This window comes from Suncus etruscus, chromosome 11 (assembly GCF_024139225.1).
Source record: "Suncus etruscus isolate mSunEtr1 chromosome 11, mSunEtr1.pri.cur, whole genome shotgun sequence".
NCBI lineage: Eukaryota > Metazoa > Chordata > Mammalia > Eulipotyphla > Soricidae > Suncus > Suncus etruscus.
Genome location: NC_064858.1, coordinates 69,844,999 through 70,095,758, shown reverse-complemented (window position 1 = coordinate 70,095,758; position 250,760 = coordinate 69,844,999). Strand labels below are relative to the sequence as shown.

General features: G+C 38.0%; 2 protein-coding genes, 2 non-coding genes and 3 pseudogenes across 4 annotated transcripts; 5 read left to right on the top strand and 2 right to left on the bottom strand.

The window, feature by feature from the left end:
* Positions 1-16,668: 16,668 nt before the first annotated feature.
* Positions 16,669-17,663, top strand: LOC126022645 (transcription factor BTF3-like). The gene has a single exon (XM_049783618.1). It carries the CDS (start codon positions 16,786-16,788, stop codon positions 17,269-17,271), a length of 486 nt encoding a protein of 161 aa, XP_049639575.1. The 5' UTR covers positions 16,669-16,785; the 3' UTR covers positions 17,272-17,663.
* A 564-nt stretch (positions 17,664-18,227) lies between these two features.
* LOC126023177 (small nucleolar RNA SNORA51) lies at positions 18,228-18,360 on the top strand. The gene has a single exon (XR_007500382.1). It is a non-coding gene; the product is annotated as a small nucleolar RNA SNORA51 (small nucleolar RNA).
* A 3,041-nt stretch (positions 18,361-21,401) lies between these two features.
* PPP1R12A (protein phosphatase 1 regulatory subunit 12A) lies at positions 21,402-146,529 on the bottom strand. Its single transcript, XM_049783366.1, has 25 exons — positions 146,282-146,529; positions 112,149-112,279; positions 96,163-96,281; positions 88,744-88,903; positions 75,255-75,399; positions 70,313-70,387; positions 69,486-69,574; positions 69,193-69,350; positions 65,485-65,609; positions 59,425-59,640; positions 57,364-57,458; positions 56,373-56,477; positions 55,404-55,571; positions 54,853-55,029; positions 49,394-49,484; positions 44,803-45,003; positions 43,700-43,865; positions 43,046-43,164; positions 40,506-40,571; positions 36,472-36,488; positions 34,613-34,748; positions 30,989-31,093; positions 28,228-28,275; positions 26,064-26,114; positions 21,402-23,578 (listed from the first exon to the last, which is right to left on the bottom strand). Exons 1-25 carry the CDS (start codon positions 146,516-146,518, stop codon positions 23,492-23,494), a joined length of 3,087 nt encoding a protein of 1,028 aa, XP_049639323.1. The 5' UTR covers positions 146,519-146,529; the 3' UTR covers positions 21,402-23,491.
* LOC126023775 (U7 small nuclear RNA) lies at positions 80,481-80,542 on the bottom strand. The gene has a single exon (XR_007500838.1). It is a non-coding gene; the product is annotated as a U7 small nuclear RNA (small nuclear RNA).
* On the top strand, positions 89,081-89,303 carry LOC126022660 (ubiquitin-like protein 5; annotated as a pseudogene).
* Positions 103,722-106,012, top strand: LOC126022886 (BTB/POZ domain-containing protein 17-like; annotated as a pseudogene).
* Positions 146,530-160,303: 13,774 nt separating the features above from the next.
* Positions 160,304-160,757, top strand: LOC126022647 (protein cornichon homolog 1-like; annotated as a pseudogene).
* Positions 160,758-250,760: the final 90,003 nt, after the last annotated feature.

The window sequence follows — 250,760 nt, the reverse complement described above, 5'->3', positions numbered from 1 at the left end:
CTGTTATTGTCAGAGGCATCACCTGCAAACTCCCCATCAGCTTATAGGTCTACCTTGCTGCTACAGTTCTTATTGGTCTTCACATCCACAATGCCCAGTCATGGCCCAAGCCTGCTGGACCTGAGCGCCAAATATGCTAGAAAGACACAGCAGGCTGGCCAGATCTTGGAGTCATCACTACTGAATAGCATGTGACCACACATTTCCACAGCTATCTAGGGAGATGCAGAGGGAAAGCCATCAGCACTGTCAGTAACTTGCAGTGATGATGCCTTGCAGTGATTCCCAACGTTGGCAGAAGCTACCCTTCTACCCCCCCCAATTTATCAAGCAGAATGTAGAAATGGAGGAATTTAGCTGCATGGAGAGATAAAGACAAAAGCCTGGGAGGAATCCATGCATGTCAGAATTTTCTCAACATCCTCATGAAGATGTCCAAATAACTGTTCTAGTAAGGCTCACTGAAATGAAGAAATCAAGGGAAGAGAAAGTATGAGAGAAATCCACAAAGAAGCTGAGCTAAAGAGCACAATAGATGAACATACAATACAGTGCAATATAATGAAGTACAAGATACAATATGATAGCAGAGATTAATGAAGAATAGAGGAAGCCAAAAATTGAATTGGTGAACTCAATCATAAGGTGGGGGGATCATTAAAAAAAATTAAAGTTGGGACTCGAGAGATAGTACAAAAGCGCTTGCCTTGCACATAACCTACCTGTGTTTGACCCCTAGGGTCAAACTCATATGGTCCCCTGAGCCTAACAGGAGTCATTCCTGAACACAGAGTCAGGAATTACCCTGAGTACTAATGGGTGTGGATCCAAAATGAATAAAAGAAAATAAATAATAAAAGTGTGAAAAAGAAATTGCAAAGGAATAAACCATAGAGAATTATGGAATCGGATCTGCAGGAATCATATTCATACCATAGGTATTGCAGAAGAGGAGAGAGAAAATAGGGAGCAGTTATTGGAGAAAGAAGATTCCCCCAATCTGAGGAGGGGAAAGTAAACCTAGATCCTAAAGCCTAGGGAGTCCCAAACTAAAGGACTCAGCTCAGTCCATTCATTTGGAAAATGGAACACATAGATTATGAATCAGGCAAAGAAAAGATATGTTTGTTTTTTTGGGGGCCACACACAGCTGTGCTCAGGGGTCAATCACTCCTGGCAGAGCTCAGGGAACCATATGTGATTAAACCCAATTCTCAGATCTCAGGTCAGCTGTCTAAAACGCAAACACTCTCTACTATATTTCTGCCCCCTCCCAATATTTTTTCTGACTCGTAGATACTGCACATTAGATTCTATGGGAGGACTGTGGGGGGAGAGAGAGAAGAAAGAGAAAGATCCCCAACTCTCAACCCTTCAATCCACTCATGTCTCAGCCTTGGTTTTCAATCAGAATTGAAGGCTTTTGTTTGTAGAAAACCATTTTGTTTTGTTTTGTTTTGGGCCACAACTGGAGATGCTCAGGGGTTACTCCTGGTTATGCCCTCATTCCTGGCTTTGGGAACCATATGGGACACTGGGGATTGAACCGAGGACAAACGCCCTACCACTGTACTATTGCTCTGGCTCCTAGAAAAATTGATCTAATGCATTCTCTCTCTCTCTCTCTCTCTCTCTCTCTCTCTCTCTCTCTCTCTCTCTCTCTCTCTCTCTCTCTCTCTCTTTTGGTTTTTCGGGCCAAACCCTTTTGATACTCAGGGGTTACTCCTGGCTAAGCGCTCAGAAATTGGCCCTGGCTTGGGGGGACCATATGGGACGCCGGGGGATTGAACTGTGATCGCGATTTCCTTGGCTAGCGCTTGCAAGGCAGATACCTTACCTCTAGCGCCACCTCGCCAGCCCCTAATATATTATTATTATTATTATTTTATTTTACTTTTTGGAGGCTAGGGTCATACCTGGTAGTGAGTCATGTGGTCTCAGCAAAATGCACCATCACATTTTAGCACATTTTGGAAAGTTATTTAATTTTTTTTTAATATCAGGGGTCTCAAATTACAGTTTAAGAAGTTAGAGTCTGGAGTCCTAACTTTTCTACAATCCTCCGTAATATAGGGGTTGAATTTGTAGACATGTGGATGGAATTCAATGTTTCTACAATCATTGCCTGTACATATTTGGAAAAAGCTTGTTGGTGCCACCTAGTGGTCCACGTTGTAGATATTAATAGCAAATCAGAAGAAATGTTCTTTCTCCCTTTTGTAAAATTGTTTCATTAATATAGTAAAAGTCACTGCCAACTATCTCAATAACTTTATGTGTTAAGTGAAAAAAATAAGAATTAAAATAAAGAGGTTAGGTTTTGTTTTAACTACAAAATTTGCCTTCTTCTTGATAAATTACTTACATAAGTTATTTTAAAATCCAAATTACTTGTTAATTAAATGATTAAACTCAATCTGAAGAGTGACTACTTAGTACCTATCCTTAGGTACTTTTTAAAATTAAATATCTTTGTTTAAGCACCATGATTAAAAACATGTTTGTGGTTGGGTTTAAATTTTTTTTTTGGTGACCATTTGAAACCATTGTGAATTACAAGTCTTACACAGTTTTATTTCAGGCATATAATGACAGTGAATTAGAGCCAGTCCCACCATCAGTGTTGATCTCCCTCCACCATAGTTCCCAGATTGCATCCCACACCTCCACCCTTAGGTCCCTGTTTTATAGTGTAACAGGCCAATTTTGTGTTTAGCTTGTTAAAGTGTGTGTCTTTTAAGTCTACTGTCATTGACTTTGGCTTGGGTGTTTAGACTGACCTTATTTATTTATCCTTAGAACCTCTGTAAAGTAGATTAGTATAATGTTTTAAAAGTAGTAACACATGGGCTGGAGCTTCTGCCATGCATGCACTAACCTAGGACAGACCACAGTTTGATCCCCTGGTGTCCCATATGATCCCCCAGCCAGGAGCGATTTCTGAGCTCATAGCCAGAAGTAATCCCTGAGCGTCACTGGGTGTGGCCCCAACCCCCCCTAAAAAAACAAAAGAAAAGTAGTAATACATATTTTATATTTTTTTATTTTACATGTTAAAACTTTTTTTTAAGAAGATGCAACTCAATTGACTTCTGAACTAATCAAGTATTAATCTGTAAAAATATCTTGTGACTATGCTTAACAGTAATGTCATAAGGACTGCAATTAGATTTAAATGCACAATTTAATGATTAGGGTTTTAACTCTTTGAAGTTTTCTAATGGACATATGTTTCTTTAATGGAAACTTCTATTTAATAGATATAATCCCTTCCCTAACATCAAAGCAATTGTTTAAGCAGGGCAAAACCTCCTTAACAGCTATTGAATACTTAAAAACACTTAATTACTTCTATATTCTCACCATATACCAATTTTCTTTCCTTTATGAGAGGTCATGAAAGGAATGAATCATAAACTGATTTGTTTGCTTAAGCTACTATTAGCTTTAAAAATTGCTGGTCTTTGGGGTTAGTTCATTTATCAAAGCTAGTTTAGAATAATTAGGGCAAGGATGACTACACAAAAGATGTTGGGTAGGCAAGGCGAGGGAACTTAACATATTCTATGGAGGGAAGCTGAATAAATATGAGGGCAGAATACAAAAATAACCACAGAAAGAAAGAAAAGATAACAAGGTTTTAGAAACAGATTTGAGTTACTATCTTGGAAAATATGAGAAAGTTCTCAGAGAATGTTTCAGAAGATTAAAAAGTTGAACAGGAGAATTCAGAAAACATTTGATGTGCCCATTTTAACATGTTCACTTCCATAAATGATGGTTTCTTTTTTACTAAAATTTATTTGGACAATTATATATATTTAAACTATTAAAGTAAATTTTTTTTACTTCCAATGAACAAAATTACTTACTAAGAAAACATGATGTAATTGTAAACAATGTTAAGAACTGGGATCAATGATGAAGCTTAACATCCATTAGTCATGTCAGTTCTTCATGTAAGTTATACACTGACAAACTGAAGACTATTTTGTTCTTTTAAAAAATATGGGGGGTGGGCACGGAGAGATAGCACAGTGGTGTTTGCCTTGCAAGCAGTCAATCTAGGACCTAAGGTGGTTGGTTCGAATCCCGGTGTCCCATATGGTCCCCTGTGCCTACCAGGAGCTATTCCTGAGCAGACAGCCAGGAGTAACCCCTGAGCACCGCCAGGTATGGCACAAAAACCAAAAAAAAAAAAAAAAAAAAAAAGATTATAAAAAATATGGGGCCAGTGAGGTGGCGCTAGAGGTAAGGTGTCTGCCTTGCAAGCGCTAGCCAAGAAAGTACTGCGGTTAGATCCCTGGGCATCCCATATGGTCCCCCCAAGCCAAGGGCAATTTCTGAGCGCTTATCCAGGAGTAACCCCTGAGCATCAAATGGGTGTGGCCAAAAAATTAGGGGAGGGGGCTGGAAAGATAATACAATCATTATCTCTGGCATTACCAGGAGTAATCTCTAAGCACAGGGCCAGAATAAGCTCTGAACACAGCCAGGTATGCCCTCTCCCCAAAAAAGCAAAAAACATACAAGTAAATATTATTAGAATAGCACTGTTTTCAGTTAAATGCCGTCTAGTTCAACCTTTATGGAAAGCGATATGGAGATTCCTCCAAAAACTGGAAATCGAGCTCCCATACGATCCAGCTATACCACTCCTAGGAATATACCCTAGGAACACAAAAATACAATACAAAAACCCCTTCCTTACACCTATATTCATTGCAGCACTATTTACCATAGCAAGACTCTGGAAACAACCAAGATGCCCTTCAACAGACGAATGGCTAAAGAAACTGTGGTACATATACACAATGGAATATTATGCAGCTGTCAGGAGAGATGAAGTCATGAAATTTTCCTATACATGGATGTACACGGAATCTATTATGCTGAGTGAAATAAGTCAGAGAGAGAGAAAAACGCAGAATGGTCTCACACATTTATGGGTTTTAAGAAAAATGAAAGACATTCTTGCAATAATAACTTTCAGACACAAAAAAAAATAAATCAAAGGAAAAAAAAAGGTTCCTGTTGATTGTTGAGGATAGTAACAGATTTTAGAGAAAAAAAAAACCCTTAAGGCTCTGAGTTTTTGTGTTTGGTTCTTGAGATTACATAAAGCCCATAGGGGAATGGGAAGATCAGCGTCAGAGATGACTGAAACCTTAAGTTCTTGATCTTCTAGGTATTTACATTTTACATGGGAAGAGAAGATATGGGCATTGAACAGTTAAATAAGAAAGTGAGTCACTACAGGAAAATGACCTTTGCATAAAATACCAGGTATTTATCCTGATAATAAAGGGGAAGAAATTGTGGAAGCTATGAGGTCACAGCAACTGTTCAGGAAACACACAGAATGTATGCAGAGCGTAGAAAGGTGGTTGAGAGGTGGCTGAATAGAGGGGAAAGGAATAGTCTCACGAGAACTGTTGGTGTTTATCAGACTAGGATGTGATAAAATGGCCTTGCGTCTTCGAGTGGGAGAGGAGGCAGTGATAGAGTTTGGTATTTATTGACAAACACGGGCTCTTGAAAACAAGGGAATTTGAACTTTATCTTGATGATGACTAGGAGACAGTAAAAGAATAAGTGATACAGTAATATTAATTATTAAACACACACTATCTCCTAGGTACTAGAAGCTGCTGGAATAGTAGTGAATGGAACATGTCTCATCTTTGTGAAGCTTATATTACAGGAAGAAATCACTGGGAAAAGGAAAGTGTGTAGAATAAACATGCAAAAAGCTTGGTACCAAGGGGCTGGAGAGAGAGTACAGTGGTGCTTGCCTTGTCGGTGCCCGGCATCCAGTAGGGTACCTCAAGCCCTTTCAAGAGTGATCCCTGAGCAGAGAATCAGGAATAAGCACTGATCGTAGCCAGGTATGGCACCCCCACCCCAAAAATATAGTGCCCAGAGAAAAGAGAAAATTATGCATGAAATACTGTGTAAATATAATAAAGAGGCCACAGAGACAGCTCAAGTTGTGGACCACACCTGTGTTTGATCCCATTGCTGGGTGTGGGCCTGGAGAGCCCCAAGCACCTCCTGCCGAAGCATAGCCGGAAATGGTCCTATGAAAAATGGTTAAGCAGCAATTCTTTTAAGGGGGAAGGACGGAGTGGGCCACACCTGGTGACGCTCAGGGGTTACTCCTGGCTATGCGCTCAGAAATTGCTCCTGGCTTTGGAGGACCTTATGGAACTCCGGGGATCGAACTTTGGTCTGCTCTGGGTCAGCTGCATGCAAGGCAAATGTCCTACCGCTGAGCTATCGCTTGGGCCCCTAAGCAGCAATTCAATGTGGTGAACCAAGAGAAAAGACAAGTGTTCTGGATCTTTGCTTCTTTGCATTCTTTTATTTCCCAACTTTCCACTGATCTTATCCTTATTACAGAGAAACTAGTCTGATGCTAAGGCAGGTGCCTAAGGTATTCCATATTAGCTGTTTAGCTAGTTTACTAGGGTTTAGCTGTTTTTTACTAGTTTACTAAATACTAGTGTTTAGTTGTTTAATAGTATGTTTAGACTATTAAAAGTCCTAGGGCTAGAAAATGGCTATACAGCAAAAGTGCCCACTTTAACTCTCCAGGATATGTTCCTCAGATATGTCTTCCATTGACAAAGATAACAAATAAAAATTGACAAGTGGGATTAAATGAAATTATAATGTTGGCATGGCAAAGGAAATGGGTTAAAATAAAAATGATATTCTTCTGAATGGATAAAACAATTGCATAGAGGGCTATAATTCATGATTTATAGAGTACTCATGAAGTGCAAACACACACACAATAACCCCATCAAAAATGGTGAGAAAAATTTAATATACATTTCTTCAAATATGACATAAGGATGGTCGACAGGTATATGAAAAAGGTGACTGTCATCACCTTAGGGAAATGCAAATCAAAATAGTAGGAGAAAAGATCCCATATTAGTGAGGACAGATTAGACTGGAAAGGTGGGAAACAAGTTGGTGTGGATAAAGCAGAAAAGGGCTCTTCATTCACTGTTGGTGGAAATGTCAGCTGGTCCAGTCTCAATGAAACATAGTATGGGTATTACTCAAAACAATAAAGAGAGCTTCCATGTGACCCAGAAATTCCTCTTCTTGGCATCTACCCTCAAAACACAAAAAGATAAATCAAAAAAGATATAAATTCATGTAGGAACATCCCATCTCTTAGTACAATAGTCAGGATATGGAAATAGCCCAAATGCCCAATAACAGGTGAATGAAGAAAGAAGTTGTGGTCTCCCTATAAAGTGGAATATATGTAGCTACAAGAAGAGATGATCATATACAGCTTGCTCTGAAGCAAAATAACTAGAGAGAATGATAATTACTGGATGATCTCACCCTCTGTGAAATATAGGGACAAAGTAAGGGAAGAGACAGTGTTGAACCATGTCAAAGCCTTGGTCTTGGACTATGAAACTTACCAACAGTCAGAGGACAGAAGAGAGGTTCGAAGACTCAAAGTGCCTGTCTTGCCAGCCAGAAGTCTTCAGTTTTCTCCTCAGGGCAAGCACCCAGCATGGTCCTTGCATCTCTTCTCTAAATGTAGAAGGGTTCCTGGCAAGCACATATGTGATCATCACAGCAACTTTTCCCCTCTCTCCTCTTGCCCCACACAGTCACGAGTGTAGCCCCTAGTGGACATGTGAACAACTAAAGTATGCAGTGCTGCTGAGTTTCACAACCATTACTGCAACAAAACAAAGGTGGGAAAGGAAAAAACGGGCAAAACTAAATCTTAATTTTAGAGGTAATTTTGTAATAATCTAAATTAAAAAAACAGGGATTCTCGATCTCTGTGGCTACATAGCAATATGTTACTTAAATCAGTCATGAACTTTAGATAATTATTTATAATAATAGTTGAAATAGCACTGTAGATTATACAAGATAATTGGCAAATATCTGTTAAAGAATAATTTAAAATATTTAATAAATTAAGTAGGAAGTTATTTTGGTTAATAATATTATCTTAATTCTAATATATGTTTCTGAGTGGGAGAGAAACAAATCTGGAATATCTGACTAAAAGTAGAAATGACATCAAATTATCCTTTCCTATGCCACAGGCCACCATCTAGAGATTTTAAGGCAATGTGAAAGTCACTTATGAATGCCTTGGTGGATGGGGGTGGGGAAACGTAGATACACTATCATAAAAATCATAAAATCATCTTCAGTCTCAATTGCTCTACAATTATTTGTCTTTTCTCTATATCCCTTTCTGATTTGCATCCAAAGGTATATGTATTCTTTGTACATGGATATAGATATTATATTATTACACATAGTAATAAATACATATTAAAGTGTTCAGTAAGGTTCTTCGATATTCAACTGTGTCATAAAATAATCCAACAGATTTATAATCTGTTCATTTAGCAATGACTGAGGTTAATTGCCCTTGGTCATGGGTAGGGCTTCTCTTGTTTCTTTACCTTTGCCCAGTGTTTCTGCCTTTGCAAAACTATGTGGTCCCCACCCAACAGCTATTCCAACGAGGACTCCTTTACACACATACACCTTCGACCTTAATTTACACACTTCCTGCCATCTGTGATGTCTCTCACTCCATGAAATTCGATTCAAAAGAAAACATTAAATTAAAAAATACCATCTGACAGAAAAGTAGAAAATAGAGAATAAATAATACTTACAAAACTACTCCTTAGTAGAAATGCTGGGTTTGGGTTTTGTTGTTGTTGTTGTTTTTGGGCCACATCTGGTGACATTCAGGGTTTTTTTTTTTTTTTCTGGCTATGCGCTCAGAAATTGCTCCTGGCTTGGGGGATCATATGGGATGCCAGGGATTCAACTGAGGTCCGTCCTGGGTCAGCTGCGTGCAAGGCAAAAAAGCACTACTGCTGTGCTATCGCTTCGGCCCTGAAATGCTGTATTTTGATCCATTTTTTCTAACCTTCAAAACTAGTTTTTAATTAATAAATATCTTTTCAGTAATGACAAAGTAGCTTATATTGGAAAAAATTGAAAAAAATGTATATGGTGAAATATTTTCCAAAATGTTACTTTGGGGAAATGTACCTTAACTGGAGAGGTACCAAGGCAGTTGCAAACTGGAGAGAACTCAATTCAGGAGAAAGAGAAGGGGCTGTACTTGATAAGATCTATGTTTCAATAGGTTCACCCCACACGGCCTTTCCTAATGAGCCTGATCTAGAACTTATGCTAAATTATTTTTTTAATATAAAATCTTTGTTTAAGCACCACAACTACAAGCATGATTGTAGTTGGGTTTCAGTCATAAACAGAACACTCCCCTTCACCAGTGCAACATTCTCACCACTAATGCCCCCCCCCCAACCCCTGCCTGTATTCGAAACAGGCATTCTACTTCTTTCACTCATTAAGATTGCCATGTTAATTGTTAATGTAGTTATTTCCCTAACTGCACTCACCACTCTTTGTGGTGAGCTTCATGTTGTGAGCCGGTCCTTCCAGCCCTCATCTAAAATTGTCTGTTCATTTCTTCATCCCATTTATTGATGGGGTTAGATGTTTTTTTCTTGTTAAGTTGTCAGTACTTTGTATATTTTCAATATTAGCCCCTTATCTGATGGGTATTGGGTGAATTTCTCCCATTCTGTGGGTGACTTTTGTATCCTAGGCACTATTTTCCTTTGAAGTGCAGAAGCTTCTGAGCTTAATATATTCCCATCTGTTTATCTCTGCTTCCACTTGTTTGGAGAGTGCTGTTTCCTCCTTGAAGATGCCTTTAGTCTCAATATCATAGAGTGTTTTACCTATGTGTTGATCTATATACCTTATGGTTTCAGGCCATCAGGCCATTTGGATTTGACCTTTGTGCATGGTCTAACGATGGGGGTCTGAGTTTGCTTTTTTGCAAGTGGCTAACCAGTTGTGCCAATACCACTTGTTGAAGAGGCTTTCCTTGCTCCATTTTGCATTTCTTGCTTCTTTATAAAAGATGAGTTGATTTTATATCTGGGGAACATTCTCTGAATACTCAAGTCTATTTCACTGATCTGAGGATCTATCTTTATTCCAATACCATGCTGTTTTAATAACTATTGCTTTGAAATACAATTTAAAATTGGGAAAGTAATGCCTCCTATATTCCTTTTCCCAAGGATTACTTTAGCTATTCATGAGTGTTTATTGTTCCAAATGAATTTCAGGAGTGTTTGATCCACTTCTTTGAAGAATGTCATGGGTATTTTTAGAGGGATTGCATTAAATCTGTACAATGTTTAGGGGGGGTATTGCCATTTTAATGATATTAATCCTGCTAATCCATGATCAGGATGTTTCCATTTATTTTAATTATAATAATCCTGCCAATCCATGATCAGGATGTGTTTCCATTTCATTGTGTCTTCTCTTATTTCTTGAAGCAGGCTTTCGTAATTTTCTTTGTTTAGGTCCTTCACCTCTTTAGTTCACTCCAAGATATTTGAGTTTGTGTGGCACTAATGTGAATGGGATTTTTTTTTTCTTTCTGGTTTTTGGGTCACACCCGTAGCACTCAGGCTCAGGGGTTACTCCTGGCTCTATGCTCAGAAATCGCCCCTAGCAGCTTGGGGGACTATGTGGGATGCCGGGATTCAAACCACTGTCCTTCTGTATGCAAGGCAAACACCCTACCTCCATGTTATTTCTCTGTCCCCTTGTTGTTTTTTTTTTTTTTTTTTTTGGTTTTTGGGCCACACCCGGCGGTGCTCAGGGGTTACTCCTGGCTGTCTGCTCAGAAATAGCTCCTGGCAGGCACGGGGGACCATATGGGACACAGGGATTCGAACCAACCACCTTTGGTCCTGGATCGGCTACTTGCAAGGCAAACGCCGCTGTGCTATCTCTCCGGGCCCCAGCCCCTTGTTTTTTTAATGTACATTTCTTTTCTATCATTATTAGTATATAAGAAGGCCATTAATTTTTGCGTGTTAATTTTGTAGCCTGCCACTTTGTTATATGAATCTATTGTTTCTAGAAGCTTTTTGGCAGTCTTTAGGATTTTCTAAATATAGTATAATGTCATCTGCAAACAATGAGAGCTTGACTTCTTTCTTTATTATTTGGATGCCCTTAGTATCTTTTTCTTGCCTAATCGCTAGGGCAAGTACTTCCAGTACTATGTTGAATAGGAGTGGTGAGAGAGAGGGCAGCCTTGTCTTGTACCAGATTTTAGAGTAAAGGCTTTTAGTTTATCTCCATTGAGAATAATATTTGCCATTGGCTTGTGGTATATGGCCTTGACAATATTGAGAAAAGTTCCTTTCATTCCCATCTTGATGAGGGTTTTTTTTAAATCAAGAATGGGCGTTGGTCACCACCACCACCACCACCACCACCCACCATCACCACCACCCACCCACCCACCACCACTCCACTCCACCACCCATAAAGGAAAAAAAAAAAAGAGAATGGGCTTTGGACCATATCGAACCCATCTAACACCATGCACAAAGGTCAAATCCAAATGGATTAAAGACCTTGATATCAAGCTTGAAACCATAAGGTATAGCGATCAACACATAGGTAAAACACTCCATGACATTGAAACTAAACGCATCTTCAAGGAGAAAATAGCACTCTCCAAACAAGTGGAAGCAGAGATAAACAGATAAAAAAATATTAAGCTGAGAAGCTTCTGCACCTCAAAGAAAATAGTGTCTAGGATACAAAAGTCACCCACAGAATGGGAGAAACTATTCACCCAATACCCACCAGATAAGGGGCTAATATTGAAAATATACAAGGTACTGGCAGAACTTAACAAGAAAAAAAATCTAACTCCATCAAAAAATGGGGAGTAGAAATGAACAATTTCTCAAAGAAGAAATATAAATGCCAAAAGACACATGAAAAAATGCTCCACACCACTAATCATCAGCGAGATGCAAATCAAAACAACGATGAGGTACCATCTCACAACAGAGACTGGCACATAACAAAGGACAAGAATAATCAGTGCTGGAGGAAATGTGGAGAGAAAGAAAATCTTATTCACTGCTGGTGGGAATGCCGTCTATTCCAGCCTTTATGAAAACAATATGGAGATTCCTCAAAAAAACTGAAAATTGAGCTCCCGTATGATTCAGCTATATTCCTACGTACAAAAGATACAATCCAAAAATTCCTTTCTCATAGCTATATTCATTGCAGTACTATTTACAATAGCCAGAATCTGGAAAAAAACAAGATGCCCTTCAACAGATGAATGGCTAAAGACACTGGTACATATACACAATGAAATATTATGCAGCCGTCAGCAGAGATGAAGTCATGAAATTTTCCTATAAGTGGATGTACATGGAATATATCATGCCAAGTGAAATAAGTCAGAGGGAGAGTGATAGACAGAATAGCTTCACTTATCTATGGGCTTTAAGAAAAAAGAAAAAGACATTTTTTTTTGTGGTTTTTGGGTCACACCCGGCAGTACTCAGGGGTTATTTCTGGCTCCAGGCTCAGAAATTGCTCCTGGCAGGCACAAAGGACCATATGGGGCGCCGGATTCGAACAGATGACCCTCCTGTATGAAAGGCAAATGCCTTACCTCCATGCTATCTCTCCGGCCCCAAAAGACGTTTTTCTAATAATGCTCAGAGACAACAGAGATGAGGGCTGGAAGGACTGACTCTTGATGTGAAGCTCACCCCATGGAGTGTTGAGTTTAATTAGAGATGACTACACTATAATGACTATCTTAATGAGAGAAGAATGCCTTTCTCAAATATAGACAGGGGTTGGGGATGGAGGGAGATGGGGGGCATTGGTGATGGGAAGGTTCACTGGTGAAGGGGTGTGTTCCTTTTTATGACTGAACCCAATCTACCATCATGTATGTAATCATGGTGCTTAAATAAGGAAAAAGGAAAAAGAAAAACCCTAAAAAAACAAGGGTAGTACTGTTGGATAATCTAAAAATGAGCGCCTTGTATGGGATCCCTTACATCAGCATACACACTTCCTTTAAATCTTTCAATGACTTTTCAATTGTACATACATTATCTCAAAAATCCAGGACAGCTAACAGCAATGTGCCTTGACCAGATATTTCAGAGAAGTATAGTTTGAATTCTGTCTTAGTTTATTATAGATACAACAAAGTTTCACAAAGTTTTATAAAAAGCAAGTTGGTTATTTATCATGTTGTTAGATTTATACATTATAAGGTTTATAAATAAAAATCTTACAGTTGTACAGGCCAGAAATCAAAGATTATGTGTTAGTATGTGGGGGAGGGTCCTTTTGTACCTTATCACTGTATCTTCCCAGATGGGAAGATTAGGGAGTTCTACAAGATGTGTTTATGAACATGCATACATGTTCCTATACAAAGGACTTTACCATGCAACTTTATCTCATCTCTGAAATTTTATAAAAGCAGCAGAAAGAAAAAGTGCAGAGTGCAGTCCGTGAAGCATTTGCTTTGCATATGGCCTACCTGGATTCAACTCCTGCTACCACATATGATCCCCTGAGTACTACCAGGTATGGTCCATGAGCAAAGAGCCAGTAAGAGTACTGCTGAGTGTGGCCCCAAAACCAAACCAACTAAAAAAAAGCAACAACAAAAACCAAAACAAACACAAACAACCCTAATAAATCTTATTCATGAGAATTCTGTGTTCAAGACCTAATTGACCTACCAAATGTCCCCAATTCTATCCTCTGACTTAATCACATGGCAAATGGCCCCCTTTTAATAATAATCTCAGGTACACACTGAGATCATAAAGTCAGAGGAGCTTGGTATACATGCTAAGATTTCAATCAAAAGTTGAGAGGGGGGCCCGGTGAGATAGCATGGAGGTAAGGCATTTGCCTTCCATGCAGAAGGACAGTGGTTCAAATCCCGGCATCCCATATGGTCCCCCGTGCCTGCCAGGGGCGATTTCTGAGCGTAGAGCCAGGAGTAACCCCTGAGCGCTGCCGGGTGTGACCCAAAAGCCAAACAAAACAAAACAAAAACAAACAAAAAATAGTTGAGAGGGACTTCTCCTCTACAGAAAATACCATTTCTAGATGGTATCAGAGAAATAGCACAGGAGCTAACCCTGGTTCAATCCTTGGCTTCATATACATTTCCCAGAGCATTATATGATGGGAGTAGTCCCTGAGCACAGTTAGGTGTGGCACCAAAGTAAAATTTAAAAAGAAGACTATTTCCTAGAAAAAAACTAAAATAGGTTTTTCCTAAAAATATAAAAAGCTCACACAAATTCAAAGTCCTTAGCCAGTTAGTACTTCAATTACTTGCTAGAAGAGAAAATAATTGTATTCAAAAAAAAATCTAAATTCACCAGTTATCTACAATATCTACGGTAAAAATATTAAACATCTAGATATACAAGAACATGGGACCAAGATCAAAAATCATAAAATGACCAATTATATTTATATAAACAAATGAAATAAAAAGAGAAACTTTGAAGGAAGACATAATAAATGACAATATATTATTAAGGCTTTTGGAAAACTAGAGGCTTTTTGGGTTTGTTTTGAGATCACTCGTGGCAGTACTTCAGTGCTTACTCTTGGCAGTGCTTAGGGAACCAGATGGGGCGTCAAGTATAAAACTCAGGTTGGCTGCATGTACATTAAAAAAACAAGCAAACATGAAAACCTAGAAAAATGGTACCTAAATTTCTTGCTACATGCAGAAGCCAGGGATGCTCAAAGAGCTCAATGGGGTGTATGAGTTTAAAAGAGATTTGCAGAAATATTTTCAAAACAACAACAACCACAACAATGACAAATAGGCTGAGTTTGCATAGTTCAACACATTTTTACATCATCCTGCAGGAAGACTTTCATGTCTTGGATTTTAAAGAAAGCTATATCTTGGGAAGAATCTGTTTCCATCCAAAAGAAAAAAATACTGTTTTCAGTGCTGCTTGGCCAGGGGTCTTGAACTCAAAATTTTTTTTTTTTTTTTGGTTTTTGGGCCACACCCGGTAACGCTCAGGGGTTACTCCTGGCTATGCGCTCAGAAGTTGCTCCTGGCTTGGGGGACCATATGGGACACCGGGGGATCGAACCGTGGTCCGTCCAAGGCTACCGCAGGCAAGGCAGGCGCACCTTACCTTTAGTGCCACCGCCCGGCCCCTCTTGAACTCAATTTACCTGCAGGCCACAGGAGGCAAAGTCGGGGTGATCCTTGAGTGCAAAGTCAGTAGTAAGCCTTGAACATTGGGGGGGCTGTGACCCAAACAACTAAAACAAAACAAGATTCCTCTAGGGCAGGGCCACAAAATGTTGTATGGAGGGCCATTTGCAGGCAGCGAGTTTGAGACCCCTGATTGACAGTGATGATGGATACCACCATTGTCCAGGTTTATTGAAACCTTCTTGAAAAAAATGAAGATAAATTAAACATTATTTCCCCTCTCATTCCAAGGAAAAGTATCCTCCATGCTTTATGCTTAAATTGAGAATTTGGGAGCTAGTCTTTCATCTGATGAAATTTACTGATTTGCCTACCACCAAGTTCTTGATTTCTGTTAAAAAAAAGAACCTAATGCCTTGCACGCGGCCAACTCAGGACAGACCCCGGTTCAAATCCAGGTATCCCATATGGTCCCCTGAGCCTGTCAAGAGTGACTTCTGAGTGCCGAACCAAAAGTAACACCTGAGCACCGGCGGGTGTGAATCAAATATTGTATAAAAATATAGAACATCACAGAGAAAGATCGCTTAACACTGTTTTCATCTTTGCAACTGAAAGTTTCATTAGCAAGATATGAGTAATGGGTAGTTCTGTTACGTAACTTGCTTATTGACAAGTGGAAAACACTCTACAAGGCTACTACTTCCTAAGAATATACATGGTCCTTTTAATAGTATTTGGCCCCCGTGGGAAGTCATTTCAATATATATCATAGACTACCTGGCAGATTGGATCTAGCACTTCTTTCAATAGCCTGATACTCCAGCACTCCACACCACTAAATGCAAAGATCAATGGGGAAGCTAAAGAAGACATCTACTGGTGGTGGTGGTGGTGGGGTGGTGGTGGAGAGAAATCCTGGCAAATCAAGTCCACTCAAATGCCTGAACCTTATAGATGAGGACCTAAAATCAGCACTTAAGGGTTTAGCAATGAAAATCAAGGAGTCACTAACCAGTGAAATTAAGAAATCAATAGATGAACAATTCAACCAATTCAAAGAAGAGCTTTTTCAGAAGATGAGAGAATCTATACAAAGGAACTGAAGGAACTAAATAAACATGTTAGCAAGCCATAATAGTAGAATTACACAGGTGGAGAATCACAGACAAACTTGAAGACAGATTACAAGTCAGTGGAGATGATAAAGAAGTTAAAAAAGAAAGGAGAGACAAAACCCTGGAAGAACATGTAAGGTACTTAATGAACAAAGACAGGAGAAACAATCACCTAATTATAGGAATTCCAGAAGTGGAAGAAAATGGGAAAGAGACAGAACAAGTAGTGAGGAAGATAATAGCAGAGAACTTTCCCACCCTTGGGAAAGAGGTTTCTCTACAAGTCCAAGAGGCAAAAAGAGTGCCAAACAAAATAGACCATAACAGAACAACACCAAGACATTTATTAATCCAAATGGCAAAAAACAGAGAGACTGACTCTTTAAAGCAATAGGGAGAAAAAACTCCGTAAGAATCAAACAACCCCCGGCCTCCCTCTAGCTGCCATCTTTCGTCCCCGCGTGTGCGCGCCTTCTCTCAGCCGGTCTGCCGAGACCCCCTGAGCGCCAACCCTAGTCCCCCGCGCGGCCCCATTTCCGCTCCAACAACATGAAAGAAACGATGAACCAAGAGAAGCTCGCCAAGCTGCAGGCCCAAGTGCGCATTGGTGGGAAAGGAACTGCTCCCAGAAAGAAGAAGGTGGTTCATAGGACAGCTACAGCAGATGATAAAAAACTTCAGTTCTCCCTGAAGAAGTTAGGAGTAAACAATATTTCTGGCATTGAAGAGGTGAATATGTTCACAAACCAAGGAACAGTGATCCACTTTAACAACCCTAAAGTTCAGGCATCCCTGGCAGCAAACACTTTCACCATTACAGGCCATGCTGAGACAAAGCAACTGACAGAAATGCTTCCTACCATCTTAAACCAGCTTGGTGCAGACAGTCTGACTAGTTTAAGGAGACTGGCTGAAGCTCTGCCCAAACAATCTGTAGATGGAAAAGCACCACTTGCTACTGGAGAGGATGATGATGATGAAGTTCCAGATCTCGTGGAGAATTTTGATGAGGCTTCCAAGAATGAAGCAAACTGAATTGTGTCAACTTCTGAAGAAAACTTGAAAAAGTTACTGGGAGCTGCTATTTTATATTATGACTGCTTTTTAAAATTTTGTTCAAGGATCTAATAAGATCTAGATCTAATATTTTTCAGCTCAAACTCCTTGGACATTGCAGCTCTTTTCAGTTTTTGCTTATATACAACTCATTCTTTGCAGCTAATTAAGCTGAAGAAGCCTGGGAATAAAGTTTGAAACAAAGGATAATAAAATTCTTTGCCTAGTATATAGTTTAATTTTTTATTTCATTGGCACTGATTTGTACACAGAAAGCAAACTTGTTTATAGAATGCTAATCATGACATGTAATATGGCTGAAAATCTTTGATGGAATTTGATTAAAGATTTGAAATGACAGTATAATACAACAGAGGTGGTATAAAAAAAAAAGAATCAAACAACCCAAAAATCCAAAAAGGGAGGGGGGGCTGGAGCAATAACACAGCAGTAAGGCATCTGCCGCATGAAACCAACACAGGACGGACAGATTCCGGCATCCCGTATGGTTCTCCAAGCCTGCCAGGGGTGATTTCTGAGCCGCCAGGTGTGACCCAAATATTTAATAGACAGGACTCTGCCTATTTTCAGCATATTTGATTTTTGATTGAGAAGAGGACATATTAGGTGATGGGTATTCCCCTGATTCAATGTGAATATGTACCCAAAATACTACAGTGAAAGATATGTAAGCCATTATGAAAAAAAAAATTGTGTTTTTAATCAGAAATTTTCTTTGACTTACATGTATTATTATTATATCAATTATATTATATGTTATGTTATGTCACTATATTATGTTATATTAGTTTACCTCATTATGTTAATCAATTTTGTCCTTTAAATGAATTCTTACTTTAAAAAAACAAACAAAAAAAAAACAACTTTAGTTTGCTCTGAAGAAAAAAAAATAAAATAAATAAAAGATAAGATAAGGCCTCCCAAATCTTACCACAGGCTGTGTTCTTTACACTGGCTGTATAGAAAGAGGAGGTACAGTAAAGGCACCCCATATACACCTCAACACAGGCCCCTTGCCGGGTATGTATTGTGAATTGGGGGACAAAAAAAATGAAAAAAAAAAAAAAAAAAAAAAGAATCAAGCCAGATTTTCCATTTGAAACAATCTAGGCAAGAAGAGTGGAATGGCATATTCAAACTACTGAATGAAACTTTCAACCTAGAGTCCACTACCCAAAGAAACTCTCATTTACATTGAAGGGAGGGTTAAAAACATTCTCAGACAAAAAAGAACTTGCAGGGCCAAAGTGGTGACGCTAGAGGAAGGTGTCTGTCTGCCTTGCAGCGCTAGTCTAGGACGGGACTTCGTTTGATCCCCAAGCCAGGAGTGATTTCTGAGCACATAGCCAGGTGTAATCCCTGAGCGTCAATGGGTATACCCCCCCCCCAAAAAAAAAAAAAAAGAACTTGAAATATTTGTGCTAACCAAATCAATCCTAAATGAGCTACTCAAAAAGCGATCACACAAACCAAATCTCCAATTGTAACAATAACCCTACACAATATAATGGCACAACAGCCCTTTCTGTCAACTTTCCTTTAATCAATGGATTAAACTCCCCCGTCAAGAACAGATACAGCTGTTTAGATTAAGCAGGTGTCCAATCAATTGCTTTTTATAGATATCTATAATCATTTTCTAATGCTTTTATCCACAGAAATGGGTGCAGAATGTGTTTAGAAGCCATGGACTTCCATTACAGTGCTCACTATTAAGTAGTTTTAATGTCTTATTTTACTATATCTATAATAACTTTTTGTCCACAGTGGTGCTTGGTGATGATATAGGTTGGTCACCACAGTTCCACATTGCAAAGCTCTATTACATTACTCAGAAGACAAGGCTCAGTATGATGTCACTCAAAAATTCTAATCTATTCATTTCAACTTGATTATGCCTGCTAATGTTTATGTCCACAGCTGGCAATGAAATATGCAACTGCATGTAATGAACTGTTATGGAGTTCATTCACTGAGTGTTATTGTAATCTGCTTTTCAATTGTAAGTAGTTTATCATTATACCATAATGCTCATAATTTTATATTGCTTTTAGGAGTGGAACCTGGATGCTCAAGACCCACTAGACAGTATTTCATGGTGTGGACTTCTCTTACAGTGCTCATTACCATAACCACTTATTTTTCTAGACTTAAAAATTATGGTTGTTTATAAGAATGCTCTATATAAATCTAACTCATAAGCATTTCTTCAGTAAAGTTCACCCTCACCAATCATGATTGGATTAGAAAATGGGATACCTTTCCATCTGATTTGCTATGTTATATTTTTTTTTTTTTGGTTTTTGGGCCACACCCGGCAGTGCTCAGGGGTTACTCCTGGCTGTCTGCTCAGAAATAGCTCCTGGCAGGCACGGGGGACCATATGGGACACCGGGATTCGAACCAACCACCTTTTGGTCCTGGATCGGCTGCTTGCAAGGCAAACGCCGCTGTGCTATCTCTCCGGGCCCGCTATGTTATATTTTTTAAGCTTTCTGTCCCATTTCACCAGGGTCAGCTTTTCAATTGTAACCTATGGATTGATCCTTAGTGTGTGTGTGTGCAAAAGTGTATGTGTTGGCCACCTCAATACCTGTCTTATGTCCGTCTGTAGTATACATGTCTATGTTGTATACTGCCCTTCCCTCTATTATATATAAACCCTCCTTCCCCCCTTTGCTTACCACCTTACAAATTCTTTTCTAACCCTTCACTCTCTTACCCCTCCCCATTTAACCCTTTTTACCCTCCATTCTTAACTCCTCAGGAAGCGGAACATTCCCTTATCCAGCCAGCAGACAACCAGAGTTAATTCTTGGAGATTGATTCCCCCCACTCTCCCCAGTGCTTTACAAGCCAAGAATCTCTGAGATTCTTGTATCAAACTGAGAAACAACTGTCTAGTGGAGGTCAGGGCATAAGAAACCAAGCTGGGGTACTGGGTTGATTGGGGTTGGTGTGGTGGCAGCTGATATTGGAGGTTGCACTGATAGTGATTGCTACATTTTCTGAATGGATTTGCTGTTAAAACCCTGGCCTTGGGGCCAGAGAAATAGCATGGAGGTAGGGCATTTGCCTTGCATACAGAAGGACGGTAAATCGAATTCCAGCATCCCAAATGGTCCCCCAAGCCTGCCAGGAGCCATTTCTGGGCATAGAGCCAGGAGGAACCCCTGAGCACTGCAGGGTGTGACCTAAAAACCAAAAACCGAAAAAAAAAAAATCCTTTCACGGAAAAACCATCTGGCGGGAGTCATTCCTGTGCCTTGACAGGAGGAAGGTGTTCTCTTTACCAGTGGTGGTGTTTCAGGGAAACACCCAGTAGCAGGGATTGAACCAGAAAAACATGGGCACCTGAGCTATCTCCTTTTAACTTCTACCTCATTTTTCTCACATGAACAATCTTCTAAATCTAAGGTTACTTTTCATTTGACTCAAGTATCTGCAGGTGAGTCCCTCATTAATGGCAGAGAATAACTTGTTTTTCTGGGAGTACACATAATGTATGAAGTGGAAAGAAACAATACTGATTTTTGTTACATTAATTTAGTTAAACACACTCTTACTATAAGTCACAGCTAAAAGAAGTTACCAAAGGGAAAGGGCTTCTTATTTCAGATATTAGTATACGCTGGGGTAGAGCTTTGTGGAAAAATCTAGGTTGAAGAATGATCTAATCTACATTTCAATGAAATATTTTCTTTTATGTTTGCAACTAAGAAAATAAGACAGATTTAATTAAAACCACAAAATTTTATATAAATAAAATCTTAAGCACAAAGCTATGGTATTAGCATTAATTGTTCTTGTTTACCCACTTTATAAAGAAACTAGTTCTCAGATTCATGATACAGGTAGCTTTATGTAAAATATATAAACATTTGTCCAAACTGATACAGATTGCATAAATATGGCAAGGAAGATTGCATTTACAGGTGTGCATGTACAATGTTGTGCAAATTATCACAATATGACAATTTCAAAAACTGTTCAAACTGGAATCCAAATAAAGCCATTAGTGAAAAAATACCCATGCAGAATTAAAATCTCAGAACAAATTTTAAATATTTTCAGTAAAAGTTCACACATTTAAAATAATTTCATTCATTTTATTGGTATATGTCAAAATACATTTTTATTTCCAAAATAGTGGGTTTTGCAACTAGTTTCATGCAGAAACAAGGTCTGCTCAATACTACCAATAAAATCAATATAGCACAGTAGCTGTTCAGTTTTAGATACAAAGAATAAATAACCTAAATACAAAACATGAAAATATCAGAAACATGTATTTCACCATTCTTCACAGGCACCCAAACTCCACAAACATCATCCTTAGGACATCTAGCGGCTGTGCGGCCAGGACATGCTGCACAAACCCAAACCCATCTGGTTTCGGTATATTTTATGTCTCTCTAAGACCAGGGAAATTCTCTTGATGCAAACCACCACTCATACAATTCAAATATAACCAGAAATAAAGCTCCCACAACTATCCTTGTACCTTTAAAAAACAAGAATCCTGAGCTTGGTAGTAAGAGCATAACCTTGTATCTTCATAAAACTAATCAAGAAAGAGGATTTAAAATCCTGCTTACCAAAACACCCTATCCCAACCCAAAAGTAATTGAAAATAGGCAGTAGGACACATGACCGTTTAAAATGAAGGGGCTACAAATTCACATTTAATATAGTATACAATACAATCAAATAATACAATTAGCTACAATAAGCTTTACAATGTACAATTTATTCAAATGGCAGAACTGTTCAGTGGTTAAGGAGACAGTTATGTGCCAGAATGATGTAATTTTTTTGCAGGTTTTAATGAAAATAGAAAAGCAATTTGTCCAAATAAAAGCCATTTTCACTACATGTACTTAATCTTACTTATTTTCTTTTTCCTTTTTTATTAAAAAGGCCACTGAAATGTATAAAATGATTTGAACATGATGGTGGTATCAAAGTCAATGCCTCTTCACATGGCAACAACAGCATTTTACCATTAACTGATGATGGGTTAAAGTTTGTAAGTGATTTCATATCACTACTTTGGCTAGCACAACAGTTTTAGATAGCACTCAGATAAATATAGGTATGTGAAATGTGAAGCAATTATCTTATGCAACTTTAATTATGGTAAAATACTATCAAATGAAAACTGAAAATCAAAGTAAAAAAGCACTTTACATTAGGAAACTGCTGTAAAGATTGGGCTTCATATAACGTGTTTTTAAAAGTCTCACATTTTAAAGCAAAATTTATTTTGAACACTAATATGAAGTAACCTATTCTGCAGTAGCAGACACTTGAAATCAGAAGCATGCCATGTGGTGGTTCAAAAAGCAAAACAATACACTTTATATACAGCATCACTCAGTACCTGCTAAAATAAATGTGAAGATTACAGACCTAATGTTTTTATACTACAATAGTTAAAACAAACAAAACAAAAAAGTGACTAATGAAGGCAGAAAGGTTTTAAAAACATCTAATTAATCTCAACTGACTTTAAAGCATTCATATAAGAAATAAATGCATATTGCACAAACAGTGAAAGCAAACGTTCCACCAAGCAGTTTAGTTCCAGGTGGGAGACAACACAGCATGAACCTAATAATATACAACAATGAAAGAAGAGCATGTGAGGTTGCCTTTCCCCACTTTTTCAGTAAGAGAAAATTGTGAAAACATGGAAAAGTCTGCCACATGAAGAGTTAGGAGGAAAAGATACAAACCCAAACTTAGATGTAGAGATAAAATTAAATAAAAAATATCAGAAACGGTGGCACATCAAAAAAGAAGTTGAATAACTGTCTTCCGTGAGAGCTGAAAGTTTTTGTTGACACAAAGTATTTATGTACAACTAAGGCTTACTGGTTAAAAGATCTGAGGCATATCTGGCCTTGAACACTTTCCTTAAATGCTAGAGCTGTAAACAAATTTTCTCAGTCATTAAAAAAAAAATCTCAGCAGCTGCATTCACATAAAACAATGGTCTTGATACAAGAAAAAAAATAAAATCAAACGAAACAAATCCTAGATAAGTGGGTATTTGGCAGGATATCAAAAAATGAGTCTTCAAGGATTCTTCTCAACTTCTGCTGACTGTAAAGTATGGTCCATTTGAGTAAATAATATGTGCAAGTCCATTATTTGCTGCTTTTATGTTTTGCTTTTATTTAGAAAGTTTGCTTATAACTCTGATCAAGGCCCCATTTTCATCCTTTAGCCTCTGGTTGTCTGCTTTTAAGTCTGGTAACATCTATAAGGGAAAAACAAAAGGAAAATTTTAATTTTAAAAATAAGATAAAATTACTCTAAATAACTTATTTTTATCACAACACACATATAGATAGCCCAGTCAGCTATATATATAGTGTATACAAAAATATGTATTTTTTCTAGTGGCTAAAATATTTATCAGGAAGGGGAAAAGCAATTTGTGAAACTAATTATTTTTAATCCAGGATGGAATGGAAGACTTATTTTCCTACAGTCATCAGTTAACTGCCTATAATCAGTTGCTATTATGACTCACAAGCAAACCATATTAGAGCAGCCAGAAGCCTGGTTTAGGAAAGGCTCTGAGAGTTCTTTAGAGTCCCTGTCACCATCTAAACCTTTTACTTTCTTTACACCAGACCTTAAGCCACAACTTTCACTATTATTCCACAAGAAAACAAATCTATTTAGAAAAGTTTTGGGAGTAAGACTTCTAAACTACTTATTCCAAGAATTCACTATACTACTACCATTAAGCACCTAGTAAAAATATCTGATCAGAATAGGTTCATTAAATGGAAATATGGTAATAATATATAGGTTGTAAAAGTAATTTATAAAGGCAACTTAGTTAAAAAAAATAAATCAAAATATAGCAATTTTTCTATTTGCAGATAATTTCAAAGGGTGAATTGGAATTTCTACTAACATTTTGAACATAAAACCTACTCTCCCAGAAATTCAGTTCTCTTGCCACAGCGATCCTAATTATTTCTTGTTAACAACCCTAAGCAAAATCTTCATGAAAAGTTAAACTTTATGTGGTACCAATCAGTTCTTATCTGTGTACAGAAAGGATAAAAAAATATACACTTTAAATATTAGATATTTTTCTCATTTCTCTGTAAATGAGAAAGAATTAAATGACTATTAACTAAGATGGGTCTGATTAAAAATGATAATATTTAGAAAAAGCAGATGTGATGTATGCTTACTTTTCAGTTTAACAGACATAAAATACTCATAGTAATTTTTGTTCCCTTTTATTTGGACTAAAACTCAGGGCTTCAACATGCAAAAACTGTTATCTAGTCCTCTGTTTGGACTATTTAATGAGCTTTTTGTGGTGCTACACCCATTACTGCTCAAAGGTTACTCCGAGCTCTGCACTTAGGAATCACTCTTGGCGGGCTCAGGAGACCATGAGAACCTGGGTTGGCCATGTGCAAGGCAAGCGCTTTAACCTGTTTAATCAACTTTAGTAAATAATTTTATTTTAAAAACTCTATTTATTGATTGATTAGTTTTTGGGCCATACTCAGTGGTGCTCAGGGTCACTCCTGCTCTACACTCAGAAATCGCCCCTGGCAGACTGGGGACTCTATGGGATGCTGGGAACTGACTTGGATCCCTCCGTGTCCGCTGCATGCAAGTCGGATGGCCTACTTCTGTGCTATCTCTTAGGCCCCAAGTAAAGAACTTCAAACAACAATCATTTTAAGTCCTATGTTATGTGTAGAGCAATAAACAAACACAAGCTTTGTAGAAATTTGTATGCCTTTTATTTAAATTCCTAAACTTTTCCTGAAGTGTACTGTAGTTTGTAAGTAGCAATATAAAATTAGTGACACTTTCTAACATTCTGAGAAGCCATGCATAATTAAACTGTTATATAATAAAATCCAGGCACAATGGCATTAATCTGTAAAAGCGAGCTCAGGACACGCTTACTTATACAAAAACACCTGCCTGGCTCTACCTAGAAGATATGAGGAACAAAATTAGAGGTTCACAAAATGCGATTGCCTATAGAACCCTGAGCGCTTGTCAAGGCCCTATTCTCTGTCAGCAGTCGCTCATTTAACACTCTCTGAGACTGATTTTTATTTATTTGGTGCAGGTTCTGTAAAAATCAGAACATAGGGAAATAGACAACAGAAAATAAGAAATGGAAAAGAGCATAATAAAATCAAAGAATCACAGTTCATAAATATAAGAAATTAAATCTTAGAAGACTAATCCTTGAGATTTACAAGATTTAATAGTCCTAAATTTACATGTCAAAAAATGTATATTCAAACCAAATAGAAAAAATTTGTCTCCAAAATTATTCATTAATTCTAATAAGTCAAATTCCACAGGTAATACAGAATGTATATGTGTTGTCAGAATAAGCACAGTAAGTAGCAGTGAAATAAAGTTCTTATTCTATAATGCCTTTTACTTCAGAAAAAAAATGTGTTGACTTCCTATTCACCGTTTAGTCTCCAAGAAGCACAGTATGTAAAATGTGAAGAATAACATTCCAAACATAAGATATTATTCTGTAAATTCTATAATCAAGTATTAAGAGTGCTGTAAAACTGGATTAAAAAGAATGGAGTTTTAAATATTCTCTTTGCTCAAGATAGAGAGGCATAAGCAGAAAACTTACAAACTGCACAATTCATGTAAATGTAGCACCTATAGTGAGAGATAAATTTACATTCATAAAATAAACTCTTATGGGTAGCATGTCTACTTACTTTGAGTTCTTCTTCCATTTCAGATATTCTTCTTTCTAGAGCTCTTCGCTCCTAGATCCATTAAGATACCAGTATTAATTATATAATTATAATACTCTTAAATTTTATCCTAAATTGTGAAAGTGACACTTGAAAAAAAAATTAAAATCAGGAGCAGTGTGTAGAAAAAGATGTGATGCCAGCGAGGTGTAAAGATCTTTCCATAATATGAAATAAATAATATTATTTTATTACTTTTTTTTGGGTTTTGGGGCCACACCCAGTGACGCTCAGGGGTTACTCCTGGCTATGCGCTCAGAAATTGCTCCTGGCTTGGGGGACCATATGGGATGCCGGGGATTGAACTCAAGTCCGTCCTGGGCAGCCACGTGCAAGGCAAACGCCCTACACTGTGCTATCACTCTGGCCCCTATTTTATTACTTCTTAGATGCTCTTTCTTCAAAGCTCTGACTATTACAAGATGTTCAAATTCTTTTCAATAAGACATTAAGTAAGGTCACTCAGAGTAAACCAAGAAACCTCAGTCCTTAGTAAGACTGAGGATGAAACAGGAAAAATATCTCTTATAAAAGATGCATTGATTTTTATATTTTACAGTGAAGCAGAGAAGCAAGAAGCAAAGGTGTCTAATCTATGTGTAATATAAACGTTCAAAGGGACAGTGTTCACTAACCATTATCAATCAATTGACTTGACAACCTGGATTTAGGTTTGGGACTGTGCAGCATTAATGCAGTGAATCTAATGAGGAAGCAACTATAGCATTTGTTTACAACTCCTTTTGGAGTGCCAGACAAAGGCAACATCCATTGCTGCAGTAACATTCTGTTTTCCTTGAAACAATAAGCATTCTAGGGTGTTTCGCACAAAAGCAAGCAAGTAATTAAGGTGCTGTCAAACTTAAATTAGGTCATACCGCCCAGAAGATACTGACTCCTGCCGGTCACCTTGCAGACACAAACCATTGACATTTAGTTTCATCACACTCACACGGTTTCTAACACATATTTTTCCAGATTAATAACTAATACTGATATTTAGTAAAGCTACAATTTACTTTAAATGTTAATTATCTTTAGGGCATATAGCTTAAACAAAAAACAAAGACCTATAATTATTATGTAAGTTAAGTTATTACTGGTACGTTAAAATATTATAGACAAAATGTTTATTTTTCCTAAAGATTTTTCCTAGTTAAAAATACAGTCACGACAACTTCATAAAATCATTGTACTTCTCAAAGTACTAATAGCCTATCATGTCACTTGATCCTCATAACTTGGTGAAACATTAGCAATTCCCGAAAACCCCTGGTTTTGGGCCACACTCCTGGCAGTACTCAGGGGACTATCTAGGGTACTGGGAACTAAACTCAGGTTAGCTGCATGCAAGGCAAGCTCCATACCTGCTGTATTATCTCTCTGCCTAAATTTCTTATGCTTGAAAACTTTTTGTTTTGTTTTTGGGTCACACCCGGTGATGCTCTGGGGTTTCTCCTGGCTATGCGCTCAAAAATCACTTCTGGCTTGGGGGATAGGGACACAGGGGGATTGAACCAAGGTCCGTCCTAGGTTAGGCTTGTACAAGACAAAAGCCCTACTGCTGTGCCACCACTCCAGCCCCTTGAAAAACTTTTAATATAAAAAATATTTTAAGAGGAAATATGTATAAATAATACTTGTACAAAGTGGTAAAAGAATTTTGTGTTCATTTTTAATTAAAAAATCCTAAAGTTTAATATTTAAAATTTTAATTTAAGGTATTAAATTAAGGCATTATCAAATTAACTTTTAAAACAATATAAAACTTCATATCTTCTGCATGAATAAAATGTATGTATGATGAAATGTTTTAAATATACAACCACAGAAAGTGAAAGAAATAATTGGCACTTCTAGACACATTATTACAATTTATACACTCCACATTAGGCTATTATAATAGTTGATTTTCAGTCAAATGAATGAACAGAGCAAGTCAAACTTTTATATATATATATATATATAAGTAAATAAATAATAAATAAATATATAATTTAATTCCTTGAGAAACCCCATGAACTCTACAGTAAAACTAAGCTAGAATCAGTTCATGCTATTAAATGCTATTATTGCTTATACCAACGTGAAAATCATTTACTTATTCAGTAAAATGGATACTTACCCGTTTTTCCATTTCCAATAGTGACCTATCAGTAAATCTTTCTTGTCTCTGCAAAAAAAGTAACAACTATGAAAAGGAATATACATATGTAATAAGGATGGGTGGGATGTAGGGAAAACATTCAGAAGTAGTACAGATCTGAATTTGTATTGAAATAAGACAGTCTAAAAAATGCTTGAAAACAGAATGGTCTCTACCACTCTTATCTTCTATAGATTACTTAAGAGTAGATGGGTTGTAATAAAAATAGAAATGACATAGTTTGTCCTCAAATGCTTGAGTTCTCTCCTTTTAATTACCTTCTTCACCTTTTTACAATTTTTTAAGTAAAGCAAAATAGTTGTTATTGACAGAAATGTAGAGATGTGAAGAGAAAGAGATATATGTTCAGGAGAGAACATGGACTTCTCCATAGGGAATAATGTAGAGCTCACTCCTGTCTTCTACCACTAGATACATGGTGAAACTAAATGGTGATTCCAGATTGTTGACTTAAATGAGTTTGGAACTGGTTACCCCTTGAAGTGAATAGTCATAAGGGGAGATCAATACACTCAGCTATCTTATCCTGTGTGCTCATCCTTGTTCTTTCTCTCCAATCCTCTTAAATTACTCTGAGGTTCCTATCTACTGTCATGTGTAATGAATTAGAACTTTATTCATCCTCAAATATCAGCTGCTTGGGTCTGGAGCAATAGCATAGTGGTAGGGTGTTTGCCTTAATTGTGGCTGACTCAGGATGGACCTGGGTTCGATTCCCGGTATCCCATATGGTCCCCCTGAGCCTTCCAGGAGCGATTTCTGAGCACATAGTCAGGAATAACTCATGTGCACTGCTGGGTATGGCCCCAAACAAAAACAAAACAAATTAGCTGCTTTTCTCCTGCTGAGTGCAGTTCTTTCACACCCACTTCTACTCCATTTGTGAGAACCAAAGCCCCCTGGGCCAAGATCCAAGGTGGTTCAAAACCCCAGTAAAGTAATTTTTGAGGCAGGCTTACATTATTTTCCCAGAGATGGGGGAAGTTAGCCCAGAGATAAAACTGCAGAATCTCAAACTCACGGCCAAGGGCCGCAAACGACCCTCCGTACAACATTTGTGGCCCTGCACTAGAGGAATCTTTTTTCGTTTTGTTTTGTTTTAGTTGTTTGGGCTACAACCCCCAATGTTCAAGGCTTACTACTGACTTTGCACTCAAGGATCACCCTGACTTTGCCTCCTGCGGCCCGAGGGTAAATTGAGTTTGAGACCCCTGCAAGGGTACATTAGAAGAACTAGGTGGGATCAGAATGACATTGACACAGTTGAGTCAGAAATGAGTTCAAGTATCTGTCCTAAGCAATGATGTGATTTGAGCACAAACAGAAATGGGCCAATCATGCATGTTAAGAAGGATGAGCTGTCTGTATTAAACAATGAAATGTTTAAATTGTTAAAGCTTGTAAACCCTATATATACTGCTTGGAAATTTGAATCGGGGTACTTGTCAAGACTCCACTGTGTTGGATGAGACTTGGACCTCAGCTAGCCAAATAAACTTTTTGTGCCTTGCATCCTCAGAGGTGGTCTTCGACTCTCAGCACAGATGTGGATTATCAACTCGAAACCTAACACATTTTATATTCAGTATTATGCACAACTGTTTAACATGGCAGGCAGAATTACTATTCTCTTTTGGGGGAGATTTTGGGGCTGTGCCCAGTGGTGCCAGAGAACCATATGTAGTAATAGGGACTGGAACCAGGCTCAGTAGCATTTAAGTTTGCTTTACAACTGTATTGTTGCTCTGGCAACAATTGTTAGTGTGGTAACTAAACAAAGAATTCATTTTATTATTTTCTTCTTTGTCTATTCGTTCAAAAGGTTTAGCATTACTGGGACTAATAATTAATAATAATTTGTTCATTTTTGATCCAATAATTAGTCCCTCCCTTTTTTAAAGTTTTTAATTTTTTTCTTTTTTAAGTTATTCCTGGTAGACTCCAGGGACCATATGGAGTTCCGGGAATCTAAGGTGGGTCAGTCATACGCAGGGCAAAACCCTCCCCACATTACAACAGCTCTGGCCCAGGGTGTTGGTTGTGGTATTCAGGAGTGGGGATCCTCAAATTTGTATTATTTTCTGTTTGTTTGTTTTGGACCACACCCAGTAATGCTCTTCAGGATCACAATTTCAGCCAGCAAAGCACCAAGCCATTATGTGGCCACACATTTTATCACTTCTTTATATATTACTATGGGCATACAAGGACATCCTAGCCTCAAGTCAATTTGCCACACAACAAAATAGAAACACCTCCAGACGATCAGCACAATGAACTCTAAAGACTAAATCAGTATTAAAAAAAAAGACAACCTAAAAATTTATGATCCGTTATGTCAACTTTGTGATACATTTTCTTTATATAAATAAATAAATAAAAACAAACAAAAACCCTAAAACTAATTTAACTTTCCATTATTAGGCTAAACACCAAACATTTAAAATTTACTCTAGAAAAATATGAATAGGGGATGGATTTTTTTAATTCCTTCATAATAAAAATATTAGTAATAAAATTTTTGTTTTAGCTTTACCCTTAGAGAACATTTTAACGCAAATTTTAATTATCCAATTGGTGGGAGCGCTTTGAACATGGTTATACAAAGTGTAAGAAGTGTCTTACCTCCTGCACTATCTCTTTGTCCCCAATTCAAATAGTTAGCCAATAAATTTATTTGTGAGAAAAATTATCTTTAGAAAAAAAAATGGGTACAAACCTGGGTAGCTTTTTCCAACTGTAATTTAAGATCTGTCAACTCCATATTTGTATCATGTAGCTGTGCTTTTAGCTTTTCATTTTCAGCTAGAATTTGTTCATAAAGCTATAAGAATTTAGATTAGAACAAATTAGTTTCTGCTCTTTAAAAATATTAAGATTTCCTACTGGTTATTTATGATATATAAAGAGAAAAATGCATGTAACACATGAGCTATTAAAGAATACATTATAATTTAAGTAAAAATCCTGGAATAGAAGACAGAAGAATTTTTGGTCATGAAATTCTAGGTTTTCCTATGTAAATCTTCCCTATTCTTCCCTAATCCAGCAATCAAATTCAAGGTTTCAAATATGTACGACATGCCATACCATTGAGCTATATTCCTAGTCCCATCCTACATAAAACTTTAAAATAATTTGCAGTATTTAAAATTTAAAACTCACTAAAAAATCTGTCTATTTAGCTTCCATGAAAATAATTCAATTATCTTTTTTTTCAATTATCTTCTTAAAAAGAAGTTCATAACTATAGCTAGAGGAATGTAGTCACTATGATATTATTTTCTGTTGTCTGAGAGCTTTCTGACCCATTATTTCCTCTTCAATATGTGTGGTAGATGATCAACTGCACTTATACTTACATTAGTTCTAGTAATGTTAAAAGGAAACAAATATTTCTTCTGGAATACTTAAATCTATTCTTTTTACCTTATATATACTTATATCTACTACAGAGACTACAATAATTTTTTTTATCTAGTTTACACTAACATTCACGTGTTCTCAACTTCCTACTAATTTATTTTATACCTAACAAGAAGAGTTAAGTGTTGAAAGGACAATCTTACAAATCTCATAAGCCAATATATGCTTAAAAATTCAAGTGGCTTCCCAACTTCATTAATATGGATATTTTTAAAATAGTGTAAAGCACTTGATAATATGATGCCCAAGCTACACATCCAAGGCAACATCACACCATCACTTCTGTCCTTCTAATCACATAAAAAATTTTATCACTTCATTGCAAAAAATATCCCCTTCAAAGACTAGGTCTACAAGTCTGAAATTGACTTTTGTAATCTGATCAATTTTCCTTCTCTTTTTGCCAGCATACTAATCATACTTCTGTTCCTGGCCAAAGCTAAATGTTCACAGAAAATCAATCTATCCTCAGTCCCAACTATAATTTAAGACCTGTCAATTCTGTATTTATATTATGTAGCTTTTACATTTTCAGGTAGAATTTGTTTTTAAAGCTATAAAATCTAAATTCTACTCTCCTAAGAATATTAACATTCTCCATGGATTATTTTATGAAACAAAATGCATGCAACATATGCCACGGTGCTTTGTTACTTTTTTTTTCCTGTTTTTTGGGCCATAACTGGTGGCACTTAGGGGTTACCCCTGGCAGGCTCGGGGGACAATATGGGATGCTGAATATCAACTTGAGTGGGCCACATGCAAGACAAATGCCCTATCCAGTGTGCTAGTGTTCTGGTCCTTGCTAAATACTTTTTATACTTAAGTATATTTAAGTAACTGTTTCCATTTTTATTTTACTGGAGAATTTTTTTTTTTTGATTTTTGTCATGTTTGTACCCAAGGTGTTTAAATAAAAAATATTATTTAAAAAAAATTAAAAAAGGGGGGGGGCTGGAGTAAGTTAGCACAGTGGTGTTTGCCTTGCAAGCAGCTGATCCAAGACCTAAGGTGGTTGGTTCGAATCCCGGCATCCCATATGGTCCCCCGTGCCTGCCAGGAGCTATTTCTGAGTAGATAGCCAGGAGTAACCCCTGAGCACTGCCAGGTGTGGCCCAAAAACCAAAAAAAAAAAAAAAAATACCAAAAATAGTAATAAAAAATTTTTATTTTTGTGCCACACCAGCATTAAGAACTATATGTGGTACCAGTGATCAAACACAGGCCAAAAGTATGGAAGCATCCTATCCACTGTATCATAATCTTTGCTCTCAATAGCCTTTTTGTTTTTGGTTTTGGGGGCTATACCCAGTTGTGTTCAGGGGTTACTCCTGGCTCTTTGCTCAGAAATTGTCTCTGGCTCGGAGGACCATACCTGCATCAGTCCTGGGTCAGCCGCGTGCAAGGCAAACACCCTTCATTCTGGCCCCTCACAATTGTTTTTTTAAAATACAAATCTTTGGGGCTGGTGAGATGACAATAGCAGACAGGGCATTTGGTTTGATCCTTAGCATGCCATATTCCCCCCTAGGAACTGCCAGAATATTCATGCGTGCAGACCCAAGAGAAAACCCTGAGCAATGCCAGGTGTAGACCACAACAAAAACAAAACATGAACCCCCAAAGGAAAAAAAAACAGTACTCATAATTGTGACTGTATGCTGTTTGCTAGCTTACTACCTGAATGATACCAGTAAGAATAAGAAAATATGGGGCCGGAGAGATAGCATGCCTTTCATGCAGAAGGTCATTGGTTCGAATCCTGACATCCCATATGGTCTCCAGAGCATGCCAGGAGCGATTTCTGATTGTGGAGCCAGGAGTAATCCCTGATCGCTGCTGGGTATGACCCAAAAACCAATAACCAAAAAAAGAATAAGAAAATATTCCATTTCCCAGTGTTTCTGAGTTTGTTGCTGACCTATTATTAGCATGGTGTAGTGTTCTGTCTTTGACAGAAAGACCAAATCTTTTCATTTTGGGGGGGAGTGAGGTATTTGGGCCACACCTGGCAGTGTTCATGGCTTGCTCCTACCTCTACACTCAGGAGTCATTGACAGTGGTACTCAAGGGCCCACATGTGGTAACATGTATCAAACAAGGATGAAATGAATGCAAGGGAAGCCCCTTAACCTGTTACTATCTCTCCAGCCCTCCAGATTACTGGATCCTATAATAATGTAAATTGACTCCCATCACCCCTCATTTGTCTTTACTATTTTAATTTTCCAAACATTTAAGGATATATACAACTACTATAAAGCCTTCCTTTCTCCAATGAATTTTGTCAGTTTTAAACATGAAGCTCATAATCTTAGAAACCTAGATTACTGAGTTTCTCATGATTTTTTTTTTTTTTTTTTTTTTTTTGGTTTTTGGGTCACACCCTGCAGCGCTCAGGAGTTACATCTGGCTCTACACTCAGAAATTGCCCCTGGCAGGCATGGGGGACCATATGGGATGCTGGGATTTGAACCACTGTCCTTTTGCATGCAAGGCAAATGCCTTAGCTCCATGCTATCTTGCTGGCCCCTCAAGATTTTTTTTTAATTAGGTCATTGTTAATCCAATAGCATTTTGGCCCAATACAAGTTTTCCATTACCTAGAAAAAATGATCTTCAGTTATGAAGTGACATATATTTTGATTTCTCCTTTTAACAAAATGTGTGTGTAAAAACTGATCGTGACATACCCCCTTTTCAGCTTAAATCACAGAAGTGGCCTAAGACAGTGAAGGAAGGCCTGGGTCCTTTTCCTTTCCTTACAGACAAAAAGAGCCATTAAACTTCAATATTAATAGTTCAAAATAGAGAATTAGCTATTTTGAGGTACTGACTTCATTATGATAGACTAGGCATAAAAATACTGAACACCAATGCTTATTTTAAATTAAATGTAACTAAATAACCCAAATACCTTTTTAAAGTCAGAAGAGTCTTCCTTTTCTAGCCGACTGCAGTAAGGTTTTCTTTCTTCTAAGTAACTGTATGAGCCAGAGCGACCCAGTAAGGAATCATACCGATCACTAGCTGACGTGGAACTGGTTTCGTATCTTAAAAAAACAAGTTAAGTTAAAGAGCAAATAATTTTATATTTCTACAATTTAATATGCTTTTTAGCATACATTAAGATTCTATTACAAAATAGTATAGAACATTTTCTTTCTTTTTTTTTTTTTTTGTGGTTTTTGGGTCACATCCGGCAGCGCTCAGGGGTTATTTCTGGCTCCAGGCTCAGAAATTGCTCCTGGCAGGCACAGGGGACCATATGTGGCGCTGGGATTCAAACCGATGACCTCCTGCATGAAAGGCAAACGCCTTACCTCCATGCTATCTCTCCGGCCCCGTATAGAACATTTTTATCTTTTATTGGCCACCCTAGAGTGCTCAAGAGATTCATTCGGCTATGTGTAAGACAAGCTCCCACCTGCTGTACCATTTTTCTGACACTCATTCTCATGTAATGTAATAAACTTTAGTGGTACATGATAAATGGGAAATATTTAATATCACTAACTTCCATTAAGAAAGGATTCAGTATTACTGTGTATAGGAATCAAAACGAATTATCATGTCACGACAGTTCAATAAACTACTTTAATAATTGGAAATAGTAAATACGTCCCAAATATCAACATCTCTGAAAACAACATGGCTTAAAACTTATGGTTTATTGTGGTGTAATTGGTAGTATGTTTTTTAGAAGTGGTATTAGCAATTTTAAAAATCACCAACATTCACTACTGTGAATGATTTGTAATCCACTTTGGTCAAAATAAAAATTATTAAGATAAAAAAATTACCAAAATTTGGGGCAGAGCGATAGCACAGTGGGTAAGGCATGTGGCAAACCCAGGTTCAATTCCCAGCATCCCATCTAGTCCCCTGAGCTCCACTAGGAATAACCCCTGAGCACAGCTAGGTGTGCCTGTCCCCCCAAAACCCCAACCTTTTAGATTTAAGAGGCTAAAAAATCTGTTAAATTCCACTATCACTTTAAATAAAAATTCATTTACTACTTAGTTCTAAATTCAAATGACCATTTCTGAGAATGCCAATGCCTCTAAGTTTTAATTTATGTTAACTTAGGGAGAGAGGCCTCAGAAAATGCTTTGGGGAGGTGCTAAGCATGCTCAAAAAAGTCACTTAAAACAATACTTGCTTGGTCAGTCAAGCGGGCCACATGTTCAATGCCTGGGCCTGGTAAGGCAATGCTGTTGAGGCCCAACAGTGTGGGGGGTGGGGGGACACCATAGGCCAAATATGGCAGTGCGGAATGTGGTGCTGGAGATTGAGCTTGGGACCTGGTGTATTCCAGTATATGGAGCTAGTCCTCAGCCCTGCATGCCAAATCAATAGGCATCAGAATCTAGAAAGTTATTTTTGGTTTCAGATGGCTCTTAACAATCGTCGGCAGGCAGAGAACAGTCTGAACTTAAGATTCAAAGTTACTGTGGGGGTTCTCAGAAGAGATGACAAACCTTTAGGTCTTCATTGATTTTCTTTTCTCTCAAACATGAATAATATATTCTCAGTACCTAATCATCACCAGTCCCTGCTGTTAAAACTGAAAATAATAAATTAAACTTAAAAAAAGTTACCACTATTGTAAAAAAAAACCCAAAAAACAAATACCAGATGACAGATCATCTAAATGCATTTAATCCTTATTGCTTAGAAATTCTATCAACATATAAAATCCATAAATATCTAGAAATAAAATTTTAAGAAAGGTAAAAACGAGAACCAAAGGACAGTATAAAATGTAAAACATACCTTGAAATAGAATCCGTCTAGAAAGAAAAACAAATGTACTATATTTTAATGCTTTTGTTATATACTGGTTATCAATTTTTAACAGCAATACTAACTCATGCTACTTATCTGCTTATGTTTTAACTTTAATTTGATGGAATTTTAGGCCACAAAGTCACTGAATAGTTACATGCACAATACTAAAAATTACATTTGGCAATATATGGGCATATTATTTAATTGTAAAGAAAAAATAATCTAGGTTCATACTATTGATACCCACTCAGGAGGAAGTAACATATTTACTTTAAGAAATGTCCTAAGTAACACTCTGCATCATCCTGATTGCAATATAGGATATGCAGATTCCAGGATCTTTAATACAGAAACATGATACCAACAACAGAGACTGTGTGAAAAATAAAAGTGTATTGGCACTACAGACAATGACCTGGATTGGACAAACTAGTTTGCCTGGAGCCTAGAGTTGGTCTTATGCCAGGAAACTTCAGGGGTAGGGTCTCCTTGTATTTAGGCCAAAGCTTTTCCGTTCCATGTCCTTCATATTTTGGTGGGCCTATGCAAACAATAATTGCCACTCTAACACCGTTTTTACTGTGCTCCTTTGACTCTAATCCTTAAGAGAAACAAACCACTTAAACTTTTGAGGTTAACTTAAACTAATATGCATGTGCATGGAAATGTAAAAAAGTACTTTGCCTTCAATGTTTAAGGAGTTACATAAGTATTATGTCTTTAGATTACTTTGTGTGCTGCTAAGAAATATTATGTACTACAATCTGGGGACTTGAGGGACAAAGCAATTGTACATTGGTTCTGTTTTATTTTTCTTAATGTTCTTTGGCTGAAAGTTCAAAGTTAAAATATCAGCAATAGGACTACTAAGAATTCTGTTTATGGGTGATTGTCCTTCCACTGTAACTTTACCTTGTCCTCTTTCTTTGCATCTTTGTTCTCATAATTAAAAATAAAAAATTAGGGCCCGGAGAGATAGCACAGAGGTGTTTGCCTTGCAAGCAGCTGATCCAGGACCAAAGGTGGTTGGTTCGAATCCCAGTGTCCCATATGGTCCCCTGTGCCTGCCAGGAGCTATTTCTGAGCAGACAGCCAGGAGTAACCCCTGAGCACCGCCGGGTGTGACCCAAAACCCAAAAACCAAAAAAAAAAAAAAAAAAAAAAAAAAAAGAAATGTCCTAAGTGACATTTTAAAGAAGAGCCCCTCATTTTTCTATTTATTCGGGAAATAATATGACAGGCAAATAAAATCTTACTAAAATATATTTAAATTTCCTTTGCAAAACCAATTTATACTTGCTTCCTTTAAAACAATGTAATTACCAGGTTTTTTTTTTTTTTTTTTGGTTTTTGAGCCACACCCGTTTGACACTCAGAGGTTACTCCTGGCTTGGGGGGACCATATGGGACACCGGGGGATTGAACCGTGGTCCGTCCACCTTCCCGGCCCCTAATTATCAGTTTTTTTTTTGTGTGTGTGTGTGTGTGTGTGTGTTTTTTGGGTCACACCCAGCAGTGCTCAGGGGTTATTCCTGGCTCCAGGCTCAGAAATTGCTCCTGGCAGGCATGGGGGACCATATGGGACGCCAGGATTCGAACCGATGACCTCCTGCATTAAAGGCAAACGCCTTACCTCCATGCTATCTCTCCGGCCCCAATTATCAGTTTTATAACAATTTTTAGTCCATATGTGCTCTGGGGTCCATATGGGATGCCGGAAACTCAGAACAGCTGCATGCAAGGCAAACACTTTCTCGCCATGCTATTACTCCAGCCTCATCTTATAATTTTATTTTAAAGCAACAATGTTATAGGCCAGATAGCTATTTTCTAATGTGATAAACCTAGATTTTATAAAAAGAATTTAGATTTTAACACATTTTTGGAAAATGTCTAGACAGATTTTGTAAACAAATGAGCTCACAAAGCAAGCTGTGTAAAGCATTTTCCAGTTGACTGTAAAGACACTGTTGGGTCTTTCTTTCTTCTCATGGGGCAATGCATGCCCCAAATGGCTCATTAACAGAAAAATGCTAGGCCTAACTACCCACCCCTCCTTTTGGTTTCTGGTGCCCTTTAAGGCTCTAGTTCTACTCCTGAATTCGTGTTTAGAGATCAGTTTGGTTGGTTTGAGCACACCAAACACATGCAGTGCAGGGAATTGAACCTAAGTTTTCTACATGCAAGCAAATATCTTACTCCCTGTACTATATTTCTAGCTTGGTCTTACTTCTCTTTTATGTCAATTATAATTCCAGCCTTTGCTTAAAGGAATGTGTGGCTTTTTAGTATAAATGAAGTACAATAAATTCTCTTTAATTCATTTTGAGTGGTTTTTTACTTGTAAGGAATGAATGAATAGTAGCACAAAATAAGATCTAAACCTCTATTTAAAATGAACAAAACCTAATTTGTTTGAAACAAATAATTTTTTTTCCTTTTTAGAAACAATGATCAACTCAGTATTAATGTATCTCATACATAACATACATACGTAATGCAAGCAAAGTCACATTTAAACTCAACTTATGTCTATATGTTTCATTGTCTTAACTGGAAGGCAAAAAAAATTTCCCTCCTCTTCCAGGTTGGTAGGACCCAGGTCAAGATATAAATCCAGGAAAACATCAGCTGGAATCCACTTATAACAGTCTCCTCTCCTCATTTGAGTTTATCTGACTACTACTTTTCCTTGCAAGGTGGAAATTGAGAATTCGGGAAGCATCACAGGGAAAGTAAGATAAAAAATTTATAAAGTAAAATCACCCAGAATCCATAGGGGCAGTACTGACAACAATAGGCAAAATGTTTTAAAATGATAAAGAACTTGCACTGCAAATAATTTACCCTTAGAAGATATTATAACCTGCCTGGCCACCAAAAGAGAAAATTAAAACCCTAGAACTTGACCCTGAAAGTAATGTTCATTCAACTAATAGAGGTAACTGGCAGTAATAATAATATTATTATTATTACTATTATTATTACTATTTTTTTATGAGGGATGTCCCACATTTGGAGGTGCTCTGGTGACCATGTGGTAGGGTAGCAAGAATCAAATCAGGGTCACCAGTACCTTAATCCAGCATTACTTCCTAAACCAGTTACAACTGGTCCCATTAAAAGGGATTTGAAGTTTTACTTAGGAGTTACAACTCTGACTTTATTCAAATTTGCCTAGGACACACAGTTCTGTAGTTATGGTGACAGCTCTCTAACAGTCTGTATAGGCCAGTCTTCTATATAGAAGTGGATACAGAAAATGGATGGGAACATGAAGGTGGGATCCAGCAGCAGCAATGCAACATTAGTCATTCAAAATGCCTTTCATTACTGAGGATCTATTATTTCAAAAGATTATCAAGATCAGTTGTAATAATAAAATATAAAAGTACTTTAGAGAAACAAAATTTCTAAACAAATATGAAGAGAATTAGAAAAGACTACTGTCATCTCTGGAATATCAACTTTGTTGTTTACAAAACTAAAACCTGAATCTGGTAAAGTATATGTATAAAAATGACTAGCCTTTATCTTTGATTTTTGGGCTATATTCATTAGTACTCAGGGGTCACTCCTGGCAGGCTTGAGGGAACATACGGGATGTTAGGGATTGAACTCTGATTGGCTGTTTACAAGGTAAATGCCCTACTGCTGTACTGCTCCAGCCCTCAGCTACTTTCCCTGGTCAGAGTATTAACTGTTTTTCTTTGCAACGTTGAGGATAAATTCTCATAAGTGATATTCACTTAAATATAGCTTGTTGAGTTGACAGAGGTGTTTATCTATAAGACCAATACTACAGTCCAGATATAAAACATTTCCACTGTCTCTATAATACTATGTTCTTTTCCAGTCCCTTCACCCTTATGCCAACCAACTACTTGGACTTAAGTTTATAGTATGTATGCAGGTATATGGTACATTGTCTTACATGAAAAAAATATAAACAAGCAAAAAGTAATCACTGAGATATACACACATTATGTTAAATACATAAAGAAATAACTTGTTTTTACCTGTGTTTCTTTCTTATTGGATCCCTCGTCCGTGTCTGACTGTTGCTCTTGTTCATTTTCATCACTCTAAAATAAAATGTAAGGTTGTCTTAGAAAAGTAGAGATACGGCATTATAAACACTTGAGAGTTTTTCTAATTAAATGACAATTTAATCTGCACCAGGAAACTGGAAAAACAGAAACAAAAAAAACCCTGCTTTGTAAGTGGAAATCTTTATACAGCTTAGCATACTCCTAGTTGGTTAGTGTAACTAGTGACAAAATATTTACTTAACAACTTGAATTAGGGGCTGGAGTGATAGCACAGTTGCTTTGCACACAGCCGTCCCAGGGCGGACCCAGATTGATTTCCTGGCGTCCCATATGGTCCCCCGAGCCTGTCAGGAGTGATTTCTGAGTGCAAAGCCAGGAGTAACCCCTGAGCGCAGCCTGATGTAGTCCCAAAACAAAACAATAAACAAAAAAGCAACTCCCTAGCTTGAATCAACACATTCATTTTGAGGATGAAAACACTAAGGGCTAAATATGAGAAAGAAAATAATCTATTTTATATTGTAATGGTACTACTTGGTTTTTATGTCACTGTTAGTATTTAGCAGCTCAAACTATAATGAGCAAGCATAATAAATTCATCATCATAAGAAAAGCTGAATTCTAAAAATTTAGCCAAATATAACCAGCTGTTCTATGAGAATAGTTTATCAATCCAGAAAAATTTAAGAGCATACCGAACTGATAAATCTTGCACTAAGCTAAAAGCCTTGAATACTGGAATACTCTACTAGGAAAATCTGAACATCTCAGCAAACCTCAAAGAATTTAATATAAAGGAAAAGAAATCTATATTCAACCATATCTGGCCCAGGCTCAGTGTAAAAATACCAAAACTTAAAAATTAAAGCATCCGGGCCCGGAGAGACAGCAGTGTTTGCCTTGCAAGCATCCGATCCAGGACCAAAGGTGGTTGGTTCGAATACCGGTGTCCCATATGGTCCCCCGTGCCCACCAGGAGCTATTTCTGAGCAGCCAGCCAGGAGTAACCCCTGAGCACCGGCGAGTGTGGCCCAAAAACCAACCAACCAAACAAACAAAAAATAAAGCATCCTTTGTTTATACAGATTAAATATTTGGATAACTTAGGGTCAAAAGTACATATATATTTTTTTCTTTTGCCACACCTAATAGGAACCATGTGTGTGTGGTACCAGGGATTTAAACTGAATTAGAGGGATATAAGACATGTGCCTTAATCCCTGTACTATGGTTCTAGTGCCAATACCATTATAAAAGTCTTTGAACCATAGTGAACTCATTCATATAGTACTGATAAAAACTTTACAGAAGTTTCTCCGGAACCAGAAATATTTGTTTTTGGTTCATAGCCGTGCAGGGATCCAATGCTGGGTACCTACAAGCAAAGGTACCTTAGCTCTGAGTGGGTAGGCAGAATCTGCACGAGATAGCAGTTTGGAACCTAGCAAAAATAAGTATGTGAAATACTAAGTAAACAGAAGAAATTCATGCTGCTACTAATATAAATGACTAAATATGGTAGGTATTATCATGAACTGATTATTTTCATGCATTGGGGTTTCATAGGAGAACATAGGAACTAAATAAAATGTAAACTCTATCTCCCCTTTTCTTTGGTAATACATTTCTGATTATTTTTGTTGTGTTCTCTAGTGCAGTGGTGGGCAACCTTTTTTTCAACTGAGCCAAATCTCGCCAAAACCACGATTGAAATTTATTTTGAGAGCCACAAAGGACGTGCACTGACAGAGGCTAGAAGCAGAGTCCTGACTCCTGGAGTGGCCGCCTGGTGCACAGAAGAGCTGCATGTGGCTCACGAGCCGTGGCTTGCCGACCACTGCTCTAGTGCAAAGAGGTGCTTAAAAAGGAAAGGTTACCTGTTTGCTTGAATTAGAAGAAAATTCAGTGTATGTTTAATTAAATACAAGTATGCAATGTGGATCTTAAGAAAGACTATTGAGGGACGAAGAAATAGCAAAGTGGTAGGGTGTATGCCTTGCACATGGCCAACACAGGTCAGACCCTGATTTGATTCTAGGCATATCATATGGTCCCGTCCCCCATCCCCCCCCCCCCCCCCGAGCCTGCCAAGAGATTTCTGAGTGCAGAGCCAGGAGTAACCCCTGAGTGCTGCCAGGTGTGACCCAAAAAACCATAAACAAACGAACAAAAAAAAGACACAGACTTGGGGGCTGGAATGACAGCACAGTAGTAGGGCATTTGCCTGGCAGGCAGATGACCCAGGAAGAACCCGGGTTCGATCCCAGGCATCCCAGACAGCCTGCCAGGAGTGATTTCTGAGCTTAAGAGTGAGGAGTTCCCTGAACACCACTGGGCATGGCCCAAAACTAAACAAAAAAGAAGAGAAAGACACTTGAAATGGAAAGAGTATAGGATTACTTATCCTTGCTTACCCTACAAATAGCTAAAGTTGGTTTTGATTCCCACAGACATGATTAGGTATAAAGATTAAAACTGTCAAGTAGTAATAATATTTAAGTTCTCACATCTTGTGTCCAAAATGAAACTCCTGTAGACCTTCGTTTTTCTCGAGGTCGCCGTCTTTCTCGTATGGATTTACTTTGTGACTTATCTTCCTCTTTTTCTTCTTCTCTCTTTTCTCCCTCTGTAAAGGATTACAACTTATCAATGTACCTTGACTGTACTTGTTAAGAAATATGTAAAAACTAAGTAAATATCCTTTGTAAGGTCTTGTAAAATTTTTTAATCAGAATAAAACTTTGTTCCTTAATATTTTTCATAAACATTTCTTTTTGTCTGTATCTTCCATTAGATGTTTTTGGGACTTAAGACAAAAAATAGTATTATTCTTTTTAGTGCCACAAATAAAATTTTGCTTATGATAATATGTAGTTATCAATCATTAAAACATGCTTAGAAATAGTTTCCCACAGTTCTACATATCCACTTTTTTTGGTAGAGGTAAACATATAGATTTTTATGAAATGTTAGGTTATAAAGATGTGCACTTTCCTATGCCTAGTATCCTACATATTTTTTATGTTTTGCCTTTTCTACTTTTATTCTCAGAAAGGCATCAGTTTTTTCAGTTTAAGTACAGTCATACTTTAGTATTATTAGAAAAAATAAATTTTTTTCAAAAAAAAAAAAGAAATTGTTTCAAACTCTAGTGTTCTCACCTCTTTCATTTTCTTTTGTTAATCCTCTGTAAGCAGAAGTTATGCCTACAAGACTATTTGGCCTATTTAGTTGACTGGAAGCATAGAGTGAACTGCTCATGGTAGAATGTGATGAGGATGAAGTGGATGAACTTGATGTTGATACTGGTCTATAACGCTGATAAGTCTGTGAAACATTAAAATTAAAATTTGTTTGAAATATTAGTAACAGTAAAAACAGGAAACCACCCCCCGCAGGAACCACACGCACATCCCACAGCTTCTATGATATAAACAACCCAACCTTAGAACTAATCTCAGAAGAGAAGTGAAGCTGATGAAAGTCACAAGTACACCATACCAGTTTCTGGACTGAAAATGTTCACAATTCTACAGATACTGGAGCAGCATTTCCAAATTCCACGTTACTGACAGCTCAGTATGAGCATAATAAATTAGATGGGAGAGTAACATAGAAATACACTAATTTTCAGTGAGCAAAATTAATTAATACAGAAGACTTAACTAATAAATTCTCGGATTTTTTTTTTTGATTTTTTGGCCACACCCGTTTGATGCTCAGGGGTTACTCCTGGCTAAGTGCTCAGAAATTGCCCCTGGCTTGGGGGGACCATATGGGACGCTGGGGGATCGAACCACGGTCCTTCCTTGGCTAGCGCTTGCAAGGCAGACACCTTACCTCTAGAGCCACCTCGCCAGCCCCAAATCCTCAGATTTTTAATGACATTTTGAGATATAATTTTCAAACATTTTCTTTTACTATGTTTTTAATAATTTCACTTATAAAAAGTAAATCATATATTGCCTGCTAAGGGAGTAGGCTTGAGTATGGGTGGGAAACTGGAGACAATAGTTTAGGCAAGGTCAGCGGGATTGGTGCTGAAACACTGAATGCCCAAACAACTGTATTATGAACAAATTGAAAACTACGGTGTTTAATTTAGGTTTCCAGTTAAAGTTCTTTGAGTATTTTGCATATGGTATATTGGTGTATATATGTTTCTTATTTCTTAAAGTATGTATAAATATTATTTTTTAAAAAGTATTTGGGAATCACAAAACCTATTTATACTATTTAACCTATATAGCCTATCAACTATTACCTCATCATATGTTCTGGAATACTTTTGTTTATATTCATCTTCCCGAGATGTTTCTGACTCCTTTTTTTCTTCCTGTTTCTCCTTATCCTGTTTTTCTTTTTCCTCTTTTTCTTTCTCTTCATTTTCTTGCTCCCTAGTTCTGATAGAACGACTTCTTCCTATTGTTTTCTCAGCTTCCTGAAGCTCAGTTAATGTCACACCCTGCAAAGCAAAAAGATAAATGTAATTATAAGATGCAAAGTCCATTTTAAAGTAATTATTCATTCAACAAAAAAAATAATTTTGAATTAACATAATGACAGATACTGAAAATTACATAAAGTATGCATAAGATGGGGATAGAGATAGTACGGCAGGTAAGAGGCATTGGACGTAAGCAACCTGGGCTTGATTTCCAGAACCTTAGATAGACTAAGAGTGATCCCTGAGAATAGTCATGAGTAAGTGTTGAGCAAAGATGGATATGGCCTAACTCTCCCCACCATAAGAATAAAAAGTGCAGTAAGAATTTACCTAATTAAAAAAAAAAAAACAAAAAGAAAGATATTTCCCAAAAAGTCAATAAATTATTTTACTGCATATGAATTTGTTTCACATATGTATATGCACACACATTTCAGTAAAGAACTAATTTTGAAGAAAACACATTTTGGAATTCAAGATGTAAAGGTATAAAAATAAATTATGTTAAGGGTTTAGCAAAAGATACTGCTTAAAATGAGAATAATGGTAAGAATCAAACAGCTGAATCTGGACTTTGAAGTTTCACATGTGAGAAAAAACAAAAAGGGAGGTAAAAATAGAAAGGAAAGGTGGCAGTAAGGAAATAACTAGCATGAGTGACATTGTCCTCATTTTTTAAATTTAATTTTACTTTATAATATCTTTATTTAAGCACCATGATTACAAACACGTTTGTAGTTGGGTTTCAGTTATAAAAAAACACCCCTTTCACCAGTGCAACATTCCCACAATGTCCCCCATTTCCTGCCAGTAGCATTCTATTTCTCTTACTCACTACCATTGTAATGATAGTTGTAAGTGTAGTTATTTGTCTAATTGCACTCATGACTCTTTGTGCTAAGCTTCATATTGAGGGCCAGTCTTTCTAGCCCTCATCTCAATTCTCTGGTATTATTGCAACAGTGTCTTTTTCTTGACTTCAGTTTTCCTGATGGCTGTATAGTACTCTAATGTGCATATATACCATGATTTCTTTACCCACTCATGTGCTGACAGGCATCTGGGTTGTTTCCAGATTCTGGCTATTGTAAACAGTGCTGCAATGAACATAAGCATGCAGAAGGCATTTTTGTATTGTGTTTTTGTGTTCCTAGATATATCTCTAGGAGAGATAACGGTGGATCACATGGGAGCTCAATTCCCAGTTTTTTGAGGCATCTTCATTATTTTCCATAAACGCTGGACTAGATGACATCCCCACCAGCAGAAACAAAGAGTTCTTTTCTCCCCACATTCCTGTCAGCACTGATTGTTCTTGTTTTTTCTTTTTTGTCATGTGTGGCAATCTCTATGGCATGATACAGTGCAACACTGTTGTTTTGATCTGTACCTCCCTAATATTGGTGATGAGCATTTTTTCATGTGCCTTTTGGCCATTTGTATTTCTTCTTTGAGGAAGTGTGTTCATTTCATCTCCCCATTTTTTGATGGGGTTAGATGGTTTTTTCTTATTAAGTTTTCTCAGTAACTTGAATATCTTAGATATTAGCCACTAATCTCATGGGTATTAGGTGAATAGTTTCCTCCATTCTGTGGGTGGCCTTTGTATTTTAGTTTTTCCATGGAGATACAGAAGCTTCTCAGCTTAATATAGTCCCATTTGTTTATTTCTGCTTCATTTGTTTGGACAGCTGTATTTCCTCCTTGAGATGTCTTTAGTGTCAATGTCATAGAGTGCTTTACCTACGTGATCTTCTATATACTTTATAGTTGTGGATCTATAAAGGTTTTTAATTTTTTTGTATTAAACCTTTGTGCATAGTGTTAGGTGGAGGTCCGAGTTTGCTTTTTTGCATGTGGCCTAAATATGAATCTCCCTTCTGCTGTATTAAGTGTATATATTTGAGCATTTATTTCCAAACATAAGGATTAATACAGGCAAATTTAGCCTTGATTATAATTTTCTTTACCTGGAAAACTCAGCACCAAAAGATGTAACCCTGGCAGCGTTCAGGGGTTACTTCTGGCTCCAGGCTCAGAAATTGCTGTTAAGCAATGGCCCGTTAAGATAACTTTTACCAGGTGTAGATTTGCATCTCTTTCCTATAACTTTGTCTCTCTCTTTTTTTTTTTACCCCTTTCAGAACACAGACCTTTGGAAGCTAGTTACTGTATTTTCTGACTTTTTAATCCATGAAAAACTTCTTAAAAGTCAGGAGTCCTCTTAATATGCCAGTATACGACAAGCTGAAACTTAGTCCAGCTTCAGGGATGAGTGATCCGCCCCCCTCATCACTCAGTCCTCTGCTTGTCCTGATTCATCTTTCAGGGCACAAAGAGGAGCTGAGTTACCAAGCCCTGCATCCCATCCAGCCACCATCCAGCTGGTATGCGGCTCTCTGGTGCTCAGTCCTCTGTTCAGCTTTTATGGGACACAGAAGAGGTGCTGTCTCCCTCTAGCTGTCCTATTAATCACTGCACCCCAGACAGCCACTCTTGGAGGAGCCCCCTCTTCCTGCTCTCAAAAGATCACAATTAAAAAAAATCATATTCACTCACTACAAATGTAAAATGATTTTTGGCACCCCAAAGTCTAGTTTTATTCATATATATTCATATATATATTTGAGGGTTCTACTTTTATTCTCTTACATTTTTAAATTTCCATTTGGTGTGCGTTAAAAAAAGAGGTAGTCTTATATGGCGAATATAGCCCAAACTCAATATTTTAAGAGGAAAAGGAGAGGGCTGTCTTATACACTGGAAAATACGGTATCTGGGATAAGCCCCTAAAGCAAAAACCTATTCTCTCAGAAAAATGAAATTTGATGGGAAAACCTGGCTTCTTGCAAAATCTGCATCATAATTGAACCTAGAGTCTGGCCAGAGAGGAACTACTTTGAGATGTTAAAATATATCCTCTGGGCTCTCATTTGAAATATATTTGTTCATAAGCCCTGAAAACTACCTAGAGACATGTGAATTATTTTGAAGATAGTACATACTGACAAAGCTTCTGTTAAAAAGAGTTATGTTGTACTTTGCAAAGAAACAAATGTGAGCATATTTTTATACCATCAATAAAATGGCAAAAATCCCCCATATAATCCAGAACACAGTTCTCCCACACAACTTCGTGTAGCTCATCATATTTCATAATTCACTGTTCATGCACCACTTTCCTAGAGAGAACTCTAAGAAGTTCTCTAACATTTTCAGACCATGCTAGCCATGACAGATTCCAATGAGACTGTGTTATCTCTGTTGAGTTTAATTTCATTTGTTCACATTCTCTAGAATTTTTTTTTTCCATTGCCTGATAGTTTGCTTTAAGGATTTTTTTTCTAATCTCTTCTGTTATATTGAGTTGTTATGCACCTCATATTCTAGCTCACTGATTCAGTCCTCAGCTGCTGTTCCTCTGTTGAAGAGGCTTTCCAGAAAAGTTTTCATTTTGCCTAACATGTGTTTCAGTCCCGTTATTTCAGTTTGTAGTTTTCTCGTTTCTATTTTCATATCCTCTTGATTCTTGTTTGTGGTTCGTTCAGCTCAATTCTTGCTTTCTTTGAGTTCTATGAACATCTTCCATATTTCTTCTCTAAACTTATTTGAGATGCTAAATAGATGGTTGGCACTGTCTGGACCATCAAAGCTGCCATCTCCATTCTCTGTCAGACTTGTAGTGTGGTGTTTTCTAGGTGTTATGCTGTGGTTCATTGGCGAGCGGTTAAGCAGAGTGGCAGTGTTCCTCTTGTTTTGTCCATCATGGGCGGAGACAGCTCACCTCTGATGATGTTTCCTCAGGACCTGTTCTCTGTTATCATTCCCTCAGGAGCTGTTCTGGGTGGGGTGGTTTACAGATGCCCCATGAAGCAATGTAGCAGCAGTTCAAAATGTCTCCCATGTGCCAAAGCTCATGGCAGGGATCAGGCTTTGCCCTTTGTGGGTAGAGATAGCGCACCTCTGATGACGTGCCCTCTGAAGCTGTTTTGGGTGGGGTGGTTAAAGGCCACCTCATTAAGCAAAGCAGAGGCAGTTCAAAATGTTTCCCATGTGTCAAAGCACATGGCAGGAATCAGGCTCCACCCCCGTTATTCTTATTTTTGTACATAGTTATTTGATACAGCTACAGTAGATCCAATATCCCTAAATGAAAATACTGATAAAATTTATGAATAGCTATTAGAAAATTTATAGAACTAATCCATTATCTTATCAAAGATATGCTAAATATCATACAAGGAATAAAAAGTAAATGATAGGAAATACTTTATTAACAGTGTAACCACATAAAAAAAGGTCATTTCTATCTTTTACGATCACTCACACTATATACTAACATCATTTATTTTTACAGCAAAAAGAAAGCAATTATTATGTTTTATATATAATAAATATTAAGTGTTACCTGTGTTGATCTTCTAGACTGTCTTGCTTGTCTAGATCTTGCTTTTCTTTGGGATTCAGATTCTTCATCTCTAACAGGAGTGAGGTATGATCTACAGTAATCAATACAAATTGCAATTTTAGTTGAAAATACAATTCTTGTGAAAAATAATTGTTTTTTGTTTTGGGACCACACCCAGTGATGCTCAGGGGTTACTCCTAGCTGTGCTCATGAATTGCTCCTGGCTTGGGGGACCATATGGGATGCCAGGTATCGAACCGTGGTTTGTCCTGGGTCAGTGGCATGCAAGGCAAGTGCCTTACCACTCACTGCACTACTGCTCCGGCCCCAATTCTTGTGAATTTAAAAGCACAAATACATTTGAATCAACTAGGCAAACTAAGTATTTTACTGGGTTATATGAATAGTAGTCTTTAGAATACAGTTAAACTTACACTAAAATACAATCTATCGATTTCTTTTTAATTGGAACTAATCACACTATTGTAGTTTTTCAGGTATTCCTAATTACAACTTTGTCATTCCTGACTCTGTTCTCAGAAGTCACACCTGGCCAGTTCCGGGACACCAGGGATCTAACCTGGGTTGGATGCCAGCAAGGGAAATGCCTTACTCACTGTACTGTCACTCTTGGCCCCAGATTTTATTTTTTCACATATAGTACCACTGCTCTTTGTTCCTGCTTTGATTACTAACAATAACAACTATCTAAGTATGTCATGTTCACCTGGCTAATAAATATGTATATTAAGTTCACCTGACTAATATGTTAGTTACCTTTTATATTAAATGGGTGATTTTTCTTGGACAAGCAAGAAATAAGAAATTAAGCAAAAAATATTAAGCAAGAATTTTTTCTTGGACAAGCAAGAAATAAGAAATTAAGCTTGTTACTACATTTTAAGAAATAATAATTGTGGAATCGGCTGACATTGTAGATGGTTATATAAATCTGGAAAACGCTATACATTTTATTTTAACCCTTTTCAGAAAAACTACAATCTACGAAAGTCTGAGGGAAGAAAACTGTTTTAACACCTTTTAGTCTATCATAGCTAGTGATAATCACTTACAGACCCCATCTTTTGTGGTATACCTATTAATGTGGAAAGTGCTCTATAAAACATTGTTCAAGTCTTAGAAAATACAGTCCAATGTCTAATTTCCCAATCAATCATTTACCAGTTTGTGACTACCACTTCATGCAACTTAGTGCCATTTGAATTCCACAGATGCAAAGAAAAAAGAAAACGATTAACCTAAATATATTAACAAATGTGGTTAATTAACCACATTAAAAATTAACAGCAAAAAAAATTAAAAAAATTAACAGCAATCCAAATGACTTCATATCATATAGCATGATAGCATTCATGACTTTTTCTGAAAATAAGTAGCAATACAAACTCATAAATTCTACTACATGGTAAAAGATTTCATAGTTTACGAGAACAGAGAAATCTGTATTGTTAGTTTGCTATTTTATATGCATGGCAAATGCACCAATTAAAATCATACTCGTGGGCTGAAACATGGTGGGGAGAGTGCTAGCCTTGAACATGGCCAACCCAGGTTCAATTCTGGAATCCCACAAGGTTCTCCTGCACCCCGCTAGGACTAATTCTTGAGAGCAGTGCTAGGAGTAAGCTTAAGCACTGTTGTGTGCGCTCCTCTACTCCCCGTATATTATTCACTCCCAAAGAGCTCAGATTCCCTTTCAGCAGTTTCAAGTTATCCTAAATGCTAGCAAACCTAGCTCATCTAATATATGCAGGTTAGGATGATTAAAAATTTACTAGCTAAAAAAGGGCAAAATATATTCACTTAAAATCTCCATAAAATATTTCTCCAAGTTAGTATAAAATCTAGGCATTCATAATATCTTCGGTGTTTTTAACTTCTAAGAGCCGATTATCAAAGAGAGTGGGAGGAGTGAGGGAGGAAGAAATAGCATAGTGGGCAGAGCAAGGCAAACCCATGCTTGATCCCTGGACTTTACTTAAGGTCCTCTGAGCACCACCTTGGGTGCTTCCTGAGCACAGAATAAAGTCTTGAGTAATCCCAGTGGGTGTGACCCAAAACAAACAAAAGACAGAATACAGTGCTCAATCTCTACTGCTTCTAATCATTGCAGCATCACACTCATACTGTCTCTTGGTTATACCTATATAGGGAAAATTTTTGCCTCATGTAATATTCTTTCTGAACTCTTCAAAGATAGCCATTTAAAATTAATGATTTTCCCCAACTAGAGCAACTATTTTCTTTTTCTTTTTTTAAAATAATTTTTATTGTGACCAAAAGTGTTTCAAGTTTCAAGTCTTTCACAGAAATATTTGAGGCACATAGTGACAACTGATCAGAGCCATTCCCTCTACCCCATTTCCCAGCATGTGTCCCATATTTGCCCCCCAGAATGCTAGTGTAACTTTTCCTCTGTGTATAGCTTGTTGTTGTAGTACAATTATTTTCTATAATGTTATTTCACTGACAATTACTGGCTAAAATCCATATGGTTATTTATAATATTCATGTTTTGTTATTTAAATTACATATATAAATACACTTGATGCTAATTCTATTGTTTTTCCATTCCAGAATGATAAATGGGCAAACAACAGAAGCTAAGTCCAAAAAATGTGAAAAAGAACAAGTACTTGAAACACCAGAGCCATGTGAATTCTTGCTAATAAAAAGAGTTGCATTAATACGACACTATTCTGCAATTTGAGACTATGGAGAATTAGAAAATACTTAAGCTACAAAACAATTTGCTATCATTCTTCACATAAAGCTAAGTTCTTTCCCTATCTGTCACAAAACTAATCCACTGGAAAAACAAAAACAGGAATTCCTTAACAAATCTTAATAATTAGAAAAGTTTAATATGGTAGAATTTAATACTATGCCTTTTAAATGTTTAAATATAATTTAAATAATATTAAATATAATAATTTAATTTATAATTTAAATATTTAAATACAATGTTTAAATATAATAAAGTCCAAAATTATACAAGCAAGGGTACAAAAATATGAAAACATCAGCTTTAAAAGCCATGTATATTATTGAATCATCAGATATATACGAGAGTGAAAATATTCCCATCATGCACATTTCAAAATCTTCATGAAATTTAAATGACAAACAAAAATGGCCAACATTATATTCAAAATTGCAAACACTTATTTGACTTGAAACAAAACACAAACATTAGTACTATTGCAAACATCATTGAAACAAAGACAAACAAAATTTCTGTAATACAGACCAGGAAAAATGTCGACACTTTTAGTTTCTTGCACTATTAGACTTTGCTCTGTCCTAATAATATCTCCAACTTTTATATTGTCTTGTGCATAATTCCAAAACAGAACCATAGCTCTTTCCAAAAATATCAAAAATAAACATGAAGGTAAGCTTCACAATTTGTTATAAAACAACTGACCTTCTAGGGAAACATTCATTGAGCTTTGTCATTAGAAAAAAATTAAAGCATAGAAAGTGCCAGAGATAGAAAGAATTCTAGATGTTAAAGTTATATTTCTTAGTAGTTTACAGAAGGAAACAGTAGTTTACAGTCCAGAATCTTCTTAGAACTATAGCAGAGCAGAGTTAAAAAAAAAAAACAAACAAAAAACCCAAGACTTAGATCCCCTTTCTAGTAATTTCCTTTTTTCTCCTGTCTCTCTCCCACAAAAGAAAAGCCTACACAATGTCTATAATATATATTGCAATTTCTATGGTCATATGGTCTTACTAAAAATACCATAAAAACCTACAAGTGACTTAAATTTATTAAAAAATAAAAAATACTAAAAGTGACATGCTGATATTTAAATATCACAATGTTGATCTAATCATCAGCAGTGCTGTCACCAAAGATTCACTAACTTTCACCACAGAAAGGAATCAAGGAGTGGATGCCGGAGGTGCTTAACTTGCACACACGACCTGAGTTTGTTCAATGACATCCCATGACCAGGAGTGATCCTTGAGCACTGCTGAGTGTGACCCAGGGTTTTCCCTACCACCAGAAAAGAAGTAAAAATATAATGACATAAACTAATCATGTAACAATAGGAAATAAAATAATATTTAAAGGTAGATGCTTTTATATATTTATAACAAATATTATTTTAAAGCTACTACTAGAATTATAGGTCTCTGAGATAAGATAAGTATGACAATGCTAAATGTAGCTGGTATTTTAGTAAGAGAACTGTATGTAATATATAACTCATTTAATGAACAAAATCAAATATATGACATTCTATTTCTAAAATATTTTCTTTTGCAATAGAAAAATGAAACTAAAGCTGGGCCTATGCATAATACAGCAGAAAAAACATAGAACTAGATTTCCTGTAATCTTGGGCTTCCTCAAATTTTCACAATATTAAACATATAAATGAGAAAAGTAACTAATTCTGGGATTCAGATTCCTTCTGTAAACCAAGAATATTACAAAAGATGGCAAGATCCTTTCTATGTCTGATTCCATGCTGGAGCAGAAAATGAGAAATGTGCACATTAAAGCACAAAAACTATCAATGAACATTTAGAAGTATTAATTTAACGGATGCCTTTTATAGATGAGATCTACAACCAAATAAATATAATTTTAAGATTCTTAAAATTGGGGCCGACGTGGTGGCGCTAGAGGCTAGCCTTGCCAGCGCTAGCCTAGGACGGACCGCGGTTCGATCCCCCGGTGTCCCATATGGTCCCCCAAGCCAGGAGCGACTTCTGAGCGCATAGCCAGGAGTAGCCCCTGAGCATCACCGGGTGTGGCCCAAAAGCCAAAAAAAAAAAAGTTCTTAAAATTATTTGACTGATGTACTTGAACATTCCAAGAGAATTTTTATTCATAAAAAATAGTAACAAGATGTCTTTTTATTTTAGTAATGGGAGGGAATAAAAAAATTTTCCTTCTGAGTATGCTTATAAATACACTTTATAACTTCATCACTATTGAGTTAACATCTGTAAAACTCCAACAGCTGGGTCTGGGGGAGATTATTCAGAGGGCAGCATGAGGCCTCGAGTTCAATCCATAGAACCACACAGTCTCCTGGGCACCAAAGTGGAGCTCCGGTGACCGTTGGGAATAACTGTGGTGGTCACAGTATCCCCAGGTACTGCTGGGATTGGCCTCTAGAGCCCCTGAACAATACTTGGGGATTTTCCACCTTACAATAAGTACAATGGCTGTGGAAGAAGATAACTGCCTTAAGTTAAAAATGCCACTTGTGTCCAGGAGGCATGTTTACCAAACCCAAATTCCAATAATTACTATTAACTTAGGTAGTTCTAGAGAAACATTGATTTTTTCACTAATTAACCCACTGGAGAAATGGTCACCACTTTCAGAAGATTGAAAAAAAAAATGAAACAGAGCAAATAACTTTCATCACTGGGCAAGATAGATCAGCAGTCCCATTAGGACCTTTACACACCTGCGTCTCTCCCTGACCTCAGATGTGGAGGAGGCAGTGCCAGCAGTAGTTGTAGTCAGGGTTGTGGTAGAGGCTGCAGCATTTACAACAGTTGGAGCCACAGGGATGGTCACTGCCGTAGGAACACTGTCCTTTTCTTTTTCAGTACTATCCTCAGCCCACAAACGATTTGAGGAACTATAGCATCATAAGCAGCAACACAAAAAAGAGAAAAGGGAAACAGCTAAACAATGAAAGCACTTTCTAGCAGCTGAAAACATGTGATCATAGGGATGGATTTTTTAAAAACATGAGGCAAGACATCTCTGAACTATGAATCAAAAAGCTCACCAAGAGCTATCAGAAATTTACAGTTGAAGCAGTCTAATCATTGAGGAACTTAATTCATTCCCAGACATGCAAAATTGTCTCTTTTAGAATCAATTTTTGTTGGTAAATAATTTTAACATGCTAAATTAAAAAAATCCAGAGCCCCACAATCTTCTAAACAAAAATGCATGCACATACATAAGCACACAGGAGGCCTGAACATAAATGCTCCTGCGACTTACCTGCTTTGCGTGCCTGAGGGGGAAGAGCCTGCCGTGATCTTGGGAGAAGTGCTCGTGCCGGAGAGCAGGCTTCTCTGAAGCCCAGCTGCAGAGGGAACTGTTGGTGTTGATGTGGTGCTTGGAACACTAGAACTAATCAAATCATCTTGTCTTCTACCAAAGGAGTAACTAAAGGAAAGAGTCATATCTATATAGGACGTGTTTGTGTAGCCTACGGTTAATGTCTATACATTACATAGATTCCTAGGAGTTAGGGGAGGAAGTGCCGAAAGAACTGTTCCAAAATACTCCACAGCTCCAGCACCAAGAGTTGCATCTACAATTTGCTGGAGTCCTAAAAGCTCACAAATTTGGTAGTGCATGATTTTACTACATTCCTGTTTCTTCAGTAAAACTCAAAAGTAGATCCAATCTGATCATTTACATTTCTAGAATTATTCCATATTAATAACCTGACTGCACTAGACCCGAGTATAGCACTTTGACTAGGTTTTAGGAAAACTTAAGATTGACATTTTTCATAAAGAATTACCTAAACCTGTATTATATTTGATCATATTTAACTCTTCTTCTAAGCTGTCTTTAGCAGAAAAAGTAATTGATAGCATCCTGTTCCCACTTTCAATATGGTATTACCAACATTCCAATTCAAGACATTTTTATAGCTAAGTGGTTTGGACAAGTTCTATCTTCCTAGGTCACGAATTATAATCAGATCAATCAGGAAACTGCTCTTGTCAATTATAAAAGGGAGTACAGTTTCATATGCTCTGTAAGATTACCTCATATAAAAATGAAATATTCAATAGGAAGACATAATAAAGCACATTTCACCTGCCTTTAAATATATTTTATCTTTAAATGAATTTTAAGCAAAATATACTCAAGACATATTTTTAAATAAAATTAAAGGGCTCCAAATCACCTTATATTTATAAGAGTACACATAAGTTATTATAAAATTATTACCTTCTGTGGTAAGTTGAGCCTTCATTAATTGAGCTATTCTTTTTGAGATCATCATCCCATTTTCTTCTTGTATAAGAACTACTTGTTCGTAAACTTGAAGAATCCCTGTGAAAGAATATTCTTCAGATATTGGCATATAATTTAAAAACAGCCAACCTATAGGTCAACAAATATTAGTGGAGGGATAAAGTTATAAAATTCCATGGGAATATTTTATATACTTATTAAGGAGCAAAATTCTAATTCCAAGACTGTATTTATAATATATAATCCTAATTCCAGGAGAAATCATAAAATACCATTAAAAGTTCATCACATAGGGAGAAAAAGGTTACTTTAATCTCATGGAATATGGGCCCGGAGAGATAGCACAGCGGCGTTTGCCTTGCAAGCAGCCGATCCAGGACCAAAGGTGGTTGGTTCGAATCCCGGTGTCCCATATGGTCCCCCGTGCCTGCCAGGAGCTATTTCTGAGCAGACAGCCAGGAGTAACCCCTGAGCACCGCTGGGTGTGGCCCAAAAACCAAAAAAAAAAAAAAAAAAAAAAAAAATCTCATGGAATATTAACTGCTGATGAAAAACAATGCTAACGATTATAGCAAACTAAAATTATGTTACATTAAGACATGCATAATTGGATATTATATTACAACCATATAAAATATTCTCAAGTCCTATGTGCTAAAAGCTAGAAGAAACAAGTCAAATTGTAGACAATGACTTTTCTCCTTTATGTTCCAAATATTTTAGAGTATATACTATATTGAGCACTCACTTGCCACCACTGTCCTCTCTATTTTAGCAGTAATGCCCATCTTCCTCTGCCTTTTTCATACTATTCCAGTAATAACCAAGTCTACACCTCTTCAGGGTCATGTGTGTATTCTACTTGGGATGCCAAATCAATATGCCAATATATACTTCCAATAATGCTCATTTATTGCCTTTCAACTGAAGAAATCAAGTTCTGAGAGTAAGAACACAAACCTACCTGTTTTCTTTTTCCTCAATGTCAGATGTACTGGCTAGTCGTCTTGGTATTGTAGGCGCAACATAGGCAAGCCTAGTTCCTTTACTATCTTTTTCCTACACATGAGGATAAAAAAGATTGAAAATAAGCTTCATGATGATTACAGACAGTGTTAGAAACATGAAGGAGTACATTTTACAATGTATATACCATTATCAGAGTTCATTTTGTAGTCCTCTAGCTTCCAGCTAAACTATTAAACTGGTCTATCATAGGAAGAACTATGAACAATAAGTCTAAAAATAAAAACTATTTTAACAATATTTAATGATTCTGAAAATAATTCCTATAGTAGATGAATGTAGTGTCCATAAGATAAAATATCCTGATGTTTGAACCAGGCCAGTTCCACAGACTCACTCTTTTCTTGAGCAAGAGGTAAACAGAACCATGAAAAATTATGGCTACACAAGCCCTGAAGCAGAAAGCTAGCCATCTCAGAAGGTAGGCCAAGCCCCTGCCTTGATGAAGTCACTCTATCACCCCAAAATCACCATTTCCTGATGTCCCTGCCTCATCACCAACCCTCTACAATTCCCTTCACGGAAACAAATCTGACCAAATTTCAGGTACGTTGGTTTTGGGGCTGATTATCACCAGGGCTTCCAAATATATGCCCCCTAAAGTTGCAGTATCAGTAATAGTGCTTTGAGTTTCTGGACAACTTTGTTTGATGCTGACACCCCTAAAGAAGACCCCAACTTAACGGAATGGACAGCTAACAACAAGAGTCACTAAACCATTTTATTAATGACTTCATTGTATATAATTTTCACAAATGTGCTTGCTACTGTACTTATTTTTACTTCTCTCTCATTTTATTTTTTCTATTTTTTTTTTCAGTAACTCTGCCTTCTCTTAGCTGGAAACAGATGCATTATGATCAACTATGCCAACTATTTTTCTTTTCTTTAAATTTAAAAACATTCATCACTTAAGAAAAAAAGATAAAAATTTGTCTTTTTTTTTTTTTTGGGCCACACGTGGCAGCCCTCAGTCAGGGGCTACTCCTGACTCTGTTCAATAATCGTTCCTGGCAGGCTTGGGGGACCATATGAGATGTCGGGGATTGAGCCTGGGTACCTCCTGCGTCAGCCGTAAGCAAGGCAAACACCCCCAACTTCTCAGTAACTTCTGAGCTCATAGCCAGGAGTAACCCCTGAGCATTACTGGGTGTGGCCCAAAAACAAAAAAAAAATTTTTTTTTTTAAATTTCATTTTTTGATTATCTGATGGGAGGAAGCCTTACAAATAAAGAAAAAAAAACGGTAGAAAACAAAAATTTACACCAAAAATTTCTAATACTAAAAATGTAATTTATAAAATGAACTTATCTATATACAAAGCACTAAGTAATTTTGGTGCACTCTATTTGATTTATTATGACTTTCAAAATATAATTACATATATTCTAGAATAAATAAGCTTCTGGTAATATTTCTGAATCAAGATTGCTCCTTAATACATTTTCCTTTAAATCCTAAGGTAGAATAAAGGAATCCTTTACAAAGTACAATCTCCTAACTTTGTTTTGGGAATTAAAATTCTAGAGGTTGTCATGTCAGGAATTAAATTCATTCATAAATTGCATGATTAGAAAACCTGCGGCTGGAGAGATAGATGGAGGTAAGGTACCCCGAACCTGCCAGAAGTGATTTCTGAGCATAGAGCCAGGAGTAACCCCCTGTGCGCTGCTGGGTGTGACCCAAAAATAAAATAAAATAAAATAAAAATAAAAAACCAGAGTAGAGGGCCCGGAGAGATAGCACAGCGGTGTTTGCCTTGCAAGCAGCCGATCCAGGACCAAAGGTGGTTGGTTTGAATCCCAGTGTCCCATATGGTCCCCCGTGCCTGCCAGGAGCTATTTCTGAGCATACAGCCAGGAGTAACCCCTGAGCACCGCTGGGTGTGACCCAAAACCAAAAAAAAAAAAAAAAAAAAAAAAACCAGAGTAGAAAACCTGTCTAATGTTGAGAAACAAATCTTAAAGTTTTTATAGAAACCAATTGCAAAATATATTACCTTTTCTTTATTATCCAAAGAGGAGGAAAGTCTGGGACTGGAAGCTGAACGCATAACACCTGTCATATCTTTTTCCTTCTGTGCCTCCTTAGATGCTGTGATTTCTGCCAGAGCCCCATAACTGCCAGTTTTTCTGAGGCCTGATCTCCAAGAAGCAGGGGATTCATCTTTTCTCTCTTCCTCTTTAGGAGAAATCTTTGTAGTGGAGGTTGGAAACTGTTATTTTGTTGTTTTTAAGAAAAAAAAAAAAGATAAGGTATTGTCCGTTAAGATGGAAACAACAAGCATACAAATAGTATGTCTAAAATTATAGTTAAAAATTACACGAGAAAACACTTTTTTTAAGTAGGTTAATAATGTCTTAGTGAAGATTGTAAAGATCTAAAACTGAAAAAATAGCGAACTATCTTTCCACAAGTTAGGTAAAAGAAAAAGACACTTCACACTATATAATCACACAGGAAGTTTTTGATACAAATATAGAGAAAGCCAATAGACACAAAGTAAGGCTTAAGATCATGCATCTTTGGGACCAAAATTCATATTAAATGTGTTATATTGTAACCTAGTAGAAATCTCTGCACATAGAAATGCCTCACCATAGACTGTTTCCCCGCATTGGGCACAAGAACAATGCCAGTTTTGCGCAAGCCCTGCCTCCATGATGCAGGATCTACTGAGTCCACCACAGGTATGAGAGGAGCAATGAAATCATACTAAAGCCAATTAAAATAAGACAGGTAAAGAGAGAAAGACTGAAAGCATGAAAACAGAAAAGGGAGTTAGAGGAAAAAAATATTAATTTTTTTAAAACTTCCTAATAAAGACCCAATAGTTGGGTAGTAATTCACCCTCTAAGTTACTTTTTTGAAACAAGATTAGTTTTAGGATGAAAATATGAAAAACTTTAATAAAGATACATCTGATGCAAAAGACACATAAGAGAGAGGATACAGTACATGAATGAACAAACTGCTGCATTTGAACTTGTTTTTACTCATTATAGACCATAGTGAAGAATTTGAATTTATTAGTTGAGAAAACTGCAGAACTTTAACTCATTAAAGTAATAACTGACATATTCTGACTATATCATCTAAATCAGTAATATGTTAAATACCATAAACTAATTTATTGTTTTTCCACCATTAAATATTTTTTTTGTTTTTGTTTTTTTGTTTTTTGGGCCACACCCGGTGGTGCTCAGGGGTTACTCCTGGCTGTCTGCTCAGAAATAGCTCCTGGCAGGCACGGGGTGGGGGTGGGGGGGCATATGGGACACCGGGATTCGAACCACCCACCTTTGGTCCTGGATCGGCTGTTGCAAGGCAAACGCCGCTGTGCTATCTCTCCGGGCCCACCATTAAATATTTTAACTAAAACCTTTTTTCTTCTTCTTGGGTCACATCCGGCAGTGTTCAGGGGTTACTACTGGTTCTGTACTCAGAAATAGCTCCTGACAAGCTTGGGTGACCATATGTGATGCTGGGAATAGAACTGGGGCCAGTCTCAGGTTAGCTGCGTGCAAGGCAAATACCCTAACTGCTGTGCTATCACTCTGATTAAAAACGACTTTTTTTTTTTTTGGTTTTTGGGTCACAGCTGACAGCACTCAGGGGTTACTCCTGTTTCTACGCTCAGAAATCGTTCCTGGCAAACTTGGGGGACCATATGGGATGCCAGGATTCGACCATCATCCTTCTGCATGGAAGGCAAACACACCTTACCTCCATGCTATCTCTCCGGCCCCTAAAAACCACTTTTGTGCCTTTATTCATTTTTAGGATTTTCCAAGTCATAAAAATGTCTATTATCTTTATAATATCAATCACCATAGTTAATCATATTTAAACACATATAATGAATATAGCAACTTGAGTACTTGCAAGCACAGGATATGGATATTATAAAAAGCTTTCTTTCATGTTTACTGCTAACATTTACAACAATTAGTTGGTTAATGGTGCTTGATAAAAGCAGCTAATGATCTTGAAACTTCACTGACAAAAATTTATAAAATATCTCTGGCACTTCCAGTAATTAATTCACATCGAAAGACATGATACAGACATACGCTATTTTACACTTCCCAGTTCCCAAAATGTATAATGAATTAACTAGAGCCAGAACAAAAATCACAAGGGGGATAGGGAGATATTTCAAACTTTTATAAGAGAAGCACAGTGACATCTATTGGGCACTGTAAAAACTACCATCTTTACTAGTGCTAAATTCTAAATTAAGAGCTTCACTAGGTTGTATTACTTATGTATAATAACAATTCAGTGAAATATATATTACAGTTGAGAAAACTGCAGTAATACCAATTTGAAAGACATTTGTTATATTCTACTCTGCCTGGCATGAATGCAGATTTCAGCAATTGCTTCTGTGTTTAAATGTTACTTTCTATTTTAAATGCTGTCTAAATAAACCTCTGAAATACTCACTGAAGCTCTTCTTTCCTTGTTTTTGGAGGGTGTGTTTGTGTTGGGAGATGTGTGAGGTGGGATGGGGGTGTCTGCCACACTCAGCAGGCTCAGAAGAGTAGGTACTGCTGGGATCAAACCAGGATTGGCCACATGTAAGGCAAGCACTCTAACCCCGGACCATCACTGGTGCTACTATTGATTTTTGTAAGGAGATTATCTTGACATTTCTCCTCCTCTGAACATTCCCATTCTTGTCTTTATTTTGTTGTTAGCAAAGTTTCTTGTCAGAGCCTTGGAGCACAAGCACTTCCACCAGTCTGCTCTCATTCTCACACATTCTCTTTCCACTGGGAATGGGATCTTTGAATCTTTTCTTCACACAGTCTAAATAATATTAACTAGAGAACTGGCGATGTCTTATCAGTGACAGAGTTCACACTCCCCACCTCCTAAAGCCCTGGAGTTCAATTCCTGTTTTCTAACTAACTAACTAACTAACAAACTAACGGGCATGTTTCTTGGCCAAGTTGTTCAAAGGATTGGAGCTTTGCAGGAACTTTTGCTGTTCTATAATTTCACTAGATACCGTATTTTCCGGCGTATAAGACGACCGCCTAATTTTGCAGTTAAAACATAAGTTTAGGCCTATATTCGCTGTATCAGACAGAACGTTCCTGTGCTGCAACTGTATGTACCACAGTGAGCCAATCACAACAAGCAAAGGTTCAAGAGTTATACTGTAAAAGACTTCCTCTCTGACTCTGGCCAATCTGAGCAGGCTTTTTACAGTGTAGATTCGGGTCCAGAACATTGTCTAATTTGCATGCATAAGAAACCTGCTTGGATTGATTGAGTTAACAAGGTGGTCTGAGCAGCCTTGCAGTGATTGGTGCAGGATCGAGTTGGAAAATTCATTTTGTGGCAACATTCAGACAATTTTCCTTTAGCGGCATATTGAAACATTTTTCGGGATATACTCGGCATATAAGATGACCGCCGATTTTCAGTTGACTTTTTTTTGTTTCAAAAGTCGTCTTATATGCTGGAAAATACGGTAATACATTTTAAAAGCTCAGGTAGAGTACTCACATATTAGAATTAAATAAAATGTTAAGGCAGCTCATAGTAACATCAGTTATGCCAATTGCCTTGTATGGGGCCAATCCCTGGCATCCCATATGGTTACTCCAGCATCATCAGGAATAATTGCTGAGTACAGAACCAGAAATAAGACCTGAGTGTCGCCAGGTGTGCCCCAAATTCCACCTCCCACCACTCAAAATATTTGGGATAGACTTCCAGAGAATTTCATTTTAAAACATGTATGTATTGATATAAACTTGGGTTATAACTGAATTCATGAAGCTCTCAATTCAAGAAAACAGAAGAAAACTCATTCATTTGACTACCTGATATTCATACAGCATGTCAATGAAACATATACATTTCTATCACTAAGAATTTACATTGATGCTTTGATGAAAAGTTTTAGAAATGTTACTAAATTTGTAGTTTATGATTTGAAAAGATTAGTCATTTTAGCAACTAAGAGTAAAACTCAACAATTAGAAAGACTGGCACATGTCAGAAACATTTTAAAGATTAAAACCTGGTCCCTCACAGCGGCGTTTGCCTTGCAAGCAGCCGATCCAGGACCAAAGGTGGTTGGTTTGAATCCCGGTGTCCCATATGGTCCCCCGTGCCTGCCAGGAGCTATTTCTGAGCAGACAGCCAGGAGTAACCCCTGAGCACCACCGGGTGTGGCCCAAAAAGCAAAAACAAAAACAAAACAAAACCTGGTCCCTGGGGCTGGAGAGATAGCGTGGAGGTAAGGCATTTGCCTTGCATGCAGGAGGGTGGTTCGAATCCGGCATCCCCTATTTTCCCCTGAGCCTCACAGGAGCGATTTCTGAACATAGAGCCAAGAGTAACTCCTGAGTGCTGCCAGGTGTGATCGAAAAACCAAAACCAAAAGAGCCCTGGTCCTCAAACCCATGCAATCCAAATAATGCCAGAAAAGCATAGGCAGAGACAAGAAGAATTAACACAGTATGTAATCCCTAAGTAGACTCTTGACTTGAAAACAAACATTGTGCTAGAAGGAAAATGGGTAAAAATCTTGGTATATAATGAGTATTTAATAGTAAAAATAGATAACATTCTATTAAATCTCCAATTCTGACAATTTTATCGTGGCAATGAAGAATGTTTTGTATTCTGGAGAACTATTCTCAAAGATAGTGTTAATCAACAACTGCCTTGAATCTTAAACTGATGGGACTAAAGTGATAAATAGCACAGCAGGTAGGTAGTTTGCCTTACATGTGGCTGACCAGGGTTTGATACCCAGCATCTCACATGGACCATCAAGCCTGCTAGTAGTAATTTCTGAGTGCTGCTGGGTATGGGCCCTCAAAGAAATCTTAAACTGTTAAATAATACTTATTAAAGGTAGCAAAGATTAGTGGAAAAGAGGCTTTTAAGTGGGGAACCATAAATAATGACAAACTCAACACTTAAATTTGACAGGGAGACAGTTAAATAAAGCACAAAATAAAGCACAAAAAAGTGAAAAGACAAATTTTGAAGCAGCAGGAAAAAGAGAAATCAGCACACTTGTAAAGTATGGTGAAAAGGAAGAAGCAGAAGGGAGAACAAAAGATTGTTAAGACAGAAGAATGAAGCAGAGGGCTAGTAGAATAATGAACACACTTGCCTGGAATTCCTCTCCCACCTAGCACATTCAAACGCAAACACTGTCTATGGTCCCAAGCACAGCCACACCTGAGCAGAGCCAAGAGGCTAGAATAATCTCTAAGTACAATTAGGTATTCCTCCCCCCAAAAAAGAAAGACTCAGGGGGCTGGAGAGACAGCAGAGCGGTAGGGTGTTTGCCTTGCATGCAGGCAACCCAGAAGATAGTGGTTCAATTCCTGGCATCCCATATGGTCCCGAGCCTGCCAAGGGCAATTTCTGAGCACAGAGCCAGAAGTAACCCCTGAGCTCCACTGAGTGTGACCCCTCCCCCCAAAAAATAAAGACTCAAAACTGGGGAGTACCTAGATGACTAGCCAATGCTCCCAGAGTTTCTTTATAACTCTAAAAGGAAAGATTACCTTACTTAAGTTCCTAACAACTAATAAGACACAGAGTCTAGAATAGATCTTATTTAATTCAGCTAACTTTAGGTACGCTCCTACTGCTATCCCACAGATATCTACATCCCTAATACTTAGCAATAAAATCTAGATTCTGGTTCTGTCACTGACTTGTGGTAGTTCCTTCTGTGTGTACCTTACACATGTATAAAACTAAAAGTGTACTCTTCAAGATAAAGAGTAAAAATGAATTTTCCAAAAGGTAAACAGAAATAAAATATCACTTTCATATGAAAAACTCAACCTATTTTTCTTATGAAAAGCATTAACAATGGTAAAAAAATACTTTGAAAAAAGATAATAAAATTCTAAGGGAGTATCAAAACTAAAAAACCTCATTCTAGAATTTCAGGTATTTCCAGATAAACTATAAAACTATAAAAATTTTGGAACTATTTCAATGTTTGAAACTGCATGGCACATCAATAGAATGCATGGGTGTTTAGCACACATGGTTTCTTTCAGCTTACCTTTTTAACAGGTGACGTAGGTGTTCCTTGGCCAGATGACATAGTAGGTGTTGTAATAGCTACAGGAGCTGCTTGTGTACTAGAAGTATTGGCATTAGTTACAGAAGCCAGGGGTTTTGTCTTATCTATTGAAAAAAAGAAAAAAAAAACCAATAAAGTCAAGATCCCATATGAACTGGTTTTAATGGCTAGGGAGAAAATGTATTTATATAGATTTTAGGTCACCTCATAAATGCTCAAAGCTTACTCTGTTCTTCAATTTTCTTTTAAAATACTTGATTTAGGGGTCTAGAGCAATAGTACAAAGGACATATTTGCCTTGCATACAGCCAATGAGTTTGATCCCTGGCATCCCATATGGTCATGCCAAAAGTAATTCCTAGAGCTGAATAATGCCAATTTCAAGTACCGTATATACTCAAATATAAGCTGAGTTTTGGGGGGCACTAAATCTGTGCTGGAAAAACCCAAACTCAGCTTATATTTGGATCATACAGGTTATTTGATTTGGTGTGTGTGCACCATAGGCTCCAGTAGTCTTCTGCCGTCTGCTGGAGGGGGTGGTGCTTCAGCTCAGTTCACAAATTGAGCTGAACTGAAGAGGTAGGCAGCTGAACTAAACTGGATGCCACTGAACTATTTAACTCACAATATTCTGTGCTTTGTATGAGACCAACAGCAGTGATGATGATATCTGCGACCTCAGTGATGATGACAATGTCTATGTTGATACCCTCATATCAGATATAGCTAAAGCTCTGTTTGGACAAACAGATGATGATTATGAGAAATCCAATTTTGAAGAATTTTAACCTTTGTGATTTAACTTGATTACCTCTTAAGCTGTGGTTTTCTGCATTTTATTTAAAGTTTTAAAGTTACTGTTGCTAGTTTACAGTTTTCCTTTAGCAACAAATATTGAAAACATTTAACCTACCGATTCCTCAATTACTGTAATTGTTTTGGGTATATATTTTTATTTTTGAAATTTACCAATGGCTGCTGCATTTTCCACCTTGGTTTATACTTTGAGTCACTAAACTTCCCCAGTTTTTAGGGTAAAATTGGGGGGGGGGGCTTATATTTGAGTCGGTTTATACTCAAGTATATACACTATGAGCAGTAAATATTTCTGAAAGCAAAGCCTATCTTTTTTGAAAACCCAAGCCTTTTATCTGAGTTCCTCATCTATCTAATCTATATCTTTTGTGGTCTTCCAAGTACTGCTATGACGTACCTGGTCATGCTTGATGGAAGCCTCATGCTACAGGGCCACATCAGAATATGCATCCTAATTTCTAATTTCCCTGCATCTAATTTAAATAGAGCACTAATATTTAAAAACATATTTTGGCTTTTTTTTGTGGGGGGAAGTTTGGGCGATACCCAGAGACACTCAGGGGTTACTCCTGGCTCTGCACCCAGAAATCACCACTGGCATGCACAGGAGACCACATGGGATGCTGGGAATCAAACCACCATGGTCCTGGGTCAGCCACGTGCAAGCCCTAAAACATTGTTCTATCTCTCCAGAACTTTAAAAACATGGTTTGATTGAAAAAAGAAAATCTAGCAAAAGTTATTTTATGGCAAATAGTTTCCCAAGAAAATAACTTTACACAAAGTAGAAAAAAAGGCATGGATTAGAAATTGTCAAATCCAACAGGGAAATATCTTACTCAAGCTTTCCAAATAAAGTATGATAAAGATATTCAAAGAGAGAGAGAAAAGGAACTAAATAGCTATTTATATAAATTAATTCTTGAGACAGTAAAATTTTCCTGGCATAACCACCACTAGCAACAGGAAGAACAAAATTATTAGCTCAATATTTGATAGGAACATTGAAAGTAGAATCAGTGAGAAACCAGAGTGCAATCAGCATGATTCAATTTCAAACAGAAAACACAATATAATTTCATGCCACATATGTTTTTTTTTTTTTTAAACATTTAAAATTTTTTTCAGCAAGGAATTTTAAACCAAAAGAGGTCAGGAGACTTCTAAGTGCCAAGTACTGCCTAAATCTGAATTAGTTGTTAGTGCCTAATATTGAAAAGAAGAATGAACAGAGAGTGGGGTTATTTTGTCAGGGTAAGACCTCAGAAATTTCTGAGTTATTTCTGGATTCTCAGTTTTTGATTTCTACTATATAAGCAGGAAAAGACTTAAAATACAAGTCAAAGATCTGGGAACTGCTGGTTTTTTTCTTTTTTCTTGCTTTTGGGTCATATCCAGCGCCATTCAGGGGTTACTCCTGGCTCTGTGCTCAGAAATCGCTCCTGGCAGGCTCAGGGGGATCATATGAGATGCCGAATATTGAACTGGGTTGTCTGGGGTTGGCCACATGCAAAGCAAACACCCTATCTTTGTATAATTGTTCTGGCCCCTGCTAGTAGCTTTTTATGTAAATGCACCGATATTCTCATTTGTAATGATAAACTTTACCACAATGGTAGTAAGAAATATCAGAGGAGCCAGAGAGATAGCACAGCAGTAGAGCGTTTGCCTTATACAACCAATCCAGGACTGATGGTGGTTCAAATCCTGACATTCCATATGGTCCACCGTGCCTGAAAGGAGGGATTTCTGAGCACAGAGCCAGGAGTAACCCCTGAGCGCAGAACAAAACAAAATATTATAGAGAAATGAGCTTTACAAACTTATAAAAGTATTTGATTTAATCTAAATTATATTTCACTATCATTTCATCTTGTAGCTTTTGTAAAATAATAGTAATGACACATATATAATTGTGTTTAAATTAAGCAAGCATACAGATCATAAAATTGTAGTCTTTATATACCATCATATAAAAGCTATATAACTATATACTATATAAAAGTTAACACTACAAAGCAGTAACTGATATATAACATTCTTAAAAAGCAAGTATGATGGTTTTACAGAGAAATTGGTGATTAGAGAAGTTATATACAGCTGAATACAATAGTCTGCATTCAATGCATGCAATGTGCATGCTGACTTTCTTAAATTTTCTGTTTACAATTACAAATATTTTAGCTGGTGTGGTATACAAAAAAACTATAATATTCAATTAGACTGCTGGTATAATTTTCCCTTTTTCTCATGTAACTGTCTTATTAAAAGATATGCTATCTGGGCCCGGAGAGATAGCACAGCGGTGTTTGCCTTGCAAGCAGCCGATCCAGGACCAAAGGTGGTTGGTTCGAATCCCGGTGTCCCATATGGTCCCCCGTGCCTGCCAGGAGCTATTTCTGAGCAGACAGCCAGGAGTAACCCCTGAGCATCGCCGGGTGTGGCCCAAAAACCAAAAAAAAAAAAAAAAAAAGATATGCTATCTAATCCAGCCAGCAATAAAATGAAAATAAATAAAAAAATGTAAATTCTTTATTAAAATTTAGTCATTGAAAGACAATTTCCAGGGCCGGAGTGATAGCACAGTAGTAAGGTGTTTGCCTTGCACATGGCCTACACAGGATGGACCCGTGGTTAGAAGCTAGGCATCCCATACTGTCCCCTTAGCCTGCCAGGAACAACTTCTGATCAAAGAGCCAGGAGTAATCCAAGCGCCGCCAGCTGTGACACCCCACTCCCACCCCCCAAAAAAAATCCAACAAAAAGACAATTTTCTAATTTGGCAAGCATATCAGTCATGTTTTGAAATAACATCTTGATCTCACTTCATTTTGCATCAGTTCAATAAAAACTGTTTCAAATGCTTACCCGTTTCAGCTTCTGATTCTGAGTCTTCCTCCTCATCTTCCTCACTAGAGCAGCTAGATTCATCTTTTTTTCCTTCCTCTTCATCATCAACCTTTTCTTGTTCCAGAGATTCAATACGAGATGCATTTTTCTCTGGCTCAATAATTAAAGTCTCTTTGCTGTGAAATGAAAATGGCCTTGAAATGAGTACAAATAATGAGGTCACAAAACATTAATTTTTCTTTGTCCAAAATCTACCAATCATGCCAACTCATTCTTAACAGTAACAAGCATAACCTGAATCTTCTACTTACTTTTTAAAAGTTTTCTGGGACTGATTATTGTCCACATTGGCTGTTGATTCAATTAGTGGTGATTTCTTCTCCCGCTTTTCAGTATGGAGCTTCAAAAAGTGAAATACAAGGAAATAACAAACATTACTAAAATAGCAAGTAAAAAGTTTTTAAAACTTTAAATAAAATTTAATGCCTGATAAGGTATTAAATAAGAGGACTAGCTAGACCAAATGAAAGATTCATGTAGGGTTAGGCTGAATTCAGATTGGTCTATTACAACTCTGTGTAGGGGGAAAATAAATCATTTGGGGCTAGAGAAAGAGAACAGCAGGTATGGGATTACCCTTGAAAGCAGCAGATTCAAGTTTGATCCCTGGCATCCCACCTGGTCGGTACTCTGATCACAGCCAGGATCAATTCCTGATGAATCACTGCTGAATTGCTCAGTGTGGCCAAAAAATCTCCCCCCATCTCTGGAAATTTACTTTTTTTTTTTTTTTTTAAAAACTTAGTGTGCCCCAATTACTGCTCACTTTGGGAAACTCATCAAAAAATGGCTATTAGAAATTTCAGTCACAGTGCACATGCTCTGAACAGATTCACTTAGGAAATACAAAAACATCATCGTCTTGAGAATATACATCAGAGAAGTACTTGTTTAATGAAGCAGACGTTAAAGAAGTGGGGATAAAAACAAATATCAATACCACTACTACCATCTCTTTAAACATACCGTTAGCTGCGTTACTAAGTGACTAGCAAAATGATAAAACATTCAAAGAGTACTTTTTTAATTTGAAATTCAAGGCTATATTCAATAATACACCTAATTCTTAGCAACATACCAGATTCTGTTTCTTTTGCAACTCCTCTAAGTATCCTAAAATGTCTTCATCGGCTACATCAAAGGCTGTCTGGCCCTAGGAAAGAAACAAGGGGGTCAGGGTAAAAAGTCAATAAATTCTCAAGTGATTCTTGGAGATTCTATATGCTTGCCAAGAATTTAGATGTCAGATACTATTTGACGGCAGTCACAAAACATAGGACACATAACTCCAAAAAAAGTCAGAATTGCTTTGAAAAGCGACTAAAAGAGTTCCCTGGAATTCTTGATTATAGCTTTTATTGAGAAACAAATCAACCATTTTAAGTATAGAAGTAAGTGGTTTTTCACTTATTTACTGAGTTTACAACTACCAACCTTTAGAATATTTCCATCTTCCTCCAAATAAATGACATCCGATTAGCATATTTTTCCTATGCACACCAGACCTTGTGAGCCCAAATCTGCTTTCTGTCATTAAAGAGCTTCCTCTGATAGAATGGAACAAGTTTCAAAAAAATAGAAACACAAGGTATGTTACAGCTCTGCTCACTTTGCATGTGTTCAAGGATCATCCGTATTGTAAAATGCAGCATTAACAGGATGCTAGATTTTGACAATCTGATATATCACATTTTACTAATCTATTAATTAGCTGTTGGACTTCTGATACTGCTCTAACCATTGACATGCAAGAGGTGGTATAGATAACTGTTCTTGGGGATATTAGCTACAAAATAAATTACTAAATCAATCTATATCCATGCTTAAACTTCAGAAACTTTTCTGATACCTCCATAAAAATTAATTCTTAGTAGGGTGTAACAAATATTACTAAATTGATTAAAACTCAGGAAAGATTTAATATTACAGATGAATATTTACCGATGTTTTTATCCACTCAAAGAAAATTTCAAAAGGCTATTGACAAACATAGTAAATGGTTTCTTCTTGCTTGAATTACTCCTTTTAACAACCCTCCTGACACCAGAAAATTTAAATTTCTCTCTCTCTCTTTTTTTTTTTTTTTTTGGTTTTTGGGCCACAATTGGTGATGCTCAGGGGTTGCTCCTGGCTTGGGAGACCATATGGGATGCCGGGGGATCAAACTGTGGTCAGTCCTAGGCTAGCACATGCAAGGCAGATGCCTAACCACTTGTGCCACTGTTCCAGCCCCTACATTTCATACTGGTAGATAAGTTTCTTCTAAAATTATACAAATAATTCTAATTAAGGGTAAAATTACAATCTTCAATTCTACTCTCACAGGATGTTAACATATACATGAAACAAAACTAATTCTCAACATTATAAAATGAGCCATGAACTACTTGATACCTGAGATAGTAAAGATACAGATATATTTAAGATATAACACTGACGGCAGTCACAAAACATATAAATATAAAATGCTGCTTTAACAGAGAGAATATATATTTAAAATTTACAACATTTGGGATATAAAAATTTTATAACACTTCAAAATTTTATATTTTCCCTTTCCTTAGAACGCCCTTCAACAGGAATTCAATATGCAATCTGCTCTTTGTCTTAGATCAAAAGAAATGTTTTAGGTTTAATACATCTTTTCCTTGATTTTAGCTTGAATACTAAAGGCTAAGAATCAAATTCCTAAAAAAGTAAATGGTTTTAAAAAAAGAAGCCTCAAATTTGAAAGTGCCCTTTATATTAGCAATATAAATTACTATCAATTAAGATTAGGAGTATATGACAGGATCAGTTTTTCTATATCATATTTACTTTCACATTAAGTCCTACACTGTTATACAACCTTTATTGTTATGTTCAAGATCAAATGATTATGTGGAAATAACACACTTTAGAGTATTCTTTAAAGCACTTACCAGCCTTTCACATGAATGAAATATTATACACTTGGAAAATGCTTTTGAATTAGAACTAAATTTAGATATAGTTAAATGTTCTTTCTTTCTTTTTTTTTTTTTTTTGTGTGTGTGTTTTTTCGGTCACACCTGGCAGTGCTCAGGGGTTATTCCTGGCTCCAGGCTCAGAAATTGCTCCTGGCAGGCACGGGGACCATATGGGATACCGGGATTCGAACCGATGACCTCCTGCATGAAAGGCAAATGCCTTACCTCCATGCTACTATCTCTCCGGCCCAGTTAAATGTTCTTAATTATAATTAAAGCATAGATATAATGAGGCTATTTGGTAAACCAAGAGAATTATCTTTATAGGAATAAAAAAAATAGAATCACTTTACAAACCTTTTCATTTTCTCCCTTAATAAATGATCAGCTGGTAGAAAATAAAAGCTAGACTAAAATGTTGACTAAAAATAAGAGGTAAAAAAAATATATAGATTTCAAAAAAGAGCACCTATCAATCAAACTTAGTAATTGTAAGCTTGCCCTTTAAACAATTTACAGAACATAAATATATAAATATGTATAAATATAGAAATATATTTAATAAATATATTATATAAATTATAAATATATTACTTGATTCTTAAACAATACAGTGCATATAAGTAGGAACATAAAGAGGATATACTATGCAGAGACATTTGAAATCAAAATTCTATCAATCAAGTGAAAGAGCTGGGGCCGGTGAGGTGGCGCTAGAGGTAAGGTGTCTGCCTTGCAAGCGCTAGCCAAGGAAGGACCGCTGTTCGATCCGGTTCGATCCCCTGGCGTCCTATATGGTCCCCCCAAGCCATGGGCAATTTCTGAGCACTTAGCCAGGAGTAACCCCTGAGCATCAAATGGGTGAAGCCCGAAAAACCAAAAATAAATAAATAACTAAATAACTAAATAAATAAATAAATAGCTTAAAACACTGCTTAAAAAGTCTGAGGTTCAGTGCTGGAGAGGTGGTTCAAGTGGCAAGGCATCTGCCTTGCCTGCGCTAGCCTAGGAAGGGCCTCGGTTAGATCCCCCAGCGTCTTATATGATTCCCCAAGCCAGGAGCAATTTCTGAGCGCATAGCCAGGAGTAACCCTTGAGCATCACCAGTGTGGCCCAAAAAGCAAAAATACAAAAACTCTGAGGCTCAGTCTAAGTGACAAGACTAAGGGCTAAGCCACTGTTTATGTATTTCTTCACAGTCTATTTTTCCTTTCCTCACTTATTCTAAATGAACTACTTTAACATATTTGATTTCTTCATCTTCACAATGATCAGTGCTGTAGTCACGATAATACTATGACTGCCACTATACAGATGAGGAAGTCTAGGCTCGGTAATACAGGTCTGAACATGTAACAAAATCCAGTTCCACTGTGCAATTATCTTTTATCTTTCTTTATGTAAGAATAAACTCAGACAGAATAAAGAATAAAATTCCTGTGCCCAATAATAACATTAGCAGACTATTATTTAAATCTATAAAGATAACTAAAATGTTCTCATCACTCAAGGCAAAGTATATTAAGAGAATATTTCTAACTAGAAAAGATCTTATTTTGAAAGGGCAAATATTTGATTACAATTTAGAAAACCAGTTATTTTAAATTAAGAAAACAAATGAAAATTCTTTGTATTTAAATTCTATCAAATAATTTATAATAAAATGATAGTGTGTTATAATTAGCCAGTAAATTACATAAACTAAACAATGATCTATAAATATTTTTAGCATATATCCCCAGTTTTGTTTTCTGAATGCTATGGTACATTTTCTGTATTATCCAATTCCCCCAAAATAATTTTTATTTAATCTAAACCCTAAAAATATATTAAGTATTTTGCCTTGATATCATTCAGAAAAATTTAGTAAGAACCTTTTATCAGTAATGTATCAAATCACAAGGTAAATTCCTATGCACAAGCATATTTAACTAACATAATATGCCTTGCATATGATGACCTGGAAGTCCAATGTTCAGACTCCCCCAGTGATTCCCCAAAAAGTTCTCTTCTAATGCCTTATCTGGAGAACTGTTTCACAGTATGAGCCCATTATCAGCACAGTACGGAAAGAAAAAGCACTTTTCTATGGCCAATTCCTGGATATATAGTATCATTTCTCTCTTCGTTTAGCAGTTTAAAATTGTAGTTACTAGAGAAACTATACCAGTAACAGCATAAATGGACACAATTATATTATATTAGATGGTCCCATTCAAATTAAGATGAGATAATTTAGGAACCACTGTTAAGTAACATCCCCTATAAAATGAATAAAAATGGAATTCAAGGGGGTACTTAATTGTAAAGAGGAGACATATTTTGAAGCGTTGCAACAGAAATGGCTTCTTATCATCTACATGGAGTGGACTGTAACTAGTACCAAAACAAATGACATTGATAACTAATCTGATGATACTCACCAGGTACCAGAAGGAAAAATTCTAATCTGGTAAGAAATAAAATATACTGAATCTATTCATAATATGTGAAAAACATTTCTGCGACACTTGCACCTTCTTTCTTTCTCCCTAATTGGGTACTAGTAAATCATTTGCCTCACTTAACTTTTCTCATCTGAAAAACTAGATAAAATATTGAAACAAGTTGATTTTATCTGACTTAAAACATTACTTTTCTCATCAGCCATCTTACCTAAACCACTATACAAGCTACTAAGAGTAACTCTAGAGAATTAGAAATACACTTTCATACATGTTTCAAATCTTAAGTGCAATGCAGAGTTCTTGATGAATCAAAACAAATACAATAAGTACAATGATGCAGTTTCAAAAAGATAATTTCTAAATATTTAAATTATTACCATAAAACAGAATTTTCAATTTCCCAAGAACATAAATTGCAGAAATACTCAAAATGACTAGATGCATAATCAAAGGATTATTTAAAGAATAATAATCCTTCTATAAGGCCAAATAAATTTGAGCTATGTAAAAAACTGCTTAAAATCAATTGACCACATTAACACAATATCATTTATATTTGTTGACAGTAAAGATACATTATATTTTTAAAAGATAAATTACTAAAATATAATTTTTAAAAACCTACCACTTTGTTGACCATATCCATATCACAAAGATTATCCACTAAAATTCGACAGGCTTCTTCTTTACCCCAATGAGCTGCAGCATGAAGAGGTGTCCAGCCATCATAGTCTTTAATATTAACATCATAACCTGCCTGTATTAAAAGTCTAAAGAAATTATCATGGATTAATGATTTTGATCTCATAATTAGTAGACACAGTAGCTTTTATACCATGCAAGTTAAAATTTTGCAGTATGCTTTATTTCTTAGTTCAAATTGCTCTTTCCCTCAATAAATAAATTGGGGGAAAAGACAGACAAAAACTCCACCCCCACACACAAAGAGTGGTGAGTGCAGTTAGAGAAATAACTACACTTAGAACTGTCATGACAATGGTAGTGAGTGAGAGAAATAGAATGCCTGTCTCCAACACAGGCAGGGGGTGAGGAGGTGGTAGATGGGGGGCATTGGTGGTGGGAAGATTGCAGTGATGAAGGTGAGATGTTCATTTTTTTAATAACTAAAACCCAACTACAAACATGTTTATACGCATGGTACCTAAAGATATTATTTTTAAAAATGCTCAATGATGTTAAACAGACTAATTTTGGGAGAGCTTTGTTACTCGATAAAGCTTTATCAATGAAGCTTTATTGAGTGATAAAGCTCAAAAGAAAAAGAAAAAAGAAAAAAGAAAAACACACACAGACAAAAAGGATCTTGAGTTACTGTCACAATGCATTCCAGCTATAATTCCCAATGATTTTAAAGTCATATGGTTTCATGTGAGATTAATTCCTGTTAATGTGTCCTGCAATAAAAAATTTCACACCAAAGCCTATACATTTTGAGCGTCAGATTAAAAAAGAACCTTTCAGATTATATTTATGTTAAATAGACTTACTGCAGGGAATGTCTGCAGGTATCCTTATGAAATAGCACATTAGGTTAAATGTATTCTACAAGTATTTTGGAATGAAACAAGCTTAACAGTGTTTTTGTTATCCTGCAGCTCAGAAGCTCAGGAACTGGTTTGTGAAATTTTTGAGTCTATGATGCAGCATGGAAATTTTTTACAAAACAATCTGTTAGGAACAAAATCAAGCAAAACATACATGTTCATAGGTTGAGGCTACTTTTCTGCAGCAATAAAAAAGCAGATACTTTAAACATCAACAAAGCTGGAAAACTTTTAATACAACACTTTAATACAATGCAGAATTGCATAAATGATGTTAGCATGCCCTTCTAACTCTATGTTGAGACCACTCTTTATTTAAATATTGAAATCAGAGAGCAAAAATTGGGTCTATAAACTGCATATAGCACAACTCCACACACAAAGCTCATGAAATCTGGTTGACTTACTTTCCAAGATGTTGAGCTTGAGAAGGGCTTCCTTTACCTACAGGAGGTGGTAGTAATAACTAACATATAACCCTTTATTGATTTTTATTTCAAAAACTAATCCCTTACACCTGAACAAAGTATTTTAATCTTTGTTACATAACCACTTGTATACAAACTTGCTAAAAAACAAAAATCTTCAGTTCTACAGATTTCTATGGGCTTTGTCAATCTGTATTTAGTAAATCCCTCTCATCATTTTTACTTCATTTTCACCTATCTGCAGATGAGCACTGAAAAAAAAAACCACAGATTGATTACTAGCCCCTTAGTTTAGACAGTCTGTCTTACAAAAAGAATGGTTTGGGTCATTCAGAATTCGATTCCCAGCATCCCACATGGTCCCTCGAGCCTGTCAGAAGCAAATTTTGAGTGCAGTCAGGAGTAACCCAAGAGCGCTACAGGGTGTGGCCCAGAAACCAAAACAATCAAACAAACAAACAAGAAGGGTAACAAGAGGTGTCACCATGTATGCTGAGAATGATGCTGGCAGCTCTGCTGTCTGTGATCCCTGGTACTACAGTGATTTTGATTTGCATCAGGAAGGGGTGTGATTCCCAGTGAGCATCACAACTATGAACTTTGGTGAGTGTCTATGACCAGAAAGGGTGATCTCTGACAATTTCATGTGTGAGAGCTGCAGCAATCCCTGATGAGTGCTATACTAATGTCCCATAATTAGTTTGTAACCCCACAGGTGCACATTAGTGTAATCACTGTAATTTTAGAAACAGCAAAATTCTGGTAGGTACTTTGGAAATTGTACAAAGCTCTTTCTCAGACCAAAGAAAAAGTCTAACATGTGGAAGGTTAATAAAATTCTACTAAACAACAACTGGATCAAAGAGGAAACTAAGGAAGAAATAAAAAGATTCCTTGAAACTTATGACAAGTGAAGATATAAACCATCAGACTCTGTGGAATACAGCAAATGCTGTATGAGAATATTCGTAGCAATATAGGCCCTACAATAGGAATAAAGAAAAAAAGTCAAAACCCAAAACCTGGGGTTGGAGTGACAGCACAGCAGTAGGTCATTTGCCTTGTGTACTCCAACCCGTGACAGACCCAGGTTCGATCCCCAGCATCCCGTATGATCCCCTGGGCCTGCCAGGAGAAATTTCTGAACTCAGAGCCAGGAGTAACCCCTGAGCGCCAGCGCCAGTGTGGCCTGAACACCACACTCGACCCCCCAAAAGTACAAATCCAATAGCCTCTAGCCACACATGCCACCTTCCGAACAGAAAAATGGCCCAGCTCCTTCATCAACCTCCAGAAGAAAATAATGGCCACTGACTTTTCCCAGGTAATCTGGTCCACGATGATTACTTCTGGGGCCTTCTCAGAAGGATGGGAACAGACTTCCCTTTCTGCCTGAAGCCACAGCAGCTCAGAGCCACACCTGATACCCTTTAACAGAAACAGCCTAATTCCACAACTGAACAATAAAAACTGCCAAGCCACAAAACTGTTTCAAATCTATAGGCTCTGTACCATGTAGCCATACCTTAAAATTACATAGTGGTGTCAGTCAGTACAGTAATACTACAGAAAAGAAATCTGACAGGAAAGTTACACAGAAATCTACCAACTTCAGTGACCCTAAATACAGAAGGCTGAACTAGTACCAATCACAGCCCAGTCAACCCTTAGACACTGTCTTCACCACAGAGAGCTATAATAACTATCTCAAACCGATTCATCTTTGATAATCCCATTTGCTATTGTGTTGTAACAATACGAAGTAAATGTGTTTGCACTTGCATGGAGGCAGGCTATGGTGGTATGAGATTGGGTACACTGGTGAAGGGAAAATCAGACTTGTAGTGGCACAGGTGTTTGACATTTAATGCCTGAAAAATTATATTTAAAACAACTTGGGAAATCATGGTGTTATAATAAAAATATTTTAAATAAAAAGAAAAATAAAGGGGCTGTAGCTATGGCACAGTGGTAGTGTTGCCTTGCACTCGCCAACTCCAGACAAACTCTGGTTAGATTCCTGTGAGCACAGATACAGGAGTAACCCCTACGTGCCGCTGGGAGTGACCCAAAAACAAAAACAAACAAAAAATAAAAACAAAGTCCAAATCAAAAACCAGTTTGTGTTTATACATCACAAAACATGGAGAAGGAACAACAAATAAATCCAAAACATAAGAGAAAAATAGTAAAAAATAAGAGCAGAAATCAACAACATGGAAGCAAAGAAAGCAATTAAAATAATCACAAAAATAAAGAATTGGTTCTTCAAAAGAACAAACATGATAGATAAGCCTTTATCTAAATTCATAAGAAAAAAAAGAAAAAATGTTCAAATAAATTGAATTGGAGATGAAAGGGGAGAGACTACAATGAACCCTTCAGTAATTTAAAATGTAATCAGAGATTACTATGAACAACTTGAAGCTATAAGCTGAAAAACTTAGAAGAAATGAATTTAGATACATATAATCTCACAAAGTTGAACAAAGAGGAAGTAGAAAGTCTACAAAGGGCAATCATAAGTACGGAAATTGAAATCATAATTAACAATCTCCCCCAAAACAAAAGTCCTGATCCAGGTGAGTTCTATCAAAGCTTCAGAGAAGATTTACTGCCTTTTACTCCTTTAATTACTTCTTAAGAAATTCTAAAACATCAAAGATACAAGCAAGCATCCTTCCTAATTCCTCCTATGAAGCTAACATTACACTAATGCCGAAAGCAGAGAAATTTCTAGTAAAGAAAATTACAGACCAATATCCCTGATGAAAACCAACGGAAAAATCATTAACAAAATTTTAGCTAACAAAAAGTAACATCAACATAACAACTTGATTCAGTGTGATTCATACCAGGATGCAAGGGATAGTTCAATTCAATTAAAATAATTAACTATATTAATAAAAGGAAAGAACTATTTAATTATATTAGTTGATGCAGAAAAAGCTTTTGACAATATCCAACACACATTCATAATAAAAACCCACAACACTTTACCCTCAGTTCGTAACTCATTAGGTGCCGAGACTGACCTCCTGCCCCAACCTCCATCATCTAACTCCCAAAGCAAAAAGACACGCTCTATGTCATCTCAGGCCTGGCAAGAAGCTACAACCACCATTCCTGATGACTCATTCTATGTGGCCTTTCTTCTCACCACCGTCCCAAATGTGGACTGTTGCAGGCTACCGAATTCAGCTCCCGAAGGACCCTCAGTTCAAAGATACGACCTGATCCCTTACTGCTGCAAACCATTTCTAAAACTCAGTAAGACCACGGTGTGGGATAAAAATGTGCCCTGGATCTCACCCCCACCCAGAATATCTCAAAAGACTTAATGCGGATATCTCTATTTTCCTTGTATGTTTAATACCTCAATAGTTATACCTCTTAGTGTGTTTATTTCCAAAGGTGTAGGTAGCCTCCTCCATCTTTTTTATTTATTAATTTTCAAACTTTTTATCTTTATTTATTCATTTATATATATATTTAATTTCACTTGTTTTGGTTCTGCTTGTATACAATTTTAGAAAAAATGTCTTGCTTGGTAAAAAAACTAAGGTCAAAAACAGGGAACAGAGACCGTATAGCCTGTCATTCTTACCCCCAAATGCACCAGCAATATAATATGGCACTGTTCCCTTTTGCATAGGCATACTTAAAAAAAGGGGGGAAATCTTACATATAGATACAAGCTCTTATCTACTAGGGAGAAGAACCCATAAGTTTTATAAGCTGTGCCTCCCATCCTGAACATTTGTCATGGGGACTCAACTTACCGTAGACTCCATGTGATCAGAAAGTGACCGTCCAACCTTTTTGTTTTGTTTTGTTTTTGTTTTTGTTTTCTTTGGGGGGGGGCTTCCGGTGGAGACCAGAAGGCCTGCTGGACAAATTCTAAAAGAGCTGTAACACTGCAACCGTCCAACCTTAAACCCCAGATCTCAACTGTAAAACCTACACTGTTCCCTGCAACAGCACCAAGAATCTGCCTAATACCTCTCTAGCACCAATTTGCAACAAGTTGATAAAACAGCCAGAAGAAAAGACATTCTGTCCTTGGATCTGTGCAAAGACCAAGATCACTAACTACAGAAAACTGACTTTGACAACTGACTGAGCAGAACTTTTCCTGGGATCAAAAAGAAAGACCCTAGCCTAGGCGTGCACTTAGGACTTGTGCAAAAACCACGATCTTTAATTCCAGAGGTCTGATTTTGACAATTGCTACTGAGCAGAACTTCTTGAACCATAAAGACTATCCTATACTCTGTCCTAGGATTTGGCAAAAATCAAGATCACTAATTACGAAAGAATAACTACAACAATCTTGATGGAGCAGAATCTCTGGATCCATTAAGCCTATCCTAGTCTTTGTCCTATGACCTGTGCAAATACCAGGATCTCTAATTACAGAGGACTGATTTTGATAGCCACACTAAGCAGAACATTTCCTGGCACCATAAAAAGACATTGGGGTTCGACAATGAGTTTGTCCAGGGTCTGTAGTTTTTCCCAAGATAGGATGCTTCAAGGGTTTAACTTTGAATCTCTTAGGCAAGGGAATTCCCTTTCTAATATCCCCAACACTTACTGTGCCTATGCTAACACACACACACACACACACACACACACACACACACACACACACACACACACACACACACACAGGAATTCCCTTTCTAATATCCCCAACACTTACTGTTCCTATGCTAACACACACACACACACACACACACACACACACACGGGAATTCCCTTTCTAATATCCCCAACACTTACTGTGCCTATGCTAACACACACACACACCAAACACTAACTGTGCCTATGCTAAACACACACACACAAAAGGGAATTCCCTTTCTAGTATCTTCAACACTTACTGTGCCTATGCTAACACACACAAACACACACACACCAAACACTTACTGTGCCTATGCTAACACACACACACAAACAAACCCCAAACCTTGCCACACCAGCCCCCCTCTTGGTGTTGCTGCTTTGTTGTTGTTCTTTTTTAGTTGTGTTTTTTTCCTCATTGCTTGTTTTAGTTTTTTTTTTTCTTTCTTTTAAATCTATATTTATAGCTTCTAGATGGGTTCCCCCAGCTTCCCCCACCCCAACAGAGCCACAGAACTTGAATCATCTTATTTTGCCTCAAAAATTGAGGGGGGTTGGGCCCGGAGAGATAGCACAGCGGCTTTTGCCTTGCAAGCAGCCGATCCAGGACCAAAGGTGGTTGGTTTGAATCCCGGTGTCCCATATGGTCCCCCGTGCCTGCCAGGAGCTATTTCTGAGCAGACAGCCAGGAGTAACCCCTGAGCACCGAAGGGTGTGGCCCAAAAACAAAAAAAAAAAAAAAAAAAAAACTGAGGGGGGGGAAATGTGGATGGTACCAGGAGCAAACAATCACATGAACATTGAGTGGAAATATAAAATGAACAGACCTAAACACCAAACCCAATGTCAACGACAACAGAATAAAGAAAACCTAATCTACAACAAGCTATACACAAAGGGGACCTGTTATATTAGCAGTTCAGGGGGCAAAGGGGATGGTATGTGATGCACGCTGGAAACGGGGTAGAGGGAGGAAAGCACTGGTGGTGGGAATGGCCCTAATTCACTGTCACTATGTACCTTAAATATAACTGTGAAAGATTGTAATTCAGATTGATAATTCACAATAAAAACTATTTAAAAAAAAACACAACAAAATCGGGTTGATGGAACTTTCTCACAGTATCATTCTTAATGGTGAAAACAAAACGTATTTCCTAAGATCAGCACAAGGTATGGTTATCCACTATCTATCTCCACTTTTATTCATTGTATTAGAAGACCTGGCTATAACAATTAGGCAAAAGAAAAATACAACAACAACAACAACAAAAATCAAATACAAATTGGAAAAGGAAGTTGTCAGATGATCACTATTTACAAATAATGTGATAATCTACAGGAAAATCCTAAAAAGTCCACAAAAATGTTTCTAGAAACAATAAACTAATACAGCAAAGTAGCCAATTTCAAAAGCAATACAGAAAAATTGGTTGTATTCATACATACAAAAATGAATCAAGAGATTGAGGCATTCATCCCATTTTAAATAGTTTCCCAAAACATCAAGTATCTAGGAATCAACTTAACAAAGGACATGGGATATCTATACTATGATAGTTTTAAATCACTTAAGACAGACAGAAGAGTATCTTTTTTTAATATAATTTTTGTTTTAATTATAGTGGCTTACATATCGTTCATAGTATTTTCCAGGTACATATTTACATTGAATCAGGGGAATTCCCACCACCGAATTGTCCTCCCAACAACCGCTTCCATCCTGCCTCCCATATCCTCCACTCTCCCCGCCCCCAAGGGGCTGCTAGAATGCGTGATCCCTTCTGTGTCTAGTTTATTACTTAGTGGTCTTATAACTGTTTGGTTTTGGTGCCTCCATTACTGCTCCCTCTAATTGGGAGGCGGGACTAGAAAGTATCTATTTTGTTTCTTCATTGCAAAATAAGATGTATGCAGTGTGCATAAGAATTCGTTCATAAGTTTTGTTTTTACTATAGTCAGACCCTCCAATGGTCTGAGGGACAGTGAACTGGCCCCGTTTAAAAAGTTTGAGGACCCCTGTTAGAGGCTCTCATCCTTGGATTGAGGGACGAAGGGGAAAAGAAGGTGAAACACCACAACAGTTCAAAAAGAGGAATCAAATAAGATATCCAGTGAGCACTGCAGCAATAAAAATATGCACCACATAGTTGCATGGTCTTGAGATAGGAAGTATGACAAGGCACAAAGAGGAAGAAGAGAAAAGAAGAAAGAAAAAGTAAATATATAATTAAAAAAATGGACAATTACTTCAATATCTACCCCAAAACAAAGAACTCGACAAAAACTAGATAAAAATAATAAAAAATTAAAATAAAAATAAAAAAGGATTATTTAATGTTTTTTGTCTCCCCCCCCCGCCCCGCATAGGCACAGTAAATATTGGGGTCATCCAAAACGGGAATCCCCTTGGCCTAAGAGATACAGGGTTTCTCTATGCTCGGAATATATTGTCATGGGATTATCTATAGATTCCTTTCACGTTCATTTACTCTAAAATGGAAAATCAGTCCAGGTTTGTGATTTGGAAGAATCGATACTATTAAAATGAAATCCTACCAAATGCAATACCCAAACATATTCAGACTACATTCTTCAAGAATCTAGAACAGTTAATAATAAAGTTTTCATTGAATCCGAAGATACCACAAATAGTCAAAGCCTTATTAGAAAATAAGCAATGCAGAAGCATCTCATTGCCTAATTTGGAACTATATTAAAAAACTATAGTGATCAAAATTGCATGGTACTGGAATAAAAATAGGCTCTCTGATCAATAAATCAAAACACACAACAACAAAACTCTATATATACGGGATTAATTTTTGATATAGAAACCTAGAAAATGAAATGGAATAAAGGTAGCCTCTCCAACAAATGTTGCTGAGAAAACTGGATAACAATGTGCTGGCAATTAAAGTTTGATTCATATCTCTGCCTTATAAAAGTCCAATTCAAAGTGGATCAAAGACTTTGAGATGTGACCAGAAACTATAATGTACACTGAAGAAAATATATAGAAAGAATGCTCTAAGTTTTGGGTATCAAAGATATGTTTAGTGATCTGATATCACTGGCAAAGGCAACAAAATCAAAAATAAGCTGCACAGCAAAAGAAACACAGTTAAAAACTAAGATAGCTAACATAATGGGGAAAAATATTTGCATTCAAGACTTTAGATAAAGGCTGCATATAAAGAACAACAACAAAAAGAATGTACAAATTCTATTCAAAAATAGGGAGAGGAACTGAACAAACACTTCACAAAAGAAGACAAGTAGATCATAGGTATATAAAAAAAAGTGCTCAGCATCACTTATTAGGGAGATCCAAATCAAGAAAGATAATGAGATCATCTCACTCTAGTGAGAATGGCACATATCAAAAAACAGCAAGAACAATCTGTGCTGATTGGGATGAGGTGAAAAAAGAACTTTCATCCACTACTGATGGGACTGTTGTCTGATTCAAAACCTGTGGAAAATGGTATGAAGAGTTCTCAGTACACTTAGAATTGAGCTGCTATAAGTCTACTTTTAGCTATCTACTCCTAGGACTGAAAAACATTCATTCAAAAGGACATATACACACCATTATTCACTGCTGCAATGAATAGCTAAAAAACGTAATCAGCCTAGGGGTCTACAAATAAATAAAACTACAGTGGATTATGAAATCATGGTATAAATATATGTATATATATGTGTGTAGGTATGTAATATGTGTGTGCACACACACATATATTGTACACACAACAGGATACTCATGCCGGTGTAAGGACAATGGAACTGACTACAACCTGGTTAGAAATCAAAGATACCATGCTGACTGAAGCCAGAAGAAGAAAAACAAAAATGATAATCTCATGTATGTGGTATATAGAATAACTGGATGAAAAAACATAATGATGTCAAAGGTGGGGGGTGCCTATATCACTCTTGGCCCCAGAACTTAAGGAAAAGCAGACTGAAGGAAAAAAAATCAAGAGGGAAGGAAGAAGGTGAGAAAGGGAAGTAATGAGGGAACAAGGCTCAGGGCTTCAGTTTCACTGGTGATGTGGAATAGTGGTATAGCTATAAATCCAAAGACTCAACAACACTAAAAATATAAGGTCAAAGCTGCCACCAGTGAACTTTATAATATGCCTGTCAGGGTGGCAGGCAAGGGTTGGGAATGGAAATGAGTGATGATGGATTTTGGGAACACTGGTGATATCATGCTGATATCATAGTGTGTATACCTACAACAACTTCCAGTAACTTTGCAAATCATGCTTCTTTAAATAAAAAAATTTAATGTCTGTCTCTGGATAGGGATTGCGTTGAATCTAGATAGTAGTTTAGATTCTGACAATATATAATAGTTTATATTGACAAACATCAGCCAATTTCTCCTCTCCACAATATCCTAATATTTGGGTATCGAATTAACCAAACATGGATACTTACAGAGTTTGTGCATAAATAAGCAAACACAAGAAAGTCTTTTAATAAACATAAAGGATGCATATTACTGTACCTGGTTTTGACAATATATATATCCTCATATTTTTTCTGCATCTATATACTGTGGGGGGGGGGGGTTGTTGCTACTGGCTTTATTTTGGGAACACACCTGGCAGTGTTGGGGGTAGCTCCCCGCTTGTTGCTCAGGGGACTTCATCATTGTTTCAGGGAACTATATTGTACTGGGGGTCAAATCTAGGACTACTACCTGGACAGCATATATTCCCTAATTATTGGAGTATTTCTGTGAATAGATATATATTAATTTATTCAACTATTCCCCTAATAGAACAAAGCTGTCAGCACATAACTTATTTCCTATGTGAGACTACCAGTAAATAAATTAAAAAAAAATTCCTAGAGGTAGAAGTACTTAGCCAAATATCTGTTTCTTTGAAAGAATTTTCACTCAATTGTCACTTACACTTCATTAGTTATGTGATTTTTCACAGCTTGGCCAACAAAGTTTGCCAAATATTTTGATTTGCCAGTATGATAAAAACTGATAGTTCTCGTGGGCCAGAGCAATAGCTCAGCAGTAGGGAGTTTGCTTTGCAGGTGGCCAACCTGGGATGGACCTGAGTTTGATCCTCAAGTGCCTGCTAGGAGTGATTTCTCAGTACAGAGCTAGAAGTAAACCAAGTGTTGCTGGATATAGCCCAAACTCCTCCCAACTGTTTTCACCATAGCTTTATTTGCACTTATGAATAAGGCTGAGTTGTGTTTTTTGGTTTGTCTATTTAGTTTTGGGGCCACACCTGAAAATGCTTAGGGGTTACTCCTAACTCTGCACTCAGGAATCACTTCTGATGGTTCTGATGGGCCAGAGGGATATGGGATTAGAGGGATCCCATCTAGGTGTATAAGGGATAAGAACAAGAATTGCTCTTATAGAAGACAAAAACCCTCCCTACCTACTATATTACAGCTCTGACCCACGAGATTGAGTTTTATTTTATTTTTTAAAGGCTTAGGTGTATTATATGAGTCCAAAAATTGAAAAAAATTTGCCGCCAAGCTGAACAGATAGTGTAAGCAGGTATATAGGCAGAAACAAGCACAAACATTAAGGCATCAAGAGGAAATTCTATATAAATACAAATTTTGTGTGTGTCATATGGAATAATGTATGCCTGTGAAGCAACGTATTTTGAAGCTTAGTTTTAAAGGAGTCAGTTATTATATGAAAGCCATATATGTTAAACTGAAGAATTTAAAATTTATCGTGGTCCCCGAAAAATCTTAGAAGAATTTTAAGTAGCTAAATATCCTAATACTTGGAAGCAGACTAGAAATCTATTATTAAGTGAAATCTACTATTCTGTTTATGAAAAAGCTGTTCTACCTAAGCATATGCAATAAAAATGTATTGCATTTTGTATTTGTATTTTCAATTATTAATTAAAAATTTTTGTTGGCACCTAAAATTAGTGAGTCACTAATATGACTCACTAATGTGATCTCTAGGTTTTAGAGAAATAGATGGCAGAGGGGCACGGAAATAAAAGCTAATTAATATTCTAGGTAAAGTTTTAAGTTTTTGAATAACTAAGGATTGACTCATCTAAAAATGACTCATTAAAACCTCTTCACAAGGGCCCGGAGAAATAGCACAGCGGTGTTTGCCTTGCAAGTAGCTGATCCCAGACCAAAGGTGGTTGGTTTGAATCCCAGTGTCCCATATGGTCCCCTGTGCCTACCAGGAGCTATTTCTGAGCAGACAGCCAGGAATAACCCCTGAGCACCACCAGGTGTGGCCCAAAAAACAAAACAAAACAAAACAAAAAACTCTCTTCACAAGAGAAAATAAGAAGGATTGATACGGGGCCAGAGAGATAGCATGGAGGTAAGGCATTTGCCTTGCATTCAAAAGGACAGTGGTTCAAATCCCAGCATCCCATATGGTCCCCCGAGCCTGCCAGGAGCGATTTCTGACCGTAGAGTCAGGAGTAACCTCTGAATGCTGCTGGGTATGAACCCAAAACAAAAACAAAAAACTACAGTGATTTGTAAAATATAGTTGTCAATATCTTTGCATTACCAAATAGATAACATGAAACAAAAATTTATGACATGATGAACTTTATTTATTCTATTTAGCGTGACCCAAGTTCCAGTGTTCATATAGTATAAACAATTTTTAATAATTTTATACTTTACTATATAAAAAATAAGTTCATCTATAATTTTATTATTTTTTTTTTTCTTTTAGGATTTTCAGCCACATCAATGCTCAGGCGTTACTCCTGCCTATGCGTTCAGAAATTGCTCCTGGCTTGGGGTTTCATATGGGACGCCAGGGTACCATCCAAGGTCTGTCCTAGGCCAGCAAGGGCAAGGCAGACGCCTTAACCCTTATGCCACCGTTTCGGCCCTTTATCTGTAATTTTAGACAAGTTACACAAAATTTTTGATAAATTATTAAGTCATTAGGAATCATGTTTTCAGATTGTGATTAATATGTCTGCACATACATTACTTTAGTTTCAGTACGTAGTTAACCAACTCTGAATCTGAAAATGACTATAATAATTTATTGACATAAAATAATATAAAACAGTTGTCTAGCACTTAAAATTAACCTGTAGAAAAATCATAAATAAAGTAAAGAGCAGAACAATCCAAATTTGAAAGTGAAAGAGCTTTAGAAAAAAAGCAATATGTTTCTCTTTCTTCCTGCAAAATAGGGGTGGGGAAAGTAGGGCCCATGGTCCATATAAGGCATGTAAAATCATGTAGTCAGGCTCTGGTATGTGATAGGACTGACATATAACCTTTGGCAGCTGCTTACAGCCTGTTTGCCTGTACTGAATGGCATGTGAATGTTATAAATATCCAAATGATTCTTCAAAAAAATGTTACCTACCTCCCGCACAGGCATTAACTAATTTTTATAAGTTATTTCAAAATAGTTTCTATAACCATTACAAGTGACAATGTTTAGAAAATAAGCCAAACTAGAAAAGAGGCAGTAAAAGACAGTACTTACTTCAGAACTTCTGTATAGCCTTTAGCAGCTGCCACATGAAGTGCAGTACCTCCAGATTTGGCATGTCTGACATCATTTATATGACCACTATTTAACCACTGCCTTGCATCACGAAGCATTATTCGTTCTTCTTCTTTGCGAGCTGCTTCAATATCAACACCTGGCAAATTAAAAATAACTTTTAATTTTTTTGGTGAAAAATGTTCCTTCTATCTGGTAAATGAAATTATTTAAAATATTGTAAATTTAAACAAAAAACTAAGCAAAATTCTATTTTTAAAAAGATTCCAGGTGACTTGAGTCCTTTCGTCCCCTGCAGCCTGCAACTGTGAACAGGATGATCAAGGTGGTGTGTAACAACCATCTGGGTAAGAAAGTTCCAGTCAAATGCAACAGGGATGACACCATTAAGGGACCTTAAGAAGCTGATCATGATCCAGACTTATACCCTTTGGAACAAGATCAGGTTGAAGAAGTGGTATACAATTTTTAAGGGTCATTTATCTCTGGGGGACTATGAAATCCATGTTGGGATGAACTTGGCGCATTATCACCAATAAATGCAGAATTTCTTTACCCTCTGGCCTAGCCCTTTCTTCCTACCTTCATCCCCCCAAACACTAGTATGGCCTCCAGTTTTTAAAAAATGAAACATGAAATTCACAATAAGAAACATTCAAAAAACAAACAAACTAGTAGATATATATAGGGCACTCCATTCCCCAAAACTGTATATATACTCTTAATGCACATGCTGATCCATAAAACATACCTCCATAAAATCAAGAGAATAGAAACTGTACAGACTACCGTCTCAGATCACAAGGCATTGAAATTAGAAATGAAGTACAAAAGAACACAGAAGAAAAACTTTAACACCGGAAATTAAACAGCTAACTACTGAATAACCAGTGGGTCAGAGATGAAATCAAAAAGAAAATCAAGGGCCAGAGAGATAGCATGAAGGTAGGGCATTTGCCTTGCATGCAGAAGGATGGTGATTAGAATCCCAGCATCCCATATGGTTCCCCAAGCCTGTCGGGGCAATTTCTGAGCATAGAGCCAGAGTAACCCCTGAGCACTGCTGGGTATGACCCCAAAACAAAACAAAACAAAAAACAAACAAAAAAACTACAGTGATTTGTAAAATATAGTTGTCAATATCTTTGTATTACCAAGCAGAAAGCATGAAACAAAAATTTATGACATGGAATTTGAAAAAAAAATATAAAAAGAAAAGAAAGAGAAAAAATTTATGACATGATGAACTTTATTTTATTCTAAGAAAATCTGTTGATGGGGGCTGGAGAGATAGCATGAAGGCAGGGTATTTGCCTTGCATGCAGAAGGACGGTGGTTCAAATCCTGGCATCCCATATGATACCTCGAGCCTGCCAGAAGCAATTTCTGAACGTAGAACCAGGAGTAACCCTGAGCACAGCTGGGTGTGACCCCCCCCCCAAAAAAAAAGAAAGAAAAGAAAAGAAAAATTAAGAAAAAGAAAATCTACTAATCAATTCTATTCTAATTTAGCATGACCTATGCTTGATTTTAATATTAAACTATTTATATCAGTTCCAGTGTTCATATAGTAAAAAAATGAACAATTTTTAATAATTTTATACTTTACTATGACCCAAAAACCAAAAACAAAAAATCAAAAGATTCCTGGAAACAAATGCAAATGAAATGAAGACACAATTTATCAGATTTTGTGGGACACAGCAAAAGTGGTACTAAGAGAAAAATTATAGCTTTGCAAGAATACATCAGGAAGGAAAAAGGGACCTACATAAATAGCTTAGTGACAGCTTATAAAATTAGAAAATGATCAACAAAATAAACCAAATATAGGTAGACAGAAGGAAATAACAAAGCTAAGAGCAGAAATCAATTAAGTGGAACTCCAAAAACAATCCAAAAGATCAATGAAAACAAAATTTGGTTCTTTGAAAAATTAAACAAGATTGATAAACCACTAGCAAAACTCACAAAGAAACTGAAAGATAGTAAACCAAATTAGAAATCAGAGGTGGGAGATCACTACAGATACTACAGAGATTCAAAAGGCAATCAGAGACTACTTTAAGAAACTCTATGCCACAAAACATAAGAAAATGAAAGAAATGGATAAATTTTTGGACTCTACCTTCTTCATACCTATTTACAATAGCCAGAATCTGAAAACAACCCAAATGCTTGACAACAGACGAGTGACTAAAGAAACTGTGTTACATGTACACAATGGAATACTATGAAAGTTATCTGGAAAAATGAATTCATGAAATTTTCCTACACATGGATGGATATGAATACTTATGCTGAATGAAATAAGTCAGAGGGAGAGAGTAGACACAGAATAGTCTCATTCATCCATGGGATTTAAGAAAAATAAAGACATTATTGTAATAATGCCCAGAGACAATAGAGATGAGGGCTGGAAGGACCAGCCCCATGATATGGAGCTTACTACAAAGAGTGGCGATTTCATTTAGAGATATAATTACACTAACAACTACCATGAAAATGGTAGTGAGAGATAGAGGATGCCTATTTTGAATACAAGCAGGGGGTAGAGTAGAGAGATGGGGGCACTGGTAGTGGGAAGGTAGTTTCAGTGAATTTATAACGGAAAATCAACTATAAACATATTTGTAATCATGGTGCTTAAATATATTTAAAAAAGAATAAATTAAAAATAAATCTAAATAATGGCTGTTTTCAAATAAGCTGGTTAAATAAAGCTTAGAATGCTGTACCTGTTTCATTTGCCCTCTTTACTAATTAATTGTCTTTTTTTAGGTTTTGTGGCCAAACCTGTTTATGCTCAAGGTTCACTACTAAATTAATGCTTTAGAAATAACTTCTGATGGGGTTTTGGGGCCATATGTGGTGCCTGAAATTGAATGTGGATCAGGTATGTGCAAGATAAGTGCTTGATCTGCTTACTATCTCTCCGGCCATCTACCAGTTCATTTTTATCTCACATTATTATTTAGGCTTTCTTTTTATCTTCTTGACTGTTCTGGGCTCCACCCAGCACCTAAATTAAGGCTCCATGCTAAGAAGTAACTCCCAGGTTCTATGCTATGCAGTGGATTCCAACAGGACCAATGCATTAAAGGACAATGCTAACCTCCTGTACTTTTGTATAGAACCAAATAATTATTGGTAAAGTTAGTTTTTGTGTACATCCAATGTACTCTGATCTTAAAAAAATTTTTTTTGGAATAAATACAGTACAAAGGGAATGCAAGTTGCCTTGCATACAGCCAATCCCAATTTGATCCTCTGAGCACCACAAGGGGTCACTCATGAGAACAGAGCAGGAGTAACCAACTTCTCTATCCCACCCAAGTTTCTTAAACAATCCTATGTAATTAAGCCTAGAAGTTTTATCTACTCTACTTACATGACTAATTTTCTAAACTAACCTAGTAGATACAAATGTTTGCTGGACAATTCAACTTAGAATTCCACTTTTCATTTAAAGGTTACCATACATACCGTAATGGTAAAATTTACCACACCAAACTCACAGAACAAGTTACATAGATGCTCACTTATTTAAAAGAATTTAATAAGTACAGTGTCAGGCTGTGTTGAGGAAAACTCAAAGAGGAACAGAACACTTAGTTCTTTCTTTCAATAAGCTCAACAGATTGAATAAGAGGGCATATACTGGTATGCATACAAAAAACAAATGGACTGTCAAAAGTACTTTATTATGCTGTCAGTATAGAAACAAACTTACTATTATATAGATGATACCTCTGTGAAAAAGAATAAAATGTAAAAAAAAAAAAAAAAAAAAAAGAACTCACACATTCTTGGGGCCAAAGCAAATAGTATGCTTGCCTTACACAAATCTGACTTGGGTTTGAACCCCAACACCACCCTTTGAGCTTGCCAGAAGTGAGTCCTGAGCAGAGTCAAGAGAGTAAGACCTAAGCACTGTCAAGTGTGGCTCCAAAACAAAACTAAACTTAAAAAAAAAAAAACAAAAAAACCCCCAACAAACTACTTTTTCCCTTTTTGGGGGATGATGGTGCTTAGCGTTTCTAGGCCACACTTGGTGGAACACAGGTTTATTCCTGACTCTATACTTGGGTTATAGTGTCAGGGTTCAAACCAGGGTCAGCCACATACAAGGCACATAATTTTACCCCCTGGATTATCTCTCTGTCTCTTTCCTTACTATTATCTCTTCTTTTCATTCTTAAAAATGAAGTTTTGAAGTTCTGGCAAACCCTACTTGACTTCATTATTTAAAAAACATTAAAGCCAGGGCTGGAGAGAATAATACAGTGGGGAGGGTGCTAGCAATGCACACAGATGGCCCAGACTCAATCCCAGCATCTTGTATCATATCCAGCAATGCTCAGAAAACTACTCTGGTTCTGTGCTCAAGGTTATTGATGGTGCTGAGGCTCAAACTAGTGTAGGAAACATGCCTTAACCCTTATACTACTTTCTCTTGGGCCACAATACTTATTTTAATTCAGTGTTTTGACTAGCGGCTGAGAAAGTCCAAACATCTTTAATTTACATAACGAATTAAAGATATAGATACTCAATCTAGACCTGAGGTTTCAACTTATGCCACTTACTAGTTCTATTAGTCTTTGGCACGACAATCTATACTAATAAAAATAATTTCTACTATTTATAGATATGTAAGGTAGGAGTGATAAAAAGTACTGTCACCAAAGAGGTCTTGTGAAGATTAAATTATGTGTTAAGAACAGGCCAGAAGTAAACAATACTTTGTGTACTATCAATATTAATTCTAAAAGTCTTATGATTCTGCTTCTCTTTTTAACAAGGTTGTTTAAAATAGTTTTTTACACAGTTTTAAAGATGTTGATGGTTGAGTATCCATCATATAATGTATAGTACCATTCACATTTCCATCACCATTGCCCCCTTTCCCCCCCCCCACCTGCCTCTATGGCAGATATTTTTCTTCTCTCTCTTTTTTCCTTTTAGACACCATAGTTTGCAATATTGTTATTGAAGGATTATCAATCATATCACTGCTCATCTGTACTTCTGGGCAAATGAGGTTGTTGGTTCAGTGGAGAACCAGAGATTGTGATATAGCTTGGGCCCTATGGTGTCAGAAAATCCAGACCACCTGAAAAGTGCTCAGGGGCCTCCAGGGTTGGACTTAGAATTCTCAGGGGTCCATATAGTGCGAGGAATAAAACCTAAAACAAACTCATGCTACACATGCACCTGACAGCTGTACAATCTCTCAGTTCTTTAGTCTATTTCTATTAAATGCAAAGGAGTCCTAAGTAGGCCTCAGGTCTTCTCCGAACTAATACAATATTACTTCTCAACTGCTTACAGGAAAAACAGCATTTTTCATAGAGACTTGGATAAAGGGGTCTCCTTTGTATTGTTACTAGGATAAAAAATACCCATACTTAAGTGTCTTAACTTTTGTGATTCTGTGTGCATGTTACATTTCTCTCTACAAAATCGTTTAGAGTGCTGCCAGCTGACAAATGTTTATTTTCATCATTTTATCATCAATCAAACATGCTTCTTAAAAAAAATAAAACTTTTTTTCTAGTTGATGTTGATAGTTTTATGGTCTTCTACTTCATTATTCTACTTGCCAAGTTGCTTCTAGGCAAATTTGCACGCTAGTTATGGTGACCATTCCATTATTTTTCCCAGTTTATACTTTATATTCTTACTTTCTGATTCCTGACTATACTTTATGCTCCTTTCAACTAGCCTGTATTCATCAATCTATGTATTTTTATTTGAAGTTGATTTCAATATTTCTTGTGAAACTATGGAACAGAGATTACTTAAAATTCATACCAATAAAATTTGGTTCTATTCAGATTTTTCCTTGGAATAGAGAAATCAATTCCAGGAATTTTTCTTTTCTTTTCTTCATCTCTGGTCTGACAGAAAGAAAATGTTACAATTCATTAAACTGCCCCATAATCCATCAACTATACTGGAAGCATTTTAAACAAAAGATAGTAAAACAAAATTTAGTATAATAAAAAATTAGTAAGGCATATGTTGCCATATACAGAGAAATGATAATACAAAATACATCCCAAATCCAAGTTCTTCTCATCATTCCATCTATCAATTCTGCCACTGCTATTCTTATCCATCAAAGAGAGTTTTTTTCTCTACAAAATTTTACATAAATTCTTACCTAATCAGCCAGATTATATCCCTCCTCTACCTCACTCCCTAATAAGCTCTCCATTTCACCCAGAAATGCCCAAGTTCTTGTAGAGCCATGATCTTTGCTAAAATGGTACCTTGCTTTCCAGCCTTCATTTCCCTGCATGATCCCGCAGACTAGTCTACTTGTATTTTTCCTCAATATTCCAGGTACCCTCCCAATTATATAAATTGGCTATATCAAGTTGGATTTCCCCAGGTCCACATGATTTATTCCCTCAGCTTATTTACATTTATCTTAAATAGCACCTAACAAGTAAAGAGAGTAGTTTTTAAAATTTTCTTTTTGGGCTATATTCAGTTGTTCTCAGAATTTACTTCTTGCTCTCTGCACAGAGATTACTCCTGGAGAGCATGGAAGACATATGAGGTGCCAGGTCAGCCCTGTGCAAGGCAAGTACTTTTAGACTTATCTCTCAGGCCCAAAGAATGTAGTTTTTATATTTGATCCTACTGCTATGATTCTTCTTGTAACATTAAAATATAATGGGGTGAGGTCATATAATAGCACAGTGGGCACAGTAGGTAGGGCATTTGCCTTGTATGTGGCTAACATGGGATCCCCACATCTGGTCTTCCGAGCCTACCAGAGTGATTTCTGAGTGCAGACAGGAATAACCTGAGAGCCGCCGGGTGTAGCCTCAAGAACCCCAAAATATATGTATTTATATATATATGATATATATATTTATATATTTTTGCCATGCCTGAGATGGTGCTCAAGGTTCATTCCTGAACCTGCTCAAAGCACCTTATGTGGTACCAGGAATTGATCCCTCATCAGCCTTGCAATTCAAGTGCCTTCCCTGATATTTCACCCCAGGCTCAACATTAAAACTATTTTTAGGGGTCGGTGAGGTGGCGCTAGAGGTAAAGTGTCTGCCTTGCAAGCGCTAGCCAAGGAAGGACCACGGTTCAATCCCCCAGCGTCCCATATGGCGGCCCCTAGCCAGGAGCAATTTCTGAGCACTTAGCCAGGAGGAACCCCTGAGCACCTAACGGGTGTGGCCTCAAAAACCAAAAACAAACAAACAAACAAAACTATTTTTAAAAGCTTCAGAGTTGAGAACCGAGATTATTGTTTAATAAGCTGATTTTATTCCCTCACTCAACTCATGACTGTCCTTTAATGTCAACAAGTTCTAATATCAGATACTTTCTAGATCAGTTTAAGCATATAAGTCGCTTTTCTATTACCTTGCCGATTAACTTCATTTTGAAGTAGCTCTTCCATCGCCTCTTCCTCAGCAATATCTAAAGGAGTGTCCCCTTCACTGTTAACTGCTCCTACGTGTGCTCCCTGACCAATCAAAAACCTGCAAGATCAAAGGAAAGAGAGTAAAGCAAATTCATTATTACTAACGTAAGACTCAATGACTCACTCTATAAAAGTAGCAATGAAAAGTAAGGTTAGTGAATGGATATTTTTTAAAGTGTTTTAAAAATATAACAAAGAGCAGAAAGCTAATATAGCAGTTACGATATCCTACCCTGGGCTCGTTTCCTAGAGCCATTTGGTCCCCAGAGCAACACCTAGAAACTCAGGTATTCTCAACACTACAGAGCCCAAAGCTGCATTGAATGTCTGGGTTCTTGCATGACTATTGGCCTGGTTAACAAAAATGGCCAAAGAGGTGCCTGGGTCTCATACACATTGCCTGAATTGATGCCTCTGTCCAAACTACTATAGAGGGCAGTGTGAGTAGTTCAGATAGGGAGCAAATGCATTCGTGTAACAGGTAAATTTGTGGGTTTATGCTCCATGCTATAACTATAACCACAGCCATCAATCACTATCACCAGCAAATAAAATAAAATAAAATGAAAACCTACAAACGTGAATTCTTTTAATTTTTATTTCACATCTCTATGAAACGGGTTTCATACCACTGAAGTAGGTCTTAACTATGTGCTCAAGGATGGGATCTAAAAAACCAGACAATGATGAAGACATATTAATATTCGTGCTCATCACTATGTGCAAATCAGTTATAAGAAAATTGAGGGTTTTAAAGAGACATAAATATAGCTTCAAGACAAATACTTTTTAAATATTTTAGGAAGTCAAATCTATTAAAACTGATTCCAGTTTTACTTTAATTTTATTTTTCAAAACCTAATAATTGAATTCTAAGAAATAATTTAGATGTCATGAAGCACACCAAATATCCAGACTAAAAGGTTATGGATCTCTCAATGTAAGCTTCATCAATGAATAAATGGGAATAGGTATACTAGTGAAGGAAATGTGCAAAATTACAGATAAATTATGTTGAAACCTGAAGTTAATATATGAAATGAAGTAAGAGATACATAGACACCATCACCTGGATATGAGAAGTGAGGATAAGGAAGATGTCAAAGATAAAATAAAGTTCTTGACTTGTATGATGTGATAGATGGATAATGACACTAATTAGTGGTTCACAAAAATACTGTCATTTCTTACAGCTGATTAAGAGATTAAGAGATATATTACTGGGGCCGGCGTAGTGGCACTAGAGGTAAGGTGTCTGCCTTGCCAGTGCTAACCTAGGGCGGACCGCGGTTAGATCCCCCGGCGTCCCATATGGTCCCCCAAGCCAGGAGTGACTTCTGAGCGCATAGCCAGGAATAACCCCTGAGCGTCACCGGATGTGATCCAAAAACAAAACAAAACAAAACAAAAAAAACAAGAAATATATTACAAATACTTCTTCCCCCAATATTCTCACAGCATTACAGTTTCATAGGACAAAGGATATGGTTCACATCTTGCAGGTTTGAGGTCCTAGGTTCTAATATGGCCCTGTCCTCTACCTGCATCACTAGGTATAGTCCCATAATAATTCAAACAGTGCCTTTTTTTTTTTTTACATAGTACAGTTTAGTTATTGACTTTCAGACTATGATATTAGACCCACTGTGAGATATGCCAATGTCACAATTCTTTTTTTTTTTTGGTTTTTGGATCCCAGCAGTGCTTAGGGGTTACTCCTGATTCTACACTCAGAAATTGTTCCTGTCAGGCTCGGGGGACCCGATGGGATGCTGGGATTTGAATCGCCATTGGCCCTAGGTCAGGTGCTTGCTAAGCAGAAGCCCTATCATTATACTCTCTCTCCAGCCCCTTAATAATTTTTTTTTTGGGGGGGGACACAAATTTTCTTTCAATGTAGTTTTTTCCTATAATTCTACCACTTAATTGTACTAAGCAACATTAAGAAAATTATTGGTACCTACCAAGAGGAAGGATTCAGGGAGGTTGGAAACTTAATGACCTGGGTGGTCAAATAGTGCTTTTTAAAAAAATTTGTCAGAAGGAAAGGGAATACAGATGGAGAAGGGATAAAGGAATCTTTTTTGGTGGGAATGGGAGCTTTTTTTAAATACAAGCTTTCTGCTTTAAATTTATTTGGGTATGCATATTAGGCCACAAAAAATGAACACCATTGTCAACACCATTTCATTATGTGGCCTGTTTTACTTAATATTTCGTAGACATTTCTCCCTTTCATTTTTACAACCTCCTCTATAGAGGTCATAACTGAATTGGGCAATTTTTTCTGTTCTAGACATAAAATATATGTATAAATAAACAAGAATATTTAGCACTATTTCCTACAAAAATGTAGAAAAACGAGTGAAGAATGGTGGTATGGTTCACTTGTATAGTACAAGTGGTGGTGGTTCGACATTGCTTGTATCAATCTCTGGGAACACACAGGAGTATGAAACTATTCTGTTCCAACTTACGTTAATTATGTATGATGTACATAGTTATATACATGGTCCAAGACAGTATGTTGTCTGCTAAGAAATCATGTAATTAGAAAAATTTAAGTAAAACACTTCTATTCTTCTTAATTATACTAAAAACATTTGAGACAGAAAACAAAAGGACTAACTTCAAAGTGGTTGCAATGCATGTGGCAGAGGAAGATATATGGGAAGCAGCCTTAAGAAATTACCAGGTCAGGGGCTGGAGAGATAGCACAGCAGTAGGGCTCTTGACTTGCATGTGGCTGACCCAAGACATACCTGGGTTCAATCCCCAGCATCCCATATGGTCCCCAAGCCAGGAGCGATTTCTGAGTGCATAGTCAGGAGTAACCCCTGAGAGTCACCAGGTGTGGCCCCCAAATAAAACAAACCAAAAAAAAAAAAAAACAAACAAAAAGAAATTACCAGGTCAAAACCAAATAAAGACAACCTAAAAATTATATAAATAGGAAAGAAGTTAAACTAACAGTTAAGCTCCCAAACTTCTGGCAGAAGCAGAGCCTGGTACAACCACTGAGCAAAATATTTAAGAATAGGGGCCGAGAAGGTGGCGCTAGAGGTAAGGTGTCTGCCTTGCAAGCACTAGCGTAGGACGGACCGCAGTTCGATCCCCCGGTGTCCCAAGCCAGGGGGGATTTCTGAGTGCATAGCCAGGAGTAACCCCTGAGCATCAAATGGGTGTGGCCCAAAAACAAAAACAAAAAAATTTAAGAATATATATGTATACAACTATCCCATGAACATCAAAACTATCATTTGCAAGTATAATATGAAATACTTTTTAACATGTTTAGTATACACTAAACAGAAATATGTACAAACATATACAAATATTAAAATATATAATCCCATGGGCTTCAATTTTTTTTCTAACTTACTCTCATAAAGGCAAAGAAGGAACAAAGTATAACTCAAGGAAATGAAAATGAGACCAAAGGAATCCCTGAGAGTAGCTGCAGTGCTTACAAGCCAAGGGAATAGAAGGGAAACCACCTTAAAAACTATCAGATCATTAAAGGTGGGTGGTGGTGGTGCCTAGATCACTCTCAGCTCCCAAGAAAAGAAAAAGAGTGGAGGAGAGGGACAATAGAGACAGATGAGACACAATGGAAGACAAGGGTCAAGGAAATTCAGGTACATTGGTGGTGTTAAATGAATGACAGACCTAAATGTCCAAACCAGAGAGTTTACAGTATTGAAATTGTGAGACCAAACAAACTTATAAAGGTCAAGATGGCAGGGGGTATGGGATAAACTCTGGGAATATTGATGAAGGGAGATTGACACAGGTGGGGGCAATAGATGCTGGAACACTGTACATCTAAAATTCAACAATAAATAACTTTGTAAATCAGTGCTTTAATGAATTTTAAAAAATAAATGTAGGAATTACTGGGTCAAAATCAAATAAGAAAATCATCTAAAACTCGAGTAAAATTACTTAATTTTACTTAGACTTAGTATATATACTCGTGTATAAGCCGTTTCCCCCCACCCCCCCAAAAAAAACCAACCAAACTCGTGGTGGCTGCGGCAGTGATGGGTGGTGGTGGGTGGTGGTGGTGCACGTAGTGTCCAGTTGTCTTCTGCAGTCTGCTGGAGGGGATGGTGCTTCAGCTCAGTCTACAAGTGGAGGCTGAGCTGAAGAGTTAGGCGGCTGAACTGAACTGGATGCCACTCAACTATTTTACCCATAATATTCTGTGTTTTGTATGACAGCAGTGATGATCTGCGAACTCAGTGATGATGACAATGTCTATGCTGATGCCCTCACATCAGATACAGCTGAAGCTCTGTTTGGACATACAGATAATTAGGAGGAAGAATCCATTTTGAAGGATTTAACCTTTGTGATTTAGCTTGGTTACCTGTTAAGCTACGGTTTTCTTCACTCTATTTAAAGTTTTAAAGTTATTGTTGCTAGTTTACAGGTTTTCTTTAGCAATAAATATTGAAAAACATTTAACCTGATTCCTCAACTATTGTAATTGTTTTCGGTATATATTTTTATTTTTGAAATTTACTGCTGCTGCATTTTCCACCTTACCTTATACTGGAGTCACTGCTTTCCCTGTTTTTAGGTTTCCCTGTTTTAGGAGGGGAGTGGCTTATACTCAAACATATATGGTATACTGTGATCGACAAGACTGTCAATGATAGAAGAATACAAACTCCACACAACCCACCAGCAGTATTGTATTGCAATCATTTCCATCAATATCGCACAAGGTCCCCCCACTCCATCTCTACAAATTAATTTAGAAATATTATTAGTTTGGTTCACACGTGCTAATGCAAATCTCTGTCCTCCTGACAGTTTTATGACATCCATTAATTTAAAATATTAGAAGCTGAGTTAATAAAACATGTGATTTAGGATTCTGTGAAGTTTAAATAAGATCATCTTAGAAAATGAAATAAATATACTGCTGCATTCAAAAATCGTCACATTTACCAAGAAATGTTTAAAATAATGTGAAACAAAACTTCTGACTAGCTGGAATATAAGAAACTCACGTTAAGGGACTCAAAAGAATGAAAATAAGATTCAGGTCTCCTTCAGAACAATCAAGGTGAGGAATTAGAAGCAAATCATCTGACAACTAATTATGAAAAGACTTTAATATTCCTAGAAAAACGTCACATAGAAATTTCAAACTGAAAATCAGAAGAGTAGTAATTAAGAATTTCCACCCAAATAGTTTACTTTGTTAAGTGGGGGGTATAGATTTAGTGAACTATCTGATGGGGATAAAAGTCTTCCAGGTTCCATGGCTAGTAAATCTAATTGTCACCATAGTGGAGGTGCTAAAATGCATCATTACCGACAGAGCAAGCACCCCCCAAAAAAAACATTACTACCACATTTTCATTACTTTTAATTTTTCCTGATTATTTAGAGTCAAATACTCCTTATTTGTTTTATTTTCTAAATCTCTTTGTCCTACTTCTGATCTTGCTCTTCTTGTTAGCTTTTTAGCCTAACAATCTTCCTAATACATGGAGCAAGGAACATCCTCCAAGCTGCATCAGCCCCCAAATTAACTTTGTTTCTGTTTGGTTTATATGGGGTCTCCCATGCAGTGATGGAGCCTAATGATTCTCAGTCAAACATTCAGTGCTCAATGAGAGGGCCCAGATACAGTGCTGGTCAAACTCTGTGGCTTGAGGTTTCCAAGGCTAATTTAGAGATGCTCAGGGATCACAGGTGATGAGACCAAATTGGGTCAGTGCATGTTTCTGTATTATCCCCCAACCCAACCCGCAAATTAAAATTTACCCCAAGACATCAAGATTCCTTCAGTTGCTCTAGTGCCAGTTCACATTCCCAGTTTTATCCCTTTCTCTTCATAAAAGGATATTTCTTAAGCCAGACTTTTAAACCAATAAACCAGGCCCAATATTTCCTTGGTTAGAGAAAAGCTGATTAAAGCTTGACATACAGAAATAATCAATAACTTCTTCCTTATATATATAAGTTCCTTATATATATCCTGAACTAATCATTCTTTTATTGTTAACTGACTTCACATGTACTGGTATTCCTGAAGACTACAGATCGAAATGCAGTGAAGTATTTAATTGTACAATATACTCTTCCTGGGGAATCAGTGCTGGGCCTTGAAGCTGGGCTAGAGGGGTGGAGCAAGTGTTCCATGTTTGTATAAAGCACCTCAGAACTCTAGCTTCACCTGAATGCTGCACATTGCACCCTAGGGTTCTGAACTCAATCAAATTCAAAAAGAAGAAAATGCAATGTTACCCAACTTGGAATTTTAAGAAATTTTCTGGCTGTTCTGGTGAAAAATGGGGAGGAAGCAGATGGTTATGGTTTGAGTTAAAAACAAGAGTTTTATTAAGAGAAATGAAAGAGGTAATGGAAAATGGTCAAAACTGCATCTATCTGAATAGTCAGTAGAGCTTCAATTGACTCTGGAATAAAGGTTAGAGTGAAGAAAAGACGTGTGTGTGTACATATGTATGTATGTATATATATAAAACTAGAGTATAAATAAATCAAATATTTAAGTTATAATATCCTTAAATAGATGAGTTAAGTAAGGAATGATAAAGTAACCAAGCTAATGTTTCTTTTTCTATGCTGAAAACAAAAACATGAAAATGTCTTGACAATAATCCTACCACAGCATTTTAAAAGAAACCTGCAGAAGTTGGAGCCGGCGTGGCGGCGCTAGAGGTAAGGTGTCTGCCTTGCCAGCGCTAGCCTAGGATGGACCACGGTTCGATCCTCCGGCGTCCCCTATGGTCCCCCAAGCCAGGAGCAACTTCTGAGCGCATAGCCAGGAGTAACCCCTGAGCATTACCGGGTTTGCCCCCCCCCCAAAAAAAAACCAAAAAGCCGAAATCTGCAGAAGTAGAGCATTTAAAATTACTCTAACCAAGAAGAAAATATATATTAAGTGTACTACCTAATGTACTATTAAATGTACTTATTTATGTCTACTACATAAATAAAATTATAGTAGCTGAACACAATTTTTTCTACCCTTGAAAATTTTTATTAAAAATACTGGGCAGCTAGGTAAATGGGATGCCATCTGCCTCCAGGTCCTCTGGAAGCAGCAGCTCAGGGAGGATGGAACCTCGTGCCCTTGTCCCTTCTCCTTGGTCCCTTGACATGTTCTGCTGGGCACAGCACTGCCCTTTCTCTCCACTAACCCCAATGAATGTATGCACGTGTGTACATGTGTGTGCAGGCTTTTGTGGACTCGAGTGTGTGCTGGTGCCCATCTATGCCCTCAGCTGTGCCCTACCCCATTACCTGTGCATCCTCGCCTCTCCCAGGGTTGGGAAAAATGCTGTCAGGGGTTGTCCCTAACCGAGTTCTCATTGGCTGATACTATGTCCCCGTTTGACTGGGGGGGGGGGGCTCCCTGAAAAGATTCTGGCATGAACAGCTTGGAGGGGTCCAAAAATTCAAGGACAGAGCCCCATTCCAGTGGCAACCTCAGCCCCCCTCTCTCTAGTGACACATGAACCACATGCTGGGCAGACACAGCCTCTCAGGCCTGCAGCCTGGCCTTCCTCCACCTCATCTCTCTCATCATGATGCCAGTTTTTCTCTGGGTAGGCTCTGCCCCTGGGTAGATGCCCTTATGGCTCCCTCTGGCTCCCTTCTCAAATAACCCTTTCCCATTCCTGCCTTACGGCACTTACACTCTGACAATCTTTATTTCTTTGTTTTATTATTTTTTATTATTTTTCTTTGGCTTTTGTTTTGGGGCCACACCCAGTAGCACTAGGGGTTCCCGTTTCTGCATTCAGGAATCACTACTGGTGGATTCGGAGGACCCTAAGGATACTGGGAATTGAACTCAGATTGGCCCTGTACAAGGCATATGCTCTCCCCACTGAGCTATCACTCTGGCCCCTGTATGGGCAATGTTCAAGGGTTATCCTGCCTCTGCACCTAGCAACCACTCCTACAGTGACCAGGGGACCCTATAAAGTACTAGCAGTTAAATCTGACTTTCTTGGCCACCTTCAAGGTAAGTACCCTACTCAGGGTGTTAGTTCTCTGGCCTGGGACACTCACATCCATGGCGCTTTGGAAGAAGCTGCTTTCACACAAGTTCCAAAGAGGGTTTAGTCCATTTTCAGCCTCTTTTGGAAGATTCTCAGCATGTATGAGAGAGCAAGGACAAACTCCTCCCACCTACTTTGCCTGAGCAACATGTCCAAGACCCCTTCCTGCCTGAAGCATATCCCAGGAAAGACCACAGCAGGGTGAGGTCTGCATACTCCCCTATCTAGAAAGTGGGTGCGTGCTCCCTGGGGAGACGCTGGCCCAGACCACCTGGCTGCTCGGATTTTTTTTTTTTGGTTTTGGCTTTTTGACTACACTGGATGATGCTCTGGGGTTACTCCTGGCTTGGTGCTCAGGAATCACTCCTGGCAGGCACAGGGGATCCTAGGGCACAGGGATCAAACCTGGACCGGCAGTATGCAAGACATACGCCTCCCCATGAGCCAACATTGGCGGGAATACCGTGGGCATGTCCATCAACCACTCCCAGATGCAACTCCAGCACCTGCAGGAGCTGCTGTGCCACAACAACGGCAGCGACATGATGAGTGTCTTTTACACCCACCACCAGCTGATGGGGCTGCAGAGTGAGCTCTTCTGGGGGCTCCTGAGCAACCAGAGCGATGTGGTGCTGCAGGAGGTCCACGACAGCGATGGTTTCTTCGACAAGTTCATCAAGTACCGTATTGAGGGAAGCTGACACTGATGCTGGCTCATGCCTTCCCACTTCACCACTCGCCACCAAGTACCGCATGGACTTGCTGCACGGAGCATGGCCAACTGCACGCGCACGCACCTGGCAGGAGGTGTGGGCCCAGCAACAGGCTGGTACCATTATGCGATGAGCACTGGATATGAAGCCTTGCGAGACAACAGCTTATAGTTCCTGGCCTGGAACCTGTTCACCATGACGGGCAGCCCTGAGTGGGGCGCTATGAGCCCAGAGTTGCTAGTGCAACTGCTGCCACACTCCAATCTGGACCTGCAGGACGAGCTGGAGCTGTGGCTGGGGTGCGCGTGCGTGCGGCCACCCTGTTGCTATGGCCTCACTCATACTGCGCCATCGCTACAACCAAGATCCCGCCGGCAAGCTGTTCCAGCTGCAGGCATACTTGGCTGACCTGGCAAGCCACAGCCTAGCCGTGGCTGACATCTTGCTAAAGGTTTACCAGTTCCATTCCATTGCACTTCGCCAAATTCTTCGATGTCAATGGCAGCACCTTCCTGCCCTGCAACTACCTCGTGCTGGCCTGGGGTCATCAAAAACCCGGCCTGCAATGACCACAGCATCAGCTTCCAGATGCAGCTGGGGCCCAGTGTAGATGACTTGGGCAGCTGAGTCACCTGGAATGTGCTCATCTCCCAGTGCTGGCTGCCCGGCACTCTGGAGCCCGTGTAGATGTGGCAGGTACTACATTGCCAGCTGTGCTCCCCAAGGACGGGCAGCTGCGGCTCATGATTACTCCTGCCATCAACAGAGCCTAAGCAGCTGGAGTGAGCTTCCAGAAGACCATGCTGGTGGGGGTGCGTTAGCATTGCCGCCTGCTGGTCCACCACACCTACAGCTTTCACCAGAGCAAAGAGGAGGACGGCAACTTCCTGGCTGGCCAAACGACCTGCAGCGATGCCAACTCTGGTGGAGAAAGCCCTTCACCTGCACCTCATTGTCAAACTCGTCTTTCACACCTTCAACCGGACCTCCAAGTAACCCAGCAGGGCTCTGGGGTGGGGATGTAAGACCTGGAAAGGTGTCTGTGAGGTCCATCTCATGGCGAAGCGCTGGTTTGCACTGGAGCTCAGTGACGTGCAAGCTATGATGGTAGGCAAGATGTTTGATTCAGGCTGATTTCAAGTATTTGGTTGAATGAACCAATGTTTAGAGAGAGAAAAAAAACCTAAAAAATCTAAAGCATTTCCTTAAATATTTACAGGGAAGTAAAAAAAATTAAAATTAAATTAATCAGAATACAAAAGAAATATTATAATGATCACATTAAGCAAAATGTTAATGAAATAATCTGCTACATCTTTCAGATATAAAACATTTTTTCGGATTATATTAAAATTCCTATAATTAAAAAAAGCAAGGCTCATCTCATTTCAAGGCTATACTGAGAATGCAAATAAATTATATTCATTTGTCTACCAAGATGGACAGGTTGATTAAGATTAGATTGCTAGTAATACAATGGAGTACTAAGAACGTGAACTGATAAGTGTTGGAACATTATAGGACTGAAACTCAACTACAATCTAGAAACTCTATCATGGTGATTTAACACAAAATTTTTAAAAAGCTTTTAAAGAAAATAAAAAGAACAGCGAGAAATATTTATTTCACATCTACAAAAGTAATAACTTATTTTAAAAGGGGTCAGCGCTCTATAGACTGGAGCACATGCATTCTGGAGGCCAAATTTGGTCCCCACCATGCACAGGCTTCTGAGCACTGCCAGAAAGTAGCTCATAGCACTGCTGGATAACTTTGAAAACAAATTGGGAGTGCCAGAGTTGACTTGAGGTAGAGCATATGAACTGTGTATGGCAAGGTTCCAAGTTCAATCATCAGCACAATATGGTCCCTGAGAATCCCTCTGGTTTGGACCTGGCAATACAACCCAACCCCTAGTACCTTCATGTGACAGTTTTAATAAAAGACAGGAAAAAAAGTGAGATAAAAATAAAGTTTTAGGGTCTGGAGTGATGGTGCTATAGGTAAGGGTCGGTTTGATCCGCTGGCATCCTATATGGTCCCTCCAAGCTAGGAGTGATTATTGAGCGCATAGCCAGGAATAACAACCCCTGAGTGTCAACGGGTGTGCTCCCCCCCCCCCAAATAAAGTTTTAAAGTGATTATCTAAAAGGACAGAAGAATTAAGCATTACAACCTGGGTCCTTTTTTGCTTTTGGAGTGCTTGGAATCATGTGGTGCTAGAGATGGAACTTGAGGCTTCAGCAGAGCATCCCCTGAGCTATCTCCTAGCCCCATACCTTATATTTAAATAGAAATTGCAGTGACCAAAAACCTTAATGTACCTAATAATTATCTAGTTGGTAGCAAAAGCACAAAGAAAATAACTAATGTTTATAATTCCAAAAGTTAATTTGATAGTATATTACTAGTGGTGGTTTAGTAGGTGACACAGGACAGGGGACCTGTTTCTAGCTTGCTCAGTTCAGTACTATAAGACTCCTGCAGCATTAGCACTGAATCTAGGGCTCCAGAGTGCAAAATATGCTCCATCCCTTAAAACTGGCCCTAAACAAGTTATGTAACAATAGAAATTTTCTCTACACTCTGAACAAACAAAAAACAAACCTCCAAACTACTTAATTATTTTACTGTTGCTGGTATGTTACATGTCATAAAAAGTATAATGTATATATAATCAGTAATAAAGCAAATTAGTCAAATTAGCAATTAGTCAAATTAGCTCCCAGAAGTAAAATAAGGAAGAAAAAATATAATGATAAATGGTAGATGTTACAAAAAAATACTTTGGGGGTTGGAGCTATAGCTTACTTAGCTGGTAGGGCAGTTAGTTGCCTTGCAAAGGTCAGTCAACCTGGGTTTGATCCCCAGCATCCCATATGGATTCCTAAACCTGCCAGGAGTGATTTTTGAGCCAGAGCCAGGAGTAGTTCAAGCACCCTGTTTGGGCATGGCCCAAACATAAACAAATAAAAAAAGAAAAATACTTTGGTATTGAAATTGAATTGGAAACAATGACCAAACCCAGGAACAATGAGTACTTTGAGTACCCATTACAAGAAAAATGGTAATCCAGTTCCAAGGTAGAAAGCTTCAAAAAGCAGCTAAGGATACTAACAGAAGCTTCTAAAGATCATTTTATTTGATCATACCCCACAGACTTAAAAGTGAACATGACGAGAAAATAAAAATGTGAACTTGAGACTTAATGATCAAAGATAACATAATTTGCTTATCAATAAAGATTAATAACTACAAAGAATTATAAGAAAAAATATATCTATAAGTTCCTAGAGATACTTAGAATTACTACTCCTGCCAGTTAGTTCATCTGAAAGTAACTAATTCACACGTTATTTTAAAAACTAGGCATAGCAAGGGAAAGAAAAACCAAAAATGGCAACCTGAAAAAAAGCACAGGAGGTAAGGACTTGCAGGGCGTGTGATTCCAGTTTGATCTGGGACACTATATGGTCCCCAGCAGTGACAAGAATCCCTCCCTGAGCACAGAGGCAGGAACCCTAAGCATTACAAGGCATGGCCTAACAGTGCTGCCAAACCCTTAAATAACAATTATAGAATATATTTTTTTCCTAAAATATTTGTACTGAAAATAGCCATATAGTACATATGCAGAGACTCTTCTGGCTAATAAAAAAAAAAATACAATGAAAACCCCAAAACAACAAACTCTTATTAACTTAGAATCTTGGTGACATCCCCTAGTATTTTAACATGAATGTCATTCCTCTAAACTATATACTATACCATTTATCAATTCCCCTTACTCTTTAAATAATCTTTTTTTTTTTGTTGGGGGGGGGGTTTGTGGTCACACCCAGCAGCGCTCAGGGGTTACTCCTGGCTCTATACTCAGAAATCGCTCCTGGCAGGCTCGGGGGACCATATGGGATGCCGGGATTCGAACCACCAATCTTCTGTATGCAAGGCAAACGGCCTACCTCCATGCTATCTCTCCGGCCCCTCTTTACATAATTTTTAATTTCATGATGTTTACAGCCAAACTCATCCCAACTGACACAATGGATCATCAATCAAGTCTACCTGAGGAAAATTATTTATAGTTTAAGCTCAGAAGCCTGAATAAATAAATAAATAAATAAATAAATAAATAAATAAATAAATAAATAAATTTAGGTCGCACCCAGTGGCGCTCAGTTATTACTCCTGGCTCTGTGCTCAGCTGCTCCTGGCAGGTTCAGGGGATCATATGGGATGCCAGAATTTGAACTGGTGTTGGTCCTGTGTTGGCCACGTGCAAGGCAAATGCCTTACCGCTGTGCTATAGCTCTGGTCCCTGAGAAGCCTGAATTTTAAAAATACAAGAAATAAATTGGGGGACTGGAGAGATAGCATGTGAGGAAAAACATTTGCCTTGGATGCAGAAGGTCGGTGGTTCAAATCCCCGCATCCCATATGGTCCCCTGAGCCTGCCAGGAGCGACTTCTAAGCATAGAGCCAGGAGTAACTCCTGAGCGCAGCTGGGTGTGACCCTCCCAAAACAAACAAACAAACAAACAAAAAGAAATAAATCGGTTTTTCAGTTTACCTAAGATAAGTAGAACAATGATATTGAGTATTTCCTATGTGTCCTGTACTAATTTGATGTACCCAGTTAAGGTCAACACAAAACTAGAAAATAGAATTTTTATTTTCTAGCAGCTAAAACTGAAGTTTATACAAGTTAAGGACTATGCACAAGTATTCCTGAAGAATAGCTGAGGATGTATTGTTAATCTACACTAATTCTTAAGTATAAAATAGCTAAAGTGCACATTAGCTACTCGTACTGTGAAGAAAAGATCCCAAACCATTGTGGAGATAAAAAGAAAGAAATAAAGAATGAGAATTCTAATTATACCCTGAATAACCAATACTGTTTTGCAGCGGAATTTTAAAATTCTGCACTTTACAAAAAAAGAAGTCCTAGAAAAGAAAACAAATCACCTAGACTGGGTTTATTATTGTGGTCCAGAAGTAGAGCCCAGGCTGCCAAGCAGCCAGTGGATCATGTCTTTTGTCCTTTTTCTCCCTCTCTCCCTCCACTTGGCAATGTGCACACACCATACACACAGTTTATCTCTCTCCCAAAACACACACATATATATACACACACACAAAGGTTCACCACTTGCCGTCTCCTCTCTCTCTCTCTCTCTCTCTCTCTCTCTCTCTCTCTCTCTCTCTCTCTCTCTCTCTCCCTCCCTCCCTCCCTCCCTCCTTCCCTCCCTCTCCCCAAAACAGTGCAATACGTGCTGACATTGGTAACAAAACTCAAAGGACTCAGATGTGATTTCCAAACCTTAATGCTTCCTTTTCATCCTCTACATTGCTGCATGTTATCTCCACATGGAGGTAAGAAAAATACAATACACATGGAAGTATTTATATATTAATGTATCAAAGATTCAACTATGAAGGCTTACTAAGAGACTTTCGACAGAGCATAATATATTCAATCAGCCTGTAACTCATAACATCAGTTATATTTTAACATTAAGTTATATTCATACTAAATACCAATATTATACCATCTATCCATATTATATATCAATATTTAGTATAAGTTAATAAATCTGTTGCCAGCATATAACAAAATTGTTGGATATATAGGAATAATAATTATTATTCTGTAAAATATTTGAACTTCTTTGTTAAATCTTATTTTCTACTGGGTTTTCTAAAAAAGTTTTAAAACATAATCTTAATAAAACTGAAGCCAGCACAAACATACTACTTGAAGAATCAATCCCTCTATGGCAAAATAACTTGATAAAAATTTGTCTTTCCGCTAGTTCAAATGTTGACTTGTGCAGCCTTTCTGGAAAACATGGACATCCTTAAAAAACTAGGAACTGAGCTTCCATTTGACCCAGAATTCCCACTTCTTAGAATATACTCCATGGGGGCCAGAGCAATAGCACAGTGGGAGTTTGCCTTGCTTACAACTGACCTGGGATGGACCGGGTTTGATTCCTGGCATCCCATACGGCCCCCCAAGTGTGCCAGAAGCGATCTGAGCTCAGAGCCAGGGGTAACCCCTGAGCGTTGCCAGGTTTGGGCCACCCCCCGACAAATAAAAATAATAAATAAGAATTTATTTCTTGGACCAAAAAAAACCCCCCAAAAAAACAAAAAACAAAAATAGAGAAAAGATATTTACACCCCTATGTGCTGCACTATCCACAATAGTCAGAACATGAAACAACCCAAATGTCCAAGAATAGATGACTAGATAAAGAAACTATGGTACAAATATACAACGGAATATTGCTAGGCTGTAAGAAAAGATAAGACCATGTAATTTGGTCCTACATCAAGGAACCTGGAGAGTATTGTGCTAACTGAAGTTAGTCAGAGGGAGAGAGACCAACACAGAATGATCTCACACGTGGGCTATAACGAGTATATGGTGGAATAACAAATCTCCACACAGAAACAAAGAACACAAAACTGGTAAAGTTTCAGTAGGAACATGCCACTTGTAAAAACTAAGGGTCGGGGCAGGGAGGGGCAACATCTATGGTGGAGAGCTTAGGGGGGAAAAGAGCTGAAAGAATGGTGAGAAAGTGTTCCGTTCAAGACCCTATCAGCAAAGGTAGTATGAAACATAACAGAAACACATGTGTTTCATTCAAATACATACTTTAAAACAAAAGCATCTCTTTAGAGGCAACTAAAAGGTGGGTGGAGGGAAATAGACACTGATGAAGGGATTGGTATTAAAACACTGTATGCCTGAAATGCAATCATGAATAACTTTGTAATTTCACAAGGACTAAATAAAAATTTAAAAAATAAGCAATAACCATTAAACCACAAAGAATTATTCCCAATTTTTCCTAACCATGACTGTCAAGACTATTAATTCTTAATCATCTGACAGTGTTCTGTGTGTACACAAAAGAAAAGAAAGGAAAATTACTTATATCAATATAAAGTACCAAAAGCCAAAAAAAAAAAAAATGGTGAAGACTATAGTATCTATATTTCCAAGACCAACTTACTCTCTTTCTTAGAAAGAATAACTTTTATGATTCAAAGTATTATAAGACCACTCATTTACCTGAAATAATATTTCTATAAAATACCTGGTGTCTATAAAACACTTAGATCACAGTAAATACAGAACTGACTTACTCTGCAATATCAAGATATCCACAGGAAGCAGCTGCATGCAGAGGTATCCAACCTTCATTATCAGGCTGGTTAATATTTGCTCCATTTTCTACCAGGAACTTCACCATATCAACATTGTCATCTATGCAAGCCTAAAAACAAACAGAAATGAAAATAGAAAAATAAATTTAACCAACATTTCCAGTAAACATAAATTTCTTATTTTTCAGTTTTTGTAATTAACATTACTATTCTTATTGGTTACTCTTTTTTTTATTTTTTTGGTTTTTGGGCCACACCCGGTGATGCTCAGGGGTTAATCTTGGCTGTCTGCTCAGAAATAGCTCCTGGCAGGCACGGGGGACCATATGGGACACCGGGATTCGAATCAACCACCTTTGGTCCTGATCGGCTGCTTGTAAGTGCTAGCTGTGCTATCTCTCCGGGCCCATATTGGTTACTCTTGATTGTACTGACACAAAACAGGACAATGGGACTAATAAAATTTTAAAAGCCGTTGCTTAAAAGACACATACAGGGTATAAGGAAACTTTCTTAGGCTGAGAACCTGTTTCACATTCGATGGGCCTAGTTTCGGACCCCAGCACTACTAAATGTGGCTCAAAAGCAAAACAAACAAAAACACATATAATTCATTTTTTTTATAAAGAAACCTGTAAGGACAGTGAAAGGAAAAACATGAAAATAACCTAAATATGGCAATTAAGAATCAATAGTAAGTATTCTCTCTAGTGTAGATCATCAAAAGTGATCATTGGAAGACAGAATAGAAAATAAATCCTTTCAAGAAGACTTTGCCAAACTATTTTCAAAGTAACCTTAACTTCCTCTTTTCACTATGTTGACTTGAGTCCTTGGGCTGTACCACTATATGCTCATCATTTTTTAAAGCTGTTTTTACTTACTTATGTCTTTGACAAAAATAATAAATATATGACTTTTAACTGAATGTTAACCACTAAACACATTTTTACGAGTATAAAGGAGTCTAGAGACAAAAAATATGTGAAAATCACATCCTGGAGCAGGGTTCTCAAACTCAATTTACTTGGGGGCCACAGGAGGCAAAGTTGGGGTGAGGCAGGGCCACATAAGAAAAGTCCTCAAACGTCATTATTAACAGTTTTAATTATTTCTTCTGAACATGAATAGAACATTGAGTGAAGATCATGAGCAGTTCTTCTGAACATGGCATCTTTTGCCTATGCCTTGCTGCCAGAGACTTGACAGCGCTGCTTCTCACAAATCTGAACCACATTTGGCTTTAGAGAGGAAGCAGTTGAGACCCTCAGTATGGCTTGAAGATGATCATCATTAAGTCTAGACCTGTACTTTGACTTTTTGAAGTTCAATGTGGAGAATAACTTTTCACACAAATATGTGCTCCCAAAAAGGCACATGGTGTGCTTGAACATCCCAGAAAGCTCAGGGAAGCTGAGCCCATGCATGTCTGCTTTTCCACTAATCTCCCTGAACTTGGCTTTGAGATCAGAGTTGCACTGCAGGTCAATGAGCTCCATTTGAAGCACAGGAGGGGCATCTTGCATATCAAAGGAAAAGGGGTCCACAAAAATTTGGAAAGTGGCTCTGTGCTTTTTGAAGTCTGCAAATCTGTGATCAAATTCCTTCTCTAGCTTAAAAATAGCATCAACATATTTCTCATTACTGAATGGTATGCCTGCACCCACAAGTTCCTTGCATGCTGGCAAAGGTTTGTCTGAGAGAGCTGGGATTTCCATAACACAAGTTTTGTGGAGAATGCTCTCACATTGTCATAGGCAGCTAACTACTGTACAACCAGTGGGTCAGAGATGAAATCAAAAAGAAAATCAAGGGCCAGAGAGATAGCATGAAGGTAGGGCATTTGCCTTGCATGCAGAAGGACAGTAGTTCGAATCCCAGCATCCCATATGGTTCCCCGTGCCTGCCAGGGGCGATTTCTGAGCATAGAGCCAGGAGTAACCCCTGAGCGCTGCCAGGTATGACCCCCCCCAAAAAAAGAATTAATGATGCAGTTTTGAAATATCGATTTATAAGCTTTATTTATTACTATGCCTCAAGAATAGATTGTTAGATTCAAATCTCCTTTTCTCTTAACTTTAACTGCTGTAAGTTCCAAAACAATGTTTTGAAGACTAATGTTGAGTAAAATGACTCTTTATAAAGGGACATGGAAAAATGTTCACAATATTTTTTAATGCCAAAACAACTTTCCTGTTCAGAATAAATTTAGTAAAATACATTTTGAATAATAAATATAGGTACACAAAGACTAGAAGAATATATGCTGAAAACTAGTCCATATAATTAATGATAATAGACAAAGTAATTTGAGTGTAGAATTCTTATCAATTTCTATTTACTTCCTTCAAACAACTCTTCATGACACTGAGAAAACTCAATTGTTAATTGATGGGCATGAAAAACAGGCTATACCCTACAGCACTGAGTGTGACAGAGATGTTAGTAAGTACACTTAAGAGGAAAGAGATGGGACCCAGAGAGATAGCACAGCAGCATTTGCCTTGCAAGCAGCCAATCCTGGACCAAAGGTGGTTGGTTCGAATCCTGGTGTCCCATATGGTCTCCTGTGCCTGCCAGGAGCTATTTCTGAGCAGACAGCCAGGAGGAACCCCTGAGCACTGCTGGGTGTGGCCCAAACCCCCACCCCCACCCCCCCAAAAAAAGAGGAAAGAGATGTCCAAGTTAATACGTATGCCACTGGAAATAGAAACTTAACTTGGCATATCATAGGAAGGACTATGGATGGAGTCTATACCAGAAATATAAAGTATATATGTAAAGTATGCATATTTGTATGTATATACTTTGTACATATGTAAAGTGCTCTAAGTAATACCCCAGTACTAAGTGATAGGAAATAAATGCCTTGGCCTTACACTAAGACACATAAACAAGTATCTGTACATTAAGAAATTATCATATTTATTATGAAAACAAACAAGCTTATTATATTTTTTGTTTTTTCTATTCTCATATATAGCAGGACATCTGTATAGTAAAATAAACATCTATTCTCATAATGCATATATTTAAGATGATAAAATCATGGAATAGCAAGTTAAAAATAGATACTGTATCATTCAGCCACAGAAAATTCATTCAAATGAATAAAATTCAAATTTATTTTAACACTAGAGAAAATAAAGAAAACACAATGCAGGCAGAGTGGTGGCACAGCAACAGGGCATTTGACTTGCGCACAGCTGACCTAGGACAGACTGTAGTTCAATCCCCCAGCATCACATATGGTCCCCTAAGCCAGGAGCAATTTCTGAGTCCATAGCCCCTGAGTATCACCGGGTATGCCCCCATATATATATGCTTTGGCAGAGACTATCAAAGCTGAAAATATATAATTCTGGGTCCTGAAGATGAAAATGCAAACAACAAAAACATCTGTGTTTATTTTCAGCAGATTTTTTTCTATTTTAGTCTACCAGGTACACATCATTTCAGGAAAAATTAAGGAAATGGGCTTATGTTTTCAAGTCAAAAAATAAGAGGTGCACTAAATGTTTTTTGTTTGTTTGTTTGTTTGGGCCACACCTGGCGTTGCTCAGGGGTTACTCCTGGCTGTCTGCTCAGAAATAGCTCCTGGCAGGCACGGGGGACCATATGGAACACCGGGATTCGAACCAACTACCTTTGGTCCTGGATCGGCTGCTTGCAAGGCAAACGCCGCTCTCCGGGCCCACACTAAATGTTTTTAGAGAAAGCAAAAAGAGAAAAAAAATCCAACCACCAAATATATAACTGACAGTACTCTTTGGTTTTAGGGCATGCCCAGTGTTGTTGGGGCTACACCCAGTGGCATCTGGATGACCAGGTGGTCCCAGTGACTGAACTGGGATTCCTCCATGCAAAGTCTAGGCTCCAGCCCTCTGAGCATTGTCTTGGCTTTTGAAGCATGGAAATTATCATAGTATATTATCTTAGTTATTTTGGTGAGGGCTGCAGACACCTAGGGGCACTCAGGGACCTTATAATGATGTGATTGAACATGCACAAGAATGTGCTCCAGCCCTTTGAGCTATCTCACAAGCCTTAAGTATTTTCTGAACAGTAAGTAAGAAAAGGAGACCTAAACAAGGTATGCTATATAGAAGCCAACTATCTAATAGTTATATCAATTAAGGAATATACATTACCAAAAAAAAATCTTCATTTGCTATCTATATCACACAACTCTCAATTATCCCTGTTCCATGATCATAGAAATCTGTGTTTCAAGAGAAACCTTTCCCCAATGATAACAGCCCCTAAGAGTCTGCCTATAGAACTGAATGAGGGATCAGGGATAGAACAAGGTTTTGTAAAAGAGCTTGCATTAAACACCACTGAGCCTGATTTGTTTCCTAGCTCCACATATGAGTTCTCCCAAGCATGTTCAGGAATGTTTCCTGAGCAGAGCTTGGATGTGACCCACAACACACTTCCCCTTCTGCCCCATAACAAAGGCAGAACTAAGTTTGGTAAAGGAAGAGGGGACCTAGAGATGTGGTAGAGGGACACTGATACTCTGGTGATGGGTGTGGCTTAGCCATATAGTACTCCTTGAACATGAACAATATTGCACATGGTACATAGTCATCACTGTGGCATGTACGCTTCCTCTAAGATCACTCACAACCTAGCAGAGTTAAACATTCAACAGCCATTTTCTAGAGGCATTCCTCTAGAAAGGTGTACAAGGGGTAAGAATGCAAGAGGACCTTACCAACCTCCCCAACCTTAAGGACCTAAACCTTCAGATAAGATAAGGCCTCTCACAGTCAATAGCCTGAGGGTAGTAGTATCTTGAGAAAACCTCAGCCATAACCCAAATACAAAGGAAGTATAACACATTCCCATAGTAAGCTCAATTTCAGGGGTAAAAATGTAAAATTTGTTTTGTTTTTAATTTAAAGTACTTTGATTTCCAATACTGTCAACGATAGGTTTTCACACAAGCAGCAGAGTTCACTTCCTGCCACCATCTCAGCATCATCTCTCACCCAACCCGGTCTATTTACTCAGTTACCTCAGATCTTTTTTCTGTTGCCTTTTTGCCTTTGCTATCCCATTACTACGTTTCCTTATTTCCCCTGTGTGAGAGAGATCGTTTTTATATCTGTTCTTCTCCTTCTAATTGATGAGCTAAATGAGTGGTTTTCAAAAGCTAGTGTGCAGGTGCAGAAAGGTAAAAACCACTGGTCTACTGCAGAGGGTACAATTGCTAGGCTGTCTGAAGACAGGTGCCAGGTCTTGCTTACTAGCAAAGGGAGGAGAAACTGTACAGGGGTTACTAATCTGGAATGTGGCCAACCTGATTTGTTTTCTATCAGTCTTTATAGTCCATCTCAAACCTACATACTCCTTGCCAAGAATAGCCCCAGAAACAAATAAAAAGTCATAAAGAAAAAGATTCATCCAATACATTGCCATTAAGGAAATGGAGTACATGGAAGTCAGTTGGTTTTGGGAGCCACTCCTAGCAGCCTTCAGGGCTTACTTCAGGCTCTGTGCTCAGGGACCATTACTAGTGGTGCCCAGGGACATCCGTATATGGTGCCCAGACTAAAACCAAATAATCAGCTGTGGGCAATGCAAGCACCCTCCCTGCCGTACTATCTCTTTGGCCCCCAAGAATATTTTTTAAGCTCTATTACAAAAAAAAGGGGGGGGGCAGGTTGGCAAGAGAATTAGGATAAGAAAAACCAAAATAACAAAAGTTATCTTTTCAATTATAACAAATAACTGAGATAAACTTTTTAAAAATTTGTCTGGAAGAAAGGAAGGGTACCAACTCGAGGTACTGTTGAATTTTGGAAACTCTTCCTCAATTTCATCTTCTTTTAAGCACCATCTTTCATTTTCTGTAATACTAAGCACACTAATGGCTGATATATTTAAGACAGTACTATAAGTAAACTATATGAACTATCTCTGCTTTCATGTTCCTCTTGTCTATTTCCACTGTACCATGTATAAACAATCAAGGACTCATAAGAAAAAGAATACAGTATTAAACAGTAACTAATGTAAATGAATGGAGAAACTTACAATTATTAACTGCTTTATTTACAAGACTTTTTGACTCAAAAAAAATTTGCCGGACCAGAAAAATAGTGTAGGAAGTAAGGTACTTGCCTTGTATGTGCCTACCTTGGTTCTATTAATAGAGCACTGCTTTTGGTCCCCAGAGAACTGGAATCTCTGAGTAGAATCAGAAGCATGTCCTCAGCACTGATGGGTATGGCCCCCAAACAAAATAAAATACAAAAAGCTGTCAATTCTTTGCTATCTGTAGATGACTGTTGCTAAAAATTAATTTTACCTATGTCATATCTAACATAAAGGAATAGAATGAAAAAGTGACAAACATCTTATAATTTTCCTTTTCTTGTGATTTTCTTATTTTCAAGGAGTAATATTTCCCTTTTCCATTCAAGTGCAAATAATACTAAGAATTGTAATATTAACGATGTATTAAATTATCTTAGAGGGCCCGAGAGATAGGGCGTTTGCCTTGCACACGGCCTACCCTTGACAAATGGTGGTTCGATTCCCGGCATCCCATATGGTCCCCTGAGCCTGCCAGGAGCTATTTCTGAGTGCAGAGCCAGGAGTAAACCCTGAGCACCGCCAAGTGTGACCCAAAAACCAATAAAATAAAATAAAATGAAATAAAATAAAATAGAACACCTATTTTAGAGTGTTATGTAAAAGTTGATAAATAATCATGATCAGAGAGAAAAGATGAATAAGGGGGGGAGAGAGAGAAAGAATGAGAGGGAGAGAGAATGAGAGAGGGAGAATGAGGGAGGGAGAGGGGAGGGGGGAGAGGGGGAGAGGGGGAGAGGGGGAGAGAGAGAGAGAGAGAGAGAGAGAGAGAGAGAGAGAGAGAGAGAGAGAGAGAAAGAGAGGAGTGTTGCCCTGCATCCCACTGACCCCAGTTAGAATCCCCAGCCACGAATGGTCCCCCAAGCACTCTTATGAGTATTGCTGGATTTGGCCCAAGCTCACTCCCCAACAAAAACACAAAAGACAGCCTTTTATGGCTATTAAACAGTCCTTTATGATGATTACTGAAGCTCTTGGAATAATTTCACTTTTCACCTGTGTCCCCTAAATAGAAGAAGAAAGAAAAAAAACCCCAAGCTATTAACAATTTCACTTTTACTTTCCATTTAAAAGATCAAATTATATAACTGATATTATTCACTGTTTTTGTTCTCTCAAGTAACATTAGCATTCTAGCTTAGAATTACTGCCACAAAAGGAATCCTTCCACTCGGAAGAGACTCCCAATGAACATAAGGTTCTTATAATTTAGCTACTGTGATGATAAAAGCAGCCAAGAGAATACTGAAGATGAAGTGAAAGCCAACAGTTGGCTTTGCAATTTTTTTTTCTGTTTTGGATCGCTGCCTTACATTTCCCTTCAAGTCTAAAGGCTAAGTCTTGACCATATAAGGTTTTGGGATTCCCACAGATGGAAATAAGTAGGCAAAAATCCAACCTACCTACGTAACATCAAAATACATGAAACACAGTTACCTTGAAAGTACTTTTTAAAAAAGTTTCAGATTCAAGTGTATTCTTGCAGGTATGTATCCAAAAATTTTCACCAAAAAAATGATAAATTCCAAATCAAAATGTATAAAGAGATCCAGAGACAGTACGAAGGTTATGGCATCAGCTAAGATCTCCTGACCACCAACAAACACAGAACCAGGCAAAAGGAAATCCTGAGCAATACTGGGTGTGGCCAGAAACCCCAAATTGTTTACAATGTATAAAGAACATATATATTTACTTCAAATTTTTCTTTTAGGGCTGAAGCAATAGTACAGTGAGTTGAGAGAGCTCTGCACTGGTCTTGCACATAGCTAACCTGGGTTCAACCTCTGGCACTATAATATGGTCCCTTAAATATTTCCAGGAGTGACTCCTGAGCTCATAGGCAGATGAAGCCCTGAATGCCACCAAATGAAGCCTAAAATCACTTTTAAGTAAGTTTTGATGGAAATTTTTAAGTCTCTCTTTTATTAAAAAACAAGAAATGCAAATACAGGGACCTGTCAGCTTTGCGTCTTTCTCTTCTCTGGTCTCCTGAAGCTCTCTTGACAGGCCAGGAAGGGTCCCAAAAAACTGTCTACTGGAGGCGCTCAGGCTGAAAGGCCAAGAAAGATGAAGTGAGTAAAAATCGGCTATCAGGGATGCCAGGCAGAGGTGAATCCTTTGTCTGTGAAGGGGTTACCCTGCTGTGAGATTGGTGACTGGGAGAAGCTGAGGGGACCTGTTGGCTTTGAGTCTTTCTCTTCTCTGGTCTCCTGAAGCTCTCCTGAGAGGGCCAGGAAGGACTGCAAAAAACTGTCTCCTAGAGCGAGGTCGGAAAGATAGCATGGAGGTAGAGCGTTTGCCTTGCAAGCAGAAGGATGGTGGTTCAAATCCCGGCATCCCATGTGTTCCCCAGAGCCTGCCAGGAGCAATTTCTGAGCGTGAAGCCAGGATAACCCCTGAGCACTGCCGGGTGTGACCCCAAAACAAACCAAAAAAAAACTGTTTCCTAGAGGCCCCAGAAGAGCTCAGCTGCTCCGCTTCGCTTTGTAGCTGGCTCTTCTAACCAATGAACCCCACCACACACACAGGAAAAAAAAAAAAATCACACTACAAGCATGACAATGGGGAAAGCTCGCAGGCAAACACCATGCACAGAGAATGAAAATGATAGCTCTGATGACCCAAAAATGACCAACCATCTGATTAACCTCAGATAAGGAATTCGGAATAGAAATATGGAAGATCCTTGTGGAAAGCAAGGAAAACACAGCTCTAGCTGTGACAGAAATCAGAAAACTCCAAACTGAAATAACAGATCTGAAAAACACGGTAGCTGAACTGAAAAACTCAATGGATAGTCTCTTCAATAGGGTAACAGCAGTCGAGGACAGAATCAGTGAACTTGAAGATATAATGCAGAACAACTCTGTACAGCAGAAGAGATTGGAAAAGAACCTTAAGGCAAACAATCAGACAATAGAAAAAGTACTCAAGAAATGTGAACAGATGAAAATAGATAAACTCAATTGATAAAAATTGATAAACTCAACAAGAACAGCAAATACAGTTTAGTTTTCTCTACTGACTCTTTGTGGAATCACTTATTAAAATCTGGTATTATGTAACAATGCCTAGTTCTGCCAGCTAACGTAATAATGAAAAAAAAATCTCTTCAAGAATCATGTTTTGTTTTTTTTCGTACTATACCTGACTGTGCCAGGGCAGGGATATATGCCCAGAACTATGCTCAAAGAACCATACACCTCTGGGGATCAATCTCAGATCTTCCATGTTCTTCAGTTCTTTGAAGAAAAATAAAATCTTGTATGTATTAATAATAAATGAAATAGCTCACTGAAATTTAGTTTTCAAGAATTACAGAACCCCAAAGGCACAGTATAAGTTCATTTTACAGAGCTTAGTAATGTGAAATATAAATGGAATAGTCATGTCTGATACACATGAAAATATTTCCTGATAGTTACCTCTTGTTAGACAAGGAAACAATCATATATATGGATATAGATATATAGATAAGACACAAGTAAATATGAAAACCACTGTGAACTTCCTCCTTCAGGAACATCTTTCTGAAGACCAAAATGAATTTCTGATTTGAATGCCCCTTATCAGCACTATCACACTGTCCTGATCACTGTCCAACAACCAGTGACTATCTACCACATATTTATATACAAGATGAATCATGGCTGAAACAGGAACTTGAAAACTTATTATTTTAATTAGCTAGCTGGTAAACAAAATGCTGAAACAATTTGATATGTCATATAGAGGAACTCATAGGTAACCAAAGCTTAGAAAAGAGACAGGGATCCTAAGGAGAAATCCTTATCTAAAAGAATAACTACTAAAATAATATTACTGAAAGGAGAGCAGTATAGGAGCTCAATCTTGTCCAGAATTTGTAATCTGAGGCCTAAGAGATAGTACGGGAGGAAAGGTGCTTGCCTTGCAAATGGTCAACCCTGGTATGCTCCTCAGCACTGCAGTCGAGCCAGGAATAGTCCCTGATCACTGTTATATGTAACCCAACTTTCTTGCCCTCCAAAATTTGGAATGAGTCCTCAAGTTTGTCCAACATGTATAGCAGTAACACCTGATATACTTTTCAAGGGCCAGCAAGATGGCTCACAAGGCAGGAGTATACCTCAGTATACCTCCGAGGGCCTCTGTATGTGACCTAGAAGCACTGCTGGGTGTGTCCCCCCAAGAGAAATACAAAGTGAATTGCAATTTAAAGTCAAAGTATTCTTTAGCAAAAAAAACTCCACCACTTCCTCTGGATTTCAAAGGTTACAGATAATATCAGTAGTGTCAAAAGTCAAATGAAAAACTGACATTTCCTCTTATGCCTTTCATTAACTGTGTGCCTAACATTTTTATACATCCAGTATGTCCACTAATTTTCACAATAAATTCACCTTGACCTATTATTCAACTGAAATGGTACTTTTAAATATTTTGATATTCAACCTTTCAACACTGATTTCCAAACTGAAAAAATTTGAGATTTGTATTTGAAAAATCATAAAACTGAGTTATATATATGTGTGTATATATATATGTGTATATATATATATATAATTGCCTGATATGCAAAAATAAGGCTCTCAAAGAGATTTTTAAAAAATGCTTAACTTTAGGGGCCAGAGCAGTGGGGCAGGCGGTAAGTCAGGGGTGGCGAACAAGTTCGACACAAAGAGCCAAAATTTTAAACTCCGAGAGTCAGAGAGCCACACCACGCAGTGACCTGCCAAAACAAACACTCACACAAAAGCATCTAATTTTAACAATTATCTATTAAACACATATTGCATTTAGCCATTGAGTAAGGGTAAAAATCCAGCAGTGATGGTGAGGGTGTGCTGCATCCTCCACACTAAGAACTAATGGTAAGTTGTGACACAACATGAGACACACGGGTCCCACCCCCCTCCCCCACTCACTGGCCCATGCAGTTGTTTCCGAGGGATGGGAGGCGATGACACATCCCTCCTCAGAAGCAGGAGAACAAAATCCAAACCTGGCAAAGAGCCACAGTATACAAAATAATGATAAGAGACAAAGAGCTGCATTCATTTTGGCCAGGAGCCGCATGCGGCTCGAGAGCAGCATGTTCACCACCCCTGCAGTAAGGTGTTTGCCTTGCACGAGCTAAACTAGAACAGACCATGGTTCAATCCCCCTGCATCCCAAGCCAGGGACAATTTCTGAACACATAGCCAGGAGTAAGCCCTGAATGTCACCAGGTGTGGACCAAAACCCAAAAAACAAACAAAACCCCAAAAATAAAAACAACAACAACAAAAACAAAACAAAAAAGCTTAACTTTAAAAGCAACTTGTCCTTTTTTTAATGTTTTCCTTTTTCATTTTTTTTTTTTTTTTGGGTCACATCTGGCAGCGCTCAGGGGTTATGCCTGGCTCAGAAATTGCTCCTGGCAGGCTCAGGGGACAATATGGGATGCTGGGATTAGAACCACCATCCTTCTAAATGCAAGGCAAATGCATGCTTTACCTCCATGCTATCTCTCCGACCCCTAATGTTTTTCTTAATATTGTATACTTTACTAGGAAATTTCTTAACATTTTTTACCAAAAATGCCCATCAATCTGAATCTACACTTTGGTACTCATCTAAATACTATAATCTAAAACTTGATACAATAAATCCATACTCTTCTAATTTTATACATATATGGTATATTTTATTTTTTAACTTTTGGAGAAAATGAAGACAAAAATGATTTGATTCAAAACTCTTCAGAAGAATGTAAGAATCACATTACATTACATAACCATTACTCCTATCCACTTCACCTTCCCCTCTACCTTTTCTATTTCTATATCACATCATACTTTTCCTCCTGAAAATCTGCTTGTTCACATATTCACAAACAGTAAAACAATAACTCAAATTATTTTCAATTCTCCTGTATTGAAATAAAATGATACAATTAACCAAATAAAAAATATTTCATGACAATTTCAAATACATTCACTTTGTATTCCCAAACAGATTATAAACTCAAAGACATATACTTTTAATTTCTACACCAGAACACCAGCAAAGATCTGAATAGTCAAATATAAGATCCATGTGTGCTAAGATATGATATCCTGATAACAAGGAAACGTCAATAATATGAGCAGGTTGTCCTATCTCATCACCTAATAGTAAGATGAAATCAGAAGACACATCGTCCTTTGATCTGTGCAAAAACCAAGATCGCTAACTACAGAAGATTGACTTTGACAACCAAGATTGACTTTGACAACCATGACTGGCAGAACTTATCCTGGGACCAATAAGATTATTCCTAGCCTAGGCTTCGGCCTAAGATTTGAACAATAACCAAGATCTCTAATTCCAGAGATCTGACTGTGACAACTGCGACTGAGCAGAACTTCCGGAAATATAATGGAAGACTCTGTCCTAGGCTTCATCCTAGGATCTGTGCAAAAACCAAGACTACCACTTACAGAAGACTAACTACAACTGCAGTGATGGATCAGAACTTCTAGAACTGAGAAGACTCTATAATAGGCTTCATCCTATGACCTGTGCAAATACCAAGATCTCTAGTTACAGAGCCCTGATTTTATCATTCAAAACTGAGCAGAAAGTCTTCTGGCACCATAAAAAAGACCTGGGGGTGTGAAAAAGAGCATGTTCAGAGCCTGTAATTATTCCCATAACAGTATGCTTCAAGGGTAGAAAAAAACCTGTATCTCTTAGGCCAAGGGAATTCCCTTTCTAATCTTCCCAATATTTACTGTGCCTATGCAAAAAAAAAAAAAAAAAAAGGAAGCAGCAGCACAATTTTTTTCGTGCTCATGGTTATTTTTTGGTTGTTGTCTTTATTTCTGTAGTGCTTTTTTTCGTAGTCACTGGTTTCAATTTTTTGTTTGATTTTTGTTTTTTGTTGTGATTTTGTTTTTTGTTTTTGTTATGTTTTTCTTCTTTTTTCCCCTTTCTTCTTTTATTTATTTATTTATTTATTTATTTATTTATTTATTTATTTGGTTTTTGGGTCACACTCGGCAGTGCTCAGGGGTTACTATTGGCTCTGTGCTCAGAAGTCACTTCTGGCAGGCTCGGGACCATCTGGGATGCCGGGACTGTGTTGGCCACTTGCAAGGCAAACACCTTACTGCTGTGCTATTGCTCTGGCCCCACCCCTTCTTCTTTTAATTGATATTTATCTAGATGGGTTTTTTTTCTTTCTTTTCTTTTTCTTTCAAACAGAACCACATAACTTGAATCATCCTTTTCTGCCTTGTAAATTGAGGGGTTTTCGAAAAAATGGATGGTACCAGGACGAAACAGTCATCTGACCATTAAGTAGAATTAAAAAAAAAAATGATCAGACTTAAATACTAAACCCAAAGTCAATGACAACAGAATTGATACTCAATCTACAACAAGCTATACACAGAGGGAACCAGTTATACTAGCAGTCCAGGGGGCAGAGGAGGAGGATACGGGATGCACGATGGAACAGGAGGGAGGGAGGACAACGCTGGTAGTTGGAATGCCTCTGATTCAATGTCACTATTTACCTTAATTACTACTATGAAAGATTAGTAATTCACTTTGGTCACAATAAAAAATATTAAAAAGAAAAAGAAAGAAAATGTGTATTAAGGTACTTTCAGGTACACATTCTCATTCAGTCCTATAGAACTCTACTGCAAAACATTCCTTTTACTTAACTGTCATATGGGGAAAGAACTGAGATGAGGTAAAAAAAAAAAAAAACAAACATAATAAGTGGCTTAAATGTTTCTGTGATGCAAAGATTTCATAGATATGAAGTGCCAGGAGCCAAAGTGATAGAATGGTAGGTAAAATACTTAACTTGCATACAGACACCTAGGTTGGATCCCTGCCACCACACATGATCCCCCAAAATCCACCAACAATGATCCCTGTGCAGAGTCAGGAGAATGCCCTGAGCACTGCTGGATGTATCCCCAGACAAAAGAATAAAAGGCAAAGTGAGTACCAATGTGATATATCTTATCTTAATACACTGGTAAGAAGTTGTACTCCTGAGGCCACAGCAGTGGCACAAGCAGTAAGGTGTCTGCCTTGCCCGTGCTATCCTAGCACGGTCACTCAAGCCAGGAGGGATTTCTGAGCGCATAGCCAGGAGTAACCCCTGAGCATCACTGGGTGTGGCCAAAAAAAAAAAAAAAAAAAACAAGTTGTACTCCTGAAAATTTACAGTATTGAAAAATCATGATATACAAAATTTAATTTAAAGAATTTTAAATAGTAAGTTCCAATGTAAGCATATAATGATTTCTGAAAAATTATGAGTAATGAAAACCTAAAAATTGGATAGAAAATTTAGAAATGCCTAGATTATGAACACTGTCATTACAAAACATCAAGAGCTAGTGAAAAGAGATGGAGTGGTTGGCAACCTTTCCATTCACTTCATTTCAAGTCTGACCCCACTGAGATGGCACTGCTGGAACGGCTGCATATTAGTGAGCCACTGAGGCACCTGTCCTACAATGCCAGTCCAAGATGCACTGGGTGTCTGATCACCACAGGGAACCTCCCAAATAGTAGCCATATAGTTAAGTGGGGTTAAATAATAAAATTTAATATCTATCACAGGTATATTTTGTTTAAAAAAAAAAAGAAACTAAAGACCTATGAAAGGTAGAGGAAAATGCAAGGAAAAACATATATTACAAGAATAAAGGAATTTTGGTAAACATTTTAAACTCTCCCCATCAGACACATATCATACACACACACAACAACAACAACAACTCATTTTGTACAGGGCAGCTATGCAACTACTAACATTAAAAAATACTAAGAAATGTAAACATATAGCAAATATTAATAGAAAGTCACCCTGCTTGCTCTTGTTTGTGGTAAGACCAACCATACTTCATAAATTAGTTCATTTTTATCTATGCAGGTGGTACTTAAGGCAAAAACGCTGATAGAACTGAGACTATAAGATCAAACCAAGACCAATACAAGGCAAGTGCCTTAACCCTTCTTATCTCTCTGGACCTTGCTCATATTTCTTAATTCACTGATTTATGAAAAACATACTTTGGGGGCCAGATGGTGGTGCTAGTGGTAAGGCATCTGCCTTGCCCCCACTAGCCTAGGACGGGCCACGATTTGATCCCCCATCGTCCCATATAGTCCTCCAAGCCAGGAGTGATTTCTGAGTCCATAGCCGGGAGTAACCCCTGAGCAGCACTGGGTGTGGCCCCCAAAATAAAACAAAAACAATAAAGTAAAACATACTTTGGCTTTTAAAGACAAATTTAACATTAAACCAACTCAAGAATTACTTGTAAATTTGTGTCTGAAGATATTTAGCTATATGAACAACAAAATAAACTAAAGGAAAGTGCTAATATCAAAGTAAAAAATTTTTTGTGATTTCCTTGAGAGGCAATGAAAATAAATTTGGCAGAGAGAAGAGAAGCTTTCAAATGAAGATAAAATTTCATTCACTGCTATCTCCTCTGTGTGTGTGAGTTTGTGTTTTTGAGGGGGGTTGCACACCCAGTGGCGCTGAGGGGTTACTCCTGGCTCTGTGCTCAGAAATCGCTCCTGGCAGGCTCAGGGACCATATGGGATGCCGAGGATTGAACTGGGTTAGTCCCGGGTCGGCTGCAAACAAGGCAAAAGCACTACTGCTGTGTTATCTCTTGGGCCCCTCCTCTTAATTATGATTATATAAAAATAGTTTTAACTGTATGGATACTATAAATTAGGACACTTTTATAATATTTTGTATCATGTACAGCCTAAGAACCAGGTTACTTATTATATTAAATTATTGATATAGATGTATATGTGTATATGTGTGTTTTAAGTCTCTGAGACTGGAAGCACGGAGGATACTAACTCGTATTCATTTCCATTTTCCTATATCAAGGTTTTCTTTGAAAAATGTAAAATTCCAATGCTTTGCAGAGTGAAAAGTAGTCTCCTGAAAATTCATTATTTAAAACAGAATGATTGAACTGGAGAGAGCACAGAGGGTAACAGTTGCCATATATGAGATCGAGTCTGGTTTGACACCCAGAATTGCATATGGTCCTCTGAGTACCAACAGAGTGATTCAAAAGTAAATTCTAGGTATCACAAAATGGAAAACAAAGGGGGAAAGAGGTAATAATCCAAACACTGTTTTTAACTGAGTTTTTAAGAAAGTAATAAATGTGGTATGAAAGTTACCATACCATAACTAAACTGAGCTCTAATCTTTCTTTTTATTCAAAAATATGAAGAGAGCATTTATAGTTTATGGGTGAGAGAAAGAGGGGAAGGAGATGGGGGTAGAAGAAGAGACATCTTTTAATTTTCTGCTGAAACTAGGAACCACTTTTCTTGTTTTATTTTCATTGTTTATCTCCCTGTCATCCACAGTCCTGTAAAATGTAGAAGTTCTAAACTTGGAATCAGATTATCCAGTAAAAACAAACACGCTTTTGGTAATGGAAAAACTGACTTTATATGAGGAGAGTAGCAGAAAAGAAGGTGTAAGATTCCATAATAAACTGAAAATTACATAAAAATATTTAATAAGACACACAAATCTCTCTTCTTGTCTGAGAGCCACACGCAGCAGTGCTCAAGGAACCATATGTGATACCAGGGATTAAACCCGATTTGGTCACATGGCAAAGCAAGTGCCCTATCCACTGTACTATTTCTCTAGTCCTTAACTAATGCTTTTATACAATGTCTTTTGACATGTTTTAAAGAAGCTAATGGGAATATAAACGTACAAACTTGTAACATGCTTGTTAGTGTAAAGCTTTTTAGTCATTAAATGTTTAACATTTTTCAAGTAAAGGTATTTTGTTTATTGGGGGGAGAGGACGGATAATCCCACTAGTACTCAGAGGCTCCTCCTAGCTCAGCACTTGGTTGTAACTCTCATATGGGGTTGTTACTCCATATGGTGCCAGAGATCGATATCCTGGGCCTCCATATGCAAGGATGCATTCCTGCCCCTGAGTTATCTTCTGGCACACATAGAAATATTTAGAACTGGAAATACTGGCTGTAATTATGTGCAAACCAACATTTCTCCTGACTGTTCAGGGGCCTGAGCAATAGCACAGTGGCAGGGAATTTGCATGCAGCTGATCCAGGATGGACCTGGTTCCATCCCCATTGTCCCATATGGTCCCCCAAGCCATTTCTGAGCACATAGCCAGGAATAATTCCTGAACATCACTGGGTGTGGCCCAAAAACAAAACAAACAAACAAACACCTTAGTTCACTCACTCTACAATTCCATACTGTTCCTTTATGAATTACTAAATTAGGGCTAGGCTTGCCATAATCCATCCTCTGAAATTTTCTTTACACTGTTCTCCATCTGGAGACCTGCAAACTTCTATGTCCAAAGCCTGTGTGGTTACTTCATTATCTTAATTTACTCCCTACAGCACATTTTAAAGACTGCAAAAATTTGTAACAAAATCCATGTAATCTTTCTTTATATATTATCTCTCAAACATATTGATCACAGAATTCTTTTTATTTTCCCCTCTTCAGTACACTACTACAAAGCACCGTTAACTGTACAGCCATATGACAAAATTTCTGGGACATTCTCCAACTGGAATGTCTCTATCTTTTTCCACAACTCAAATCATTTTCAAAAGCAGCAGTCACTTAAAAATGAAAACGTAGGGGCTGGTGAGGTGGCGCTAGAGGTAAGGTGTCTGCCTTGCAAGCGCTAGCCAAAGAATGACCGCGGTTTGATTCCCCCGGCATCCCATATGGTCCCCCCAAGCAAGGGGCAATTTCTGAGCTCTTAGCCAGGAGTAACCCCTAAGCATCAAATGGGTGTGGCCCAAAAAACAAAAAAGAAAGAAAGAGAGAGAGAGAAAGAGAGAGAGAGGGAGAGAGAGAGAGAAAGAAAGAAAGAGAAAGAGAAAGGAAGGAAGGAAGGAAGGAAGGAAGGAAGGAAGGAAGGAAGGAAGGAAGGAAGGAAGGAAGGAAGGAAGGAAGGAAGGAAGGAAGGAAGGAAGGAAGGAAAGAGGAAGGAAGGAAGGAAAGAGAAAGAAAAAGAAAGAAAGAAAGAAAGAAAGAAAGAAAGAAAGAAAGAAAGAAAGAAAGAAAGAAAGAAAGAAAGAAAGAAAGAAAGAAAGAAAGAAAGAAAACGTGATTATATGAAGGCATTTACAAATCTTCAGACTTAGTTCATTTCTAGAGAACTTACATGGGATGAATTTAACAGGACTTCCGGGGTATAGTCCTGCTAAAACTGTACTCACACTTTAAACCATAGATAACACTCACCCCTATGCTCCCTCTCTTGTAGGTAGAACTTGCATGTAGTTTGCATTCACAAGAATCTATTTCTCTATCTTCTACCAACTATAAACCTATCACTGCACCAATTCTTTACCAAGTTGCATCTATTCATCTCTCATTTTTCAATCAATAATCATGTTCTAATTGTGTCCAGAGATTCCATCCAAACTCTCAAAACATTTTGCATGCTGAATGTCATTTTTAAATATGTTTGACATATATATACTTTCCCCTTCAAAATAATTAACACCACTTACACTGACTATTAAGAGCAAACCCTTGTTTTGCTAAATTTTGCATTCTGTAGCTCCTATATAAGATCGGGTATATATAAGAAACTCAAGAAACATTTGTCAAATTAATGAAATACTGATTCAATCTTCAACTAGTCAGTATGAAAGAGTTTTTCTTTGAGTTTGATTAAATACTGAGGCAACAAAAAGAATAAGCAAAACAGTCAAAGATAAATTAAATACTATCTTGAGATAGTTATAGATTCAGATGCAGTAATAAGAATAATAACGACAGTCCTTTGTTCAACTTCTCACTGGTAAAGTTTTGCAATTCTATAATACCGCACAGCCAGGATATTGACACTAAGATCATCCATCTACTATAATCAGACTTCACCAGTTTTACTTGTACACAATCACATAATTTGTCAAGCTTTTATAGGATGAGGATGTTAAAAAGCAAAAAGAAAAAAAATAGATTTATAATTTAACATTTGTCTTTTATTTTCAGAGGTTGTATTCATATAATCTAACTTTAATCTAGCCTCCTTTATCACCTCTAATAACTTTCATCAGAATTATACTCAAAGTGGACACTTTTCTCCAGAGGGACCCACTGGTACAACTTGAATACCTAAGATTATATATAAAAAATCTAAAGTTGTTCAACTGATGTTTTTTTCTAGAGGACTCTGAATTTAGAGCAGAGGATATGATCAATTTCTCTAGATACGTAGACCAGAATTGATACTCTCAAACTGTGCCATATCTTTTTGTTTTCTGAACTTGAGAAAGTAAAAAATCTGGTTTTCTATAAAATGCAAGAAGAATTTAAAAACAATGACAAGAATCTTACAGAACATAAAGGAGTGCAAAGTTACTAATCTAAATCATTGTTTATTATTACTGGTCTAAATCTAAATCAAATTTGGGATCACTCTGAATGAAGAAATCACTCCTGAAGGTTCAGGGGGCCATACGGGATACCAGCTACAGAACTCAGGTCAGCCATATACAAGGCAAGCTCTGTACATACTGGCCCCAGTAAAACTATTTTATACACCTAAATACATTGAAATTCTATAACATTTCTTAGGCAAAAGGGGGTGCAAATGGTAAAAGTTCAAGACTTCCCAAAAGGAAAGACAACAAGGCGCACTGCTTTCATCTCCCTGCTGGCTGCCAGAGTGCTGGAGCAGACCAGCATGCACAAGGTGCTTCAGCCACTGCTAATCCAGCTAATTCCAATAAACAGGCCAAATTTATTGTCAGGTTACTAAAGATCAAACAAGAATATTTACAGCCCTTTTACTAAAAATTCAACCTATATACAAGGGTTTACTATATTTCCTTTATTATACATTTCTTCAAATAAAATAGCACCTTCTAAAACTGTGTAATAATGCTAGTATTACCTCTTTATTATTTTTAAGTTATATTTTCTTTTCATTTTTCATTGTTCTTTATTTTTCAACAGTTACATTTTCTTTTTTATTTATTATTATTCTTTCTTTTCTTTTCTTTTTTTATTGATTATTATTCTTTATAATTTATTAGTCTTCAACAGTTACATTTTCCTTTTTTTTTGGCTTTTGAGCCACACCTGATGAAGCTCAGGGGTTACTCGTGGCTATGCACACAGAAATTGCTCCTGGCTTGGGGGGACTATATGGGATGCCGAGGATCAAAATACGATCCATCCTAGGTCAGCCACGTGCAAGGCAAATGTCCTACCGCTGCACCACCACTCTGGCCCAACAGTTACATTTTCATGCTCTATTCCCACCTCCACCCCTAAAAACATCCTCTGCCCCTACCCTGAATAAGAGTAAACAAGGCTTTACTCAGAAATGCTTCTGAACTAAAAGATAAAAGGCACAAATACAAATATTTACATGTAGTTTTTGGGTAATTCACTTAAATCCTTAAAAACCTAAATATGAATCTTCATCCTACACTTTTTCTGCAATTTCAGTTGTTTTCTACTTAGTCTTCACACTTTCTGAGAAAGCCAGCTAAGTTCAAAACTAAAGCCAACAACAAAATCCCAACAAAATTTTGATGTATTAAGGGCCCTGAGTCAGTGTGAAGGGAATTTGCCTTGCATGCAGCCATTCCAGGTTCAATACCTGGCATATCATATAGTTCCTGAACACTGCCAAGAGTGACTCCTGAGCACAGAGCCAGGAGTAACCTCTAAGTACTGCCGGGTGTGGCCCCCAAACAAAACTGTGATTAGTTACATTACCTCTCCTTGCTGTCTCAACATTCTATATAATGCCCTAACATATATTAACATAAGTGTAATACATTCTTTTCATATCTTTGTACGCAGGACTGTGTTCAATTCCTGGCACTTAAAGAGTCTCCCAAGCACTACCTGGAGTACCATCTAAGTACTGACATTGTGCAAATACCACCCCACCCACTTCCACTGTACCTCATACAACTATTACATATCACTGCACATAACTGATACGTGTAGTTGCATGTATGCCCCAGCATACTGTAAGATAGGTTAGGACAACTGACAGTGCTGATATTGGGAGACTGATAGATATACTATCTACTGTGCCAGGGACTCAACCAGTTGGCCAAATCAGCTGAAGGAAATGCTTTATTGCCTCAAATTGTAATGGTGAACACAAATACATATCACCCCCTTCAATACGAATCTGGCTTTTCCTGTCTCTAGGTTTCTTTGCTTATCTATTTTCATTCGAGAAACCTGTGTTCTTGAACACATTCCCCCTTTCTATCCTCACATCATTCTAAGCAAGTTTCATTCAATAGAACTACTTTGCTTCACTAAAAAAATAAATGTATCACTGACAGAACTATCATGTAATAATCCATTTCAATTATACATTCAAATGGGTTTAGATTACTCAAAGCTATGCAACCAAAACCACAAAAAACTGTAGCACATGATCATTACCCTAAAAAAGAAATGCTATGGGGCTGGAAAGATGGCTCAAAGGGTTGAATATTCTGAGTTATACAGTAGGAGATCTAGATTTGTTCTCTGGAATCACATGGTTCCCTGAAGACTATCAGATACTCCTAAATAAGCACTGCATTTCCTTTCTACTCCTTTTTCAGTCCTTTGGGAAACATTAACCTAATGTCTATTACCTCTATAGATCTGTTTTAGAATTTTATGAAAAAAATTACAGAGTCCTTGGTATGATATGGTAATGGTAATTTGTATCTTACTTTGTTCACTTCACTTATTTTTAAGATTTATCTGTGAAGAGAGAGAGATAGCATAGGGGTTAATGTATTGGTCTGCATGAGTAGATGCAACTTTGATCCCCAATATTTGGGAACTGTCAAACGTGATCCCTTAACACAGAGCCAGGAGTAAGCCCTAAGAATCACCAGATGTGGCCTGAGAAACAAAACAAAACAAAATGATCTTAAGCTACATTAAGTATCAATACTTTCCCTCCTCTCGCCCCTCCCCAAATTCCACTAATTCCAGTAGCAAAATATACCACATTAATTTATTCTTTTGCTGATATGATATTTATGATGCTCATATTTTTTTAGCTTATACACACACTACTGTTCATAACAGTAATTAAGTTGAATGTATAGTGTTATGGTAAAAAGACTGAGTATGTAACATCATCCACCGAACAAATGAAGGAATTATGACTGAAATCCACCAACTGTATGTCCTCACTCTATCTCTCTCTTGATGTGAGGTTACACAATATGCTGGTGGCAACCAATGTTACAAACAAACCACTGTACATATTTTTGTATGGACATGTATTTTCACTTTTCAGAAACATATCTAGGAGTAGATCAGCAGGAATATATGGTAACTGTTTAATGTTTGAAGAAATTCCCGAACTACTTTGAAAATGATTGAACCACTTACATTACCACTAGCCAAGTATGAGGGTTGCCTAGTCATCAGCTGTTACTATTGAGCTGGAGAAAAAAACTAAAAGGGCTGAGGAATACTTTGCATACAGAGGCCTCAGGTTTGCTCCCTGTGCTCAAATAGCTCACTGAGCAATGCCTGAAGTCCACCCGGTCAGACTCCCAGCACCTTCCTGAATAAAATATTCATGTGTTGTTTTAGATGAGCCACTCTACCAAGTGTCAAATGCTATCTCTTCTGGTTTTAATGAGCACATTCCTGACGGCAAAGTAATTTTATTTTACTGTAAACTCCATAAAAGTAATGTTAGTAAGTATTTTCCTTAAAAATATTTATCCTTCAGTATGCCACTGCATATGGCACAGAAAACTTCTTTAATTCTATAACATGAATAAGTAAAAAGACATACATCACCATATTATAAATGCAAGAGATATGTGTAGGCAGTAGTAGAACTTTGAAGGTTAGTCTTTTATATTAGATATATACTAAAAGAATTCTAAAATTATCTTTCATAACCACGCATTAAAATAGCATTTGTTTTGAGCAAAACATATTATTACAAATGGCATTTTAAAGAAATAATCCCAGGGCTTAGGGATGTGGTTCAGCAGTCATTTGCATGACTTGTATGCAGATTGGGTTCAATCCACAACACAGCAAAACAAAACCCAAAGAATCCTGACATGTAATCTGGTAAATAAGCAAATATGTTCACATGTGAATATATCCTGTTCACCTTATCAAGAGAAATGTACTAAGTGTTCATCATCAAAAAATAGGTAAGATTAATTTTTGGGATTTACATGTAAAAACACATGATTTGACCCCAAGAGTAGGAGCACCAAGATTGGCAAGCATAGGGCCAGGGGTTCATCTTTGGCACAGAGGGCATGGCCTCTCTAGCCCCACTCATAAGTGACCTTATTAATCAATCATCTCCAAATGACTGTCTTCAAATTTAAAAACTATCCTAAGAGGGAACAACAATTCAATGAAATACTGAGTATATTTAACACAATGCTGTAGACTCAAAGCTACAAAGATACTTCCAGATATGCCAAGCAAAAGTATGAATTGGAATAAGTGTATGACCATTTTTACTAATTCTGAAGGCTAATAAAAAGTTATATATATTAGCTTGTTTGCTCCAAAGTTAAAGAAATTGGTGTGTCCATATATATGTTATGTTAATTCTCAGAATACACATGCTCATTTCTCAAATGGTTAGTTTTATTGTTTAGAGGCCAAATTTGGCAGTGCTCAAGGCTTGTTCCTGGCTATGCACTCAGGGATCACTTCTGGCAAAGTTTGGTGGCCTATATGTAGAGCTGGAGAGTCAGCCTCCAGGTCAGCCCTGTGCAAGGCTTGCCCACTAGTATTTATTTCTCTAACCCCGTGGTTAGCCTGACATCTCAAATCAATTTCTTCTTTGTCTTCTGGGGTATTGAAGAAATTGACCCAATCTTCTTATAACATATGGTATCGTATGTGAAATAAAAAGTAATTTCAGCTAAAAATGAGATATATTTAAGTTAAAGGAATACTTAAGTTCTCTCCCTGTAGAATATCTTACTTCAAGCACATAATATATTTAATTACTAACAATATGACAGTGAAGGAATGTCTTCATTCCTTTACATGGTTTCTACTTAATGTCATTTAAAAAATACCTGTAACACATGACAAAGTGGTATGTCTCCATCCATGAAAGATTATTCAAGTCAAGCAAGAATGATCAAGACAGTAACACAGAGCTAATTTGTAGTTTTATGGTTAGACAGCTGAACAATGAAAAGATAATTAAAATATTATGATCAAAAAACACATATAGGAATCCACAATAGTGTTATTCAAAAGAAAAGTATGATTAAAATACATAGAAAATATGGATTAATCTAATACTAGTATGCTAGGGATTCATAACTGGTAAAGTAAACCAACTGTCAAGGAATCTATTTAAGAAAATCTATTTTAGGGGCCAGAGCGATAGCACAGCGGTAGGATGTTTGCCTTGTACACGGCTGACCCAGGATGGACCCAGGTTCAGTCCCTGGAGTCCCATATGATCCCCCAAGCCAGGAGCAATTTCTGAATGCATAACCAGGAGTAACCCCTGAGCGTCAGTGGGTATGGTCTAAAAACCAAAAACCAAGGGAAAAAAGAAGAAAATTTACTTTAAAATGTTATAAAAATTGAGTAAAACTTTTAATCATATTTATTGGTAACTAGAAACATTCCATTTCAAAAAAAGAAAACTAAGATTTAAAATTTTGTTAAATTTCAACTAACAGGGCCGGGCGGTGGCGCTAAAGGTAAGGTGCCTGCGCTAACCTTGGACGGACCGCGGTTCGATCCCCCGGTGTCCCATATGGTCCCCCAAGCCAGGAGCAACTTCTGAGCACATAGCCAGGAGTAACCCCTGAGCGTTACTGGGTGTGGCCCAAAAACCAAAAAAAAAAAAAAAAAATTTCAACTAACAAAAGCGACCTTTTCTTGTTATGAAAATTACGGGAGGGGGGCAAGAGAGACAGTACAGCAGGTAGGGTGTTTGCCTTGTACATCTCTGGCACCCTACAAAGCTCTGCCCCCAGAGCTGCCAGAAGTGATCCCTGAGCATAGAGCCAGGAGTAATCCCTGAATAATGCCAAGTATGGCACAAATACAAAATAGTTACTAGTATAAACCTTTTATTTATTTGTTTATTTATTTTTGATTTCTGGCTACTCCTGAGAGAGCCCAGGGCCCTTACTATAACAATTATTCATGTTTATTATTTCAGTTCTATTTACCCACACAAATTGCCATTATTTAATTTTCTATCAACTCAATCTAACAATATCATCTAACCAGCAACAGTACTTATCAGTGAGACAGTATTTGTTATTTATAAGGTGCTTTTTATAAGGTGTTACTTACAAGGTGGCTTTATTAATCTTGTCTCCAAATGACTATTTTCAAAATTTAAAAATGATCCTGAAAAGGAACAATAACCCAATGAAATATTAAAGGTGTTTAAAATAAAACATTAAACCTGAAGCTTCTTCACAAGACTAGTCTACAATGAGTTCAATTTTCTTTTAATCAACAAACATTTGCCATGTACCTGCTAAAATAAAATGCAGTTACCAAAGTGAGTTTAAAGAAAAATCAATCCAAGCACCTCCCTGAAGGAATTCACCATTTTGCCCAGATAAGATACACTAACAGTAGTAGGCACTTCTAAGTGCCAAATCTAAGATTTAAACAGTAAGTCAGAAAGTCAGTTTAGCCCTAAAGTTTAAAGCAATTCAGTACTTTGTGCTTTGAGTTATGGCTTCCTATGAAATGGGAAGTACATTCCAAGGAAAGATTATTTGTGCATGTCCTCATTGAAGAACAAATATGAAACCAGAGCTTCCTACAGATACCTGTCCCTGGTATCTTGTAAGGCAACCACAAGCGTGCGCGTGCCCACCTGACTCCTTATGGATTCTAAGTGTGCCAGGCATCACATAAACTGACTGACACCATCTGCACTCTACTATTCCTACTGAAGGATGAGACGAAAAGATTTTAATACTGAGATCTGTCCAGCCTCAGCTAATCTCTAAGTGAAAGAGCATTAAGACAATAGTTTTAAGTGTAGAGATTAATATACACCTGTCTATTCTTTGAAGACCTTTTGTTGTTAAAATATAGGTTTTGTGAAATGACAAAGATAGATGATGAGGACATTTGCCTTCAATGCCACACTATACTATTTCAGTCTTCGAAAAACATTACTTTCCTGATCTAAAAAAACCCAAAAATTCTGGAAACAATGACTTGACCAGCAACAAGCAAAACAATTCAAACAGCACTAAGAAAAAAAAAATTGACTGCTCTTCCAAAGGCCAGAAATACATTTATAATCTGACTACTAACTATAGACTTTCAATTAAAACAAACTGATTAACATTAGTGTTTGTTTTACTAATTCAGATGTTATTACAATTTCACATTTCAAGTTCTAACTATTAAAACTAATAACAACTGTAAAGAAAATTCAGACAATAAAGCTAAATGATGGTTAGAAACTTATCTTAAAATATCACTACTGGAGGGGCCGGGTAGGTGGCGCTGGAGGTAAGGTGTCTGCCTTGCAAGTGCTAGCCAAGGAAGGACCGCGGTTCGATCCCCCGGTGTCCCATATGGTCCCCCCAAGCCAGGGGCGATTTCTGAGCACATAGCCAGGAGTAACCCCTGAGCGTCAAACGGGTGTGGCCCAAAAACCAAAAAAAAAAAAAAAAAAAAAAAATCACTACTGGAAACTGAGCTCCCATAGGATCCAGCTATACCACTCCTAGGAATATACCCTAGGAACACAAAAATACAATACAAAAACTCCTTCCTTACACCTATATTCATTGCAGCACTATTTACCATAGCAAGACTCTGGAAACAACCAAGATGCCCTTCAACAGACGAATGGCTAAAGAAACTGTGGTACATATACACAATAGAATATTATGCAGCTGTAAGGAGAGATGAAGTCATGAAATTTTCCTATACATGGATGTACATGGAATCTATTATGCTGAGTGAAGTAAGTCAGAGAAAGAGAGAAAGACGCAGAATGGTCTCACTAATTTATGGGTTTTAAGAAAAATGAAAGACATTTCTCAATAATTTTCAGACACAAAAGAGAGGAGGGCTGGACGTTACAGCCCACCTCATGAACCTTACCAAAGAGTGATGAGTTTAGTTAAGAGAAATAACTACACTACGAACTATCCTAACAATGAAAATGTATGAGGGAAATAGAAAGTCTGTCTAGAGTACAGGTGGGGGCGGGGAGGGGAGGAGGGATATTTTGGACTTTGGTGGTGGGAATGTTGCACTGGTGATGGGGGTGTCATCTTATATGACTGAAACCCAACCACAATCATGTTTGTAACCAAGGTGTTTAAAAAATATTAAAAAAATAAAAAATATCACTAGCTATCACTTTTCATTAAGAGTTAAGTACTTGTGTACATTTGCATATATACAAAGCATTTACTATAAAAGAGGTGTGACTTGGATCACGTTGTTCTATGTTTTTTCTTTTTTCTTTTTTTTTTTTTTTGGTTTTTGGGCCACACCCTTCGGTGCTCAGGGGTTACTCCTGGCTATCTGCTCAGAAATAGCTCCTGGCAGGCACGGGGGAACCATATGGGACACTGGGATTCGAACCAACCACCTTTGGTCCTGGATCGGCTGCTTGCAAGGCAACTGCCGCTGTGCTATCTCTCCAGGCCCGTTCTACGTTTTTTCTATAAAACTAAGAAGAAAGGAATAAAGAAAGGTTGGGGGGCCAGGGGCCAAGTGGTCTCAGAAGCATTGTTAGGGAAAAATAAGGACAGAACTAAAAAATCAAAGCCAAAGTCAACAACAATAGAATCAAGAGACCTAAACTTTAACAATCTGAACTTAAATGGCCTGCTACACTGGCAGGACAGGGGCAAAGAGTGGTGCATGGGATGCATTCTGGCCCTGACTCACTGTATATCTAAAATTCAACTATGAAGGAATCTATAGATCACAACTATTTCAATAAAATAAAATTTTAAAATAGAGTGTAACTATGCACCAAAGCAATTAATATAAATTGTTATTAGAATAAAGGAAGAGGTGGGGTTTTTTCTGTTTGTTTGTTTTTGGGGCCACACCCATTTGACGCTCAGGGGTTACTCATGGCTATGTGCTCAGAAATTGCCCCTGGCTTGGGGGGGACCATATGGGATGCCGGGAGATCGAACAGTGGTCTGTCCTACGCTAGGACTTGCAAGGCAGACACCTTACCTCTAGCGCCACCTTCCCGGCCCCAAGAGGTGTTTTTTTTTTAGGAGTAAAAAGAGTATTTTAAGACTAAATGCTATGTCCCAAATGTAACTTCCTTTGCAACTTCCTAAAGCATTTGACCATTACGCTATATATGATGGTCAAACAATTCTGGCAGTTCCGAAATTTTAGGACAGATTCTGAGAATAATTTAGATACATACTGCTACTGCATTTCAATTATAATAAATGCTTAAATGCGTTGGCTAGTTAAAGCAAAAGTAGATTACAAAATTATAGAATTTCATTTGATTCTCTGATTTACAAAAAAACTTCCAATGACTAATTATCAACCCAAATGACAGAAATTGAATATTTTCTTCTTCGAACTTAAGACATTTAGCAAAATGTTCAAGATTTGGGTTTTTGAATCAAAAATACCTGTTACAACTCAGTTCACCATTATCTTAGTAACCTTGAGCCAGAGAAAAAGGAAACTATGAAAGTAAGCTAGTTTGTAAAAGAACATATCATAGTTTATCAACAAGTAATAAATCCTCAGCAAATGTTCACTAACCCATTTCTCTTTGCTAAAACACTAGGGATGCCTACTGCATACACACCAAAACAAAACAAAATTAGAATTCAAAATGACTGCTGGTGAGCTCCCTCTTTTTACCATGTCTAAGGAACCCTACAAGCCTTAAAAATAAAGGTGGGGGGGGGGGGCCAGAGAGATAGCATGGAGATAGGCCGTTTACTTTGCATGCAGAAGGACAGTGGTTCGAATCCCGGCATCCCATATGGTCGCCCGAGCCTGCCAGGAGTGATTTCTGATCGTAGAGCCAGGACTAATCCCTAAGTGCTGCCGGTGTGACCCCAAAGCCCCCAAATAAATAAATAAATAAATAAATAAATAAATAAATAAATAAATGTGGAATAAATTTCTGCAGGCAGAGAGGCAATGAAAATAGTTTGAAATACTTCAGAAACTCAGAAAATAAAACAGCAGTTACAAAACAAATGTTCTACACTCTAACATGAGGCCTCACTGGAGGAATGCACTCTACCACTGAACTGAAGAATGATGACTATTTTTAAAATGATGATTTAAAGTATCAGTACTTTTCTTGCTAACAGAAAATGCTCAGTCACAACTTGCAATCACACTAAAGCACATAAAAGATGGTCTAGGTTATGACACTTCAAAGTCAGCCCACAGAACTGTTGCCAGGAAGTCCAAAGGAAGCAACTGCAGAGAAGGCACTATAAAAGCAGCAGTGTGGCTTTGGTGCCCTACTAGTATACCCACAATGCCCTGCCCATTTACTTTCAGGAAGTAAGATTGGGGTGACAACTTTTATTTGTAAAATAGAAAAAGTTTTATTTATTTAGGTAGGCTAAAAAATGGGGCTGAAGAGATATTACAGGGTACTTGAGTTATTAAGATATTTGATATTAAGGAATTTGACCATTGCATCCAGGTGACCTGGTTCAATCGATCTCTGGCAAAGCATATAATTCCTAAGCACCAGCAGGTGAGATCCCTGAGCACAGAGCCAGTATTCAGTAGTAAGTGTCTTACAGAAGAAAAGCAAATACAGGTGAAGTGAGCAGCAAGGAGACAGTATTAAACAAATTCAAAGGTTAGACTGATTCTAGCTAGCAACTAGATTGAACACTCAAGAATGTCTTGATTGTCAAAAAGAGCAAGAAGTTCTAGTATAGGAACAATGCATGGCAACAGTAACAGAACACAATGGAAGCAGATAAACCCAAAGGTATGATACTTTAAATCTTACTTTAATGAGAGCTGACAATTGAAAATGATTATTAATTCTAAAGTAATATGAAAACTAGACTAAATCAGGGAACAGAGGCTTAATTGCTACAGTCAATCAAGAAGAGAAAATTGCTAGAGTCAAAGGTTAAAAATCAAGGTATGAACTAGAATGATTATGAGCAAAAAACAGGAAATTAAGCAAAGGCAATTTTGAAAAGTGCCTATATATAATACGGGATAAGAAGTAATATCAATGTTTAACGTTTATTTAATCTTCAGATTAACTACAAAAACAAGCATCAGTAAGAGCAAGCCTGGTGAAAAAAGTTTAGTTTTATGCTAATCTTAAAGGAAATCTTGTGATGTATAATACAAACTAAGAAAGGATACTGATTAACTTATGAATTTTTATATGCTAAGTTGTGAAATATATACAGAATAAATGTTAAGTGATAAAACTGGATTATAAAATTTAATTACACCCAAAAATTCACGTTTGAGTAATAAGATCTGAAGAAATCACAAAGACATGTGTAAATACAGTAATAGCTAATCTTAGCAAAGATGGTGCATTTCTATTGTTACTCAAAAAGTATCTTTAAGTAGAAAATATAAGAGAAATTACTGCTCCTGCAGAAATATGAGAATTGTAAATTGACTTATAAGTTCCTGACACAGAAGTTAATAGGTAAGATTTTAAATGAAATCTCTCATTTTAATGAGAGATCGTGTATCAGGTAGGGCGCTTGCCTTGCACACAGTCAATCCGAGTTCAATCCCTGACATACCACTTGGAGCTCCAAGCCTGCCAAGAGTAATTCCTGAGTAAAGAGCAACAATTACCCCTGAGAGCCGCTGGGTGTGACCCCAAAACAAAACAAAATGAAGACTTTTTAATGTCAATCAAAGCGCCAACCTTAAAACTACTGGAAGGCATGCCTATCTTCCATGTCCATATATGAATTAGCTAAGGTACTTGATAGAAAGTTTGCTGAAACATTAGTACATATGACATTAATATAAAATTATAAAATCAAAGCTGATTTTATGATTTTATATATGTCCAGAAAATGGGCATTTATATCATAACCTTATCTTCAGAGGTATTTTCTAGCTTTGGGAAAAAAACTACTCTGAGAAGTCAAGAGAGGAAATATGATAACAAACATTGCTGCTTCTGCCTTACACATGCCATATTTCCATACACAAAGAACAGCTGGAAGCTGGGTAGCTTGACTTCTAGAGAACACACTCAACAAAACAAAAAAAATCTATATAAGAGCTATTTATGTCAAAAATGGAAACTCAATGGAAGATTAAGAAATACTTAACATTAAGTTCCTGAGACTTTTCTTCTAAATAGTAAAATGTGGGACATTTGACTAAAACTTAAAAAGTAAATAAACCTTCCTAAAAACAAATAGTTGAATTGGTAAAAAAAAAAATTAAATATTAAATATTCTACAACCTCTTGAGAGTAAAAAAAAAAAACACTAAACTATTCAAAGGCATTAAATAAATATGTGGATCATTTTAAGTTTAAAAGGCAAATATTTAAAATAAGTAGCATTCAAGAGATTTCTCATAAACTTAAATTTTTCTGGTGATTCTTTTATTTTTTGTTGATGATTCTTTTTTTTTTTTTACTTTTTTTTAATTTTTATTTTGATCACAGTGGCTTACATATCTTTCACATTAGTATTTTAGGTACATATTGATATTGAATCAGGGGAATACCCACCACCAAATTTGTCCCCCCTTCCCCATTCCCTTTCTGCAACCCCTATCCCCCACCATCACCCCCCAGGCTGCTAGAGTTAGGAGGTCCCCAAGATTCTTTTAAAAAACCTTTATCACCTTTCACTATTTGTTACCCTGAAATGCCTAAAGCAAACGATTTATCAGTCACAACTGAATAAAAACACAAGAAATGGCAAAAGATAAAATGAAAATGCTAATGTTGATATTTTTAAAATGATTGAAATGACAAGGAAATGCAAATTAAAGCTTTGCAAATGAATATGTGTAAACTTGGACATTTCAGCTGAAACACTTGCAAACTAAACTGAAATACCCAATATACATTAAATACACCTAATAAAGTAACCACTGAATTCAGTTTAGGAAGACAATTTAAGTTAAAGATGTCTGAAAATTCTTGCAACAAGTCTAAATTGAAAGGGTTAAAAATATCTTAAGAAACTTACATTTTTTTCTCCCTACTTAAGCCAGTATATTAATGAAAATTTTAGAAATTTTTTTCCTCTAAGCAAATACACTGCAACTATAGACCTTTAAGTTTCCATTTGACCATTTTAACCAAACACTAATAAAACATTAGCTATGTTTACAGTTGTGTTTACTAAAAATACGATTATTTCATTAGTTTCATTCATTATCCAATTAAATCCTGACCTCAAGCATACAATGTCTTTCCAAATCAATTCAAACCAAAAAAATTTAACTGAATTATCATTTTTAAATGTCAAGTTTCTTTCTATACACCATAATTTTAGAATACATAGTTATGTCCTATTTTAAAATAAACCTCAGCCAGATTTTAAAAATAAAGTTTGTTATATTAGACTCTAAACTAATGGCATAGCGAAAGAGCTCAAGACCAAGCTATAGTTTTACTGGGTGTATGATTCCGAATTCCAGATTTGTCCTGTGATTTGTCATTTTCTTCAATTCGTCTAGTCAGTGCTGTAAAGCCAGGCTAATGAGCCAAGTGTGATACAAGAAATTCAATTAAATTACAAATGGGGGGGGGCAAGCAACCGGTCATCATACACAACACAGGAAGCAGAAAAAGAAAAAGAAAAAAATGCTACAAGGCAAGCGTACCTCTCATAAAAAGGGGGCAAAATAAGTTATGCACGAAATAGAAAGCCTTCCGTTGTCACCTCCTAAACAAGTTCCTGTGACTCTCTTAATCAAAATAAAGTGCAGAGATCTTCCAAATATATCCAAAGGAACTTCGAGAGGGGGTGGGGCGGGGGAGCTAGTAGTTAAAAAAAATTCTTTGCGAATCATTCCCAAGTATGAATCGCCCAGAGAGAAAATGCAGTGTCCCCTCTCTCTCTCTCTCCGGGTTGCCTCTTAGGACCAGGGAAAACGAATTATTATTGTTTTTTTTTTATTTCTTACAGAACTCTCAGTGACCGTGTCGCTTCTGGCCTGTTAAAGGCAAAAGCAAGCGCATTATCTGGGGGTTGCCAATAGTTTGTCCTTATTTGGCGAACACGGAGCGAGGATCCCGAGCCGACCAACTACCAAAACTTTGGACTGCAGGCTGAGCGAGCGAGCGGGCGAGCATCCATTTTGAAGGACGTGTGTGCGAGCGGCTCGCTCGCTCGCTCGCTCCCCCCTTCCCCACCCACGGGAGGAGAGAGAAGGCAAGAAAGGGCCGCAGGGAACCGGCTCTTGGGGAAGCAAAAAGCCACCAACAACGGGGGTTGGGGGGCCAGGGCGGGCAGGAGGGGAGCCCCAGCGACTGCAAAGCCCGCACGCAGGCCAGGGGGGCGGGCCGCGGTTCGAGGAGGCCCGGACTCGCACCTGCTCCCCCTCTCGCGGGTGCAGACGGGCCCCGGCACCCCCAGAGCGCGCCCACCCGCGCGCAGACACAGACACACAGAGACACCAGTGAGTGCGAGCAGGGCAGGTGGGGGCAGCGGGGCGCAGGAAACGCGCACTCCACTCCCCCCCCCCCCCGGTTCACTCGCCACCGACCCAGCAACAGACCCGGGTCAAAGCGATGCAGCGGCCGGCACTGGCCCGGAGTGTGTGTGTGGGGGGGGTCCCGCGGGGTCAGGACCCCCCAAGACCCCACCCCGTGGCTCCCGGAACCCATTCCTTGACACCCAGACTAGACACAGGAGCAAGGAGCGCGTCCCACCCAGCGACTAGGGCGCCCCCCTGCTAAGCCCGCTTCGGGGTCCCCCGAGCTTGGAGCCCCGAAGCCCCGGCGCGGCTCCTCCTCCCCCCGCGCCCCTGCGGGCGTCGCCCACCCCGGGCGCCGGACCTGGTGCAGGGCCGTGAGCCCGTCCACATTGGCGTAGTTGATGTCGGCGCCGCGGTGCAGCAGCTTGAGCACCTCGTCCGTGTCGCCGCTCGAGCAGGCGGCCAGGAAGACGGCGCCGTCGTCGAACTTCACCTTGGTCTTCTGGCGCTTCACCACGGGCGGCTCCAGGTCCGTCTCGGAGCCGATCCAGCGCTTGAGCTGCTCGTTCCGCTTCTGCTTGGCGTCCGCCATCTTCATCCCCGAGCCCGGGCCTGTGCGGGGCGGCGGCGGGGGGCGCGCGGGGCCGGGGCGGGCGAGCGCCGGGCGAGGGAGCGCGGCGGGGCGAGCGCCGAGCGTGCGCGGAGCGAGAAAAGTCGGAGCGAAGTGCGCGCGAGACGACGGAGCTCTCGCCGCGCGCGGCCCGGCCGCTCGACACTTCCAGTTTCCCACAGAGCACTGGGGCGGCGCGCCCGGCCGAGCGGGCCTTCCTTTCCCTTCCCTCCCTTCCTTCCCTTCCCTTCCCTTCCGACCGCCGCCGCCGCCGCGCCGCGCCGCCGCCGCCCGCCCGCCCGCTTGTCAGCCCGTCAGGCGCGGCCAATCGCACGTCACGTCGCCAGAGCCGCGCCAGGGAGGCGCCCGGACGCCGCCGCGCATGCGCCCCGCGCTGGCCACGCCTCCCGGAAGCGTTCGCCGACCGGCCGCGGGCGGGCGAGCGAGCCAACGGCCGGCGGAGGAGGGCGCGGTGTGTCCGCCCGGTCTGGCGGCCGCCGCTCGCCGAGGGTCGAAGGACTGACCGGGGCCGGAAGGGAAACGGGGCGGAGGGATCCTGGGATGCCCGAGGCCTAGGCGACGCGTTGCCTGCCACACCCGCGTCCGCCTCTGGCCGGCGAAGCCGAGGCCGGGTGGGCTGTTGCCGACGGCACCTCCCGGGGTCTGGGAGAGGTGCTCGGAGTTGGTTTCTTTCCCCTTCTTCCTCCTCCTCCTCCAGCCCCCAGAAATCGGGTGGTTTGGGAGCCTCCGGGGTTGAGGGGCACAGACGCTGCTGTGGGAACTGTCGCCCGGTTTCTCCCGTCCGGCTGCCCCGGGCTCTTTGCAAGGGGTTTCCAACCTACCCGCCGACTCGGCACGAATGCCTTGACTTTTTCTTAGATTTTATCTTTTATTTTTGAGTTTTTCATGTATTGTTATTACGTGCTTTTAAAAATTTTTTTTAATTGGCTTTCCTACGGGTTTGGTTCTGTTTTGTTTTGCGTTCTTTCCTGCAGTATTTTTAGCACCAGCTGGGGCGAGCCCTGTTAACTGGTCCTGACCTTTTAAGGGATTCCTGGTTTTCTCTCCGCCATCTCTGGCTTTCCTAGGATGGGTAAAGAAAGCCCCAGCTCCCGAGTCGAAAAAGGCATGAGTAACTCTTACGCAATTGACTCCTCCGTCTAGTATTTAGACTGACAAAGGACCTGTCTTTGTTGTAGGCACTGGGGAGGCAAGAGAAGAATATTTTAATCCGCTTTTATTTTTTTGAGGTCCCTAGAATGATTGCGGGAAGGCATTAATTTTGTCTTGTATGACCCACACACACACACTTTTTTGGCATTAAAGATGTCTTTTGAGCCCACTCTTTGCAGCCCCCCCCCCAAGTTGACATCTAATACTCCAATACTCCATTGTGTTCATCAACTATTTTGAGTTTGTGTAGCTCCCACCCTCAAAGTAATAAAATATCTACTGTGGAGTGGAACTTCGGGGGTTGTCTAGTTGTTTTAACCTTTTCTGTTACTGCAGACCATAGTGCTGGTCTAGTCTTAGTCCCAAAATAATTAACTGATTGTTCCTTTTCCCCAGCAGCAGAGTTAGGAATCTTTCCCTGCATTCTCTGCAGTGAGTCCAACATGGGTGCTGAGGATACAACAAAGAGCAATTATGTTTTTCTTATTCTCAGCATGATAGATATCCTTTCAAGTACACATCACTGCTGCCAACATACGATGAAAATAATTGAGCAAAATCTGATTAGGAAGCCACCTGCCTGGAAGACTGAATTTTCTGATATGCAACTATTAGGATAGAGTTCAGGTTAGGGTTGCTCTTTAAAAATAGTGTAGAAATAAAAAGTGCAGCATTTATAGAAGTAGTAATGGTATCAGAACTTTGGATACTAAATACAAATGCATGGTTTGGGGAGAACTCTTCACACTCATTCTTAATAGCTAGTTTTCAAACTTCAAATTTTTAAGCTTTAGTAAGTTGAGTAAGTTTAGTAACTTTGCCCCTTTTCAAACTTTTAAATTTAAGTGAACAACAGGAGGCAGAACTTTGGGGATTCTATGGTCAGATCCACTATCTACTTAGGAAAACTAAATTATTCTTACTATTTCCCAAGAGCCTTTAAGCTTATTTGGTCTTTTATTAGTGTTTTCTGAAGTTTATTTAGATGTCTGAAGTTTTCATTTGGGCCAGAATATGATGGAAAGTATGCTTTTTCAGTTATAGTTAAGTGCCATTTCCCAAAGACCACCTGGGCATCTTTTACTGAGTATGCAAATGATACTTTTCTTTCCATTTCCCAGAGGGCTAAGTTTGCTAAAATCAGTGGCAGTGTAGGGTTGGAAAGGTGGAGGGCCCAGCACCATTTGGGACGACCCTCCAAAATATTAACAGCTAGGTAAAGCTTGCTTTAAGGCACTTGCCTTGAGCCCAGGGGACCTGAACTCAGTACTGTCCCCCAACCCTACCCCCAGCACCACCACCACCATGAACACTGCAAAGAGCAACCGGGAGACCAGGAATGAATCCTGAGGTCTTTGAGTATGGCCCCAAAACAAAAGCAAGAAACAGCAACATTGTATTCCCAGAACATTAATATTAACACTAAATATTTCAGTGCCAAAGTAAAAAAGTTAATAATCTTATTCAGTAGCCGAATTAAATTTTTTTAAATTTAAGAATTTGTCAAAATAAGAAATTGAAAGTAGTTTAATTGCCTAATGGTCTATAAGATTAGAGTGTGAGTAAATGTTTAGCTCTTCGGAGACTAAACTTTAAAATAGAAGGACAATTTGAACTAAAATTTCTAATTGTTTTCCTTTGCCACAATAAGTTTTTACATCAGGGTTCCTCAGTTAATACATGTTAGAGGTTATGTGGATTTATGGATATCATATTCAAGACTTAATTACAAAAATAAAACCATAATTACAATAACTCTTACCATTTATTTACTTGCTAATTACGATTAGCTTAAAGAATTTTAAAACCATATTTTTGTTTGGGGTCCACACCTTCAGTAATTGGGCCAGTCCTGATACAGTACTATGGTGTCTCACCTAGCAGTGCTTGAGGGACCTTGAGTGTTGGGAATAGAAACAAACATGTTCTAGCCTTTGAAGATCTCTCGGTAACCCAAATTTATAATTAAGTGCTTACAGTTTACGTGGTTTTTTGTGCTCTTTTTCCTTTCCTAATGTGCCATCTCCTAATATATCACAGTACTAATCTCTTATAATTATCAAAACATCTAATGCCATAGGAAAGTAAGCTGTGTGTATACATATGTTCATGTGTTTGTGTGATACCTTACTCTCAACTACCATGTGAAGGATGATTACAGAATGTAACTCTGAAAATAATTTGATCATATTGCAATGTGTGCACACAGGACAAGAAATAAAACCAGCTTAAATCAACATAAGCCAAAAAAAATAGAATGTCTATTTTTTTTAATAATAAAAGTCTTTAGCTCATGGTTACAAACGTGCTTGTAGTTGAGTTTCAGTCAAAAAGTATACTCCCTTCACTAGTGTAACCCTTCCTGTCACCAATGCCTCCCACTCACTTCCTTTCTGTCTTTAAGACAGGCATTCTATTTCTCTCATTCACTACCATTGTCATTATAGTTGTTAGTATAGTTATTTCTCTATCTGCACTCACCACCCTTTGTTACCACAAAGCTTCAAATAGAGAATGTCTTTAGCTCAGTAAAAATTTGGTTATTGTTGATAAAATAAAATGTTCTGTGCTATAAGAAGCTTTTCATCTCCATTAAAGAGAAAATATTTAAGACCTCTCAAGGTCTAAGCTATTTGTTTGCTTGATAGCTTACTGCTTTGCCCACCTTTATGTTTTTTGTAGAGTAATGAATGGCACAGGAGTTTGGCTGGGTTTGTCTTGGCAAGTGCAAGGTCTTAAGTTGGACCTTGGTACTTGCTAGGTGTGGCCCTAATAACCCTCCCACTCCTCAACTCTTCTAGGCCCAAACAGTTCTGCAGCACTGAACTGTTAGGCCTGTATCACCAGGTGAAATATTACCAGGAGAGACCCCAGCGCTGGCTAAGGGCCCCACCCCAATAATAAATATGATAATAAAATATCACTTAGATGCTCTTATCGTACTAAAATTTTTTATTAACATTTTGTTCAATATTTATTTTGAAATATTTTCCCACCTATTTTTATTCTATTGAAAAAATACTGGAAAATCTACATTTTAGTCATCTTAAGTTCTTGGCTGTAATTCAAACCTTGGAGTGTATGTATTCTTTTTTGTGCCACATGTACCTGTGTTCACTGCTTACTCAAGGTTCTACACACAGGGATCACTCTTGATGTGCTTAGGAAGCCACATGGTAGCCAAACACAAGGCTAGCTGCCCTCCCCACTGTATTGTATCTCCAGTTCCCAAAGGCCGGAGTGATAGTACTAGTAGGGGATTTGCTTTGCATGCAGCTGCCCAGATAGAACCTGGGTTCTATTCCCGGCACCCCATTTGATCCCTGGAGCCTGCCAGGAGCAATTTCTGAGCTCAGAGCCATGAGTAATTTCTGAGCGCTGCCAGGCATGCCACCCCCCCCCCCCCCAAAAAAAAAAAACCTCTTCAGAGTAAATTCTCTGAAGTTTTTATACCAAGATTAGCCCTGGAGCTGGAGAGATAGCACAGCGGTAGGGCATTTGCCTTGCAAGCAGCTGATCCAGGATGGATGGTGGTTCGAATCCCGGCATCCCGTGTGGTCCCCTGTGCCTGCTGAGCACAGAGCCAGGAGTAACCCCTGAGCATGGCCGGGTGTGACCCAAAAAGCCAACAGAAGAAAAGGTAAGGACTCAAATCCTTTCACATTCTGAAAATCTTCACATTCTGAAAACTAGGAAAGCAAACTGAACTTCTTCATCTCCTAACCCAGACAACCACTATTTATTAGTCAAATTCTCCCTTTCATATTATTATCTAAGGATGGCTTGGGAGAATCCCTCTGTTATTTCTTCCTTTACCATCTAAGATACCAAAAAAAAAATCATCCTATGTATTAAATTTGAGAATAAAATGTAGATTTAGGACAATTTTATGTTTGCATTGATTACTAATTCTGTGCAAATGTAGCTTCGTAAATTCCTGTGATCTCAAACATCTAGTCAGATTGCTGTATATACCCTGAACTCTTAGTAAATTTGGGGAGTGGTAGGTTTTCAAAAGAGGAAGCAATTTTGAAAGTCACTTCTGCTTTCTTCCCTGCTACAAACATCCCCTGAGGCAAGGGAGCAGAGTTACCTTGAGTTAAGATGCAGGAAGAAAAGAGGTGAATAGCACAAAACAAAGATCACAGAAATTCTTTAGGGCAGAAGAGGCCACTTGCCTTGCATGCCACTGACCAGGATAGATCCTCAGTATCCCATATGGTTCCCAGTGTCCTCCAGAAGAGCACAGAGCCAGAAGTAAGCCCCAAACACCTCTGAGTGTGGCCCCCAAACAAAAAGTTCTTATATCTAGTCATTCATTCCACTCTGAAATAACCACAAGAAAGCTGATATCATTTCCACCTGCAAAACCTGAGCACAGACAGTCATTACTAGTGATTCCCGGTCTGCTATCATTGCACACTTCTGGAATCTGGTCTGGGGGAACTTAGTTTTTCCTAACATGCAAGTTGAAGACTGTTGGGACACTAAATGCTTCTGTCCTAAGATAAAGCTCCTAAAACTCCTTTCCCAACCTGAGAGCAACTGTAGTTCTTTGCATTTCAGTAACAGGAAGACCTCTAGTTGCGAAATTGCCTCAGTATTTTCTCTCAGACTGTGTGATTGGACTACGTCCTTATGCCCCTCACTTGATTAATCAGAATTAGCTGGTATATCATGTAGGCAAAGAGTACATATGGCAATTTTAAATAAGGAGACATTAAAATACCACTTAGCAACAACAGTCATTCTTTTCAAAGTGCTTTAATCTTGGGCTCAAGTGTTCAAGCCTTACCAATCTTCCTACTTAATACACTGAGAACATACTTTGAAACCAAATCCTTTTTTTTTGGTTTTTGAGTCACTGGTGGCATTTAAGTGTTCCTCCTGGCTCAGAAAATGCTCCTGGGGCGGGAGCGATAGCGTATTTGCCTCGCATGCAGCTGACCCAATATGGACTTCGGTTTGATCCCCGGTGGGTGATCTGCAGCAAGTTCAGTTGGGTTGTTTTATATAGGTCCTGCAAACTTATACTGGATTGGTACCATAAGCACCAGCATGACCACTGTGGCAGCAGTGGCATCATCTTCTCCCAGGAAAAAGAAATGGTCATATACAAGAAGGCTAAATATAATATGAACAGACATTACATATAATACAGACAAACATTAAACATAGAAGTGGCCACCACACACACACTCACACTCACAACAGCTTAGCCAAAAATTCGATGGAATGGATCCAAAAATGAAGCAAACAAAAAATCAGCTGAAATGGTAAAAAGTGCTTCAAAACATAGCCGGCAACCTAGGCAGAAAAAAACTTCAAACTCACAAAAATTTCTTCCAAATCTCAAGTAGAGCAGATCTGGAAGAAAATTACATGTACAATACAAGCATGGAGAACTCTACTACAAATAGTGAGCAGTAACTTTATAATATATCAAGCAAAGATGAGGAGCACTGAAAAAGAGTCCACATAAAGTATCATCTTGCCAAAATTACACATTCAAGTTTCACCATGAGAACTAAACTTGGGGAAAATAAAGCAGTAGTATTAGAATATAAAAATAAAAACTGGTTAGAGAAATATACCTTAACAAAATGACATGGAGAAAGATTAATAAAATGTGAAGTATTCTTTCAGAAGATTCCTGTGTAAAAACAAAGGAATATGATTATATAAAATTCATAAGTAGCTGCAATCTTGGAGAGTAATAAAAGCAAGACAAGATTCACCATGAGATTCACTGAAGTGGGTACCAGCATTTTCAAACCCTTCTACAATCATACTTTTGGAGAAAACCATAAAGCATTAGTAAAAACTGAAAAAGAAGGGAAATAATTAGATGGAAAAAAATCACATCATTCATTGTAGGTCTCTGAACAGTATAAAAAAGAGTATATGCTGCTGTGGATTTCACTGTCATGTTGGGGACATTTTTGATCTTGTCATCAAAATTGATCCAATATTGTCTTGCAGCAATTTTACAATATGATGTACATTGTCTGTAGTAAACTTTAACATAATGGTTTGAAACTGATGATAAGTTGTATTTCTCAATCTTGTCTTTATACTCAGGGATGAATTCTGCTAAATTGAGGTCTTCTAAAGGAAAATTTACATAGGCGTGCAGTTTTTTAACTTTCTTGCCATCAAAAGCAAAGCATTTCAAATGTATTATCAGTATCGGTGGCAGTTTCCATATATGTGTTTCATCAAAAAATCCCTCTTAGTGTTGCAGAGTTGCAATGCATTTTGTTGTCGTCTCTCAACTCTTCTTTGAAAAATTTGATAATGCATTCCTGTAATATACATTTATCTGTAGACATGACAAAAGGGACATATGAACAAACATCTCATAAGTCTCAGATTTTTGGTGGCATGTGAAGCACTGAGGTATAGATTTGAGCTGGCTTTGAAAGAGAGCATAAATAGCAGACTTGTAATACTGTTTGCTTTCTTGCTCAGATTGTTTAGAAATTGGGGCCAGAGCAGTGGTGCAAGTGGTAGGGCATTTGCCGTGTACATGATAACCTGGGATAGTTTGATCCCCTGGCACCCCATATGGCCCTCCAAGCCAGGAGTACATAACTAGGAGTAACCCCTGAGTGTCATCAGGTGTGGCCCAAAAAGCAAAAAAAAGGAGAAGAAGAAGGAGGAGGAGGAGGAGGAGGAGGAGGAAGAAGAAGAAGAAGAAGAAGAAGAAGAAGAAGAAGAAGAAGAAGAAGAAGAAGAAGAAGAAGAAGAAAAGAAGAAGAAGAAGAAGAAGAAGAAAGAAGAAGAAGAAGAAGAAGAAAAGAAGAAGAAGAAGAAGAAGAAGAAGAAGAAGAAGAAAGAAGAAGAAGAAGAAGAAGAAAAGAAGAAGAAGAAGAAGAAGAAGAAGAAGAAGAAGAAGAAGAAGAAGAAGAAGAAGAAGAAGAAGAAGAAGAAGAAGAAGAAATTTCAATGTCCATAAGGTGATTAACGTTGCCTGTCGCAGAACTTTCTTTCAACAAATCCTGGTGTAGGCCATCTATGAGAAACATCAATTGTTTATAAGGATTCTGTTAATTGTGTCCAGCAAACCAGCCATTAAGTATATCAAGAGTTATTTTGAAGCTTTCGGGGTAAATATATCTGTGATATCCATTTCCGATGGTTTTGATGATCTGACCTAATTCTTCTGCTAATTTGCCTTTATGTCCCAAAGTATTTTTCCTGTTAATATCCTTTTTATAACAATTCTGATAAAAATACTCTTTTAAGTCTGAAATATTATACAGACATTGCAATATTGAGTTCATGTAGCAGGAGTTTCCTACATTTTTAAGCCCAGTTAAGGCAGGGTCCTGTCTCTCATATTGTGTTCTGGGGTGTAGGGGCTGATCACCATTATCAGTCTCCCTCAAGTTGTGTTAAATTTTTGTTACTTGTTGCAGAGGTTTCAGTAATGTTACTGTTGTCAGTCTCTCGAGTAGTTTGTGTTTGATTGAAGAAGGGTTTATAGTCACAGCACTCTGAACATGACCATTTGTGCTTGCCTGCTTTCTGACAATACGTAATATTACTCAGAATTTCTTGAGAGGGTGGTCATCTGTAGAAGCAAAAGCATGTCCTCTCCCTCTAAGGAGTAGATATCCAGCTATCTATTTTTCATCTACCTTAATCCCTACAGGGGTATGGATTGTTTCCTGTTTCTGAATGTCTTATTTAAAATGTCTTTTGCTGGTGGATTTGAGAGAGAGAGATCAAATCCATCAGCAATATAATATAGGACCATTTCTTTTTGCGCAGGCACACTAAAAAGCGGGAAATTCTGCATATAGAAACAAGCTCTTACCAACTAGGGATAAGAACTCAAACATTTCACAATATAACTTGAACATAAGTCATGTGGTCCCAACTTAGACTCCATGTGATTAGACAGTGACCGTCCAACCCTAAACCCTAAATTTCAGACATAGAACTGATACTGTTCTCCACAACAGCTCCAGGAACCAAACTCCCTCTGGGACATTGTTAACACTGCTCTGACACCAACAAGCTCCAGTTTTAATAAGACATCTTGACAATGAGGAAATGGCAACAACTTGGTCTAAGAGCAGATTGTCCTACCTCACCAACTAACAATAAGATGAAATCAGAAGACACATCATCCTTTGATCTGTGCAAAAGACAAGATCGCTAACTTCGAAAGACTGACTGTGACAACCATGACTGGTCAGAGACTATCCCAGGACCTATAAAAAAGACGCTAGTCTAGGCTTTGGCCTACGACCTGTACAAGAACCAAGATCTCTAATAACAGAGGCCTGACAGAAACAACTGCAACTGAGCAGAACATAATGAAACATAATGAAAGACTATCCTAGAATTGGTGCAAAAACTAAGACCACCAACTACAGAAGACTGATTAAAACAACAGTGATGGAACAGAACTTCTAGAACCATAAAGAAAGACTCCATCCTATGACCTGTGCATCCATCTTATGACCTGTGCAAATACTAAGATCTCTAGTTACAGAGGCCTGATTTTATCATCCAGGACTGAGCAGAAAGTTTCCAGACATCACCAAAGGACCTGGGGAAAGAATAAGAACATGTACGGAGCATGTAGTTATTCCCATGACAGTATACTTCAAGGATGGAGAAACCCTGTATCTCTTAGTTCAAGGGAATTCCCTGTCTAATCTCCCCAATATTTATTGTGCCTATGCATAGAAAAAAGCACAACTTATTTTTTTTGTTATTGTTGCTTGTTTATTTATTTTTTTTGTGCTTTGTTTCGTTTTTTATCTTGGGACCATGGTTACTGCTTGGTTTTGTCATTATTGCTGTGGTGCTTATTGCTGTGGTGCTTTTTTGTTTTTATTTTGTTTGAATATTTTTTTGTTTTTGTTTAGTTTTGTTTTGTTTTTCTTCCTTTTTCCTTTTCTTCTCTTAAATTGATATTTATAGCCTCTAGAAGGACTCCTCCCATTTTTTGCTTGTTCGATTTTTGCCCCCCCACTTTTTTCTTTCCTTCTAACAGAACCACATAATTTGAGCCATCTCGCTCTAACTCACAAATTGGAGGAGAAATAATGGAGGGTACCAAGCCCAAACAGTCATATGAACATCGAGTAAAAATAAAAAATGAGCAGACTTAAACACCGAATCCAAAGCCAATAACAACAAAATCAATACCCAATCTACAACAAACTAGACACAGAGGGGACCAATTATACTAGCATCCTGGGGGGCAAAGGAGGGGGATATGGGATGCATGCTGGGAACCTGGAGGAGGGAGGACAACATTGGTGGTGGGAATTCCAATGATTCAATGTCACCATGTATTTAAAATATTACTATGAAAGATTTTTAATCCACTGTGGTAAAAATGAAAATTATTGAAAAAATAAAATAAATAAAATAAAATAAAATAAAATAAAATGTCTTTTGGCTTCAGTGTAAGGTTCCCTTTGGGGTAAATTCAAGTAGTTTAATGTCAATAGAGTCAATGACAAAAGGTCAGTTTGTGACAAACCTCTTTTTCTGTTTTTTGTTTGTTTGTTTTTTTGTAATTGAGTTTTTAAGGTTCTGTGAGTCCTTTCCACAATGGCTTTCCCACAACAGTTATGGAGTATTCCTTTTTATGTGTTTGATTTGGCACATCTCACAAAAGAATTCACAAGTTCTAATAATGTAGGCAAGGCCATTATCAGTTTTTATGGAATATGGTATTTCCATCACAGAAAAACACTGTAGAAGATAACTACAGACTGCTTTATCTTTATAAGATGACAGAGGATTGCCCATATAAATTGGGAATATGTATCCACCACAACATGGAGATAAGATTTTTTGGGGGAAAAAAATCTGTATAAGTGACATCCATCTGCCAACCTTTGTTAGTCTGTAAACTCCTAGGGTTTGCTCTTGCAACGTGAGTTATTTTTGTTGTTGTTGTTAATGGTGCACAGATGTTGCAGTCTTCTCCAATTTTTCTGGCCTGCCTCCATGGAATCTGATAATTTACTTGTAGACAGCGTGCATGTGTATTAAGAGCTGAATGTTCTTTTAAAGGAATTTAAAAAATAGTCATTGTAATAGGTCAGCAGTTTTATTCCTTTGAGAAAACTTTTATTACCTTGGTCCTGGTAATTCTGAGTGGGCTCTAATCTGATTGATGAAGATGAGCTCAGTCAGTCCATTTCTGGAGAATCTGCTGTAATTGTTTAAGTAAATTATGTATTATCAGGTTATTGGTATTGAGGGAGGCTGTTTTTATGGTAGGGTACAGACCCACCACGTAAACAGAGTCACTTACAATTTTACATGGTCCTGTTACTTGGGAGAGCAAATAAATCAGGGTTGCCAATTTCACTTATTGGGAAGACTTAAAATTGGTGTGGACCTTTTTTTTTTTTTTTAAATTGACTCTCCGGAAATCCCTTTTTCTATTTTGAGATCCATCTATATATAAAACACCCAAGCAGTGGTTATAGGAGAAGACAGAATAATTGAAGAAATAACAAATTGACTTCTCTTTAAAAAAGTCCCAAGCCTTTCCTGCTGAATAATGAGAAGAGATTTCTTCTGAGAAGTCTGAAAGAGCTCTTGGAAGAGATTCATTAAGAGGCAGGATGGATTCAATCTCCTTTTCTTTGGTATAGGTAAAATTATTGTGTCTGGGACAAAATCCAGCATAAAACCATTCTGAGCCTTGCTTTTATAATAAGCTATGAAATCAGTTCTAAATAGGACACCCCTGAGTGAGATTGTTTATTAAGTAAATAAACCCTTTCCAAAGGTCCTGATAGTTGAATTAATGCTGCTGTGCAGACTCTTTTTGGGGGAAGATCAAAAGAATCACCTTTCTCCAGGTAAAATTCTGGAAAGATAGGATTTTTGAAATCTATCCAAGAAAAAGTCCAATTCTGTCTGGGTGACAGGAGTTCAATGTTCGGCTATTTAAGGTGGGGTCTCCCTCCAGAATTTGAAAGAGATTAGTCATTTCTGAATTAGGAGGTCCCGCACAGGACAAACCCAATTAATATCACCTAAAAGTTTTTGGAAATCATTAAGCATTCTGAGGTTTTTTGATTAATGAAAATCTTTTGTGGGTCTATGCAAGTTGGTTTAGAATGAAGCCCAAGTATTGAGAAGGTGGCATAGTCTGTATTTTTTCTGTCACTATTTTTAGTCCTGATGTTTTAAAAAGTCAGTAACAAAAGAGTACCAATTTTGTAAATCTGGGGCCAGACAGTGGCATTAGTGGTAAGGCGTCTGCCTTGTACACGCTAGCCTAGGAAGGACCACGGTTTGATTTAGCCTAGGACTGACCATCCCCCAGCATCCCATATGGTCCCCCAAGCCAGGAGCGATTTCTGAGCACATAGCCAGGAGTAACCCCTGAGCATCACTGGGTATGGCCCAACCCCCACAAACCCAAAAAACAAACAGACAAACAAAAAAAATTCTATAAATCTGTCTCATTGTTCATCATCAATAAAATATCATCAGTGTAATGACAGATGATAGCCTGAAGGAACTTTTCATAAGCAGGGCTCAAAATCTTATTCATACAAAATTGATGCGTTGTAAAACCTTCATTGAAAACACCTATTTGATTGCATATTGTTCTGTGAGGGAACAGAAAATGCAAAACGCTTTCTATCATTTGGGTGCATGGGGATATGATAAAAACAGTCTTTTAAATCTATTATTTTCAAGAGCCAGTCCTTTGAAATAACAATAGATGAAGGCAACCCAGTCTGCAATTTGCCCATGGAGATCATGGATACATTCACAGCTCTAAGATCCATTAAAAGTCTCAATTTCCCAGATTCTTTTTAATAGTAAATAAAGGTGAATTCCATTGAGAAAAGGAAGTCTCAACATGTCCCAATTTCAACTGTTCATACACTAATTCCTTCAGTACCTTTATCAGCTTTAAGGGGCCACTGATCTGTCAATATTGGCTCATCAGACTTCTAATCTATTTTTATTAGTGCTGTATCTTTAATGGCAGTGGCCCCTAGTAAAATTTTTTGAGTTTTTAAATCAGAGGATGATTAGGTTCTTCTGGAGCAATTGGGATATGAAATTCTGCTTCCCACAGTTTTTGTAGGTCCTGATCCCACAAATATGGTGAAAACGGACCCACATGTGGTCTAATTATGGATCTCAAACTTTCTGGTCCTTTGCACACCATAACTTTTGTATTCAGCAGTCCTTCCACTCTCTCCAAAGAATATGGAATTTTCTGGAGAGGCCAGTTTTCTGACCAGTCTTTTTGGGAGATTATGGTAACCTGTGCCCTGGAATCCAGAAGCCCTTCAAAAGTTTGTGTTCAATTGAAGTTTCAACATTGGATTTTTATTCCTCATTTTAGCAATGATGGCCACAAATGGGTTGTGGATGGCACTTGGATTGGTGCTTCTAAAACATCAGATTCTTTTCTTATCTGACTTCTCAGTCATGGCATATGGAATTATCAAGAGTTTGGCAATCCCTTTACCTTTCTTAAAAGTTCAAGTAACCGGTACATTAATAATCACAATTATTGGTAGGTGAGCTGGTGAGCTGTCTTTCTCCACTGGCTCTGGTGCTGCTCAGTGCTCCTCCTCCCCAGCCATGGTGTTCACATTTGCGGCCTTCTATTATATGCTGGCACTGCTACTCACTATTGTGTTTGTGTTTTGTGCTATCTGGCACATTATGGCATTTGATGAGCTGAAGACTGATTACAAAAATTTTATAGACCAGTGTAATACCCTGAATCTTCTTGTACTGCCCGAGTGCCTCATCCATGCTTTCTTCTGTGTCATGTTTTTTTTTTTTTTTTTTTTTTTTTTTGCTGCAGAGAGGCTCACACTGGCTCCCAATATGCCCCTCTTTTCATATCATATGCCAAGGTATATGATTAGACCAGTGATGAGTGGCCCAAGACTCTATGATCAATAACCATCATGAATGCAGATATCTTAGCATATTGTCAGAAAGAATGATGGTGCAAATTAGCTTTTTAACTTCTAGCATTTTTTTTTACTACCTATACAGCATGATCTATATTTTGGTGAGCTCCTAGAACAACACATAGAAGAATTAGTACAGTTCAGTGCATGAAAAAGGTCACGAAATGAAGAGATTCTATCCAGCAAGATCCTGTTTCCAAGAGTAGCCTCTGAAATCTGATCAGTTACTTTAAAAATGACTCCTTATTTTTTAAATGTTTCCACATTTTTTACCTGTGCAAAGACTGTTTTCATATGTTATACTTGGGTAAAGAATTTAAGTGGAATTAACATATAAATTAATATAAAATGATTACCTCTGGTGTTGACAGATTTGAACTTTCACTCCTTAAGGACTAGCTATAATCCTTTGATTGGTTGCATTAATAATTGACTTTCCTTAGTCCCATTGGAAACTTTTGTTTATAGAAACTTGTAGGGCTTATTTTGGTTTTATTGAAATGCATCTAAATATAAATTAGCAGTAGACACCAAGTTCTTCTGATGAACTGAAACTATGTATTTGACCTGTGGGAATCTTGATGAGTTCCTGAATCTATCATGTAGATGGTTATATATGGATACATTTATAAAAATAAGAGTGGGATTTTTTTCTTCCCTTTGAATTGAGTAGTATTCCTCTATATTGCATGAATGAGAGTATTTCCATCAGAGTAAAATGCTTGAACTTTAACACTTGAATATTGATTTTCAGTCAAAAGATAGGGTCTTCTTACCACCCGTTTTTTTTAGTTCCTTCTGGGCTAAAGAGCTTGGCTTTAACTCCTTCTGTGTAAAACATGTCCCACTGAACCCGCTGAGGTGAAGTTAAACACATTTTTACTTTTTTTTTTTTTTTTTTGGTTTTTGGGTCACACCTAGCAGCGCTCAGGGGTTACTCCTGGCTCTATGCTCAGAAATCATTCCTGGCAGGCTCAGGGGACCATATGGGATGCCGGGATTTAAACCACCGACCTTCGCATGCAAGGCAAATGCTTTACCTCCATGCTATCTCTCCAGCCCACTATTTTTTTTTAATCATGCAGAACCCAAACTGATTTTACTCCACACAATATGGTGATGTAGGACCATAATCATTACATGACTTTTTAAAACCAATCTATATTCTTCCATCTCAAGGGGTTCATAGAATGAGACATTTACTCCAGGTAAAGGGCTGAGCCCATGTTGGCAGAATTACTCCAAATAGGACTGTGTGGTGATTCATCCTCTGATTCAACATCGGGTATGCCTGTCAATTATATCAATAGAATCAAGTTTCATCTTTGGAGTCAGTACAGGTGGTTATTCACAACTGGTCAGTATAGGAGTAGGGCTGTGTGTTTCTAAATCTTTGTTTTGAGCCCAAGTGTTTGCAGGATAAAAGCCTTTATTTTTGCAGTGGGAGATGATCTACCAGTTTGCACTTGGGACCAAGTATGCATAGGATAAAGGCCCTTATTTTTTGTAGAGGGAGGAGATTCACTATTCCTTATACTTTTATTCCTTAATACCCAGCAAATCAATAAGCTCAGCAGGACAATATTCCCCAATATTGAAATTCCAGAAATGATCAAGGTTATATACAGGACAGTAGAGGCATTTATTTAATTATATACTTTTGTTTGCAATGTGGACCACAGCCAACTTAAAGCGAAAACTTTACACAGGGCTGAACCAATCTGTTTGAAACAAGGTGGCATTATCTATGCAATTAATCACATAGGCCATCTTAAAATTTCAGAGAGAAATTTCCAAGAAAGTATTTCACTTATTGTTGATGAGGGTTGGGTTTTAGTCTGTTCAAGCTCCAGTTGAAGGGTCATGTTCTCTAGAAGATTGGCTGAGGTTTCATTCCCACCAAGCTCCCAGATAGGAAAGGCAGTGAACTCTGGACCCTAGCAGACCTCGATGATGGCCTTGTGGTTAATTTGTGATTAATTTTCAGCTGGAGTGAGAATGGAGAGCCCATGTGGTGCCTGATCTATAAACATGGTGAAGATCCCTTCTGGCAGCAGAGCGGGCAGTTTTGAAAGCTTTGGAGCAGCTCTCCAGAGGCCAAGGGACCTGACTTTTCTTCTACAAAAAGTACGTTTTCCGAAGACCTTGGCCTCCCAATTTGCAGAAACTGATTGTAAAAAGACTAGAAAGAAAAGGCTTCATTGATGGTGGACTGGTCTCTGGATGAGACCAACAGCCCCTGACATGGATTTCGGTTTCAGAACTAATGAACTTTCAGGCTAAAACAACCTTAATTGCTAGTAACTCCCAGATGGCAGTGGTAGTGAGAAGCGGTATTGGCAGTGAGAGGTGACCACTTCCTCAGCTAGATGCAGCAAGAAAGTTTACCCCCTGTGGGCAGGCAAGTGGAATTGATGTGGCCGGCTCCTACAATCTGCCTAGTGGAGCATGCTGCTCCAGCCTGGACACCTGCAGGGCCCAGGGTTCTGTGGAGCTTAAGCCATGTGGCCAGCCCATGAGGTCTGGGGAGTCACCTACAGCTTACCAGCATATGGACAGCTTGGTGATGGAAAAAAAGAAGAGAAGTAGATGGAGAACAGAAGCCCAGTGAAGACCATGGATTTTTAAAACCTCTGCATTTAAATTGTTTCAGTTTATCTCTTAATCCTAGTTGCATCATTGTCTTGCTGGTTAAAATGTGTTTTATAGCTTTTCATAATAAATATTTTCTAATTGCTATAATGTTTTATTGTGTATCTTAATGTAGTAGCCTGTTTTCAACCTGTATTTTTTCAGAAATATTCTTATAATTTTGTTTAGGGAAGTATGGAAAGGAACTTGGATGTTCAAGTAAAAAAGTGCTTGGTTAAATAGCATTAAAAATTTTAAACTACAAGTGTATTTGCAGAAAAGTTCTGTTTATGGAAAGGGCTGATGTTTTAATTATACACTTTGAACTTTGTTGCTTTGGGGAATTTTTGGGTTCCCGCCTTTGGCTGGAAGAGTTCAGAAAATCAAAAGCTTTGTGATCTTGTCTCATTTTCTTCCTCCCTCCTTCCCTCCTTCCCTCCTTCCCTCCTTCCCTCCTTCCCTCCTTCCCTCCCTCCCTCCCTCCCTCCCTCCTTCCCTCCCTCCCTCCCTCCCTCCCTCCTTCCCTCCTTCCCTCCTTCCCTCCTTCCCTCCTTCCCTCCTTCCCTCCTTCCCTCCTTCCCTCCTTCCCTCCTTCCTTCCTTCCTTCCTTCCTTCCTTCCTTCCTTCCTTCCTTCCTTCCTTCCTTCCTTCCTTCCTTCCTTCCTTCCTTCCTTCCTTCCTTCCTTCCTTCCTTCCTTCCTTCCTTCCTTCACAAAGAACCTGGAGATGTTACCCCTTCCCCAACTTTCTGCCTACCTCACCTGGATTGTGAGACCCTCTCGGAGTTGGGAGGGGTCTGTGGTTGGTAATTAAGAGTCCTAGCAGGGAGGTGAGGGTAGACTCAGCGAAAGAGAATCAGCAAGTGCAAGTCAGAGGCAGCAAGATGGATGGAGGGCAGCTGAAGTAGGCTGCTTATAAAGCTTAGCTTAGAGGCCATGCAAAAAATATGCACATGGCGGTTAGGGCCTTGAAGTAAAGCTGATGGCTCTTGAAACTTCATCTGACTGCCAGTGAATCATTTCTTCGCCATCACCCTGATACCTACAAACCTGCCAGACCATAGGGCTGCAGGTGCCGGCTGGGCTGAGAAAGGCCCCACCAGCCATCCATTCACCACTAGGACTTAATAATTAAAGCAACAAACGTGATGTGTGTATAATGATGAAGAGAGCAACAGGGAGGTTTAGATGGATAAAGGTCAACATTATATGTCAATCCGTTAATTACCTTGAAACACATCTCTCCTTCCAAGGTATTGTTCTTGTGACTCATTATTTGCTCTTAGCAGATTTAGTCCATTTTGGAAATAAATAGCACTATTATATTTGTTTATAAATTTTAAAACATTATTTGAATTTATTTAGTGAACTGATTTAAAATGTTTGTTGTCTTTTGAGTAACATTATAAGAGTTTTAAGGGTTATAAGGTATTTTTGTTTGTTTGTTTTAGGGGACTTCTCAAGGAGTGCTCTATGGGCCACGTGCAGCAATACTCAATTAGCAGGTCAATGGGCCAGAATTAGGGCATGAGAACATGGTGCTGCTCAAGCCATATGCTGCCAGCCTGTGTGGTGCCAAGATCACCCTAGTGGTGCTCATAGCAACACATTGGAAATGGTCGAGGCCACATGATGATGCAGATAAGATAAAAACATACCATAATTAGTATTATAAAGCACTGTGCCTAAAATGAATAAATTAAAAAAATTAAAACCACACAAGTCACATTTTTATCCCATGCTATCTTCCAGCCCCACACTTATAAAGTTACTAAACATGCTCCACCAGAGTTGCCCAAGATCTTTCACATAGCCCATTGTCATGCCCTTCTCATTCCCCCACTACTTGGCTGTCTCCAATTTGAAATTTAAGGCCGAGATTTTGTCCTCATTCATTACTGTATGTTCTTGTTTTTTCCTTTATATACCACAGATGAATGAGATCCATCAGTATTTATTCTTCCTCTTCTTGTTTTACTGTCCTCCAGTCCACTGTCCTCCAATTTTCTTCCACTTCCATTCTAATGGCAGCAAACAACAAGATTTCATCTTTCCTGGTAGTACATCATTAAATATGCCATCACTTCTGCATTCATTCATATATCATTAGACATCTGGGTTATTTCGGTATTCTGTCTAGTGTATTAAATACTGCACATATTGAATTATTATTTTTGTGGTTTTCGTTTGTTTGTTTTTTGGCCATTCTTGGTAATGCTCAGGGGTTACTCATGGCTATACGCTCAGAAATCGCTCCTGGCTTGGGGCACCATATGGGATGCCAGGTATCGAACTACGGTCTGTCCTAGGCTAGTGCTGGCAAGGCAGACTCCTTACCACTTGCACCACCACTCCGGCCCCTAATATTTTTATGTTTTTTTTTTGTGTGTGTGGTTTTTGGGTCACACCCGGCAGTGCTCAAGGGTTATTCCTGGCTCCAGGCTCAGAAATTGCTCCTGGCAGGCATGGGGGACCATATGGGATGCTGGGATTCGAACTGATGACCTCCTGCATGAAAGACAAACGCCTTACCTTCATGCTATCTCTCCGGCCCCATATTTTTATGTTTTGAGGGTAGATGTCAAGAAGTGGAGTTACTGAGATATATGGGAATTGTATCACTGTTTTGAAGCATCTCCAAACTGTTGTTCATTGAGGGTGAACCAGACAACATTCCCACCAACACTAAGTGAAAAGTCCTTTATCATCACATCCTACTTTACCGGTATTTCCCATCTTTTTTTTACTATATATCATTCTCTGGTGAAAGATGTGATTTTGTCATTTTGAATTTCACCTATCTCACTTTGAAAAAAATAAGAGGTTCTATCTCATTTTGAAGAAAAATTATCAAAGACTGAATAGTGTCCAGTACTAAGGTCAGTCATTCAAACCCTCCTATATCAAAAGCAATGTCTTTTCTCTTTAAAGGTTGGTTTATGTGGTGGTTGAAATTGTAGAAGAGGGGCCGGAGAGATGGCATGGAGATAGAGCATTTGTCTTGCATGCAGAAAGACGGTGGTTTGAATCCCGGCATCCCATAGGGTCCCCTGAGCCTGCCAGGAGTGATTTCTGAGCACATAGCCAGGAATAACCCCTGAGCACTGCCGGGTGTTGCCCCCCCCCCCCAAAAAAAAACCCAACAACAACAAAAAAGAATTTGTAGAAGAAAGCTCATGATATGATGAGGATGTAACATCACATTCTTCCATTACATTTGTCCTTTTTGATTGCATCTTGGAAAATTAAGCTTGTACTACTGGTTTGTTCCTAATTATGCTTCTTATGTGGTCTGGCTAGACTAATGACCTTGCAGTTCCTTGGGAACTAACAGAAAAGTCAGTCTACCCCATCATCATAATCTAAATGAAGATTTGGAACATTGTTATCAAGGTACTTCTGATTAAAATTTAGCAATAAAATAATAAGTAGGCAGAGTGGACATCTCTTCTGTTATTTTTTCCTTTTATTTGGGGACATTGCCTTCCAAGCAATGCTCAAGGGCCTCAGGAGGTCACTCCCTGTATTTTCACTCAGCTGTATTTTCTGAACAGGTGAATGTGAAGACTTGACAACTTAGTTTTACTCTTGCTTAACTGTACTGGAGGCCACCATAGCTGTACCCGTCCATAAACAAACACCTTCAGAGCTGAATAATGCCCAGAGTGCTGGGTTGAGGTGAATGGTTGAAGCTGTTTCAAAGATCATACTCAAAAAGCCCTTGTCTTTGATTCCTGAGCAATCTCTGAGCGCCCAAATAACACAAATGTTTATTTTTATATTTTAGGCACTGTGAGTTAAGATACTGTTCATGACAGGGCTTCATACTTAGAATGTTCCAACACCATACTTTCCACCAGAGTGTCTGCTTCTCTCTACCATTGTCTAATTTCCCATCTCATCTTATCTGTTTTTGTCCCCCAGATCTTGTTCACCCTGCATGGTAAATTTAGTTTTGCAGATCAGCTCAACAACACTAAATTTTAACCACAATTTCTGAGAATTGGGAGTTTGACCTAGCTGGGTCCTTTTCTCTGCTCAGGGACTCTGAGGTTAAAATCAGTGTACCTCACACCATGTCTTGTATCTAAGACTTAGCTCCTCTCTTCTTTCTTAGTAGCTGGAGACTGTATTTGGATCCTTGCTACCTTGCTCCATGATTTACAATGTTACACAACTGAGTTTCAGGCATATAGTGCTCCAACATTCATCTCTTCTCCAGGATTATTTTATCTAGGCTGATGGGAGAGCCTTCAGGAAGTATCTGCCCAGGACTTATTTTAGGAGTGGTTCCTACTAGTCCCATCCAATACCAGATCATCTTCTTTCTGAAAACATTTTTTTAACATATCTTACATTTGTAAACATGCCCTAGGGCAGTGGAACCTTCCTTGCAGACATGAGATAGCAAGTTCTATCCCTAGCACCTTCTCTCATGCCAAGTATGATACCACTGGCAGTTGCTGATTGTGATTACCAGTACCACAACTTAGTGTATGGTCACCAGCACATTAGTGCCAAATGTGTGTGAACACCCCAGTCATCTATATTTTTCTGCTAGCAACCAAAAAAAAAAAAAAAAAGGAAGAGGATATGTCTGATGTAGTAAAACATATATCATGTTGAACCTTTTGACCATTTTAAGTCAACATATAATAAAAATACATGCACATTGTTGTGTAACCAAGAACATTACCATCTACATTATAACTTCTTTCATCTTAAAATGCTAACACTTAGGGGCTGGAGAGAGTATAATAGGTAAGGTGCTTATTTTGCATTTGGCTTACTTGTTGTTCATCACTAACATCCTTGAGCCCCATCCACCAAGTGATCCCTGAACACAGAGCCAGGAATAAGTCTTGAGCACCACTGAGTGACTCACAAGACACAAACAGAAACATACTACTCTGAGGGCCTCCTGGTATTCACAGTGTGTGATACTCCTCTCCTATCCCTGTCTGTATGAACAAGAGGACAAGTGACCACCTGTAACTTCCCAGCTTATATTATAAAAGAAACACTGGCTTCCTCACTGTAAGCCAACCAGGACCTTTTCCTTTGTCTTTCCAAAAATGTCTCCAAGTTCAAAGTCCATCAATGTCTAATTGGACAAGTCTACTTTGGGCATCCCATGTGTGACTGTTAAAGAATTAGAAGTGAGAAGGGTCAGAGCGATAGCACAGTAGTAGGGCTTTTGCTTTGCATGCGGCTGACCCAGGACAGACCTTGGTTCGATCCCTGGAGTTCCATATGGTCCCCCAAGCCAGGAGCGATTTCTGAGTACATAGCCAGGAACGCTGAGCCTCACTGGGAGTGCCCCCCCCCAAGTCCCTCAAAACCCAAGAATTAAAAAGTGAGAATGTCTAGCTTCATATAACTCCTGAATTCAGTCACAGGGTCCTTTATCTCGATTCACAAAACAAAAATCATGAATCAGTTTTAAAGTGTTTCCCTGGGGCCGGAGAGATAGCATGGAGATAAGGCGTTTGCCTTTCATGCAGAACGGTGATTCGAATCCCGGTATCCCATATGGTCCCCCGTGCCTGCCAGGAGCAATTTCTGAGCGTAGAGCCAGGAGTAACCCCTGAGCACTGCTGGGTGTGACCCCCAAACAAAAACAAACAGAACACAAACCAAAAAAATAAAGTGTTTCCCTGAGCCCACCAGGATTAATCACTGAACACAGATCCAGGAGAAAACCATGAGCACTGCCAGGTGTGGTCCTAAAACACAGCAAATAAACCAGTAAACAAAAGCCCCCAGTTTCCAGATAACAAGCAACAAACAAAAGAATGGTAGACCCCAAGTAAATTGATTATGTGAGTTCCTTAGCATTTGACCAACAAGACTGCTTTACCCAGATATTGGTGCTCAAAAGAGCCCGACTACTGTTCTTGTCATCACATCACTGCCCTTGGTTGTTTTTAACTTGCTTTCAAATTTAGAAAATATCTCACATTTTTCCAACATTCTCTACCCCCCCATCTCTCTTTTTGTAAATAGGAGTCAAATTTCTGGATTGATAACCCCATTGATTTTTACTATTATATACATGTTGTCAGAAAAGAATTTTAAACTTGTTGATATTTTACTTCAAAATCATTTAGATCAAATTTAGTACCGTATTTTCTGGCGTAATAAGACAACTTTTTTAAAAATATTTTTATTTATTTAAACATCTTGATTACAAATATGATTGTGATTAGGTTTCAGTCATGTAAATAACACCTCCCATCTCCAGTGCAACACTCCCACCACCAATATCCCAAATCTCCCTCCATCTCACCCCCCACCTGTACTCTAGACAGGTTTTCCAGTCCCCTCATTCATTCTTTTTTTTTTTTAATATATTTTTAAGTAACATGATCATATTTGGGTTACAGTCATAACCAGAACACCCCCCTTCACCAAGTGTAACATTACTCCCTTCCCCCTTCCCATCCCCTGCCTGTATTTGAGACAGGCATTCTACTACAATTGTTTTTAAGTTCAGTAAATTGTATTTTTTTTCCTTAAAGGAAAAAAGTAAAAAAGAAAGTAAAGGTGTGATAGTAGCAATCACCGTTGTTTGCATAGGTCCAGGAAAATGGGGAAAATGGAAAAAAAATCCTTGACCTGATTACTAAAAAGGCCTCACCTCAGTTTATTGGCATAAGACAGACTCTGGGTTCCAGGCAAACCAGTCCGTCCAACTCCAGTCTTTCTCAAGGTCCCGGTGAAACTTTTTCACACTTTAGTTGTTGTTGGTATCAGATTCTTATATTTAAAGACTCTGGATTCTGTACATTACTTTCATCGATGTCAGGCTGATGTGGAGCATCCTCTAGTTTCAGCATACATTAAATGCGGAGCAATCTGATCTGCATGCAGACTGTTGCTGAGTCGGGTGGGTGTTGGGAGCACTCTTTGGAGTAAGTCACTGCCAAAGCGGTGGTAGGATAAGACAACTTTTTAACATATAAAAAACTTCTTAAAAGTCGAGGGTCATCTTATACACTGATATACGCATGCTGAAACTTACTCCAGCTTTAGGAATGAGTGATCTGCTCCCCTCTAATCGCAGCATCCCATTCAGCTGCCAGGCATCATCACTCAGTCCTCTGCTTGTCCTGATTCATCTTTCAGGGCACACAGAGGAGCTGAATTTCCAAGCACCACATCTCATTCAGCTGCCAGGTATGCGGCTTTCCATGCTCAGTCCTCTGTTCAGCTTTTATGGGACACAGAGGAAGTGCTAGCTATTTTATTAATCACTGCACCCCAGCCAGTCCTTACTCTCAATGTAGATCATAATTAAAAAATCGCAGTCACTCACTACAAATAACAAATGTAAAATATTGTTGGCACTCCTAAGTCTAGCTTTATTAAATATATACTGTTGCTCTTTTCTGCTGAGCCTGCCTAGATTCCAAGGACTATAACCTCTTCAAGATCCACAGCTGGTAAGATGTCCCCACCCAACGCACGTGGGGCCAATTCCTGCCGTGTGATTGGGTACCCAGAGACTTATAAAGCACGGTGGCCATGCTCTCTGCCTCTTTTCTGCTGAGCCTGCCTAGACTCCAAGGACTATAACCTCTTCAGGACCCACACCCGAAACTCCGCCGCTCTACTTCGCTTTGCTTCACTGTCACGCTTATCTTGTAACCCCTGAATTCCATTTCTGCACATTTTAAGAAGCAATCTACAGCCTTGCCAATGGAGTAATTTTACAGTAAACCCCCATATTTACAGAAATCAAGATGGCTCCTCTAATAATCTAAAAAGTAGGAAACAAATAGGTATCCTCTCAAATAAGAAGTTTAGAGTAGAATTATGGAAAATGTTCAGGGAGCTCAAAAAAAAGCATCGATAAACTTGACTGGAGCAAAATTAAGCATCAAGAAGATTTGTCAACTGAAATTAGAAATTTTCACACTGAACTAACAGATCAGAATAACTGAGCTTACCGGGGCCCTTATCCCTAGCCTGAGGAGTGCTGGGAGGCTTGGCAGGCCCCCAGCCATCATTGTCTTTTTGCCCTGACTCCAGGCCTTCCCTGGGTGCCAGCTCAGATGGCCAGAAGTGGGTTCAGGTGGACTCTTAGTGGTCCTCAGGTTCCCCCCTTCCTCCATACTCCAGGGGGGAGGTGCATGGGGAGGAGGGCGGGCAGACATCTGGCTTCCGGTTTCCTCTTTGATTCTGGAGACCAGCTCTTGCCAGGTATGGGGTTTGGGGAGGCCCCATACCAGAGCCTTTCTTCCTAGCCTGGTGAGTGCTGGGAGGCTTGGCAGGCCTCCAGCCATGCTTGTCTTTTTGCCCTGACTCCAGGCCTTCCCTGGAAGCCAGCTCAGATGGCCAGAAGTGGGTTCAGGTGGACTCTTAGTGGTCCTCAGGCTTCCCCCCTCCCTCTGTACTCCAGGGGGGAGGTGCATAGGGAGGAGGGCGGGCAGACATCTAGCTTCCGGTTTTCTCCTTGATTCTGGAGACCAGCTCTTGCCAGGTATAGGGTTTTTCTCCCCTAGACTTCAGTCTTTCCCTGGGCACTGGTCTGGGTGGACTCTATAGGGGTCAACAGGCTTTCCCCTTATCTCTCCCTACACTAATGGGAATGCGATCTGGGAGGAGGGCAGGCTGTTCTAGCACTGGTTTATGTTGGGACAGTCAGTGGAAATTTTTTCTCTTTGTTTTCATATTGATAGTATTGTGTGCATATATTCTATATATCCATAATATCCATCTTGTATTGGGACCTTGATACTGCCCTACAAAGCTCATTTCTATTTTACTGTCTCAGTCCCAACCCTTACTTCCCCCCATCCTCCCATGTAGGTGCAGCTAATGACATGAATCTCACCACATAGAGTGATACGTGCAGTTAGAGAAATAACTACACTGAAAACTATCATAACAATGTGAATGAATGAGGGAAAAAGAAAGCCTGTCTCAAGTACAGGTGTGGGTGGGGTGGTGAGTAGGTAGATCTGGGAAATTGATGGTGGTAATCCTGCACTGGTGAAGGGGGTGTTCTTTACATGACTATAATCATACAACTACAATTATATTTGTAATCACGGTGTTTAAATAAAGATAATTATAAAAAATACTGTTAACGTTTGAGGGTTCTACTCTTTTTTTTCTCTTATGTTTTTTAATTTTCATTTGGTGTGCATCAAAAGAGAGGTAGTCTTATACGACGAATATAGCCCAAACCCTACATTTTAACAGGAAAAGTAGGGGGTCTTCTTATATGCCCAGTTGTCTTATATGACGGAAAATATGGTATTTAGATTAAAATACTAAAATACTCTGATCTAAGTGAGATCTGTTTCCCCACATGAAATTTCATAACAACTTCACTTTTCACAAGCAAATAACATCAAGATATGTGTTTCAAAACACTAGCATAATAATGAGGAGGAGCAGAAAATTCTATGTTTATTACATAATGTAATATTTAAAATAATAAATAAATTAAAACAATTTTTGAAGTGTCTTTCCTTAGCCCAACAACCATTTCAGAGCTTATGAGTTAAAATCCAAGTTTTTAGTGAGCTATCACTTGACATCAGTTTATATTATCCATTTATTCAGTAATTTTTCAATATTAGAGTACCTGCCATGTACAAATGCCATATTTCAACAACATAAACATGCTTCCACAATCATTAACATATAATGTGCAATAACTAACTCCAAATTTAAATAAAGCATTATGAAAAGAATGACCTCCAGTATGGGCCTTGGCATTATCTATTATGTACTTAACAAAAGTGAATATCCTATGTCTCATACATAACTTTTATTTGTATTCCATTTATGTATTTATTTATTTTTCGGCCACATTTTGCTTTTCTGGGGCTTACTCCTGGCTCTATTCTCAGAGATCATTCCTGGTAGGGCTTGGTTGACCAGATGAGGGACCAGGGAGTGAATCCCAGTTGGCCATGTGCAAAGTGAGTAGCCTACCCATTGTACTATGTCTCTAGCCCCTTAAACAATTTTTTAAACCAAATATATTCTGATAGTAAATAAGAGATTTGGCGCTGGAGAAATACTATTGATGTTAAGGCTCTTGTTTTGCACTTGGCTGATGCTAATGAGATTCCCAGCACTGGAGAGATAGTAAATTTTTCTCTATCAACCAGGGTATGATTCCAGAACTCCATAGCCTCACAGTAGTGATCCCTAAGCATAGCCAAATGTGACCCCAAATCTAAACAACAACAAAAGCAACACAAGTTAATAAAGCATATATAAATTATTAAGCAAATAAAGGCAATTATTATAAGCTTCTAAATATTCTGAATTTATCTAATAGGTGCTAATGTTTTATTATTTTATTTTTAACTTATTGCCTTGAAAAATTTTAATCAAACATTAGCTGAGAAAAACAACTTATTATTTTGAGAGACTGTGCTGTGGTTCTCAAATAGGGCCAATACTATTGATGCAGAGCATCTTGAGGTATGGATGGAGGTATTCTTGGTTACAGAAATATTGGGGAGTGGAGAGAGCTGGAATGAGATTCAGTGTGGAAAGAAGTGAAGAGGGGAGTTATAAGTAACTCCCAATTGAGTTGTCCTTCACTCTCTCTCTATTATTCTCCATGACTTGTTCCTCCAATATCTCCTTTTCAATCCCAGAGAAACTAACTAGACAGTAATCCTCATTCTTACTTTCAATTTTCTCATTTCTTATTCTTATTCATTCCTTAACCCACTTTTGTTCTGTTTCACAACCTCCATTTTTTAAAAAGATCTTATCAGGATAATCACTGATGTTGTTTCAAAATCCAGTGAATGTTTTTCAGTATTTGAACCATGATGAATTTTTCTTCCCTCTCAAAGATGTCCCCCAACCTTTCATACCATGTTCCTTCAGTGTTCCTACTAATTCTATAATTATCTTTCAGATTCTTTTTATATGCTTTTTTCCCTCTGCTTGTATTGATTTTGCATTCTTTTCATCTTACCATTTCCTTCCCTTTTTTGTTGCAAAAACCAGAATCACTTGTTTGGTTGTGATGTTCAGATATTAGTTGTTCTGCTTATGGGTGGGGGGGGGGTCACACATGACATTTTGTGCCTGCACACTTGGACACAGTGCTCATAGAAGGTCACATTATTTTAGTTGTGGTGTTTGAACATGTGCTGGCCAGGAGTCACAATGAGCTGTTTCTGCACATTCTTGTGCAAGTGGGGGCTGATATGTTGCTGAAACATGTGCGTGCTGGGAGTCAGGCATCCTGACAGTGGTGCTCATTTGGTAAGTTCCCAGACACACCTGGCTATGATGTGACTGAAAATCACTTGTGTCACTGGAGATCACAGAGGGCAGAATTGGCAAAAACCATGCTCAGTGCACATAGCAGCATTAGTATTTGAACTCACAGTCTTAGGCTGGCCACTAAAGCTACAGAACTATATACCCTGAGCTCTTATTTCACAGAATTTGATCTTGAGTCAAGCTCTGCTTTATATTGAAACTTCAAGATCAGTTATTTCATTTATGAACATTGATATAGGTGAGGCCATGTTTTTAACAGTGAATCATTAGAGAAAAAATAGTATTTTGGGACTCATTTGAACCAAGCAAAGATATTTAGAATATGGGCCTAAACCCATTGATTTAAGGAGTCACCAAGAGTCCCTTGTGTAGGGACCAGAGAGATAGCATGGAGGTAAGGCATTTGCTTTGCATGCAGAAGGATGGTGGTTCGAATCCCAGCATCCTATATGGTCCCCTGTGCCTGCCAGGAGCGATTTCTGTGCATAGAGCCAGGAGTAACCCCTGAGTGCTGCTGGGTGTGACTCAAAAACCAAAAAAAAAAAAAAGTCCCTTGTGGTCTGGGAACCTGAGATGTGTTCTCTTATGAGTAGACACGTGTGTGCAAACTTGGTGAACATCAAGACTTGGTTAAACTAAAGAAGTGTGTTCACTGAGTCCAGGTGTAGTGTGCAAACCCGGAACAAAGATATATGAGCTCCACAGCAACTCCAGTGGAAGCTACAAGCAGAATGTGAGTCTCTCTGTGTGTGTGTGTGTGTGTGTGTGTGTGTTCTGCAACCAAATGAAAGTGACCCCTGCTAAACATATGTCCAAACACCACAACTCAAGTGTCTGACCACCACTGAGCTTTGTGGCCATGTATGTAAGTTTAGCAAAGAATTGTGCAACCCGCACCTTAGCACAACACCAAAGGAAGGGGGAGGGCAGGGGAATAAACCATCAAGAATTTGAGAAGTCATTGAGACCATGAGAACCAATGAGCAGGAAGATCAGAAGTAATATTTACAGACTACGAGCTTGATGCTGGGATCAGTTCGTTCTCTTTCATCCTTTCCACAGATTCTGTGATCTTTTGTTATAGATGTATGGTCAACATTAGCCTAAGTTTAACATGAATCCATTCTTTTCTTCAACTCCTTACTCATCTTTATCTTTTTCTGCCCCTCAAAAACCACAAATTTATCTCTCTTAGTGGTACATTCTAGATGTCTGTATGAATTCATGGACCTGTAATTACAATTGTTTTTCCAAGTGCCTCCTAATTTTTTTAGGCTAATACATTAAATGACATACCTATTGAATCAATTGCTTATGGGCTGCAGAACATTAGTGCTGTGTCTTAGATCACTCATATGTGGTGCATAAACAATACATAAATGAACTAAATAAGAAATATTTTTGAGATCATTGCTTTCACCCAATTTTTGAATTGCAGAGCTCCCCTAGATTGCATTCCCTTTGGGGGGATTAGTAAATGGTGGAGCCAGAAATAACTTGAGGATGCAGGTAGAAGGTTGCCAGGCTGAAACAAATTACAAAAAAAAAATAGAGATTCCTCCAAAAAATTCTATATGATTAGTTATTCTATTTAGGCATATCTAAAAAGATATGAAGAGATATGTGTACCCCTTGTTAATTGCAGCATCATTTATAATAACCAAGATCTGATAACATCTTAAGTTATTAGATTGTAATTAAGGCTATTGTATAAAATATGCAATTTAAATATATAGATATATATACACATGCAAATATGTATAGATACATCTCTATCTATATAGAGACAGATATGTTTCAATCTGTGTAAGTACATACCATGGAATATGCTAACTCAACTTTACAAAGAAAAAATTTCTGCCATTTGCAACACCATGACTCATGTAGAGGACTTTTTTTTTTTATTAATTTTCATTTTGACAAAAGTGGATTACAAATTTTTCACAGTAATATTTTAGGTATATAGTGACATTGAATCAGGGGCATTTCCACCAACAATGTTGTCCTCCTTCCACTCCTTTTCCCAGCATGCATCCCATATCTCCCTCTTTTGCCTTCCGGGCTGCTAGTATTAGTGATCCCCTCTGTGTCTAGCTTGTTGTAAATATGGTATTGATTCTGTTGTCATTGGCTTTGGATTTGGTGTTTAAGACTGATCATTTTTATTTCTACTTGATGTTCATATGACTGTTTGGTCTTGGTACCCTCCATTATTTCTCCATCAATTTGTGAGGCAGAACAAGAGGTTCAAGTTATGTGGTTCTGTTAGAAAGAAAGAAAAAAAGGGGGGACAAAAGTTAAACAAGCAAAAAAAAAAAACAACTCAGGAGAAGTTCTTCTAGAGGCTATAAATATAAATTTAAGAAAAGGAAGGGAAAAAGGAAGAAAACATAACAAGAATACAAAAAAATCAAACAAAACCCCCCCAAAAAGCATCACAGCAATAAGCATCCCAGCAATAAAGACAACAATCAAACAATAACCACGGTCCCAAGATAAAAACAAAACAAAGCACAAAAAAAAACAAAAAACAAAAACAAGCAACAACAACAATAACAAAAATTAATTTGTGCTTTTTTTTTTTTGCATAGGCACAGTAAATATTGGGGAGATTAGAAAGGGAATTTCCTTGACCTAAGAGATACAGGGTTTCTTCATCATTGAAGTATACTGTCATGGGAATAGTTACAGGCTCTGTACATACTCTTATTCTCTCTCCTGAGGTCCTTTTGTGATGTCTGGAAACTTTCCACTCAGTTGTGGATGATAAAATCAGGCCTCTATAACTAGAGATCTTGGTATTTGCACAAATTATAGGATGGAGCCTAGGATGGAGTCTTTCTTTATGGTTCTAGAAGTATGTAGAGGGTTTTTTATTGAGTGAAAAAAAGTCAAAGAAAGAAAGATGTGTACCATGTGACATCAGTAATGCAAGGAACATAAACAACACTCAAATGAACCAAATAGATAATTTTTATAAAATTAACTCTAAAGATTTACCTGGGTTAGGTAAGAAAGGAAAAATGGAAACAAGTCTTACTACTTTGTAATGATGGAGTTATTCTAAATATTTATTATGGTAATATTTTATAATGTTATGCACTCATTAAAACCTACTGAGTTGTACAAGAAATAGTGTGAAATTTACCATATGAAATGATACCTCATCAAAAAATATGAGAGGTTGTTCAGAGAGATAGATAGCACAGTGGGGTAGAGCATTTGCCATGCATATGGCCTAACTGGGTTCAACCCTGACACCCCATATGTTCTTTTGAGTCTCTCTAGGACTGATCCCTTAGCAGAGAGCACAATAAAGAAAAGAAAAGAAAAAAGAAGAAAAAGAAGAAAATAAGAGACTATATGTCGAGATTATATCGTCTTCATAAAATCATGTGCATATTCAAATGCTAATTTTCCTGAAGACAGTAAATATTATCAATGCAACCCTTTCATATAATTTAGTACATTTCTCTTCTGAACTTTGAGAGAAGATAGTTAAGTTGTCAAAACTAATTTATATTCTACTGACTTTTTTCTTAGATATTTCACTTTAATTTTCTGCTAACAACACAAATGTATTTAGCTAAGAGAAGTGGTGAGCCAGCTTCCAAAATGGCCTTCAACAATTTGTTCTGACCCTGTCTCCTAGTTTCCACCCTAGTGTAGCTCATGGCCAGAGTGAAAAGAATTGAATTTGTAATGAATAAAATATTGAGAAGATGACAGTGTGTGAGTGCCTAGTTTAGATGATAAAATAATTAAATGTTTTCTTTTCTGTTCTCAGGCCTCACTCATTATTTTGAGAAAAGCCAATGGCTATGTTGTAAAGACACTCAAACCCAATTTCCACCCATGGAGAGCCATCTTGAAAAGGGATCCTTCTTGCCCTTGTTTCTTGACCTGAAGGTCAAAATCCACCGTGGAATTTCATAACTGTATGTGAGGATCACAACAAACTGGGAAACCATAAAGGTTTCTGACTTGCAAGGATCAAAAATTCATTCTAAATCAACTGTGTGTTTTTGGCATCTCCAGAAACTGTGTTGACATTTCTCAGGGCAAAAGTGTTGTGAGTGGGAAAGTTGACAAAATTCTGCTTTGGCCCATGATCCCCACCCCCCGATTGATTTTTGGACCATATCCTGTGACGCTCAGGGGTTGAACATGTGCGGCCATGATAAAAATCATTTATTGACAACATAAACTGGCATAAGCACAATACCGAAATAAAATTACTGGTGACAATATTTATTTAAAATGCTTCAAAGTCAGATTCATCATCAGATACACTAAAGAGTAGTGTATTCTTCTCGAGTTAATTTTTCATCAGTGTCCCAGTTGGCAGGAACATCTGTTTCTCCAGTTTCTTCGCTTTCTTCTGAGTCTGAATTCCAAAGCAGGTCGTCTTCTGTGCCTTCCATTTTTTTTTCTTTTTTTGGTTTTTGGGTCACACCCGGCAGCGCTCAGGGGTTCCTCCTGGCTCTATGCTTAGATATCTCTCCTGGCAGACTCAGGGGACCATATGGGATGCTGGGATTCGAACCAATGACCTTCTTCTGCATGAAAGGCAAACGCTCTACCTCCATGCTGTCTCTCCGGCCCCAGTGTGCCATCCATTTTATTGCTGATGCCTTTCTTCAAAACACTCTTGATGATCATTTCTTTTGGTATGTCTTCCCATGATGTTTTAATCCAGGATATCATGAGAGATAGGCCAGGTTTCTTGAGTTTTTTTTCCCTTCACCCGGAAAAGGCGCAGTGCGAACTCACAATTCGCCTGAGCCCTCATTGGACTGGCCGCCACTGCCACCCCACCCCAACCCTCATTTATAACGCACACCAAAACTTTGATTTCTTTTTTTGGTAGAAAATTTTGTGCATTATACTCGAATAAATACGGTACACATGGAATACTATGAAGCCGTCAGGAAAAATGAAGTCATGAAATTTTCCTATACATGAATGAACATAAATACTTATCTGAGTGAAATAAGTCAGAGGGAGAGAGTAAACACACAGAATAATCTCATTCATATGTGGGATTTAAGAAAAATAAAAGATATTATTGTAATAATACCCAGAGACAATAGAGATGAGGGCTGGAAGAACCTGCCCATATTATGAAGCTTACCACAAAAAGTGGTGAGTGCAGTTAGAGAAATTACTACATCAATAACTATCAGGATAATGGTAGTGAGTGAGAGAAGTAGAATGCATGTTGAAGACAGGCAAGGGGTGGGGGAGGAGGGAGATGGAGGGCTTTTGTAGTGGGAAGGTTGTATTGGTGAAGGGGGTATACTTTTTATGACTGAAACCCAACTACAAACATATTTGTAACCATGATGCTTAAAGATATAAAAATAAGAAAAAATAAATTTACCCTCAATCAGAAAAAATATTGAGGATAAAAGACAATTTAACCACAACATATTAATGAAACTATTGCATTTTCTTCCATAGTCACACAGAGTTCTGTAGACTGTGCATAGCCATATAAATCTGTAAAACCACACTTTGTTGGCTAGTAGAAGAATGAGTAAATTAGTAAAATCTATGACAGATTTTTTGGCTATACTTGACTGTCCTTAAGGCTCTGAGCTCAAGAATTACTTCTGTCAGAATTCTGGAGATTCTATATGGTACTAAGGATCAAACCCCATTGTTCTCATGAGAAAAGGGCCATATCCACTGTAATCCTGACAGATTTAAAAAAAGAAGTCTAGCTGTAGAATAATCTCTTTCATTTGTGAGATATAAGAAAAATAAAAGATAGTATGTTAATAATATCCAGAAACAATAGACATGAGAATCAGAAGAACCAGTCTATGTTAGGAAGCTTGCCACAAAAAGTGGTGAATGCAGTTAGAATAGTGAACTGTATCAATGATAGTTGGAATTGATCACCTGGACAAAAATTGGGTACTAAAAGGGGATAAAGTGATATGCATGGTACCACTTCATTATCAGTGGTGGAAACCACAGTGTCAAAAAAAAAAAATAAAGAGACACACAGAGAGTAGTAAAATGCCTGCCATAGAGGCAGGTGGCAGACAGGTGGTGGGAGCGAAACTGAGGACATTGGTATGGGAAATGTGCACTGGTGAAGGATGTATATTCTATGATTGAAATTCAACCATGCACAATTTTGTAACCATGATGTAATAAATATATATATATATATATATATATATATATATATAAAGAAGTCTAGAGATTTATATTACTGTTAAGTTTATTTGATAGCTAAGTAAACTTAAATAAATAAGAAAACTAAATAATGTTATTTATCATTTGATTAATTTTTTGACATGCCAATGGTCTTTATTAGTCACAACAGTTGGTGAAAAGAGCTGTGGCTCCTGGGGTGACCAAATACCTGCCCCCAGAGGCTAAAATAAGGGTTTTAAATAAGTCCTTTGAAGGAATCCATATGTTGTTTTTTATGGGAATATAATGAGCTGTCACTTCCTCATTGCTAGTAAGTTCATGTGCCCTAGTGAGACTCAAAAGTCATTTAAAACATTACCCTCATGAAGTCTCATTTTCTTAGACAATTCTTTCTTTATTTTTTATAATAATTTTTATTTTGACCAAAATGGATTACCTATCTTTCACAGTAATATTTTATGTACATATTAACAGTGAATCAGGGGAATTCCCATCACTGAAGTTGTCCTCCCTCCTCCCCCATTCCCAGCTTGCATCCCATATCCCCCACCTTACTCCCCGGGCTGCTAGTAAAAGTGGTCCTCTCTGTGTCTAGCTTACTACTTAGTGATCATACAATTGTTTGGTCTTGGTGCCCTCCATTATTTCCCCCTCAATTTGAGAGGTGAAACTAGATGGTTCAAGTTATGTGATTCTGTTTGAAGAAAAGAAAAGCAATAAAATGGGGAAAAAATCAAGTAAGCCAAAAATGGGCGGAGTCCTTCTAGAGGCTCTCAACATCAGTTTGAGAGAAGAAAGGGAAAAAGGAAGAGAAACACTACAACAATACAAAAAGAAATATCAAACAAAAAATCCAGTGAGTACTACAGCACTAAAGACAAACACCACATAATAATCATGGTCCTGAAATAAAAACAAAACAGAGTGCAAAAAATAGATAAATAAATAAAAAAGATTATTTTGTGCTCGTTTTTTTTTTCCCTGCATAGGCACAGTAAATATCAGGACATTAGAAAGGAAATTCCCTTGGCCTAAGAGATACAGGATTGCTTCCCCCTTGAAATATACTGTCACGGGAATAACTACAGACTCCTTGCATGTTCATTTACTCTCCCCTAGGTGCTTTTGTGGTGTATGGAAGACTTCTGCTCCGTTATGGGTGATAAAAATCAGACCTCTGTATCTAGAGACAGTGGTATCTGCACAGGTCAAGGAATGGAGCTTATGATGGAGTTTTTCTTTGCGGTTCTATAAGTTTCGTTCCTTCACTGTCGTTTTAATCTGTCTTCTGTAGTTGGTGGTCTTGGTCATTGCGCTGATCCTAGGATGGAGCCTGGGATAGAGTCTTTTGTTATGTTTCCAGAAGACCTGTTCAGTTGCAATTGTCTCAGTCAGACCTCTGGAATTAGAGATCTTGGTTGTTGTACAGATCGTAGGCCAAAACCTAGACTAGGGTTTTTTTTTATTGGTCCCAGGATACGTTCTACCCAGTCATGGTTGTCACCGTCAGTTATCCGTAGATAACGATCTGGGCTTTTGCACAGATAAAAGGATGACAAGTCTTCTGATTTTGTCTTATCATTAGGTGGTGAGGTAAGATAATCTGCTCTTTGATCAAGTTGTTCCCATTTCCTTGTTGTCAGGATACCATATCAGGACTGGCACATGTTGGTGCCAGAGCAGTATTAAGGATATCCCGGAGGGGATTTTGTTTCTGGAGCTGCTGTAGAGAACTGTGTTGTTTCTATGTCTAGGATCTAGGGTTCAAGGTTGGACGCTTGGTGTCTAATCATCTGGGGTCATATGTTCAAGGTGGGAGGTGCCCCTGTATTGTAAAAAAGTACAAGTTCTTATCCTTAGTAGATAAGAGCTTGTTTTTATAAGCCAGATGATGAAAGATAAACACAGAATGATAGCACTATTCTGAAGTACCTAGAATATACACCAATATACAGGTAATACTTCATGAACAAATAACAGGGTTTAACAGGGTAGAAACTCCAAACACTGTAATTGTCAACATTTATTGGGGAGTAGTGTCCAAAACAAATGGAAGAGGAACAACACAAAGCCTCAACTACACATTATACCATAAAGAAATCAGCAGCAGCAGAAACAACAGCGTAGTGAGAACAGGTATGTAATCAGCCTTTTACTACAAAGGCCCATAATAATGTCTTAGGGATCTTATACAGCATTACAGGTAAAGAATAAGATGGGAAGTCACTGACTCCAATGGAAGCATTTCATAACAATATGTTTTAATGCCTTAATCTTACTATATTTAAAATAACCTCTCAGCTTTTCTGTCCACAGGGGTTTTGGATACAAAGGGTAGATAACCCCTAAGGTGGCACCTTGGTGTTCAGTCAGACTAGATACCACACTCAGCTTGCATTATGAAAATGTCTCGATAAAAACACTTTAACATACTTTTTATCTCTAGATTATGCCCTCTATTAGGACCTGAAGCATGTGACCAGCCAGACCACTAAAGCAGCAACTGTGACCCACAGACCAATACTATAGGGCCAACTCATCAAACAAACATTCCCTTTCTCTTTTCTCCTCTCTCCTCACTACTTCTTTCTTTCTCCCTTTTCTTCTTCTATCTTTTCGTCCTCATTGTCATCAAATTCAATCCATGTCAAATAAAAACCACACTGTTACTTTCTCTTTAGGAAAGGAAATTTGATATATAAGGTGCTGTGGCAATACTGCATAGGGTAACCACCTATATAGATAGACCTCACTAACACATTATTTAGTACTCAAGATATGAAACCTATGTGTATCCAAAATCCAGTCATCATCTAATCCCAAAACCCTCATACAGGGAGGCCCAACTCCATCACTAACAAAATCCCTAGAAATTGAGAAAACCTCCCAACTTCGATACACTGGCCCAATCTCTATTAGTTGATCTATTAGTTTCTCTACCTTACTTGTATTATATTTACCTATCTTTCTGTACTCATCTTATTTCTTGCTTTCCCGGCCTCTTTTTATTAAGCTATACCCAAGCTAACTATTGTATGTTTATATGTGGGCATGAGCACACAGAGATAGTACTCCTCCATGAGAGCCAAAACTAAATTGTAAACAACCCATGACTATAGTGTATATAGCCCCTCCCATATATTATCCTCTCTCTCTCCTTCAGAAATCCGACTATTCCTTCACCTCCCCAATCCCAACCCGATTTCCCTCCTTATTAAAACTCTTCATCCTCAGTTCTTAATCCATTAGGCATCAAGATCGGCCTCCTACCCCAATAAGCCATTACCCAGCACCCAAGCTAAGGGACACTCAATCAGACCCACACCTTGTCCTTAGCAAGAAACTACAACCAACACCCCTGCTGAATCATGCTGTGTGGCCCTCCTTATCACCTCTCCCTAATATGGACTGTTGTTTGATACCGGACTCAGTTAAAAGGATCCCCACTGCAAGAACTCTATCCAAGACCTCTCTGCCTCAAATCTTTTCTTAATATCAAGAAGACCAGGGTGTGTGATGAAAATGCATTCTGGATCCCATAAGAAAATCTCAAAAGACAATGGGGAAGCCTATACTTCCTTCATAAGTTTAAGACCTATATAATACTACCTCTTAACCTGTTTTTCTCCAAATGTAAGGTAGTCTCCTACATCACTTTGTTCCCTTAATTACTTTTTAAAATTCATTTTAAAAATTATGTTTTCTTTATGTTATATGTGAGTATATATAAATTTATATATATGTGAGTATATATATATTATTTTTTTGTCCTGCTTCTGTTTTCTTCTCTTTCCACCCCCAAATGCACCTGCAATATAATGTACCACCATTTCTTCCTGCAAAGGCATACTAAAAAAAGGGAAATTTCACTTATAAAGACAATACTTTATTTACAATTAAAGGCTAAAAAAGGTCAGCCCAGATTTCAAAAAAAGAGAAAACTTACTATGATTTTTATCACTGGCTGCTTGTATTGGTTGGTTGCTCTCCAGCAGTGCCCAGAAACCTAGGAGTCACTTCAGGTGATATTCAACCATGCTGTTGCAGGCTGGAGTTTTGGAACCCAGGGCTGTGGTACTGTTTAGGCTGGTGATACTAGGACCTCACTAGTACCACACATGATGAAGCTAGGAAAGGCCTTACATGGTGTCAGCAGTGGTGCTGAGAAGGGAGCATGTGGTTCCAGGGATTGTAGTTTCATTGATTGCACCCTGTCCCACAGAAGGCCTGCATTCCAGTCCTTCCAACTATCTCCTGGCTCTTATACACACACACCCAAGTTGAGTACACATATGCACATGTATTAACTGGATAAAATAAATGGGGATAACTCCATCTCTGAAACGCTTAAAATTTTAATTTTGAAGTCAGTGTTTAAAGTAATGCTATGTTTGAATTTAAATGTTGTTAAGCCTTGTGTTAGTAAAACCTGGGGCAATGTCAGTCCAGTTTAACAAATAGGGATGAAGCATCTATCATGAACTCAACCTTTGTTCTGAACTCAAAGATTAATTTATTGGGGGTGCTAAAGCTTGGAGGGGATTTAGAGATGCAAGTCCCTTAATGGACAGAGAAAGAAATCAGTGCCTCTGAGACATGAAGTGGTTTTCCCATAGTAGTAGAGCCAAGCTGAGAATATTTCCAATTGGTATTCCTCACACAAACACACACTCATTGCTAACTGGTTTACAAAAGATACTTGGTACAGTTTCTGCATTGGCTGTGGCTCCAGTGGCTAAGCGGTCCAACAAAGCAGGTTGGGAACATTTCCATGATAGTCAGCATCTCCAAATAGCAGCAGGACCCTGTAGCTTTTTTTTTTTCCATCTCTGGGAGAAAGAAAGAAATTCTAATTATACAACTGGCAGTAGACAAATTGTTCCTCTCAATAAACATTGTAGTGTTCACTATGTGCCTATCTCTGTGTTTCACCATGGGAATATAAAGTAGATTCCAATCAGTCCGGATTGTGAAAAGTTTAGTGGTGAAAACAAACTCAAGAGATTATTTCAATCCATTACATAACTCAGACTTTGGCTTGGAAAGACATTTCTACTAAAACCAAAATATAAAATAAATTAAATAAAGAGAAATTACTTGCTAAACTGTTTTTTACATTTAGGAGGTTTTGGCTAGGAGACAAATACCCAAATCTTAGTTCAACACTTCTCTAAAAAGTTCTGATAGTAGAAATATGCAAAACAAACAGATCAAAGCAAAACAAGCTGGATTCCAGACCCTCAGTGTTTAAGAATATGATGCACTGAATTGCTTTAATTTTAGGGAAATGGCTATGTTCCTCATCTGTTTGGATTTAAGTGACCTCAAACCAAAGTATCTTTGTCATTCAAATTTCTGGTTTTATCCTGGTTATATGGAACAAAAATATGTATGAGAGAGCTGGTAAACTACCTAATAAGGCCTCTGATAATCTGGGTCATTTCTCCTCTTAAACTCTGATAACTTGGAAGGGAGAGATGCAAAGGAAATTCTCATCTCTGATATTTCAACTGATAATTCTACATACTAGGATGATCTAATCAGCTACTTCAATCTACTACTAATTCAGCTACTCAATACCTTCATTTTACTTGGAGAGTTTGGGGTGGGGTTTGGGCAAGATATATTCTTTTCCATCTTCCTGTCAGCTAATCTTTTTGAATACCCTACTTAAAATTTATTTGAAAATAATTTTTATTAATATTTTATTGGTGGACCACACTTGTTGTTCTTCAGATGCTCCTCTTGGCAGTGCTTGGTAATCCACCCTTTAAACTATCTCTTCAGCCCTGGCTCTAGATATTTACCATTTATCTATAATTCCAATACATTATCACTATCTTTAATACCATCCAAACTTATATGGATTATACATAAGAAGAGTGTCATCAAAATAGAGAGGAGTGATGCTAAGTTGACCCATCCTTCTATTTTTTTAGTTATTTAAAATTTTTTATTAATTTTTTATTTTTAATTATGAGAACAAAGATGCAAAGAAAGAGGACAAGGTAAAGTTACAGTGGAAGGACAATCACCCATAAACAGAATTCTCAGTAGTCCCATTGCTGATATCTTAAATTTGAAATTTTAGTCAAAGAACATTAAGAAAAATAAAAACAGAACCCCTGTATAACTACTTTGTCCCTCAAGTCCCCAGATTGTAGTACATAATATTTCTTAGCAGCACACAAAGCAATCTAAAGTCATAAAATTTATGTAACTCCTTAAACATTGAGGCAAAGCATATTTTTACATTTCCATGCATATTAGTTTAAGTTAACCTCAACAGTTTAAGTGGGTTGTTTAATCTTAAGGATTAGAGTCAAAGGAGCACAGTAAAAACAGTGTTAGAGTGGCAATTATTGTTTGCATAGGCCCACCAAAATATGAGGGACATGGAAAGGATAAGCCTTGGCCAAATACAAGGAGACCCTACCCCTGAGGTTTCCTGGCATAAGACCAACTCCAGGCTCCAGGCAAACTAGCTTGTCCAATCCAGGTCATTGTCTGTAGTGCCAATACACTTTTATTTTTCACACAGTCTCTGTTGTTGGTATCATTTTTCTGTATTAAAGATCCTGGAATCTGCATATCCTACATTGCAGTCAGGATGGTGCAGAGCGTCCTCTCGTTTCACTTCACAATTAAAGGGCAATGCAGAGTACCCTGTCCTGTAAGCAGGTCGTTGTTGTTGTCAAGTCTTCTTAGTGTTAAGGGAAGTCTCTTTTGAGCAGGTCGATGTCAGAGCCTTGGTAGGGTCTTCCCTGGTAGAGGATTGCTTCCAAGTGTTGTTATAAAAAACCTTGGATGTTTCGGAGATAGCTTCCCTGGTTCAGGGGTGAATGGAGGATGCCCACTCTTCTGAGGCCTGTGCCAGGTCATTATATCAATGTTCAGGGCATAAGGTTTCATTGCACTACGAGATTTGTGTGTTCCAATCTCTATTAGATAAGAACTTATTTGTATGTATAGTATTTTCCCATTTTAATGTGCCTATGCAAAAAAGAAACAATGCCACGTGGCGTTATCAGCGCATATGGGGGCCACAAGAACAAGTCCAACAATCCCCATGACATGGTTCAATCATAAGCATTAAACTGAGGGACTCTTTTACCAAAATTCCTTATTGAACAGCTCACGAAGAGAAGACAAGATAAAAAGTGGGTAGAATCGTCACGGTAAAAGACTATTTAGAAAGAGTTATAGCTGTTAAAGAAAATACACATAAAATATTCAAAAGGCATATGTGTCCATTTTATGTCTTTTGAAATAGTTGGGGGTTGTTAAATCCAATGCATGACTTTGGTCTGTGATTAGGACTGTGTAGTACTGAAGTTAAAAAGGGTAAATGTGGGGGTACTGATGGGATGGTTGGAGGTGAGAGAGTTAAGGAGTAATAATGAGTTTTGTAGGGGTGTGCGAAAGGGCAGAATCTGTTGGGGCAGGAGGTCGGTCTTGGTGCCTAACAAATTAAAGAACTGAGGGTAAAGAGCATTAATTAAGGGGAAGATAACGAATCCGGATTGGGAGATGAGGGAGTAGAGGGGCACTGGTGTGGGGGAGGGGAAATATATCACAGGGGCTATATACATTGTATAGATAAAATGTTTATGGATTAGGCTTGGAAGTCAGATAGGACAAGTGTATATAAAGTCACGTCTACATAAACACTGATTTTAGAGACCTATTTGAATATTATCCTCCAAATCTGGGAATTCCATATTTTTTTCCTAGAAAAAGTCGAGAATTAAGAATATACTAGTAAGAAAAGAACTCCTGAATGGGGTTCAGTATGCAGTGGCTGCACCCAGAAGACTCCACATGCCAGTCCTTCTGTTTCTTTTCAGCTGGTATGTTGGGGGCTCTGGGCAGGACAGCTAGCCTTAGGCCCTCTGGGCTGACCACTTAGTCCAGGGGACTGAGATCCCCCACTCCAGACTGGTCTTCAGGGCCATGCCTGGTAAATCCGGCCATGGGGGGAGCGTGGGGGAGAGAAATTCTTCCCCCATGCATAATGCACCCTTCTATTTTTATACTTAACATCTCATTTGAAGCATATATTGAACTATAGGGTGATACTAATTTCAGTCCATAACTTCAGAGTTTGGCAATGATCTCAGTTTAGTCATTCAGCACTTTCTACTTCCTAGGCATCAAAGGGCTAAGGATGGGCAATGAGATACATTTTCGGGTTCTGTATTAGAAATACTGCAGATGTTTTTCTTCTTTCCTGTGTGAGGCAGCCAAGAAAGGATCCAGTGAACATAATCTCTTCAGGGCTCTTCACAAGGTAGGCTGTTTCTGCCCACAAAGAGTGAAGGCTGATTCCTGCCATGTGCTTGATGCATTTTACTACAAATGTAAAATAGATAGATTTCTTTATCAAGATAAAAATCACACAAAATAATCTTGTTATATAACACTAGACCCAAATAAGTATATTTTTTAAGCTTTATACAAAGTTGTGGTAACATATGCCAGTAAATATTTAACGTAAAAATTGAGTAGCTAATATTAAAGAAAACAACTGCTATATTTTTTTAATTTTTTATTTTTAATTATGAGAACAAAGATGCAAAGAAAAAGGACAAGGTAAAGTTACAGTGGAAGGACAATCACCCATAACATAATTCTCAGAAGAAGTCCCCTTGCTGATATCTTAACTTTGAACTTTCAGCAAGAACATTAAGATAAATAAAATAGAATCCATGTACAATTACTTTGTCCCTCAAGCCCCCAGATTGTAACACATTATAATATTTCTTAACAGCACACAAGGCAATTTAAAGCCATCAAACTTACGTAATTCCTTAAACATTAGAGGCATAGTATTTTTTACATTTCCATGTACATGCATATTAGCTTAAGTTAACCTCAAATTTTAAGTGGTTTTTTTTTTTAAGGATTAGAGTCAAAGGAGCACAGTAAAAACGGTGTTAGAGTGGCAATTGTTGTTTGCATAGGCCCACCAAAATATGAGGGGCATGGAAAGGAATAACCTTGGCCTAAATACAAAGAGACCCTACCCCTGAGGTTTCCTGGCATAAGACCAACTCTAGGCTCCAGGCAATTAGATCGTCCAATTGAAGACATTGTCTGTAGTGCCAACACACTTTTCACACAGTCTCTGTTGTTGGTATCATGTTTCTGTATTAAAGATCCTGGAATCTGCATATCCTACATTGAAGTCAGGATGTGGAGCGTCCTCTCATTTCAGCTCACCATTAAAGGGCAATGCAGGAAGCCCTGTCCTGTAAGCAGGTTGTTGTTGTTAAGTCTTCTCAGTGTTAAGGGAAGTTTCTTTTGAGCAGGTCGATGTCTGAGCAGTGGTAGGGCCTTCTGTGGTAGAGGATTGCTTCCAGGTGATGTTATAGACAAACCTGGATGTTTCGTGGATGGCTTCCCTGGTTCAGGGGTGAATGGAAAATGCCCTTTCTTCTGAGGCCTGTGCCAGGTCATTATGTCAATGTTCAGGGTGTAAGGTCCCTTTGCACTACAAGATTTCTGTATTCCAATCTCTATTAGATAGGATCTTATTTGTATGTATAGTATTTTCCCATTTTAATGTGCCTATGCAAAAAAGGAGCAATGCCTCGTGGCGTTATTGGTGCATATGGGGGCCATAAGAACAAGTCCAACAATCCCCATAACATGGTTCAATCATAAGCATTAAACTGGGGGACTCTTTCACCAAAATTCCTTGTTGAACAGCTCATAAAGAGAAGATAAAAAGTGGTTAGAATCGTCACTGTATAAGAGAATATTTAGTAAGACTTATAACAACTGCTATATTTTTAGGAAAGCAAGTGCTCCTCAATTAAAAATGTTTTATTTTAAGAACTGATTTCACTGATTATAATTGGTCTTATAAATGTGTACATTTAGTAGACATTTTAAATATTATATACTTGTATGTGTAGTGCATAAAGAATATTTCTACTGGCTATAATATACCATGCTATTTTTATTGTTTCATATTGTTTACTATCTACTGAATTGATTTCATAACCCCTTATTGATCAGGTCCACATTGAAAACCTAGTAAATAGCTATTTTTTCATAAGAACTATGCTGACTTAAAGCTCATGATGTGTCATGACTCTTAGAAAAGAGTGATAAGAAGTGCAAAACCCAACAAGTACTATAGAGTCAATTTCTAGTGTGGAAATACTGATCACAAGAAATTCTCATGCTTGGCTTATCTCCACATCTAAATTAATTCATTTTGTCTCAAGAATATTACAAAAATAAAATAAACCCAACTCACTGAAAGTAGGAGAATATTATTTTTGTGTTTTTTCTTAACACTCTGTTATAAAAAATAGTGGCATAACAAGGGGCTGACATGATAGCACAGTGGGTAGTGCATTTGCCTTGCACACGGCCAACCCAGGTTTGATCTCCAACATTCTGTTTGGTCCCCCAAGCCTGCCAGGATTGACCCCTGAGCACTGCTGACTGTGGTTGCAAAACTAAAACAAACAAAAATATAGTGGCAGAATAAAAATGTTTGTTTTGGTGAAAATAGATACTATATACATCATTATTATATAATGAATATTATATATAATAAATAAAAATATATAATAGATTATATATACATCACTAATTTTCAAACCTGATTATCAGAGTTTTCTGCTAAAATAACATATAGACTTTTAATAGGATGATTATACTTTATTTTATTATTTATTATTATTTTTTTGTTTTTTGGGCCATACCAGCTGACACTCAGGAGTTACTCCTGGCTATGTGCTCAAAAATTGCTCCTGGCTAGGGGGACCATATGGGACTCCAGGGATCAAACTCAGGTCCGTCCTGGGTTAGCTGTGTGCAAGGCAAATGTCCTACCACTGTGCTATTACTCTGGCCCCAGATGATTATACTTTTTTTTTTTTTTTTTTTTTAGTTTTTGGGCCACCCCCGTTTGACGCTCAGGGGTTACTCCTGGCTATGCGCTCAGAAATCGCCCCTGGCTTGCTGGGACCATATGGGACGCCGGGGGATCGAACCGCGGTCCGGTCCGTTCCTTGGTAGCGCTTACAAGGCAGACACCTTATCTCTAGCACCACCTTCCCGGCCCCCAGATGATTATACTTTAATTTGTCCTTTAATCTATCAACCCAATTTCAGTCTGAAAATTCGTTGGTAGATTAAAATATGTTATTGCCCATTTAACTATTTTTCTGTAACTCTGGAAATAAGATCAATCTCACAATACATGGCTAAGTAAAATAGCAAATACAGGGCATGCATTTTGTTTATTTTTTCATAAAGAAACTCTGATAGTATGGTTGGAAGGATAGTACAATACTATATATGAGGCTCACAGATGCAGTGTTTGAGGCAGGAACCTCACTCATTAGGGTGACCCTGGTGCTCTTTGAGGTTCTGCACTTCTTTAGTTGTGGTGCTTGCACATTTATGAAAAATCACAAAAGTATTTTGGGGAGAGTTCTGGGTCACATATAGTAGGGTACAGGGATTTATTTCTGGCTGTGCACTTGGTTACCTCAGTGTTTGGAGGGTCACCTCACAGGTGCTCAGGGAACGAGCTCAATGATACTAGAGGCAGAACAAGGCCTGAGATTTCTGAGTGCAGAGCCATGAGTAACCCCTGAGTATCGCTGGGTGTGCCCCAAAACCAAATCAAACCAAACAAAAACACCAGCAAACCCAAACACAGCTCATCTGCTCACTAATAGGGACAAAGTAATAAAAGTGAGGGAAAAAAATCACCATTTGAGCAACTCTAATGGCAAAATCATGAAGTGAGAAAGGGGTGGAAGAGAAAATTTGCAATGTGTTCAAACAGCATTCCACAGATGAGTTGATTATTGCAAAGAGAAAAAAAAGCCTTCCCTTTACAATGGGAACTTCTGCCCTGCTGAAACTATGTGCTTCCAGGGCGTGTTCAGGATTATCCTGTCCTATGCAGGATTTATGACAGAAATATCTGACCTCAATTTATTGGAGTTTTAAAATCCAATTTTTAGTTTGCAGGGAATGAGAATCAAAAAGAATGAATTTAATGATGCCAAAAGGTATGAATGTATGTAGCAGACAAAGAATTTAATTAGACCTTAAAAGTGTATGTGTTGTGTGTGTTTCAATTATTATTATTTTGCTTTACAGAGTAGCATTGGTTTACAACAGTGCACCAGTTTTAGGGATACATCAATTTATTTGTAACAAGCCATGCCTACCCTTGAAGCTCTAGGTTACCTATACAAGCATATCCAACCCCCGCTCTCCTGGTTTACCTTCAAGACATTTTAATTTTAAAAATAGCTAAGCAGGGACTGGAGCAATAGCACAGTGGGGAAGGTGTATGGATTGCATACAGCCAACCCGGATTTGATCCTCAGTATCCCATAGGATTCCACAAGCCTACCAGGAGTGATTCCTGCATCCAGACCCAGGAGTAACCCCTGAGATCCACTGGGTGTGTTCCCCTCCTCACTTGGAAAAAAAGATTAGCTAAGCAGAGCTGTTCCTCAGTCTTTTTTCCCAGACTGTTCCTCCACAAGGAGGATATATTGATGCTTCTGGTTCAGGCATTTCATGCAAATATTCGAGAATTTTCTTTTCTTCTCGCCCTTTTGCTGTTGCTGCTTTTTCTGTCAACGAGGAGAAGGTTCACACTTGCTTGGTTGTGTATCTGCACATCTGGTTGTGGTACTTGTAGACTGATGTTCATGTTGTTCATGGGGATGTGGACACTCCTTTTGTCATGGTGCTCAGGTACATTTAGCTGTAGTGCTCCTCAGGATCTGCTTTCCCAAGAACATTTTTATGTTATCCAGAAGGGCTTCAAATTTGTAGTACTCTGCATGTTCCCAGACTTGATGATTTTGTTAAAGGAAAGAAACAGTTCTTGTCTAAATATGGGCATGTTGATCACTTGGTTCCTTTGATTCCTTTTTGTTACTTGCTACATTAGGTTCTCATTGAATGTGCATGTGTCTTCTTTGCAATGAAAGTAAATTAATCCTTAACTTTGGATTCTAAAATGTCCTTGAGATTAATTTTAACTAGTGTGATTAAATTTTGCTAATACTATCACATTTCTATGAAATTCTGGATTGAGAGAATGATATTCATTTCTAAAACTGTATATGTTGTAGGGATATCATCTCACCCCTCTTTAAAGTCCCTGTTACCATACCATCATCACCACCAAAATACCCATATCCATGTATCAGAGCCTGCTGGGCAGCCTCCCCAGTTTTATTTCTGCTCAGTCCCCATCTCTGGTGACTTCATTACTGTGGTTGGAGGGATTGTGGCCTGGAGTGATAGCACAGTGGGAGAATATTTGTCTTACACTGACCAGGGTCCCATTCCCCTCCTTGTCCCTTATGGTCACCCAGCACTGCCAGGAGTAATTCCTGGGTATAGAGCCAGGAGTAACCCCTTAGTATTGCTGGATGTGACCCCAAAATAAACAACTCCCCTACCCCAAAACAAAATAAACAAAACAAAAGTAACATGAGGCTGGAGCCATAGCACAGTGGTAAGGCATTTGTCTTGCACGAGGCTAACATAGGACAAGACTCAGGTTCTAATATGGCATCCCGTATGGCTCTTCGAGCCTGCCTGGAGCAAGTTCTGAGCAAAGAGCCAGGAATAACCCCTGAGCACCACCGGGTGTGCCCCCCCGAAACAAAACAAACAACAACAACAACAATCCCAGAATGCAAAGGATTGTTTTTCTTTGGTGTTGTCTAGTCTCTTGCTTTGCTTTTATACACCTGATATGTATAAAATCTTCCAATATTTTTGACAAGTATTTTTAATTGATAAAAATCCCTTTATTTTCTTTTTTGTTTGTTTGTTTGTTTGTTCTGTTTTTGTTTTGGGGACTCACCAGTGATGCTCAGGGGTTAGTTTTAGTTCTGCACTCAGAAATTACTCCCTGTGGTGCTCAGGGTCAGCAACATGCCAGGCATGTAGGTCTTCCCTACAGAATGATGATATCTTGGGTTTGCCTTGATTTGGAGGTGAGAGAACTGTAGAGATGATAGAACAGCTACATCCTGTTACGAGGGAGGAGAGAATCCAGGCTCACCCTCTTGGAGCTGCCAGACCACATATCTTCCACACAGAACTGCCCTATTTCTGCCACTGGCAACTCCACCCCTGCTGCTCCCAGAAACAAACACCAGTTTCCCCCTCTCAAGCTATGCCACCTCTTACCCCACACTGCTCTTAAAGAGCAGTTAAATGAGATTTCTTGAGGAGTGTAGAGAAATACACTGCTACTTGGATGCTAAGTCTTAATTGTGACTTGTACATGTGGAACTAATAATGGGGCTAAAGGTAGAGGAATGGTTATGACATACATGAGTATAGAAGCAGGAAAACATACACCTTATATCTTCTCACCTGTGATTATAAAATTTTGGGCCCAAATCTAGACTTGTTAAATAAGAAACTCTAGGAATAATCCAGGAATCTCTCTATTTTTGAAGTTGTTTATATCTTTATATTTGTTTAATTAAAAATTAATTTAAACATTTTGGATCACATCTATTGATGCTCAGGAGTTATTTCTGGCTCTGTACTCTAAGAAATCACTCCAGGTGTGTGTGTGTGTGTGTGTGTGTGTGTGTGTGTGTGTATGTATGTATGTATGTATGTATGTTTGGGGGATCTTGTGGTGTTTTGGGGCTAGACCCTTGTAAGCTGCATTCAAGGCAAGTTCCCTACCTGTTGTGTTATCACTCTAGCCCCTTATTCATTTTTAAGCTAATAGACTTAAAATTCTTTATCTTAAATTAGCACAAAGCTTTTAAAGCAGAATTATTAATTTTAAATTTAATAGCAGAGTTCCAGGTATACAATGTTCCAGTTCGAAATCCACTACCACAGTCAGATCCCTTTGCCAATGAACCCAGGTATCATGAGTTACAATACTATTGACTCTATTGTTTTCCTGTGGCAGGCAGGCAGGACTTGGGGTGTTAACAAATGTCCCAGCTAATATTGTACACATACAAGTTGGGAGACTTGAAATTTCTTTTTTTTTTTTTTTGGTTTTTGGGCCACACCCGGTAACGCTCAGGGGTTACTCCTGGCTATGTGCTCAGAAGTTGCTCCTGGCTTGGGGGACCATATGGGACACCGGGGGATCGAACCGCGGTCCGTCCAAGGCTAGCGCAGGCAAGGCAGGCACCTTACCTTTAGCGCCACCGCCCGGCCCCGAGACTTGAAATTTCTATAGCCTTCTTTTTTTAAGTCAACCAATCTGGTTAAGTACCTTTTATGATTATGGTCTGTGATAAATGAATGCAACAAACTCTCCCTGTAGAGAATAACATGTTTACATAGAAGCTTTTGCACAGTAGACTTTTACACAAAAATGACAAGACACAATATGATTTCTCTGCTCAGTTCCTGGATATCAACCAGCTAAGGTATGTAGATATGTGTGAGTAAGCATTTCAGTCAGTAAGAAGTGGCTAAACTGACATATATTTTTTTAAATTTTATTTTATTGAAACCATTGTGATTTACAAATTTCTTCATAGTTGGGTTTCAGATATACAGTGAATCAGGGCCATTCCTACCACCAGTGTTGAACTCCCTCCATCAGTGATCCCAGAGTGCGTCCTATACCACCACCTTGTGCCCCCTGTCCTGTCAGTATAACAGGCTCATTTAAGTTTTGATTGCTACAATTTGGGTCTCTTGATTCTATTGGTGTTGATTTTGGCTTAGATATTTAGTTCTGTCCTTTTTAAAATCTCCATCAAAGGGATTTCTTTCTTTCTTTCTTTCTTTCTTTCTTTCTTTCTTTCTTTCTTTCTTTCTTTCTTTCTTTCTTTCTTTCTTTCTTTCTTTCTTTCTTTCTTTCTTTCTTTCTTTCTTTTCTTTCTTTCTTTCTTTCTTTCTTTCTTTCTTTCTTTCTTTCTTCTCTTCTCTTTCTTTCTTTCTTTCTTTCTTTCTTTCTTTCTTTCTTTCTTTCTTTCTTTCTTTCTTTCTTTCTTTCTTTCTTTCTTTCTTTCTTTCTTTCTTTCTTTCTTTCTTTCTTTCTTTCTTTCTTTTTCTTTCTTTTAAATCACACTACTTTTCTTTAAACTAAGATGTATTGATTGCTAGTTTTTTCCCTTTATTTAAACATCTTGATTACATATATGATTGTGATTAGGTTTCAGTCAGTTCTTTAGAACCTTTCTTTTAAATCACACTACTTTTCTTTAAACTAAGATGTATTGATTGCTAGTTTTTTCCCTTTATTTAAACATCTTGATTACATATATGATTGTGATTAGGTTTCAGTCAGTTCTTTAGAACACCCCCATCACCAGTGCAACATTCCCACCATCAATGTCCCCAATCTCCCTCCATCCCACCCCACCCCTACCTGTACTCCAGACAGGCTTTCCAGTTCCCTCATTCATTCACATGATTATGGTAGTTCTCTGTGTAGTTATTTCTATAACTGCAAAAACTGACATATGTTTCGTGCAAGAACATTTCCTGATGTTATGGGAGACAAGAGGAAGTTTTCAGACAGACTCTAAAAAAGAAGACTCAATTCTACATTGAGAAATAATAGTTAAGAAGGAGTGCTGAAAAATAGTGGGAGAGATTGTTGGAGAAGTGAAGTGATCTAGCTTAAAGGGGAAACTTAAATTATACACTGTGTAAACAAAATACTCTTTTCCTAAGCCTGTTGACTCAGCTGGTTCTGTGACAGATTCAGTTCCAACAGGGAAATAATAAATTATTCTTGTTCTTGGCCACAATGTAGAGCCTCCTCATACAGCACAGCATCAGATACAGGTAGAATGGGACTTTCTGGAAGAAGGGTAGATTACTACACATTCATTCTCATCCCAGGCCAAATAAGTAGTTGATACTGAAGGCAGGTAACATTAGCATCTTTGTAGGAGAAAGTCAACAATAGGTGATAAAGTTCTTGTATTCTTTTTTGTTTGTTTGTTTGTTTTGGCCACACCCATTTAATGCTCAGGGGTTACTCCTGGCTAAGCGCTCAGAAATTGCCCCTGGCTTGGGGGACCATATGGGACGCCGGGGGATCGAACCGCGATCCTTCCTTGGCTAGCACTTGCAAGGCAGACAGACACCTTACCTCTAGCGCCACCTCATCGGCCCCAGTTCTTGTATTCTTTGCCAAAGCCTTTCCTTGAGATAGTGTTTTCCAAGCAAATTTACTTTTGTGAAAAAAATGTGTAATACTTTCTCAAGAAAAGTTGCTTATTTTTACTTAATGTTATTATAAGCTTTTATGTTTTAAGTTTTTATGAACTAATTTAAATATTTATATATAGCAATACACATATTGCTCCTTTTCTTTGAACAATAAATAGATCTTTTAGCTATTTAACAAAAAATTTTTTTTAGTTTGGGCCTGGCTGTGCTCAGGGGTTTCTTCTAGGTCTGAACTTAGGAATTACTCCTGATAGGCTTAGGGAACAATATAGGATGCTGAGGATAGAATTTGAGTCTGTAGCGTGCAAGGCAAGCGTGCAAGCCCTACTCCTTGTGCTATCACTCCAAGCCCCTTGGAAGTAAATTCTACACTTTATAAGGAGAAAAAAATTAAATGCCTCACTCTTTTTCTAAAAAAAATCTCTTTATTTAAACACCTTGATTACAAACATGATTATGGTAGGGTTCATACTTTTCTGAAAGTGACACTTTTATATTTTATTATATCTGGAATTTAGATTTTTCTGATTAGTACTTTTTATGTCTTATGTTCTTAATATAATAAAATCATCATCATAATAATAATTAATAATCCTTTGGATAGCATTAATATCAGTTGCTTCTGGAAGGCATTTGCACATGAAAACACAACTTCTACTAAGAACTATAGTTTTTATCACATTGTATTAAGTATCAAACAAATTCATTAGTGTTATTTTTAGTTAATCACTGGAAGTAAAAAATAAACATTCTCTAGTATGCCACTTAGTTTTGGAAAAAGACAATATAAAATTGTCTTTAAAATTCCTTAAAATTGGAATGAGGAATACCATTTTAGAAACTATTAAATAAGATATAAAATGGTATAAATATTACAGTCTCTAGAATAATATAGCTATTAATTTTCATGTTTAGACTATTTTTAAAATAACATTTCTGGGCTGAAGGACTAAGATGCTTCATTGCATGCAGCCAATTCAGGTTTTATTCCTGGCATCTCATATGATTCCCTGAGCCCACCAGGAGAGATTTCCAAGTGTAAAGGCAGCTATAATCCCTGAGCATTGATGGGTATGATTCCAAAACCAAAAAAAGAAAAGAGAATATTTCTTATTTTTAAATAGACTTTTTCTTAAAAATGATTAACAGTTACATTAATATTTTATCATTAGAATCATAATCTGTTAAAGATTAATCAAAGCAGTTTTACTATAAAGCACATACCTATGCAATGCCTCTTGTTTGAGTAGCTAAAGCAGGTCACATAGCATATTCAAAACAAGGGTAAACACATGAGGTTACCTAGAAACATGATTAAAAATTTAATTACCTTACATAATCAAAGCATCATTTAAGTAGGTGAGCCAAATTTTTTTCCATAACTAAATCTATTAGTCCATAAATGCAGAAGAAAGTTCACCCTCTATTTATGGTGATCATATTATGTCTTTATGTCTATTTGAAGTTTTTTGATTTATTACTTAAAGGAAGTTTGACTCTTAGGGTAGGATTTTCAATTTGCTGTCTACAGATACTTTGGATTGATGGTGCAAAATAGGTTATCTCTAATTATAATTGAGAGAGACAGCCCAAGTTTGGAATGTTTTCTTTCATCTTTGCAGATATAATGTGAATTATGACAGGACTGCAGGCCATTGTCTAAGGAAATCATGTCCTCTAAGGAACAGATGCCAATTAAGTAAAAAGTTTAGTCTATTATTTGTAAACAAGGAAAAACTCTTTCAACATTAGGCACTGCTGATATTTTGTGAATGGTAATGTCATTAGCAGAGAATTGAATGTATTTGTTGATCTATCCTTATCTGTAATTATATAAACACTCAATGATTGGGTCTATTTCAGATATATACTGTTAGGCACTAAGAATTTGAAAATGAACTTTGACATTTGAGCAATTCTGTTTTTTGTTAGGAGCACTATATAATCCATACTTACAAAATGATGTAAATGTCAGGAGAAAACAAGTGCAAAATGCTAGGAAATTCCAGAGAATGGAACCCGAGAAAAACCCTATAGACTGAAATATGAATAATATTGAGGCAGAAAATCCACTTAGGGTAAAAGTGAAGCATTCTACCCAAAAGACAGTGAGGGCCTAAGTCAGGGTGACCATTTTAGGAGTGTGATAAAAGAGAACAGAGTCAAAAGCATGAGGCAGAACTTGATGATTCATTAGCTACTTGAAAAAAATTAAAGGAAATGGGCAAAGAGACAAAGACACAGAGAAATTATGGGCATAATTTTTTTTTGCTTTGACAAAGATGCTATTAAGTGACAGTGGAGGAAAATTTTGTATTTTGGGGGAAGTGGGAAGTTGAAGTTGGAATATTTGTGATCCAGTGCATAGATATGCCTACCATGCAGGTTAGCATAAAACTCAAGAATGTTTAAGGGGAAAGTGCAAGTTCTGAAAGCAATATTGCTAGAGTAAAAAGATCATAAATGGAGTTACTTGGAGTCTTCTTGTCTCCCTTATCTTTGATGTTCAAGACCTTAAACATTTCTACATTTTCTTTTCTTTTTTTTTTTTTTTTTTTTTGGGCCACACCCGGCGGTGCTCGGGGTTACTCCTGGCTGTCTGTTCAGAAATAGCTCCTGGCAGGCACGGGGGACCATATGGGACACCGGGATTCGAACCAACCACCTTTGGTCCTGGATCGGCTGCTTGCAAGACAAACGCTGCTGTGCTATCTCTCTGGGCCCACATTTCTACATTTTCTAATTTAGCACTGAATACTACTTACTACCTTCTTGACTTTACCAAAGCCAATCACGTTCTCATTATAAAAAGCATTTGAGGGGTGGTGTAAGAGTACAGTGAGTAGGGCATTTGCTTGCATGTGGCTGACCCAGATTCTATTCCCAGAACCTTATATGGTCCCTAGCGCACAGACAGGCGTGACTCCTGAGCACAGAGCCAGGATTGAGTTCTGAGCACATGGAGTGTGTGCCTCCCTGATAAAAAGAGAGAAGCATTTGAGAACTTATTCTCAAATAATTCTTGGGGTTTGTACCCACTTTAATTCCATTCCCCCAGACTTATCCTTATCTTTAGTGATCATTTATAATCAGGCTAGATTATTATTCAGTCACATATCTACTGTTTTATGATGATCTCCTGTGATCAAATTATGATTACCCTAACTTGCACTTTAAGTCCTCCAGTATTGCCCTAATTCCCCCATGGCTTGCATGGACTGGAAATCTAGATGTCATACCTTCTTCCTGTTGCAGGATTACCTGATTTAGGGTGGTGTTCATGCCTGGGCCTGCTACTTTAGTGTCACTCATTGTTTTCTCTGCAGATCCCAGCACTCACTTGTCTCCCAGATGCTCCTCTAAGAAATAATCTTAACCCCATTTCTCTCCAATAACTCTTCTCTCATTCCTCCTTCCTAAATGGCACAAGTGGGTACTTGGAAGCTGACTCTAATTTATTCTCTAAGAGTTTCAGAGAATTAGAAATTTGAGGCTTGAGTGATAGTACATGGGTAGGGCATTTGCCATGCATGTGGCCTCCTGGATTCCATCTGTGACACCCTATATGGTCCCTTGAGCACTGCCAAGAGTAATTCCTGAGGGCAGAGCCAAAAGTAATCCCTCCAAGCACCCCTGGGTTGACCTAAAATCAAGACTAAAGAAAAGAGAAAGTTCAGAACTTTGCATTCTATATTTACATTTCCTCAGCTGAACATATATTGATTTTTGGAGCCTTTGGTTATATAAAAAAAAAGGGACCAGGGGCCGGAGAGGTGGCACTAGAGGTAAGGTGTCTGCCTTGCAAGCGCTAGCGTAAGATGGACCGCAGTTCGATCCCCCGGTGTCTCATATGGTCCCCCCAAGCCAGGAGCGATTTCTAAGCGCATAGCCAGGAGTAAACCCTGAGCATCAAATGGGTGTGGCCCAAAAACCAAAAAAAAAAAAAAAAAAAAAAGAGACCAGATAAAACACCAAAACACAGTATAAATTCAGCCAGAGGCCATGTCAATAGGCATCCCTCTCTACTCATATACATGAGGATCTTTCCTCCTTTCCTGTTCAAAGTGACTAAGAAAAAGCATCTCCCTGGGAGATGCTGATGGCCTGAAGTAGAGTCATCTGAAGGAAAAGGCCAAGTGCCCATATCCTGATGATAAAGTTTGGGCCCTAAGTATAGCTGTTTCTCTTTGAACTCAAAGCTAACTCTGGCTGCTCAGTTAATTTTTGGTCCAAAGCAATTTATGTTAAAGCCTGTTTGTTACCTTCAATTGAAAAAGATATGAATTGATGAGCAATTTAGTCACTTAAGTAAATAATCATTCAAGATGCAAACCATGCCAGGAAGTGACTTATCATTGTGTCATGAAAGGGAAAATCCTTCGAAGAAGGTCCATTAGGAACTCCCAGTTCATCAGTGAACCTCTGTGAGCTTTCCTGGACCTTGACTTATGACTACCTAGATTTTTTCTATTACCTATTTACATTGGACTCTAATTCTGGCCTCTGCTTGTTGGTTTGCCATAAAGTGTCTACCACTGACTGTAGATAACTCATCCCCATGTCCAGGGAACTTTATTATTATGAGCCCATTAGCTCATTTTGGCACGTTGCACCACACTCTGGTTTTCCACTCTCACCTATACTAATGTTCTCTCTTCCATCTGTTTCACTTTATTTATCTGCTTTATTTCTCTTTATTTATGTTTCACTTTATCTACTTTATTTCTACTTCACTTTATCTGTTTATTTCTCTCTTTCATCTGTTTCAGTTTATTTGCCGACTCTCAGATGTCAGTTAAAATAATAATGGTTGATAGTATTTAGAATAACAGCATGAAGAAATGCAATGGTTTAAGTAGGGGTGTCATCAACACTCTAGGCCCCAGAGTATAGTGAGGAGAAGGAAAGAAATTGAGTAGAGGATGAGAAAGATAAATGTGAAATGATTGGGACAGGGACTAAGGGGACTTGGGTACATTGTTGGTACACAGGACAGAACTAAATATCCAAGCCAGAGTCAACTATAAAATCATGAAACCAAAAATTTAACAACAAAACTTAAAAATGGGACTGTAATGATGGCAGGCTAGGATAGGTGGTAGCATGGGATGGACTCGGGGAACATTGGTAGAGAGAGGTTGACACTGGTGGTGGGATTGGCGCTGAAACATTGTATGTCTGAAACTCAACTGAGAATAACTTTGAAAGTCACAGTGGTTTAAATAATAATAATAACAACAACAACAACAATAACAACAATAATGGTTGAATAACTTTAGGGAATTGAATAATAAGGAATAATAGGACATATAAATAAAGAAAAGTTAGAGATTACTTTTCTTCATAGAAACACTTCAAGGCCACCTCCATGAGAAAAACTGTGGATGCATGCCTGGCTTAAAAAAAACCCTCGGTTTGCTTGCCACCATGGCTTGGCTTCTTTATGTGACTTAGTGACTCAGTACCAGTAAAGGGGTCCACATGCCCCCACAAAGCGAGTCATGATAAGCTAAAATGAATATTTAACAGAAGACTTTCTTTCTTTCTTTCTTTCTTTCTTTTTTTTTTTTGTAAATTTCCTTCATTGTGTTTGTCCATTTTTGGGGGGGGATTTATTTTTTTTTTATTTAAACACCTTGATTACATACATGATTGTGTTTGGGTTTCAGTCATGTAAAGAACACCACCCATCACCAGTGCAACATTCCCATCACCAATGTCCCAAGTCTCCCTCCTCCCCACCCGACCCCCGCCTGTACTCTAAACAGGCTCTCCATTTCCCTCATACATTCTCATTATTAGGACAGTTCAAAATGTAGTTATTTCTCTAACTAAACTCATCACTCTTTGTGGTGAGCTTCCTGAGGTGAGCTGGAACTTCCAGCTCTTTTCTCTTTTGTGTCTGAAAATTATTATTGCAAGAATGTCTTTCATTTTTCTTAAAACCCATAGATGAGTGAGACCATTCTGCGTTTTTCTCTCTCTCTCTCACTTATTTCACTCAGCATAATAGATTCCGTGTACATCCATGTATAGGAAAATTTCATGACTTCATCTCTCCTGACAGCTGCATAATATTCCATTGTGTATATGTACCACAGTTTCTTTAGCCATTCATCTGTTGAAGGGCATCTTGGTTGTTTCCAGAGTCTTGTTATGGTAAATAGTGCTGCAATGAATATAGGTGTAAGGAATGGGTTTTTGTATTGTATTTTTGTGTTCCTAGGGTATATTCCTAGGAGTGGTATAGCTGGATAATCTCTGCACTCTCCAAGCAAGTGAAAGCAGAGATTAACAGATGGGAATATATTAAGCTGAGAAGCTTCTGCACCTCAAAGGAAATAGTGCCCAGGATACAAGAGCCACCCACTGAGTGGGAGAAACTATTCACCCAATACCCATCAGATAAGGGGCTAATCTCCAAAATATACAAGGCACTGACAGAACTTTACAAGAAAAAAACATCTAATCCCATCAAAAAATGGGGAGAAAAAATGAACAGACACTTTGACAAAGAAGAAATACAAATGGCCAAAAGACACATGAAAAAGTGCTCCACATCACTAATCATCAGGGAGATGCAAATCAAAACAACGATGAGATACCACCTCACACCACAGGAATGGCACACATCACAAAGAATGAGAATAAACAGTGTTGGCGGGGATGTGGAGAGAAAGGAACTCTTATCCACTGCTGGTGGGAATGCCATCTAGTTCAACAGAAGACTTTCTCTCCTTTCTCTTCCTTCAGTTCTCTGTTGGGGTGCAAGCTTGGCTTGTGCCTGACCTATTTTTTTTGTTAAATTTATTATTATTTATTTATTATTTTGAGGCCACACCCAGCAGTGATCAGGGATTATTCCTGGGTCTGCTCTCAGTAAACAATCCTGGTAAACTCATATGGAATGTCCTGAATTAAAACCGGGTAGGCTGTATGCAAGGCAAATGCCCTCCTCATTGTGCTATCACTCTGGTCCCTTGAACTGGGTTGATTCCTGGCATCACGTGGCCCCTTGAGCATGGCTCTGGAGGCTCCTGCACATGTGCCCCAGGGCTGGCCTGAGTGAGCCCCAGCACTTCAGTATCTGAGTGCTTTGCCACCCCAGGCCCTCTCACAGACAATTGGCAGTGTAACCCCATGACCACCTGAGCACTGCTTGGGAGAATCCCCTCAAGAAACATTTATCAAACCAGTTCTTGTTACTAATGTTAATGTTGAAGTACAGATTTAAAGCTGAAAAATTCTTGCCCTTTTGAAATTTGGATTCTAAGACAAGACATTGCTTTTCTATAGTTGTATAGGAAATTTGATTTTCATAATTCCATAATTTTACAAGTTGATGCAGGTATTGCCATCTGTGTTAATTAAACCACATTCATGTGTGAGCACAGTGTTTTTTGCTGCCTTAAACTTCGAAAGAATTAACTTTTACCACTAAGAGAATGGAGACTAAGGGGAGTGAATGTATGTAACTTGTACATGGATAGAGCCTGGATTGGAAGCCAAGAGTCTGGTTAAATCATATATTCTGTAGCCTACGTTGGCAGCAGAACTTAAGATAAATTAGGACTATTTGGCATTCAGAGTAATTCACCGAATTCCACTTAGAAGACAACATTTGCATCTAAATACAATCTAAGTGCATTCTGGAATAATGTGTTAGGAATCATAGAAAGAAATTGTCAGAGAGATGAAGACAAATGAAGATTATATTTTGAAATGACTTAATATTCAGATGACATGATTCAAAAAATAATTCATTTAGAATTTTATAACAAGGATATTCCAGGGCTTCTTATAAGTAAAATAAAACTTATGTATGTTGGGGCTGGAGAGATAGCACAGCAGTAGGGCATTTGCCTTGGGAGCAACTGATCCAGGAGGGACGGTGGTTCGAATCTTGGCTTCCCATGTGGTCCCTGTGCCTGCCAGGAGTGATTTCTGAGCACAGAGCCAGGAGTAACCCCTGAGCACTGCTGGTGTGACCCAAAAACCAAAACCAAACCAAACCAAACAAAAAATTATGTATGTTACCTAAAATATTTTTGTAAAATCAGATGGGGATTAATGTCACAGCAATTTTTTCATACATCATAATGAAAGAATTTGTTAAAAATATGAAGTAATTTTCTAAACTCCCTTGAAGGTTTTTGAACCTTGAAGTCTTGGATTGAAGTCTTGGAATGTGTGCTTTCACAACCTTTTCTGGTGCTTCTCTTACTCAGAAAGGTTTGTGAAGAGCTTCTCTAGAGTCTGGAGGCCCTACTTGAAATAATCCTATTAGGTTGTTGCTTTCCTTTCTCTCAGCCCAAAATATAATCCTACACACAATATATCTCTATTTGGACATGTTAGTCTAGAGCCAGCGATGACCAGATCTGGTTAAATTAAGTCATAACAATCAGTGCTGCATGCTGGAATTAACCACATGCCCTGAAATCTCTTGGTTTCTGCCAATCTTTGAATAAGCTCTCACACCAAATGTTGCCAGCTGAACCTACTGTATCTTTTGCTCTTTAAGACACACCAGACCATAAGAGGCACTTAGTTTTTAGATGAGGAAAACAAGAGATGCCTGGAGACTGCGGCTGGGAACAACCAGCCTGCAAGGCCAAAGTAGATTTACAACACACTGGTCGACAGCTGGCTAAACACTTTTACCTAACTATTTTTTTTACATCACACACAAAAAATTTTTTTAAATACTTTTCATTAATATAAAAAAACGTCCCCTGCACTCAGGCTCCAGGCAGCATTTGCTCCATAAGATACACAGACATTTCCACCCATCTTTGGGCGGGGAGTGCGTCTTATACTGTGAAAAATACAGTATGTAGAATGAATGATTGTCTCCCTACTTCTGTCTCCTACACTGCAGCCTTGTGTTTCATTTTCCCTTCCCTGAAGAAACAGATTGGCCTGAGCTCTATGATTCTACTGAGATTCTGCTTTTTCACATAACTTTAACTTTCTCCATCTTTCTTCCTTTATTAGAAAATGTAAATTCTTGGGCTGGAGAGATAGCACAGTGGCAGGGCATTTGCTTTGCATGCAGTCAATTCAGGACAGATGGTGGTTTAAATCCCAGCATCTTATATGGTCCCCATGCCTGCCAGGAGCAATTTCTTAGTGCTGAAGTAGTGCACTACTCAGTAGTGCAATTTCTTAGTGCAGGAGTAACCCCTGAGCACTGCTGGGTGTGACCCCCAAAGCCAAAATCCAAAATAAATAAATAAATAAATAAATAAATAAATTAAATAAATAAAAAAGAAAATGTCGTCTTGAGCTGGAGGCTAGCTCTAGCCGGCATGGGGTTGGAGGAGACCCCATGTGGAAAGTCTTCTCCCTAACTTGGGTGTGCCGGGAGCCTTCATAGGCTCCTTGCCTTCCTCTCTTCTGCCCCTGGCCTTCAGGCCTTCTGGGGTGGCAGCCCAGACGGCCAGACAAGGTGGGTGTCGGGGGGGTCCCTCTTGGATGGGGTCCCAAGCTTTCCCCGCCCTTCCCTCAGCTCTAGGGTGGGAAGAGCACAGGCTGTAGGGCGGGCAGATCCTGGCTTCCGGCTCTCGATCCTCTCTTGAGCTAGAGGCTAGTTCTAGCCGGCATGGGGTTGAGGGAGACCCCATGTGGAAGGCCTTCTCCCTAACTTGGGTGCGCTGGGAGCCTTGATACGCTCCCAGCCTTCCCCTCTTCTGCTCCCGGCCTCCAGGCCTTCTGGGGTGGCAGCCCAGGCGGCCAGAAATGGTTGGTCCTAATTTGGACCAATTTTGCTCGATTGCGCTAAGTTTGTCACTGGCAATTTCTGACCACTCTGCATATGGAAAACCGTGCGGGGGCACTGCATGTATTAAGAGTATTCTTTATCTTTACGTTATGTTTTGCGTATCCAGAATGTCCATTTTGTATTCTGCCCTTTCCCACACCCCTACAAAGCTCACTTTTACTCCTTAACTCTCTCACCCACCCCCAAACATCACTAACCCATATTACTCTTTTTAACTTCAGTATTGCACAATCCTAATCACAGACCAAAGCCGTGCATTGTGTGTAACAACCACAAACTGTTTCAAAAGACATAAAATGGACATGTATTTCTTTAGAATATTTTGTGTTTTTTCACTGACAACTATAACGATTCTAACCACTTTTTATCTTCTCTTTATGAGCTGTTCAACAAGGAATTTTGGTGAAAGAGTCCCCCAGTTTAATGCTTATGATTGAACCATGTCATGGGGATTGTTGGACTTGTTCTTATGGCCCCCATATACACCAATAATGCCAACGCTGGCATTGCTCCTTTTTTGCATAGGCACATTAAAATGGAAAATACTATATATACAAATAAGATCCTATCTAATAGAGATTGGAATACAGAAATCTTGTAGTGCAAAGGGACCTTACAACCCTGAACATTGAACATATGACCTGGCACAGGCCTCAGAAGAAAGGGCATTTTCCATTCACCCCTGAACCAGGGAAGCCACTCCACGAATACTTCCAGGTTGGTCTATAACATCACCTGGAAGCAATCCTCTACATGGAAGGCCCTACCACGCTCTGACATCGACCTGCTCAAAAGAAACTTCCCTTAACACTGAGAAGACCTTAACAACAACGACCTGCTTACAGGACAGGGTTTCCTGCATTGCCCTTTAATGGTGAGGTAAAACGAGAGGATGCTCCACATCCTGACTTCAATGTAGGATATGCAGATTCCAGGATCTTTAATACAGAAACATGATACCAACAACAGAGACTGTGGTGAAAAATGTGTTGGCACTATGACAATGTCTTCGATTGGACGATCTAACTTGCTTGGAGCCTAGAGTTGGTCTTAGCCAGGAAACCTCAGGGGTAGGGTCTCTTTGTATTTAGGCCAAGGTTAGTCCTTTCCATGCCCCTCATATTTTGGTGGGCCTATGCAAACAGACAATTGCCACTCTAACACCATTTTTACTATGCTCCTTTGACTCTAATCCTTAAAAAAAAAACCACTTAAAATTTGAGGTTAACTTAAGCTAATATGCATGTACATGGAAATGTAAAAAAATACTATGCCTCTAATGTTTAAGAAGTTACGTAAGTTTTATGGCTTTAGATTGCCTTGTGTGCTGTTAAGAAATATTATAATGTGTTACAATCTGGGGACTTGAGGGATAAAGTAATTGTACATGGATTCTGCTTTTATTTATCTTAATGTTCTTTGCTGAAAGTTCAAGTTTAAGATATCAGCAAGGGGGACTTCTTCTGAGAATTATGTTATGGGGTGATTGTCCATTCCACTGTAACTTTACCTTGTCCTCATTCTTTGCATCTTTGTTCTCATAATTAAAATAAAAAAATTCAAAAAAAGAAAATGTAATATTTCCAACATTCTGTGTTTAAGCATCTTGCAAACTTACAGACTCCACGTCCTTCATATTTGTCATACTAATTAGGACTCACAGAAAAACTGAAATGGTTTTGATAAGAAAGGAGATAGGTGATTGGCATAACTGACCATATGAAAATCTCTTAAATGGTGAAGTCAGCTTGGGAGGACTAGTGTTCTCTTGAGAAGCTCAAGGCAGGAGCTTGAGAAGAGAAGTGAGAATTATAGGGCTAGAAATGAGGGTACTAGGAGTCTGCCGGTCCTATACAGGCTGATAAAAGGCCAGGTTGTTTGCTTGTAGGATCTTTTGTTGTGTTTGGACAGAATTAGCTTACTCTCATGAAGGATGATAGTCTTCATAGGAGAAACACATGGAAATAATCATGGAATAATACTATGGGGGAAAATTAAAACAAGGGTTCATGGTGTGCTAGTGATGGGGTAGTAGAATTTTCAGGTCAAGACAAGACTAGGGATTTGAATGAGGCTGGCAGTACCCTAAGGATCAGAATGTGTACCAGGACCACACAGAGGGTAAAGGTGCAAGGAAGGGAGGGGGTTGCAAGTGAGGAGCTCACAGGGAGAGCTCAGAACCCAATGTTGAAGGATCTTATATGTCCAGTAAAGATGCTAATGAATGTAGAGGCTGCTCATCACTCTGGTTCTGTTGTAAAATGTCAGTTTTCTAAGTTCAAGGTTCAGAAGGTTGAGAAGAATGAATCAGAAATAGACAGCTGGAGGACTCAGGGGAGTGGAGCACACAGAGGAGAGAAACAGTGCATGGGCCCAGGCCAAACTCACATCCGCACAATGCAAACAATACCTTGTTGTATGCCTTTTTCTCTTTTGAACTAGAGCTGAATGAAGTGGGAGGTCAAACAGACTTCTCTGTGAGATCTGTTCTGCTCTCTTTTTTACTCTATACATGCAACAGAAGGTTGGCACAACTAGGAGTGAGGTAGCAAAGGGAAATAACGGAGCGATATTCCTCTTTAAAAGAAATTCTGGGCCTCCAGTTCCGACTCCAAACAGCAGCTGCTGAGTCTGCCAACACTATGGTGAACTTTACAATGTTAGGCCAACTGTGCCTCATCTCATAGGGAATTAGTGTTTATTTAACTTCCATATAACTCAAAGATTAAAGCAAGTAAAACAGAAGACCAACAATCTAGGACAATCTCAGATTATCTTTATCTTAATTTAAGTACTTCTTTCTGAGACATAACAAGATAACTATCATGTTTAGAAAAATTTACTGTTGAATTTAAAGCTTAGACCTAACAGTGATGCTCCTACATTTTTTTGTAGTGGGTGGAAACTTGGAGGGTTCTATAGTGTAAAAAGGATATGCCTTCAAATAAGAAAGATGTAATGAATATTCTGTATGGAAATATTTGATATTAGAACTGGTTGACAGTTGCTGATATTCATATTTGAGGTCAGCAGAAAAGAACAAATAGAATCAAATATTTTTTATTAAGACAGGTAATTATGGGACCCTGAGGCAGTGGCAGGAGTGGTAGGGCATTTGCCTTGCATGTGGCAGGACCCAGGATAGACCCCGGTCCCCGCAAGCCCTGAGTGAGTTTTTTAGTGCATAGCCAGAAGTAACCCCTGAGCATCACCTGGGTGGCCCAAAATATGAAAACAAACAACAAGACAGGAATTATAAAGTTACTCATAGCTGAGTTTTAGACATAAAACTCCATAAAGCTCCAGTACCACCCACCAATGTCCACTTTCCTTCCCAGTATCCCCAGATCTCCCCTTCTCCCTACACAAGCCATGACCCCAGTCTGTTCTAGAATCAAAAAAATTTTAACACATAGAGTTCTTTAAGTCATACATTTTTCTGACATGGTAAAATTAAATTTTGAAAAGTTTGTTTTTATGCTTGAATTAGTGTTTCAAACTTTAATAAGCTTATTCATCTTGTTTGTAACTTCAGTTAACCCTGGGCATGTGTTAAAGGCAGTCAGTTTCAATATGAGGATGATGGTTTTATTTTAGTGCTGGGGATCAAACCAGGACGTAATATATGTGAGACCTGCACTCACTACTGAGCAATTCTATTGCTTCTACTATAATTATACTTTTAGATGCTAAAAATATACATATTATTCATAACATTTACGTATTATTCATATCTGTTATGTGAATAATATGATACTTTATATTATTTTGCTGATTATATGATTGACATGTTGAGGTAAACTGACATAACATAATATAGTAACATAACATAACATAGCATATAATTAATATAATAATACATGTAAGTAAAAGAACATTTCTAAATAAAACACAATTTTTTTTTTGGTTTTTGGGCCACACCCGACAATGCTCAGGGGTTACTCCTGGCTGTCTGCTCAGAAATAGCTCCTGGCAGGCACAGGGGACCATATGGGACACCGGGATTCGAACCAACCACCTTTGGTCCTGGATCGGCTGCTTGCAAGGCAAACGCCGCTGTGCTATCTCTCCGGACCCAACACAATTTTTTTTTTATCATAATGACTTACATATCTTTCACAGTAGTATTTTATGGTACATATTAACATTGAATCAGGGGAATATACATCACCCCCAGTGTTGTCCTCCCTTCACCCTGTTTCCCAAGCATATATCCCTTTCTCCCTCCTTTATCCCCCAGAATGCTAGTTTAACTAAAAGCAAATATGTTAACACTAATATAAACCATTTTTTTTTGCAGTTCCAGATATTTTTACTAGTGGTTTCTTAAAGGTTTAAAGTCAAAGGAGCACTGTAAAAACAATGTTAGTGTGGCATTATCGTTTGCATGGGCCCACCAAAGTATGGGGGTCATGGAAAGAAAAAACTTTTGGCCTAAGTACAAGGAGACCTTACCCCTGAAGTTTCCTGACAAAAGACCATTTCTAGGCTCCAGGCAAACCAGAAATATATTTTTTATTTGAATCCGCTACCTACAGATACATGCACACACACACACACACACACACACACACACACACACACACACACACTCTAAAAAGCATACTTTGTTTCTTTTCTTCTTTATCTATTAGTTGATTTCTATCTTACTCTTTCCTATTAATTAAAACTATAATTCTAACCCACTGTAAGTCATGGATCTCAAGTCACAATTAGATAAAAAAAACCATGATTTTAGGCAAATATCTTTTGGACTGAAAATTAAAACTTAAACTGTTGGTAATTACTGAAATTCTGGCTGTAACAAAAGGAAGTTCAGGATTATTTGGGGATCATATTTTTAGACCTTGGTAATTATTATCATAGAATCAATCATATCTCTACTTCTATGCTAGATGAGTAATGACAAGTTATTTTTTATCAAACAGTATTTAAAATTCCCTTTAGTCTTATTTTTTTCTAGTCGAGTTTGCATTGTAGTACAAGAAAGAACACTCACACATCGTTGAAGCACTTGCTTTAATTATTAAAAGCTGTAAATATATGCTTATGGCTTTATAGTTTTAGGCTTCAAGAGAGGGAAATTAAGAGCAAAGTTCATTTCTGTATTCACACATGCAAGTCAAGCATGAGTACAAAGGTTATGTAGAGCTTTTAACAAACTATGAGGGCTTTACTCTTTGTTAATTTAATTTTTATTTTTTTATTTTTTTTGGAGGGGGTCACACCCGGCAGCGTTCAGGGGTTACTCCTGGCTCCATGCTCAGAAATAGCTCCTGCCAGGCTCAGGGGACCGTATGAGATGTCGGGATTCAAACCAATGACCTTCTGCATAAAAGGCAAACGCCTTACCTCCATGCTTTCTCTCTGGCCCTATTTTTTAATTTTTTACTTTTTTGGTTTTTGTGTCACACCCTGTGCTGCTCAGGAGTTACTCCTGGCTATGTGCTCAGAAATCACTCCTGGCTTCAGGGACCATAAGGGATGCTTGGGGGGTCGAACTGAAGTCTGTCCTAGGCAGTACGGGCATGGCAGACACATTACCCGTTTGCATCACTGCTCCAGCCCCTTAATTTTGTTTTTAATACATAAATTACTTTAAAGACCATGGGATTACATCGTTGATCATAATGTATTTGTTTTCAGGTGAGTGGGAGGGGCATTATTAAAAATATATAAAAGAAAATAAAGGAAAAAAAAGTACAGCAAAAAAGAATATTTGTGAACTCCTTTTTTCTTTCTTTTTGTATTAATATCTTTATTGAAACACCTTGATTACAAATATGATTGTTCTTGGATTTTAGTCATGTAAAGAACAGCCCCCTTCAGCAGTGCAACATTCTCATCACCGATGTCCCAGGGATGGGAGTATTAAGTCATTGTCAGAAGGTTTACTTGCTGCTAGTACATCTTTCTGTTACTGTTGTTGCTTTACATTAGGTGGCATCAAATAAAAGTTGGCATCTAAATCGATGTGTTCCTACTGGTATGAGTATTGAAAGATTTAAAATAGTCTGTTCAGGAATTACAAGTATGGTGGCTGATAATGTGTTCTTTGTGGGGAGTGATTTTGGGGGGAGAGGGGGTACTCACACTCACTCCAAAAAGTCTTGATGATTTTAGAGGGCTTTACTCTTGTCTAATATATTAAAGTTCATGAGTTTCACCAAAGTTAGTGATTTGGGTTTGAAACCTCTCAGAATACATTACACTATTTTCTTACTTTTTATACATAAAAAGCAGAAATATTGAAACTTAGAGTAGGCACTTGGTTTTTTTGACTGTTTTGCTAACTCAACATCCATATATTCTAAACAGCATTTCATTTTTCCTCTTGGATACTATCTTTCTGCTCTTAGTTCTTATAGTACGAGACAAATGTCAATTTTCCATTTTCCTTCCTTCCTTCCTTCCTTCCTTCCTTCCTTCCTTCCTTCCTTCCTTCCTTCCTTCCTTCCTTCCTTCCTTCCTTCCTTCCTTCCTCCCTCCCTCCCTCCCTCCCTCCCTCCCTCCCTTCCTTTCTTCCTTCCTTCCTTCCTTCCTTCCTTCCTTCCTTCCTTCCTTCCTTCCTTCCTTCCTTCCTTCCTCCCTTCCTTCCTTTCCTTTCTTCCTTCCTCCTTCCTTCCTTCCTTCCTTCCTTCTTTCCTCCTTCCTTCCTTTTTCCTTCCCTTCCTTCCTTCCTTCCTTCCTTTCTTCTTCCCTTCCTTCCTTCCTTCCTTCCTTCCTTCCTTTCCTTCCTTCATTCCTTCCTTCTTCCCTTCCTTCCTTTCCTTTCTTCCTTCCTCCTTTCTTCCTTCTTCCTTTCCTTCCTTCTTTCCTCCTTCCTTCCTTTTTTCTTCCCTTCCTTCCTTCCTTTCTTCTTCCCTTCCTTCCTTTCTTCTTCCCTTCCTTCCTTCCTTCCTTCCTTCCTTCCTTCCTTCCTTCCTTCCTTCCTTCCTTCCTTCCTTTCCTTCCTTCCTTCCTTCCTTGCTTCCTTCTTCCCTTCCTTCCTTCCTTCCTTCCTTCCTTGCTTCCTTCTTCCCTTCCTTCCTTCCTTCCTTCCTTCCTTCCTTCCTTTCTTCCTTCCTTCCTTCCTTCCTTCCTTCCTTCCTTCCTTCCTTCCTTCCTTCCTTCCTTCCTTCCTTCCTTCCTTCCTTCTTCCCTTCCTTCCTTCCTTCCTTCCTTCCTTCCTTCCTTCCTTCCTTCCTTCCTTCCTTTCTTCCTTCTTCCCTTGCTTCCTTCTTCCCTTCCTTCCTTCCTTCCTTCCTTCCTTCCTTCCTTCCTTCCTTCCTTCCTTCCTTCCTTCCTTCCTTCCTTCCTTCCTTCCTTAATAACTGTTTTTTAAATAATAAAGATTGTAAGGAATGACTTCACTTTAAACTTTATTATTAAATAAGTTTCAAAAGGTGAAGGCTAGAAGTATGTTTACTTAACTGCAATATTCAGACGATTTAATTTTGGGGCCATGATTTTTGAATATGTTTCATGTAATCCATGTAACTTTAAAATATTATTATGATAAAGTTATATTATGATGTGTATAATATGAAGCTGTTTTAATGAGATAAGAATAAAAAAATGAGAGGATAGGAGGAAGAAAGAGAGGGAGAGAGAGAGAGAAAAGAAAAGCAGAAAAAGAAAGGTAGAAATAAATCTGCCTAGGATGATGCTACATTGGGTAGCACCTCTTATAGTCCTCACTACCACATTGCTTAGAAGCAAACCTAGAAGCGAAAACTATGCTTATCCTAAAATGCTCCAGCCACTATCTAACCTTGAAAACTTCATTTAGCAAAGCCCACCCAGTCATTGATAAAGTGCCTAGAAATTAGAAAGACTTCCAACTCTGATTCACTGACCCGATTTTTTAACTTATTTTTACTGTATTTATTTTTCTTTTCTCTTCTCTCTTATATTTTGTTTTCCCTTTCTTTCTCTCCTAATCTTTATCTTAGTTAATTATTTATCTTTTCTTTTTCTTTAAATTTTTTTTATTTTGAATTATGAGAACAAAAGATGCAAAGAAAGAGGACAAGGTAAAGTTATAGTGGAAGGACAATCAGTCATAACATAATTCTCAGAAGAAGTCCCCTTGCTGATATCTTAACTTTGAACTTTCAGCCAAAGAAAGTTAAGATAAATAAAACAGAATCCATGTACAATTACTTTGTCCCTCAAGTCCCCAGATTGTAGCACATTGTAATATTTCTTAACAGCACACAAGGCAATCTAAAGCCATAAAACTTATGTAACTCCTTAAACATTAGAGGCATAGTATTTTTTACATTTCCATGTACATGCATATTAGCTTAAGTTAACCTCAAATTTTAAGTGGGTGCATTTAACCTCAAATTTTAAGTGGGTGCATTTTAAGGATTAGAGTCAAAGGAGCACAGTAAAAACGGTGTTAGAGTGGCAATTGTTGTTTGCATAGGCCCACCAAAATATGAGAGGCATGGAAAGGAATAACCTTGGCCTAAATACAAAGAGATCCTACCCCTGAAGTTTCCTGGCATAAGACCAACTCTAGGCTTCAGGCAAGTTATCGTCCGATCCAAGACATTGTCTGTAGTGCCAACACACTTTTCACGCAGTCTCTGTTGTTGGTATCATGTTTCTGTATTAAAGATTCTGGAATCTGCATATCCTAAATTGAAGTCATGATGTGGTGTCTTCTCGTTTCACCTCACCATGAAAGGGCAATGCAGGAAGCCCTGTCTTGTAAGCAGGTCGTTGTTAAGTCTTCTCATTGTTAAGGGAAGTCTCTTTTCAGCAGGACGATGTCTGAGCAGTGGTAGGGTCTTCCGTGGTAGAGGATTGCTTCCAGGTGATGTTATAGACAAACCTCACAATTAAGGTGCAATACAGCAAGCCCTGTCCAGTAAGCAGGTCATTGTTTTTGTTAAGTCTTCTTAGTGTTAAGGGAAGTTTTTTTTTTAGTAGGTTGATGTCAGAGCAGCTGTAGGATCTTCCCTGGTAAAGGAATGCCTCCAGGTGATGTTATATACAACCTTGGATGTTTTGTAGATGTCTTCTGTAGATCAGGGGTGAATGGAGAATGCCCATTCTTCTGAGGCCTGTACCAGGTCTTTATATCAATGTTCAGGGTGTAAGGTCTCATTGCACTACAAGATTTGTGTATTCCCATCTCTATTAGATAAGAACTTATTGGTATGTATAGTATTTTCCCATTTTAGTGAGCCTAAGCAAACAAGAAATAAAGCCATGTGGTGCTATCAGATATATGGGGGCGTAAGAACATTTCCAACAACACCCATGACTTGGTTCAAACATAAGCATTAAACTGAGGGATTCTTTTACACCAAATTTCATATTGAGCAGTTCTCAAAGAGAAGATAAAAAAATATGGGGGGGGGGGATCATCACTGTATAAGAAAATATTCAGCAAAAGTTATAGCCGTCAAAGAAAACACCCATAAAATGTTGAAGAGAAATAAGTGTCCTTTTTATGCCTTTTAAAATAGTTGGGTGGGTGTTAACTCCAGGGCACCACTTTGATCTGTGACTTAGGACTCTACAGTACTTAAGTTAGAAAGGGTAAATGAGGAGTAATGATGATAAGAGTTAAGGAAGTTAAAGAGAAATGTGATCTTATGAAGGGGTATGCAAAAGGGCAGAGTACAAAATGGACATTCTGCATATATAAAACCATAATTCAATGATAGTGAGTACTATTAATGTTTCTTGTGCACGCGGGGGGCGAGCGATTTTGAAAATATAGACTGGACAGAGATTACCAGTGACTTCAAGAAGCTGGGAGGGCCCCACCCAGAGCCTCCCTAAGGAGCTGACTGGATAATGGGGGAAAGCCTAGGGTACTTTCGAGCTCCACCAAGGGGCCCAACTCACCGGCTTGCCCAGGCATGAGGCCCGGGGAAGCCCTGGAGATCTGGAGCAAGGTGGTAGAGGGGTGCTGGGGTTACCCAAGTCCCGCACCCCCACTAGGCCTGGTTAGGAAGGTCTCTGGCATGGCGGTGGCCTGCCAAACCCCCTCCTGCTAGACTCCCGGCTCCGTATTTATCTTTTCTTAATTCATTTATTTCTTAAGAGCTCAGACCCACCCTAGGAGGCTCAGGCATCCAACAACAACTTAAGAATAGTTCTCTAATGTCTGTCTATATGTGGGCATGAGTTTGTAGACAGTGGACTCCTTTCTAATTGCCAAACATAAATTATAAACAATCCATGCCTATAATGTATATAGCCCCTCTTATATATTATCCCTTCTCTCCCCTTTAGAAATTCTTCTATCTTTTCATCCCCTAATCCTGATTCAATATCCCTCCTTATTTAACCCTGTTTACCCCCAGTTCTTAACTCATTAGGTACCAAGACCAACCTCCAGCCTCACTAAGCCACCACTTAGTTCCCAAAGCACAGGAACACCCTCTCAGTCCCACATCTTATGCCTAAGCAAGAAACTACAACCAACACTCCTGTTTACTCATGCTATGTGGCCTTTCTTCTCACAGCCCCTTCCAAACGTAGACTGTTGCATGCTACCAGGTTCAGCTCCAGAAGGACCCCAAGCTCAAGAACACTGTGCAATCCCTTACTACTAAAAATCATTTCTCAAACTCAGTAAGACCACAGTGTGTGATGAAAATGTGCCCTGGATTTCACCCTCCCCCACTAGAATATCTCAAAAGAATTAATGGGGGAGCCTATATTTCCTTTATATGTTTAATACCTCTATAATAATACCTTTTAGTGTGTTAATTCCCAAATGTAAGGTAACCTCTTCCATAACATTTTTTCTTTATTTTTTAAAATTCATTTTAATTTATTTCTTCTATTATGTATATATATATATATTTTTCTTTAACTTCACCTGTTTTGGTTCTGCTTGGTATGAAAACCTAGAAGAAAAAATCTTGCCTGGGATAAAAGCTGAGGTCAAAATCAGGGCACAGAGATTGTGTTGCCTGTCATTCATACCCCCAAAGCACCAGCAAAATAATATGGCACCATTCCCTTTTGCAAAGACATACCAAAAAAGAGAAAATTTTATGTATAGAAACAAGCTTTTATTTACTAGGGATAAGAACCTATACATTTCATAATACAGAGGCGCCTCCCACCCTAAACATGTGTCATGTGGACAGTGACTGTCTAACCCTAAACCCTAGATCCCAAACATAGAACTGACACAGTTCCCTGTAACAGCACCAGGAACCAAACATCCCCTGGGAAATTCCTAATATCACTCTGGCACCAACTTGCACCAGTTTTGATATGACATCCTGACAACAAGGAAACAGCAACAACTTGTCTTAAGAGCAGGATGTCCTATCTCATCACCTAATGGTAAGATGAAATCAGAAGATACATCGTCCTTTGATCTGTGCAAAAACCAAGATCGCTAACTACAGAAGACTGATTTTGACAACCAGAACTTATCCTGGGACCAATAAGGAAGATCCTAGCCTAGGCTTCGTCCTAGGATTTGAACAATAAGCAAGATCTCTAATTCCAGAGGTCTGACTTTGACAGCTGTGACTAAGAAGAACCTCTAGAACCAAACCATAATGAAAGATGCTAGCTTTATCCTAGGGTCTGTGCAAAAACCAAGACCACTAACTATAGAAGACTGATTACAACAACAATGATGGAACAGAACTTCTAGAATAGTAAAGAAAGATTCTATCCTAGACTTCTTCCTATGACCCATTCAAATACCAAGCTCTCTAGCTACAGAGGCTTGATTTTATCATCCACAGCTGAGTGGAAAGTTTCCTGGCACCATAAAAAAAGAGCTTGGGTGTGAAAATTTGAATGTGTATGGAGCCAGTAGTTGTTCCCACAACAGTATGCTTCAAGGGCAGAGAAACCCTGTATCTCTTCCAGGGGTCCTCAAACTTTTTATACAGGGGGCCAGTTCACTGTCCCTCAGACCACTGGAGGGTCTGACTATAGTAAAAACAAAACTTATGAACGAATTCTTATGCACACTGCATATATCTTATTTTGCAATGAAGAAACAAAACAGATACAAATACAATATGTGGCCCACGGGCCATAGTTTGAGGACCACTGTAGGCCAAGGGAATTCTCTTTCTAATTTCCTCAATACTTACTATGCTTATGTAAAAAAAAAAAAGAAGAAGAATCATAAAATCTTACAAAACCAGCCCTCCTTCCTTTTTTTTATTCTTGTGGTTATTATTCATTTTTTTGTTGTTGTTGCTATTGTGCTTTTTTTTTGTAGTTGCTGGTTTTGGTTTTTTTGTTTATGTTTTTCTTCTTTTTTTCCTTTCTTTTTTTAAATTGATATTTATAACCTCTAGATGGACTCATCCCAGATTATTTTTCCTTTTATTTTTCCCAACAGAACCACATAACTTGAATCATCTTGTTCTGCCTCATGAATTGAGGGGGAAAGAATGGATGGTACCAGGGCCAAACAGTCGTATGAACATTGAGTGGAAATAAAAAATGACCAGGCTTAAATACGAAACCCAAAGTCAATGACAACAGAATTGATACCCAATCTACAACTAGCTAGACACAGAGAGGACCAGTTACACTAGCATTCTAGGTTCAAAGGAAGGGATATGGGATGCATGCTGTAAACAGGGATAGAGGGAAGACAACCCTGGTGGTGGGCATGGCCCTGATTCATTGTCACTATTACTGTGAAAGATTCATAATTGGTCACAATAAAAATTATTAAAAAAAAAGAAATAAGTCTGCTTGGTTTGGAAGTTGAGTACATCGGTACATTAGTGAATGGGCATGGTGTTAAAATTATATCCACAATAATCTATTTTTAATAGTATTGTGAACAAAATGTTTTTTTTGTTGTTGTTGTTTTTGGGTCACACTTGGCAGTGCTCAGGGGTTACTCCTGGCTCTATGCTCAGAAATCTCCCCCCCCCCCCCGCCCCGAAGGCTCGGGGGACTATCTGGGGATGCTGGGATTCAAACCACCGTCCTTCTGCATGCAAGGCAAATGAATACCACTGTGTTATCTCTCCACCCCCACAAAAAAGTTTTTAAAGAAATAAAAGGATGAAAGATAATTCCATTACTATTACTTCTGGCACAAACTGAGAGATTCTGTCTATTCAGAAACTTGAAGAAATTATAAATTAAATTAGTTAACATTATTTCTGAAGCTTTATTAGTAAAAACCACTTTGTTAATAGAGAAAAGTTCATTTTGCTGTTAAGGAAATGCATTACATCTGGTATATTAGAAAGGAAATTAATTGATAAATTAAGTGTATGCAAATAATAACATAGTAGTTATTTTCCTGTATGCAGTTCAAAAATATTTCTAAGACATCTTTTTTGGTTTGGACATCCAATACATTAAAAACACAATTGAAACATTTATTAGAATTTTCTTACAGGTAAGCTTATCAATCTCACATAGAATGTGTTCTGCATTTATATGAGAGTAGCAGTAGAGAAGTAGCAACAGAGAAGATAAAACAAAATTCTACTCTAGTTGCTTTAAATGCTGTATCCCAAGTAATCTCCATATTTTCTCACTCTGCTTAAATACCACAACATGGTAACCAGTTTTCAAGGAGTCTCAACTGCCCTGTCTCAGCACAAATCAGACTTGCAAAGAAATAGCTGGAATGTTCTCTACTTGGAAGGCCGGGGGAATGAGAGACAAATGATCTGGATAAGTGAGCATGAAGATCTCTTAGCTTAAGTGAAGTCTGAAGAGTGTAAGTGAGCCAGGAAGGCCTCACAGAACTAGTTCTCAAGAGGATAAAAAAACATTTGCTGGATGGAGGGAATAAAAGAAAAGACAATGAAGGCTGAGAGAAAAAAAAAAAGCATTGAGCTGTTCTCACATGCAGAGGAATGCTGTGAGAATACCAGACATGCTGAGGAATTCTGTGAATGACCACAGTAACTTTGGGAGCAATTTTAATAGAGTCCGGATTGGTGGCTTGAATTGATTAGAAAAAGTAGAGTGAAGCCAATTAACAGAGGATTTGATGTACCAATGAATTTTGGTGGCAATCTTACCTATCACTCATTTGTTTTTATTTTTAATTAAAAAATGTAAAAATCCACTTATATGACATTCCAATAGAAGTGGTTCACTGAAGACAAGACATTAGAAATCAACTGATTTTTTTCTGCTGAGCATAGTCACCATTTATTGATTTCCCAAGAATGTTAATATAATGAAGCTATTTTCTTTTGTAACCAATCTTCCAATAGTATTTCCTTACCCTGAGTTGTGATCAGTTTATTCATCTTTCCCAGCATACATATCCTCATGTTTTGTGGTTCAGGGTTATCACTGTTTAATTTCAGTGATAATTAATCAATTCAGGTTGGTGAACTTTGCTTCCAATATTTATTCAATGGTCTCAGAGCTGACTTCACATGAAATTACAATTTTTCTCATATCCCTATGGCATCATTAAAGGATTTCTAAGAAGAAGGTGGAATGCTAATTTTCAGGCTAGCCTAATTTTTAGGCTAATTTACCTGAGACACCAAATTCCTGATCTTGATAAGTGAAAAGTTGCCATCTAGGCCATTGCTAAAATTGATTAATTTTTATTTTATTTTTATATTTGGCCCACACCTTATAGTGTTTACTTATGGCTCTGAACTAGGTATGACTCCTGGAAGATTTGTGGGAATATATAGAATGCCTGGGATCGAACTCAGATCTGCCTCATGCAACACAAATACTTTATTCCGGGGGCTGGAGAGATAGAACAGTGGTAGGGTGTTTGCCTTACATGTGGCCGATCAGGAAGGTACCTGGCTTGATTCCCGGCAGCCTATATGGTCCCCCAGCCTGCCAGGGGCAATTTCTGAGTGCAGAGCCAGGAGTAATCCCTGAACACCCCTGGGCGTAGACAAAAAAAACAATCAATCAATCAATCAAGTTAAAAAATGTTTTATCCTCTGAACTATTGCTCTGGTACTACTCTCTTAATTATTTTCTCCAACCTCAACTAAGCAATCATGCACAGGCCCCTGTTAGATCCCATTTCCCCTCCTATCAAATTTTCATGAGTTTTAAACTTTAAACAGAGGAAGTACTCCTAGGTTCTTTTTTTTTTTTTTTCCAAGCAATTGGTACTTGTATTCTTTTCCAGGATTGGAGAGATAGTAGTATTGTAGGGAAGGCACTTGCCTTTCATATAGCAGCTACCCACCAGGAGTCATCCTAAATACAGAGCCAAGAGTTAATTCTAAGCATAGCTGGGTGTAGTCAACACAAAATTTAAACAGACTATATTTGATCCCTTGAATGTCTGTAATTTTATCCATTTTTATGGTCATCACTGTACAATATCTATGTCGATTTATAAAAGATCTACATTTGTGTCAGAGAGATTACTCATCTCCTCAATATTTTTGTCCTTATTATCTGAGGAATACTTCCAGCACTGAAAAGACAATAAAGAATAAAATAAATGAGACACGAGCTTCCTGGAAGTTTGTAGCCTATGCCAGGGATTGGTAAATTCCAGTCTGTGGCCTGAATTTGTCTTTCAATATAAAGTATTATTGCAATATTTATTTATTCATTTTTCCATCTCTGGTCGCTTTCTTATTAAAAGGGCAGAGTCATGCAATATAAAGTATTATTAAAATATTAATGCATTTTTCTATTTGTTTTCCTATTAATAGGGTAGAGCAGGAGTCCTCAAACTTTTTAAACAGGGGGCCAGTTCACTGTCCCTCAAACCATTGGAGGGTCTGACTATAGTAAAAACAAAACTTATGAACGAATTCTTATGCACACTGCATATATCTTATTTTGCAATGAAGAAACAAAACATACAAATACAATATGTGGCCCGCGGGCCATAGTTTGAGGACCACTGAGGTAGAGTTATGTCATTTAAATACAAAGTATTATTGTAATAGTTAGTTATGCATTTTTCCCATCTCTGGTCACTTTCCTGTTTAAAAAAAACAGAGTTATGGGGGCTGGAGAGATAGCATGGAGGTAGGTCGGTGCATGCCTTGCATACAGAGGATGGTAGTTTGAATCCCAGCATCCCATATAGTCCTCTGAGTCTGCCAGGAGCGATTTCTGAGCATAGAGCCAGGAGTAGCCCCTGAGCGCTGTCAGGTGTGACCAAACACACACACACACACACACACACACACACACACACACACACACACACACACACACACACACAAACAGAGTTATGTTGTTGCGATATAAAGTATTATTGTAATATACATTTTGTAATATATTTCTGTCTCTGGTTACTTTTCTATTAAAATTAGTTATGTAGTTGCCACCAAAAACTCTAAATTTGTATTTCATTCATCACAGGAAAAGCTTTCTTATTCTTGGTCCAGAAAAATACTTCTGAATCAATTTGTCATGAAAAGTCACCTTTTTTTTAAAAAAAAATATTTTTGTTTGTTTGTTTCTTTTGTTTTGCTTTAGGGTCACACCCGGCGGTGCTCAGGGGTTACTCCTGGCTGTCTGCTCAGAAATAGCTCCTGGCAGGCACGGGGAACCATATGGAACACCAGGATTCGAAACAACCACCTTTGGTCCTGGATCGGCTGCTTGCAAGGCAAACGCCGCTGTGCTATCTCTCCGGGCCCGAAAAGTCACCTTTTTTGATATTTAGTGTTATAGTTGATTTATGATGAGATGATCACATATAAAATAATCTTTCTTGACCATTTGATAAATGTGCAAAATGTTAATTTTGACAATTGTTGTGAGCTACATCAAAGAACTTCAGGTTGCAAGTGTTTTCATGAGCTGAGCTTTATGCCCCTTGATTAGTGACTTTCAATTTACTTCTCTTGCTAACTGTGGCAACCACAGACTTGATCCTGTGCATTTGTATATTTTTAGATATTTTACGCAAGTGCAGGTATTCCAGTGCTTACTCTTCTGTGATTGACTTATTTCACTTTCCACAGTGTCCTCAAGATTCAGTCATGTCACCTATTGTTGAATTTTCATCATTTTCAAAAAGAACATCTAGAAACAACCCAGATGTCTGACAACAGACAAGTTGCTAAAGAAACTATGGTACATATACACAATAGAATACCATACAACCATCAGGGAAAATGAAGCTTACCACAAAGAATGGTGAGTGAAGTTAGAGAAATAACTACACTAACAACTATCATGAAAATGTAGTGAGTGAGAGAAATAGAATGTCTGTTTCAAAGACAAGCAGCAGATGTGGTGGGAGGAAATGGGAGCCATTGGTGGTTGAAAGGTATCACTGGTGAAGGAGGGTATACTTTTTATGACTGAAACCTAACTACAAGCACGTTTGTAATCATGGTGCTTAAATAAAGATATTATTAAAAATAAATTACAGATTATTATAAAAAAACACATCCTATATTCATTGCAGCACTATTTACCATAGCAAGACTCTGGAAACAACCAAGATGCCCTTCAACAGACGAATGGCTAAAGAAACTGTGGTACATATACACAATGGAATATTATGCAGCTGTCAGGAGAGATGAAGTCATGAAATTTTCCTATACATGGATGTACACAGAATCTATTATGCTGAGTGAAATAAGTCAGAGAGAAAGAGAAAAACACAGAATGGTCTCACTCATCTATGGGTTTTAAGAAAAATGAAAGACATTCTTGCAATAATAATTTTTAGACACAAAAGAGAAAAGAGCTGGAAGTTCCAGCTCACCTCAGGAAGCTCACCACAAAGAGTGATGAGTTTAGTTAGAGAAATAACTACATTTTGAACTGTCCTAATAATGAGAATGTATGAGGGAAATGGAGAGCCTGTTTAGAGTACAGGCGGGGGTCGGGTGGGGAAGAGGGAGACTTGGGACATTGGTGATGGGAATGTTGCACTGGTGATGGGTGGTGTTCTTTACATGACTGAAACCCAAACACAATCATGTATGTAATCAAGGTGTTTAAATAAAAAAAAAGAAACTGAAAAAAAATAAAATATTACTGTGAAAGATATGTAAAATATATAATGTAGTTTTCTTATCTACTCATTTTTAATAGATATTTAGATTGTTCCCAAATCTTGACCCTTATCAATAATGTTGCAGTGACCATGAAGACACTTCATTTTAGTCTTTTTTTTTGGGGGGGGGCCACACCCGGCGTTGCTCAGGGGTTACTCCTGGCTGTCTACTCAGATATAGCTCCTGGCAGGCACGGGGGACCATATGGGACACCGGGATTTGAACCAACCACCTTTGGTCCTGGATTGGCTGCTTGCAAGGCAAATGCCGCTGTGCTATCTCTCCGGGCACAAGACACTTCATTTTAAAGATATTAATTTAAATTAACTTGGACTAGGACCTAGGTGAAATTACTGTATCTGATTTTTAACTTAAAATTTTTTATTGTTCTGATTTACAGTACATTTTTAATAAATATATTTGATCACACCTAATAGTGCTCAAGGTTGATTCCTGGCTCCACACTCACAGATTACCAGGGCATCACCAGGACATCACCAGGGCATCACCTGGCAGAACTTGGGGGCCATGGATTGTCAGGGATTATACTCAGGCCTCTCCCATGTCAGGCATGTGCTTTAGACCTTTGAACTGGAACCCCTTGGTTCCTTAGTTCTTATTTTTGACCTCCCAAGCAATATTTAGTGGACCATAATGCCATTTCTGGTGATACTCAGCTGACTGGGCTATTTGATCTAGGAATGGGGTGGTACGAAGGCCTTGCAGTGCCAAGGGCCACTGGGATTACACTTGGAGTTACTGGGGTAATGTAGTCTACGTAGTGCCAGGGATTGAGCTGAGACTGCACGTAGGCAAATCTTGCACCCCTTTTATTTTCCAGCCTCCACTATATCCTTTAAGGAAAAATTTCAAAACTGACAGAAACTCAGATGGGACAGGTCAGTGTCAGGTAGATATGGAGGTGAAGACAACTCCCTAAAAGAAGGAATCTTACTTTCATCAAAAACCAAAGTGGACTAAGAATAAAGAAATTTAAGAAGACTTGAAAGAATCAATAGTTTTTGCAGGTTGTATCAGAACAATGATAAAGATGGTTATTAACAGTAATAAGAAGGTGGCTTAAGTTCCTTTCTTATTTCTACCACCTACCTTTAAAACATGTACAAAGAAAACAGATAATACATTTGAAAATTGATTTTCTTCAATGTTCAATACAAATATCATTATAAAACTGTTTACCATATGAATGTCATTTCAAGAAAATTAATTTGACCTGAAGATATTCCAACTAAGGTATGTATGCACAGTAAGATTTCTCAGTGCCACCTGGACATATATATATATAGGTCACCCATATTATACTCTGATGCTTATTTTAAAAATAAATCTATTGGAGAATTTCTTTAAGGTCAACTGGCATGTCCTTTTACTGATTTTACTTGCTCAATTGTCCTCCTATTTGAAATAAATACATTCTACTATCTGCTCAATTGTCCTCCTATTTGAAATAAATACATTCTACTATCTTTCTCTCCTGTCCAATCTCAAAATACTAAAAACGAACAAAAGTTATGATGTTTTTTATAATTGAAGACTAATACTGATACCAGAGGGTAATAAATACAGACTGTTGTGGTTATGAGAGATATTATGTTGCAATTTATACACATGTATTTCTTGTAAGAAAACATTAAGGTGATTATTAATATGAATCTGAAAGTACAAGATATATAATGCTATTAAATCTATGATGGAAATGAAATGTAAATAAAACTTCAAGAGCAAAAGCAACAATTAAGACTAACAGTTCTCATGTTGCTAAGCCAAATGATGGTGTGTCAAATCACTATATTATTTATCTCCTTTTTGCTTTGTGGGTTTTTTGTTGTTGTTTTTGTTTTATGGATCACACCTGGCAGTACTCAGGGGTTATTTCTGGCTCTGTGCTCAAAAATCGCTCCTGGCAGGCACAGGGGACCATATGGGATGCCAGGATTCAAACCACTATTCATCCTGGATTGGCTGCATGCAAGGCAAATGCCTTACCCCTGTGATATCTCTCCTATTTATCTTCTTTATGATAAAAGTAATAGCCCTTTATTATAAATGTCAAATTATATGATATATTGCAATTTTATCTCTTGAAATTTCTTAGACTTGAGGAGAAAGAAAAAAAACAACTTAATTTTTAAAATATTGGTATCTTTCATAGGTATTTGAAATCTCTTCCATTCTATGCTCAGAAATGTTTGAAATGACCTCCTTCTTCATTGCAACTACATTACTTTCCCCCAAATCTTTCCTGAACAAAGGGATAGACCTAGTCTTGTGTCCTTGCAAATAATGCCTTTGTTTAGAATTGCAGAGGATGCCTGGATGCTTGGGTATTTTCTATGGGAGCCAAAAGAAATCATTAAAAGTTTGGTCAGCATTAAGCTTAGAGTTGCTAAGCTTCCAGCCGTGTGTCAAATGGACTAGTCTTTCAGTTCAACTATAAACAGTAACATTAGGTTATGCAAGGTGAACAGTAACAAGGTCTGCTTGTCTTTTTTTGAGGAGGTTCTAAGTTTTTCAGGAAAGATTAAAAGTATGCTTTTTCATTCCTCCCCTATTTGTGGTGCCACATGAAGATATTCTCACTAAACAATGTTGCTGTACATGCATTCTTGTATTCCAAGAAAATACTAGCTCTATTCCTTTTTTTTTTTTTTTAGAAAAGTGACCTAGAGTTCCCACTATGTGAAGAGCTATGTGAAATCTGTTTTAGACAGAAAACTTTTTTTTTCACTGTTTGCAGATAACATGATATTATATTTAGAAATCCCTAAAATATCTACCAAAAGGCATCTAGAAACAATAAAGTTTATAGTAAAGTTCAGGCTACAAAATTAACACGCAGAAATCAATGGCCTTCTTATACACAAATAATGATAAAGAAGAAATGGACATTAAAAAAGTAATCCCAGGGGACAGGATGAATAGCACAGCAGTAAGGCATTTGCCTTGCATGATGCTGCCCAGGTAGGACCTATGTTCAACAACTGGAACCCCTTATTGTCCCCCAAAGCAAGGAGCAATTTCAGAGTGCATAATCAGGAGTAACCAACCTCCTGAGCATCACTGGGTGTGGCCCAAACCAAAAACAAACAAACAAACAAAAAACAATCCCATTCACAATAGTTGTCATAGAAACTTAAACCTTAGACTCATGAAATATGAGTTCAGGGAGTCCTATTATATAGCTTACGGATAGTGAATTTAAGGATCATCTTTAATTCAACTGACTGGTACAGAAAACACTGGCTTTGGAAATAGGATTAAATTAGCATTATGGCTTAAGAATTTTACCCATGTAAACTGCAGATATTGATTTGAAATAAGAGGAAAGTTGAGGAAAACTTGCAGTCTTCCTCCCACAAGTAAAAGTGAGGAACAGTAGATCACTGTAAAGATCAACCCTCAATGCAAAGTGGAGCCCCAAGGATTTTCTCATTGCTGGTTTTAGCTCTTTCTAGACTTTACTCTCTTCCTGGTCTTTTTTGCATTGTTTTCTTTTTTTTCACTAGGTGTCTCCAGCAGCGCACAGGGTGCCTACTGTCTGGTACTGACAAGTGATTATATATTTATGCTATAATCCTCCAAATGCCCTATGATATGAGAAATACTTGCCTCAGTATTCAGAGAGTAGACCTAAAAAGTTATTTGTCTGGGCTGGAGCGGTGGTGCTAGAGGTAAGGCGTCTGCCTTGCAAGCGCTAGTCTAGGACGGACTCTGGTTTGATCCCCTGGTGTCCCATATGGTCCCCTCAAGCTAGGAGTGATTTAGGCGCACATAGCCAGGAGTAAACACTGAGCATCAACGGGTGAGGTCCAAAAACCAGGACAAATAAAAAGGGAAGTTATTTGTCTAAATTCCCAAATTAGATTTCCTTGTAGCAAAAAAGGTGATGTGGACATGTTGCTATCCCGACATTTGTACCATGAGAGATGACTCAAGAGAGAACTACGGTGATGTTAGGGGGAATCTGTCTTCCCTCTCAAATTCACAGGGACATGATGGTTTCCCAAAACCAATCAGAAGTGATTCCCGAGTACAGATCCAGGAGTAATATCAAAGGATCATTGGATATGGCACAACCCCCTCCCAAAGAATTATATAATATGCACACACACATATATTTGTATATCAAGCTGTTAAATCATACATTACATATTTGTGTTACTAGTTTTTAGGCATTAGTGATAGCAGCTAAAGTAATACATATTAATTACACATTCACTGTATTGGGTAGAATTATAAATGCTTTTATTATTTCATTTAAATAATGCAACATAATATGCTAGACATTGCTCTCTTCAATTTACATGAGATAACAAATTCAGAAGGATGAGATAATTTGATCATGATTAAATATTCAGTAATGATGAATTGCTTTATTTATTTATTTTTGGTGTTTGGTCCACACCCAGAGTTCTCAAGAGTGATTCCTAGCTCTGTGCTCAGGAGTAACCCCTGTTGGTGCTCAGAGACCATATAGGGGACTGAACTGAAGTTGATGGGATACAAGGCAAGTTTCTTAATCTCTGATTATCTCTCCATTTCCAGTAATGAACTCCAGTAATGAGTTATTTTCAGACTTTAGACAAGATAAAGACAACTCCGAAGTCCGCACATAAAGCAATCCAACTACCACTTATCAATATTTGGTAGTTTTTGTATTCAAGTATAATGTTTTAAGAGCACTACCCCAGCACTGTGACTCCTCTCATAGATGAAGGTTTAGACTCCATAGACCTGTTTTCAGGGATAAGATCACACAGAACAAACTTCCAACTGATTCACAAATGATATCCAGGAAAAAAAAGAAAAAAGAAAAAAGAAAAAAGAAAAAAAAGAAAACTTGTGTTTTCTAGCTACCAAGTTTTTCTTTCAAATTACAATGCTTGCTAGTCTAAAATGATACATAAATTCTGATATCAAAATGATAAGGCAGCAAGGAATATAGTTAAAGCAAAAGACAAAAGTTAATGAAAAGAATGAGAAGTTAAGAATAAAACAGGAGGGGCCGGTGAAGTGGCGCTAGAAGTAAGGTGTCTGCCTTGCAAGCACTAGCCAAGGAAGGACCGTGGTTCGATCCCCCGGCGTCCCATGTGGTCAACCCAAGCCAGGGGCAATTTCTGAGCGCTTAGCCAGGAGTAATCCCTGAGCATCAAACGGGTGTGGCCCGAAAAACCAATAAATAAATAAATAAATAAATAAATAAATAAATAAATAAAAAGAATAAAACAGGAAGAGCTTGGATTAAAAGTTAAAAGCTCTCATTAAAATTATGAGATTATTCGTTTATTTAATGGGAACTCTTCATCTCTAAGTTCCAAATATTTGCTTATTTATGCAGTTAATAATAATGTCTTTAGAATTGGGGGGCTGGAATGATAGCACAGAATTGTTTTTATTCTTTTTGGGATACCAGAATGTCGATTTAAATAATAAAAAAAAATAAATCAAGAAGTCTTTTCAAGGAAATTTGAAAACTGCGTCAGAAAGTCATAAAGGCCAAAATAAGGAGTTCTGTTAAGAGACATTCCATCTACAAAAATATCTCTTCTCTTTCCCTGCCATGGCAACTCCAAAATAGTAAAGAATATGGAATATGCAGTCTCCTTATTTGAACCAGGATGCTGAGAACTGGGCAGCCAACAAATGTTTATTTTGGTAGCAAGAAGGGGCATACTCTGTAAACAGATCCTTGTATTTTTGTTGAGTGGTCCCAATTGTTAGTGGTAGAATTTTCGAAGATGCTCTTTTCACTTTCCAAACTTTATCTTCACTTCTTGGGTCTCTGTCACAGTTGGAACCCTCGTCCTCATGTGGTTAATGTGTGCTCAGTAATGTTTTTTTTTTGTTTGGACATGTCAAAGCAGGAAAGAGAAGAGATATTTGTGGTGATAAAGGTGGCTCTTGTCACAGCCCCTTGTCCTAGAACTGTTGGTAGGGAAACAGTCCTTATTTGATCATTTTGGGGGGTGAGAGAAATAAAAATCAGTTGTACTCTGACTCCCTCAGGGCAGCTGAGTGGGAGAGCAAGGCTCTTTGGAAAATCTACAGTTTATTCTTACAAAACAATGTAGCTCTAAGAAGTTGCAAACATTTGGAGAAAGCAAGGAAATGAAAAGCATTATTGTATGAATTGAACACTCAAGGGAACACAAAGGTATTCTATGAAAGGTTTAGGCTTTTTTTTTGCCTTAAAAATCCTCCTGCCTACAATAATATGATTTGTTTAAAACATGGCACTTTAATTTTAAATGTAGCAGGCCTTATGTGTTTAATTTCTTTGTTTAACTGATGCATAGTTTCCCAACTATGTAGTGATGGGTGCAAAGTATGAGGCTGTTCTATATTTATTAGGTTCAGCTTTCTAGAATATTTGGATACTGGTCTTAAATATACATGTACAGTATCATTTTTTGCAGTCATGATGACAATTCAAAATATATTAAAATTATATATCCATAGTCTACTTTTTTTTTACTGAAGCATATTTAACAAGGAGAAAAGTAAATAAATACATCAAGCAGTTTATTAAAAAATTCAGTAACTATTGCAAATCATAATGTCAAATTTCCACTTACCTTGCAGAAAGTTGAATGCTGGATAAATTAAAGTTCTTTTTTGTTTTGGGGCCACACCTAGTGACACTCAGGGATTACACCTGGCTATACGCTCCGGGATTACTTCTGGATATGTGCTTAGAAATTGCTCCTGGTTTGGGGGGCCATATGGAATGCAGGGGATCAAACTGAGGTCTGTCCTGGGTCAGCCATGTGCAAGCAAAATGCCCTATTGCTGTGCTATCACTTTAGTCCTTAAATTATATATTTTTAATAATAAGTATATCTTTATTTTATGGGTTTCTTGTTTAATGCCAGTATGAATGCGGATGGTATTATGGCCCTTAATAGCATAAAACACAGAACAAGACAGCAAGAAGCAACACAAATAATAATGGTTTTCTATTAAAAGAAAAACTGAAAAGTCTACTTTAGGACAAGACAGACCAAGAGAAACACCAGAGTCCTACATAAAGATGACACTAAATTCCATGTCAATTATCTCTCTCAACATCAATGGACTAAATGCATTGGTTTAGAGACACAGAGTGGCAAAATGGATCAAAATGCTGAATCCAACATTTTGTTGCCTCCAAGAAACACATCTGAATAGTCAGAACAAGCATAAACTTAAAATCAAAGGTTGGAGAACTATCATCCAAGCAAACAACTCCCTTAAAAAGTTGGAGTGGCCATATTAATACCAGATGACACAAACTTTAGATAGACTTAGAAAAGTGATAAGGGACAAAGATGAACATTTTTTTAAATTTTTATTTTGATCATAATAGCTTACATATCTTTCACAGTAGTATTTTAGGTACATATTAACATTGAATCAGGAAAATACCCATCAACAAATTTGTCCTCGCCCCATCCCAGTTCCCTTTCTGCAACCCATATACCCCCACCATCACCCCCTGGGCTAGCATAGGTGGTCCCCTCTTTGTCTAGCTTACTATTAGTGATCATATATGTTTGGTCCTGGTGCCCTCCCTTGTTTCCCCATCTATTTAAGAGGCGGAGCTAGATTAATCGGGTTATGTGGAAAGAAAAGCAATAGAATGGGGTACAAAATAAAATAAATAAATAAAAAAGAAGTCAAATACGCTGAAAATGGGAGGAGTTCTTCTAGAGGCTTTCAACCTCAGTTTGCGAGAGGACATGAAAAAGGTAATTGAGACACCAAATAATACAGAAAGAAGATGGACATTTTGTACTAATCAAGGGAAAAGTGTAACAGGGAGAAATCACACTCCTAAACATACATGAACCCAATGAGGGACCATAAAAATAATACAATTGTTGACAAATCTGAAAGAAAACATCAATAGCTACACGATAATAGTGGGACACCTCAAACTGCCCTGTCATTTCTTGATAGGTTAACCAGGCTGAAACCCAACAAGAATATACTAGCTCTGAAAGGAGAATAAAAGAAAATGACCTAATAGATATGTATTGGATACTCTATCTCCAGAAAACTGAACACACATTCTCCAATGCACATGGGTCATTCTACAAGATAGACCACGTGATGGCCATAAAACTTACCTCCATAAAATCAAGGGAATAGAATTTGCACAGACTACTTTCTCAGATCACAATGCACTAGAAGTGAACTACAAAGAACACAGAATAAAAAAGTTAAAAATGGTAATCAAAAGTCTTCCCCCCCCAAAAAAATCCCTAGATCCAGATGAATTTACTAACCAATTCTTTCAAACCTTTCAAGAGGAACTATTACCAATTCTTTTCAGGCTCTTTCAGGAAATTGAAGAAACAGAAATACTTCCAAATAGTTTTTATGAAGGTAACATCATCCTGATACCAAAGCCAGACAAATGTTGCAATAAAAAGAAAACTACAGACCAATATCCCTGATGAACCCAGATTCAAATATCCTCAACATAATCCTAGAAAATAAGATCCAACACCTCATCAAGAAGATTATACACCATGTACAAGTAGGTTTCATTCCAGAAATGCAAGGATGGTTTAACACCTGTAAATTAATCAACATAATACACTATCTACAAAAGGCAAAATAAAAAACATGATCATACCAATAGATACAGAGAAAGCATTTGACAAGGTCCAACACCCTTTCATGATAAAAATTCTCAACACGATGGAAATGGAAGGAAATTTTCTCAATATAGTCAAGGCCATGTACCACAAGCCAATGGGAAATATTATTATCAGTGGAGATAAACTAAAAGTCTTTTCTCTAAAATCTGGTACAAGACAAGGCTGCCCCCTCATCACACCTATTCAACATTTACTGAAAGTACTTGCCATAGCAATTAGGCAATAAAAAATATCCAGGGCACCCAGATGGAAAGGAAGAATTCAAGCTCTGACTGTTTGCAGATGACATGATACTATACTTAGAAAACCCTAACGACTCTACCAAAAAGCTTCTAGAAACAATAGATTCATACAGCAAAGTGGCAGGCTACAAAGTTAACACACAAAAATTAATATCTTTCTTATATACAAATAATGATAGATAAGAAGTGGACATTAAAAGCAATTCCATTCACATTAGTCCCACAAAATTCAAATACCTTGGAGTCAACTTAACTAAAGATGTGAAGGACCTATAAAAATAAAACTACACAACACTGCTTCAAGAAATAAAAAAGAGTACACAAGGAAAGGGAGACACATACCCTGTTCATGGATTGGGAGTATTAACATCATTAAAATGGCAACACTTTCTAAAGCACTGTAAAGATTTAATATAATTCCTCTAAAAATTCTCATGACATTCTTCTCTTTTCCTTAACCTTTTTTTTAATCTCCAACAGAATAGCATAACTTGAATCAGTCAGCCTCATAAATTGAGGGGAGAAAAGGATGATAGCGGGACCATGTAGTGTAAATAAAAAATGACCAGACTGGAACACCAAACAGAATAGATACCCAACCTACAACAAGGTGTAAAGTGGAGACCAGTTACACTAGTATTCTGGGGAGGGGGGGGTAAAGGAGGAAGATAAGGGAGACATGCTGGGAACAGGAGTGGAGGACAACATTGGTGGTGGGAATGCCTTTCATTCATTGTCACTATGTACCATAAATAATTTTGTGTAATGAACTTCAGTCACAATAAAAATTATTAAAAATGGGGAGAAGAGATGAACAGACAATTCCTCAAAGAAGAAATACAAATGGCCAAAAGGCACATGAAAGAATGCTCTACATCAATAATCATCAGGGTGATGAAAATCAAAACAATAATGAGTAACCATGTTATGCCACAGAGACTGGCACACCTCACAAAGAACAAGAATAATCAGGGATATTGGGAGAAAGGAACTTTTATTCACTGCTGGTGGATATGCCATCTAGTTTAGCCTTTATGGAAAACAATGTGGAGATTCCTCAAAAAGCTGGAAATTAAGCTCCTGTATGATCCAGCTATATCACTCCTAGGGATGTACCCTAGGAACACAAAAACACAATACAAAATGCCTTCTGCAAACCTATATTCATTGCAAGCACTCTTTACAATACCCAGAATCTGGAAACAACCCAGAGCCTGATAATGGATACGTGGCTAAAAAAAACTGTGGTACATATACACAATGGAATACTATGCAGCTGTCAGGAAAATGAAGTAATAAAATTTTCCTATACATAGATGGACATGAAAACTATTATGCTGAATGAAATAAGTCAGATAGACACAAAATAGTATCACTCATTTATGGGATTTAAGAAAAATAAGTCATTATTGTAGTAATACTCAGAGACAATAGAGATGTGGGCTGTAAGGGCCAGCCATGATATGAAAGCTTACTACAAAGAGTGGTGAGTACAGTTAGAGAAATAACGCGCTAACAACTATCATGACTATGGTAGTGAGTGAGAGATGTTATTATGCCTGTCTCAAATACAGATTGGGGTTTTGGAGGAGAGAGTTGGGGGTATTGGTGATGGAAAGGTTGTGGTAGTTCAGTTTTTTTTATAACTAAAACCCAACTATAAACATGTTTGTAATCATAGTGCTAAGTAAAGATATTATTAAAAATAATAATGGTGTTATATTTTCCTTAGAAACATTTACATTTGAGAAGTAAGACAGAATATAATTATTTCTTTTGATGAATGGTTCTACACAGAAATAAATAGAATTTATTAACATTTCAGCTCTATGGGGTCCTATGACACTGATACATTGTGCTAAAGTGGAAAATGTAAATTTGAAAACACAGCTTGGAGGGGAATCATCTAGCTGCCTGGAAGCTTGCTTTATTTGAGAATATGGAGAAGAAATAACACATGGAGGAAGTAGCAGAACCCATGACAGAGTACATTTTCAGCCACCCACTTTTATCAGTCTCTAGGAAGAGAGCACATGTTTTAGAAATAGTATTCTTCACTCCTGGGAATTGGAACCCAGGGAAAAATAAATCAGAGAAGTTGAAAAGAGACAAAAGGAAGCTAAAGAAATTTTATATTATGAAATTTCTTCTGAATTCCACAATGTTCTGTGGAATCAAAGTAAACATTATTTTCAATCCTATAGCCATTTCTTAGCTAAAACCATTTTCTGATCTAAAGAATTCTGAGGCAGCCGCACAGACTTGAGTAGTTCAGATAATGTGATGGAATATGTATGAGGTTTTTGCAGGAGCCCATGAATCTCAAAGATTCTGTAAGACTTTCTCAAACCTTTTATCGAGAAGAATTGATTTCCTTCCTTCCTTCCTTCCTTCCTTCCTTCCTTCCTTCCTTCCTTCCTTCCTTCCTTCCTTCCTTCCTTCCTTCCTTCCTTCCTTCTTTCCTTCCTTCCTTCCTTCCTTCCTTCCTTCCTTCCTTCCTTCCTTCCTTCCTTCCTTCCTCCCTCCCTCCCTCCTTCCCTCCTTCCCTCCTTTCCTCCTCCCTTCCTTCCTTCCTTCCTTCCTTCCTTCCTTCCTTCCCTCCTTCCCTCCTTCCCTCCTTCCTTCCTTCCTTCCTTCCTTCCTTCCTTCCTTCCTTCCTTCCTTCCTTCCCTCCTTCCCTCCTTCCCTCCTTCCCTCCTTCCCTCCTTCCCTCCTTCCCTCCTTCCTTCCTTCCTTCCTTCCTTCCTTCCTTCCTTCCTTCCTTCCTTCCTTCCTTCCTTCCTTCCTTCCTTCCTTCCTTCCTTCCTTCCTTCCTTCCTTCCTTCCTTCCTTCCTTCCTTCCTTCCTTCCTTCTCCTTCCTTTAGGTCACACCTGGCCACACACAGGTGTTACTCGTGGCTCTGTGCTCAGAAGTCTCTCCTGGCAGGCTCAGGGGACCGTATGGGATGCCTGCATTCTAACTGGGGTTCATCCTATGTTGGATGCATGCAAGGCAAAAGCCTTACTGCTGGGCTATTGCTCTGGCCAACAATTGGTTTCTTAAATAATTTTTTTTTCATTTTTTGCTGTTGTAGTGAGTTTAAACTTAAACAGCCAAGTTTTAGGGGACGAATTACATCACTTCCAAATTCACAATGGACTTTTAGAATGTGGCTGTGTTCAGAGATGGGCATTTAGGAGGGGGGATAAGTTAAAATAAGGAGTTGAATTTGGGTTCTAAGCCAGACTGACTATTGTCGTTAGAAGAGAGAAAGTGGGTCCCACAAAAACCTGGGGGTGGCCTTAAGGCACAGTAGGAAGGCCTTGTAGGACCTCAGTGGGAAGGAGATTAGACTCAAGGACTTGAACTTCAGGGCTCCAGAAAGGCCTCTTGTTTAAGTCCCTCAGTCTGTGGAGTTTTGTTGTATAGCCCAAGCAAACAATGACAAGATACAAGGTTTCCAAGAACAAGAAGCTTGTTCCCTCTTCTTCCCAAGGACAGTGATGATTGGTGGGAAGAGAATGGACCCATCATTGGGAAGATCAGCAACATTTGGAATAGACCTTCCATTTTGTTTTACTTTCAACTGGTTGCTATGTGGACTTTTCTTTAAAAATGCTGGCTTGAAGGAGTCCAGGAAAGAAGATTTTCAGATAATCTGTGAAAGAAAATAATATCACTTACTTTTTCACAATTCCAAGATGAATCAATTATTACTTTGTGTCAATTTTTTGAGTCTTTCTGATAATCGAGTATCCTAAAATGCTCCCCTATACAAACCATCATTTTTAATATTAAGAATGTATTGTAGGGGCCGGGCGGTGGCGCTAGAGGTAAGGTGCCTGCCTTGTCTGCGCTAGCCTAGGATGGACCGCGGTTCGATCCCCCGGCGTCCCATATGGTCCCCCAAGCCAGGAGCGACTTCTGAGCGCATAGCCATGAGTAACCCCTGAGCGTCACCGGGTGTGGCCCCCACCCCCCCAAAAGAATGTATTGTAAAGAAATACAGAGAAAAATAGACTTTTATTGATACCAAAAACCTAATGTTGGACATATTTCTACATTTTGAAACTATTTAGTCACTATTTTTTTTAAAGCAAATGCTTGACACATTTCTATCAATTTAGGGCACCAAGATTATTCCCACATTCTGGTACTGCTTAGAGCATCAGTAGTGTGGAGAGAAACTGAGGGTTTACATCTGGTCTGAAATGTTTGAGCAATTTATCTAAGAATATGTTGAGATGAGCTTTTTTCTGAAGACTTTTTTTTCTAAACTGTCTTTTATTATCTAGTGCAGAGATTCTCAAATTTATGCAGCCCACTGTCCTTTTCCTAGGGAAAAAAATCACTCAGCAATCTCCTCAGAATTTATCATTTTTGGGGGGCACACCTGGCAGCACTCAGGGATTACTCCTGGTTCTATGCTAAGTATTCACTCCTGTCAGGCTCGTGGGGACCATATGGGATGTGGGGGACCAAACCCGGGTCAATTGCATGCCCTACCTGCTGTGCTATTGCTCCAGCCCCTGGGAGTTTATTTTTTTCAGCTCTACACTGGTATTGAGGTAATTCTTGACTCTCCCTTTATATTTTCCAGCATCCCTAATTCTGGGGGAGTGGGAGCAGTTAGGCAAATAGTGGTAGTGAGAAAAAGTCTCAGATATTACCCTCTTTCTATGAAGGAAATAGCTCTCCTTCCTAAGGCATCTTCACCTCTCTGTGCAGAGACATTCCCTGAAACCAGTATGACTTCACTGTTTCTACACTTACCTGAACCCTGCAATCATAAAGATCCTGTTTTCTAGAGCATCTTCTAAGAAAGGGGATATATATTCTTATAAAAATTCCTTATTGAAATACTATGGTTTATAAAGTTGCTCATTGTACAGTTGTTTCTGGCATTCAATGTTCCAATACCAAACCCTACCACCAGGTTAACATTCCCTCTATCATTGTCCTCAGTTTCCCACATTCCAACAAGCCTGCCCTTTGGGCAGGTATGAATAATTTACTTACTATTGCTTATTATTGAAACAATAAAACACTTCAATAAAAGACAATTTGAAAAAATTGTTGATCTTGCAATGGGGTCATCATGTCTTTGTCTGAAGGTTTACTAAGCTGTATGTTGCTAATTGAGAATTCTGTTGCTTTCGTTTGTTAAGCTTAAGTGGCTTCTATAATAATTTCATATCTAATTTGGTGCATTCCTTTTATGATGTCAGTATTAAAAATACGGAGGTGATGCAAAGCTGTGCATGTGGCTGTGTAGTCCAGGAATTGAAGATCTGTGGGTCTCGACCAATGAGCTGACAGGATGGTAACTGTGGCTCATAGGCACGACTGTCAGGACTTCTGGAAATACAAAGATAGTGGGGAGGAGGGGAAGGAGACCGCCATGCTGACTTTAAAGAGCCCCTGAGGTCTCAGTTACAAGCCTGGCATACTTACAGTTTTTGGCAGTTAGACGCCTCTGCAGAAGTTAATGAAAAAGCAATGTGGCCGCCATTGTGGGTGTGTGTATGCAGGGCTGGGACTTAACCTCACACAGGCAGTACTTTCTTTTCTGTCTTTTATTCTCCTATATCTTAGATAATTTTCAATGAGACCCATAAACTCTGCCTTTAACTCATAATAGAATCTCACAATGGTATTATTTTCATCATATATGTATATGTAATATCCTAAATCCATTATTTAGTTACTTTTGAAATTTTTACTCTTAGGTCCTAGGAACTTGACATTTTGGTTCTTCATTTTTGAAAACTGTCTAAGATTTTTGACTAAGAAAATGGGCCTCTGGTAGAGAGAAAGTAGGGGGAAAAAGTATGAAATCAAACCAAGCAACCAATATACACACGATTAGGGATATAACAAAACAAGAAGAGTGTATAGAACTGAAAATTCATTCAAGTTTTTGAGCCACAAGTCCAGTTGCCAAAGTAAAACATTGTTATCTGTCTGTTTGTCATCTGTCTGTCTATCTATCTATCTATCTATCTATCTATCTATCTATCTATCTATCTATCTATCTATCTATCTATCTATCTATCTATCTATCATCTATCTATCTATCTATCATCTATCTATCTATCTATCTATCTATCTATCTATCTATCTATCTATCTATCTATCTATCTATCTATCTATCTATCTATCTATCATCTATCTATCTATCATCTATCTATCTATCTATTTGTCTGTCTGTCTGTCTATCATCTACCATCTATTATCATCTATGTATCAATTATAGGTTTGTTTTCTGAAACAGATGATCCTGAAAAGATTATGTAGTTAATTGCAACAAGATATAGTCATAACATTAAATTCCAACTTGACCTACTAAAATTCTGGTGAAGCTTTTAAGAAAACTTATGGAAAATATATTGATTTTCTTTTCTGTATAAACTTTTCTAAATGCATCTCCAGTTTCTCTTCACTGCATCATTCTAATTCACTTCCTATTCTTGCTTGTGCTTAATTAAACACATGACCCTATGTGAGTAACCCTACAGCCCATCTATTTTCACACCCTCTGAGTATGTTTTCTGTCAACACCTGCTCAGATAACTGTTATCCTTCTCTTTGTAGTGAGCATTCATGGTGTCTCTTTAGCTCCTGTTCTACCTAGGACAGTCAGCATCTGTGCCATGACTGTAACTCAGAGAGGTAAAGCTTGTTTACTAAGCAGGATTTATTAAGCTTCTGATTCTCCCAGGCACTGAGTCAGGAGCAGTAGCTCAGAATTCCTGCCTTTCTGGATCTTTCTGAGTAGAAAGGCTCTTTAAAAAGCCTGTCACAGCCTCTCTTTTCCCCTGGGGATTGCCCAAGTGCCTTTCTCCTTGCCCAGAGTCCTTGTTTGGTATGTTCTTTGCTATGCTAAGGATTTTCCTTCTCTTCTCTAACACAGAGGAGAGAGCAAAGAAATCCATGTTGTCCCATCAGCATAGGACGCATCATCTCATAAATTGGGCTGTGTTGCAATGTGGTCTTGATGGCTTCAGCAGTGATCAAGACGTTTTGCTTTCATCATTTTCCTCTCATATTTTGGGTGAAGACACTGGTGGGAGCTGGTTCAAAGTTTCCCTATACATTTTAAAGTGAGGTCTATGAAAATATGGGCATCATATTTGGCAGCCAGGGGAAATGGGATTACAAGTGACTTTTCAGTTAGTCAAGCATTGTAGGGAACATTAATTTGTATCTTTATCAAATTCCTATATTCTGTGACTCATTTGTATCTTTATCAAATTCCTATTTTTTGTGACTCATGACCTGAATGTTTAAGAAAAGAGTGGATGACTAATTTCCTATGGTGCTGTCATTTTTCCGTGCCTCCTGATTTATGTGTATAATAGCAAGACAAATAATGACTTGTTTATGTTGAAGCAACACATTTGAGTCTGTGAATAGTACCAATAGATATAGGAATAATATATTGAAGACCAAACAAAGAGGAAATGATAGACTTTATTTCACATGTGTATGTTTCTGTTTTGAATTTGTTTTTACTTTTCTAGTTTTGATTGTCTTCATAGTATGTAGAATGTCTACTGAATAAGGTCTACTTTATCTGCTAATTTTAGGGTCAATCACTAAAATTCTTATTCAATTGAATACATTTACATATATATATATATATAATTTTTTGGGTCACACCAGCAGTGCTCAGGGGTTACTCCTGGCTCTACGCTCAGAAATTGCTCCTGGCAGGCTCGGGGACCATATGGGATGCTGGGATTTGAACCACCATCCTTTTGCATGCAAGGCAAATGCCTTACCACTGTGCTATCTCTCCAGCCCCATATATATATATTTTTTTTAAACATTTATTTTATAGATTAAAGCTCTGTGATTTACGATACTCTTATTGCTATTTCCCCATGCCCATAACTCCAATGCATAACCCATTGCCAGGGACCTACCTCCTTTATCCATGGAACCCATGCTCCTCCTCTTAACTCCCCCTTATCCTAACTCATTGTGTGGATAAGTTCTCCCATTTATGTATTGCCTTTGGCCCTTTATGGCTACCTTGCTATGAATCTTTAGGTCTCACATACAGGGGATCATTATATATTCAACCATTTCTTTCTGGTTTATTTTATTCAGCATGATACTTTCTAGTTCTATCCATGTTGCTGCAAAATGCATGATTTTTATAATTGCATTTATATATAATTAAAACATTTTGATCTATTTTAACACCTTCCTGTGTACTTAGTGTCCGTTGTTAACAGTTTTCTCTTAATCCTGAGACCTTCTACTGTTCCATTATGCTGCATTTTAATAGTCCTTGTGTCTAATTCTCATTTGAGAAGCTAAATTTAATTTTTGTTTTATATTTTAATGCTAATAGTTTTTCCTTTCTCTGATCTCAGATAACCCTAGGAACAAAAAGAAACAGATATTTCACAAGAAATAAAGAAAAAAGCTGGGCCAGAGTGATAGCACAGGGCATTTGCCTTGCATGTAACTGACCTGGGTTCAATCCCTGGCATTAGGGTCTCTTAAGCCTGCCAGGAATGATTTGAGTGCAGATCCAGGAGTAACCCTTGAGCACTGCCAGGTGTGACCTCAAAACCAAAACCAAATCCCCCCAAAAGAAAAAAGTTGATGACTGACAAATATCTGACAGATCAAATTTAAACCAAGAAAATAGAGATTTATATTGTATTGTTTATCTGCCTTTTAATATCTGGGTGCAATCCAGAGATTAAAAGAAGACATCCAGGTGGCATATTCTTAGTATGAGGAAATATTAAGAGAGAAAAGAAGCCTAGAAGATAGGAGAGTAATTGGGTCATAAGCATGTATTTGAAAACATTGTATGACATAAATTTCTATGTAAACTCACTTAAAGCAAAGTTAATTTATTTCAAGAGTTCTGGGATATTTAATGGATTCATCATAATGAAATAATCTTTTGCCTCATGCAATGAAAGGTTGTCAGTAATTAAGAAAACATTTTTCATTATTCCTACTTGTTTTTGTTTTTTTCTTTGCCATGTCTCTACATGTTTCTAAATACTTGTCATTTTGTCTTCTCTGTTAAGCCTGGTTCTTTCTGCTCATTCATCAGCACAGTTACACTTGATTGTATGGCCTCTGCTGTGCTTCTAGCTTCAGCTGACTCCAGTTTCTGGGCCTCTTAGTTCAAGTTCTCAAGTGAGAAGATCTGATGAAATGGGCATAAGGCAAGATATTGATCCAATTAGTTGTTAGCCAAGGAGAAACTGTGATATAATATAAACCACCAACATGTTAGATAGAGGAGGCAGCTCTCAAAGAGAAATATATGAGATAGACCAGCATTCTTAAATGCCTTGGTGTCAAGCAAGAAGCAGAAGCAGAAGCTTCTGAATACCAGGGGTGATTTTAATACAAAGTGTGGTTGCTAAGAGACAGTTTTGGAAAACAGCTAATGGCACAGGTTCTAAGTGTGTGTGTGTGTGTGTGTGTGTGTGTGTGTATGGTGTGAGAGAGAGAGATAGAGAGAGATAGGATATAGACCAGTCCCTTTATAGAAACACAATCTAAAAAGGAAGAAAATTATAGTTCAGATTCCAAAAATGGGTTTATGAGGAGTAAGTTGCCCTAAAAGTGGAGGATGGGAATTGCTGATATTATCAGAAAAACTGAAAACTGGACCTTTTAAGCGGACCAGATGTCTTCTTATTTTAACTCTCTGTGTGAGAAAGGAGGGAGAGAGAGAGAGAGAGAGAGAGAGAGAGAGAGAGAGAGAGAGAGAGGGGAGAGAAGCATAATGTCCCCCCCCCTCCCTTGGTGTAGCTTTAACTTGTATGCACAACTGAAGTGGATTTCCTACGGTACTTCTCAGAAACTTAGATCATTCTAGGACTTCAGCCTTTTATGTGAAGTATAAGTAAGAATAAATAATAAAAAATAAAACTAATAGAACTAAAGACATAATTGGGAATGGGGAAGTGAGAGAAACAGAGGGAGGAGAAGAGGAGAGCAGTATAGGGAATCAATGGAAGATGGAAAAGTGATTGATATGTCAGACTAGAAGAATAAACTATTGTAGCATATGAAAAAGTTTCCATAAGATGATTCTTGGAATTGTATTTAAAAGTGTTTCCTTAGGATTGTTCTGTGACTTTTGCCCCACCTAACCCTTCCAGGTGGGGTGCTGTGGAGTTGGCAATAAATAGCTTGAGGGACAGGAGTGAGGGGTCCTTCTGTGAAAAGCTGCTGGCTGCAGGAGGATTCTCTGGCTCTCCTTGCCCGATCTTTTAAACCCTATCGTTCTTGTCTGTGTGGATTATTACTTGCTGCGGATAAATATTACCAAGGTCTTCCCCCGAAAGGGGACCAGGGGATGGGAAGTAATTTCTCATTCTGGGGACTGTTCTTGGATTCACAAATACCCAGCCAAGATAACGGCGAAGATATCTTGCAGATGGCGCCCGAACAGGGACCTGTGAAAACTTGCTTGCAAAGTGCGCCCAAAGAAAAAATAAAAGCTGCGAAAAGCTCCAAGCGGCTGGGCTCGGCTCGGCTGGAATCTCGGCTGGGATCGGCTTGGCTGGGCTCAGCTTTGCCCGGAAAAGCGAAAAACCTGGAATCCACGCTCCAGATCACAAACCGGCAGCGGAGCCTAAAACTGAAAGGAAGCCACGTGGTAAAATCAGCGTGGGACAAAACAACATCTGAACTTTAAAAGTTTAAAGAAGCCACGTGGTGAGATCAGCGTGGAACAAATTAATCATCTGAACTATGGTTTTAGGTGTAGAAAATTAGTGGGTAGTAATATTTTACTCATAGTTGGTGATGGAATAAGTTTTAATTAGTTAGTGGTTAAAAAATAAAAATAAAAGGGAAGTAATTCAGTTTAGCTCATTTAAACATCTAATTTCTAACCACCTGCATCTTTGTCTTAAGTCATTTTCTTTATAATTTAAATGTGTTTTGTTGTCTTTCAGAGTTAATATTTTCAATTGCAAAATGTTTTACTGTGTATTTTAATGTACTTAGCCTGTTTTTAAAATGTATGTTATGCATGTATGCTGAAGTACTTGTGTATAGAAAAAATATAGGAACAGTGAAGTTCCCCCAATATAGTTTAAAAATATAGGAACATGAAAGTTCCGAAATAGTGCTTGGTAAAAAAGCATTAATAGAATTTTAGGTTACAGGTGTAAAGTATATTTTGCAAATGATATGTTTTTGAAAAGGGCTGGTATATTAATTTTCACTTTATTACGTTGGCGCATGAAAATATTTAAAAAAGGGGGAAATGTGGTGTACCCTAAGACCCACCCATTTCTGGGAGGGGTCTTAACCGGATAATAGGTGTGACCCTACCTGCAAGACCTCCCATTCCTGGGAGGGGTCGGGAAAAAGTTAGATAAGCCTGGGACGAAAGGGATTCGGCCCTTTTTGCCCTTTTGCCGTTTCTCTTTTGGCCCGGCTTGGTTTCCTGGCTTTTGGATCTTTGGGCCGCATGGAGCCCAAAGGGAAGATGGCTAACGGGAGATAAGATGCAGGGCTAGCAAAATATAGCTGTGCTTGAAAGGTTGACATAGGCCACACACCTGTGGTGGCAAGGGCATGAATAAAAATGATTCTTCCTGATGGCTGCGTGTGAGTGAGTAATTTCACCTGGGCCTGGAACTCGCCGGCTGCATGGAGGTTGCAGAGCCATGTGGGCTGGATGGCATCCTCCACCATCCAGCCCCATCGTTAATTATTTAACACAACAACTATGAGTTAGAAAACTATCTTTTTTTTTTGAATTCGGAAAATATCTTAAACACCTTAAACTCTTTAAAAATGCCTATCCACAGTTCATATGGCACTCTGACAATGAGGAAACTTGATCTAAGGGCAGGTTGCCCTACCTCACCACCTAACAGTGAGATGAAATCCGAAGTCCCTCTGACCTAGGATCTGTGCAAAAACCAAGATCACTAATTACAGAGGATTAACTTTGGCAACCACAACTGAGCAAAACATTTCCTGGCACCATAAAGAGAGACCTTGGGATTTGACAACTAACAGGACAGTAGCCTGTAGTAAGACTCATGACAGTAATGCTTCAAGGGTGGAGGCACACTGTATATCTTAAGCCAAAGGAATTTTCTTTCCAATTTCCCCAATGTTTATGTGACTATGCAAAACAAAACAAAACAAAACAAGACAAAACGAAAACTCCAAACAAACCAAAAACCAAAATATCTTGCCCATCTTCCCCATTAAATTTTTTTTAATTTTATTTATTTTTATTATTTTTATTTACTTTCTTTCTTTTTCTTTTTTCTTCTTTTAATTTTATTTATATTTATAGCTTCTAGATAGGAGCTTTCACTTTTTTTTTTTTTTTTACAAAACCGTAGAACATGAATCATCTTGTTCTGCCTCATGTTTCTATGTCTTCCTACAAATTGAGAAAAAAAGTAGATGGCACTGAGGGGCCAAGCAGTCTCAGGAGTGGAAATTAAAAATTGTCAGACCTAAATACCCAAACCAAAGTCAACTGCAATAGAATCAGGAGACCAAAACTATAACTAGCTAGACACAAAAGTGACCTGCTACATAGCAGTATTGGGGGCTAAGGGTGGAGGTATGGGATGTATGTTGGGAACTAGGGTGGAGGGAGGTCATCACTGGTGGTAGGAATGGCCCTAATTCACTGTCACTGTGTACCCTAAATACAATTGTGAAAGACTTGTAACTCACACTGGTCTCTCTCAATAAAAATTAAAAAAAAAGCCTACCCAGATGCTCCCATTATTATATTAAGTTATCTGTCCTTGAACTCCAGATCTTTGCTGTTCAGAAATGGAGTGGGGAGGAGGAATTATTAACATGAAGGAGGTAAAGGATTTAGACCCAGGGATATTTTTGTTGGAAACACTGTTCTTTTTAAATTTTTCTGGTTGACTAGTAACAAAGAGTACAGTAAAAAAATATCATGAAGGCAGAATCTAAGAACATATGGGGTCTCTAGAAAGCAATAGCTATGATCATGTCTGGGAAAAAAGGATTAGATGAAGTTGAGAATTAGGAAAGAGGAGGACTATGGTTATTGTTATTATTCTTTTATTATGTAGGCACACCTCAGTGGACCATGCAGGGGTAGAAAAAGCAACTAAGGGCCTTATACATATGTAGTATGTATACTACCATGTGAGTTAACTCCAAGGGCCCCTGATGTATTTTAATTTCAAAGAGAACTTTAAAAATCATTATGTTAAAAACTCACAAAATATGTAATAGTAAAACTTACTATATTCAATTTGGTCGGAACATTAAATTTCTCTATATTTTGTCTAAAATATCATTAAATCTTTTTTCCTCAAAATCAACCTTCAACTATATTGAGTGAAAATCTGTGTAAGGTGTGTGGCAGTACTTCCATCTTTTTAAAAACAATATTTATTTGTGAATATGATGATCAAAGAATGTAGAAACCTAAAAGGCAACAAAGGAATATGTCTTGAATTTTATGAAAATTTTTAATCTATAAAAGAAATAGAGTTTATGTGCAATTAGAAAATAAGCTATTCTTTTAATATGGGAGGAATTACTTTCCCTAACTTTAAACTTTACTACAAAGCAATAGTTATCAAAACAGCATGGTATTGGAATAAGGACAGACCCTCAGATCAGTGGAATAGGCTTGAATACTCAGAAAATGTTCCCCAGACATACAATCACCTAATTTTTGATAAAAGAGCAGGAAATCCTAAATGGAGCAAGGAAAGCCTCTTCAACAAGTGGTGTTGGCACAACTGGCTAGCCACTTGCAAAAAATTGAACTTAGACCCCTAACTAACATCATGTACGAAGGTAAAATCCAAATGGATTAAAGACCTCGATATCCGACCCCAAACCATAAGATATATAGAACAACACATAGGCAAAACTCTCCAGGACATTGAGACTGCAGGCATCTTCAAGGAGGAAACTGCACTCTCCAAGCAAGTGAAAACAGAGATTAACAGATGGGAATATATTAAGTTGAGAAGCTTCTGCACCTCAAAGGAAATAGTGCCCAGGATACAAGAGCCACCCACTGAGTGGGAGAATCTATTCACCCAATACCCATCAGACAAAGGGCTAATCTCCAAAATATACAAGGCACTGACAGAAATTTACAAGAAAAAAACATCTAATCCCATCAAAAAAATGGGGAGAAGAAATGAACAGACACTTTGACAAAGAAGAAATACAAATGGCCAAAAGACACATGAAGAAATGTTCCACATCACTAATCATCAGAGAGATGCAAATCAAAACAACAATGAGATACCACCTCACACCCCAGAGAATGGCACACATCACAAAGAATGAGAACAAACAGTGCTGGCGGGGATGTGGAGAGAAAGGAACCCTTATCCACTGCTGGTGGGAATGCCGTCTAGTTCAACCTTTATGGAAAGCAATATGGAGATTCCTCCAAAAACTGGAAATCGAGCTCCCATACGATCCAGCTATACCACTCCTAGGAATATACCCTAAGAACACAAAAATACAATACAAAAATCCCTTCCTTACACCTATATTCATTGCAGCACTATTTACCATAGCAAGACTCTGGAAACAACCAAGATGCCCTTCAACAGACGAATGGCTAAAGAAACTGTGGTACATATACACAATGGAATATTATGCAGCTGTCAGGAGGGATGAAGTCATGAAATTTTCCTATACATGGATGTACACAGAATCTATTATGCTGAGTGAAATAAGTCAGAGAGAGAGAAAAACGCAGAATGGTCTCACTCATCTATGGGTTTTAAGAAAAATGAAAGACATTCTTGCAATAATAAATTTCAGACACAAAAGAGAAAAGAGCTGGAAGTTCCAGCTCACCTCAGGAAGCTCACCACAAAGAGTGATGAGTTTAGTTAGAGAAATAACTACATTTTGAACTGTCCTAATATTGAGAATGTATGAGGGAAATGTAGAGCCTGTTTAGGGTACAGGCGGGGGTTGGGTGGGGAGGAGGGAGATTTGGGACTTGGGTGATGGGAATGTTGCACTGGTGATGGGTGGTGTTCCTTTTATGACTGAAACCCAAACACAATCATGTATGTAATCAAGGTGTTTAAATAAAAAAAATTTTTCAAAAAAAAAAAAGAAAATAAGCTATTCTTTTAAAAATACAGTAGATAATTCCCAGGTTCTCTAATATGGACATTGAATCAAATGAAATAAATTTGTTAGGTAATAATGACTTTATCAAATTGACTCTTCTTATGTATTAATTAATAGTAAATAGAGAAAAAGGCGATACTGTTTTATTATTGGAATCATGACATAGTTATTTAAAATGGAAACCAAATCAAACCCAATATGTTGCCTAGCAACTATGAGAAACAAACACTTTGCTTCTTAAGCCAACATTAAAACACTACCCAAGATTTCTAAAAATACCTGCCTCAGAGTCAGTTCTCAGTTAATCTTTTTAGTTCTCAAGCATGCTTCCTCCTCTCCTTTAAAACATGTGATTCTAAAATTCCCAAGATGCATTTTAGTAATTATGTCATCAACAACCTTTTTCTTGGTAAAATTTCATATAATCTTACCTTTTTTTTCATATCAAATATCCTAAATTTACAAAACCAATGTGTAAACAGAGATAACTGAAAAAAAATCTTTCTGAGTTGAGAAATTATTGTAGGTGTGATGTCCTATAGATGAAAAAAGTGTTTGTGCTATAAATGTGTGCTGAAGAAATATCTTAAAGTTGTGTTTTACAGTGAATTTCTACTAAGCAGATTTTGCAGGAAAAGAGAGTCTGAGGTCTTAATCACCCACGCTGCATCATGCATCATCATAGTAGGATTATAAGATGTTATGTCTTTCTACATCAGAGCCTTGCCTAAATAAGAAACATACAAATCACCTAAACACAGAGAAGCTGTGTGATTGCCTGAGGGGAGTTAGATTTAATTCCTGTTCTCAATAGCGTCAGCTCATTTCTCTGCTTCAAAAATACACTAAAAATATATGAACAGATTCTCAGAGAAAGATGAAAAGGAGGAAAATATTTATGGTTAATGTTACAAAAATGTTGTATTTTGTATAGTAGTTCTAGCATTTATCTATGTGGGTGGGTGGGTTATTTAACTCTTATTGCCTCAGGTGTTTTTTTCCTCTGTATAATGGGGTACACAAAAGAGCCTATTTTATAGTTATTCTATGTGAAGATTTTTATATATGTATACAGATATATACATATATATAGACCACTTGCAACAGTGTCTGGTAATAATGAGT

Coding starts and splice junctions, on each gene's coding strand:
- LOC126022645 (XM_049783618.1), top strand. CDS start 16,786: ATGAAAGAAACGATGAACCAAGAGAAGCTCGCCAAGCTGCAGGCCCAA.
- PPP1R12A (XM_049783366.1), bottom strand. CDS start 146,518: ATGAAGATGGCGGACGCCAAGCAGAAGCGGAACGAGCAGCTCAAGCGC. Junction 56,478..57,363: donor ATTGAGGAAAAAGAAAACAG/GTAGGTTTGTGT, acceptor ATTCTTTCACAG/GGATTCTTCAAGTTTACGAA. Junction 55,030..55,403: donor CCCTCAGGCACGCAAAGCAG/GTAAGTCGCAGG, acceptor ATGATGCTATAG/TTCCTCAAATCGTTTGTGGG.